At 42.0% G+C, this 241715-nt stretch overlaps 6 protein-coding genes across 16 annotated transcripts; 1 reads left to right on the forward strand and 5 right to left on the reverse strand.

Annotated features, from left to right (window-relative positions):
• Nucleotides 1-855: 855 nt before the first annotated feature.
• On the reverse strand, nucleotides 856-32755 carry ASB9 (ankyrin repeat and SOCS box containing 9). Of its 6 annotated transcripts, none has more exons than XM_061178274.1 (7): nucleotides 32387-32755; nucleotides 24853-24932; nucleotides 15175-15282; nucleotides 11001-11151; nucleotides 9167-9301; nucleotides 7510-7701; nucleotides 856-1063 (listed from the first exon to the last, which is right to left on the reverse strand). In XM_061178274.1, exons 1-7 carry the CDS (start codon nucleotides 32478-32480, stop codon nucleotides 939-941), a joined length of 885 nt encoding a protein of 294 aa, XP_061034257.1. In that variant the 5' UTR covers nucleotides 32481-32755; the 3' UTR covers nucleotides 856-938. The 6 variants fall into 6 exon arrangements, with proteins under 6 accessions (XP_061034257.1, XP_061034260.1, XP_061034261.1 ...); XM_061178276.1 differs by having other exon boundaries at nucleotides 981-1063; nucleotides 7444-7701; XM_061178275.1 differs by having other exon boundaries at nucleotides 1035-1063; nucleotides 7448-7701.
• Nucleotides 32756-41900: 9145 nt separating this feature from the next.
• On the reverse strand, nucleotides 41901-64889 carry ASB11 (ankyrin repeat and SOCS box containing 11). Of its 3 annotated transcripts, none has more exons than XM_061178717.1 (7): nucleotides 64709-64889; nucleotides 56281-56360; nucleotides 51362-51418; nucleotides 48706-48856; nucleotides 45799-45933; nucleotides 44495-44686; nucleotides 41901-42025 (listed from the first exon to the last, which is right to left on the reverse strand). In XM_061178717.1, the coding sequence occupies exons 1-7, from the start codon at nucleotides 64887-64889 to the stop codon at nucleotides 41901-41903; spliced, it is 921 nt and encodes a 306-aa protein (XP_061034700.1). The 3 variants fall into 3 exon arrangements, with proteins under 3 accessions (XP_061034700.1, XP_061034699.1, XP_061034701.1); XM_061178716.1 differs by having other exon boundaries at nucleotides 51362-51469; XM_061178718.1 differs by lacking the exon at nucleotides 64709-64889 and adding an exon at nucleotides 63631-63748 and having other exon boundaries at nucleotides 51362-51469.
• A 3576-nt stretch (nucleotides 64890-68465) lies between these two features.
• On the reverse strand, nucleotides 68466-81563 carry PIGA (phosphatidylinositol glycan anchor biosynthesis class A). Of its 4 annotated transcripts, none has more exons than XM_061178518.1 (8): nucleotides 81522-81563; nucleotides 78787-79566; nucleotides 74443-74575; nucleotides 73557-73689; nucleotides 73193-73399; nucleotides 70074-70322; nucleotides 69456-69540; nucleotides 68466-69365 (listed from the first exon to the last, which is right to left on the reverse strand). In XM_061178518.1, exons 2-7 carry the CDS (start codon nucleotides 79502-79504, stop codon nucleotides 69532-69534), a joined length of 1449 nt encoding a protein of 482 aa, XP_061034501.1. In that variant the 5' UTR covers nucleotides 79505-79566; nucleotides 81522-81563; the 3' UTR covers nucleotides 68466-69365; nucleotides 69456-69531. The 4 variants fall into 4 exon arrangements, with proteins under 4 accessions (XP_061034501.1, XP_061034499.1, XP_061034500.1 ...); XM_061178516.1 differs by having other exon boundaries at nucleotides 69456-69543; XM_061178517.1 differs by having other exon boundaries at nucleotides 68466-69369; nucleotides 69456-69543.
• Nucleotides 81564-89012: 7449 nt separating this feature from the next.
• On the reverse strand, nucleotides 89013-124248 carry VEGFD (vascular endothelial growth factor D). Its single transcript, XM_061179055.1, has 7 exons — nucleotides 124124-124248; nucleotides 104939-105149; nucleotides 100277-100467; nucleotides 96989-97137; nucleotides 95804-95904; nucleotides 89798-89993; nucleotides 89013-89216 (listed from the first exon to the last, which is right to left on the reverse strand). Exons 1-7 carry the CDS (start codon nucleotides 124211-124213, stop codon nucleotides 89090-89092), a joined length of 1065 nt encoding a protein of 354 aa, XP_061035038.1. The 5' UTR covers nucleotides 124214-124248; the 3' UTR covers nucleotides 89013-89089.
• An 809-nt stretch (nucleotides 124249-125057) lies between these two features.
• On the reverse strand, nucleotides 125058-230438 carry PIR (pirin). The gene is made up of 10 exons (XM_061178824.1): nucleotides 230223-230438; nucleotides 228759-228889; nucleotides 211601-211693; nucleotides 187033-187116; nucleotides 184915-185121; nucleotides 159292-159376; nucleotides 151760-151804; nucleotides 142857-142939; nucleotides 134705-134771; nucleotides 125058-125348 (listed from the first exon to the last, which is right to left on the reverse strand). Exons 2-10 carry the CDS (start codon nucleotides 228852-228854, stop codon nucleotides 125236-125238), a joined length of 873 nt encoding a protein of 290 aa, XP_061034807.1. The 5' UTR covers nucleotides 228855-228889; nucleotides 230223-230438; the 3' UTR covers nucleotides 125058-125235.
• LOC133082075 (spindlin-1-like) lies at nucleotides 207077-208181 on the forward strand. The gene has a single exon (XM_061178495.1). The coding sequence runs from the start codon at nucleotides 207190-207192 to the stop codon at nucleotides 207901-207903; it is 714 nt and encodes a 237-aa protein (XP_061034478.1). The 5' UTR covers nucleotides 207077-207189; the 3' UTR covers nucleotides 207904-208181.
• Nucleotides 230439-241715: the final 11277 nt, after the last annotated feature.

Here is a 241715-nt window from a genome sequence, read left to right on the forward strand (position 1 = left end):
TAAAAATAGCCACATACGGCTAGTGTAGGGTTTCTCAACCTTGGCACTATTGACGTTTTGGGCTGGATCATGCTTTGCTGTGGTGGCTGTCTTGTGCACTGTAGGATATTTAGCAACAGCCCTGGCCTCTACCCACTGGCCAGGCGTACCCTCGCCCTCAGTTGTGACCATCAAAAAAGTCTCCAGACATTGCCAAATACCCCCTAAGGGGAAAAATCGCCCCTGGTTGAGAACCACTGGGCTAGTAGCTATTGCACTGAACAGCACGGTTCTAGAAGATGCCTGATATGTATAGGACATTTGGTTGAGAAAAGAACTGCCCACTGTCCTATACTAGGGCAGTGGTGGTCTTGTCATAAGAACAGGGAAGGTTAAAAAAAATACAGTCAGACGTAGTCAAAGCAATGTCTTGCTTCTTTAATCTTCCTTCCCTTGTAGCAGAGATGGAGCCAGGAGAGTGATGCTGGAAACTTCTGTCTCCCTCACAAGTCCCCAGGTTAGCAACAGAAAACCTACACTCGAATCTGGCTGTCTGCCCTCACTGGGGGTAATGGGACAAATTGACGTCCCTGAGTCTCAGGGTCTCACCTGGAGAAGGGGAGAGCATAGTACCCACCTGGTGGGGTTGCTGTGAGAGCTAAATTAGGTGAAGCGTAAAGTGTTCCCAGCTCAGTGCTTGGCACGTTCAACACCATAGTTGTTATCTTAGCCACCCTCTTCCAGGCGGCAGGGGGCGGAGGGGTGTGGTGGAATTTTTCATGCCCTCCAACCAATAACACAAAAGTACCCAGTATGTTCCTTTACAAATAAAAATCTCCTTGGAAAAAAAAAAAAAAACTAGCCAAACTCTAATAAACCTGACTTTATTTTAAAATCCCAGTAGCCTCAACACTCGATAACGTTTGTCTGTTGTTTGTGATGCCATTCCCTTGACACATTTAAATGTGGAGGAGAAACCATTTCAGCTCCTCAGGGAGGCTGAGTCCGGTGATCTTATGATGCTGCTTGATCCCAAAGCACTTCCAAATTCTAAGGCGGCATAACTGCATCAAAGAAGGGGGCCCTGGAGAAAGATGATAAGACAAGTCACCCATGGGTTTCACTGATCTAAGACTTTTCCCTTCCTTCGTTGAACGCATACAAGCTATGACACTATTATAAGGCAATACTATGGTGCAGCTTAAGACCATGTTCTGCTTTTTGCAGGAGGCATTTTTAGGCCATGTCCTCTTTTCTGGTATCTCACTGAAATGAGTTTGCTAGGTTTTGATTTAGAACAAAGACCTTCAAAGCTCAGTCTCACCAATGGAGGCTTATGGGAGCTAATTTTGGAATTACAAAAGTATGGAATTCCCAGCACTGACAAGAAAATCCATGTTTAATGCCTTTCTTCTCTTTACCTTTAAAAAAAATAAGGTCATATTTCTGGATGCAAATACTTTTATAAATTTAGCAGTTTTAAGATATTCAAATATAAGAAGCTATCAGTGAAGCATAAATGTTACCTGAAGTCATATTTATTTTGTTTTGTTTTGTTTTTAACATCTTTATTGGAGTTTAATTGGAGTTTACAATGGTGTGTTAGTTTCTGCTTTATAACAAAGTGAATCAGCTATACATATACATATATCCCCATATCCCCTCCCTCTTGCGTCTCCCTCCCACCCTCCCTATCCCACCCCTCTAGGTGGTCACAAAGCACTGAGCTGATCTCCCTGTGCTATGCGGCTGCTTCCCACTAGCTATCTATTTTACATTTGGTAGTGTATATATGTCCATGCCACTCTCTCACTTTGTCCCAGCTTACCCTTCCCCCTCCCCGTGTCATCAAGTCCATTCTCTACATTTGCATCTTTATTCCTGTCCTGCCCCTAGGTGCTTCAGAACCATTTTTTTTGTTTTTTTTAGATTCCATATATAGGTGTTAGCGTACGGTATTTTTCTCTTTCTGACTTACTTCACTCTGTATGACAGACTCTAGGTCCATCCACCTCACTACAAATAACTCAATTTCGTTTCTTTTTATGGCTGAGTAATATTCCATTGTGTATATGTGCCACACCTTCTTTATCCATTCATCTGTCGATGGACACTTAGGTTGCTTCCATGTCCTGGCTATTGTAAATAGAGCTGCAGTGAACATTGTGGTACATGACTCTTTTGGAATTATGGTTTTCTCAGGGTATATGCCCAGTAGTGGGATTGCTGGGTCGTATGGTAGTTCTATTTTTAGTTTTTTAAGGAACCTCCATATTGTTCTCCATAGTGGCTGTATCAATTTACATTCCCACCAACAGTGCAAGAGGCTTCCCTTTTCTCCACACCCTCTCCAGCATTTATTGTTTGTAGATTTTTTGATGATGGCCATTCTGACCGGTGTGAGGTGATACCTCATTGTAGTTTTGATTTGCATTTCTCTAATGATTAGTGATGTTGAGCATCCTTTCATGTGTCTGTTGGCAATCTGTATATCTCCTTTGGAGAAATGTCTATTTAGGTCTTCTGCCCATTTTTGGATTGGGTTGTTTGTTTTTTGGATATTGAGCTGCATGAGCTGCTTGTAAATTTTGGAGATTAATCCTTTGTCCGTTGCTTCATTTGCAAGTATTTCCTCCCATTCTGAGGGCTGTCTTTTCATCTTGTTTATGGTTTCCTTTGCTGTGCAAAAGCTTTTAAGTTTCATTTGGTCCCATTTGTTTATTTTTGTTTTTATTTCCATTTCTCTAGGAGGTGGGTCAAAAAGGATCTTGCTGTGATTTATGTCATAGAGTCTTCTGACTATGTTTTCCTCTAAGAGTTTGATAGTGTCTGGCCTTACATTTAGGTCTTTAATCCATTTTGAGTTTATTTTTGTGTATGGTGTTAGGGAGTGTTCTAATTTCATTCTTTTACATGTAGCTGTCCAGTTTTCCCAGCACCACTTATTGAAGAGGCTGTCTTTTCTCCATTGTATGTCTTGCCTCCTTTGTCATAAATTAGGTGCCCATATGTGTGTGGGTTTATCTCTGGGCTTTCTATCCTGTTCCATTGATCTATATTTCTGTTTTTGTGCCAGTACCATACTGTCTTGATTACTGTAGCTTTGTAGTATAGTCTGAAGTCTGGGAGCCTGATTCCTCCAGCTCCGTTTTTCTTTCTCAAGATTGCTTTGGCTATTCAGGGTCTTCTGTGTTTCCATACAAATTGTGAAATTTTTTGTTCTAGTTCTGTGAAAAATGCCATTGGTAGTTTGATAGGGACTGCACTGAATCTGTAGATTGCTTTGGGTAGTATAGTCATTTTCACAATGATTCTTCCATGCCAAGAACATGGTATATCTCTCCATCTGTTTGTATCATCTTTAATTTCTTTCATCAGTGTCTTACAGTTTTGTGCATACAGGTCTTTTCATATTTGTTTTTATATTCTGCATTCAGAGTTGTCCCAGTGCTTCAACTCACAGGTGAAAAGTGAACTAGCACAAACTTTGCATAGGGATCCAGCCAAGTGTTTACATCTTAAGACAGCGATTCTCAAGGGGGGAGGGGAGTATTTTGCTCCCTAGGGACACTTGGCAATATCTGGAGCTAATTTTGTTTGTCACGACTTGCAGGGGGGTGTTGCTACTACCATCTAGTGGGTGGATGACAGGGATGCTGCTAAACATCCTACAGTGCACAGGACAGGATGGCCCCCATCTGGCCCAAAATGTAAATAGTGCTGAGCTTGAAAAACCCTGTCATAGGGTAAAAAGATGGGAAATGATTTCCCATCCCCAGCCCCTGCACTAAATTGTAATGGCAATTCCCTTTTGGTTATTAAAACTTTTTAAAAGGCAAAGCTGTATACCTTCAAGAATCCCATAAAGCAGTAGCCCTCAAGTCTGACTGGGGGGGGCAGGGAGGGCTTTAAACTCCACCCCAGGGATGTTGCTTCAGTTACTGTCAGGTGGGGCCTGTGCATCTGGTTTTTGTAAAGGCACGTGTCCCAGGTCATTGTATTGTGTGGCCAGGGTTGAGAATGCAATCAAAAGGGTACAGTGGCCTCTAACTTTGATACCAAGCAGGACCCTGTGGGGCTCCAGGGCACGAAAGCCCTTCCGTGTCCCCCATTTCTTGATTACAGGAAATAGGCTTCATTCAGCCTCCCTGACCTTCCCTGAGTTCCAAGAAGCAGGTTCAAACCAATGCTAATTAGGGAAGGGAGGAGATGCGGAGACAAGGGAGGAACAGTCAAGAGAAACAACAGTGCAGCCTTGGGGCAGGGTCCTGGTTCCCCTCAAGGGACACACATAACAATATCTTTGAACTGTTTAGCAGATGCTGAAACCCCCGCCAGGTGGGAGAAGTTAACTACATGCTGCCCACAAGCACGTAGACCCCAGACCAGCTGGAACCAGAAGGTTGATGATGCTGACGCCCACTTACCTCCCCACCAGCCAATCAGAAGAATGTCCACGAGCTGACCACGCCCTCTGTGAACCATTACTATAAAACTCCTCACTACCCCCTCCAGGTCGGGACACAGTTTTGAGGGCATTAGCCTGCTGTAGCCCCCTTTGCCTGGCAAAGCCATAAAGCTATTCTTTTCTACTTCACCCAAAACTCTGTCTCCGAGATATAATTCAGTGTCAGGGTACAGAGGCCGGATTCGGCTTCAATTTCCTATAGCATCACTGCAAGCTACAGGATAAACTGGGTTGCATACTTCTCAGGTGATGGAAAACAAGGAGAGGTAGAAACAGACATATATACAAGGAAAGAAAGAAAGGAAATATTTTCAATCAGGTCCTCAGAGCACATTCAGAAGGTCCCTGTCGAAATTTAGGGCACCTTCCAGATATGTTCAGTGTACTCAAGGCGTATATTAATGAAGGATTTCCCAGTGTGCTCAAAGCATTTATTAACGAGCTGCAAAAGGCATAGTGTGGGGCAACTGAACTTCATCTCCTCTCACTAAGGCACTTTGAAGGAAGTTACTAATCACATGTGCTAGATACAATGTCAGGGACAAGTGCCAGTATAAAGATGAATATAACCCAGGTTGAGTTCTATTCATTTTTTTTCCTTCTGATTTTAAAAGAAATTAAAACATTTCTGCAGGCCCCTAAAAACATGGTGGACGCCACGCATTGTGCCATCTGTGCCTGCTGGAGAAATCGGCCCCGTCTATAGAGATACAATTTTTTTTTTAAAGTGGTATACTGGCAGTATAATAGCCACAGATGCTTTCCAATGAGTATTTTGTATTAGTTTAGATTTCAAGTGATTTATTTTTTTATTTTTTATTTTATTAATTAATTAATTTATTTTTGGCTGTGTCGGGTCTTCATTTTCTGTGCGAGGGCTTTCTCTAGTTGCGGCAAGCGGGGGCCACTCTTCATCGCGGTGCGCGGGCCTCACTGTCGCGGCCTTTCCTGTTGCTGAGCACAGGCTCCAGACGCGCCGGCTCAGTAGTTGTGGCTCACGGGCCTAGTTGCTCCGCGGCATGTGGGACCTTCCCAGACCAGGGCTCGAACCCGTGTCCCCTGCATTGGCAGGCAGATTCTCAACCACCGCGCCACCAGGGAAGCCCCGAGATACAATTTTTTGAAAACAAGAAATTGTCAAAGTGCTGGCAGAGTTGCCCGGGGGTGACCCCACTGCTTCTCATAAAGGGGTTTCTATTGGACTGTTCCTTGTGCCTCGGCTCGGGGAGCACAGGCCTTGTTTGGGGGGCCCCAAGGCAGGCTATGGCCACAAGTACACTGGGGCAGTGGGTGTAGCAGGAAGAAGGATTCAGGGGCCACTTTACAATTCTGCCCAGAGCCCTAATTCTCAGCATGTGGGGAGAAAATAACCAGATTACATGACATCAGAATCCTTCTGGGACTTCCCTGGTGGCACAGTGGTTAAGAATCCGTCTGCTAGTGCAGGGGATACAGGTTTGAGCCCTGGTCTGGGAAGATCCCACATGCCACGGAGTAACTAACTAAGCCCACGCGCCACAGCTACTGAGCCTGTGCTCTAGAGCCCGCGTGCCACAACTACTGAGCCCACGCACCTAGAGCCCGTGCTCCACAACAAGAGAAGCCACCGCAATGAGAAGCCCGCGCACCGCAACAAAGAGTAGCCCCCGCTCGCCGCAACTAGAGAAAGCCCGCGCTCAGCAACGAAGACCCAACACAGCCAAAAATAAATAAATAAAATAAAATAAAAAATAAAAAAAGAATCCTTCTGGTAGGGAAGCCTGCTTCAAACTCCCACAACCCCTAAGACTCAACAAAGTCCACACTCCGGTAAAAAAAAAAGCAGGTCCTGAGCTGGCTGCTCTCCACCTCTAGGGACAAGTAAGAATGCAATCTGAGGGGTCTCTGCTCCCCATCCCAGCCCACCCGTGACCTCGCAGCCTAGGGAAGTGCCCCTACCCCCTTGCACACTGCTCAACCCCAGTGTTTAGTGGTTTGGGTCAGGAGTGTCAGTTTTTATTTATAGAGGAGTATGGACTCAGTGTTGATTAACTTATTATATTGGATTGGCCAAAAAGTTCGTCCGGATTTTTCCATAAGATGGCACGGAAAACCCGAACGAACTTTTTGGCCAAACCAATAGTAAATGTCTTCCGATTGCTGTGCATCATGAAAGTAATACCGTGTAATACTCAATGAGTTACATTTTTACCCCCCATCCCAGAAGCCAAATGCCCAGTAGTTCAGCCCATCTGTACTGCAGTAAGACATCCTGGGGCATTGTACAACCCCAAAGATGCTTCTACTGCATCACTCTAAAGCATGGCTTACAAATACCCTATGATATCACTTATACGTGGAATCTAAAATATGACACAAGTGAACTTATCTACGAAACAGAAACAGACTCACAGGCATAGAGAACAGCCTTGTGGTGGCCAAGGGGGAGGGGGGGGTGGGGGAGGGATGGATTGGGAGTTTGGGGTTAGCAGATGCAAACTAGTATATATAGAATGGATAAACAAGGTCCTACTGTAGAGCACAGGGAACTATATTCAGTATCCTGTGATTTACCATAATGGAAAAGAATATGAAAAAGAATGTATATGTATAAGTGAATCACTTTGCTGTACAGCAGAAATAAACATAACATTATAAATCAGCTATACTTCAATAAAATAAATTTTAAAAAAAATAAAGCATGTCGTACACCTGAAACTAACACAACACTGTAAATCAACTATACCCCAATAAAAATTTTTTGAAAATACAGCATGTCTTAGGCAACTTTAACATTTTAAAACAATATCTTAATTCTTTGAAAGCTGGCCTATCCCACAAATGAACATTAGATCATCCAAACAGCCTGTCTCCAACATGCCAAAGAGCAGGATGGTTATTTATTATATAACCAGTACTGTACCTTGCTGAATACTAAACTATCTCAGCTCCCCACGTTTGGTGAAGGCAGAGCACAATCTTTTTCATAAGACCCGAAGTCAGAACTCGGTAAGTACCTGCCTCCTGCTAGAGCCCACAGGAGTCTATGGATTAGGGCTTAGATTCAGGCAAAGGAGAAGCACCTTCTCTCTGCAAGAAGAGCTGGCTCAGGGGGCTCTCTGGAGGCACCAGCTCCAAGGGACGGTGGCCTTCAGCATTCCTGGCCTGGGTGTCTGCTCCAAAGTCCATGAGCAGGCAGGCCAGCTCCCCACTGGACGCCCTGGCCACTGCGTGCAGAGGGGAATCCAGCCCCCGGCCTTGGTTCACGCTCGCTCCTAAACAGTCACGAGAACAACAGAGTCAGCCAAGGAGCAAAGTGCAAGCACCCCCTTCTCAAAGCACTGCACCTCAAAATTCCCTAACAAAAGGGCATCCATAGCAGGCACAGTAGTTCTCCTGAGAAAACGGGAGATGACTTGATTCCATTTAATCATATGGGGAAAATGCCACTTGGCAATGTGACTGAATGTACCACATGAGCTCTATGACACAGGAGGTTGAAAACCTCGCCTTTGAGCACTCTACACAGGTGTGATACATGCGAGAAGAATCCTGGTGGCATGAAAGCTGCACATTCATTATTAATGGAGCCCGAATATTAGCCAGTACAGGCCGGAAGTGAGGCTAGATGGTGAAATCTCATCTGTGGCAATTATCCACATTTACACGCCGAGCAACTGCCGTGAGGTTTAAACCAGAGACTTGGGACCATGTGATTTGGACTGTGAAGGGCAACCAATTATGGCAGCATTGCCTAGATTGGGGTGGCCAATCCCAAGATCACAGGGAAGGTGGCAAAGCCCTCCTCTTCGGGGATAAGGTAGAATTCGAGGACCATCCCCACCCAATTCCATCCTTACACTCTCAACAAATCCCTACCCCAGTCCAGAGGCTGCCTCCCACTGCGATGTGTGGGGACATACGACTTTGCCTGAGGTGCTGCCCCTCTAGGAAAATGGGAATCTACGTCCAGTCAACAAATGTTAACTGAATTGTTCTTGTACTGGTCTTAGCTTTGTGAGCGATGCCAAACATGGCCCTTTCCTGACTAGGAGCTTAAAATCCACCTAGGGTAATAGAAGAAAGAGAGGGAGAGAAGGAGAGAGAGAACCAATCTCCTAATTCATGGTAATGGCTGCCAAGTGAGTAGAAGGCAATGAGAACCGTAAGAGCATTCAGCGGAGGGCAAGATTACTGGATTTTTAAAGAATAACCAGGACTCAAATAATTAAAGAGGTGATGAAGTGGTATCCCAAGTGTTGAAGAAGGGGCTGGATAACAGCAGGAAGGTGAAAAAGAATGATGAGACCTACGACTTTTCAAAAATATAATATTTACAATGGACTAAAAATGGGGCAAGTTCTATTTCCAAATCAAAGAGAACTGGTGAAGGCGGCCCCAGATCTGAAGATTCAGCCCTAATCCAGCAGCTGTGCAAGTTACTCAGGGCCTAATAATATCAATGGCCAGAGGGAGGGAGGAGAAACTAATAATCATTGAGGACCATCCTGGGAGATGTCATCATCATTATCATTATTATCACTATTCTCATTACAAGTGAGAGAACTAAAGTTGAAACAGTTTAAACTAATTCCCCACGGAAATACAGTCAATGTGAACTCTGATCTTGTCCGACTCCATTGCCCGCGCTCTTTCCTCTGCTACAATAGAAAGAGCTTTCAAATACCTTTAATTTACTTTTCATTTACTTTCCTTGTTATGTTTTGCTTTTGGTTTTACCTGATTCCAGAAGCTTCTTGGCACAGGCCACCTGCAGGTTTTCACAAGCCAAATATAACGGTGTGCCCAGGTGGCTGATGTTACGGTCAACGTCGCCCCCATGAGCCACAAGAGACTCAATGCACTCCACGTGGCCTGTAGCCCAAAGTGGGAGAAAACAGTTACAGCACAAATTCTCGTAGCTAGGGAAACACCACCTCGCCCATTTTTTGTGTGTCTAAATTTTCCAACAACTTATCCAGCGACCAAAAGCTATTTCCTCTATTTAGAATAGGGAATGATCTTCAACACTGTCACCACTTAATGGGTTGACTATAACATGGCATCTGTAGCTCTGGGTGGAACTCCACTTGAGTTTACCAGGCACGGTAAGCAACGAGCAGCCACCCACCTTTTTCAATTGTTGGTGGCTTTGTAATCAGCCTGATTACAGAAATCAAAGTGAGAGCTGAGGAGAGGTATGGAACAACAGGGACTAAAGGTGGACCTGGAGAAGAAAGGGCACAGAGGGGACCGTGGAACAGGGAAGGAAAGTTACAACCTCACCAAGGGCAGGCCCTGGGACAAACAGGCCACGGTGGGCACAGGCGAGGCTTAGAAGAAGGTGCCAAATCCAACGTGAGTGAGGCCCAGTGTGGCCAACTAGGTTTGGTGAAAGCAGAATCACTCTTCCTTGGTCTAGGACATCATACTTGAAACATTGCTCCTTTGCATTTATCTTGTTATACCATTTTAGTTCTATGTGTCCAGTGAATATGATGAGTTAACATGTCTCCTCGTGAAGAAATGCCAGTGCTTTGGGAGATAATTATAATATGGGTGGATCCAGTCAAATGGGGCTGCTGTAAAGATGATGGGAAGTCATTTTGTGAAGCCACTGCGGAAATAGCCCTCGGGGCAAGGTACGGTCATCATGATGTTGAGGAGGAGGAGAAATATCAGAGAAAAGCAAAACTTACAATTTTAGTTTTTGTCTCAGAGTTAAGAATAGCAGGAAAACTGTGACTTTATGAAAAGAATTATCCCAGATGAATAAGTTCTGGGGATCTAATGTACAGCATGGTGACTACAGTTAATAATATATATACTGTATATACTGTACTTTAAATTTGCTAAGGGAGTAGATCTTAAATGTTCTCACCACAAAAAAAGGTAACTATATGAGGCAATGGATGTGTTAATTAACTTGATTCTGGTTATCCTTTCACAATGTATACGTGTATCAAATTATCACACTGTACACCTTAAATATATACAACCTTATTTGTCAATTATACCTCAACAAAGCTGTGGATGGGGAGACTTACCCCAAGCTGTATATAACATCTTATATTTCCAAAAATTGAAAGTTTGTTTCACTTAGCAAACTTAGGTGGCCCTGAGACAATATTCTTTAAGGCCTTAAAACAGAAGACTATAATTTGTTTTATAAAATAACTTGACTTTATGGGGTCATGGGTTCAACAACACATTCCACAAATTCTAATGGATAGTCTACTATATGCCAGGCCCTGTTCCGGAAACACAGCAGTAAGCAACATTCCAAATGTTCTAAAAGGGTGCTTCTCAAACTTACTGTGCATCAGAAATCACCTGGAGGGCTTGTTAAACAAAGCACAGATGGCTGGACCCCACCCCCAAAGTTACTGATTCACCGGGTCTGGAATGGGGCCCAAGAATCTGCATTTGCATGCCAGGTCAGGCTGACGCTTCTGGTCCCAGGATCCACACACTGAGAACAACTGCTCCGTATACCTCCTTTTCCCTCCTCCCTTCAACAATAAGATGTCCCTTGAAGGAGTGGGTGGAAAACTTAAATTCTCAACAGATTTACCTCTCTTAGCAGCTTCGTGCATGGGGGACGCCAGATCGCTCTCAGGGTGGGGACTAGCTCCGTGCTGCAGAAGCAAATTCACACAGTCCAGGCTGCCGCTGACACAAGCATTAAACAGGGGAGTATGCCAGTCTGTAGTAACACCATTCACCTAGAAAGAAAAGCTCCAGCATGAAGGTGGGCAGTGGGGTATCCTGGATTCAGACCTAAGCTCCACCATTTTCAAGCTATTATTTCACTTGTCTGAGCCTTAAATTCCACAGCTACAAAATGGGGACAAAAAATAACAAAGTTGTTGTGAAAAACTGGATGAGGTATGGAATGTAATGCACCAAGAACGTTCCCAGACCAGGGACTGAACCCGTGTCACCTGCAGTGGGAGTGTGCAGTCCTAACCACTGGACGGCCAGGAAATTCCCACTAATCACCTTATTTTAAACATGCCATCCTAGACCCATCCCACACCAATCCAATTTCCCCGCAGAAGTTAGAGTAACCTTTTAAAATTGTTAATGTATTATTATTATTTTTTTTTTTAAACATCTTTATTGAAGTATAATTGCTTTACAATGGTGTGCTAGCTTCTGCTTTACAACAAAGTGAATCAGTTACACATATACATATGTTGCCATATCTCTTCCCTCTTGCATCTCCCTCCCTCCCACTATTTTTTTTTAATTTAAAAATATCACTTTCGGGACTTCCCTGGTGACACAGTGGTTGGGGGTCCACCTGCCAATGCAGGGGACATGGGTTAGAGCCCTGGTCCAGGAAGATCTCACATGCCGGGGAGCAACTAAGCCCATGCGCCACAGCTACTGAGCCTGCGCTCTAGAGCCCGCGAGCCACAATCACTGAGCCCGTGAGCCACAACTACTGAGCCCGCGTGCCACAACTACTGAAGCCCGCGTGCCTAGAGCCTGTGCTCCGCAACAAGAGAAGCCACCGCAATGAGAAGCCCATGCACCGCAATGAAGAGTAGCCCTCGCTCGCCACAACTAGAGAAAGCCCACACACAGCAACGAAGACCCAACACAGCCAAAAATAAATTAATAAATAAATTTAAAAACATCACTTTCATCCAAATATAGAGTGAACACAAGCCAAAGATTCTATTCAGCTCATTCATTAATGAGGGAACCAGTAAAATGGCAAGGATGGCTAAAAGGAGAATTTATATAGTCAGTCAATGCAATGCTGAAATAAATTTGCTAATAGATACAAAACTGGTTAATATCCTATAGGGCCATAAAACTATAATCGTTGGGGCTATCTTTTCTAACACTGGAAATCAGACTGAAACTTACACGTTAACATCTAACTTCACAGTGTTTGGGCTATAATTGAATGGCAAAGAGCAAAGCCAAATGCAGATGCATTTTCCTCTATCAAGGAATTCTTTGGTGAACCTGTTAAACGATGATACTGTGAAGACAGGGACGTCATTCTCATGCCCTATTTCCACGCAAGGCCAGGACTAGTGACGCATGAAAGATGTCCAAGGTGCAAACTTGGAGGAGGAGACACTCGCTCCCAGGGTTACAAAAGTGCTGAATGACCCTGAGAGTGAGCAGCTCTTTAGAGTTTGCACCCTGGGCTCCTTTCTCGCCTCTGCTTAGTCCTGGCCCTGTTTCCAAGTTTGGGGTAAGTTTTCTTAACCAAAATATAAACCTCATGATGCATTCATCTATGGCTCTCGGCTGCTCTCAGGACAAAGCCCATTTTCTTGGCATGGTCAGCAAGCTTGTTTGTGTTCTGACCCCTCTCACCTGCTCTACTCTGCTGCTATAAGGAATTATTTTTTTCAATTTTTTAAAAATTTATTTATTTTATATATTTTTGGCTGTGTTGGGTCTTCGTTGCTGCGCGCGGGCTTTCTCTAGTTGCAGCGAGCGCGGGCTACTCTTCGTTGCAGTGCACGGGCTTCTCATTGCGGTGGCTTCTCTAGTTGCGGAGCACAGGCTCTAGGCATGCGGGCTCAGTAGTTGTGGCACGTGGGCTCAGTAGTTGTGGCACACAGGCTCAGTAGTTGCGGCTCACAGGCTCTAGAGCGCAGGCTCAGTAGTTGTGCGCACGGGCTTAGTTGCTCCGCGGCATGTGGGATCTTCCCGGACCAGGGCTCGAACCCGTGTCCTCTGCATTGGCAGGTGGATTCTTAACCACTGCGCCACCAGGGAAGTCTCTAAGGAATGATTTGAAGGAACGATTTGAAGCCCCCACTTTCACTTCTAGGCCTTTGCGTTTGTTGTTCCCAGTGGGTGGGAAGTCCATCATTTCCCCCAACCCACCGTTGAGCTAACTCCAACAGGTCCTTTAGGTTTCAACTGTAACATCATTTCCTGTAGGAAGCATCTTTTGACTCCCTCTCTCCATCAGAAATAAATGGGTTAGGAACACTTCTATGTGTTCCCAACAATCCCCTTACTATTAATACTTATTACATTGTAGTAGTTTGCAAAATATGGCCACAGATTCTCTGCCCAGGATGCATATCCCTTTGCAGAGTGGCTTAGTAACTCCTCCCATCCCAAGACGGCGACTATCTTTTCAATCCTTGAATCTGGGCTTGCCCACATGAATTGCTTTGGTCAATGGGACAGTTAACAAGTGTGATGCAAGCAGAGAGCCTGCCCTCTTTTGCTGCTCTTGGAATCCCTGCTACCATGTGAACAGGCCTGGGCCGCCTGCTAAAGGATGAGAGACCACGTAGAGATTTTCTGTCTCCCCAGACCTCCCAGCCATCCCAGCCAAGGTCATCATGAAGTAGCCTGCCCCAGCCCATCTATCCGCTAACCTCAAATGCCTCAGTAAGCCCAGCTGAGGTTAGCTGAAGCAGCCAGACCAGAAGAGCTGTCCAGACAACACAAGGAACTGTGAGATAAATGGCTACTGTCTTAGGTCATTAAGTCAGGGTGGTTTGTTACACAGAAGAAACTAACAGATAAAAACAGCGTATTGTAATTGCCTGCTGTGGCTGAGATACTATGCATTAAACAAACTCATTTCCTCTCTCTTGGGCGCAGAGGCATACTACACTTGCCCGCCTCCCTGGCAGTTAGACATGGCCTGAATTCTGGCCAATGGGATATGAGCAAAAGTGACATATGTCACTGCCAAGACTGGCCCTTAAAAAGCTTCCATTCACAATCCTCCATGTCTTTTCCCCTTCTAGCCACCTGGAATGGAGCACACATGGGAGCCACTTGTTGAAGACAGTGGAGCAACAGGATGAAAGGAGCCTGCGTCCTTGAATCACCCTTGGAAAATAGCCACCCAACTGGGAACACCCACACTGGAGTCTGAGTTGAACAAGAAATAAACTTTTATTATATGAGGCTACTGAGATTTCAGGGTTTATCTTTTGAAGCAGTTAGTGTTACATGCCGCCATTTACCTGTTTATCTGGTCGTCTCTTCATTTAGTTTAGAAGTTCCTAAAAATCTTTATCTAGAGTTAGGCACATAATAAATGCTCAGTACAGACTGGTTGAGAAAAGATGAGAAACCCATACAGAATTTCCTGATCAGATTTTCCCATCACTTCTGAGCAAGAGGGTACTTAAGTTAATGGAAGATCCACTGGTCCCTACTTTCAAATTCAATGATTTCGTATCTTCCTTCTCTAGAATCTCATTATGTCATCCCGATTCCCGTTCTCCAAATAATAATCACATGCCTTATCCCTCTCAATCCTCACAATACCACAAAATACGCTACATAATTTTTTTTGGTATTTTCCCTGTTTTTTTTTTTTTCTCATATATAGACTCTAAAGCTTACAGGCTAAGTAACTTGTCCAAGTTTCCAATGTTAGTAAATGGTAGAGATGGTCTGGGACCATTATTCAGGTCTTATGGAGCCAAATGTTATGTGTTTTCTGCAATATGTCACTACCTTCCAGCCACAGGAATGAAGGCAGAAATCTAACAGCTATTTATTAATAGTGACAGTCAAAGAAAATGATATAGGCTCAGACCATGACTTTCTAGCTAAAAATGCAGTATTTCATCTACCACTAAAGTAAATAAGCTTGATGGACATAATACTTTTGAAAAAAAAAAAAAACCTTCATATTTCAAATCAGGCTAATCAAAAACGCTGGAAAGTATTCAGAAGGGATAGAAATCGTCATTTTTCAGTCATGGTGTCTAAGGTGTGATTTGAGCTGCACTTACCTGAGCTCCATGCTTTAATAAAATGTTTGCGCAGGAGGGATGACCTCCGAGACAGGCTTCATGGAGCGGGGACACACGATCTGCCGTGACGAGGTTCACAAGCCACCCCTGGAGGAGGGGAAATGGGCAGAGTAAGGGATGCAAAGCAACAGTTCTGTAGGGTTGGGTTTCAGTCACGAATTCAGTACAAGACAATTCTTTTAAAAGTTAACCTGGCTCACCTATGATAAACCATAATGGAAAAAATATTAAAAAACGAATGTATATATATATTAATATATATATAACTGAATCACTTTGCTGTACAGCAGAAATTAACAAACACAACATTATAAATCAATTATACATCAATTAAAAAATTTACAAAAAAAGTTAATCTGGCTCATAAAAAAGAATGAAATAATGCCATTTGCAGCAACATGGATGGACCTAGAGATTAGCATACTAAGCAAAGTAAGACAGACAGAAAGTCACAAATACCATATGATACCACTTATATATGGAATATAAAGTATGATACAAATGGACTTATCTACGAAACAGAAACAGACTCACAGACATAGAGAACAGACTTGTGGCTGCCAAGGGGGAGGGGACTGAGGAAGGGATGGATTGGGAGTTTGGGATTAGCAGATGCAAACTATTATACATAGAATGGATAAACAACAAGGTCCTACTGTATAGCACAGGGAACTATATTCAATATCCTGTGATAAACCATAATGGAAAAGAACATAAAAAAGAATGTATATATATGTGTAACTGAATCACTTTGCTGTATAGCAGAAATTAATACAATGCTGTAAATCAACTATACTTCAATTAAAAAATAAAATAAAAATAAAAACCCAACAACTTAAAAAAAAAAAGTTAACCTGGCTCAAAATCTGACAGTACACCAAGGTGTTGACAATGATGTAAAAAAACAAACAAAAAAAGGAACCGTCATACTGCTGGCGGGAGTGTAATATAATACAACCACTCAGGATAACAGTTTGACAGCATCTGTTAGAGTTGATGACACACACACCTATGACCTAGCCATGTGACTCTTAGGTGTACACACTCAAGACTGACTTTCAACTTGCTCTCACTCTCTCCTGTCCTCTCACTTATTGGCTCATTGTTTTGATGAGGGCCATGACAAGGAACTTAGGGCAGTCTCCAGGCAACAGCCAGCCAGGAATTGAGGCTTTTAGTCAAAAAATCCAGAAGGAACTGAATCTTGCCAACAGCCATGTAAGAGAGTTTGGACTGGGGTCCATCCTTAGTCAAGCCTCAAGATGCCTGAAGCTCTGGTCCACACTCTTATGACTGCAGATTCATAAGAGTCCCTGACCCAGCTAAACTGTGTCTAGATTCCTGACCCATAGACACTGGGAACTAATACATGTCTGTTACATTAAGCTGCTAAGTCCGGGATTTCTTATATACGTACAGGTATATATGAGTGCACTCCAATAGCCCTGGACTAATACAGGCCAAAGCATTAGGTGAACCTCCACAGAGAGAGAGGCGGAAAGTCCCGAGGCTGAGGGGCAATTACATTCTCACTCTAGTACTCTAGGGCTGAAGAAGCAAGAAAGTGTCTGAAAGGCCCTGGGATTCTTCATCCTCTGGGAAAATGTGCTCTCCAGGAGATAGATCATGAGCCCAATCCAAGCAAAACATCAAAGAACTCCAGGAGAGGCTCCACAGACCCCCCCTGATCTTGGAATATATTATCTATCCCTAACAGGAAGAAATCAGGTACAATAAAAGTTCTTTTCCTTAGGGCATGTCAGTTAAGAGCATGGATAGTTTAATTAACATCTTGGTAATATATTATACCTTTTCTTCCCAGAATAGTTTAAATTTGCCTAAAATCATTCCAATAGATTACTTCACTCACCATCATTCCTAACATACATTCTTCTACTTCTGTGGGCATTTACGAGTCAGCCCCCTAGTCATGCTGTCCTTTGGACTTTTACCCTCTGACTGGCAAGCTCATGCATTTTGATATACACCTGGACATACACCTGAGTCTACAGGATCTCAAACCCAGAGCCTTTTTAGGTGGGTCTGCAAAGGGGTTCTGGGAGACTCAAAATCACCTGCTTAAAAATGAGAAATTCCAATATCCTTTATACTACTTTGTCATCCCTGCTCTGCTGTGCGCAGAGAGGGATAGGACTGTATCTTCCCTTCCTTCATAACCTCAAATTCCATCTGTATTCAATAAATGCTTACTGACCCTCTGACTCGAGAAGAATTTGAGTTATAGCATTTATTCCCTTCACAAGCACTGCCCATGGACTTCACAGTGTGGCATCTGCTGTTTTATTATTGTCATTATTATTTTATTAGAGGCATCCCCTCAAAGATCTGTTCTCAAATCCTTTTTTTCCCCACTCTCAATGTTCTGTATTTGTCCAATCTCTTCCCCACACACTACTAGAGTACACAAGAAATTCACAGCAAAATGTTAACTGCATTTCTCTCTGTGCGACAGATCCTGAAAGAAGACTGTCCTTTAAAGGAATTCTTTACTGTGTTCTGTTAACTGCAGTCACCACTGCCATTTCTAAATCATCATTTAGGTGCTTATACATAAATCCAGGTAGATGAAAATGTAAAAAAGGAATTATTCACAGTACAAAAGTGTTCACCACTCATTACATATTCACATTACAACGAAGTTCCTTTAAATTAAGTTACCATTTGCAAACTGAGGACTGTATTTACAGGTACAAGTTTGACTTTAAATGAACTGTGGCAATTTGTTTGAATTATTGACAAGGCTGAATCATATACTATTATAAGGTAAATTTTAACCCATTACTTCAGAGAGTGTCCAGTCTACAGTGGGTTCTCAGTTTAAAAAATGAATAGCTTATCTTTAATTGCTCTATCATCAATTGTCTGTCCCCTAATCTCAGCCTATAGTCAGAAGCTCTTTCCGATGGGTCCTTGGGGTTGTACAATATCAGGGCACCCATGGGTGACACAGTGCTTAGTACCTGGCAACTTTCTGTCCCAGCCCCAAATCATATGCCTACCCAGGCTGAACCAACTGACTACAAGAAGCTGAGGCTTTATCCTTTGTCCTGCCCACAGTTATCACTTCCTTCTCTACACTCAGCAGAAAAGAAGATCATGAACACCTATCGTACTCACGTTCATCAGAACACATCACTTCCTTCCTCCTTTACCAAGGAGGTCAAAGCCATTTGATGTGAGAACTTCCTACATTCCCTTTCTCCCCACCCCGAAAATCTCTCTGCATTCCTCCAGTCTTCTTTTCTCCCATTGCTCCTTTCTTTGAGGAAGAAATATATGAGCACACTCCAATAGCCCGTGACTGCATCCGGCCCCCCCCCAGCTCCCGCCACGCCCGTGACATTCCTTCATCCACCTTCTCACATGCGTCCCCTGCTCTCTTGAGATACACTTCCTTTTTGCTTTCAAAGTCTCCCCATCCCTCAGTCCTGACCCTCTGCCAAGCATCCATCCATGTGCTTCTTCCCTTTGCTGCCCCCTCCTTTTTTTTTTTTTTTTTGAAAATAGTCTATCCCCATTGTCTCTACTTTTACCCCTTCTCTCATTTTCTACCAACACAATCCTGCTGATACTGCTTTTAAAGACCACCAGTGACTTCCGGAAACCAGTTTGCACTGCTCTGTCCCCCACCTCCTTCCACCTCTAAATTTGCCACCTGTTCATCCTGACCTCGTGAAACCTCTCCCCTGGCTTCTAAAACAGAGTTCTACCTGGAATTATCTCCAGCCTCTGACTGCCTTTTTTTCTGTCTCTTTCACTAACTCTGTCCTTTTCATCCTTACATCTCCTAATGCAGGCATTTCCTCCAGGATTTGCTCTCAAATCCTTTTCTTTTTCTCTCAATACTCTTTATATATTATATATGGCTTTCAAATTTAAATCTCGGGACTTCCCTGGTGGCACAGTGGTTAAGAATCCGCCTGCCAATGCAGGGGACACGGGTTTGAGTCCTGGTCTGGGAAGATCCCACATGCCACGGAGCAACTAATCCTGTGTGCCACAACTACTGAAGCCCGTGCACCTAGAGCCCACACTCTGCAACAAGAGAAGCCACCACAATGAGAAGCCCGTGCACTGCAACAAAGACCCAATGCAGCCATAAATAAATAAATAAATAAATTTATTTTAAAAAATAAAAAATCTAAACCTCCATCCCCAGTACATGTTTCTAATTCCCTGCTAAGACATAACCACCCAGAGACCCAGCTCACGACATAAATTCAGCCTTTGCCAACCAAGCTCCCCTGAAAGGAGCTCCTTGTCTTACCGGACCTGATTCTCTGAATGGCACCACTATCTTCGTTTCATACCTAGGACTGAGACCTCAGAGAGAGGATAGCAGAGTGATTCCCGAGTTCAAATGCTGGCACCATCACCTAACAAGCAGTGTGACCTTGGGCCAGCTACTTCCCGCTTGAAGCCTCAATTTCCATCTGTAAAATGGGGACAATTTCACCTACCCTACAGATTGTTATGAAGACTAAAAAACGATGTATGCAAAATGCTTAGCACTTGGTAACTTCTAGGCAGTTATTAGCTGAGATTTCTTTTTATTCTTTATTACTTAGCCTTCAATGAGCTGCCACATCCTAAAGGTCTGATGTTTCAGAATGCTCAGGATCTTTCCTAGTATCCACACCCTGATAGTGGCTTAGCTCTTTAAAGATTGCAGGGAGCAGCATAAAAAGTTTTATTCAAGAAACAGAAAAGCCAGTCCTTATCCCCTGCATGCAGTGGGACTTTACTGGGAAGGCTTATAGAGTTGTGCATTCAAATCTCCAGGGGAGCTTTAAAAAAAAAAAGGCCGATACCCAGGCTGCATCTCAGAGCAACTGCAGAACAATCAAAGGTAGTTGACAGAGATGCAAAGGCAATTAAATAGAAAAAGGTTAGACTTTTTAGCAACGGTGCCAGAACAAAGGGACATCAGCATACAACAAAAACATGAATCTTGACCAACACCTCACACCTTGTACAAAATTTAACAAAATGGATTATAGACATAAATGTAAAATGTAAAATTAGAAAACTTTTAGAAGAAAATATTTGTGACCTTGGCCATATGTGGTTTTTTTTCTGGCCTCTCTATTCTGTTTCATTCATCTATCTTATCTTCATTATCACCTGGTCTTGATTTTAGTAAGTTCTTATATTTTTGTCTCTTCCAGAATGACATACAAATGGCATCATATAGTATATAAAATTTGAGTCTGGCTTGCTTCACTTAGAATGAAGAATGTCTTTGAGATTCATTAAAAAAAAAAAAAAAGGTAGTTGAATTCAGGCATCAGCATTTTTAGGAACCCCTACCCAATGCCAGCCCAAGGGGATCCTAATGTGCACCAAATTAAGGTCACGAAATGCCCAAAGGATGCCTTAATTGCTTCCTGCTGGCCTAACAAATTGTCATTGCTTTTTAAAAAATAAATTACTATTGAAGTGCAACAGATATAAAGAAAGGTTCATAAATCCTTAATGTAAACCTCAGTGAATTATCACAAAGAAAATCTATCTGCGTAACCATTGTACAGGTAAAGGGAGAAAGAAAAAAAAATTACCAGAAACCTATGTATGTCCTACCCAAATTACTACCCACCTCTCATTGGCAAAGGCATCCAGAATACTGACTTCTAACATCATAGAACGGTTTTCCTTGGTTTTGAACGTTATGTTAATTGAACCATGAAGTATGTATTTTTGTGTTTGCTCAGCTACTTTCACTTACCTGTTTTCCAGATTCATCCATTCATCCATTTTCATTGCTGTATAGGGTTCCACTGAGTAATATACCAAAATATATGTATCCATCTTACTTTTGATGGACACTTAGGTTGTTTTCAAGGATTTTTTTTTTTGCTGTTATGAATAAGGCTGCTATGAATATACCTGCATGTGTCTTTTGATGAACACGCGTATACATATCTGTTGCATATAAACCTAGAAATGAAACTGTGGGGTTGTAGCGTAGAGATATTTTTAGCTTTAGTAGATATTCCTTAACAATTTCCCAAAGTGGTTTATACAAATTTATACTCCCACCAGCAATGTATGAGAGCTTCAGTTGCTCCACACTCTTGCTGACACTTGGTGTTTTCTGTCTTTCCAAATTTAGTCCTTCTCATGGGAGGAACTGGTAATATAATTTCTCATTCATAATTTAAATTACTCCAGTTACTATTAGCACAGTTTGATATATTTATTGAACATCTGAATATCCCCTTTTATGAAGTGCCAGTCCAAGTCTCTTGCTGATTTTTCTGTTACGTTGCCAATCTTTTTTGTATTGATTTTAGGCTAGGAATATGAGTTCTTTGTCAGATATATATATAGCATGAATATTTTCTCATGTGTGGCTTGACTTATTGCTTTCAAAAATACTACCTTTGATGAACAAGTCCTTAACTTTAATGAAATCCAACCTATCAGTCTTTTTGTTCCTTTCCACATACTATTTCTCCTTCGTGTCAAATGCCCTTCTCTTTCTCCACTGTCAAAATGGCCTTTTTAAAAAAATTCCTCGGCTTCCCTGGTGGCGCAGTGGTTAAGAATCTGCCTGCCATTGCAGGGCACACGGGTTCAAGCCCTGATCTGGGAAGATCCCACATGCCGCAGAGCAACTAAGCCCGTGTGCCACAACTACTGAGCCTGCGTGCCTGGAGCCCATGCTCCGCAACAAGAGAAGCCACCGCAAGGAGAAGCCTGCGCACCGCAACGAAGAGTAGCCCCCGCTCACCGCAACTAGAGAAAGCCTGTGCACAGCATTGAAGACCCAACGCAGCTAGAAATAAATAAAATAAATAAATTTATTAAAAAAAAAAATTCCTGAACGTACTGGTCCTACAGGAGCTTAAAAAATACCAATGCATGAAGCCTGCCCTAGGCTAAATCAGAATATCTACAGTGAAGCCCGGGTATTGTTATTTTTTTTTTAAATCTCACATTATTTTAATGTGAAGTCACGGTAAAGAATAATTAGTTACAGTTTCAGTTTCTCCCTTCTTGGACCAAGTGAGAATTATTTTTTGTAATTTTCTTTTCTCTTTGTTATAGCCATTTGAATGTTTGGTCTTACTCCCCTTACTAAAATATGCTTGTTTAGTTTAGCAGGAGGGTTTTTCAGTATGCTTTGATTACCTGAAGCGCTATGTAGATTGTAATAAGAAAATAGATACTCCTCATTTATGAGGAGTAACTGGAGCAGGTAATTTACACAATGTCACCTTAGTTAATTCTCTCAAACTCATATAAGGTAACATAATAGATTGAATTTTTGGTCTCAATTCTTCACTCTCCTGTAGCAGTGTAATACATTCACACCCTTGCCATGACCTCATAGTTGACAAAATGTATCAATACTTCCTTGATCCTTGAATTTGGACTTGGTCATCTGACTTGCTCTGACCAATGGGGTGTTAGCAGATGTGACATAAGCAGACTGGAAGTATTCTTTCATGGTTGAGCTTGCCCTGCTATGCTTCAGCCTTTTGCCACGAGGAGAAAATTCCTCAGGTAGCTACTGGTGAAATAAGGATGGGAGGCGTGTGCAGCAGAGCTGTAGCCAACCCACAGCTTGGAGCCAAGCTCAGTCCAGATCAGCTGATCCAAAGTCTCATTAGCAAGAAATAAATGTTAATTGTATTATGCCACTGAGTTTGGGGTGTTTTGTTACACAGCAAGATCTGACTAATACACGTAGGTATTCGAACACTCATTTTATAAAGGCAGAAATTGAGGTTCCAAGAAAATAACTTGCTTAAATAATGCAAAAGAGCTTAGGTAAAGACATGATTCCAGCTGATATTCAGTAAACACGTAAATACTAAACATAAATGAATATCAGTCCAATTTAATAAGGCATATATAAAAGCTGCAATGATCATTTTTCACCCTATCAAAAAAAGGTAAATGTTTCATTTTATCTGAGAAGCAGCTTAACTTCATTTAGCTAGAGTTATGTGTTACTATCTGTATTTCTATTTATAAGAGGCTGCTGATACCAAAAACAGCTTAAGATAGTGGCTTAGAGTAGTCTGAAAATCGTCTTTAGAAACTGTTTTCTCATGGGAGGATTTCTTAGTCTATATAGGTCCGTGAAATTGGAATTTTTTTTTTAATTTTTATTTATTTATTTATGGCTGTGTTGGGTCTTCGTTTCTGTGCGAGGGCTTTCTCTAGTGGTGGCAAGCGGGGGGCCACTCTTCATCGCGGTGCGCGGGCCTCTCATCATCGCGGCCTCTCCTGTTGCGGAGCACAGGCTCCAGACGCGCAGGCTCAGTAATTGTGGCTCACGGGCCCAGCTGCTCCGCGGCATGTGGGATCCTCCCAGACCAGGGCTCGAACCCGTGTCCCCTGCATTGGCAGGCAGACTCCCAACCACTGCGCCACCAGGGAAGCCCGAAATTGGAATTTTTTCAAAGCACATTTCCACGAACTACCACCTGAAATTTATCATGTCTTTTGATTGTGAATTTAGACCACAAACCACAGTAGTAACAGCAGTATATAGGACTATCACAGAGAGGAAACTCAGATATTTTTAATTACAGTACGAATATTGCAGATATCTAAAATATCTCAAAATATACATTCATCCTACTCAGAAAGTATGGTAGTAATTAGAATCACCACTAAATCTTCTTATTGAATGCATTAATAAAGAAGTTCATATATTACTATGTCACACACTTGTTTATAGAGTTCCTCTATATTGTGTTTTATGCATTTAAAACATTAGTCTGAGAAGGGGTCCGTAGACTTTGCCAGACTCTCAAAGGGGTCCATGAAAGGGCCAAGAGCTTCTAACCTTAAAGGTCCATATTGCCTCTTCAGAGAACAGAACACTATGAATAAAAACTTTACTGGAATTTTGAATGGCGATTGAAACTGCTTTCTTAAAAGCGCCTTTGCTTAAGTTCCCAATAATTTCAAACCATCAAAACTCAAATTAATGTGTATTTGAAATGACACCCAAGGAGCAGAGAAACTAATATCAAACTGGGCAGAGCCATTTCCATTGGAGATTCCACAGAACTGAACAAGTCTTTGAAATTATACGATGTCATATTTTAAAAGACATTTTCAAGCATTTATTTTACCTGAGGGGTTTTCAACCTCTTTCAGCACTACTGACGTTCAGGGCTGGATAATGTTTTAATGTGGAGAGCCGTCCTGTGCAGTGTCAGATGTTTAATAACTTCCTTGGTCTCTAGCTACTAGATGCCAATATCACCACCACCCCACCCCATCCCTGCTCCTGCTCCCAGTTGTGACAACCAAAAATGTCTCCAGACATTGTCAAATGTCCCCTTTGGGGCAAAACTGCCCCAGCTGAAAACCACTGTTTCACATGATAATTTTCAAGAACATAGTCTATTGAATAAAGTGACAGCAACTTGAATGCACTAATTTGCCCGCTATTCATTCAATAGATATTTAGTATAGAATCTATTCTGTGCGTAGAATTGTACCAAACTCTAGTATTATGCCAGCCTCCAGATAAAGAAGGACAGGATTCATCTCATTCTGCTAGAGAGGAAATTTATATCTTAATATCAGACTGTGATATCTTTTTCTCGATGTGGTGAGCAGTAGAATGTGCTTAATATTCATCTTTTTTTTCCCCCAAAAGTTACTTACCTGGCTGATGAGGTTCCTCAAAGCCAGCAGACGTCCATGAATGGCTGCTTCATGCACAGGGGACCAATCAGACACAGAATCTGTATGGAAAGGGCGGAGCAGGTTACATCCTGCTAATGCACTTTAGACCCAGAGGCTCATCCTTGCCCATCAATAAGAGTCTAACCGGTCTTACTGGAGGGAGACATTGGAGTCAATCAACCAAAACTCCATCAGGACTTCAGAACTTCTCCCCTCTATAGATGTTTTTTGAACACCGTTTATTTGAAATGTCTAGCTAGCTAAAGAAATAACTACAGCCAGTGTCCAAACTGAGGACAAAGTGGCGGACTGGGATGACAGATTAGTGTACTTCCATTTAGACGCTGGTTTCAAAGGCAAATGGTCCATTTAGTTAAATGAGAGCTTCGCTAATTACCAGCATTAGTGCGTTAAGCGGTGGTTGCCAGTCTAGTTTCCTGCGTGAAATACAAACTCTGGCATCTCAGCAAACAGTGCCATACGCTAATAGTAGTAATCATGTCATTACATACGCCATTAGGTTTGGAATCAAATCTAAACAAAACCATATTTATGGATTACCTCCTGTCCCAATATCAAGCACAAATCAGAGCTCAGTCTGACCTTGTAACAGGGACGTGATTTACCCCCAAAGGCAATGCGCCAATGTGATTAAGAGAAAGCTGTGAATTCAGACCCACTTGACTTCTTCTGAGCTCTGGGTCCCTGGGCAGACCCCGAGCTTCAGTTTCCTTCTCTGTAAAGTCAGGACAGCAATATTCTTACCTATGGCTCAACCCCTATTAGCTACTATTATTATCCTGCCCTAACAATAACCAGAGAGTCTTGATTAGACCCCACAGTCACTGCTATTTAAAAACTAGCAAATGTATTCTCCAACCATTTGGAAAGAATACACTTTCTTAGGAAGGAAGCTTGTAAAACCCATCCTAACACGTTAAATGCTTTCCTCTCTTTCGAACTGACTGGATGCCAACTGACTGCGGCGCAGACCTGAATTTTTCTCATCTCCAGCTGCGTCTGGTTTCTAGAACAAAGGCAGGAAGTCAGAACGTGAGGAGGCTGGTTTGAGCTGCAGCTCCAGCTCTGCCTGCTCAAGTAAACACACTACACACAAACGAGGCAGGATGGTCCGATACCAGTCATGCCTCATAAACGAACTGGTATCTCCTAAAAGCCCAGAAGACCTGGAGAACCAGGGTAAGTTTCTAAAGCCTGGCCAATGCCAGCCCATCAAGGAGGAGGCTAGAACACTTTGGACTTAACACGTGTTGGCCGACGTGGGCCTGCCACCTCGAGCTATCAGTGTCCCAGAAAATCTGTCCCAGTGAGCAAATTACCATCCTTCCAGATGGATTCATGAGGCATTGAATAGAGAAGAGCAAGCTGAACGAGCCTGCCTACACGCTGCCCATCCAAGGCTTCCCTTCTGGGCTCACCAGCATGCTCGAGGTACCTTCAGTGAAATGGTTTTTCCTAACCTCCAAAACCTGACGCGCAATAGAAAATTAGTGTCCTCACAGTATTCTTTGAGGGCCCTAGTGCTTTCAGGAAAAATACTGCTGCTTCTAGGGCTTGGAGCCTACAATCCAAACAGCAGCTATGGAAGATTGATCTCCAAATTAGAATTAAAAGGACAACTGATTCTACCCTGTTGGTGCTAAGGCACAATACCATCCACACGAAATCCTGAGTGAGAAGAACCAAACGTTGAGAAAGGTCTTGAAAATCATGTGTGTGATGATTAAGCCATTTTTTTCCTGCCAAGTGCTCAGCTGCTCAGAAATATCGCTGCCACACTCAACCTTTGTGAAAGCTACCTCAGGTAATTAGAGCTGACAGCAAGGCAGGTAATTTGGGCCCTAAGTTGTAACTCTGTTTAGATTTCATAAAAGTGATGCAATTATCTTATCGAGTGTAGACCAAAATGGGCTTTGCTTTGTGTACATTCATCATGGAAACATGATTCCTTCTATTTAGAGTAAATAAAGAATTACGTACTTCTCCAAGAGAGAAAAAAAAAAAGTGATGCACTCATGCATTAGGACATAGTATTTACAAAGCAGAGATGGTCTATGTCTTCGAGAAGCATAGGATATTGTCCTGGGACACGTGGTGGGTGGCTACCCATCTATCTACCAGCTTTAATGATTTATCATTCACATACTACACAATTCACCTCTTTCAAGTGTACAACTCAATGGTTTTCAGTAGATTTCACAGTTGTACATCCATCATCACAATCAATTTTAGAACATTTTCATCATCCCAGAAAGAAACCCCTTGCCCATCAGCTGTCACTCCCCCCATTTCCACTTCCCCCAACCCCTGGCAGCCATTGATCTACTTTCCATCTCTATGGATTTGCCTATTCTGGACTTTTCACACAAATGGAATCATACAATATGTGGTCCTTTGTGACTGGCTTCTTTCACTGAGTGTAATGTTTCAAGGTTCATCCACATTGTAGTATGTATCAGTATTTCATTCCTTTTTATGGCCAAATATTTGTATAGATAGACCAAAATTTCATAGACATTTGTGGTGTTTCCACTTCTTGGCTGTTATTAATAATGCTGCTCTGATTTGCGTGTACAAATTTGAGTGGATGTATGTCTTCAGTTCTCTTGGGTAGACACCTAGGAGTGGAATTGCTGTATGACATGGTAACCCAGTGTTTAGCCTTTTGAGAAACTGCCAGACTATTTTCCAAAGCAGCTGTACCACTTTATATTCCATCAGCAGTATGAGACTTCCCTTCCTAATTTAAAGCCCTTTCAGACTAGGATTTGGTGAATATATCATAGCTTACCACTACTCCAGGCCAGACGAAAACCTTAGGTGCTTCTAAAGCCAAAAGTCATCTCAAATTTATACAAAGACTTGAGCCTCAGCTGGTCTCTGAACACTTGAGTGATTACCTAAAGACTTTAAATTGTGAAAGGTTGACATTTTTCTAGCACTGAGAGCATGAACTTTATATATAGCTCATTTAGCGAACGCCATAATTTGCAACATGGATTAATCCACACACTCTCTTTGGCTCTTGAAAACATTGACGAGATATCCAGGAGATGTTTCTCCAGGGTTTCCAGAGCCCACATCACAAGCAGGCAGTGAGCTACAAGCTCAACACATGAGCAATTAAACCCCAAAGCAGCTTTGCCTGCCTTCCTGCTGACAACTGGAGGGCAGGAAAGGGGACCTGTTCCTGCCAGAACATGGACGCTGCTCATAGAAGGAGGCTATGGATGAAGGGAAAACTCAAGGTCACATGCCCTTCTCCACTGACCCCAATGAAGTCTTTGAAACTCAAGGGCCATTATATCTATACAACACATCATCCAAGCGCTTGGTACACGTTAAGGATTCTTCCGCAGTACTTTTTGAACCAAGATCCATTGGTTTTACTGACAAGAAACAGATGCCAAATGGGGGTCACGGGCAATGCCACAGATCCATTAGTGTAGCTCATGGATAACATGGGGCAGGGAGCTCTCCTAAGGAAACGACCCCACAAGTCCTCCAATCGGTGCCATTCAACTTACCTTTCTTTTAAACTGAGTCTCCATCAAACCCTGCAGCACATTAGGAAGGGTGCCGTTTCATTTTTATTGAAATTTCTGGAATGAGTTTTTAAATTTCCATTATTTCAGAAGAGATTTTAAATGCACTAATTGGTACATTCTGCAAAGAGCTATTCACGAAGCTCCGAGAGCCTGCAGCGGATGCTGGGAGTAGCATCAATCTATTCCTCCCGGGAAACATTTTGCAAGGTCAAGGAGGGGAGAAGAGAGGTTGGGTTGCTCTGAGAGTGTTGGAACACTTGCTTTCAGTCTTTGGGACGTGATGGGGTGGGTTCAGTGGAGATCCTCTCCAACACTGGAAAGAGGATCTGGGTACAGTGTGCACAATTATAGTGGACCTTGGTTGGATTCCAGGACAAATCAAAAAAGGAGGAAGAGAAACAGAGGCTCACAGTCGCAAACAGACAAATAGAAAGGTCCACTGAGGCAACTGTTGGGCACATTGGTCCTGTCTACTGCAATTCTTTCTCCACTTCTAAAAATCCACCCTAAGAGAATGAAATGATTTCCTTTCCATGCCTGTTCTTGCCTGTCTTCTGTTTAAATGTGAATACTCCCTACAGGGTGGGCTCAATTTTGTGAGGAAGACAATCTCCCTACAGGTGTGAGCCTGCAGGCAAAAACCTGAAGGAGAGACACTAAAAACAAGAATGGTGATTGCCTGCTCCGTGCGATTACGGGAGATTGTGAGTTTATCCTTCAATGTATTTTCCAAAGTTTCTCTGACTAGGTGTGAATTAGTTTCCCAGGGCTGCCATAACAAAGTACCACAATCTGGGTGGCTGAAAACAGTAGAAATTCATTGTCTCAGAGTTCTGAAGGCTAGAAGTCTGAAATGGAGGTGTCCTCGGGGCCAGGCTCTTTCCAAAGCCTCTAGGGACGAATCCTTCCTTACCTCTGCTGGTGGTGGGTGTCCATCTTTGCTGTTTCTTGGCTTATCAGATGCATCTTTCCAATCTCTGCCTCTGTCAACGCATGACATTCTCCCTGTGTGCCTCTTCTCCTCTTCTTATAAGAACCAGTCATTGGATTAAGGGCCCCTCCTACTCCACTAGGACCTCATCTTAACTAATTATACCTGCAATGACTCTATTTCCAATCAGGTGGCATCCTGAGGTACTGGGGATTAGGACTTCAGCCTGTCTTTTGCGGGGGGACACAATTCAATCCATAACAAGGTATTTTCAGGAAAAAAAAAAGACATTCTTTTCCTGCTCCTGGGGCAGAAAAGTCAAGAATTAAATCTCTATAAAGAGTTGGTTGCCATCGTCATACCCTTTCCTCCCTTCCTCCGAAGAGGGAGGCAAAGAAAAGCCTGCAAGTGCAGGTGGGAGCAGCAAAGTTCCCCAAGAGCAACCACACCTGGGCCCTGGCTTGCCCCTTGCCCTGGCCCTGTGCCAGGGGATATGCTTCACCTGAGCTGAGTTTCCTGTCAGGGCCATCCGGAAACAACACTCTGTTTCACGTTCCACACTTCACCAAGGGCAAGCCTCCTGAAGCATAAACAAATGCAATCCAGCTATCAGTGAGGTTCTGCCCAAGGGGCAGGACTGACACCCAGTAGGGAGAGAGAGCCTCCACTTGGGTAAGGAGGGGCAGAAAGCCTGGGAGGGCTCTATGGGGGCAGTGGCTCGGCCGGGTGGAAGGAAGGATGCAGGAGTTGCGGGTCAGATGTAGAGAAGGAGTTGGGAGGGCAGTAGGGTCCTGGCACCCACCCTTGTGACTTCTGCTTCTTGGAAAACTTCTCTTCCTTTAGTCCCTGTAAAATGACAGCATCCGAGTCTCTTCCTGCTTCTCTGTCCAACTTACTGGTCCTATGTCCTCAACTGGAGGCCTGTCCCAAGGCTCCATCCTTGGCTCTCATAAATCAGCCATCAGACAATGGCCCCTTCTCCAGGATTTCAGCCCAGCCCCTCTGCAGAACAGCCTGAGGTCTGATTCCCAACCCGTATTCATTCCCCAGCCGGTGTCCCACGCCATCATGCTGGGCCCTGGGCACTTTCATGTTCAAAGCAGAAGTCCTTCTCCTCCCTCCCTCACTCTGCCCCCAAGCCAGCTCCCCTTCCCAACTTCTCTCTTGTCTAGCCCTCTGATCTGACATTTGAAAACTTTGCAGCTTTGGCCACCTTCTCTCCTTTAGCCCCAATATTTAATCAAGCAACATAGCTTGATTTCTCTTTCCTTTGAAATTATCACCCATATTTTCCCTTTCTCTGTCATTTTGGAAGCTTGATCCAGATGTCAGCTTCATGCAGTCGTTCTCAAAGTGTGGTCCCCAACCGGCACCATCAGCATCACCTGGGAGCTTGTTATACAGATTCCCAGGCCTCGCCCAGACCTAGCATCAGAAGGGGTGGGGCCCAGCCAGCTGCATTTTAACAATCCATCCAGGTGATGCTGATGTATCCGAGCTTGAGAAGCAGTGGATTAGTGTAAGAATATCTCGTAAATTCTCCACAATCCATCCTGAATGTGGCTATCAGATTAATTACTTACAGTCTTCATTATGGCCAAGTCTCCACTCCAGAACCAACAGTGGCTCCCAGCTGCCTGGCTCATGAAGGCTAAACTCCTCCACTTAGCTTCTGAAGCTTCACTTTCGGGTTCCATCTCTCCAAACTTGTTCTCACTAGACTGGCCAAGACACTGCACTCCAGTTGTGACTGTCCGCTGTATATTGGGTGGGCCAAACTGTTCGTTTAGGTTTTTTCCGTAAGATCGTATGGAAAGGCCCGAGCGAACTTTTTGGCCAGCCCAATATATGCCTGGCTGCCGCCGCCCACCCAGCCAGCCCTAACCAGGATTAGGACCTTTAGAAGCCCTAAACGGCGAAAAGCTGCTGGCGCCCCTCTCTCAGGCGGAAATAAAAATAAATAAATCTAAAATAATCATGGAGAAGTCAACCACATTACTGATTCTTCCCCATATTGACTGGTTTGCTGCTTTAAAAATGTATTTATCAAATCCATTTTTTAAAGTTACATTGGGTGCCACTCTGCCCCCTGCTGCTCCAAGTTCATGCTCAATATCTCTGATGAATCCAGGTCTGCCTCTGGAGATCCAAATCCTACTCGCTGTTGAGGGCTCTGCTCATTTTACGAGCCAAAGTGGATAAACGAAGGAATAAATGAGCAGTCTTGTCTGCTCAATGAGCCAGAGAGAAGGCATTTTGTATTTTATTTCTTCTGTCTTTTCCCCCTTCAACACCTAAACAGTAGGAGAGTAGTTAAGTCCTAGCTGACTGCAGGGCCCCTGCTTTTTGTCCCTTTGACCGCCAAGTGTTATGGGCAGCCTCCCAGGGTGCTGAATATAATCATCTCTCCTCTAATGCCCAGACCCATTTTTTTCAGAATCCTTTCAGTCAGCAGGTACCTGCTAAGTGCTCACAGGAAATGACAGTTTCCCGGAGGCTGAGGCTCTATACATTAGCAAAGATACCACAGACAGGTGAGAATCATACCTGTACGACACTTCCCCAAAGTTTAAAAGGCTCCTTTTAAAGTGAATCAATCAGTGCTCAATGTTGGAACATCATTTATAAACCCAGCCTCACCCAAATGCCAAACACCTAAGACCTTTTAATAAATGTTTTAGCAATAAAGATGTTCCCATTTAGAAATAACTGTAATGTACATGATACATTTGACCCACAAAGAATAATTCTTTGCAGCTGAAGTTTTTCCTGGAGAGTAAATGGTGATCATTGACTTGGTATGGTCCACAGGACCCTGCAGAAAGAGATGTACACATTTTTGAACAACCGTGTGAAAGACAGATCCCAGCAAGCTGTGGACATCTGTCCAGTTACTGCCCTGTGGCCACATCTCGGATGGAGTCACTGAAACTGCCCCACCCTTTTCTCTCTTCTCTCCTAAGCACGTTAACCAACCTCCCCAGCAGGCTGATTCCACAGCCCCTAGACTCACCCCCCATCAATGGGTTGGAAAGGAGCCTGACGTCCGGAGAGTCTCCCAGCCTCGGGGGCTTGCTGCCGTTGCTGCCCCGTGGTTCACCATCCATGGTGCTCTCCTGGGCTGGGCAAGCTCCGCTTCAGTTGTTCAGGAAAAGTCCAAATTCCATGCTCCCCCAGCTCCTGGGAAATTCCAGGGCTGTGACTGGCTGAGCAGCACCGTCCTGGTCAGATGGTAAAGAACAGAACAGGGCAGGGTAATCTGAGTACTACCTGTGGTCAGACAGACACAGGCACACACACTCTCTCTCTCTCCACCTAACTGGCTAGAGGCTGCCCAAAGCCCACAGCAGCCCCCCAGCCCCAGGTCTGCAAAGTTGCTGATGTCACGTCCTTTCCAAAACTGAGACCAATCAGGGAGGAAGCCTTGAGGTTCATCAGGAAGGAAACACAGTATGTAACTTTGGGAGAGCCCAGGGTTGGGGTGTGCGGGGGTGGGGAGGAAACCACTGGTCTGCTGCAACGTTGTTCCCCCTGCTGGGATCCGGTTGTTGTTTGGGGGTTGCTTGTTGTTGAGACAAGCCCCAGAACCCAGGAGCTGAGAAAGCTGGTTTTGCTGCAGCCCTGCTGAACTGCTTGCACAGCAACTTACACAGCACGCCCTGGCCATCTGCACATGTGGTTTCAATTTTTCTGGGACTTTCTTATAGGAAAAATTCTCTATATGTTACAAAAACGCACGTTTGGAAAGAACTTCTATTTTCTTCCTCTGACTGCCAGGGTTGCACTAAATGTCCTGCTCACCCTCCTCCAAAATAATTCAGGGTTGCTATCGCAAAAAAAAAAATGGATTGCTGGGCGGCAGGGAGCGCTGGAGGAGAGCTGCTATCTTTCAATGATTAGTTATAAAAAGTTTTACTTTGTGAAGGTTCCGCCTATTTGCCTTTACAAAATATCTGGGGTTTTGTCTGTGTGTTTTCAGATAAACCCCGTTTCCCCGCACCACTTGGTGCTGGTTCAGGCTGATGGCCACCCCCAGACTCCCCCCCTCCTCCCCGCACCCAGCTCCTCTCTTCCAGGTAGAAAGGGATTTTTCTTCCCTATTCAGGACGTCTCTGAGTTATTCTCAAGCATAGCCTGGCTATGAAATAATTACAGATTATTTTTAATGCCAAAGATACAGCCTTACTGTTTCGCATTTATGAAGCCTCAGTTGACCCACGTGGTAGTCACTGTTTACAGTTTGAGGAATGTCCTTCATATTTTAAAATGCATTTCCATGCACACATGTGGATACACATTTATTCCTTTACATTTTCCACATAATTGTAATTGGATTATCATATATGCTTTTTACACTTGTCTTGGAGATCTTTCCATTTCAGCAGAATAGCTCTGTCCCTTTATTTACTACTGCATAGCATTCCATAAATATTTCGTGCCAAAAGTATTTCATTATTCCCCTAATGATGGAGGCAGAATGTTACCATTTTCTTTTACTACTACAAAAATACTGCAGTCCATAGATCCCTCCATATGACTTCGTGCACATATTGAAACCAAGTCCCCCTAAAACTGAGTTCCTCCACCAAGTTTATGATTAACCTCTGTCCAAAATTTTATTCCCCTTCTTGTCCTGAACCTGTTCCCCTCAGACTGAGGGGTATCAAAGACAAGGGGGGATTCAAGCCATGTACAAGCCCCTGTGTCCCTGTCCTTTGAAGTAAAAGGCTTTTGCTTTAGTCTCCCAGGCCTCCCTGAGTCTCAAAAGACTGTCTCAAGAGTTAATGATTGGGAAATGTGAAGATGTAAAAACAAAGAATATTATAATGTTGGGTGGGGAAACTGGTAACACTTTAGACTATAAACCAGCTACCCAGCAGAATCCCTGAACTCCCAGCTCCCTAAAAGATACAGCTAAAGGTCTGACACACATGCCTAAGCTGTTTTTAAAGGAAGCAGACCTGCACCAGATGAAAACTGCTGACTGCAAGCATGTAGACCCTAGACTGGTCAAAACCTGAAGGTTGATGATGCTTGAAACTTCATCTTGATGCCAACCAATCCAAGAATTGTGCACGAGCTCATCAGGCAACCTGCAGCGCCCTCCCTCACACTGCCTTTAAAGCCCCTCCCCTGAAGGCCATTGGAGAGTTTGGGTCATGTGAGCATGAGCTGCCCGTTCTCCTTGCTTGGTGCCCCGCAATAAACGCTATACTTTCCTTCACCACAACCTGGTGTCAGTAGATTGGCTTTACTGCACAGGCGAGTGGACCCAAATTTGGCTCAGTGACAATATGCAAATATTTCTGGAGGCGAGATTCCTAAGAGTGGACATGCTGGGTCCAAGTTGTGCTCATACACGCTTGATCATTTCTATGGAACTAAACACACACACAAGAGTGGGTACAAGTCAAACGAGAATCCCAAATAAGATCAATGGATGGTCTCAATGTCGATTTCCTGGTTGTGATATTGTACTACAGTTTTTTTGTTTTTTTGGTTTTTTTAATTTATTTTTGGCTTGTTGGGTCTTCATTACTGCGTGTGGGCTTTCTCTAGTTGCGGCGAGCGGGGGCTACTCTTCGTTGCAGTGCACAGGCTTCTCATTGCAATGGCTTCTCTTGTTGTGGAGCACGGGCTCTAGGCACGCAGGCTTCAGTAGTTGTGGCTCGCAGGCTCTAGAGCACAGGCTCAGTAGCTGTGGCGCACAGGCTTAGCTGCCCCGTGGCACGTGGGATCTTCCCGCACCAGGGCTTGAACCCGTGTCCCCTGCATTGGCAGGTGGATTCTTAACCACTGTGCCACCAGGGAAGTCCTGTACTACAGTTTTGCACAAAGTTGTCATTGGGGGAAACTGGGCAAAGCTATAGGAGATCTTTCTGTATTATTTCTTGCAACTGCATGTGAATCTACAATTATTAATTAATTAAGCTGTTCACTTAAAATTGAAACACTGCCAAACTGCCCTCCGGCTCTATTTGCAGAATTAACTGAGAAGTCCATAAGCATATACATTGTTCACTACTGCGTCAGGAAAGATTTGAAGAACAATGAAACTTGTATTTGGCAGAGAGTGAGAAATTTACTCCCAATGTAGACTGCTGACAAGGAGTTAAACAGAGGGGCACAGTGGGAAAGCTAGATACCATTCCATTCTTTCTGAGCAAAATCTTCATAGTAGAGCTTCTTTATTTACTTTTCATTAAATTCCAAGAAGATAAGGTTTTTGCATATTCATATTTAACTTGATTGCCCAAAATGACAATAAAGAAGATTTCCAGGTTGTTGCCTTAGTACCTGGGAGGGAATTAATCACCATTTTATCTTCTCATTATATTTATAATGTTGATCAACACCTGTGGACATTGGAGAATGGGAACTGATTTTTTTTAACTATTTAACAACAGTTCTAGTCAGGAATTAGAAAACCATTACAAGGGAAGTTCATGCATTTTTAAGGATCTACATGGGGATAAAGTTGAATTACATGTATATGAGTTGGGATTATAGAGAAATAGGTTGGCTTACAAAAAGCCACAAGAGCAGAACAATCTTACCAGCTTTGAGTCAGTCTCTGTGTCTGTCTGCATGTTCAGGAAACTTGGCCCAGGTTAGGTAAGAAAAACGAATTCTGGCCTGTAGCAGCAGTAAGGCCATAATCTTCTTTATCAGGTGCAGACTTAACACTAGCCACTGCCCCACCCCTAGATGTCCATGGCTGACATCATTCATGGATTATAAGACTTTCCTCCCGAGGCCTTGGGGAGCCGTGACAGTCACCTCCAATCAGTCAAAGTTGGCCCAGGAGCTGAAACCTCTTGTCAATCCAGCTGGCAATTTTTCTAGCACAAAACCTTTAAAAACCTAAAGGTGCACATCTCCTCTGGTCATTTGGAATGATCTGCTTTTCCTGCAAAAATCCTGAGTTGTGCTCGCCTAACTGGCTCTGCACGCTGAGCTGGCTGATGTTGTGACTTTAGAAAGCTGTCACTCATTCTTACTCCATCGACCAGCGCAGTAAGATTCAAACAAGGGTGTGTTTTAAAAAAATCTGGCATAATGCAGTATTCTTGAGGAAACAATTGGGCAAATCGAAATTGAGAGAGAGTCTCCATAACAATAGGGCTGAACTCTTCAAAAATGCCAGTGGGGTGGGGTAAAAGACAAAAGTGGTGGAGGAGCTTTCCAGATGAAAGGAGAATGAAGACACTTGATCATTAAATGTGATGATTCTTGACTGGATCCTGATTGGGGAGGACAAGACATAAAAGACATCAAAGCCACAACCATGGAAATTTGAATACAGACGTATATCGGATACTCATAGTGCATCAATGTCAAATTTCCTGCGTGTGATCGCTGCATCACCCGCAGTTATGTCAAAGAAGCTGTGTTCTTAGGAGATGCTCACTGAAGTGGTCAGTGCGGAGCCGCGCGGGAGCTTGACGCAGGGGGAGAAATGCGTGCCCCTATGTACACGTTTTGCACCCAATAGAAAAAGTTAACGCAAGCCCTACAGTCAAAAAGCTTGAGTATATATAAAGCTCACATTGCCCACTCTGCTCACAAGCCATTGTCATTCCTCATAAACCCAGCAGCCCCACGTCCCAGGACCTTGGGCTGATGGGGAAGACTGTTCTCATTGCACAATTATGCAGGGTCCTAAAACAAACAAACCACAGCCTGTCTTTATCAAAATTTTTGATATTTTGGTCATCAGGGGATTTTTTCCCTTAACATTTGTATTTTTTAATATTGCACTAAAATTTTTCTTCCAATGACTGCATTTTTCGGTGCCCCCTTAAATTTTTTGCCTTACTCGCTTCCTCCTAATCCTAGCCCTGGTGAAGAATGACGATGTCAACAGTTTACTCACAAATGATTCACTAAAAAAAATATGTGTATAGGTATTCATTATACATGGGCTTACTTATATACATATATATTATATAGGTGTGTGTACACACATGCATACATACATACATGCATACACACACAAAGACATAAGCAAATGTGGCAAAATCCTATCAATTGACGAACTGAAGTGATGGATGTACAAATATTCATTGTATTATTCTTGCAATTTTTCTGTAAGCGGAAAGATTTTCAAGATATAACAATGGCAGGGGAAGAAATTAATAAATGAAAATAAAAACCTGATATACATTTTTTTTTATAGGTTAAACTCATGTTGAAAAATGAAGCTGCTATTGTGAGTGTGACCTGGGTCTTGTCCTGGTACTGACTCTGCTAAAGGAAGGAGATGATGTATTTCACATGCAAATGTCCATGCAGGAGCGGCCCCTGGCGAGGATTTGTGATGGGAGGAAACGTGAGGTCCTCCAGTGAGGTCCTCCAGCCCCGAGAGCGCCCTTCCCTGACAAGGATTCATCCCTCAGGCAATGTCTCTGAAGCGTCAGCTCTCCTCTTTGTGTTAAGCACATAAAATTGTCTCAGCAATGAGCGTTGTTACTGAAAAAAGTATTATCCGTAAACCTCAGGTTTGTTTGACGTGGCAATATTAGAAATATCAGGGAGGACGATTACTTTGGGAGAAATGGTTCCTTAATAAAATATGAACAAAAACTTAGAGATGTTGAATGACGTACCCAACCTTTTAAATAATTTATGGGCTTTTCAAAGAGTTGAGGTTTACATCTTCAAGTGATACAGGCAAGCTTATTTTTTTTAAATAATGGGTCACGGCAGATGATGGATACAGTTAGATAAATGATGGATGGACAGACAGACGACAGACAGACACATGGTATGTAGATAGATATATTAGATGTCTATATAGAGAGACAGATGGCATATGAACAGATAATATGTGGTATTTGGCTATGCAAATACTTTTCCCTTAAAATGATTCATTATATATATATTTAAAATTATTTTATACTATTATTTTAAATAGTTTTCTTAATCAGTAAATATCATTTCTGAACATCTAAGAAATAATTCAAACATTTTAAAAGATTTATAAAAAATGAAGTTCACACGAGTATTATTTAAAATAGCAAGAAATTAGAAATAATCTAAGTATCCAACAATATGGAAATAGCTAAGAAACATGATACAGCCATTTTAAAGGGTAGTTTCAAAGGGTTTGAAACTTAGAAAATCATTACAACATACTTTGTGGGGAAAGCAGGAATCAAAAAATACTTTTATAGCAAAAATAAACAAATGAGACCCAGTCAAACTTATAAGCTTTTGCACAGCAAAGGAAACAAAACGAAAAGACAACCTACAGGATGGGAGAAAATATTTGCAAACGATGCAACCGACAAGTGCTTAATTTCCAAAATATACAAACAGCTCATACAACTCAATAACAAAAAAACAAACAACCCAATCAAAAAATGGGCAGAAGACCTCAATAGACATTTCTCCAAAGAAGACATACAGATGGCCAATAGGCAGATGAAAAGAAGCCCAACATCGCTAATTATTAGAGAAATGCAAATCAAAACTACAATGAGATATCACCTCACACTAGTCAGAAGAGCCATCACCAAAATGTCTACAAACAATAAATGCTGGAGAGGATGTGGAGAAAAGGGAACCGTCCTAACACTGTCGGTGGGAATGTAAATTGGTACAGCCACTATGGAGAACAGTATGGAGGTTCCTTAAAAAACTAAAACTAGAGTTGCCGTATGATCCAGCAATCCCACTCCTGGGCATATATCTGGAGAAAACTCTAATTTAAAAAGATACATGTGGGCTTCCCTGGTGGCGCAGTGGTTGAGGGTCCGCCTGCCAACGCGGGGGATGTGGGTTCGGGCCCTGGTCTGGGGGGGGTCCCACATGCCGCGGAGCGGCTGGGCCCATGAGCCACAACTACTGAGACTGCGCATCTGGAGCCTGTGCTCCGCAGCGAGAGAGGCCGTGGCAGTGAGAGGCACGCGCACCGCGATGAAGAGTGGCCACTGCTCGCCGCAATTAGAGAAGGCCCTCGTGCAGAAACGAAGACCCAACACAGCCAAAATAAAATAAATAAATAATAAAAATTATAAAAAAAAAAAAAAGATACATGCAACCCAGTGTTCACTGCAGCACTATTTACAATAGCCAAGACATGGAAGCAACCTAAATGTCCATCGACAGATGAATGGATAAAGAAGATGTGGTACGTATATACAATGGAATACTACTCAGCCATAAAAAAAGAATGAAATAATGCCATTTGCAGCCACATGGATGGACCTAGAGGTGATCATACTAAGTGAAGAAAGACAGAGAAAGACAAATACCATATGACATCACTTGTATGTGGAATCTAAAATATGACACAAATGAACTTACGAAACAGAAAAAGACTCACAGACACAGAAAACAAACTTACGGTTACCAACGGGGAAAGGGTGTGGGGGAGGGATAAAGTAGGAGTTTGGGATTAGCAGATACACACTACTATATATAAAATAGATAATAAACAAGGACCCACTGTATAGCCCAGGGAACTATATTCAATATCTTGTAATAAACCATAATGGAAAAGAATATGGAAAACAGACATATGTATGTATCACTGGATCACTTTGCTGTACACCAGAAACGAACACAACACTGTAAATCAACTATACTTCAATTTAAAAAAATACTTTTGTAATAGGATTGCTATATTAAATCAGGCAAAGAAACAAACAAAAAACCATCATGATGTACTGAAAATACACTGAAAAAAGTCACTAAAACCTTAATAGCAAAAATTAAATAATAAACGTTAGATACACACATGAATAGTTCTTTTAAAATTCTGTCACCCAGCCAGGGACCTTGCCTAATCAGCTTATCTAAAATAGTGGCTCTCACCATCACTCTTTACCCTAATCTCCTTCATTTTTCTTCTTATTTCCTGACATGATGACACGTGTATGCTTATTCCTTGTTGCCTCCACTAACACATAAGCTTTTCGAGGGCAAGGACCTTGTCTTTTTCGCAGCCTCAAACCGTGTCTGGCACATAACAGATGCTGAGTAAAAATGTGTTGAATGAATGAACTGAGAAGTTACCCTAGAGCACTTCAAATATGATTGAAATTGTGAGAAATCACACCACTTTGGGAATAAAACATTCCACATCCTGTGAAAAAAATGAAATAATCTATATTAGTGCTCAGAACCCCCAAAAGCAAGCCATATAATCTCATATAAACTAGATGATTCATCTGAGAGTCTAATTCTAGCTTGATGGAATCTGGACTTGTTCTGCATCCATTCTGGATCCAGAAGGATCGATTCTGGTGAGTGATTCACACACGCACACACCCCTACCAGAGTTCGGAGGTTCGTACAAACGAGTCATGAAATCCATGGTCCGACGTTTCAGAAAGTGGATGCAACAGCAGGATTCTAGACAGACTGAACATCCTAGGACATCCTGGGGCTTAACACAGACTTCAGACATTCAGCAAGATGCAGGTGGACCAAAAAATGCACTCCGGAGAACACTTTGAAGATAGAAAGCCTCCAATTCCTGCATATTCTATCATATGTATTTTAATTTATCAGTATTTTCCTTTAAAGTTTCTGCCTTTGATATTTTGATTAGAAAAGAGCTTCCCTTTCATGTACATTCACGAACATTTTATTCCAGTATTTTATACCATCGTTTAAAATGTTTTAACATTTTCCAAAAACCAACATTCGTTTTTAGACGATGATGTGAAATAAGAATTTAATCTTTATCCCCCAAATAGTTAACTAATTAAGATTAACTTATGTGATATTCCAGAGTTGTGAAAATCAGAAAAGGTCCAGAACAGTATTAACAGAAATATAATGCTAGCTACATGTGTAATTTAAAATTGGATTGTAGTCACATTTAAAAAGTAAAAAGAAGTGAAATTAATTTTAATAATGAAGTGTACCTAATATATTCAAAATAGTATCGTTTCCATGTGTAATCAACATCAACCAGGACCTCAGTAAGTGTACGTCTCAATTAACTGTGATGGTTTATAGTATTTGGCTTTTTTATATATAAAATAAAACGCAAGAAAACAAAATTTCAGCAGAGATTTATTCATGGAAGGAAAGAAAGAAAGGGGGAAGAAGGGAAGAACTAAATCAGGAACCCATCTTGGAATACTTATATTCATCCTAATCTTATCCACCCAGATTTATATGTGTCTACACGCTATTCAGAATGGTGATCCTTAGATAATCGAAGATCATGAATCTTGAAAAACAGCCTATTAATTTCACCCTACTTCACAATTTTTTAAAGTTTCTTAACAACAAGAGCTAAAAACAGAAAAGTTTCTGATTGCCCCTTGGTTAAAGAGAACATTAAACTAACCAGGGGTTTTCATTCCGCACGTGTGCCAGCCCATCAGGGATGTGCTCTAACTAGCTTAGCTCATTTGAGAGTCTAGCCGTTGGGTGTTACACTAGGGAGTCTAGCTGTTGGGTGTCTACACTAGGGAGTCTAGCTGTTGGGTGTCTACACTAGGTACCCTGGGTACAGCAGGCAACAACCTGTTTATTTCCAAGTATCTTCCCGTGGACAGTTGGGATTACTGGTATAGGAGGAATTTTTCCAGGGGCTCCGGCAGATACAGTTTGTGGATGGTCTGATGACAGGTGCGACCCAAGCACTTCCGGACACACAGGCGGCACAGCTGGGAAAGAGCAGGCGGGCCTGAGGGAGGAATTAAAACGCGCGGTCACAGAGGCGGTGTCAGGAGATGTGCTGGGGCCCGAGAGTCAGGCCACAGGGACCTCCTGGCTCTAGCTGCCCATGCGGCGGTGCTGGCTGGGTCCCCACTCACACTCGGCGGGGCCCTCCATTCTCGCAAGGATCGCAGCTCAGCAGAGGATCTGGAGAAAGGATCCAACTCACTTAGACCCCATTATACCCTGAACCTCAATCTCATGGGGTCTCATGGAGTCATCGTGCCCAACCAAGGCTTTGAGTCCCGAAGGAAAGCAAACTAACCAGTGTCCAAAATATGGTTGAATAGGCTGACTGAGCATTTGGCTGAGATCCTTGTCACACAGGGGCATTTGTAATAATGCCCCATTATTTCCTTACCTGACTGTATCAATAAAGATCGATGCAAGTAGATCTATGTGATTACTGGACTATACAAAGTTTTCCTTTTCAAGAAAATCCTATTGTCACAGCGTCTAGCATCCCATGAGAAATGGTGACTACACAGGCAAATAAATAGCTGGATGACACTTGGATTGCTATTGCCAAGGAGCATCCATGTGACAGAACGTTACCTGGAGGAGCAGACCATCGCCCTTCGTTAAAATCTTGGGAAGCAAGAATGCAAAGTGTCTCTCCTGTCACACAACTAAAGCTCCTCAGAGTGACCTCTGACATAGCTGCTGTTCATCCTTCTAGAGCAAGCAGCTGTATTTATGAAGACAGAGACAGAGGAACTTGTTTAGAAGAAATATGAATCCTGGACCTGAAAACATCTTTGATGGAAGGAAACAGGAAATGTGACAACTGCTATAAACCATATTCTCAGCTAATAGTTGTTAAGTGTCCCATATTTCCAAACTGGGAGCTGGTAAGGAAGGTCCTAATTCTTCCAGTAGAGGTTCAAATCAAAGAACAATCATTAATGACACAGACTATTGGAAATAATCTAGACCCATCTGACTCAAAGTGTGACCTCAGACTGGCAGCATCAGCTTCACCTGGGAGCCTGGTGGCCGTGCAGTGTCTGGGACCCCACCCCAGAGGTCCTGAATCAGAATCTGCATTTTAAGGAGATCCCCAGCTGATTCATATACACATGGAAGCTTAAGAAGCACTGGTCTGGAGAGTATTCCTAAAACTATTGAACCAAGCATCCCCCTTGGAAGGTATACAAGACATGGGGGCACTTTCACAAAATGGAACTGGTGAGTGAAATTAAACTCTTCCTCACTAGAAATTGTTTCAGAAGATTCAGGATCGGGGCATCAAAACATTAAGAGTGCACATTGGAAACTTATGGTTACCAAAGGGGGAGAAAGGGAGGGATAAATTAGGACTGTGGGGTTAACAGATACACACTACTATATATAAAACAGATAAACTACAAGGACCTACTATATAGCACAGGGACCTACACTCAATATTTTGTAATAACCTATAAGGGAAAAGAATCTGAAAAAGAATAGATATATACACATACACACACATAATACTTATATATACATACACACACACATATATATCTGAATCACTGTGCTGTATACCTGAAACTAACACGACATTATAAATCAAGTATACTCCAATAATTTAAAAAAAAAAAAGAGTGCAAGTTGGAATCCTATTTCTTGGTTAGCATCCTAGACCTACTTTTTAGTAGCCGTGTAACCTTCTGAAAGCCCATGTCTTCATGCTCCTCTTTTCCCGCTTGCAGCTGGGATAGCACCAGTTACTATAAAGTTCTCATGGCTTTAAAGTTTTGAGAATTCAGTGAGATGAATCTATGTTTCAGACCTAGCTCAGTGTCTGACACATGGAAAGCTGAATAATTATTATTACTTTAATAGTCTCCCGAGCATACAAACGCTCAGAATAGGCTCAGATAGTGTCCTCTTTCTGGAGGGACACAGCACGGTTCTCTTTAGAATCTGGGACATGAAGTCTCGTAGATGCCACCTTCCCTCCTCTAGCATCTAGAGATGCATTAGCCCATGTGGACATGGGCGTGGGGCAATGCGGAGCGCAAACCCACCTACTCGCTGAGCAAACAACTTCACCGTTTAGTCCAGTTTCTGAAACACACACTCTGTGTCCACCCGACCATCTCCATTCAAGTATGTTTCATTTTCCCTGAATTGCCTCCAAATATTACGAAGCACATGCTTATGCCAGGATAGACAAGACAGCCCAGCCCTTTCACCAAAGTTCTCTGATTATTCTCTTGTTAATGCAAATACAAAGCAACATACCAGTGGTATGTAAATGTCCCTTTGCTATAAGTGAAGACGCCCAGCAGACAAAATCCCATCTCTGAGATGCTAGGACTTGCCCCCTCCCACGTGCCACTCCCAATTAAAAAGACGAAAAGGAAAGGGTAAGAGAGTCTAGAGGGGAGACCGGAAGGAGAGAGGGCAAATGTGCCTGTGGAAGAGAAACGGACGCCCAGCCCTTCCTTACCTTCCCGGAGCAGGAGCGCCTGCTCCACGCCACTTTTCGGAGCTGCCAGATCAAGCGCACTTTTGCCCTGAGCGTTTCTGCACTTGAGGTTAGCCCCATAGTCTATCAGCAGGTGGATGATTTCCACACTGTTCTGCTTCGCGGCGGCATGGAGGGGGGTGTCCAGCCACTGGCCGTGGTCAACATTGGCTCCTTAACAAAGCAGATGACCACAATTCAACACCCAAGGTTAATGGAGAAACACTACGAGCCTGAAATGTGCTAGCCATCGATAAAGACATCTTAAACGCCACGACATATTTGACAAATCTTTGGAAATATATGACTGAAGCTCAGACCCTCAGCAATGCCTACTGTTTCCAAATACTCTGATGAGAAAAGTATCGAATAAAGATATTTTTAGTCATTTTAAATGCTTTACTTGCCTTCCCACAGGAACTGTGTGACAGACAAAATTAAATCTTTGCAGCTCCTTTTACATAGAGTTATTTTGTTTTTTGGCAAAGGACACAGCTAGGTTTATTTGGTTATCTACATTATTCTGGGCTCGAAAAAAAAGTTTTCTGAATTCCTATAGGGAGTGGTAAATGATAGGGGATAAAAAAAGACAAAAAAAATCTTAGAGACAAAAATTCTTATTTAAAGGTTCTTAATACAATCTCGACCTTTATGTCAGTGGCTAAGTTTGGGGAAATCTTTAACCAAATAATAGTTTCAAGACCTTTTACTTTTCCCTGGACTCTTAGTTTCTGTATATGCCTCTGAGAATTAAAAAACTAATTTAGCAGGGTTGATCTAAAGTACTCTATGACAAATGTCTGCTGTTTTTCCTAGCCAGCATCTTCCTGGTAACCACACCTAGATTTCCCTCTGGGGAACCATCTCCCGTGATTCCCAGCTCATGTGTTGCCAGTGAAGCCCAACAACTGCAGTGTAGACTGAAATCTAGGCCTAAGCCAATCTGCGTATTGTACTCCCTTGGCCACCATGATTGGTTCAGAAATGGGCATGTGACTTAAAAAGAGCCAGTGAAATACAATTGGTTGTTTTCCCCTAGGATTTATGGGAAAGAGACTCTTGCTCTCTCTTCAGACCACCAAGGAGAACCATACCAGGTAAATGGAGCCAATATCAAAAGAAGCAGAACTGAGAACTACAGACACTCATCTCTGAAGTTGTTTTAACCATTTAGATATCAAATGCTGTCAGAATTTTGTCCAGCCTGACAAGAACTTCACCTCTGAAGCCATGGAAAACCAACGAGGTTAACTGGTTCTTCTCATGAAAAGACTTCTGGAAGTTACCTAATTCTAGAAGCTTCTTCACACAGTCTAGCCTCTGATAGGTGCAAGCCACATACAGGGGAGTTCCAAGGTGAGGCACTTCCTGGTCAATGTTAACGTTATTTGCCAGCAGAATCTCCATGCATTCTCTATTACCTGGTGGAACACAAGATAACCTCACTCAAGTAAGGGAAATATTAACTATTCACAGAATTATAAGATTGCTTATTTGGAATGGGCTTTAGAAACAACCTAGATTTTTTTTTCAGCAGAAGAAAATTTGGGAGGTGGGGGAAATCTTAGAAATCTGCAAAATAAAAAGATTAGAAAGAAGAGCATGCCCATGCACCGCCCCCCACCCCACTGAAATCCTTCCCTGCAGCCTTGAGGTACCTCCAACCAAACTAAGGGTTCCAAGGAACACAACTGAAATCACTCTCTATAATAAGTCACCGGATTACAGGCAGAGGCTACAAGACCCAGGGGGATAAATGACTCATGCTATTATTACCCTGAAAAGCCAGTGCTCAAATCCAAGGCCCAGCCCTGATCCATCCACCTCCATTACAAATCTCTCCTTCTCTTCCTCGCCCATGCATGTAAGATTGGGTGGATGGTCACGCCATGCACCTCCTTATTTTGGTCAACTTGTAAGACTCCTGTGAGAATTAATAAAAAGCCTCAAGTACAGAATCTATTTAAATGCACTCTCAAGTTTAGTGGCCAACAAGAACTAGATAAGTAAGCGTTCTCCTTGGAGAGTTCACCCAGTGAAGAGACAGACATGATTAATTTGCAGCATATGAATGATTTGTTTGGGGGCAAATGCTTCTGAGGTATTGATGGGAGTTTTATAAAGAGTTGGTTCTTTTTTGAAGGTTTAAATGTTTCCTAAAAAAAACAAAATCTTATCATCACTGATTAGCTTAACCAACCTTTTCTTTAGAGATAACACCAAAATAAGCTTCATCTCAAGCCTGCTTGATTCATCACAAATTCTGAATTAAGCATAATTATGCATTAAAATCTACAAATAAGGCTTCCGTGAACTCCAACTATTTTACTATTGTTCACATAAGTAAGTTTTATACCTCAATTATAGCATTAATCTGTCAAAGTATTGACTCAGACTGACCCCGCTTGTTCCTAGAGGTTTAAAGCTGTAAGAATCCAGAAATAATATCTAATCAGGACCTAAAACTGCCTGGTAAATTCAGTGTATCTAATAAACATTTAAAAACATAATTCCTGTCCCTTTTTTTTTTCCAGAAGAAACTGAGCCTAGCTTGAGTTAAATTTAAGTGTTCTCAGGAAGTTTTTAAAAAATGAATATATAAAAGTCAAATGATTGGCACTAATATAATAGTATCTAAAATAATGAATTTGCTATTCATCCTTCCACTCTGTGGACATTGGTCCCTCACATGTTTCTATGATACAGAAAAAAATATGTAGAGACACACGAATTCATCTGTTTATGATAAGCATGTATATACCGGAGGTACATAGATACCAAACACTCCATATATAACCATCCAAGCACTGCAGAATTACTTAATTCAAACCATTACCAACGTTCATCCATTTTTAAGCGTTTGGATGGAAATACAGATAATAGATTAATTTCTACTTCAAATCAATATTTTAAAAATTTTAAACACTTTTATACCATTTCCAAAGTAGACTATTTCCCTACAACTTAAAGGACTTACTTGAAGTTTGGGAAATAATCAGCATCAATTATTAATTAATAAATGTTTGTTAAATATGTATAGGACATCAAAACCATAGATACATTGAGATTTGGGGGTTTGTATCATTTATAGTAATCCACTGCAAAAAAAAAAAAATTACCAAGTGACATGTTTAACAACCTGGGACAAATCTTTCACTATTGCCTTTTGAAATAAAGACTTTAATTCTCATTATACCAGCGAAGATCACTGTTCTACAGTGTTCTAACTTCTCCATGGTATTTTTTTTTTTTAATTAAAAAAAATTTTTTTTTATTTTGGCTGTGCTATGCAGCTTGCAGGATCTCAGTTCCCTGACCAGGGATTGAACCCAGGCCACAGCAGTGAAAGCACCGAATCCTAAACCACCAGACCACCAGGGAACTCCCTCCACTGTATTTCTGATCTCAATATAAGAGAATAACTCCACCGCTGGGTAACACAGAAATGTTGCTCTTTGGGTGTGACCCTTGACAAATGGTGTTGGCCTTTCAATGGCTCTTCTTGTTCATGTCTAGTCTATGCATACGGTTTTAAAATTCCTTAATTTTACTCTTTTCCATCATTTCAAAAGCAACTGAGAACACAGAAATCTAGACTCCACCTCAAGGTTTCCAATGCCACGGTTTTTACAGTTGCAACTTTTTTTCAGTAACTAATGACCTCGAGCGCTATCAGCTCGTCTAGAGTACATTGCTTGTTGTGGACAGTTACCTTTAAGCCTCCATTAGAGACACTATCGGTCTGGGCTTTCAGACACTTTCATCACTTGTTTTATGGTCGTGGTTGATGTTTTATGGGCTTTGGGGCATGAACTGTTCTTTTCTAGTAAGGACAGAGACGTAAACACAGTACAGCTCGTGGAAGTTACCCCTGCACTCCTGACTCCACCAGCTGCCGCCCAAACACCAGCAAGGAGCCTCAAGCAAGGCCTGTTGGGAGACTGAGCCCAGGAAAGAGGGCATCTGAGGCAGACAGCCATTCCCTGGTTCTAAGAAGAGCTGTGTCATGCCCCAGTGGTATTTCCTAAAGATTTAGGTATATTCAAGTTACTGCTGTGGGATTTCTAAGCCACACCTAGTCTACTGGTGAAGAAGATTTGGGCGATCCTTGCAAAGTAAACACTCTATGACTGATTCATGCAGATTGGAGGGAGCCCACCAATGTTCTGTGTGCGACGTGATGCCTCGTTTACCTCTCTTCACTGCCTCGTGGATGGGTGAAGCCAGGTGCACCTCGAGCTGGGCCTTGGCTCCAAACTCCAGCAGCACGTTGACGCACGCAGCGCTGCCACTGCAGCAAGCATTGAAGAGGGGCGTGGCTCCGTGAACTGTCACCCCATTGACCTAACGATGGGCAAAGAGAGAACCAGAGGGTTTGCTATTTCTTTCTCACCATCTCCAAGTGTGCATTCGCTATGTATCTGCCTGGAGAAACTTCCCATGCCGGTGAATGAACGAGGGAACTCCACATCCTTACAGTATTGTGGGGTTTTTTTAGGTACCAGTAGCCTATCAACTCTCACCTATAAGTATCAATAGTAGCACAAATGGGGCCAAATGGGGCAGTTTTTAAGATGTACTCAGGGGTATTCTAGAGCTTCCTAGGAGCCTCCTAGTTGTTGAGGAGTGGTCCTGTATGGTGGCTCAGAACATGGTCTCTGGAACAATTAGCTTGCGTTCAAATCCCAGCTCTCTCTCCTTTATGTGCTCAGAGATCCGGTTGGGATACTAACTTTCTGTGCCTGGGTTTCCTCATCTGTAAAATGAGGACCATAAAAGAATCGACCTCAGGAGGTTATTGGGCGGATGAGGTGAGTTACTATATGGTAAACACCTAGAACGTTGCCTGGTGCCCAGTAAGCATTCAAGAGACATTTGCAACAATTATCTCCATGATCTCCATTTTCCATTCATACGGAGCCGACACCCCGTCCCAATCATGAACAAACATGTCAGGAGCAAAAAGTATTGGAGAAACCATCTAGCCACAAATTTCCTTTCTGGTCTACTACCATCCACAGAAACTGCATATGCCAAAAGGGAATCCTAAAGAGATCATGACCAGGCGAAATACACAAAGAAAATAGCCATCAACATGGTGTCTCTAACCACCCTCAGTGCCTTCTAGGGATCTGAGGGGCAGGTGAGAACCGGCACAGCTGGGAGGCATCTTTGAGTATTAGCAACAGATTGAAAAGAACATCCTGGAACCAAGGCATTCTGGTGGGGAGGCTCTGGCAGGATTGAATGTAGGACAACGAAGGTTTGATGTCAAGCCATTCTGCCTCAACAACTAAGGACATACGCCTGTGATTATCAGGATGCTAAATTTTCTTGTTTCAGAAACAAGATCTTTCTCCACAATGCCAGGATAGCCCCCATCCAATTGGAAAGTTAAAGATGAGATGCTAAGATGGCAGAGACAGACAGGGACAAATATGTGTAAATTCATAAACTCTAAGGATTTCTAGGATGTTGTGATTAATTAGATGGGGAGATGGAAGAAACGGGATGATTCCAGGCTTGGGGCTGGGGAAACCAGGAATATGTTTCACCTGGTCTCTGAGGCTGGGAATCCAAGAGGAGCCGCTCCCAGAGGGAAGAACATGATAAGCACAGTTTCAGATGCACTGAGTTTGAGGCACCCACGGGACTGCCAGTTTTGAGGAAATTTCTACTGATTGATCAACTTTCTCTTACTCCTTCTCTCACTCTGATTTGAATGTTAAATACTATAATATTTAGTGACTGTTCCCTCATAAGATTGCCAAAGACAAGGGACCACGTCGTACCCTTTGTCCCCCACAGAACCTCCCAGAGGCTCCTCTATTTCCCACCTGTGACTCCAGTCACCTAGCTTCAAAGGAAATGGCCACCACCAAACTTTGCCCTCAAAGAAGCACTACCTAATGAAAATACGTGACCGCTATGGCATCGGGAAAATCGCTTTGCCCAAGGAAGACTTTTATATTCAGTTCTACACATAGAAACCCAACTTCCATATAAAATGCAAAGAAAAATCTTCGTTAGGCACTTAAAAACATTACAGCTCATGAAACAAAGAATACAAGGACTGAGTTCAAAAACGAAAGTAACATCAAAACAATATCTGGTGACTAAATAAAAGTCCTTGAGATTTTCAGAAGTATTAATTTCAGAATTCTATGCTGATATCTGTACTACATACAGCAGCTCAGTCACTCCTTGAAAAGGAGAGAATTTAAAAATAAGATAAAGTTCATTGTGTAGTGTTTTTCCAATGTATTATTTATTACAAGCTCATTTAGCTTGATAATTTTGCTCAACAAAAATCGTTGTGGGTGTAGCGTGTTGAATTAAGAGTGGTTTTTGATTGCTGTTCTTTTTGTTTTTTTTTCATATTTTCTTAAATTTAATTAAATTTTTTTGGCCGGCGCTGCGCAGCGTGCAGGATCTTCCCCGCCCAGGGATGGAACCCGCGCCCCCTTCAGTGGAAGCGCGGAGTCTTAACCACTGGACCGCCAGGGAAGTCCCCTGTTGTTCTTTTTAAATGTGTTCTTTTAAATGTTTTAAAATAAATTTTCCAAGATCAGTTTTCAAATTACTTTAGCTCAAGCTGGTTTTTTTTCAAGTTAGTATCACAGTTCTGAACGAATTCCGTCAATTACCTTATCTGAACGTTGGCACAAGGACATAGAGGCTGAAGAGAGGGGTAACCAGCAGTGTCTTCCCGACCATCCAAGAATATGGGCGCCGATGGGGCCAGGCCTGCGCACCCCACCGAGGGTAAGGGTTCTGGAAGTTGATGGGTCTTTAGATGTTAGCGGTTGCACCTGGGCAGCCAGACCCGCGGGCGGGGATGGTACTCACGTGGGCGCCGTTCTCCAATAGGGCCTTAGCGCAGGCCACGTGGCCTCCCAGGCACGCCTCGTGGAGAGAAGAGACCCGGTTAATTGTTACCAGGTTCACACTGACGCCCTACGATTTGGAGAGAAGTGGATTAAAGGCTGCATCAGCAATAAGAATAAACGGCACGGTTGTCGGACGTGTTTGTGAAGTGTTCGCGGCCTGCGGGTACCACCTAGAGACGAGTAGAGGCCATGACTAGGGGAATCCAAACATAGCTGGGAGCCTCGGATTCATTGATTCAGCAAAAGCTCGTTCAGTATCCTGGGCCAGGCGATGTGCCAGCACCTGGGGCTTCAAAGCTTATGACATGGGTCTCTCTCCTCTAAGAGTTTAGTGGGGAGACAGAAATGGTGGCGGGAAGTGGGGTGGGGTACGGTGGGGAGGAACCCAGCCAGAATACTGCCATACTGGAAGCATGTTCACATTTTAATTGGGGACATAGGGTATCCTTGAATCTGCCTTGGGGAGTAAGAGAAAACTTTGCAAATGAGGTAGTATTTAGCTACGGCTTGAAGCATAAAAAATTTCAAACTAGGAAGGCAAAAAAAAAAAAAGGCATTCCCTTAAGGGGGAACAGGATATGCAAATATGGGACGCAGAGGAGGGAACAGGATATGCAAATGTGGGACGCAGAGGAGGGAACAGGATATGCAAATGTAGGACGCAGAGGAGGGAACAGGATATGCAAATGTGGGACGCAGAGGAGGGCGAGGCAGGGCGCGTAGGTGGATAGTTGCTATATCTCTGGATCAGAAAGAGCCCACACGTGACAGAGGCGGAGGAAAAAAGGGGAAGTGGGGGGAGGGGGAAGATGAAAGGGGACGGTAAGCTAGAGCCAGACCGTGAAAGGCCTTGGTTTCCGAACGGGGGTGGAGGTGGGGTGCGTGTGTTATAGGGAATGAGGCGCCTTTCAAGTCTGTTAGTCTGGAGCTAATACATAGGACGTTTTCGGAAAAGCACACTGGTAGCACCATGGAGGGCTGCTCGGAGAGGTAGGGATGTGACACTGGAGAAAGGAGCGTCATGAAGACATGGCGATGAGTCAGGCACAGGCTGATATAGGTGTGAACAGCAGTGGGTATGGGGAGCGGGTGACAGAGTCCAGGGTTGGGGGTGTTAGAAGTGGATGTGGCACAGAAGGATGACGCCCAGGCTCAAGAGTAGAAAGTAAAATAGATGATGCTCCTAGGGTTCCTGTGCCTGAGTAGCCGTGATGCTGACTGCCAGACCTCCACTGCCTGCCGAGCTCTCCGCAGGACCAGGGTCTGGAGCCGGTGGCTTCTCCTAACGCTCCTCTTCTTCCCCAGATCCAAGCCTTTCCGCCCAGTCCTACCACACTTGCCCTCCCCGTCGTGCCGTGCTCCACTTTCCTCGCCTTGGAATCCATTTGACAGATGCCGGGCTCACCCTAGCTGCCGGCCAACTTCATGCCCTGACTCTACAACTTGGCCCTTACCGCTTGCCCCCATGATCACCACTTTCTGTCTGTGAAAGGATTTAGGTTCTGCCAGGACCCAGCCGAGCTCTGCTTTTGATTCTCTGCCTCGTAACTGACCAGCTGAAACGCTCCAAAACCTAGTGCAAGACCCTGGACCCCAAACCCCAACCTAAGTTCCCAACCCCTCCCACCAGACCTCCATGGTGCTGGCTGCATCCCTCCTGTGGCCAGCAGCTGGGACTGCCCACTATTGCCAGTCCCATCGGCATCTTAGGGCCTGTCTGTGCCTCCTTGGTCCTGTCCATGTTTATGTCCTGAATATGACGTCATTACTCCAGAGCCGTGCTGTATATTTACAATTGGATCTCTAATACAAGGAGGTTTCTTTTCCTTTTCCCATATATAATTTCATTTTAAGAAAATAAAGAAAAAATAAGAGCATTTAAAAAAATAGTCCACAAGGAATTCCCTGGCGGTCCAGTGGTTCGGACTTGGCGCTTTCACTGCCGAGGGCCCGGGGTTCAATCCCTGGTCCGGGAACTAAGATCCTGCAAGCCCCGCGGCGTGGCCAAAAAAAAAAAAGTCCACAAGGTGGCAGCAGTGTGCTAAAAAAAAAACATTGATCCGATGCAAACTCTCAAGAACCCCTGGAATTGTACAAATGTAATGCTGGACAGGCCTAAAAGACCAGCTAGAGTGACTCACTGTCATTGCGGGTGAGAACATGGAGGAGCAGAGAGTTCAAATTATTAAGATTTGAGGTTCCCCTGCTGTCGGTGACAGCCAGTGTGATCGTCAGAAGCTCCCGGCCCTTGGTTTTAATGTTTTGCTCACAGCACACCACACTGTCTACACGTAAAATAGAGTAGAAAATAAAGTAGAATAATCCATTTTTTACCAGTGTGTAAGGGTAAAAAAAGTGGGGATGTACTAAGAAAAGGCTGAAGAATTCTCCATGAAGAATGCACTTTACACGTTGAAGGACACTATAGAAACCAACATGCTTATAAAATACAGTTAAAAATAAAGAAGTGCTAAAAGCAATGTGATATCCTGGACTGGATCCTGGAAGAGAAAAAGGACCCTAGTGGGAAGATTGGTGTCGTCTCAGTAGTCTGTAGTTTAGTTAATGGTGTTGTACCAATGTTAATTTCTTATTTTTGACTAAAGTACCACGGTTATGTATGATATTAACACGAGGGGAAGTTGGGTGAAGGGTATGCTGGAACTCTGTGTACTGTCTTTGCAACTCTTCTTTAAAAGTATTCTAAAATTAAAAATTTAAAATACTAATAAAAGTATTGAGGTCGGGGGCCAAGAAGAAGGAGCTGAACGCAAGACTTTTCACTGTGTACCTTTTTCTATCATTTTAATTTGGAAACTATGTGAATATGTCACATATTAAAAATAATCAAATCAAATAACAGTTTAAGTGCTTAAAGACAGAGGAGGAGGAGGTCGGAGGAGGAGGGAAATAGATGAGGGAGATTAAGAGGTACAAACTTTCGGTTGCAAAACAAATGAGTCGCGGGCATGAAATATACAGTGTGGGGAATATAGTCAATAACTATGTAATCTCTTTGGTGACAGATAGTAACTAGACCTATCATGGTGATTATTTTGAAATGTATAGAAATATCGAATCACTATGTTGTATAACAGGAACTAACATAGTGTTGTAGGTCAGTTATACTTCAGAAGCAAACTCATAGAAAAAGAGATCAGATTTGTGGTTACCAGAGGTCGGGGCGGGGCGGGCAGTGGGGAGAAGGAATTGGATGGAGGGAGTCAAAAGGTACAAACTTCCAGTAGACGATATTAGGGATGTAATACAGCATGATACAGCATGATAGATATAATTAACACGGCTGTATGTTATATATGAAAGTTAAGAGAGTAAATCCTGAGAGTTCTAATCACAAGGAAAAAACTTTTTTCTATTTCTTTACTGTTATATATATACGAGACAATGGATGGTCACTAAGCTTATTGTGATAATCCTTCCATGATGTATGTAAGTCAAATCATTATGCTGTACACCTTAAACTTATACAGTGCCGTAGGCCAATTTTATCTCAATAAAACTGGAAGGAAAAAAATCAAATAAAATTTTAAGTGCTTACAAATAAATAAGCAAGTGATAAAATCAAGTGCAAAGCCCATTTGATTATTACTGGCAGTACTGTTTTCCTTTTGCCTCTACTTTTTTAAGAGGTAACACAACTCATAAAGGAGAAAGAAAGAAAAGGCACACACATACACACACACAGAGAAAAAGAGCAGTGTGTCCAGCTGTTTAAATTTAAAATAAGGAAGCCAGGTTTGGTGGTAGCTAGGATGTGGAAAAAAGATCTAATGACTTACCTCCTCTGTACACACGTAGACTCTAAAACAAAGTAAATGGACTGTGTACACTTTCATTCATCTCACAAATATTTACTAGGCCTCTAGTCATTATTCATGGTGCTAGGGATACAGTCATAAGTAAAAATAAATTAGCTTTAATAACTAAGACTTGAAGAAATCTTCCCAAAGGAGTAAGATTTACCCATTTGTCAACCTATTTCAATGTTTGCTTTTGAAACAGCGGATCATCAGGGTAGGCAGCCTCTAAGATGGTTCCCAGTGATCAAGATGGCTCCTGACTCCTGGTATTGGCTCACTGGTATAATCCCCTCCCCTTGGGTATGGGCGGGATTTACTGACTCCCATCTAATTAATAGAATACGGCAGAAGCAATCAGATGTCACTTTGGAGGCAGGTTATGTACTGAGACTTCCTTCTTAGGCCCTTTCTCATGCTGTCTGTGGAGGAAGCCAGCTACCATCTTGTGACGCAGCCCTATGGAGAGGCCCAGGCATCAAGGCACTGAAAATGGCCAACAACCTCATGAGTGAGATTAGAAGCAGATCCTTCCCCCGCTTAAGCTGTAGGGTGACTGCAGCCCTGGCAGATACTTTGCAGCCTGCAAGAGACTCGGAGCCGGAACCACCCAGCTAAGCTGCTCCTTGGCCTACAGAAACCATGAGAATCTAAGTGTTTGTTGTCTTCAGCCACTGTGTTTCAAGGTAATTTATTACAGAGCAATAGCTGACTTATGCAACTTCAGGGCTGCTGTTACTAAGGCACACTGGGAGAGAGCAAGGTGAGTTAGTGCAACACAGGTTTGAGGGCATCCCCCATCAGCCTCATATGGAAACTTTTTATGAAGCAAAGGGAAACCCAGAAGGGGAAGGTTGGAATTGGGCAGAAAACCAGCCAGCTCCCCAAGGAGGGAGAGGCAGGAGGAACAAATAGTGAGTTGGGAGAGGATGCATCCACGTAGAATGGCTGTGCTGGGACCCAGATGGGGCCAGCAAGACCCCTGCTGCAGTCAAAGCTGATCAAGAATGATGCTTGATTATAGCACAAGCACCAAGGATCAAGTCTTTCGTTTACTCACCTGTGCAATCAAAGTTTTCAGGGCCAGTAGGCGTCCCTGAGCTGCCGCTTCATGAAGTGGAGACCGATCGGCCCAGCAATCTGAAACACACATCAAGCTCAGAGTCAAGGTCAGGAGTCTTCTCCCTCCTGCTTGTTCATGTGCCCACCCACTGTGAGAGGAGGTCTGGCGGAAGGGGAGGGGAGCTGGCACCACGCATCAGGTTCTCCTGTCAGCCACTCTCAGGGTGACCAGCCACTGAGGATACAGTCCATGGGCGTGGAGAGGGAGCACAGATCATCTCTCTGGCTTTGGGCGGCAGTTTTCATAAGGAATACATTTCGTTCAAATAAATACTGCCCAGTGATTGAATCCGATAACTCTGAATAGGCAAAATGAAGGGCAAAGCTGGTCCATGAACTTCCCCACTTTCTTCTTTCCCCTGCCTCTCCCCTTTCACCCCTACCCTAAGACATCCATATGCCAGGAAGGAGACCCTAAGGGGTCAGGGAAAATGGTTTTGTTCGAAATCCCCTAGATAATTCTTTGATTTTGGTAATGAAGCCGATCTGTTATCATAATGCAGAATGTTGTTTTTCAGATGACATAATCCTCCAAGAGTTTTTGGTGGGCAGTTTGAATGTGATGGCGAAGCACGGGGCCAGTCCTGCCTCAACCACTATCTCTGCCAAAATGGGCAAGTTACTGAAATCATCTGAACCTCAATTTCCTGATCCGTAAAGTGGGGGAATAGCAATCTAGTATTTAGCAGGTTCTTTGGTCTCTAAGTAGGCCAATAAAGTATATCCATGATGTTAGGTGCTCAAGAAAAGTTATGATTAATAAGCACACATGGTAGGGTAGCGCTCTAAGGAACAGCCTTAGAACTGCCTTACAAATGTATTTTTCTTGTAATTGCTTGTCAGGAAACAAGACTAACAAGCTTAAGTGTGCATTTGAGAAGTAAGCTTCTATTAAACATGCTGAAGGGCAATCATTTGTTTTGGAAGAAAACCTACACTGGTTTGCAAAATTGGGGCATTCTTCAAATTGTAACTGTGCTCTTCATACACTGACGAGCACGTCATACAGTTTGGGTTTAACACAAAAGGCCCATCTTGTCACCTTCTTCTAGGTGATCCGGATGGTGCTAAGAATTCAGGCTTTCCCATACCTACGACCTTGACAAAAACAATCCCAACAAATATGGAATTATGTGAACTTGAAGTAGTGTGTCCTCAAGGAGAGACTGAAATTTTCCAATGGATGAGAACCAGGGCTCTAAACATTTCCATAAAACCTCTTCTTACATTGAAACTCAATTTTTGTCTTCTCTAACCCTCTGGGTTTTGAAAAGGGAGAAAGCTAGAATGAACTCTACAGGGTTGGATTGAAATTGGAACAATTCGAGCAATTGGTATGAAAATGTGGTTTTCAATATATGTGTGTATATGGAAAGATGGTGCCTACAGAAGTATCTATGGGCTGAAGGCGGGATCTGGTGGCCCATCTGGTTCTCTCTCTACAGATATATCTATATATCTCTACCTATAGACAGATATATAGATATATCTAGATAGATCGAATAGCACTGTATACTGAGAAAACCTAAACCAGGGCTGCTTGGAGAAATGGCTGATTCCAAGGCTGAAATGCCAGGAAAAATGTAAGATGGGCCGCAAACATCTTGCCAGAAAGTAAGGAAGTGCTCAATGAACGATGGGAAATGTCAAAAAGTACAGAAGCTGCCTTGAAGGGGCTTCCACTGGCCAAGTACGGGACGATTTGATCATGAAAATAAATCATGATTATACCCTAGCAAATAAAACAGGAATCTATAAGGCCTCACTGATACAAATGAGTATATAAACAGGGAGAAGAGAAAGCTCTTCCTCCTAGTAGAACACCAACTTTAGACACATAGGAGAAATAATAGAATCGGCCTCAAATTATCTCCCCACAAAATAATTACATAGTTATCAAGGGAACAGGGGTAATTGTACAGTGGAACAAAATGGTAGGCACCACCTTACCCCGGGGATCAAAATGAACCGCAGAAGCGATGGAACCAATTGGCACAGTGTGCCATCTGTTGGAACACAATGAGCCACATCACACACTACTGGAGGGAACGCAGTGAAAAGAACACAGCGTTGCTTGGAATATTCCTGCTCAAAACGCATAGCCTGAATCTCATCGTGAGGACATCTCAAGCCAACTCAAACTGAGGGCTGTTCTCAAAACTAATTGGCCTGTAACCAGGTTGAAGGAGGCGGACGAGACACAACATCTAAAGGCAACATGCGCCCGGATTGGATCCTTTTGCTATCAAGGATGTTAACTGGACAGTTGGATAAACATGAATGGAGTCTGGGCAAAGAGAAGTGGGAATTCTTTGTACCACTTTAGTTCCAAAATAAAAAGTGTATATCTATCTATCTATATCTACCTATATCTATCCATCTATTAATCTATCAATCAATCTATCTATCTAATCACTGGCGAATTGCATGCTTCTGATAGGTAGAATGCTTTTTCTAGTAAGAAAAACAGACAACAATTTTAACCTGAAAATATATTGCGTTTGTATGTCCACTTGTTCCTGAGTCAGTTAAAAGCTGATGAGTGGAGGATTTTTCAACCTCTTTGGACATTGATCATTTGCATAAGCTAGGAATAATGAGATAACGTACGCATAGAATCCTCAGTGGTCAGCCTTGGTTTTCTTCGACTACATCTCCATCCCATTCAATATGAAGTGTGCGTCAGACGCGTCGCCCTCTCGCCTCACCAGGCTTGGAGAGGGATAACAAGCACTGAGTTTGGAAGGACGGTCTTCCCCCATGGATGGCAACTCAGCGCCCTGACCAACCGAAGAAGCAAACCCACAGCTGTGGCTTTGTTATTCTTTTGTTTTAACAATAGCCAGTCAACCGAGTCACCTGAAGGTACTCTAAGTATTTGCTTCAAACCAGGATTTAAATGGCAACTTTTGCTATTATTAACTTAGAACAGCAACATGAAATGGCTTTATTATTTCTAAAACTTGCCTCCAAGCGGGCCGCGGTGTCCCCTTTCCTGCTGGGAAGCAGGCACCTTAACCACGATTTCCTCCTGTTTCTAGTAACTTTCTGTTACCCCTCAGCCCCCTAAGACCCACGCCATCCGTACACACGGCCTGGACAGATCTCTCAAACATCACGCTGATGAAGGCGGCCCTACACAGAAGAGGATGTGCCACATGACTCCATCTCCATAAAGTACAAAAGGGCCAGACTCACTTCGGGCGTTAGGAGTCAAAAGTACCATGAGAAGGGGCAGGGACTGACTGGAGGTGGGTGGGGTGAGGGTCATGCTGATAACGGGCAGTTTCTTGCTCTTGGGAGCTGGCACCCCATGGTGAAAACTCACCCAGCTGTCCGCTCTGGGGTTTGTGCACTTATCTGTATTTATGGCATACTTCAAGAAAGAGATTTCAAGACCACCAGTCTACTGGTCAGTCCGCTTTAAAACTGTCATCTCCGCTCCTCTGCCCACTCTCAGGGCAGGGGATGGTCCCCTCTCCGCCCGAGGAAGGGCAGCATGTTCTCACTTCCTTCTTGAGGTGCCAACAGCCTCTCTGGTGCCGTGGGAGTGGGGAGAAGCGAGAGGGATGGGGAGATGTCTCCCTAGCGGCCTGGAAGAGGAGACCAGTCCTGTGCACTCGGCCTCAACTGCATGTCTCACACCCAGTGCCTTTCCTACGCACTGGCACTTGGCCACCTCTCCTAGTGTCGCCCATCAATGCAGCATCCTCTGATGCCCCCAACTCCCACCCCAGGCTTCCGAGGCCGAGGCAAGCGTGCAGGCCATCTTCTGATCCAGGGAGGAAGAGGGAAAGGTGGGTGGTCCTGGGCTTCTGTCTCCTCGCCACTGCTTTCCAGTTCTCTTTCTCCCTATTTGAGGAGTCAGTTTGAGAACGCACCCCGTTCTGGTTTTAAGAACTACTGGTTTTTCTATCCTGCCCATCCTCCTGGTAGATTGACTTGTGGGGGGGTGCCTTCCTACATCCCCCTTATCTCTGTAAATAACATGAAATAAATCAATTGGATCGCCTTAAATGTGGAAGTCATTTCGGTTTCCCAACTGGAAACAAAGCCACTCTCCTGGAAGTCACCTTTCCGGTCACTCTGTTTTCCAGCACTTGCTTCAAAGGACCTTGAAGGGTTTTCACACAAAACGCTTTTCCAGAAACTCTGCCACGGTGGGCTCTTCTGTTTTTCTATTCTGATTCCCAACACACAGCCTCTTGCTCTTATCATTCTTGTTTTGCAAATTGGAGCTAATTGCGAGAAATTGAGGATAAAAGTTATTTGGCGGCTAGGGAGTTTTTCCATTCCTTTCAGGAAATACGTATCTAAGATCTCCAAATAAATGAATGCTGAAGTAGCAATCAATCCTTCACTTCTAAGGCAGTCTATTTTGAGTTATTTGGCACGCTGCCTGTGTCACAGGGCTGCAGGCACATTTTGAAGATTGTTTACTGTACAAATATGTTTACTTGTTCCTGATGAGGTGTATGGAAAATGTTCAAGTACATTTTCATTCCCCCCTTTGACTTTTTCTCAGAATGTGATTTATATCTCTAGTTCTCAGGCTCTCTGAATAACAATTTCATGACAATGTCTAAAACCATAGATTTCAGTAACAAAATGGGTTCAGATGGAATATGGTTGTCCGAGCTCCAAGAATTCAAGATAAAAATCAATTATTATTTTCAATTTTTTTTTTTGCAATTTTTACCCTTCCTAATTCCAACAAGTATTTGAGACGACTGGTTTTTTTTTTTTTTAACTGCCTGACTGGTTATTATCTCCAGCGCCCATGAAACAATCTTTATTCTCTTTATTCAAGTTCCAAAATCATATGAAGGAATATCTTCTCCTGTAGCACTTATCAAAAAAAATAGAAAATTCAAATTTGAACCAAAATATAGGCAAGAGCCTAACAGAATTAATGATATCTTAAGTAAAATAAAGGTAACTGGGAAAAAAACACATTACAAGAAATTTCCCAAGGTATCAAAAGTATTATAATACAATTGTGTTAAAACGCGTACCCTCTACAACACTCAGCTCTGGCCAGGAGATGAACTACAGTCAATGAACATCTCTTTGTAATGTGTTAGAAAGAAGCTTCCTTTGAACCCATTAGGAGCAGGAGAGCTGAGCTGAAGATGACAGGTCGGGTGGCAGAGCCCCTGCTGAGTGCTGTGTGTCCCAACTTGGGAAAGCCAGCAGGCACCTGTGATATATAACCACTCAGAGGATGGGTGGACCAAGGCTTGAGGAGACAAGCACCAACACTGAACAAGGCGAGGTGGAGGACCGGGCAGGAGTGGACCAAAGGCGGGAAAAAAACTGTTGACATGGGAAGGATAGAGAAAAGGAGTCAAGATGGTGAGTCAGGCAGAGGCGTGGCCATCAAATCAAGGTCAGTCCTTTGAATTTAGAAAAACAAGGACAACTGATTTTAGGCAAAACACTTAGAATAGAACTCATTTTTTTAAAGGGTACAATAACTCCACAATCTCTTACCTGCAATTGTAAATTTCCCCCAGTTCTGAAAACCAAGTTGGAAACAAGCTCCGTTGGCAGCAAAACATGGTCAGGACTCAGGTTTAGCAAACTATTATTTTTAATTTGTATTTTCACTTAGTGTGAATATTGATATTTTTCACTATAGAAATATCAAAACGTTTGATTACGGGAGGAAGCTCCAGGTCCTGCTGGGAGTGCCGCGTAATATACAGTATACACGCTGCGTAATCATTCTAGTATCCCCCAGACTCCTGAATCCTAAAACATGTCTGGCCCAAGGGTTGTCAATAAGAGATTATCAACCTGCATCTACACTTTATTTTTATCAAGTTTGATGACCAAGTCACTGTACTGAATATAGCTTCAGTTCTGGCCAAATTAGCAAAGGTTGAAAAATCATACCCCACGTCTCTCGGGAGAGACAGTGCCTGCAGAAATATCTATGGCCTGAAGGCGGGGGCCAGTGATGCATCTGGCGCTCTAGATATAAGAATATCAAGGGCCAATGACAATGTTTCAAACTTAAAAATATATATATTATTGACAAATTACACAAAGAAGCCAGAAGAAACTAAGTACAGCCAACCAAACATAGCTGAACTCAATTCTGATGAGTTATTTACAAAAGTAATAGTTTAAACCACAAAGAAAGTATCGAATGATGTACTCCAGAATATGAAAAAAAACTTTCCAAAAAATTTTACAGCCAAAAAAAAAGAAGATATTTAATGAGGGATGTGATGCTAGGTGCAGCTTCTAAAAGAAAAGTGCCAGGACCTATGACAGGCTAAACTCTGCCCTGGCTGAGTTTTTTACTACCTCCCCTTGTTTTTGACAACACTGACGATAGTTTACAGGAACAGAATACGCTACTGGACTCAAGAAAGTTCTGAGATTTTAGTAAGTCGATTAGCTGACTTACTGATTAAATGTCACATATTTTCCCAACAAACATTTGTCTGACCAACAAGCAGCAAAGGTAATTTCTGGTTTGAGTTGAACAGTTAGACAAAATTTTGTTCTTGGTTTTTAAAATGTCTAGCTTTAAATATATATATATATATAGTATCTGACTGTTAACAGTGTCAAAAGAAAAAGCGCTGTTGGAATCATGTAAAAACCACTGTTTCTGGCGTATTATTGCCTACATTATTACAGAAAGCCTTATTTACCAAATCTGGATATACTCTCTATCATATACGTGTGTGGGTGTGTCAGTGGTGTGTAGACGTATACACAGCCATCCTCACACACACACACACATGTATATAGGAAGGAAATTAAATGGAGAAATTAACAGGCACTATTCACCCCACTGCTTCTTGTTAGTGATCATTGAAAAACACGTTTTTGACTTTAGAACACCATGCCATTTGCAATAGAACACCATGCCATTTGTAAATTAAATGAATATTATCCTAGGGGCTTCAACAAGATATCTGAGCTAAAAAATGAGTGCGCTCTATTTATGAGAATTGTATTATGGCTCCAGGTTTTGACTCTTATAAAACTTTAAGAGTACTTCGTTAAGGACCACAAGGGCAGAAATAATGCACACGAGCACCAGGAGAAAACGTTTTGAACACGCTCTTGCTGATGTTGACTGTCGGACTTTACTAATTTAAGCCACGAGGATGATGTATCTATGAGAACATCAAAACTGTGATGGAAACGTCTAGAAAGCCCCTGCCCCGATTTACAAATTAAATTAGAAAACAGCTTTTCAGATTATGCTTAACTTGAAATTAAGGTTACTTTAAGTTTTTTTTTAAACCAAGTCAAAGCGACATACCTCCCTGAAACGTGTGACAAATATAATCCCCAAAAGAAACCTCTTTCCACACTCCGAGCCTTCTGCCACTTCCCGAAACTTCGAGATTCTTCTCATTTTCCCCTGTTAATTGAAGCATGCTGATGCTTTGTCTTTGGAGGTCTTATCTCTTCGGATAAGACTGCTGTTCCCTAGTGTCCTTAAAGTTGTCTGGTGTATTGGAATCACATAACGTAAGTCTATTTTGAAAGAGAATTCAGGGTGCAAGGTGAAATGGATACTAGATAAAGAATGAGGTAACCCTGGAACCCCTGCGAACACTAAAAATACACAGGGAAATTCGGAACTCTGTTTATGAATAAATACTCCTCTATCCAGTGGCAGCCCCAGCGGTAACCATGATATCTGATTTATTTACTTTCGTAGCCTCTCCCTACAATTAACGTGAATCATTTCTTGAAAGAAATGGAGACTGAATTCTACAAAGCAGGAGACTTTAAAACGTTTGGACCAAAGGTTGGCATTTCATATTAGAATAACCTTTGTTCGCTGTGCTTTGCATGGTGCTGGGCATAAATGGATTCAGTGAAGGGTTTTTTCCTGCCAGTGACAAGTGGCTAAGCAATTCGAATTGCAAATGAGAGCACACACACACACACACACACACACACACACATATATATATATAGCATATATACTGCTGCTTTAAATCAAATTTATTGGCCATTCCATTTCCTGGGGAAAACAGTTTTGTTAGAATGCACTGTTAACATTTGATTACAAATATTCAAGAAGATAATCCTATAAAGTAATTCTTTTGTTAGTAGAAATGAGTTTTCCCAAAATACTCTTAGAAAGCCACTAGTCTATTCACTTCTTAAATAATAACTGCTAATGAAACTAATTTGCAGAAAAGAAAGCTGAAAATCCTTCACAAATTGGTGCAGTCAACACCATTTGCTACTTTAAATAATAATTTTTTAAAACTACCCACTCAAAGCCAAAGTTTAAATAAAATCTGCCTTCTAGAAATATTATTCCTATGAATTATCTAGGAGGTTTCTTTTAAAGTACTGGGAACAAATTCATGTATTTTTACCTGAAATTTCACCATAGATCTCTTCTGCTATCCTAGCCGCTTCTTTTCTATTTCCTTTGACGATATAGAAATGGGTTAGGAGCGCCAAGAACACTTTAATTAAAAGCTTGAAGAAAAAAAAAGTAGCAAACATTGTAATAAAAATGTTTTTAAAGCCAAAGGAAACAGGACCGTCCTCCATTTTGGCTCACACTCTGTATAGGTTCTTGGGACTGCAAAATTTCACTGAGTTATAATCGGTATCATATGACATCTATTTTAAACCTTCTAGCTCTCCGTGCTCCTGTTACGGAGAACTGAGGTTGTAGATTCTAAGCTAACTGTGATTTGGCGACTGCATGCACTGACATTCATGGCAATGTTAAATGAACTAAAGAAACTTCCTTCAAACCAGAAACACCCAACAGTTCTAGACCTACATTCCTCAGTGTTGTTTAACAAACAGGATTCACGTCCAAAACGTTTTTATTCCTAAATCCCAGTTTTTGCTACATTATATTGGAAGGCAGGATTGGAAAGACAGAACGAACCTTTCAGATCCCATGGGGACGAAGCAAGTTATTTGAAGCTCATGAAAAGAAGTACTGATACACTCTATGCTCTTGGTGGGAAGTACCAGCCCCTGGAACGTTTCATTTTCTCTGCATTCTGAGGTTTATGGGAGATAAAGCCCAAATCTAAAATATGACCAGTTAAGAAAGATTATTTACTCTAAGGCAGTATTTAATAAAAGGCCCAGCTTGATTTAATTTTTTTCTTTTGGCTGCACCCCACGGCATGTGGGATCTTAGTTCTCCAACCAGGGATTGAACCCGTGCCCCCTGCAGTGAAAGTGTGGAGTCTTGACCACTGGACCGCCAGGGAAGGCCCTAAAAGGCCCAGCTTGGAGGCCTCTCCAGACTGGAAGCATTAGACCACTGGCTGTAATAGTTTCATCCATGACAAAGTCCTCCGGCAACATTCCTGGTCTTTTACTTCCCATTGTAGGTGTCAGTAAAGGTGGTGCCTCGTTCTGGAAAATGTGGGCTATAGTCGATCATGGAGGACTTGCAATGAAATGGATGAAGATGATCTAGGTTCTGGGTGAAGTACCCAAAGATTCTGTGAATCAGTACCTTCCCTCGCTGGACAATATTCTCTTGTAACCCTGATTCTTTGACATGCATCAGCTGGCCAATACCGGTAAAATTGATTTATGTGTAATTTTCCTCACCTGGGAAAAGTAGATGAGGAAACTCTAGGTCTCCTGTTTCATTCTTGGCTATATTAGATTTTCTAAATTTCTACAACCTATTGGAAAAGACAAGCCCAAATAAAATTATAGGAGACGACTAAATCAATCTTATTTAATAAATGCTTGATGCAAAAATACGGGAGTTTCTCCTAGCACTCAGGCAAAACAGAATGACTCCCTATGTAAGAACCGTCTCCCTGTACTCTGTGAAAAGGGTAAGGCATGAGAATCAGCCTTGAGTCACAATATACAACATACCCATTTCTGTGTATCACCACGCCATCACGAGCTTGTGTGGTTTCCGTTCTCAAGGACATATATTAACATATAAGGTTACTTTACCAAGCTTAGATTACCTGGTAGCGTGCCAATGTATGAAAATACATCAACACAGGTATTTCAGTTCTTTTCACGTCTCTTTCTCCAATTGTTCTGTAAGAAGGTGATCATTTACTCACGTCAGCCCAGTGGTGTACCTAGTATTACGTAACACTATTCAATCTTGTTTTCGCCCTAATTTTCATTTAAAACCTGGCTGTTCTTTTTGTTTTACATACCAGAAAAGCTGGCCATGAGAAGCTCGACTTTTGTACTATTTCAGAGAGACCATCTTTAGCACGTTTGAGCACTACATTTGAGATGGGCGTAAAAGGCTACTGAAGTAAGGAGTTAACTCATGGTATCTTTTAAGGAGGCGAAACCATCTAGAGCTCCAGGGTTTCTCAGCCTTGGCACTACCGGCATTTTGGGCCAGATAGTTCTGTGGTGTGGGGGGCAGTCCAAAAGCATCATAGGATATTTAGCAGCATCCCACTTGATGCCAGTGCCCCACTCCTATCCAGCTGGAACAAACAAATGTCTCCAGGCACTGCCAGATGTCCCCCAGGGGGGCAAAATCACCGCTGCCACATCCAGTTGAGAATCAACTCCCCAAAGTGCTGTGAATACAAATCAAAATCTGTAGAGAACTTTAATTTTCAGAATTTCAGATTTTAAAAATCCAGCCACAGGATGATACAAGTTAACATCTACCCGGATCTTTTTGGGAATGCACAGAAGGATAAAGAGGCCTTTAAAAATCCTTCACGAAACTAAACACAGACCTAGGATACCCTGACTGAGCCAAAAATGTTTTGGTGGAAGATAAATCAGAACATAGCAACGTAGGGGACTGCTTTCCACTGCTTCCAACAAAGTGGGTGGGAGAAGCTGGGCATTGGGCTGCAGCCCGCAGGCCTGCAAGCCCTATACTTGCCCAGCCTCAAGACCGAAGAGCCTAGAGTCAGCGACAGAGATATCAGTGGTTTAATAGATGGGGGATCTTACACATTTGAAGCAAGGTCCTGGAGCGACACCCCACGGCGTGCGGCAGACAGCAGCCGGCAGGATGGCGGGACATGGCAGGAGTCTTCGCTACCGAGGGAAGGGGCAGATTTACCAGTTATAGGGGAATTGACGTCAGGTGGGCTCATCAGTTACCAGGGAAACCAGCAGAGGGGCACGCCCCTCACGGCTCCTTTGATAAGTTATCAGGTGGAGATGTTCTGATCTAAAGATTAGAATAATCACTAGCTCCGGCCGGGGCAGGTATGTAGCAAGGTCAGTCATGTGAGTGGGGTGTAGGTGAAGCAGGCACTGGTCCAGCAGGGGATGTACAGAGAGCAAGAGAACAGCCATCTTGGGGGGCCTGATCATACACTGGGCTTCTGTAAATGAAGTCAAAATTCCAATTTCTCTTAAAATAGCTTGCAAGATATAATGCATAATTACGTAGCTCACATGCACAGTACTTTACAGATGTATTTGTCTCACGCAGTGCACTGAAAAACTCTAGTGCACTGAAAAACAAGAGTTTGGATTAGGAAACAAAGGCACAATTGAACTTGCTATTCCATGAGTAAAAGAGAGAATATTGTAGAAAGAAAAGATGACAGAGTAATTCATCAACCGAAGGCTATTTCCTGTTTTTCTAAAAGACCAAGCAAAACATCAAATTGCACTGGAAAACAAAACAAATGTCATTTTGGTCTTTATTTGTGGACATGTAGCATGTTTCCATAAATCAGTTTTACACGTGCTGCTTTTTGGAACATCAAAAGAAATACAATACATTTTTCATAAATTCCTCATCACTGCAAGTTCACTTTCAAATCAATGTAAGTAGCAGGGCAGAACAATATGTTTCCACATATTGACCAGTGCAACAATGACAGTTACAATTTAGGTATTCAGGAAGCCTGAAAATTAAGATTTACCAGAACAAGCAAATTTACTTCCATTTGCTAAAGGGAAAAAAAAAAGAGGAAAATATGCAAATTACATATGTTTCATGCAAGAACTTTAAATCCTATTTCCATCTGAAATAAATGGCAATTTAATAGACAATTCTGAAAAAAAAAAAAAAGCTAAGAAACAAAAACAACATACAAGAAAAAACAGCAGTATGCCTTTAAAAAATTGCTGAACAGAATAAATTAAACCAAATGTTACAGTTTCTTGCTTTATCATGAATATTGGCACTGTTTATTTCATATTTATATAAGTCAGTTTCTATGCATAAAAATCCCAGTAAGATTTAATGGTTTGGGTCAGTCTGTTTTTCTTTAACAAAAGAACCCCTAACTTCAAGATTTTAAAAATCGCACTCTCGCATTTGTGTTTTAGTACAAAACACAAATATATTTCTTATGTATCAGTGGCAACCAATTAGTAGGCATGTTAAGATACTTTTTTAAAAGAAGTTCTGTGAATGTTGTCATTAAAAAAAAAAATCCTGTACAGAATCGCAATACTGCCAGCATCTAACTAGCACGCCCACAGTGCCTCATTCTTGTGACTTCACAGTCCTTAATCACAAACACTTATTCCAAGGAGTTCAAAGAATTAATAAGACACACCATATGGATAATTGGGGGTTTAAAAACCCATGGCTATGGGCCACAACGATTTCAGTTAACAACATCCATCCACAAAGAGACTGTTCCTAAAATTTTCACACTCAATTGGCTATAAACAAAACATTCTGGGGTCAAGACTTCTGCACACTGACAATACTTATCAGGCATCAGCTAGGCCACACGTGAAGGGCAGTGACTTCTATCAAAGGGACAGGGTAGCAGCTGATTTTGAGATGGCACACCTTGTACATTGTGCTTGGAAAACAAGAAGGCATTGACAGAGGACTAAGTTATGCACTGAGGGATGTGGAGGGTTTCTCTGCACTATCATCAACAGTGGTATCGGTCCCTAGTATTTAAAAAGCAAAAAGTATTTTCATACACACAAGCGAAGACGAAGGCTTGACCTAGGAGAATGCATCCAACAGGATCAAAGAAGAACTCGGAGTACGCCGGCGATTTTTTCCTGGCATTAAAAGCATGAGCATTTTCGGCATGGCGGATATCTTACCACTTCATGTCAAACCTGACTATGACGAAGTGAGCCATCTGAGTGATCAACAAAGAGCGAATGCACCCCCCACCCCCCCCCACCCCCCCCACCCCCGGTCCTTACCGCAGGAAGCATCTAGTTCAACGTTCTATGCGTGGTAGGTGCTTAAAACATGCTGGTCGCTGACAGCCCATTTTACTCAAGAAACCTGCTGATTATATGGAACACTTACTGAGCATACCCAATAAAAGTTTAAGAACATGACTTAAGTGTCTAATAAATGTAGTATGAACACAACTTAAAATATAGTTCACAGAGTTGTTGTACTTCCCTAAACAAAACTTGCAAACATCTCGTGAATGTCTAATTAATGGTAGAACATTTAAAGTTGGCCAAAAAATGCCCAGAAAACGTTTGGCCCTTCAGCACCCAAAGCTCCCAAAATATAACGTTAAAACATCTCTGCTAGAGGGATTTCAGTAGTCTGAAAAACTGCATACCTGAGTGGCTTCAATGTTCTCTCCTAAATTTTAAATAAGTGCAAGGAGTTTCTACACTCAGGAATTGCATAAGTGTTTATCTTTCCTCAAAATAAAACACGGAATGATATAGAGGTAGCATAACTTACTAAATTAACTTTAAAAAGAAAAAAAGCAAGGTTATTTTCAATAGTCTTAATAGAACTATTACAAATGTTTAAAATCTCACAATCCAGGCTTTCTTCTACCTGGTTTTAGATACCTCATTGTTCTCGTCCACCTTTTTCCTGTAAGGATACTGATGAGTCCAGGCACCCTTTGGCCCTGTGGCATCTACTGCAACATCGATGATAGAATCTGGAGTCACCCATCTCAGGAGAATGAGGAAGAGAAAGCTGAATACAGCCAACAAAGCAAAAATGCAGCCTGTCAAGGGGCCACAGTGAGAGACGAGTCTGTCCAGTCGTTTGTCCATCGGTAACACAGCTTCTCCTGCCACTTGGTCGTACACCTGGCGGGAGAGAGCCGAGAATGAGCGCCGTGAGCCCCAGTAAACAACGACCTGCACAGACCAGGAGCGCTTTAGAGATGTCAACAGAAGGTGCGTACATTTCACCGTTGTTACAGTAATGATGTGATGAATGAAACTGATTACACTACGTACTGCCATTTGAGTCAACACTTATGGAGTGCCTATTCTGGACAAAACACTGCGGTATGTATACCGTGTGATACAAAGATGAATCTACCACGGTTCCTGTCCCCTAGGGGATCCCCATCAATACTTAACCAACTACGAGAATTCCAAAGTCCTGAGATGCTGCAGCGGCTTTTCGGGCCACCTGTCGAGGCCATATTTACTTCAGCAGTGACTCCCCAAGCAGGGAAGAAGGACTGGCCCTTTATGATTCCTTGACTCAACTACCATCAGAGAGTTACAATCTACTGTGCTTCTGGGTACAGAGAGGCTCCTCTTTCCACAGCCAAGTGACGCCGTGTTGCTGAGCACAGATGGGGAGAATATACAGAGACATTTCACGGATTCCAAGTAAAAGGAGCAGAAAGAGATGGGGGAAATTTCGGTAGATGGTATACGTCAAACAGTGGCAAACAAAATAAAGTTTATTGCTGAGCGTTGGTAGTAGGTGGCTTGCTTTTTTAAAGTATTGCTAAGCACTAAACTCTGAAATATTAAAAAAAAAAAACCAAAGCTCCTTGAATATACTTATTTCAAACACATAAAATGGGCCGGCATTCATGTTTTTTAACTGCATTTGGGCGTTACCTGTGGTCATTCTCACGTTATCAGACCTGTAAACCATCTCCTTTTGAACTCAAGAAAGTTATGACGTGCAGAGCAAGTTCTAAAGGTCAACGGCCTCTGAAAGGTATGGGTTGTTTTCATCTAGCTCCTCTACCCCGAGGACATTTGGAATACACTGTAGTCAGAATTATGTCGAGCGTTATGCTGAGACTGGCGAATTATAAATGAAAAAGTACGTTTCCAGCATGAATGCTGATTTAATTTCTTGATCAATTTTTCTAAATAGCAGTTAAACTACGGAGTTGAAAGGGATCAAACATCCTGTGTGGAACAGGTAGAATTAAAAGAGCAACTACAAACTCACCCGTGTGTCCACCTTTATTTCTAAGTCAGTTAATTTATGATCTCAAGTGACAAAATAACAATTTGCTACTATGGAGAGAGTGACAGGGAGGACAATCCATTAGGGACAAGGATTAACGTCTTTTTGGAATGTATACTATAAATCGCCAGAGTGTAAAATTGAAAACAATACAGACGTCCTACTATTACTTTAAGCCTAACTAAAAGAAAATTTGTGGTTTTTAAAAAAACCCTAACGCGCTCCTTTAACACAAGCTGACAAATTGTCACCGTAGTTCTTTGCCCCAAACTTATTATCTACAACAGCGCAAACTTCTGAGATTTACATGACGTTGATCAAGAAGGTAAAGGCACAATTACAGAGATGTGGTCCTCAATCAGGGTGGGTTTCACCGAAAGAACCTGCCTCACCAAATATCCCTGCCCACCATTCCCATATCTCCTCTGCTCCTAAAGGGTCACTTTAGAATCCAGCAGTGGGCACAGGAAGATGAACCGGACAGAGCCCGAAAAGGCTCCCGGGGCGATTCTGCCACGTGCTCCCAGCAGGTAATCAGTGCTGCGCCCCAACTTCCAAAGGAAAACAAGGAAATGTACTTACTTCATACGGGTGGCGCGATTGCAAAACTTCTAGAAAGGGGCTATCTCAGAGCTATTTCAGTCAAAACTGTTTGTTCATGCAAACTTCTCATGTTTCAATGGAAACTGTGTATGACGATTTTTAGAGATAAAAAGAGTTTTGTTGCATTTCCATTCAAACCGGGGCTCACCTCAGGTACGGGAATTTACAATTTCAGCCAAGTAAGAAAGCCTTTCTGCTTACTCGGCTCCATCTTGCTCTCTACTTTGGGCTAGAAACTGGTTGCTCCACTGAATACAATGAGACTATAAAGCACTACCTTCTCCACGCTCCCAACTGACTGTCTTTCTGGGTCACAATTTCTAAGAAGCACAGCGTTTCCATCCAGCTTGCTATGTGATAATAAGAGGCAGGAGGTAGACGAAGTCATGAGAGGTACTTAAACAAAGGGCACAATTGAGTAGAATAAATGAAGTCCTGACCTCGAAATAAGGAAGCATTTCCCACAACTGTACTCTCCCACCTAAGGGCATTAACCTATTTCCTGCACCTGTCCTTTTACAAATTTTCTACTGCTGCTTTTTACTTGTGATCCTATTTCCAACATTTGTCACGTGCTTTTTGAATTCTAACTTACTATGTTCTCCATCAGCCCAAAGATGCAAAAATCCCTCTCCTGTAGAAAAATCACAGCAGCTAGCAAAAGTGACACGGGAGTTTTAGGAAGTAGCCTGGATTAAATATTTGTAACTTATAAAGTTGCCACAATCGGGCTAAGCAAAACTATATATTTTCTAATAGACCTATATGCTTTAAAATTATAAAGAGCCTCAAGAAAATGTCTAAGAGTAGCTCTTAATATTAGTTTTGCCTCTAATTGTTGTGACTTCTAGAAAATTTTGTAACTCCTGCATGCCCAGTTTAATGAAAGGTCTAGATACTGCATTACTGCTATTTTCAGATGTCAAATGCAATGATTTGACTAGAAACTTAGCCTAACATATACCAGAAGTAACACAGAATTCACTTCTTTTCATTTGGAAGAGACTTCATAAACTTAAGCAATAGAGCAGAAATGGTAAACCTATATAAAAGAAGCAAGTGTGTACGTGAAACATCAAGTAAGAATTCAAGACACAATCTTCAAATACCCTTCTCTCAGCATGTGACATACTTTTTCAGTCCTCTCCGCAACATTCCTCCAGGTGTAGAAAGTCTTTACGATGTTGTGGATGTTTTCTGGAGGCGGCAATGCTCCTGACTTCAGTTGGAAAACAGCTTTTTCCAATCCCTCACACAAAGATTTTACAGAAGGCTCACATAAAATGATAAGATTTTCTGGAAGTACTTCAGGAATTCCACCAACCCTGGTACTTACAACCTTAAAAAGAAAAAAAGAACATGTGAGCCACCATAATTCATCTCTCAGGAAAATAAACAATACCAATTTAAAAACATATTACAGACTGCATCTGATTATTTTTCAAAATACAAATACAGAAACCCCAACAATGTAATAAGCCCTCAAAGCTTTTTACCTGTAAACCACAACTGGCTGCTTCCACAATTGCCATGCAGAATGCTTCAGTAAGGGAAGTATTAAGAAAAATATGTCCTTGAACTAAGACATTTCTAACATCTTTGTGTTCTAAGGCTCCCAAGAGACGCACTCTGATTTTTGAAATGAGAGAAAAAAGAGGGGAGTAAAAATCATGCTACAAAAGAAATACCATTTATAAGCCAAGTGTGCTACTCATATTGTACTTAGATTCTTACTGCTTCTAATGTTTTCCATGTCAAAAGATTAATATCACCCAACTCTGATCTAAAAGAAAGTCATATAAAGCTGTTTGGTTAAAGCTTGTACAGCTAACATATTTCTAACTTTTGTCACACAGATCAAATTTCATCTTCTCCAAAATCAGTCTGCATTCAATGAAAATGTTAATACACTTTGATGAGTAAATGTTAAAGTGTCGTTTCTAAACAGGAAAATGTCCCTTTTAAATTGATGCTTCACATGCACACAGCTCACATGTTAACTAAGTTACCGAGGAAGAGAAATGTTCGAATCTGTACATGCAGAGCAATTTACATGATTTGGGCCGTGCTATTTAAATCACAACTCAGTATGGCTTGAGAATCTGCAAACATTTTCAATCAAATAGTTGTTTTTTTGTGCATTCTCCGGTGCCCCAACCAGTGCCCCCTAAAGTCAAATAATGTTGGGCTAACAGAAAAAAATTACGAATTCCTTAACTAGGGTTCCCCATTTTATATAATTTTTCTTAAATAGGCCTTGCATTACATTTTTACATCAAGTACATGTAGGAGAAGCAGCCCACTTAATGCAGGTATGTAGCCAAAACCAATTTTAGGTAACTGATATTTTCTCACCCAAGACAATATGGAATCCATCAATACCTGTCATGGAGCTGGTATCTTTCCCGTACTTCTTCCAAAATGACTCTCTTTGGTCCCTCTCCTCCAATTATGAAATTTAAATTGGGATATTTCTGACAGAGTTCAGGTATTATACCACTAAGCAAATCGGTCCCTGAAAACATCAAGTTGAATGTTGGAGTTATCAATAATTAACCTTAAAAAAAAATTTTATCAGAACTGAGAATCCACTCACTTCGAAAAGTAATATTAACTATGCCTCCCTTACTTAAGTAGAGAAACAAATTCTCTTAAACCTTTCCTGGAATGGTGGAATCGTTCACAAACTGCCAGGGGTCCCCCAAGAGTTCTTGAGGATATATACACTGACACCCATGGGTACCTTACACACACCCAGTTCGTGGACTATTCTGTTTCGTTTCAACATTGTGTTCTAGGTTATTCACCTGTGTTTACACAACACCTACTGCTAAAAAATGGCATTTGAGGTAGCTTACATTTCAGTTAAAATTTTCTGCAGAGCAGGAGAGTTGACTGGAGATCTGGGTCTTGACCCAGCCTTTTTACGAGCAAACTCTTTGATAATGGGAGTTTCCTGATAAGAGAAAATGAACAGACCGATGTACCTGAAGTCCAAGGTCTCTTTCACCTACAAAATTCTACCAGCGTTATGATTCTACCTCCTACTATAGGAAAGGGCTAAGCAGCAAAATATAACTGCTGCCTCCGTTTTGTTGAGAATGCAGTTTGTACAGAGGATTTTGCAGCGAACACTAGGGTATTAGCAAAATTTATAATAGTCCATCCAAATCTGCTACAGCCCACTTCCCCCGAATGACAGTGAATGAAGGTGGCAGGACCTCCAGTGCCAGATCATTACAGTCTGTAGAACAAAAGGGTGCATCTTGGTCCTTTTCTTTTTAATGAAACTTTCTTATAATATGTAAATACAACCTTAGGTAATATAAAGCAGCAAAATAAATCATGCCCTACTAGTCTGAAAGTAGCAATCCAAAGTGACAGTAGTGTTGACGTTTAAGAATTTAGCTCTTTAACAAGTACAAATCATACACATTCAAAAGTAAATGTAAAATAAGCCAGTTAAAGTTTAAGAAATGCATACACACACATACACAAGAACTGCACTTCTTCTATCAATCTTCCCAAATACAGGCAGATCAATTATTAAAAAGATGGTAGGAGAAATAATATATATAGGGTCATTTTTATTAAATAATTCAAAGTAGGATTTATTAAGTAAACTCTGTTATTATTTTCAAAATATGATTGCATTAGCAAACATAAATTCACATGTGGTTTTTCTGAATTATGAAAGCTTCTCATTAAAATCTTAGCTATCTTTGTTTCAAGTTTATTACCAAGTCCATCAACTGGATTTTTAGATAAACCAGAAGGTGTCTTAATGACTTTTAACAAGTAACCTCCTATAATTCTTTCCTTCCCCTCCCTCCTTGCCCTCTCCCTTCTAATACAAAGGTTAAGAATCCATTCTTTAAATGAAAAAAAACCAAAACCCCACATATAGAGCAATAATCATAATTAGTAACAATAGCTACAATTACTGAGGGCTTACTATACCAGGCGATGGGCTTTAAATGCATTGTTATTTAATTCTGACAAGTACTTTAGAAGAAACGGAACCGATTAATATTATCAATGACCTATATTATTCTTCTAAGAATAAAGGTTTTTTTCTCCCCATAATAAGAAATGTTCTGGTGCCTCTAACAAGAGTCTAACACAATGAAACATACCAAAGGACTTTCAATTGCCATATTCTCACAAAATGGACAAGAAAAGCTCTGATCTGAAGTGCTTCTAAAGCACAGTCTAACAGAATCTGCTGAATCTATACCTAGGATAATGGTGGCTGGGCTGAGGGTGGAGGGAACAGGAGACCTTAACTCGAGAAGAGCTCAACTCAGGCTTGTCATCTCTGTTACTTACTGTGTAACCTGGGTGAGTTACTTACCCCCTCTGAGACTCAGTTTCTTTGTCTGTTACATGCAGATAACATCTACCCTACAGTTGCTGGGAGGGTCAAGTGAGGTACTGTACCATGTACAGGCTTTATCAACTGCAGAATATAAATGTAAGTCATCATTAGCACTAGAGCAAGAAGTGGGGCATGTCTGCACATGCACGTGAGCGCTGCTAAACCCTGCCTGAGAGCAAAACAGGCTCAACGGAAGAGGGAAGAGGCCAGGGATCCTGGGTAATAGGACTTTTGATTTATTCTCTCTCTTACTTAATACGTTCCAGTGGCCTTTGATATCTGGTCCAAATGAACACCTCCTAAAGAAATTAATTTATTAATAATTAATGGACCATTAATACAACTACTCACTTTTGGGCTACAGATGTGGCCATTCCTTCTCAGAATGTTACTTTTTGCACAGTGCCTGGCATACGGAAAGGGTTTGATAAATATTTGTTAAATGACTGAATTGAGAACAGGAAAGGCTGTACCTTCACTCTTTGGTGGTTCGCTCAGCTGGTTAAAATACCATAGTTAGTGAAGTAAAGGTAACAGGTTCAGTCTTTGAACAGGTAAGTTAATTTTGCTCTGATCCTTGATCATGCATGCATCAAATGCTTTCTCAGCTAGCTCTCTCACAAAGGTATATTATTTGGTGAAAAAACAAAATAGGCACATTTCTTAAGTTACAACAAACACATTACCAATATCCCAAGAGGGATTCAGACACAGAACGCTGCTCCATTCACATCTTCTTCAAGTAAGGAATGGAAGCACTTCATTGCCTTCACCCCCAAAAATGCAGTTCAGTAGAAGTTTTCTGACCAACCTCCGCTTAGTGGATCACCGCATGGACCAAGGCTCTCCATTCCAAAGGTAAACCATCCTGACCAAGGCCCACATCTGGATTTTAGGCCACTCCCTACTACACTGGGACACTTCTGATCCCGCCGCTGAGCTTCATGCTTACCAAGAATCAGCTGCATTTGTCCACAAATCTGTCTGATGCCAATTTTATTATACTTGGTACAGTATTTAAATAGCACATAAAAGGACAAAATGAGTTTCTGTGAAACTAAGCTAAACGGTTTGAAAAATTCAATAAAGACACAGTAAAAAAAAAACCTTGTCAGATTAGGGGATATCCTGAACCACTGTGTAAGATCAAAAACAAATGAAAAATCCAGAAGTACATTACTTCATATGCCTTTAGGGTCTCACCACGTTTAAGTAAGTTATGCTTTTTGAAGGTGACTGTGCAAGAAAGATGATGCAGCTCAAATCAGTGAACCAGTACTCTTAAGCCTGCAGGCCTAAATCAAATTATTGGTGATTCAGTGCATGGTAATAATATTTTGAGTAAATTAAAATATTTTAAAGGGGGGGTTTACATATTATCTTTTTAACAATTCCCCACTCTTAGTGACAATTTTGATTGCTGGACAGGTTTTCAAATACCATCCAGAAGACCATTTATGTTTTGAATAACTGGACTGCTTCAGACTTTTAGTCAGCAAGGCTCTACAAATTCTACTGTGGCATCCATGAAGTGCTGCAGAGGCACTAAAACAATCCTCCTTGTGCACAGCAGACACGTACCGAGTACAAACTGGGCTAAGTACTGTACAGGAACCATCACTGAACCTCACAAGATTACCACTGTTGCCCAAATCACACAAAAGAAAAAAATTGAGACTCAGAGATGTCAAGTAGCTTGTCTTCGATCACACAGGAGGATGGAGCCAGGATCGGACTCTGGGCTATCTGACCCCCCTTTAGCACTTAGCTGCCAATTCATTATTAATGTCTTATCTACGATTAAAGGAAATAAGCACGCTACAAAACAGCAACGTGCAGAACAAGCTCACTGACTTTGAGTGTACGCATAAAAATGACAGGAAAGCTATAAATCAAACGTTCATTAGGGTCATCCCTGAATAATACAGTTACAGCTGATTTTAGTTTTCACCCTTGTGATTTTCTTAGTTTTCAAAATATCTGCAATGAAAAGAAAGTGTTATGTGATGGTCTGGGCCCTGTACTTCCTACTGCATGTGTACGGAAATTTTTAAAAGACCTGACCTCTTAAACAACATCAGGTTATTGTTTTCCCTTTTAAGTAACTATGAAAACATCAGGGGGGGTGGGGCTGGGGCTGGGAATAGCATTTACCACTGTTCCAGAAATTTCTTCTTTAAGATGTATAAAACATTATTAGACCCTTCTTTGCTATATTTAACACAGAAGTTGTTATAAAACCATAAAACAAAACAAAAAGCCCAACAATCATTATAACACAAATATTCAACAGCTTTCTACAAGGAAAAAAAGGCTGTGCAGTGCATTTGTAGCTATCATTTCATTACCTTTTCTGTAAACAAGTCTGCTGACAACAACAATAGTTATTACACTATCATGCCTTCTAAATGGGTCTGGAGTGAAGTCAGTAGGATCTACAGCATTAGGAATGACGGACACTATTTCAGGATTCAGTGCTGCTCTTAGCACAGTGTTTTCCTTACTAGTGTAAGAGACACAAATTATGTGGTTTGTGTCACAAAGAGACACAGTTAGAAGCTTGTTTGTAAGCACCGAGCTGACATCAGCAAATCCAAAAAGGGAATGGTCCGTGAAGACTGTCTGGAGGCCCATTGTCTTGGCGTGGAAGAGGGCATCATGGGCCATGGCAGAAAAGGAACTATGGGAATGGATTATCGTGACTCTCTCCCGAACAAATATGTACCTGAGCAATGGCAGACTGTGAAAGAGGGTCGTGGCTGTAGATTGGTTGTACATGACTTTCAGAGGCAAGTAATAGACTTTGAGGCCATTAGTGAGGTAACGGATGCCTTTGCGACTTCCATAAGCATGGGTGACAATTATGACCTTGTGCCCTCTTTCAATCAGGCATTGAGAGAGCTGGTAAATGTGGCCTTCCACGCCTCCCATATTTGGGTAGAAAAAGTCCGACACCATGCATATATTATGGGTACAGGTTCTACACGTGGAAAGACGTCCAGAGCTGACACGGGAGAGTGAAGCTGAGGGACGCTGGCCATGCCCAGCTCCTCCTCTACAGGTCATGCTGAGATGGTTTAGGCATTAGTCCTTAGAGCAACCCAGTTAAGATATGTGTCCTCTAGTACCTGAAAGAGAGAGTAAACAGGATCTAAGCTCAGAGACAAAATACATTCCACACTCCAAATCCAGACATAAATATTCTTTTAATGTTAATCCGTTAGCTTTTCCCCTAGAAATAAAACAAAGCATATGATGAATTCATGCATTTGACAGCATTTACTTGCTTAGCACTTACTGTGTGTCATACAACAAAACTACTCTGCAATGTCCTTATATCTTAATTTTGCTCTAAAAATACCGCTACACATAATCTTAAATAATGTTTGTTACACCAAAGTATAGAATACTTTGCCATGTTAACAAACCAGTTCATTCAAATAATAAAACATACGGCTCTTTACAGAAAAGGTTTGCTAACCCCACTTTACAGCTTAGCCATTGACTCAATGAATCTCATCAAGTTCTCTAGTATTAAGTCTGTGGTTTACACTAAAATATACCTGGAGTTAGAACTGTCTTTTGAGAGCAGCTTTTTAAAGTGTCATCTGTAGCACATGCCACAGACCTTATTTTCTCCTTCCTTATTCAAGAATGGTGATAATCAAACCGTTCCCCTCATTTTCTTAAACTTTCAGTTATGTATATTTTCCCTCCATGAGTGTCCCTCCCTTCAGTTTGGAATCGGAAGATAAAAACTAAACTAGAGACGGGCTGGATGTGGGGCCATTTTCTACCTCTAAAGTAGGAAATGTTCAGCTCAGGGGTCCCCGAGATCATCAGCGCAAAAATCATCACCTCAATAGTCAGTATGATTACAGATTCTTAGACATTTAAAGCTAAAAGAGAATCTTGGAAAGTGAGTGAAACTCCTTCTCAGCTTTACAAATGAGATTTCCACGCCTCCAGAAACTCAACTATACAATGGGAAGCCATCCTAAAGGTCTGAGTTTCTGATTTCACCGCAAACTCAGAAAATGCAAAGTAACAGCTTGTGCAAAGTCTATTCTCTCCAACAAAGTCATGTTTATTTTAAATGTTGTCTCAGAAATACTCAATAAGTGTTTGTTGAGCTGCATTTGCTAATTACAATTCAATATTACCAAATCATAAGATTCTTCAAGTCTGTACTTCTAAGTGGCTTCACGAACGTTTTCTTACTGTGGTTTGTCACCTAAACCCGAATTTCCAGTTCCACTCAATTTTAAAAGATGAATGATAACGAAAACAGTGAGTAAAGCACCAAATGAAATCATTTAAAGTTCTGTCATTAACCTGCAATGTTCTGTGAGAAATGTGCCTACCACGGTATCACGCCTAACACTATCATGGCGTAAAAGCTCAACAAAGGGCACAATCACAAAATCTTACAATTTTAAAGTTGAAAAAGGGCTTGGAGATCTAGTGAATACCTCTCTTATTTTACAAATGAGAAGCCAGACAAGTTGAGCGATCGGTCCAAGGTCCCCACCCAGCCACTTAAGTGGCAAATGCGAGATGGCGTAAAGTCCACGGCCACGGTCAACGAGTTCCTAGACAGTTATTATCAGCAGAGACTCCCGAGAAGCCTTAGGGTGACCCGGCGGGGGCTTGGGGTCAAGAGGACGGTGCTTCCACCCACCCGCCGAGCGCCGTTCCAGCTTCACTCGCTGAGGGGTCGCTGGGGAGCGCCAGGGCCAAGAAAGGGATGACCCCGCTCAGTCAGCGACCCCGGCGCAGTCAGGGGGGGTCTCGCCAGGCCCAAAGGGAGGAAAACGGCCAAAGAGCGAGCAGGAGATCGAGGCCGGGAGTCCCAGAGCCGTTCGCCCCGCCCGCCTTAGCCGACGCGGAACCGGCTACAGCTCGGCCGCCCCAGCGCACCCTCAGCCCCACTCGACTCCGGAGACCCTCGACCCCGACCTCCGAGCCTCAAGCCGGGTCGGCTTCGCCCCCTCCATCGTCGACCACGCTCCCCTGAGGGCAGCTCAGTCCCATCTGGAAGCGGCAGGGAGTACCGGCGCGAGAAGCTCAGACACGCACTTACCAGCGAGTTCCATGGCCGCCAGTGTCCGGACCTCCCGCGGCTGCAGCCGGAGTCCCGCCCCGCTGCCCCGAAGCACCAATCAGGGGCGTCCGCGCCCGAGCGCCGCGCCCCCGGAACAGCCAATCACAAAGAGGCGCTGGGGTCACGTGCAGGAGTGACGCTCAGTCCCCACCCTTCAGCGCGGGGTGTAACGTCAGCGGGGGCCTGCACAGTTGCCACTCTGTTCCGGAAGACTTGTTTTCTCTGTATTGAAAGCACTAATCCTTGGTTTAACCTTTTATATGAATTCTTAATATTGAGATTCTCTAAAAATCGGCCTTGGTCTCTTGTTACACAAGCAGCCCACCAGGACCCTTCGACGGGGTAAAACCAGTACTCCCAGCGTGCCTCGCAGCGACCCTTTGGCGCTCCTGGGAGTTGTAGTCCCGTGGTCTTCGGAGGCGAATCCGAACTTAGAAAACTCACTCCCAGGATGCACCGCACTTCTAAACGCGGGTCTTGCGGACTGTCGGGTGGGTTCGCGCCTTGGTTGTCTAGTTACAGCGTCTCTTTTCTGGAAGCTTGTCCTCTCTGGCTTCCAATTGGAGAGACTTTTGGCTGGGAAGGCTACAGAGAGCTGGGGTCATGGTGGCGTTTTGTTTGTTATTTATTATCTGTGCCACAGCAGACCCGCCAGTTTCTTACCACTCTGGTAGGATTGCCTGATGTAGTAAATAAAATACACAAATAAAAAGTCAAATCAAAGTTTTTAGTAATTTGAATTTAAAATAAACAAATATTTTTAAATATAAGTATGTCCCAAATATTGGGGTCTTTACTAAAAAATTATTCGTTGTTTATCTGAAATTCAGATTTAACTGGGCATGTTTCATTCTACCTGGCAACCCTCCACTCTGGAGGAAAAAAACCTGAGGTCTGACCTGAAATATCAACTCCCATTCAAACTGGTTCAGCTGGCTATGGTGGTGCTTGGCCAAGAGGCTAATGAATCACTGGAAGTGGTCTGATGGTCATCCACCCCTCACAGTGGGTACACAGGGTTCCCCAGCCGAGCAAATGCCTTCCTGAGCACCATCACCACCATCGTTACCAGCACCCATTTTAAGCCTGTAGAAAGCCTGTTCATCCCTGAAGATTTCGACTCCTTTCTGATGCCCTACCCAAACTTCTAGAGAGAATTAAATCCTCCCTCTTTTGTATTTTGACAGCATTTTGGCCATATGCTGGTATAGCATTTATCAGGTGATATTCAATTTGTTTGCCTGTTCCCCCCCCCCCCACACACACACACACCCCGCCTTCTTCCTCAACCTGATCCTTGGAGACTTGTGTCTTCTTGGGATCTCACATGGACTTCTTTCTGAAAATTGGCATTTGTATTTGCTTGTTAAATGTCTGCCTTCCCAGCCAGGGAGTAAGCAGAAGCAGGGTCTGTTCCTGGTACTAGACATTGAATAAGTTTTAGCTGTATTAATGAATTTCTTTATTCAATGCCTGCACAATTCCTGACACGTATACCCAATTAAATGTATTGAAAAAATTTCAAGGGGTGCGCCTTATAAAAATTACAGTGCACTGCTATAATTCAAAGAGCACTTTGGGGCTTCCCTGGTGGCGCAGTGTTTAAGAATCCGCCTGCCAATGCAGGCAACATGGGTTCGAGCCCTGGTCCGGGAAGATCCCACAGGCCGCAGAGCAGCTAAGCCCATGCGCCACAACTACTGAGCCTGCGCTCTAGAGCCCGCGAGCCACAACTACTGAGCCCATGTGCCACAACTACTGAAACCTGAGCGTCTAGAGCCCGTGCTCTGCAACAAGAGAAGCCACCGCAATGAGAAGCCTGCGCACCGCAACGAAGAGTAGCCCCCGCTTGCTGCAACTACAGAAAGCCAGTGCGCAGCAACGAAGACCCAATGCAGCCAAAAATAAATAAATAAATTTAAAATATATATATATATTTTTTAAAAAGAGCACTTTGGCTGTAGAATTCAAAGTGTATTAATGAGTTAACTTTAATGAATAAGGCTCAAGTGGGAATAGATACTCTGCCCTGTGTTAATATTGAAGCATCAGAGAATAAAAGTGATGAAGACTCAAGGATATTTATTCAAGCTTAACAATTTGCAGTTGGTTTCACAGATAACACCAACACTACCAGGTGGTGCAGCATTGCTTTGGTCTCTTCATCTTTGCAATAGGTATTAAGACAATAACTACTGCGTAGAAATCCTGGAAGGTATTGTATAAGTGAGGGTTAAGCCTCATTTATTGAACTCCTGGCTTGCCACTGCCATAGTTCTGATCACAATACACGTTCGAAATTCTACCATGAATCTTCTAAGATTCTGACGCCAATACTCCTTCAAAAAATGTATGAGCTATTTTCAAAAGAAAATAAATATTTTCTATCTTTATCATCAAACATTTACTGAGTGCCTAGTCTATAAAAGGCTTTGTGGGGAATACAGGGAATATTAAACATAGTGTGTTTTAAAAGCTTTTCATCTTTTCTAGCTTTTATATACCTTTTACCAATGGTAAAAAGCGATCTACTTTTCTTGAAAGGTTCTTTGTATTTTAAATACTGTAGAATAGGCTGACCTTTATAAATAGATATTAATAAAGGCACCCTGTTGCCGAGTCTCTGTGGTGGAGGGGTTGACAAACCTACAGGCTCTTCCAACAAAGTCTATGGTTCCAACAAAGTCTGAAAACATTGAACATTCATCATGTTCGTCTCTGATCTAGGCACTGAACATTAAAAGGCAAATAAATCATGATTCCATACATGTTTCACAATCTCACATGGGTATGAGACTCCATTTTTAGCCAGTTAAACCTTAAGGTCACCATTTAAGGCTATTTTCTAAACGTCAAAAGGAAGTTGTAGCAGCAGGATGAAGCTATAAATCTGGGGATAATTCTAATTCTAGTGCGCTGCCTAAATGTATGGCATCAGGGTATGCCTTTAGAGAATTTTCTTATAAACCACTAAAGTTAGACTAAAATACTTACACGCAGTGCCTTCTGCACTTAATAGACTCTGAGGGCAATCAGTACCAGTGGTAGTATAAAATGACCTATAAATGGAGAAGGTATAAAATAAAAGTAGATGTCACCTTCCCTTGAAATTCAACTCTTTGCAAATTCATAGGTAAATTAGCTCTTGGATAATTTTGGAGTGGGAAGGCAATGAATTTGTATGGAGAACCCACTATCTACATATAAGGCACAAGGCAGGGAAAAACTGGCATGAGCTTTACCAGCAAGGAAACAAGGCAAAGTTAAGGCATATGTAAATATCTATGATAAAAGGTAGGAAGCTATAAATGCCACAAAAGAAATACAAGAAAAATACTGGGAGTTCAGAGGGAAAGAGTATTTCTGGCTGCCAGCATTTAGCTCGTGGAAGTAAAGAGTGCTCATGCAACCGCTGGGAGCAAGATTATTCCAAGGACAACGTGACCAGGGTACAGAGACAGATGCTGACTGTCCAGTGAATGCTGTTGTGCAATTTCACAGCGGGAGAGAAGGGGAAGGGTTCAGATAGGAGAAGGGTGGTATTTCCAGGGAAGGTTGGAGTAAACTGATAGAGGATCTTACTACGGAAAATGGATTTGATGCTGAGCCAGACTTCCAGCCAAGATGACATTTTCAATTAATATTTTGAGATTCCTCTCTTCTCATTGTGCTTCAAAAAGAAAAACAAGAGACATAAATGAGAAAATTCATGTTATAGCTATGATTAAAAGAAGATCCTAAATATTTCCATGTATCAGAAACAGAACCAAAGTGCAAAATGGTGATCAGAACCAAGCCACATAGGTCCTGTACTCTGTATGTGGAAGCAGGAAGACACTGACGAGGGTTCAGCTCTTGTAAAACAATAGAGACTAACAGGTCTCCATGTGTGGCTAGAGACAGGAACCAACCCTGTGGGAGACTGTTACATGGTGGCCTTCAATGAACCATTTTCCTATGTTCACACCCTTGTCTAATCCCTTCCCACATCAACTCTAGGCTTGGCCATGTGACTCACTTGGCCAATGGGACATCAGTAAATGAGATACAGCAGAAGCTTAATACGTGCTTATGCACTGAGGCATGTCCTGTTGGAAACTCTCCTCTTGAAAGCCAGTGGCTATGCTGTGAAGAAACTCAGGCAAGATACTGAATGATGAAAAGCCACCTGGAGAGAAGCCCTGGAGAATAAGAGTTCCTCTTGGGCATTCCAGTGGCAGATGAGTTCCCATTCACTGGTCACAGAATCAATACTTCACTATTAACTAAATAATTATTTATTAGGCACCCACTACATGCAAGACATTGTTCCCACACTGAGGATTATGAGTAAATTAGACAAAGTCCAGCTCTTGTTGAGCAAATGACCAAATCCATTAAGCTCACAATTTTCACCCAACTCTTTCTTTCCTTAAAAGTCTTAAAATGGATTATTTGTGTCATCTCCTTTATCAAGTATCTCAGGCAGTATTTTAATCTCATCCAACTCTGACCATTATGCCATCCAATCTGTTTCCATCTCCAAAGGGTCTCCCATCACACTGCTGTAGTCACAGATTTATGATCTGTGCTGTCCTATTAATGCATTTTCTGGCCTTGTGGCTTAGATAATCAGGGACATCATGCATCGCTGGCATTTATTGTGTTTGCTTTAAGCTCTCGGGGCTTTCTCACATATTTTTATTTTGCAACACAATTTTGTGGGTTGAAAAGTTGCAGCTCACATTCCAAAGCTATTAGTATGACAAACATTCCTGTACAATGACCAGTGAACTCTAATAAGGCAATAGGCCAGTTCCGCCGCCTCCACCCTAAGGACCAGCTCCATCCCAGCCGAGACCTAGCCTCAGGGATCCAAGTGCAAGTCTCTTGGTGGTTAGTGATGGTTGGGGAGAAAGCACGGGGACAGGTTTTGGAAGTGGAAAGCCAGATCTCATATAGTTTTGTCCAGAATTCCCTATAACATCTCCATCTAAACGGCAATTAGGAAGCCAGAGCCACTAACCAAAATGTGGTTTGAGTTGGTTTTAGGGCAGATCCAGGAATCCAGTGTAAGCCAAGAATTTTGCTCACACTCATGCTTCTCTTTTGGCGGATAATCCCTTTAATATGTAAAGTACATTGTATTTTTCAAATTGTTTTCATTTATGGAGTGAAATTAACAACTCTGAGATACAGGGAGATGAGATTATCACTCATGCATTTAGCCGGAGAAGAAGCTAAGGCACCATGAGGTGGCTTGGCCTCATAATGCAATTAAGTGGCAGAGCCTGTCCTTCAACTCAAGTCTTTTCTCCTTGTCTGGGATTCGACCTCTCTTTTTAACCAGTCAAGATGAGCGAAGTGACTCTAATTGAGCAGTGTCCCTTGGACCGTCTGCTGCCCCAGCTCTCAAGGGAATTTAACCAAATACTATTGAGGAGGAGAGAGTGGTAGAAAGTGAATGAAGGGACAGAGCGAGAAGCTGACTGCTAATACATTTAAGAAACTAAGTTACCTGTGAGCCCTTTCAGAAGCCTGAGAATCAAACAGTACAACTAGAAGAAAGAAGGCCCATTGACAAAAGGGTCATGAAGTGAGGACAAAAGGGACAGTGACAGGGCAGGAGTGATTGGGCCAACGCCAGTAAATGACGAGGCCATGGTAATGGCTGCACTGTGGGGACTGGGCCCAGGCAAGGTCAAGGTCAGCTGTGTCCCCAGGGTAGGGGCTGAGAGCCAAGGCCAGGAAGGAAGCAGAGGGCCCAGAGCCACAGGCTCTGAGAGAACTTCAGCAAAGGAGGGGAGAGCTCGGGAACTGCTTAGGAACCCTGAGAGAGGAAGGGCAGGGATTTGGGACAGGATCCAACCATTCTACCATTCGGCTCCAGGAGAAACAATACAGTTTTTTGCTATGTTTATCGTTCTTTATCTCCGTATTATTGTATTGCTCCACACGGTCTGGCCTGAGAAACTTGGGTTACACAAGTTTGATCAGGACACAGTTCCAATCGTAAAGAGGTCACAGTGTAGTGGGGAGATAACATGAACGTAACTATTTACAAAAGTGTGCAATAAATGTAATAGATTATGTGTGTATCTATCATCTGTCTATCTATCTACCTACCTACCTACCTATCTATGCAAGATGCTTGGGAGAGCATCAAATTTTTTTTTTTTAAACTTTGGGTTTATTTATTTATTTATTTATTTATTTATTTTTGGCTGTGTTGGGTCTTCGTTTCTGTGCGAGGGCTTTCTCTAGTTGTGGCAAGTGGGGGCCACTCTTCATCGCGATGCACGGGCCTCTCATTATCGCGGCCTCTCTTGTTGCGGAGCACAGGCTCCAGACGCGCAGGCTCAGTAATTGTGGCTCACGGCCCTAGTTGCTCCGCGGCATGTGGGATCTTCCCAGACCAGGGCTCGAACCCGTGTCCCCTGCATTGGCAGGCAGATTCTCAACCACTGCGCCACCAGGGAAGCCCTAGAGAGCATCAATTTTTAAGTTATTTGCTAAGTAACTTAGTTCTGCTAGAGCTGCTAAATTCCCTCTGTTTTACCAAACTTTTCAGTAAATCAACACCATCAACAAGTTATTTGTGGGAGTATTTGAGCGAAAAAGCACAGGAAAAAGGCTTGTGCTCCCTTCCTGGGTAGCTGTGGAAAAGAGAGATGAATCATGTGGCCCTGAGAACTGAGATGTGAATGAGACTGATAGTTGAATAAGTGCAGAAACGTGGAGCTGGAGGTGGCCGGAAGAAATATACACCCGCAAAGATGTCAGGGGCACCAGTGGGCTCTCCTCCATCAAGTCAAGTTCAACTGGGGGTCAAGTCAAGGTAAACTGAATCTCAAAGGAAAGACTGATGTCCAGCTGATTTGGGGGTCACATTTATTTAACCTCGTTTAGAACCTTAAACCTTCTGAGAGCTATTCTTGCGGTTTCCCAAAAGTGGAGTCTAGTTTTATTGTGTTCATGTCTCTCCCACACCTCCCACTTCTGAATTCCTTTCTCTCTGTAAAATATTTTTTTCTTTAGCATAAAATTTAGAGCGGTAGCATATTAAATAACACACGAAATTCTCTGGCTTGAATAATGTGTTTATTTTCTTTAAATACACTTAAATATGAAACAACAGACAGTAGTTTGGTAAACTCAAAACTACAAGCTGGACAGTAATCAGATAATCAGTGCTGATCATACAAATCAAAATCGGCATAAGAAAGAATCGGAATAATTCACAAGAGAGTTGCAATTAGCAAAGGACTCGAAGACTATGCAAATTGCCTCATCTGCTCTGAGTAATTAATCACATGGTACCTGTCATTCCATGATGATCAAACCTTTTTCACTCTCCAGTCCTTGGTGTGCAGAGCATCTTCAGTTAGAAGACATCTGTCAGAGAGCCAGGGAATCCTCAGCTGGTGTTTAATGGAAGGTCCATCTGGATTCACCATAGTACTATGTAAAACGGATTTTTTTCTAACACCTGGAACAGTGACAGCAACTTGGCAAAGCAGCATGCTGTTTAAAACGACAGGGATGGGGGACTGGAGATCAAGGCTGAATCAAGGATTTTCTCGATCGTGGAGCCCATGGGAGGCCCTTTTCTCCTTTGGAAAGCGGCAATGCTTTGGACATGCTGGTTTTCCATTTGCACAGGTTCTCATGTGAAAGGGGCATCTGTCCTCACAGCTGTTACAAAAGAAAATAAACATGAGAATTCAGAATCAAGGACTAAATTCCAAGGAAAAACTCTGATCTGATTTGATTACGTTTTCAAAGTAAATTTTCCAGATACATATTTAAAATGTCAATATAAAATCCTGGATGGTTACCCCACATGGTTTCAAAATCTATTAAAGCACAACTGCTAACTTCTAAGCGTTCTATTCATCAGTAAAGTTCTTGGTATATAAATCCAATGACATCCCCTTCCTCAAAGAAAAAAAGCAAACATATGTGGATACATATTGAGAGAGAGATTGAGCTAAAGAGTCAGCTGATCTGAAATAATAATTGTTGAAATTTCATCAACTTTAGTTTTTGCTTAAGATCCATAAGCCAACAATAGCAGGCAGGATTTTCTTGATTTCACCATCAATCATCACTCTATATACTTATTCCATAGTTGCCAAACCTCTGTTTTACTATCAAAAAGGGGGCTTGGCACTGAACAATAAAATTGGCTTAATAAGGAATCCCACCAAATCTAAATGGTATTTACATTAAATGTCCATGGGCCAAATTTAGGCGAAAGTGCAAAAGCCATTCACCTGCAGGTGTCTGGGTGAAATATCTTGTGCTTCTGGCAGCAGCTCTCCAGAGTTTCTCTGCACTCAATGCAACTGCAGTTTTCTGGGTGCTGGATGAGATCTCTGGGACACGGCGTTTTACAGACACACTCGCAACGATCTTCATCAAACTTCATGTGTGGACCGCAGAGAGCCAGCTCCTGGAGATGAGCGTGATCTAAACGGAAAAAGTGTTGGTCAAAAAATACACCTCACACCTTCCAGGCTATGGGTAGAAACGGTGATGTATTTCCTCACCGCAGATCATAATACTAATATAAAGGATACAGCAGTGACAATGAACTTTGATTCCACAGACATCTGTTGGAAAACATGATCAGCTGAGAGAGGAGGGTCTGAGAGGTTTTTGACACACTTAGCTGACCGATATCTCTTCTAGAAAATATACAAAACAACTGGATAACTACTACTCCGTGTCTAATTCTGATCATCGAGTTGAAATTCATTGCAAAAAACAGAAGAGATAGAAACTTTGGAAGAACTTGACAATGTCACCGTAGCATTCTTGAAAGGCTTGGAGGAAAGTTAAGTGTTGAGTTTCTTCCCCAAACCTGCTTCTCTCCCAGTTTGCCTCACTTAGTGAATGGTGCCATCACTCTTGACTCACCCGCCATGTTGAATCTAATTACCATGTCCATCCAGTTCTGCCTCCCTGAATTTGTTCTTTTTCATCATCACTGCCACTGCCTCAATTCAGTCAGTACCTTGTACTTTTTGTGCAGATGACACTCACTCACTTCACCACCACAAGTTTTACCCTTTCAATCCATTCTCCACAATATCAAATGCAAATCTAATCATGTCACTCTACTGCTTTATTTATTTATTTTTTTAAATGTATTTATTTTTGGCTGTGTTGGGTCTTTTGGTGCTGCGCGCGGGCTTTCTCTAGTTGCTGTGAGCGGGGGCTACTCTTCGTTGCGGTGCGCGGGCTTCTCATTGTGGTGGCTTCTCTTGCTGTGGAGCACGGGTTCTAGGCATGAGGGCTCAGTAGTTGTGGCTCGTGGGCTCTAGAGCGCAGGCTCAGTAGTTGTGGCGCACAGGTTTAGCTGCTCTGCGGCATGTGGGATCTTCCCGGACCAGGGATCAAACCCGTGTCCCCTGCATTGGCAGGCGGATTCTTAACCACTGCACCACCAGGGAAGTCCCTGCTCTACTGCTTTAATTACCTTAAAAGGGTCTCTCTTTCCCAATAAAAGTCAATTTCCCCACCAAGACATAAGAGACCCTCCATGAGCTGGACCCTATTAACCTCCCAGACTCATCTTCTGTCTCTCTCTCATGTATCCTATGCTCCTCCATACCAAATTATAGTACTTTCTGTTCTCGTGATATGTCAGGGTCTCTCAACCCCATGCTTTTCGCCTTGTCTTTTTCCCTTTGTTAGTCATCCTTTCCCCCTGATACCTTTCCCAGCTTCAAATTTAGTTAAGTGCCCTTACCCTGTGCATATTTCCATTCTGTCCTTTCTGGTACTGCTTACATTTGTCTGTTTATTTCTATGTTTCCTCTGTTAATGAAAAAATCCTAAAGGTTACAGGGATCAGGTCTCATCGTTCTGGCATAAAATAGGCACTTGATAAACATTTGCTGAGTTTATTTGTTGTAATAAAAGGGTCCTGAAGCAGCCCGATATATGGAGATTCTGAAGAATCCCATCTAGCATTCCAAGACATTGGGTTAAGGCATATGGTCTTGCCAATATCTGGCCATTAATGATATATCAAAATGGCAATCTCATGTCATCCAATCTCATAGTCTTAACTGCTCTGTGATTGATGATCTTTGAGGGCTCATGTGGAATGGGTGTTGAAAGGCTAGATCTGAGGATCTTCCATTCTGAATTGTGTGAAGAGGAAAAAGGTAAGCTTTGTAAGCCATATGCAGATGCCAGATGTCACTCTGGGGCAAGATGAGACTAGATAGAAGCTCCTAAAAGATTTGCAAGGATCACTAGGTGGCAGTAGAGATTCACTTAGAACACTTCAGGCTGTCCCAACTCCGTTCTTGGAGCCGTGGTTTAGGGAAACACAGTCTACCAGGTATCTGCTGAACTTCAGCAAGGTAGTCGGCAGTGGCTGACCTCAATCCTTATAGATAAGTTGAAAGTGACAGAGAATGGATGTAGGAGAGCTGAGTGAAGCGGTAACTAGCTAAGGGTGATACCCGGATGTACTGCATATCAATTTCAATCCTAGGGAAGTTGATGATGGGATACCAATGTGTTAGGTCCTTAGCCTTGTTCCATTTATCATTTTAAATCAATAAACTGATGGAATTTTTCCAAGTAAACTCTTGAATTTGTGGGTATCTTGAGGAATTTAAAATCCAGAATCAGGACTCCCTAATTTTTTTTTCCTTTTTTTGGTATTGTTCATTAGTTTTCTTGTTTGTTTGTCTGTTTGTTTTTTAAAACAGTTTAAAGCAATGGCCTGAATCTAACAAGATGAAATTAAATTGGACTTGGATTCACTTACTCACATATGCTCATCCAGGGAAGAAAAGTTATTGTAGAAAAGGCAGCTGGCTTAATAGCCACATGTGTGGGAAGAAAAAGTATTTAGTGAACAGTAAGCTCAATATATGTCATCAGTTTGATGAAGCCACTGGAGAAGTGACCATGAACTTGGCCCACATTAACTGAGTTGCAGGAGATGAAAATGAGAAGTGATCAGAAGTGATCCAGGCTACCCCATGCCTCTCACTTCCATCATTGCCACAACTTCCCAAAAGGTCCCCTTCCTCCTTGCCTGCCCCAGGCCAACCCATCCTCTTGTATACTGTCACTCGGTTGATTTTGTTAAAATTCTAACTGGTGCTGTGACTGTCCACTTAAACCAGTTGAGCGGTTTCCTTTTGCGTTTAGCATCACATCCAAGCTCTGGGACACGCTTTACAAGGGTCCCCTGTGAACTGCTCCGGCTTCCTCTCTCACATCTACCCAGCCCCCTCCTTTAACGTCCCCACCATGCTGACCGTCTTCCAGCAGCCTGATGCGCTGCGGTCTTTCACTTCCAGCCCTGAGCACTCATTTTTCCCTGGCTCGGAGCACTCCTCTCTTTCTCCACCACTCTTCCCGCCCTCAACACACATGGGCACCGGCTAAGTCCCTCCCCAGGAATTACCTTCAGCAGAAAGAAGCTGCCTCACCCAAGGTTATATCCCCTCTCTGAGGCAGCCCATATCCAGTGACAAGTCCATAGGACCCAGCCCCTTTGCCTCAATTTGAGGCATCCCCCCACGGGCTGTCCCAGTTTCAGCTCCCCACAGGCTTGGCTAACGCCTCTCAGCAACTGCAACACAGTTCAACTTCTCCCTCTGCCCAGTCCTGCCCCCGACCCTTCACCTTTGAAAGCAGTCCTGCACGTAAACCCTCCAAAGTACAAATCTCTCTCCCAGGAGCTGTGTACCAGGGAAAGCTTGATTAGAACAGCCTTTAAGTTCTATGTATACAGCTTTCCACGACAACTTTCTTTTTTAAAAAATTTTTATTGGAGAATAGTTGATTTACAATGTTGTGTTAGTTTCAGGTGTACAGCAAAGTGAATCAGTTATACATATACCTATATCTACTCTTTTTTAGATTCTTTTTCCATATAGGTCATTACAGAGTATTGAGTAGAGTTCCCTGTGCTATAGAGTAGGTCCTTATTAGTTATCTATTTTATATATAGTAGTGTGTATATGCCAATCCCAATCTCCCAATTTATCCCTCCCCCCCTTCCCCCTTGGTAACCATAAGTTTGTTTTCTACATCTGTGACTCTATTTCTGTTCTGTAAATAAGTTCACTCATACCATTTTTTGGATTCCACACAATAACTTTCTAACACAGTTTAAAAATGGGTCACATGGAGAAAGAATTAGATTGGTTTTACATGGTTCTATAGGGTAAAGCTGAACTAACAAGTTGATGCTCTAGAGCTGGGCTGTCCAACATGCTGGCTACGGGCCAGAATGAGCATGAAATGGCAAGTGTGAATTGAGATGTGCTCTAAGTGCAAAATACACACTGGATTTCAAAGACTTAGCACAAAGAACGAAGGGTATACCCTTGATAAATTTTATATTGCTTGCATGTTGAGATGAGAGTATTTTTTCTATTTTAGATTAAGTAAAACATTAAAATTAATTTCATCTGTTTCTTTTAACCTTTTTAATGTGAGTACTATAAAATGTAAGTTGCATATGTGACTCTCACTGTAATTCCATTGGACAGCACTCTTCTAGACAGAGAGAGAGACAGATTCAGGTTCAATATAGTTTATCAGCAACAAGAGTGTGCCCGGTGTAACTGGGATGCCTCAGTGGGCTTGTCAAGCTTCCCCATGACTGATGTATTTTCTAGCAGAGGATGGCTGAAGACTTGGTGGGAAGGATGTACATGACATTCAAGATTGGCATGGGCATTTACAGAGTTACTGTATGACCCAGCAATCCCACTCCTGGGCATATATCCAGAAAAGACGAAAACTCTAATCTGAAAAGGTACATGCACCCCAATGTTAGCACTACTTACAATAGCCAAGACATGGAAGCAACCTAAATGTCCATCAACAGAGGAGTGGATAAAGAAGATGTGGTACATATGTACAATGGAATATTACTCAGTCATAAAAGAGAATGAAAGGATGCCATTTGCAGCAACATGGATGGACCCAGAGATTATCATACTCAGTGAAGTAAGTCAGAGAAAGACAAATATCATATGATATCACTTATATGTGGAATCTAAAAAAATGATACAAATGAACTTATTTACAAAACAGAAATAGACTCACAGACATAGAAAACAAACTTACGGTTACCAAAAGGAAAGGGGGGAGAGGATAAATTAGGAGTTTGGGATTAACATATACACACTACTATATATAAAATAGATAACCAACAAGGACTTACTGTATAGCACAGGGAACTATATTCAATAACTTATAATGGAAAATAATCTGGAAAAGAATATATATATAAAACTGAATCACTTTGCTCTACACCTGAAACATTGTAAGTCAACTAGACTTCAATTTTTAAAAAAGATCTGCATGGGCATTTAAACTACATGAACTTTAAGATTCCCTCAAACCCTGCGTTGAGCTTTCATGAAAACACTTGGAAGCTGAGAGACAGAAGCATAGGGAATAGCTTGTTATTTACAGTTTCTAGGACAGATTCCTTAGAGCTTAATCCTTACTAATCTTGCTTGTAGATCATAGTTGGAAACAAGCAAGGTTCAAATTGCATGATTCCTTGCGATCTTTACAGTGGAATCACGTCAAGTTCTCTCAGAAGTCAATAAAAAGTGGATTCACTTTCGGCCAGATGTTCATAATCAAAAATCAGAGCACTGTGAGTTATGTGCAGTGACGAGAGCCTAGCTCAGCTGGTTCCCAACTCCCCTGAGCCCAATAGCCGTGTTTTGCTTTTACTTTGCCCTCGTTTCAGAAGAAGTCTTCTCTTATTCCCCATTTTTTTCAAATTATTGGCATGTTTTCACATGACACAGTTGAAAGAAACCAACACGTCCAAAATGACCTTACGTTCCTGTAGGACTTTTATATAAATAACTTAGTAAAATGTGGTTGACTCGTGTTTCATTCTGAAGTGGCTTTCATTAAAGGTTATCATCCCCTTTCAAACTCAATGTTTTGGTATGCTCTAATCATTTGGGTCTTTAAGATTAAAAAGCAGAATGATGCATTGGTAGACTTACTATATAATTATAGCACAGAGGTCTCTGGACTCTCACTGCTTCTATCACTCTTACCTGTGTGTCTAGAAAGTTACTAGAAAGTGTGTCCATTTTGTAATTGTAAAAAAAAAGGGATACTAATCATACATTATAGGATTATTGGGAGGATTAAATGAGTTGATACATATAAAAGGCTTACAAGATCTCTTGGTCAATAAATACTAGTTGCTATTGTTGTTATTATTATTATTACTATTATTATTTCACCACTGCTATGATTACCTTCCATTCCGGCGAGTGGATTTTCCTCCTGTAAAACACATTTACATTTGTTGCTGTCCCAGAGCATGTCAATAGGACAGAGTTTCTTGGAATGGGAACAGCTAGGAGGAGAAAACAATAAATCAGATTTTAAAGCTTTCAAGGGTAATCATACTTTTGGAACATTTTTTTTAAATGTTGAATACATTTCCGAGTGGAGAATAGTGAAGATTTTTAAGGAGCTTAATTCATATTTATGAACAGCATGTTATTAGATAGTAATTCTGTAATTACAAATATTCTCTGTGGAAACGTTTGGAAACCAAACTGTAATTTTGGAAAGGTATAATCTTTTTAAGAGGATTGGTGTTAAAAACTATGTAAATTAGCTGTCAACAGAGCTTATTTACCCCAAGTGAATAGTGTTCTAACCTAGCTCCTAAGCATTATCGTCTGTAAAACGGAGATAAGAACATTGGCCAGGACAGCAGGAAAATCTTGAGGATAAATGTTCCTTTATTATGAGCTTTCTTTTCTACTTGGCACTCACACAGTGCGTTTACTCCTTTACTTTTGCAAGATCTAAGTATCCAACTTAATTACTTTATATTTTTATTCAATAGTTGTGATGTGCCCCTTGTTTCTCTGTAGTAAATTCTTTTTCCCCAAATCAATGATTCTTACCTTTGATTTCAGAACACTTGAGGGTGTCATAATTTGTCTCATAAAGAATCACAAAATACTCACAAGAAAATGTCTAGTCAAATTAAATTTAAGTCATTTTTCATTTAAAATAATATTTCCCAGGAGCCTTCTTTCCCCCTCCTAACTTCGGGACTTAAATATGTAAACAGGCTGAAATGGGTTTTATCTAATGCTTGTTCTGGAATGAGGGAACAGATGCCAAATTTGAGTCTGGAGTAGAGTTTTACACCTGCATCAGACTATGCATATTAAGAACAAACGTGCCCACAGCTTGACATGCTGAGTTCATAACCACTGAACTTTCTGATCCTACTGCAATATACATGTAACACCTCATAAAAAATATACTTGCCAAACAGTTATTACCCGTAGATCTGGGTTAGAACCTAAAAGACAAAGAGCTTGAAGAGAGAGCGATGACTCTGTAATTAATGAACTATTCTCCACACACAGCTTTAGCCAAGGCAAGAACAAGCATAAGGAAGTATAAGAAATGCTTACCGATCTTCTTCTGGGATCTGGATGGATCTTCTAATAATCGAGTACGGATGGCGGGGAGCTGTTGGCAAGCACTTACAACCTGTATGGTTGGCAACTTTAACAGGCACTAATTCAGGTACTCTTGTCAAAGGTACTGATATCTCAAAGAGCTAGAGCAGAGAAAGAGAACTATAATACATATTTAAAAAAATAAGAATAATTTCTACAGTCTGCATTTTTGCCTTTGTCCCTTACGGTAACGACTTTAGCAAAGTCGTCCATTAAGAATAGAGCTAATATGCAAACTATTATATATAGGATGGATAAACAACAAGGTCTTACTGTATAGCACAGGAAACTGTATTCAATGACCTGTAATAAACCATAATGGAAAAGAATATGAAGAAGAATATATATGTGTATAACTGAGTCACTTTGCTGTACAACCGAAATTAACACAACATTGTAAATCAGCTATACTTCAATAAAATTAAAAAAAAAAACAGAACTAATAAGGCTAAGGGCTGGCATGATGGAAAGAATTCTGGGCTGGGTGTCAGAAGACCAGGGCCTTAACCAACTTTATCGAGTATTTAAGTTTTGTCAAATCTCTTAAAATTTTGGTGTCCCTAGAATGCTTGTAAAATGGTGACCTTGTAAAATGGTAACCTTGTAAAATGTCCCCTGCTCCTGCTTTAAGTCTGAGTGTGAATTGTAAGGATTAAATGAAATTATAGCTATGAAGTTTCTTTGCAACCATGGTGAACAGATTACTGTTCAAAACGATTTACTTATCTCTTCCCATGCCATCTCCATTGGAGGAATATAGTTTTCTGTTCCTTGACTTTGGACTTGGCCATGTGACTTGCTTTGGTTGACAGGACATTAGCAGACATGACACAAGCACAGACTTGAACTGTGCGTGCATGCGTTTGCTCCAGCCATGTGAAGAGCATGATGTGGCAGGCTTGCTGGTCTAAGGGATACGAGACACAGGGACCAGACCTGGACTCAACCTGCAGCTTGCCACCAAGCCCAACTGAGCCCACTCTAAACTAAGTGAATCTCAGATATATGAATGAGGAAAAGCCATTGTTGTTTGAAGCCACTAAGTTTTAGGGTGTTTATTATGCAGCATTATATAGTAATAACTGACTGATACAAGACCATCATGCCCAAACAATGATAGGTAACATGAATATTATCATTCTACGTTTCTATATGCTAGCCCCTGTTGTAAGCACTTTTATATTAATTCATTTACCCTTATAACAACATTATAGGGAGGGTTTTTTAAATTACCCCCCTCCAACTCTACAGGTGAAGAAACAGATGTACAGAGAGGTTCTATAACTTGCCTAAGGCCATATAACTATTGATTGGAAGAGTGGGGATTTGCACCCAGGCAGTCTACTCTAGAGCTAGAGGGGATACTCTTAAGAATATGCCTTATTACTTTTTGGAATGAAATTGCTGTGACCAGAAGAAGCAAGATGGGATCTCCGCAAGTAAAATTTACTTGCTGAGAATATCAGTTACTTTGTTTCTAGAGAGGCTCTCTGATGTATGGATGCGTTTCAACTTGATTTTAATGCTCTGTCCATTCAATCAGCATTCCGTGTAGTCCTTACTACATAGAGTCTTCATTTATTCACTTAGTTTCTAAGATGTATTTCACTGAACAGTCCATAACTTTGGGATGAGAGGTAGTTTTTCTTTTAAAAAAAACCACCATTACAATGTTCAAATATGCATATTTGGAAAGAAAAACTGCTGTACATTTACACTTAAGCACATTCTTTAAAACTACTCATTTGTTGAGGACAGCGGTCAAAATAAAGTACTCAATTATCTATTATTAAGTGGAAGCAATCCATTAAAGTTGTGTTTAGCCTGACCTTTTCATATGTAATGGCACTTCCATGTTTTTAGAGTGTTTATTTTGCATGAACTCCATCTTCTTGCGAAATTTTTCAGCTATACTCTAGGGTATAACACGGTCATGAACTAAAGCCTCTTACGTTATGCAAGCTGTTTCCACTGACAGTTGATGCTTAGCCATACTTATGTCATTTTTTTCCCTGATTGTCAAACAGCAGAGGTCAGAATTTTTACCAGTTCCAAGATTCTCTAAAAGAATTTAGAAAAAGAAACTCTTCAGTTTAAGGGATATTTTAAGTAGGGGGGAAAAATTAAGGATAAGTTAACCTAGTACCAAACAAATCAGGATTCCATTCTTTCCATCCAATTAAGATAATTACCTAACATGGGTGTATTCAGTGCATAGGTAATTTTATTGTGCTACCTCTTTTCACAATCATGAGGCTAGACTGTAGAGGCAAATGTGACAATTAAATGAATATACCAATATGCGTGAGGAATTTGCGACACAGAACCAAAAGGAATGCAGTTTGACTTAACAGCTTTTTAATGTTTTGCTAAGTTTGTTATTATTGCTCTACTATGCCACGTTTATTACATTTCACAACAATATGGTAGCAACAGAAACAAAAACTTATCTACTGAGCAAAAGGAATTTTATAAGATGGAGAGGGAAGAATTATTTCTTTCATGGGGACTGGAGGATTATTTTCAAAGGTCTTTTGTGCTAGATATTTTCCATTTGCGCCTCCGGAGACGCCATCCTCTTTCCTTCCTTCCCCACTGGGCTGTATCCCAGGATGCTGACCTCCATGGAATGGATCTATAGGCCCTCTTGCCCCCCACCCCCTTGCCGGGCTAAGGGTTGGCAGTGGCTGCCCCTCCTCCAGCCAGTCCTGCAGCCCGCTTCTCCATTTCCTCTCTCGGTTCCCATAACCGCTCCATCCTCTTGCCTCTTCAGTCTAAGGGTGGGAAAAGCTCCCCCTTTCTGCCAGCTCTGGGTACTTCACCAGCCCTTTCTCCTTCCCCCACCCTTCACTGAACTCTTCTCAGTCACGCCATGTGAACAACACGGAACCTAATGAATACACAAGTCAGTGTGGCTATCTTCGTTCCTTTAAACGTCTGTTCTAGTAACTTCCATATGATTTTCTGATCCTTGACATTATAGCATCAGACAGACAGCAACTGACAAGGGTTCAGGCTTTGGAGTCACCTGGAGTTGAATCCCAGCTCTGCCACAAGCTACCTCTTTGAGCCTCCATTTCCTCATCTATAAAGGAAGATGATAAGCTACCCATTTAGCTTATCTCAGGGTTAAATGAGATGACACACATAAAGCGTTGAGACAGCACTTGGCAATCAGCTGAGCTGTAGCTGTCGACACTATCAGCGTCAGGGCTCCGGAGAGGGCTGATGTCCTCATACCTGTTTGGAAACGTACGAGGTGCTGCTGTTGACACACACGAGGCTCTCTTCATTGCAGCAGCCGCCACACCGGAACACGTTCACGCAGGGGGGCTTGAAGAACGTGTCAGTGCTTCTCCCCAGCTCGCTGGCCACCTCCACGCACGTCTCTCGAGGGCTGCACTGCGTCCTTTGCCATTCCTCATCTATAACTGCGGAGAGGCAGCTCGTTGGGCCGGCAGAACAAAGGGCCCTGACATGCCCACGTGTGCCAGGGTTACACTCAACACTGTCATTCTCACACGTGCAGCGCTTGGTGATTTCACTAGATGGGTATTTGGGGTCAGTCCTTTAACCAAGGATTGTGTGCAGAAAATTTACAACCAAAATCTGCGTTCCTTCCCATTTATACGATCCCTTCGTAGACTCTAATTCTACTTTCCGTTGGTGATGAACACCATGTTCTGGATATAACTACATCGGGTACATCTGGAGAAGCCTGCTAATAAGGAAGTAAATGGATGCACATAAAGCAATGACATGTAAGCATTATTTATTAAGCAATTTACAGGACACAGCTGGATAGCATTGCTTCTCCTTGAAGCCAGGTGTGGGTAGGTTTTAGCACCATTAACAAATACGTTTCGGGAATTCCCTGGCGGTCCAGTGGTTAGGACTCCATGCTTTCACTGCCGAGGGTGCGGGTTCAATCCCTGGTCGGGGAACTTAAGATCCCACAAGCCGTGCAGTACAGCCAAAAAAATAAAAAATAAAATTAAAGAAAAAAGAAGTATCTTTCTATTGGTTGCTTAACTAACTATATACGGCAAACACATGAATGAAAAGTTAAGTGGAACTAATCTTTCCTCAAGTCAGAGTGTTCTCATTTGCAAATGCCTGATACTGATGTTTCTATCAAATGATGAAATAAGCTGGTTCATTTTTTTTAAAATAAATTTATTCATTTATTTATTTTTGGCTGTGTTGGGTCTTCATAGCTGCGTGCGGGCTTTCTCTAGTTGCAGTGAGCGGGGGCTACTCTTCGTTGCGGTGCGCGGGCCTTTCACCACGTTGGCCTCTCTTGTTGCGGAGCTCGGGCTCTAGGCGCACGGGCTTCAGTAGTTGTGGCACGCGGGCTCAGTAGTTGTGGCTCGCGGGGTCTAGAGCGCAGGCTCAGTAGTTGTGGCGCACAGGCTTAGCTGCTCCGCGGCCCGTGGGATCCTCCCGGACCAGGGCTCCAACCCGTGTCCCCTGCATTGGCAGGCGGACTCCTAACCACTGCGCCACCAGGGAAGCCCAAGCTGGTTCATTTTGATGAAAGGAGCAATATTCTGGCCTTTCTAGCTAATTTGTGGGAAACAAGAAAAAGAAACAAGCCTCGGGGAATCAAAAAAGATTACATACATTCTTGTAAAACATACTCGCCTTTCTCTCAAAGTTTATTTTTTTTTAATTAGATTTTGATGCTTTGATACTTAATGTTGCATAGCCTTTCTATGGACGTTTTTGGGAAATGATTCAATTTTATGATAAAGACAATATTTAAAGACTTTCTTTTAGTTTGCCATGGAATTGTAGAGTTGATTATACACTGGGGTGGAGGGGAGTGGTGAAAACCCTTAGTGGTTGGCAGCTTCTAATCTGACCCTCCATCACGCCCACCTCCTGGTGTTCACACCCTGTGTAATCCCCTCCTCTGCGTGTGGGCTGGACCTAGTGACCCGAATGTTATGAAGAGAATACAGCAAGAGTGATGGGATGGCACTGCCACGATTAGGTTAACAAAGACTGATTTCCATCTTGCTAGCAATCACCATCTCTCGCTGGCACTCTTTTGCCTTCTCAGCTTGCAGGCTTGGATGAAGCAAGCCATCATGTTGGAAAGGCCCACATGGCAGGGAACTGAGGGTGGCCTCTACCTAACCGCCAGTGTGGAGCTGGGACCCTCAGTCCAACAGCCTGTCTGGAACTGAATCCTGCCAACAACCTCTGAGTGAACTTGGAGGCACATCCAGCCCCAACTGAACCTTGAGATGCTGCCTGTGACCCAAGTTGACACCTTGACTGCAGCCTCCGGAGAGACCCTGAAGGAGAGATACCAATTGAGGCTATGTCTGCAATTCTGACCCACCGAAACTGTGTGATAAAAAAATGTTGTCTGAAGCAGCTAAGTTTTGGGGTAATGTGTTACAGTGATAGATAAACTCTTCTCCATTTTTACCCCATCTTCAAAAATTTGTAATTGGTCTCTGCCCAGATTCTGAATTCCTGTATATGTGAACATGTTTCTACCAGAAGGGATAGAGAGAACTTCTATCTGGAGGATACAGATAAAATATTATTGTTGCAGATCTGACGCTAGTCTCTAAATTATTCTCTTAAAACATCTTTTCCACAGCCTTTTTCCTTTTCCGCCCATTAATCTCAGATTTCCTCATTATGTTGCTTTCTTCAATCACTGAAAACACAAAACACGTTTGGCTGGCTGAAAAGCACTGCATATACTACACAATTTACCTAAACTCTGTTTTTTCATCATAAAATCTTCTAGTCCAAGAAACCGTTTAAAATGTCTGATTATGAATATTTATATACAGAGTCTGAAGGTTGTAAACATGAGAGATAAATTACCCAATTAGGTACTATTTAATTCACTATTATTAATCATAAATCCTTGAAAAAACAAGTAATCAAGTTATACAAACATTCCTTGTTTAAAATGCTATTTAAATGTTGCTTTCCATTTTCTTTTTTATAAAACTAAGTTTTCAAAGTCAGAGCATTGTGTGGAACTATGACCAATGACACTGAGCAAAGGCTTCATACCTCTACTTTCATTACTACTGCCCAGCAGGACTGCTCTTCCTCAGGGAATTACCCTGAAATCCATGAGGGAGAGTTATAACAAATTATAACAAATTATAATTGGGATACCACACCGATTTGATTATTTGCTGCTTCTAACTTACTAAGTAACTTTAGATGATCCCGCCCCCCCCCTCCATGTAACAAGAGACATTTTAGAGTTGGCAAATTCCATATTATTTATGTTTTAAAAAATATTTTTAAAAAATTTTTATGGTTTCCTCCTTAGAAAATGTCAATTTCGACATGAATGACTCTTAAAAATCACCTCCTCTTGGTTTTATGGTAATGCTTCTCTATCTCCATCTTCAAAGAGCATCTCCAGGCTTGCCTCAGGCCTTCAAACAGGTAATCTGGTTAAGGCCCTGAATCTCCAGATGAGGTCTGATCCCTTTACTTTCATGAAGTCCTTGCTAATTCACCACACAGAAACAACTAGAGCTTCAGACCTCTGGCTAAATTGGGTTCTAGGCCATGGTTCCAACCATCTCAACTCATTTAGACACAGTCATACAGATGCGCACCAAGCGTCCTCTTCACTCCCGGGCTCTGGTGCTACTAAGGTATTGATCCCACCTATGCACAGCCTTCCCCGCGGCCAACAATATCGTCCTTTTACAAACGGAAGAAAATAAAGATAACTCTACAGAGAAAGAAAAGAATTATTTTGGCTGAGCAGTCAATTTAAATTATGTAATAGCTACAATCTGATACCAGGTAATCATACGTTAATCAAATCTAAAATGCTAAATCATCAATGCCACGGTGGTTTCTTGTGCTGTTTTGACACATCATCAAAAAAGTTAAATGCCTAATTGGAGGTCACACAACTGTATTTGGCAAGCATGTCATTCATTATAGGACAGTACATACAGACAATAGTTTGCTTATAAAGATCCTCCAAACCTTACTAGGGAAGAGTCATTCTCTTTATTTCAAATCATGTTATTTTCTAGCCCAGCGTCTGGATTCTTTTGTCTAGAGACTTTCCCCCTCCATTATTCTCCTAGTAATACCAATATGCATTATTCCAACTCAGCTTCTAAATTCTACTTTTCATTTTCACTTTAAAAAAAAAATCACAGGGGCTTCCCTGGTGGCGCAGTGGTTGAGAATCTGCCTGCCAATGCAGGGGACACGGGTTCGAGCCCTGGTCTGGGAAGATCCCACATGCCGCGGAGCAACTGGGCCCGTGAGCCACAACTACTGAGCCTGCGCGTCTGGAGCCTGTGCTCCGCAACAAGAGAGGCCGCGACAGTGAGAGGCCCGCGCACCGCGATGAAGAGTGGCCCCCGCTCGCCGCAATTAGAGAAAGCCCTCGCACAGAAACGAAGACCCAACACAGCCAAAAATAAATAAATAAAATTAATTTTTAAAAAAATCACAGAATTTTGAAGACATGAAAAAGCTATACCTAATCTATTGGTTTTTATCCATGTATGTATGGCCGTAGAGTGCTCCTTATTAATGAATACCCAGGTTGTTTTATTTTTTAAGTAAACTCAATTATTTTTTTTCTATTAAGAACAGGCTTTCTGGGTTTCTTTTGCCCTCACATCTCTGAGTTAAATATATTTCCATATTGGGAAGTGTTACTTGGTGTTGAATTTTGATCTCAAAATCATATTGGGTATATTTCTCTGTGGAGTAAACACAGGAAACCAGGACTCTCCACTAACACTGAAGCTATGAAATCAAAGACCCCCTTGTTTTTTCTCCCAGACACGTGCCCGCCCTACTCAAACTTTTAGAAGAAGTTGGCGCATTTGTTACTATCTGATAAAGAGTAAGAACTGGCCTCCGCACGCACACACCTACCTTTTAGCGTCTCAATGTCATAGAAAGTGGCCGCAAACCTGGTGGACCGATGGGATGCTGAGCGAGAGTCCGCGCCGGTGAGACTTTTGAGCTTCAGTCGGCATCTCCAAAGCTTCCAGTCCTCGAAGTGGGTGATCTGCAGTAGTTCCTCCAAACCCGAAGCTGCCCTAATCTGCTGCTCAGATTGTTCTAACATTGACCGGGATGCCCGCTTAAAGCGAAACAAAACAAACAAAAAAACTGGCTTACAGGCAACTTACTCAAGTTCTAGTTTGCCTTGATAATATTCATTGCTAACACTTACAAATGTAAGTAGAGCTAAAAAGAAATTATTCAAATGGACACCAGTACCTAGGAAAAATGACATCTAGTAGTTCTGATTCACATTCTGTTCATTTATGATTGATGGAATGACTTATTCCCCCTGGGTTCTCAGAACACTTAAAGACAGTATCGTAGTGGGTTGAATGGTGGACATTTAAATGACATGTTCACGTCCTAACCCCCAGAAGCTGCAAATATGACTTTTTTTCAGAAAAGGATCTTTGTAGATGTAATGAAGTTAAGGATCCCGAGATGAGGTCATCCTGGATTATCTGGGTGGACCTTAAATACAAAGATAAGCATCCTTATAAAAGACAGACGAGGGAAGACACAGACACAGAGGAGAAGGATTTGTGAAGCCGGAGGTAGAGACTAAAGTAACGCAGCCACAAGTCAGGGGTCGCCTGAAGCCACCAGAAGCTGGAAGACTCAAGGAATGATTCTTTCCGAGAGCCGATGGAGGGAGGATGGCCCTGCTGACACCTTGATTTTGCAGCTGGATTCCAGAACTGCGAGAGAATACATTTCTGTTGTCTTCGCCATCAAGTCTGTGGTAATTCAGTATGGCAGCCACAGGAAACTACTATAGATTTTAAAATCACACTGTTTTGTGCAGGAGCCAATGACAATTGTTTTCATCTGTTATTTGAGACACTGACCCACAAAGTCTTGGGGACCCTGCCTACAGTCACACAAGAAGGAAAGATTTTAAGAACCTGATAATCTGAATTTGCTGACTTCTAACCCTCTGAACTTTTTTTTCCTTTTTAAACCTGTTTACTATTCCAAAGACATGATTTTTTTTTCTGAAAAAATACACTTCTAGAGCTTATGTTGAAAATTTCCTTTCCACACAGTTGCATGAACTGTATTGACTGATACAACCCATGGATTTATGAGGAAAAAAAAGACTTGGCTGATAAAAGATTCTCAGTATGCAGTCGAATTGTTCAAAATTAGGGACTTGGTTATATAAATAATGATATATGCATACAATGAATACTATGTGATCGTCAAAACCAATGATGTAGATGTATACTGGGACAGAAGGAATTGAGTCCTCCCTGGAATGTGCTGGAGACACAATAAGGTAGTCTGTCTACGGTTAGGGACGTGGATTTTCTCCTGCTGAGCCTGTGGTTACTGAGTTTATGTTCTGCTGTGTGGTTTGCATATGCATGCTGAGGACGTGTTTTTTAGAGCTGGGGTGAGGGAGGGGAGGGAGGGAAGAAACAGTGTGGCTGCAGGATGGTGCTGAGACAGGAAGGTGGAGCGAGAGGTGAATGTCAGCTACCTGACAGGGGGAGGGGCAGTGGGGGAAAACGGAGATGAGCAAATGGGACTTCCATCTGGACACTGGGTGGTGTGATGTACATCCTCCTCCACTGCCCCTCAAAAACTTTAGTTAAACTCTGTATCAGTTAGCAGTGTTTTGGGAGTGGGATTTTTTTTTCTTTTTTTAAAATTTTTATTGGAGTATAGTTGCTTTACAATGTTGTGTTAGTTTCTGCTGTACAGCAAATCAGGTATACGTATACATATATCCCCTCTTTTTTGGATTTCCTTCCTATTTAGGTCACCACAGAGCACTGAGTAGAGTTCCCTGTGCTATACAGTAGGTTCTCATGAGTCATCTAGTTTATACATAGTAGTGTATGTATGTCAATCCCAATCTCCCAATTCATCCCAACCCCCTTTCTCCCCTTGGTGTCCATACGCTTTTCTCTATGTCTGTGTCTCTATTTCTGCTTTGCAAATAAGTTCATCTATATCATTTTTCTAGATTCCACATATATTGTTAATATACGATACTTGTTTTTCTCTTTCTGACTTACTTCACTCTGTATGACAGTCTCCAGGTCCATCCACGTCTCTGCAAATGGCACAATTTTGTTCCTTTTTATGGCTGAGTAATATTCCATTGTATACATGTACATCTTCTTTATCCATTCCTCTGTTGGGGATTTTTTTTTTTAAGCTATGATGATGGATACCGAGAGTTGTCCAAAAGTGGGTGTTCAAAAGAGCAAGTGTGGTCCCAGTCATGTATGATACAGTTATGATATCTCTTTAAAAATTATGTGTGTGTAATGTGCATTATATATACATATATATAATTAACTATGGTTAATCATATGTATCAAATTAAATATATATGTAATATCTGGAGGAATGTACATGAAAATATAAACAATGGTTAATTTTCTAGATCAACGGTTGTCAAACTACAGCCCCCTGGCATAATTTAGTCTGCTGCCTGCCTGTCTTTATAAAGTTTTACTGGAACACAGCCATGTCCATTTACTTACATATTGTCTACAGCTGCTTTTATTCTAGAATGGGAGAGTTGAGAAGTTGCAATAGAGACCTTCATAGCAGTTTCAATCTGAGGCCACCTGTCCTTTTTTTTAACAATTCCTTAATGTTCTCAGTTGTTGTATTTTTCATTATTCCAAGTATTATATTGTCTCTATTCTCTTCTTTGAAACATTTATCAGACATGTATTGGAGCCTTTTAATGATCTTACATGTGCTTTCATATTTATCTATTTTTTCCTCTTCATGTTTTTAATGTGACAGGTAATTTAATTGGTTCCTCTTCCCAATCACCAGTTCTCCAATCGTGTGAGTCTAGAGTTTAAGTTTTTAATTTCAATTACCATATTTCTAATGTCAAATATTTCTACTTTATTCTCCTTCCCATCTGCATTTTGTTTCATTTCTGTACGGTTTTCCTAATTTGTCATTTTTGTTTTATGAATATTAGTCCTTTATCTCTTTGAGGGTTGTAAATAGACTTAAGTATTCAAATTGTTTTATATTTTAACTTCATATATATGAGTTGTATCCCGATTATTCATTTTATTGGCTGTCTTTCTCAGTAATCATTACCTCTATGTGCTTTGGAATTTTGTTTAGTAGTTTCATCTTCATTGGGAGATTCGTTTTTTCTTTCTTCATTTAAAGGTCTGTGGTTGCATCCCCTGACACTCAGGGCCCTGGGTCCAGAATCTTATGGAGTATTTATGACTCAGGGATCAGCTCAGCTCAAGCCCTGCCTCGTCCTCTGGCTCAGGTTAAGCAGTTTCATGGAAGACACAGCTCCAGGCAGCCAAGAGCAGTAACCGTTCATCTTTCATGGATCTGATGGATTGCACTCATGGAGCCCATTACCCACTGGAACTAAACTCTTGGTGGCCTCCACCTTCCAGAAGAGTCCATCAGTTCTGCAGCTTCAGCTTCATGGTTTTTTAAAAAAATTATTTTTCTTGAGGTACAATTGACAGCGTGGTATAGGTTTAAGGTATATGACATATTGATTTCTTCAGCTTCATGTTTTTGGTACCATTTCTGCAAATGTTTGCCATTTGCAGATGTTTACCATCCTGTGATCAATTTTACATTTTATCGATCATTGCTATGGACTACAAACCATCTCAAAACATGAATGTAGAAGGTCATCTTGCTTGGAAGTCCAGATGTGAATGTGAATGTGTATGTGTGTGTGTACATGTGTGCATGTTTTAATAAAGGTGGGAAAATCTTGAACATGTTTACGACCTGAGGGAAAGAACCAACAGAGAGGAAGAAACGGAACATATGCATGAGAAAGCAGGGACCTAGAGGGGTTGGTGTGACATAAGTTCCAGAGATAGGTAGACAGAAGATGAATGAATGAGAGGGTCTGAAAGAGGAGGCTCATAGAGATGATGCGGGTCTGTAAGTAGCAGGACTGCTTGGGACCTATGATTTCTCACTTCCTTGAGAAGTTTGAATCAAGGCAATTTTCTGGGAGCAAGGGCTGGAGGAAGCTTGAAGAGCATATATAGGGTTTGGGGAACAGGCACTGAATTTCAGGAGCATGCCACAGCTGCTTCATCTAAGAAATCTGGGGATGAAACTGAATAACTGCTAATCTCTCCAGCGACTCAAATTCAATGATGTGGCATCAAGGCTCATTTTTCAATAGTTTCTCTTTTCATGATTATTCATTCCCTCTTCTAATTGGACGCCATAACGACTTCATATTCAATCCACTCTGCGAAATAAAATTTTGTTACAACACTGCTTCCCCATCAAAATAATGAAAACAATCAAATAGCTTTTTGTATGTTTTAAAAATTGTACTCTACTGAGAGGATTTTTATTTATTGAGGCAAATCCATAAATACGGAATGATAAGGCTTCATAGCTCTTACAGGTTTCAATTCAATCTGAGAAATACTTTTACACTATCCAACCATGAGAGCTCAGAGGGAAATAAACCTCTGGATTGAATTTAAGCCATTGAATGGCTCATACGACTTACCTCATCATAAAAAATGAAGTGTTTACTCAAGTACAAGTTATTTAAGCATACTTTAAGTCTCATAATTTAAAACCTAGTTTGAAATAACTGAGAAATTGCAGACAGTTTATTTTGCTCTTACAAGTGGAGGTATTGAAAATTTGTTTCCAAGAGGCTTTCTGCACTAGTTGATTTCTGTATAATTAACTTTACCTACTTGAGCAAGACAAACATTAAAATTAGAAAGCGTAAGTATAGGTCCCAGTACATATTTAAACCATGGATTTCAACGGTTTTAACTACCAAACGTTTGCCAAGTAAGTTGCTCCTAATTTCTTCCTATATTCTAATGGAAGTGCTAATCAAAACTAAAATAATTAGAAAGTACTCAGCAAAAGGAAGTGAGGCAGGGTTACCAGATCTCTGCTTTTTGTTACAGCAACATCTTTTTATGTGTCTGTGGAATGAATCCAAGACTGTTAGTAATTTCCCTCCTAAATAACAAATCATTCTCTGATGTCTTGGCTACCACAAGCCAGTTTCCAAATTGTGAGGTTTAAGGTCTTTGTAACAAGATTTTACCATTATTTCAATGCATACTGCTTCCTGAGGTACAGAATGAAGGGTAGCCACTTTCTCTTTAGTTAATTTCTAAGTTCACATGGCGTTCTCCCCGAGGGAGCATGAGCATCTCCATAGCTCAGGCCCAGACAGTCATCTACACCAAGCATGACTAAGATATTTGGAAAGGTATGGTGCTGGGTTTGGAGGAGGACTTTGCAAGTATCCACGCTGTGGGGAAATCAAAGGCCTTCTGTACTCCTAATAATTTGAGCTCTCAATTTCCATGCCCTCTTCCTCCAAAAAATATCTAGTCAAGGAACACATTCAAAGAGTGAACAAAGGCATAATTTGGGGATATCAAGGAGCCTCACTGAAAAAAACAGCAGGAGGTTGACTTTGGTGGCGGCACAGAGCAGGTTTGAGAGTGGGAGGGCTGGCAAATAAGACTAGGAAGAGAGGTTGGTGCAGTGAGGTACCACTTCACATCCACTAGGATGGCCACAGTCAAGAAGACAACATCAAGTGTTGATGGGACTGTGAAATGGTGCTGTCACTTTGGCAAAGAGTTCAGCAGTTCTTTAAAAAGTTAAACATAAACTCACCATACAGTCAACCAATTCCGCTCCTAAGGATTACCCAAGAGACAGAAAATCGATTATTGGCTGCCCGGGGCTGGGAGTGGGAATGAAGGTTAATTGTAAAAGGGCACAAGTGATCTTATACGGAAGATGGCTGCACCACTCAGTGGGTTTACTGAACACCATTGAATTTTACTTCCAACAGGTGAATGGGCAAATTTTACAGTATGTAACTTGTATGACAATATAGTTGTTTAAAACAAAAAAAGAGGAAGGATTGGAAGCTTAAAGGCCAGGCTACTTATTTCGGAGGCAATGGAAAATATCAGACAGTTGAACAATGGGATGTCACTGGACACCCATTTCATTGGTTTGCTCTTTTGTTCATTTCTTCTTTTTTTTTAAATTAATTAATTTATTTATTTTTGGCTGAGTTGGGGCTTCGTTGCTGCGCGCGGGCTTCCTCTAGTTGCGGCGAGCGGGGTCTACTCTTCGTTGCGGTGCCCGGGCTTCTCATTGCGGTGGCTTCTCTTGTTGAGGAGCACGGGCTCTAGGCGCGCGGGCTCAGCAGTTGTGGCTCGCGGGCTCTAGAGCACAGGCTCAGTAGCTGTGGCGTGTGAGCTTAGGTGCTCCACGGCATGTGGGATCTTCCCGGACCAGGGCTCGAACCCGTGTCCCCTGCATTGGCAGGCGGATTCTTAACCACTGCGCCACCAGGGAAGCCCTGTTCATTTCTTCTTGCTTTGGCCTTAGTCCATGCTGTTCCCTCTGCTGGGAATGCCCTCTACTCTGTCTAGCTAAACCTTTCTCAGCCAGGTGTTACCTGCATAGGGAAGCCTCCCCCACTACTCCCACCCTTGCCTAGGTCTGATCTGTCAGTCACATGGATTCCGAGCTCCCCATCCTTCTCCCCAGCGCTTACCACCACTGACGCTAATGAATTATTTGTGTCATTACTTACTTAATGCTTGTCTTCCCCACTGGGTCGTTCAGGACCACTGGAGTAGTAATGATATGTTTTATTCAGATAGCAATAGTAAGAGCTATGAATTAGGAGGTTGGGATTAACATATACACACTACTATATATAAAATAGATAACCAACAAGGACCTACTGTATAGCACAGGGAACTCTACTCAATATTTTGTAATAACCTATAAAGGAAAAGAATTTTAAAAAGAATATATATACATAGGGACTTCCCTGGTGGTCCAGTAGCTAAGGCTCCACACTCCCAATGCAGGGGGCCCGGGTTTGATCCCTGGTCAGGGAACTAGATGCCACAGGCCACAACCAAGAGTTCGTACACCACAGCTAAAAGATTCCGCACGCCGCAATGAAGATCCTGTGTGCTGCAACCAAGACCTGGTGCAGCCAAACGAATAAATAAGTAAATAAATATTTTAAAATAAGTAAAAGAAAAAATATATATACACATATATGTATATATATGTATATATATAACTGGATCACTTTGCTGTACACCTGAAACTAACACATTATAAATCAACTATACTTAAATTAAAAAAATAGTAAGAGTTAAATATTTAATATTTATTTATTTTATTTTATTTTTTTTATTTTTTTATTTTTTTATAAATTTATTTATTTATTTTTGGCTGAGTTGGGTCTTTGTTGCTGCGCGGGCTTTTCTCTAGTTGCGGCAAGCGGGGGCTACTCTTCGTTGTGGTGCACGGGCTTCTCATTGCGGTGGCTTCTCTTGTTGTGGAGCACAGGCTCTAGACATGCAGGCTTCAGTAGTTGTGGCGCACGGGCTTAGTTGCTCCACGGCATGTGGGATCTTCCCGGGCCAGGGCTTGAACCCGTGTCCCCTGCATTGGCAGGCGGATTCTTAACCACTGCGCCACCAGGGAAGCCCTTAATATTTATTAAATGTATGAATAAATAGATTCATCAAATGCTATAGAAAATTTAACCCTGAGATTATTCACTTATTCAAACTGCATCACTTATTTTTCAAGGATCTTCTTCTGAGTATCCTCCTTCCAGGTCCAAATCAAATGCCACTTTTTCCATGAAGCTTTCTATGAAGTCCCTAACTTAGACTATATTTTTAATGAGCACATTGCATTTCCCTTACTATACTGTGATCTCCTTGAGGGTAGATCCTCCTAGAGGGTCAGGTTCATCTTTTTATATAATAAGTACTTAATGCATATCTGAAGAAGGAATTTATGAGTAATAAATATAATACATACACGCATTTGAAAAAGAGTCATCAGACCCAGGTTTGTGTGGTCTGTTTAATCTTTTGTATAGAGTGATGCTTCTCAAAACTTCCTGTGCATACCAATCACCTGGCAATCTTGCCAGGATGCAGATTCTGATGGAGTAGGTTTGGGGTGAGACCTAGGATGGTGCATTTTTAACAAGCGCCCAGGTGATGGTGATACTGTTGGTTGGCTGGCCACACTTTGAGAAGTAAGGGTTTGTAGCAGAGGTTCTCAACCTTGGCTTCACCTTGAACCTGCCTGGGAAGAAGCCTCACAGAAACACTGATGCTTGCATCCCATCCTCAGAGATTCTCATTTTCTGGTTCTGGGCTACAGCTTTGCCATGAGGATTTTGAAAAACTTCGTAAGTGGTTGCTAGTCTTAGGAGAAGCTGGGTGAGAGACATACAGGCTATTCTCTCCGCTAGCTTTGCAACTTCTCTGTAAATCTAAAATTATTTCAAAATAAAGTTTCTTTAAAAAATCTTTCCAAGTGATTTGAATGAGAAACACTCATCTTGGGGATGGTGCACGCTGGTTTAAGTTCAAAGGCCTGGGTGAGTGCCTGAGCCCCGTACAAGCCCATTGAGTGGGGAATAAACGGTAGATGTATGCTGAGAAATAGTCTTATTCTTTAAACCCCTCTGAGTTACACCGTGGATTCAAAACACTTGGATGAGTATCTTGCTGAACTGGATTTTCTAAGCCTTTTCTTAACTCAAGTCACCGGATTGATTGTTTGTGGCCCACTTCCCAATCTGTATGACTTTTTCAAGATTGAAGACCAACAAAACTCTTTTCCAGGCTAAACAGCACGAGGAGAGCAGCTGCCTTATGTGAGACCATCCTAGATGACAGGAAAAAAATTCCCAAGGAGCCAAAACAACGCATTTCTCCCAAACAGAATTAAAAATAATAGGTACTGCTTTAACTTACTGGGATTTAATTGGGAATAGTAAATTCTAATCCTTTCACATGGCAGTCTAGAAAATATTTGAAGGCACATAGAAATTAGGACATAAACACAATGCCAAGGGGAAGGGGCGTGGCTTGGGAGTACATGGCTGAGATCCATCCTGCCTCTGAGCTGTCAGAAGTTACGAGTTGCAAAAAGCTGCTCTTGGGTCATTCCAGTCCTTTGCCCTTAAGAATCCTCCTGTTCTAGATACGAAAAAGGAGACCAGCTTTGCAAAATTCCCCACTGGACCTCTCGAGAACTGTGGGTCGATGTTTCCAAGCCTTTCAAAACTGATGATTCTATTCTGTCAAACTGTTGGCAATGTGTCTTCAGGAAGTTTAGTGATAAGGGGGTGGGGTGAAGAGAATTTGTATATCTGGAAGATCCAGAAGCTTCGGAGTGTGCGGTGGACGGAACACATTTCACACAACGTTCCCTAGATTTGCTTAGGGATTTACAAGTGTTGCCTGGGGAACCAGTCCTTTGATTACTGGGCCCTGGAGTTCAGGAAACCACAGTCAGCAATTTGTTTCCCTTTGCAGTGGGTCTAGGGAGTGGACCATGTTGCAACACAAATAATTCCATGCTCCCTCTACCTCTTAGCAACTTCTGTTTCACTGGAAATGCATTTTGCATTTCATCTTTAGCTGGATGTTTAAGGCTGAGCCCAAACCACCAACTTTTCCCTGGTTTGGGATCCAAGTTGTACCGCCACGTTCCCACCTGTCCACAGACACCGTTCCCCCACCCGCTTCCCCTTTCTCACTCTCCCACCTGTCAAGGAACCCGCGCAGACCATGTTAGACTCGCGAGGCCAAACTGAAGTTTTGTGCCTTTGCCTCTTGTAACTCTCAAGTGGAAACTACATCCCCCGAAAGGAAGCTTTGCCCGATACTGGAAACCACTCTGTGGTCTGGACAGACGGCTGATTGGTGCGGGAAGAGCATGGATGAGAATTGTCCAAAACTGGCTTTGAGTGGTAGAGCACTCTGGGAAATGTGTTGGCAGTTTCTTATAAAGTTCAACAGACACTCACCATATGACCCAGCAGTCCCACTCCTGAGAGTTTACCCTTGATAAGCGAGGACTTAGGTTCACTCGAAAACCTTGACGTGAACGTTTGTATCAATACTAGCTTTCTTCGTAAGAACTAAAAACCTGGAAACAACTGTCATGTCATTCAATATGTGAATGGTTGCTTAGGCAAACCGTGCCACGTCCATCCCATGGAATACAACTCAGCCGTAAAAAGGAATGAATGGCTGGTATGCCCAGCAACTTGGGTGGATCTCAAAGGCATGGGGAGTGAAAGAAGCCAATCTCAAAAGGTTACTGACTGTATGATTCCATTAATAACATTCTCGAAAAACCAGAAAGATAGTGATGGAGAACAGAGCAGAGGTTGCCAGAGGCTGGGAGGAGGGTGTGACTATAAATGGGTAGCATAAAGGAATGTTTTTTCTGTATCCTGATTATGGTGGTGGTCACAGAAATCTCTGTGTTAAAATTCACAGAACTGCACATCAAATGGGAAAGATGATAATTCTACCGTATAGTAACTTTAAAAAAATAAAGTAAGCTGGCTTTGAATCCAGGCACTACTCCCTTTTAGCTATTTGACCGTGGGCCAATTATTTAATTTCCTTAAGCCATGGTTTCCTCATTTCAGAAGGCAATGCTAACAATACCTCATAGAGCTGATGTGGAGATGACCCAAGGTCATACACGGGAAAGGGTCAGATATAGGGGAGGCATTCAATAATGTTCATTTCCTTTCCTTCCTCTCTCAGGGGTGGGGCATCTGGTCCTGGGTTGGGGTTTAGAGGTGCTTTATGGCTTTGATTTCCCTTAGCAACCAGAAAGGTGAGTTTGAAAAGAGCAAGATAGGACAACTCCAAGCATGGTAAATAAAAGTTAAAAAGAGAAAACCTTTTCCAGGGTAAATCAAGGACAAACTTTCTTTTTCTTCTTCTTTTTTTTTTTAACATTTCTTGGAGGTATTTTCAGATGAAAGGCCAACTTTAAAGCGTCTACCCAAGCTTTACATACGTCTTTATAGGTGGGTGAGGGAAAACCACCCACTTCTTCAACCTCTGTGTTTTGTCGTTAGGGTCCAGCCATCCCCAGAACAGATGGTACCTAACAGTATGGGCCGTACCAACTGAGGGCAGGGAGGAGAACACACGTTTGCTGATAATGATTCACATGGAGCCAACCGAGGGCCTGGCCCTCCTGCTCTGAAATCCAGAAATCTGGCCATCTGGGGCCCTCACACTACCGATGGCTCTTTTACTCAGGCAGTTCTATGTTTAAATGTGTATATATGAGAAACTCAGGGTGTTGAGTTAATCTTAAGACTAAGGAAAGGAATTAGAGATGCAGAGAAAGTGTGTGTGTGTGCGTGTGCATTTGTGCGAGTGTGTGTGCACAGCTGTCTGGTATTTTAAGGGGATACTAGATGGCTAGGATGTCTGGGACCTCCACATGCTCCAATTTGATGAATATTGTGGGTGGGTTTCTCCCCAGCCGAATTGTCTAGCATGTGGGGAGAGGTCTATGCCTGCCTTTACATGTTTTAAATCCGTGCTCCACTCAAATGCCTCTGCTCCCGTCGGATGCATCTATGCTTAGGAAATGTGGGGACAGATGAATGAGGGATGGGCTTGAGCGGCAAAACTCTAAAAGGATGTTCTGAATAACCAGAGGAGAATATATTCCTAAGGTCTGTTACAGTCTCTTTTTAAAATTTATTTATTTTTATTTTTATTTATTTTTGGCTGTGTTGGGTCTTCGTTGCTGCGTGCAGGCTTGCTCGCGGGCTCAAGAGCACAGGCTCGGTAGTTGTGGCGCACGGGCTTAGTTGCTCCGCGGCATGTGGGATCTTCCCAGAGCAGGGTTCGAACCCGTGTCCCCTGCATTGGCAGGCGGACTCTCAACCACTGCGCCACCAGGGAAGTAAGCCCCTGATACAGTCTCTTTATCACTGATCTCAAAGATCAAGGGCCCAACATCTAAGGAAACCATCCAAAGCCTTTATGGTAATTAGGTTATTGTTAAAAACAATTCCACCGCCTCCATGCCTCCACCCGTCCTCTCCCTGCCCAAGACAGGAGTGTATTTCTCAGCCCCACTGATGTTGGGCCACGTGGCCTGCTTTGACCAATGGGATATTATGACATGATGCAAGCAGAGGACTGAAATGTATTTATGACCGCACAGCCCTCCTATGTTTCCACCGTCACCGTAAGCACCTGCCCCTGCTGGCTCACTGATCCGAGGCAGATGAGAGTCATGTGGAGCAGACCCATACTCAACCTATGGCTCCAGCCTTGATCCTCTGCCTTCCAGCTGACCAACAGTAACGTCAGTGAAAATAGGTTATCGATGTTTTGAGCCACTGGAATTTGGACTGGATTGTCACACTGCATTATTATTGTAATAGTTAACTGCTACAGCCCTATCTCAGCCTAAGTGTAACATAATCCATTGGGTGGACAGAGGATCTTTATGCCAAACCTCATCCTCTTTTTTACAAGGCAGCCCTGCCGTGCCACTGGCAGTCAGCCCAGAACGCCCGTTTTCACCTTTCTTCCTAAAGATGCAGTGGTCCCGTGCCAACATCCACTGCTCTCCTCTTCCTCACCCATAACCATTGCATTGTCTAAGACGCGCAATGGTCCCCAGTCTTGCTGTGAGAGTATCGTTATGAACCAAGTTATGAACTGTTCTTTTCGGAGGGTCTCTTATATAGGATGAACTCAGGGTATTCCTTCAATCAAAATCACACTCTTCCTAACTCCATCCAAAATGGAACAGTAAGTAACAACAAAACCTTTGCCATAGCAACATTCGACACATGTCATTTTCTTTCTCCAGAAATGATTTTAGGCAAACCTAGATTTCAGGAAAGCAATACTTTTCTCAAAGATGTGAGTGGTATAATTATTTAGATGACAATGAATGACAAAAAAGAGACTCATTAAAATTTTCATTATTACTTAAAGTTTCAGGCATTAAAATTATCCTTCTCACAGGCCAAGCTGAGCTCCTTGGCTGCTGGTTAAGATATGCAAATAACTGAGACATGTTTATTTTATAAACATGTCATTTCCACTCACGTGCCCGGCACATGGTGGACATTCCACAAATGTTCACTGAACTGAATGTACAGCTTTCCTTTTCCCAAGAAAAAGGAGCCTCCTGAGCAGCAGAAAGAAACCCGAGTGTCTTCCTTCCATGATTCTACCCCAGTGTCCAACCACAGTCACCTCCCATCTCAATGGTAAGTTCAGAAACACTTAGAAGTGACCAAAGTTGTGTGTACTATAGTCATTAATACTACTCACCAAAGAGTTCCAGCCTTCTACCTTCTGAGCACATGGAAGGCTTGCACTTCCTGGCCCCTGGTGGTTGGATGGGGCAGGGGGTCAAGGGGCTGTGACCGGAAGTGATGTGTGTCACTTCCAGGCCAGAGAATTTAACTGCCAGGGTGAGGCTCTCCAGGGCTTTCCTTCCCTCTGTCATGGTGACTAATGGCATTCAAGATGGGGATGCCCAGCCAGCTTCATCCTGATGTGGAGCTCACCCTGGACAAACCAGGAGGGTCACGTGGTACAGGCAATAACTACACCTTCCGTTGTTTAGGAGCCACCAAGAGATATGGAGTGTGTTTGTTATCACAGCAGACCCTGGCCTAGCCTGACTGATTGAGCATCTGCCCAGAGTACTTTGCCATAATTTACCACATCTTCACAAATCACGTGGTGCAGGATGAAAACACAGCACTTTTCAAGGATCTCAAAGATGAAGGAAATCATCCAGGTGTCCAAGTTTTATCCATATCTGCTGTGTGGCCAGATGCTGCTTAGCCATCTCTTTCTGTGACCACCAAGCTGGAAAAATGGGCTAAGGTGACTTCCATCTATAACTGGCTCCTAGAAGTAAACACCTTCTAGGATAGCTTACGGCAGAAAAAATACTGCAGGATTCTTTGACACCTCCAGCCCAATCCTCTCTAATCTCCACAGGAAAATAGCACAGGGTGGATATACTGCCTGGGTATCTCAAAGCCTAGACGCCTAGCCCATCAGTCAGTAACAAATACTTTTTTAGTATCCATTCTATTCCACCTTTGCACTAGGTGATTGGGAAGCTGAAGTAAACAAGACAACGAAAAGTCCCTGTCCTCAAAAAGCTTTCATGCTAGTGGAGGGTGACAAAGCAATAAACCTATATATACACAAGCAAATAAAAAATGTCAGGTACTGATACGTCCCATGAATAGGATAAAATAGTGTAATGATACAGATCAGGGTTGGCCAACTCTGACCTGTGCGCCAAATCCAGCCTGTGGCCTCTTTTTATATGGCCTGTGGTCTAAGAAATCCTTCCTACAATTTTAAATGGTTGCAACAAATGGAAAGAAGACTATTTCGTGATGCATGAAAATGATGCACAATTCAAATTTCAGTGTGCATGAAGTTTTCCTGGGACGCAGCCACACTCTACGTGATCTGCCCTGGCTACTTCTCCAACCTCCGGAAGTACGGCTCTGGCCTCCGCTCTCCCTACTGCAGCCACACTGGCCCCTCCGCACGGCCACTGCAAAAAGTGGCCTCTGCCTCCCTCACTTCCTCCAGGGCTCTGCACAAAGGAAACGGAATCAGAGAGGTCTCCCCCTGACCCATCCCTCTGTGTCTCCGCCCCCTTCTTGACTCTCTTCATGGCACTTTTCACCCGCCACACGTGGAATATGAGTTTCATGAGAGTTGAAACACTGCCTTATTTCCTGCTGCATCCGACACAGTACGTGCTCAATAAATAAACAAATGAATTGTCACATGTTGGGAAGTGCTAAGGAGAGGCAAGGGAGAGCCTTTAGAAACAGGACACCACAACCAGTCAAGACTTTCATGATGCAGGGGGGCCTCAGAGTGGCTTTGCTTTATAATGTCCTAGTATCTTGGTAGAGACTATAAGATCTAGTGGTAAGACAGAGAGAAAAGAGGACTTCTGGACTTCCCTGGTGGCGCAGTGGTTAAGAATCCGCCTGCCAATGCAGGGGACACAGGTTCGAGCCCTGGTCCGGGAAGATCCCACATGCCGCGGAGCAACTAAGCCCACACGCCACAACTACTGAGCCTGCGCTCTACAGCCCATGAGCCACAACTACTGAAGCCTGCACGCCTAGAGCCCGTGCTCCGCAACAAGAGAAGCCACTGCACCGCAATGAAAAGTAGCCCCCGCTCGCCGCAACCAGAGAAAGCCCGCGCACAGCAACGAAGACCCAACGCAGCCAAAAATAAATAAATTAAATAAATAAATTTATATAAATTAAAAAAAAGGGGCCTTCCCACCATAAAAGCAACCTAAGAAGAAATAGGGAGATTGGGATTGACATGTACATACTGCTATATTTAAAATAGATAACCAACAAGGACCTACTGTATAGCACAGTGAACTCTGTTCAATATTATGTAATGACCTAAATGGGAAAAGAATTTGAAAAAGAATAGATATATGTATATGTATAACTGAATCACTTTGCTGTACACCTGAAACTAACACAACATTGTTAATCACCTATTCTCCAATATAAAATAAAAAGTTAAAAAAAAAAAGAAATGTCTCATCTCACCTCATCTCAATCACTTTCCCAATTGTGGATAGTTTCCCGCCCTCTCTGTTAATCTCAAGTGGTGGGAAAGAGCTGAGCTTAGAAATGTGCTCAGGAACAATTTACTGTCACTTGTGTCCCTCTTCCTCTAGTACCTCTAGGCCACTGTGGTAATGATAAAGGTGCCTGGGAGTTCCAGATCGTCCTACGTTACATTCTACATGGAAGCATCCGTGTGTCCAAATACTGCATTTTCATTCCATAAATTGTCTTTATAAGACTGTCCGAAGAGCAGTTCCTTAATGAAACTCGCTCAACATGCAGCTTTAATGTGATTTTTTTTCTAGAGCTTTTAGGGGTCTATACTAAAGGCTAATCCGCCAAGTCCAAATCAGGTGGTTGTTTTTTTTGGCCACACCATGCGGCCTGTGGGATCTTAGTTCACTGACCAGGGAGTGAACCTGGGCCTTGGGCAGTGAGAGCACAGAGTCCTAACCACTGGACCTCCAGGGAATTCCCCAAATCAGGGGTTGTAAATTAAAAAATAAGTCATACAAGGAAGTACTATATTCAAGCTATAAGATACAGAGGGTCCTACTGTATCCTGAATAGCAATAATAGGCTAAAGTGATATAAAAGCTTCAACCACCAGTTAAGGATAGAAAAGATCTGTGTACAGAAGCATGTAATGCAACACATTTACCTATAAGGCCATAAATGAAGAAGAAATTAATGGAAAACATTTCAAATGTATTTTGTGCCAAGGATGGTGCCTGATATGAAAGTGGGCACGAGCTCGTTGGGTCATCTGACTAGCAACGAAGTCAATGGACTTCCCTGTGCACGACCGTAGGGAGAGCAGTGGGGGCGGGTCTGCTTCCTGGAATTAAATATGGAAGGTGCATCTTAGTCCTTGTTATTCAATTCCCTTTAGAGACAATTTCAGGAGAAGGCAAGTGACACAAATGTTATGAAGTCTCGTGAGCCATGTGGCTTCTCATGATACTTAGAGGTGTCCCACATTCCTGTGGATCTTGGATTTATTCCAGTCTCAGGCCGAGTTTGAATGACTCCACCACTCAGCAATAGTCTTCCACCAGTGAAGTTATGAAAGAGGGGGCTAAAAGGTCGTGTGGGGAAGAAGGAAACAAATTCCGTCAGAGAAGAGTGGGGCAAACCTACCAGGACCCGGAATTAATCCTTTGTCACTCTCCTGGTATGTCTGCATCAGTGACTTTGAAAAGATTTATGGTGATGGCTTCCCCTAGTGACTTAAGGGGGTGCCAAGATTCCTGGTGACAAGCAATGTTTATCAAATACACCAGAAACAGTGCTGGCCAGAAGGTCGATGTGAACGACAGGATAGTGAGGTTGCAGGTATTTATTTATCAAATGCCCAGAATGTCTACACTATTGTACTCAGGGCTGTCACATACAGACGTGAGACTATGTGGATGGAGCATCCTAGAGTTGTGCAGTGCACGCTCTGTGCAACTGTATATGACTACCTCAACATATGTAAAAGCTGGAGAAAACAGACACAGAAATAAATCCCATATCTAGGTGGCTAATCTGATTATACTAGTGAGCCAGAAAGAGGCACTGGGTTAATCTTATTTCTAGAAGAAAACACGTTCTGCTTAGATTGAAAAACTTCGCAGCTAAACAGTATGCACAGTAGATTTGAGTTGAGATTTTCCAACAGATTTATCTCAGTTCACAAATTCCATGCACTACTGACCCCAAACAGCTGTCCTAAGTACAGCTGGCAAGACTAATGAAATCAGGATGCCTTACACTCAAATGGCATTGAGAGCAATTGTGCAGGGTATTGGTAGCCTTTTGCATGGTTACTGCAGAAAAAAAAATGTTCACAGACTCGTGTAACTGTACTAGAGGCATTGCTAGTCTAAGCTGAAAAAATAGGAGAATGTTCAAGGCTAGAAAGTGACCACTGCGGGGGAAGGGCAACCTAGCGATAGAATTGGCATCGTTGCCATCCTTTTGGGAAAAGAGGTGGTTAGAAGAGGGGAGGGTGGAGAGAAGAACACGCTCACGGACCTCTAAATGAAACATTTTTATCTCAAAAAGCACAAAATACATTCATATCCCAGTGTCCAAACCATTACCATCTTGAATATGCTTTCATACTCAATTTTGATTTAAACAAGAAGTACATTAACATTAAGAAACACATTTCTTCTTGGATTTTTCTCTTAAGAGAAAGTTACGGGGGAAAAGAAAATGTATAATAACCAATATGATATACCTCCTTAGCCCTCACCACCCACTCGTATCTACGCCCGAACTTCTGTTTAACTGTACGCACGCCTTTCCTTCGCATCGGAAAGATTTAATTGAGCCAGGGGTTGGGTGGACCTAAAAACAGCTGAACAGCCTGAAAAGCCTTACTTACTTCAAACAAGTCTGATTTTTTTCCTCCTGTCCCCTAGGCTCAAAATGAGATTCCCTTTTACCTGCGATCTGGCATTGAGATCCCACATCCAGGCTGGTGGCAATGAAGTGGAGCTGAACGACGGTGATCTCTCTCGTGTCCGCTTGGAATTTGGAAAGTTAGAAAGGTGTCGCTTGCTGGGCAAGGTGACTCTCTACCCCTAACACAGAGTTCAACCTTCGCAGAAATACTGTGTATCTCTTTCTGTAGTGTAAGTACATCTGTGCTTTATACATAAGAGTAAGACGTTTTCACCCCCAAGGACCAATTTTCCCCTGTTGGGGGCGATATCACCCTTGTTGAAAATGCATTTCCTAACGACAGCTACAAAAACTCAAGTCCACTTTGATTGTTCACGGCCAGAAATTCCAAAATCAATAATGATTTAGCACCACTTCAGTCAAAACAATTATATCTGAATCATTTTCAAAATCCAAAGCTGAGAAAAACATTATAGTCTATGAAATACAATAAAACTGGGCGAAATAGTGTTCAGTCAGTAACATACCAGTTAAGTTTTTTTCATTACTCTCAGTTCATTGGGCTCTATCTGATGCTTGCTCATAGAATCAAAGATTTGATTATGGTTGAGTTTTACACACGTTTCAAAAAGCAAAGGACCAAAACGACTTCAGAGAAAAGATTTTTCTAGATGGTGGCAATGGGTAATTCGGAAAACCAGATAGAAAACATCTGTAGAAAGCATGGCAGTTTTCGATTTACAGAAGAAATTAACTAACTAAACTAACTAAATAAAGGAACGTTTGCTCAAGCTCACAGATGACCTGAAAATAAACAGCCCACAAAGTTATGTGTCATAAAAACAGGTCAATGCTTCATGAGAAAATCACTGTGGTACAGCAGAAAGTAACACAACATTGTAAATCAATATGTTTCAAATAAAAAAAATCACTGTGCCATCTGCACATACAGTTGAGGGGAAACTTTCATGTCCTATTACATCTCCAAAAGCCCCCACCCCCAGCGTTTTCAAAAACTCATGGCAAGAAACAGAATACTCATTAACAAGTACAGAATATATCCTGCCCACTACGAGGAGTGTTCTGCATTTTTATACTGTCTCAAAAATAGTGGCGGCAAAGAAAGAACATCCTCTGTATAAGCCAACTTAAAAATCTGCATCACATGAAAAATTGAGCTCACCTACCTTCACTGGTCCATGTTCATAACTGGAGCCCTGCACCAACTGCAGAGAAGACATCATGAAAATATTCACCACTGCCCACTGCCTGTACATTTTGAATATTCTAATATCCACTGATTACCAAGCAGTTGACCTCAGGCAGCTAGAGCAAACTGGTTCAAAAGGCATTCTCCAGAAGGAAAGTTCGAAACCCCAGGAGTTCACAGGGAAAAACAAATAATCAGTTGTGATCAAAATCAATTAGTCAAGGTACCTTTCTGCACAATCTTATGGGGGGGAGAGAAACGAAAAAAAGTTTAAATGTTCACATGCTCCAAAAATAATCAGGAAGTGGACATGTCTTCTACTTGAAATGAGAAAGCCTCTAAATCCATTTCATTTCCAGCAAACTAAAAAAAAAAAATCTTCCCCCCCTATGCCCCAGGTTCGAGTTGTTTTAGAAGGAGGTGGTTTGGCCACCAATGTTTGCAGCTACAGAAGGCTGGGACCCAGTTGTGGATTCAAACTTTTTTCACAACCCTCATGGAAGCTTGCAGGAGCATGTGTCTTAAATCTGACACAGATTTTGGCAGAAAAAGCAGGGAAGTCTTGGCCGTAATCCTGTCGTGTCCCTACCAATAGCAGGGCAGTTTTGAAAACTGACTGAAACGCTCAGAACTGCTGTTACTTTACCCACGCAGATAACCTGTAACATGAAACCCCAGCACACAGGCATCGAAATTGCGTTGCTCAGAAAGAGACCTCAGATGCTCACGCACCTCCATCAGTGACACACAGAAAGTAATCAAACGTGCTTTAAAAAACACACAGGCACAAAGACGACAAAATATCCACATGCCCATGAAAAGGAAAACATACACAAAATAATTTTTTTAACAGAAGTAACTTAGATTGAAATGAAGAACACTGATTTTTAAAGAAGCAACAATTAGGTTTATTTGCTTGGGTCAGGAAATATCTCACAGACATTGCTATAGAAAACATGTCATCACTTGAGTGTGGAATTCTTTAGAAGCACTGGCGAAGTCAGCTTTGGAAATTGGATGCATTGAACGGGTGGATGCCACAAAGGGCAAAATTCTAGAAGGCAGCCAGACCTGCCCTTGTGCTTGTCACTAGTTTCCAATCTTTGATTTCCAGGTTTTGGCTCTTTCAAAGCCGTTTTTCGCATTTCTGAAATCAAGAATGGCCTGAGAAATCTCTTCATCTGTGTTCATCACAAATGGACCTAGAGCAGAAAGAGACATTCAGAAAGTTCTGGGTGACGAGAATATTTTCTTCTACCACGAAAATGGTATGTATTTCTGTAGTTCTTAATTTGAAACAAACTCAGGCATATCTGAACAGCAGAAGGTTATTTTTGCAGCATCCAATCTCCGAGGACTGTAATACAAGTTTCTTGACTACGATTGTGTATGATTATAAAGACCAAACTTCAGATAAACAAATGCAATTATATCTCACTCATCCATTGCAGGCTGTCATCAGCAATGGCAATCTCTTTATTCAAAACATTCTTAGGTTTGGTTCTATTACAACCATTTTTGTAGCTGTTAGTTCTCTTTATCTTTATTTTTTTATTAAGGTATAAATGACCTATAACATTATATTAGTTTCAGGTGAACAATATAATGATTCAATATTTGTATATATTGGGGAATGATCGTCACAATAGGTCTAGTTAACATCTGTCACTATACATAGGTACAGAAGTTTTTTTTCTTGTGATGAGAACTTTTAAGATTTACTGTAGTTGTCAGTTGCACTAGCATTGGCTGATGTCAAGAATTTAACTGATCTGATTTTTTAAATTGGCAAATCTCGTCACAGTGTTGGTATCTCCACAGTATATGAGGCTGTGTCCTTGCATGAGGGGTCTAAGTCATTTTTGACAATTAGTAGCATCTCACTGACAATAAAAAGGAGATTATAAAAATTTCAAGTCAAGAAAGCATCACATTTTGGATTCTCTAGGGGTCAGTGCACTTTTCCTGTAAAGGGCCAGACAGTATATATTTTAGATTTTGTGGGTCAAACGGTGTCTGTCTCAACTACTCAACTCTTCTACTGAAGCGCAAAAGCAGCCACAGACAATATAGAAGTGACTAGGGATGGCTGTGTTCCAATAAAACTTCATTTACAAAAACATGCAGTGGACAGATTTGGCCCATGGTCACAGTCTAATTCCTAGGTCTGAACTTGGCTTTTGCTAAAAGTGTAGAAGAAGTCCTCCCCTAATCGACCAGGAGGCAAAATGTCTGTCTCTTCCCTCTCTTCACATACTGTAGGAGCATCCACCTGTTGGATAAACGAGGCCAGCTCTTATATGGCATTGGCAGTGTCTTGAAAGCGGTTGACAGATTTGTCCATTCGGTCAGTATATTTCTTCCCCCAGTCTTCAGAGGTGCCGTCAGGAACCTTTTACGAAGTGCTTCCTCTAAGAGGCTTTCTCTGAGAGACCGGGGTTAAAATATAACTTAAAACTTGGAATAACACAGGCAAACTTCTTAACTACTGTTGGCATATCAGCACAGATTCGGCACTCACTCTAGCACTTGAGAAGGAAGACCCAGGATCACATGCTTTGATGACGCTGAGGCCTTTTGGGAGATTGCAGGGAATAGGATGGCAACAGAAAGGGAAAACAGGTAGCAGGTGTGTAAATTCATTCATTCACTCAATGACCTATCTATCCAGGATTTATTGCGTGCTTATTGAATGACGAACATGGTGCTAGGAGCTAGAGACATAAAGCTGAAAGACAAATTAATGACAGACTCTCTCCCCTCAAGGACCTGAAATCTATAACACAAACAGATATGAAAACAAATTATTGCAAAGCAGTGTGATACACAGAATGATAAAAGTATGGAAAATCCAAAGAATCAGCACAGAAAGGGGAGAAGGAGGAGCCCAGGACAGAATTCACAAACGTGGTGATGTCTGAACAGGCAGACGTGGGGGAACGGCGTTTTCAGGACTGGCCTGCAGGAGGACGTGAGGGTGGGGAAAAGAAGGAGGATGGAATCTGATATGTAGCAAGAGGCCCGAGCCCTCTGGGTTTTGGACGCCATCTATGGGAAGAAGTTTGGACATAATTCTGCAGGTGATCTGGAATCACTGAAGGGTTAAGGACAGAACAATGTGATCTGATCTGCAGTTTTTAGAAGAAGACTTTGGCATCAGGGTAGAGAAGATGTCTGGCCTGGGAGGCTGAGTTGATGGTGGAATTGTTTAAGGGTAACTGAGACACAAGACACAGGAAGCTGTGGGTAGAGCAAGGAACTCAGTCCTGGATATTCTGACATGAAGGCGCTGGAGACAATCATAGCTTCCTGGCAGAGGTGCTCGGTACATTGTTGGAAATAGGGGTCTGGGGCTCAAAAGAGAAATTTCACCTGGAGATGGAGATGTGGACTGTACTAGGTAGGAAAGAATGAGAGAGCCCTCATATGCAAAAAAAAATAGCAAATCCAAGAGGGCATCCTGGAAAAGCCACCTTTTTAAAGGACGCAGAGAGGAAAGGGAGATGGAACAGAGAAAATGAGAGCAGGTACTGGGCCAAGGACTGACTTCCTGCACGTCATAATTTTGCTATAGATGAGACTTGTGGAGCACCTCTCCCCTCCCTCAATTACTTTTCTGTACAAACAGTACACTTCCGGGCTTCCATCTTGACACTTCTCTGGGGTATTCTGCTGTGATTCTCAAATCATAATGTGCACATAAATCACGTGGGAATCTTACTAAAATGCATATTCTGAGTCAGGAGGTCTGGAGTGGGGTCTGAAACTCTGCATTTCTAACTCTCTTTCCAGTGATGCCAATGCTGCTGGCCCATGGACCACTTTGAGAAACAAGGGAAGCGTTGGAAGTGTGAGCCCTCCAAAGCCAAGGTGAGGAAGCTCATCTCCTCAAATCCTCAAGAAGAAGAAGAAAACTGAAACCAGAAAGTGTATGTTTTTGTTTTTCTTCTGTTCTTTTTTTTTGGGGGGGGGGGTAATATATAACTAAATTAATTAATTTTTTTTTTTTGAAATTGAGGTATAACTGACATACAGCATTATATTAGTTTCCGGTGTACAACATAATGATTTTGTATTTGTATATGTTGGGAGATGATCACCACAATAAGTCTAGTTAACATCTGTCACCATACACAGTTACAGAATTTTTTTTCTTGTGATGAGAACTTTTAAGATCTATTCTCTTAGCAACTTTCAAATATGCAGCACAGTGTTATTGACTATCATCACCATGCTGTACATTACTTCCCCCAGAAAGCATGTTTCTTAATTGAACAAGAAAATTATTTGCTAGTTATCAATAATCCCACAAATCCTCTTTTAAACTACACTTTTCATCCCTTCTCTAATTAAAGCTTTGAACTCCCTCCCTCTCCTGTAATAAAAATGGTGTGAGTTGAATCTCTCACTGTGTAGAAACTTCCTATAGTGGAGAGAGCACAAGACAAGGGTTTAGGAGACTAGGGTTCAAATCCCAGCTCCACCACTGACAATTACTTCCCAGCAGAGAAGCCACAGGACAGAGCAAGGGGCAACCGGGCACGGTGAGAGGCGGAAGGGCAGGGTGGTCAGAAACCAGACAGCCTGAGTGTGAATCCAGCTATGTGGCCAACGAACCTCTGCACCTCCGCTTCCTCATCCATAAAGTGGGGATGAGAGTACCTACCTTGTCAGGTTGTTTTTAAGCTTAAATGAATTAATATTTGGAAAGCACTTTGACCAATCCTAGTAGACAGTAAATGCTACTGAGGTATCTTGTTATGTAAATAAGGGGAACATCTGGATTCCGTTTTCCTCAACAACTAGTACTGGTTCCCAAATAGTCGAGAGATGGCTGTGGTGGTCTTCAAACATGCACAGGTAAAAGAAAAACTTAAACGTCTGGGTTTGAAAGAGTCAGCAAAATAAAATAAATAAATAACACAAACAAGCAGAATGCTTTGCCTCTCATTAGCTGAGGTTTCAGGGGCCATCTCTATGTTGTCTGGTTAATCCGAATTTGTGTGTGCTGGCACACCCAGTGTCCCCGAGTTCCAAGCCTCTGGGAGAAGATTCACAGGGGATGAATGTCGCCTATGGTAGGTGGAGTCTTGGTTTTCATCACTGATGCAGAGGACATCGCTTAACTGAAAAGGTTTCCATCCCACACATCTTTTTCCCACCTAAATTCTAGCTGCTATTAATAAAGATGATGACCCTACTCAATCTGTCTGCAGGCTTGTTCCAGAAGAACAAACTATTTCAGGGCTGTTCAACCAAAAGAAAATGAGAACTATGAACCCTTGGAGTGGAAATCAGAAGTCTGCAAAATGGAGTCAAACGCTATGGGCTAGGTGGAGTATAATTTAATGCTTTTCCCTTAAGCTACTAATAAAACAAAAAAGACTATTTTAAAAATAATCAGTGTTCTATAGACCAGATAGATCTAATTGATATTTACAGAACATTCCACCCAAAAGTGGCAGAATACACTTTCTTCTCAAGTGCACATGGAGCATTCTCCAGGACAGATCACACCTTGGGTCACAAATCAAACCTCGGAAAATTTAAGAAAATTGAAATCGTATCAAGCATGTTTTCTGACCACAACGCTATGAGAATGGAAATCAACTACAGGAAAAAAAACTGTAAAAAACACAAATATATGGAGGCTAAACAGTGTGCTACTAAATAACCAAGGGATCACTGAAGAAATCAAAGAAGAAATTAAAAAATACATAGAAACAAATGACAATGAAAACACGACGACCCAAAACCTATGGGACACAGCAAAAGCAGTTCTAAGAGGGAAGTTTAGAGCAATACAATCTCACCTCAAGAAACAAGAAAAATCTCAAATAAACAACCTAACCCTACACTTAAAACAACTAGAGGAAGAAGAGCATATGTATATGTATAGCTGATTTACTTTGTTATAAAGCAGAAACTAACACACCACTGTAAAGCAACTATACTCCAATAAAGATGTTAAATAAATAAATTAATTAAAAGGTACAACTAAAAAAAAAAAAAAAAGAACAAAGAAAACCCAAACTCAGTAGAAGGAAATAAATCATAAAGATCAGAGCAGAAAAAAATGAAATAGAAATGAAGAGAATAATAGCAAAGATCAATAAGACTAAAAGCTGGTTCTTTGAGGAGATAAACAAAATTGATAAACCCGTAGCCAGACTCATCAAGAAAAAAAGGAAGAGGACACAAATCAATAAAATTAGAAATGAAAAAGGAGAAATCACAAACAACTGACACTGCAGAAATATAAGATTATATTAGAGATTAGAGATATAAGATTATATTAGAGATTATAAGAGACTACTACAAACAACTATATGCCAATAAAATGGACAACCTGGAAGAAATGGACAAATTCTTGGAAAGGTACAATTTTCCAAGACTGAACCAGGAAGAATTAGAAAATATAAACAGACCTATCACAAGTAATGGAATTGAAACCGTAATTAAAAATCTTCTAACAAACAAAAGCCCAGGACCAGTTGGTTTCACAGGCAAATTCTATCAAACATTTAGAGAAGAGCTAACACCCATCCTTCTCAAACTCTTCCAAAAAATTGCAGAGGGAAGAACACTCCCAAATTCATTCTATGAAGCCACTGTCACCCTGATACCAAAACCAGAAAAAGATATCACAAAAAAAGAAAATTATAGACCAATATCACTGATGAACATAGATGCAAAAATCCTGAACAAAATACTAGCAAACAGAATCCAACAACACATTAAAAGGATCATACACCATGAACAAGTGGGATTTATCCCAGGGATGCAAGGATTCTTCAATATATGCAAATCAATCAATGTGATACAAAACATTAACAAATTAAGGAATAAAAACCATATGATCATCTCAATAGATGCAGAAAAAGCTTGTGACAAAATTCAACACCCATTTATGATAAAAAAAAACCCTCCAGAAAATGGGCATAGAGGGAACCTACCTCAATATAATAAAGGTCATATATGACAAACCCACAGCAAACATCATTCTCAATGGTGAAAAACTGAAAGCATTTCCACTAGGATCAGGAACAAGACAAGGATGCCCACTCTCGCCACTCTTATTCAACATAGTTTTGGAAGTCCTAGCCACGGCAATCAGAGAAGAAAAAGAAATAAAAGGAATACAAATTGGAAAAGAAGAAGTAAAACTGTCACCATTTGCCGATGACATGATACTCTACATAGAAAATCCTAAAGATGCCACCAGAAAACTACTAGAACTAATCAATGAATTTGGTAAGGTTGCAGGATACAAAATTAATGCACAGAAATTGCTGGCATTCCTATACACCAACAACGAAAAAACAGAAAGAGAAATTAAAGAAACACTCCCATTTACCATTGCAACAAAAAGAATAAAATACCTAAGAATAAACCTGCCTAAGGAGGCGAAAGACTTGTACTCAGAAAACTATAAAACACTGATGAAAGAAATCAAAGATGACATAAACAGACGGAGAAATATACCATGTTCTTGGATTGGAAGAATCAATATTGTGAAAATGACTATACTACCCAAAGCAATCTACAGATTCAATGCAATCCTTATGAAACTACCAATGGCATTCTTCACAGAATTAGAACAAAAAATCTTACAATTCGTATGGAAACACAAAAGACCCCGAATAGCCAAAGCAATCTTGAGAAAGAAAAACGGAGCTGGAGGAATCAGGCTCCCCGACTTCAAACTATACCACAAAGGTACAGTAATCAAGACAGTATGGTACTGGCACAAAAACAGAAATATAGATCAATGGTACAGGATAGAATGCCCAGATATAAACCCATGCACATATGGTCACCTAATTTACAACAAAGGAGACAAGAACATACAATGGAGAAAAGACAACCTCTTCAATAAGTGGTGCTGGGAAAACTGGACAGCTACATGTAAAAGAATGAAATCAGAACACTACCTAACACCATACACAAAAATAAACTCCAAATGGATTAGAGACTTAAATATAAGACTAGACACTATAAAACTTTTAGAGGAAAACCTAGGAAAACCACTCTTTGACATAAACCATAGCAAGATCTTTTTTGACCCATCTCCTGGAGTAACAGAAATAAAAACAAAAATAAGCAAATGGGACTTAATTAAACTTAAAAGCTTTTGCACAGCAAAGGGAACCATAAACAAGACAAAAAGACAACCCTCAGAATGGGAGAAAGTATTTGCAAATGAAACAACAGACAAAGGATTAATCTCCAAAATGTACAAACAGCTCATGGAGCTCAATATCAAAAAAACAAACAATCCAGTTAAAAAAATGGGCGGAAGACCTCAATAGACATTTCACCAAGGAAGACATACAGATGGCCAAGAGGCACATGAAAAGATGCTCAGCACCACTAGTTATTAGAGAAATGCAAATCAAAACTACAATGAGGTATCACCTCACGCCGGTCAGAATGGCCATTATCAAAAAAGCTAGAAACAATAAATGCTGGAAAGGCTGTGGAGAAAAGGGAACCCTCCTACACTGTTGGTGGGAGTGTAAATTGATACAACCACTATGGAAAACAGTATGGAGGTTCCTTAAAAAACTAAAAATAGAACTGCCATAAGACCCAGCAATCCCACTACTGGGCATATACCCTGAGAAAACCATAATTCAAAAAGAGACATGCACCACAATGTTCACTGCAGCACTATTTACAATAGCCAGGACATGGAAGCAACCTAAATGTCCATCGACAGATGAATGGATAAAGAAGATGTGGCACATGTATACAATGGAATATTTCTCAGCCATAAAAAGAAACGAAATTGAGTTATTTGTAGTGAGGTGGATGGACCTAGAGTCTGTCATACAGAGTGAAGTAAGTCAGAAAGAGAAAAACAAATATCTTATGCTAACACATATATATGGAATCTAAAAAAAAAAAAAATGGTACTGAAGAACCTAGTTGCAAGGCAGGAATAAAGATTTAGACATAGAGAATGGACTTGAGGACACAGGTGGGAGGGGGAAGCTGGGGCGAAGTGAGAGTAGCATGGACATATATACACTACCGAATGTAAAATGGTTGGCGGGAAGCAGCCACATAGCACAGGGAGATGGGCTCAGTGCTTTGTGATGACCTAGAGGGGTGGGATAGGGAGGGTGAGAGGGAGACGCAAGAGGGAGAGGATATGGGGACATGTGTATGCATATGGCTGATTCACTTTGTTGTGCAACAGAAACTAATACAGTATTGTGAAGCAATTATACTCCAATAAAGTTCTATTAAAAATAATAAATAAATAAAATAAAAATAATCAGTGTTCTTTAAATTTATGATCAGCCGGGTTTTTTTTTCTGAAATCACTGTGCATACCTGTAGGCAAGGCAAGGTAGTGTAATGGGATTTTAATGCATGTTAAATTTAATAATCAGATAAGCGGACATACACTATGTTTTGTAGCATTTATCTAAGTAATAGGTTGGGTTCTAGGTGCTTTTAGACGTTCCTCATTCAATCAAACAACAGTATTTTGAGGAAGTCAAGACAAAGAATTGAAGTGACTACTATGAGTCCTTATTCCAGGATTTTCTGCCTCCAAGTACAGTTATCTCTATTTGTTTTGTTTTTATTGACGTATAGTTGATTTACAATGTTGTGTTAATTTCTGCTGTACAGCAAAGTGATTCAGTTATACATATATATACACATACACACATGTATATTCTTTTCCACTATGGTCTATTATAGAATATTGAATATAGTTCACTGTGCTATACAGTAAGACCTTGTTGTTTACCTGTTTTATATCTTTGGGTTTTTTTCTTTTATTTTTTTGGCTGTGCCATGCAGCTTCCGGGATCTTAGTTCCCCGACCAGGGATTGAACTCGGGGCCATGACAGTGAAAGCGCTGAGCCCTAACCACTGGACCACCAGGGAAGTCCCTCTATTTGTTTTTTAAAATAAACTAAGAGTGACTCAAATATTTTAGAAACTTCCAAAGAAATATTCCTAAGAGGTCCCCATTTTTCACTAAAAATACAATAGACTACAAGGACAGTATTGAAATCACTGTTATTTATGGGAATTCCCTGGCAGTCCAGTGGTTAGGACTCGGTGCTTTCACTGCCGTGGGCCTGGGTTCAGTCTCTGGGAACTAAGATCCTGCAAGCAGTGCAGCGCGACCAAAAAAAAAAAAAAAAAGAAAGAAAGAAAGAAATCACTGTTATTTTTGGTAAAGATAAAAACGATACTCAAGTCCCCAGTAGACCACAAAATCTTTTTTTAAATTGAAATTCCCTGTGACACTATGTAAAAAACACTATTTTTCTTTTCCCCACAGTTCAAACCTCAATGTCCTACGTGTGGTAGATACTCAAGAAATGTTTCCTTAAAAGAAAGAGAATGAATGTAGAAATGAAAACCATGTATATATTTTCCTTTCACAATGGAGAAATGAAACAAAATCCTCAACTTTGTAGATGGAGAGAGGACAAAAATCCAGCTTTCTTCCCTGTGACCCTATATATGTACACTACTTTCAAAGAAAAGGAAAACCAACCAAAGAAGTCGCCATCATTTGGGGCTTACCATGTTGGACAACTGGTTCTCTTAATGGCTCCCCAGCAATCAGGATGAAGTGGCTTCTCTCAGGATCCTAAAGTCGAGAAAGAGACCATCAAACAATAAACAGCCTTATTTTTGAATGTCTGATTAGGAATGATTTGAAGTTGACATTCGGGCCAAAGGGATGATGTCCCTAATTCTAAAGATAAATTCCAGAAATATTTTCTGTGCAATGCACGATATGGAAATGCTTATTCTTTAAGATGTTTGGTAGCAATCAGAACTCAAGAATATGTCCCGAACACCAAAATAATAACCTTCTCTAATAAAGAAGGAGAATTTAAATTAAGATTTTTCTTTAACTAGAAACATCTTTATGACAAACAATGTAATTGACTTGGCCTATAATAGAGTTTATAATTTCCTGCTAAAAATTTAATTTTTAAAAGGGAAGATTATTTATGCAAATCCAAAAGTAACATTTTATTACTTTTGACATTTATTACTATTAATGTAAAATATGCCCCAGAAATGTTGCACTAAATGGAGCCTTGGGCTTCCCTGTTGGCGCAGTGGTTGAGAGTCTGCCTGCCAATGCAGGGGACACGGGTTCGAGCCTTGGTCTGGGAAGATCCCACATGCCGCGGAGCAACTGGGCCCGTGAGCCACAACTACTGAGCCTGCGCGTCTGGAGCCTGCGCTCCACAACAGGAGGGGCCGCGATAGTGAGAGGCCCGCACACCGCGATGAAGAGTGGCCCCCGCTCGCCGCAACTAGAGAAAGCCCTTGCGCAGAAACGAAGACCCAACACAGCCAAAAATAAATAAATAAATAAATAAAGTTATTAAAAAAAAATAAATGGAACCTTACAAAAACATCCCAGGGGGCTTCCCTGGTGGCGCAGTGGTTAAAAATCTGCCTGCCAATGCAGGGGACACGGGTTTGAGCCCTGGTCTGGGAAGATCCCACATGCCATGGAGCAACTAAGCCCGTGCGCCACAACTACTGAGCCTGCGCTCTAGAGCTCCCGAGCCACAACTACTGAGCCCACGTGCCACAACTACTGAAGCCCGTGTGCCTAGAGCCCGTGCTCTGAGAAGCCACCGCAGTGATAAGCCTGCGGACTGCAACAAAGAGTAGCCCCCACTCGCCGCAACTAGAGAAACCCTGCGCGCAGCAATGAAGACCCAATGCAGCCAAAAATACACAAAAAAATAAATAAATTTATTTTTTTAAAAAAAATCCCAGAGATACCTGCTCAGGCAAATTTCTCTCCAAAAGGGTCCTATTGTGTTAAAGTCTCTAAAAGGTTTTGTTTAGAATTAAGATTAGGTTTTTTTCCCTGAAACTGAAAAAAAATATTAATTATTAAATCCAGTGCTAGTGTGGATGCAGGGAAAGATACACTTTTCTATACATCATTTGGGAGATTTTAAGTGGGTGCTGTAATCCTTCTAGAGAGCACTTTGACAATATGACTTCAAGCCCTCCTATCGCTGATGTCCTCTGACCCAGTAATGCCAGAGAAACCAGCAGAAGAACCTCCCATCACACTTGTGATAATATAAATATGTGATAATACATTATATGCTCCTACTCATAGAAAGCTCTTTAATTAGAAATAATTATAATGTTACTAGTACCAGAAGATTTATCACTGGATTCAATTAACATGAAGCATATGAAGAACGAAGTCTTTAATCTTCCATGTAGTTAGAAATATTTGTATATTACAGAACCGACATTTGTTTCTCCTTCTGCCTCTAACTTTAAACAATTAAAAGGGAATTTAGGGTCGAATGGTTTCTGCAAAAGTCTTAATTTACTCCCTACAGTCCCAGGGCTGTGCATTTAGTACATCCACCCAGTGGATGCTTTAATCATTTCTTCATGTTTAAAAAACATCTGTTTAACCATTCCCAGGCCTGTATTTATTTACACATCACCTTATGTATCCATAACCCAATTTGCTGTCAAAATATGCCAATGTGAACTCAGCTGAAAATCAAAGAGTAAGCTAAAAAGGCTTCTGCTAATTCAAATTTTAAAAATAGATGTCATAAACCCCATACACTAAAGTTTAGTCTTTTAACCTTAGTACAGACCCTCACTCAATCTCCACTTATTCTCACATTATACACAACGTTAATAATTAAGCTTTGCGGTTATCCGATCAATGAGATTCAAAGCTAGAAGACAGGAAAGCACTACTATACAGCAATACAAGGAAATGGACAGCTTAACGTCAATTATGGAAATTAAACACACACCAAAAAAACCATGAAAAACAGGCACAGAAGCTTAAAAATTAGTCTAGGACCACTTACTGTAGTAGCCAGCAGGCCCTAAAGACATCGTCACACTTTATAGCTCAGGACAGTAATTAATATACATGCTGATGACCCAGTGTTATGAATAAGTTAAATTGTGCATACTACTATGCAATAGCCCAATAGTCCCCAAGAAAGGGGAAGGTTTCTACCTAAGGGCTTTGAAGGGGTGGAATTTCAGTGCGAATCAAATGACATATTCAAGAAAAGTATCTTAGAAAAACAGTTCCGATCGCTGGTGCTACATCATTTATAATTTAATCTGAGGGAAGACATCACTAAAAAGTGTTTCGAGGTGTTTGGTTTTGGTGGGGATACACACTTGAGTTCTAGGGTCAGGAGGCAGAGGAGAAAGGGTCGGGGGTCACAAGAGAAGGGGAAAGGAAAGGCCTACCTCCTTGTGCCATGGGTGTGCGACTCCTCAGAATATAAGTTTCTTAATTCAGAAGATGCGTCTTTTGTGAGTGACAAACGTGTCCTACAGTTTACACAGTTTGGAATAATAATAAAGTGTTCAAAATACAAGTTTTGCTCCTTTTGATATTACTCAAATCAAATGATGACTTTCATTTATAAGTCAGACAGTAGGATAAAAGGACACTTGCATTTGGTCTGAAATGAAAAATGATTCAACTGCTGGGTGCTGAGTTGTTTGGGAGTTGGGCTTTCCATTTCAGAAAGCTGAAGGTTGGAAGTAAGCCAGAAACAGAAAAACAAATATCATATAATATTGCTTATATGTGCAATCTAGAAAAATGATACAGATGAACTTATTTGCAAAGCAGAAATAGAGACACAGACATAGAGAACAAACGTATGGATACCAAGGGGGAAAGGGGGATGGGATGAATTGGGAGATTGGGATTGAGGTATATACACTACTATGTATAAAATTGATAAATAAGAACCTACTGTATAGCACAGGGAACTCTATTCAGTGCTCTGTAGTAACCTAAATGGGAAAAGAATTTTAAAAAGAGTTGGATGGGGGCTTCCCTGGTGGCGCAGTGGTTGGGGGTCTGCCTGCCAATGCAGGGGACACGGGTTCGAGCCCTGGTCTGGGAGGATCCCACATGCCGCGGAGCAACTGGGCCCGTGAGCCACAACTACTGAGCCTGCGCGTCTGGAGCCTGTGCTCCGCAACAGGCGAGGCCGCGATAGTTAGAGGCCCGCGCACCGCAATGAAGAGTGGCCCCCGCTCGCCGCAACTAGAGAAAGCCCTCGCACAGAGACGAAGACCCAACACAGCTAAAAATAAATAAATAAATAAATAAATAAATAAATTTATAAAAAAAAAGAGTTGGATGTAAGTATACGTATAACTGATTCACTTTGCTGTACACCGGAAACTAACTCAACATTGTAAAGCAACTATACTCCAATAAAAATTAAAAAAAAAAAAAAGAAAGAAAGCTGAAGGCTGGTCCAAGCTTCTCTGAATGATTTTTTTTTACAAAATTAACCTCTGCCTGGCCCCTTCTCCTCTAACCTAAGCCAGATGTTTTGGGTCTTTTTCTTTTTTCTTAAGTGTATCCTTTTTCCTCCCTTAACGAGCCTTCTTTGGTGAAAGCTGATCATCTTTCTGGATATTCAGAAGAGTGCTTTTGTGGCTCCAAGTCCCGAATGCTGCTATCTTGAAAAGTCCTTCTCTATGGCGACCTTGGGTACAGTGTCAAATGATGAAAATCAGGCCAAAGCAAAGAGAAAGAAAGACTTGTTTAAGATCATGAGTCCCTGTGTGGATCTAAGTCAGTGCCCTGTTAGGTTCTGATGAAGAGACCCTCACACAAAGGCAACAGAAGTTCACTTACTGCTTCATGGACAGTTGCCCCAACTGAAACTCACGATCTTTTGGGGCCCAGACCATGTCTTTCACTTTGGCACACATTCTCAGAGTTCCTAGTTTCGAGTCAGGCCCTTCTGGGTTTACGTAATAATTTACTTTTACAAATTGCTCTTTGTTATTCCATAAATACTGGCAAGACATGTCTTGAGTTCCACTGACACCAACAATAAATGATCGAAGCCCAGATGAAGGCGCTAGGATTTATTTAAGGTGTTGATAACTTCTACACTGTGAGTATGTACTCAGAGTTTGTTTGATTAATCAGAAATACAAAGCTTGAGATGGCAGTGGGACTCCGAGAAGGAAACTAAGGGCATGCTTTTGCATCAGGAACATTTATTATGGTGAAATATTACCTGAAAACATTATCAGAAAGAAACTGAGCTTTAACAGGACTTAATTGCATGTAATTGTTCTTACTAGACTTCACTGTTTATACTTCTTAGGCCAATTGAAAGAGGAAACAGTGAACTGTTACCAGTTTTTGAAGATTAATGGTTTATTTCATTATGAATTTTTACACATTAGCAAAAAGTTGTCTCTAGCTTTAAAAGGGTGTTTTAGTTGTCTTTCGGTCTTTATTTTAATCAAATATTAATCTGTATTAGTTTAATGAATTCCCCGTGAATGGTGCCAGTTGAAGAGTATCCTTATTCTCAAGTATGGTTTTGATGGCAGTCAATGAGGAACTGATTGTCTACCTTGACAAACTGCAAGTAAGTTTGCTAATCCACGAGGCTCAACACTTTCGCAATAGGACACTAGTATAAACATGAGTTTTAAGCTGAGATCAAGTCTCCACATCAAATCCCTGTGCTCCTGATCATGGAGCCATCTTGGCAACCAGGGTACCAATTGTGGGCCAAAGCAGCACAGGGAGCTTTACCGCTTGAAACAGAGGTTGTTCCAGGGTGACCATTACAGTCCAGGCTTAAATGTCCAGAGGAGCCCAGGGTTGATCCCCATCTCTAAGAACAATGAAAAAGTTAAGGCCATTCTGAAGGCACTGCTGGGGTTTAGGCTTCCTCTAAGAAGTCAGAGAGTCTGGCTTAAAGACTCTTCAATCCAGCATAAACCAAGCCCCCTGCAGTTGCTACCCACCATGGAAGACTTCAGAATACAGTCACAAAAGACAATCCACACTCTGAGTGAAAAAGGTAGGGGTCCCTGCAGCCTAAAATGTGCTGGTCTAAGATGAGTCAAATGCTAAAATGGAGCAGGGAAACCTGGGGAGAGAAAAGATATGATCTATCGATACATCAACTCTTCCCTGCCCTCCTCGCCTGCCCTGGAGGACTGGCCATTCTACAAGAAACTGCCCAGGCTCCTGAGCCACCAGGAAGACAGGCATGATGGTGAAGACACAGAGTAAGAAGCAGAGAAAGGGCAGGGAGAGCAGTGCCAGAGGGAAGCTGGGGACTATATACCAACTCCTCATTCCTGCCCACAACTCCATGCACATGGGAATAAGGGAGAACTGGGAAGGCACAGCTTCCTTCTTTAATCCTCAGGGTAAGTCTAGTTCCAAGTGAAGATACCCCTGGCCTGGAGTCCGAGTGAATTAGGGTCCTTTAGGACCTTTGTACAAACTCATGTAACCTAAACCTTGGGGCCTAAGGTATAAATCCTCATTAGGTAACATGTACGTGGCATGACTACCTGTCACATCAGGTGTTTAGACCAGTGACCTTTCCAGCTACCATCATTGGGCACCCACTATGTACCAGACCAGGGATTAGCAAACTTGTCCTTGTAAAGAGCCAGGGAATAAAGATTTTAGGCTTTGTGGGCCATCCAGTCTCTGTTGCAACCACGTAGCTCTACACTGTCGTATGAAAGTATCCACAGACAAACGGAAATGAATGGGTGTAGCTGGGGTTCAATAACCCTTTAGAAAAAGTTTAAATCTAGCCTGTTGGGCATAAAGTACTGACCCCTGGGCTAGATGTGGCCTAGACCGTTGACCTACGTCATCTCACACAGTCAATCTGACAGCCCCACGCAGTTAGCATCATTATTTCAACTCTGCAGAAAAAGAAACTCTCAGAAACTCTCAGGGGGGTTGAGAACTGTGTCCAAAGTCACATGGCTAGTGAGTGGTTCACACCGTCACAGGCTCCTCCCGTTGTATCTAAGGGGACTTTCTAGTCTTCACGGATGTACGTGATACGTGCCCATTTAAAGGTTAATTTTTTGGAATAAATTTTTTCACAGAACTCTTTCTAACGTCTTGATGGCTCAGGCTACACTTATACACAGTCAAAATCACAGAAGGGCGCACAACAGAACCATGCCCCTGGGGCCAAGGAACTGATGGTTTCAGTCAACTCTTTTCCATCCTGCTGCCTCTCTCTTTCTGGACCCCCTCACCACCTCTTGCTGGTGCTCTGCTTCAGCTTCCAAATCCTTATCGTCTGCAATGTGCCCTCTGCTATAGTATAGGAAGGACTGAGGTTGTCAAGTTAAACCAGATCATGTCACAGACTAATCTGCTGTCAGTAGGGTCTGGCCTACATATAGCTTCCATGCCTCTTTCACGCACTGGGTGAAAACAGACGAAATCGCCATTTTTGTAGGTCAGAAGTGGCAGTTCCATACAGTTCGACCTAATTATAGTGAGCACAGACCCTGAGATACGCATTTCTTCTGGAGTTCATGGGGTTTTGCTTCGCCTTACTTCACTGCTCCTGGAGGTGTTGCAGAGGATTAAAGCGGCAGTAGGGGAGCTGTCAGCAAAGTGGGTTAAGATATAATCATTCCTCACATCCACTGCATTCTACCACACCAGGGCCGGAGGGCTGGCAGTCAGGCAGATGGCCTCTCTGCCAGTCACCTGCACGCCAACATAGTTTTCATCCCTACTTTTCAAAATTCATCTTTGCAGGAGCTTCTGCACAACTGTCTCTTCAATTCTCCTTATGAGAATGTCACAAAGTGGCCAGATGGGTTTAATAGGCTCACAAGACGGTGAGCGAATAGTCCAAGGGAATAAAGGAAGGAACACAAGGAAGAAACCTGGCAATCTGGATTAAAAAAAGCTCCTCGGACTCCTAAAATATCAGAAACTTTACTTAAAAAGCAAGGACTCAACACAAAAGGACTATGAAATGGATCATATGTTCCTCTCAGTTCAACATGGGGCTGACTTTCAGAGGGCTCCATGGGACTATGTGTGTAGATCTATATTTATACCCCTAAAGGGCTGATCCATTTTCACTTATGCTAACGATAAAATCAATCAATTGTATAAAGAAAGAAAAAGTGAGAGACAAGGAAGAGCTGCCTTCAGATTCAAATTTCTAGGGGTAAACAATACGGACTTTCAATGATTCCTAAAGATGAGGAATCAATGTAGATAAAACCTTAAAATAAACCAGTAGAAATAACAGAAGTTAATGAAAGGGGTTGATAAACTTGTGGCATAGTTTCTTTCCCGGAGGAAGAGAAAAAATTTTCCAGGTACACAGGAGATTTCAGCATTTTCCTGGAAACTAGTAGAAAGTACAAGTTAAGAAAATTAAAGCAACCTAAGTGTCCATCAACAGATGAATGGATAAAGAAGATGCAATACATATATACAATGGAATATTACTCAGCCATAAAGAAGAACGAAAGTTTGCTATTTGCAGCAACATGGATGGACTTGGAGGGCATTATGCTAAGTGAAGTAAGTCAGAGAAAGACAAATACTGTATGATATCACTTATATGTGGAATCTAAAATATACAACAAACTACTGACAAAAAAGAAGCAGACTCACAGATACAGAGAACAACTAGTGGTTACCAGTGCTGGGGGAGGGGCAATATAGGGGTGAGGGATTAGGAGGTACAAACCATTGGGTGTGAGGTAGGCTCAAAGGTGTATTATACAACACAGGGAATATAGCCAATATTTTGTAATAACTGTTAATGGAAAGTAACCTTTAAAAATTAATTAAAATTTTTTAATGCAGAAAAAATTTTGGAAAAAAGAGAATTAAAGTTTTTTAATACTTAACCTTGTTCTCCACCTGGACACTGTCACCTTCCCCCAGCACGGCTGTGTGATGAGGTTCTATTTTTTGTTGTGTGTCATCAGGTCCTACAAAAAAGATGACCCACTTAATTTAGTCCTCATGGTAGTACATTTCTCATACGATTACAAACTTGGTTAACTACACGGCACCATAATATGAATTTCAAGTTCAGAAACAACCAGCTTAGGAATCTCCTGAAATCTCTTGTTGATGGTATTTGCAATTATTAAAGTCCGAAACTGGCTGCTTTCCAATGTAGAAAAGGACAAGGAAGTGAATCCTGTATTATGTTTCCACTTACACTTTCAATGTCATGCCTAATAGGTTAATTAATAAGCAAAGTCCTTGGCATTACATGCTAATAAGAGTGTTTCCTTGGGTCAATTATAAACCTCAAAAGATTTAACCATGCTTAGGAAAATTAGTAAATTCCATCACTAATTCCTTTCAACAAGTATTTATTGAACACCTACAACTAACTGCCCAGCACTGTGAGAAAATGCAAAGAAGTGCAAAGCCGATTCCTCACATACAAATAACTCAAAATCTCACTGAGAGAAACTAAATATATATTCATAAAACAGAGACTAATTCAACTGGAAAACAGGTAAGCTGGAGAGCTAGTGAACGACAGCTATGGAACTATGTACAAGGCCCTCTGCTAAATGCTGCGGGAGTGGGGAGGTTTCAGGATGGATATATTTCCATCCCTTCTATATTAAGGCTCACAGATGAAACAGAAAAAATAATACAAATGAAATTGTGTGTTAAAGGCAACAAGAAAGGAATAAACAAAGTTCAAAGAGAGAACAGGGCCTGCAGAGCTCTGCAGGATCAGATAGAGCGATAAAAGGCAAAGCTAGGATGAAGGGTACTCTAGACAAGAGGACAGACTGTGCAAAGGTAAGGGGCTGGCAATGTGCAGGGCACACCCGGGTGAACCTTCTATCATTGCTGGAACATTCTTCTGGGAGGAATGATGGCAATGCACACTTGCTTCAGGTCAAGGGAAGACATGAAGGCCATGCTTATCCATATAAAATGGAGGACCTCTGAGGAAAGGGTGTGTGTGGGAAATGGTTAGATCTGTGTCTTGGAGAAATAACTGAAAGCAGAGCACAGAATAAATTGGAGAGGGCAAGACTGAAGTTAGGATGACCTGTTAGGAGTTTATTCTAACAGTCTCAGTGGAAATGAATTCCAGTCTGAACTGGGAGAGTGGACACAGAAAGATAGGGATGGGTTTGAGAGGTGGAGTTGAGAAAGAAAGATTGGGCAACCATGGGAGAGAGAAGAGCCGAAGAACACGATTCTCCCTAGGAGCAGCATGATGCAGCGGCCTGAACGGCCACAGGAGGCGGCCGAGAGGCGGCAGGTGGGACGTGGCTGGGCCTTTCAGCTGACTGAAAACCAGACACGTGCACAGACAACAGAGAGAAGACTGCAGGCAGGCTGAGAAGCCCGTAACGATGTCTGCATGACATTCTGGACTATAAAAAAAAAGGGCATTCACCTGGCATGATACAGCTAAAGCTGAATAATCAACATGGAAGCACTTATTTAAGCGAAAACAGTAGCTTGAGGAATTACCATATAAACATAATTTGTGAATTTTGCGAATACCGACTGGAGTTCAAACAGTCATATTTTCTAGAGAAGGCCTCCCTTTCACCTCCACTTTGGAGATAATCTACGTGAAGCAGCAGGGTTCATTCTGATGCTTGCAAACGTGAAACAGGATTCTAACAGAGGACTTCTTAACCTGGAGCCAATGTGTTCCCAAGGGGTCCATGGATAGAATTCAGAGCAATCATGGACTTGCATGGGAGACAAATGACATCTTTATTTTCACGAACACCTAACTGAAACGTGGCCTTTCTTTCAGTCATGACTGCAGCCAGAAAACCACAGCAGTATTAGCTAGACCAATGATTTTGTTTCCAGTAGAAATCACGGATATTTTCATATCACATTAGCATTCTAAAGATCTCAAAATAAGTTTATGTTAATCACTACTCAACAATTTAAAGTAGACCTGCTTCTGGATCATGTTATTTCAAATGTCATCAGAGAAGCACACATGGAACTGTATCACAGACTTGTTCTTTTAACCTTTTAATGACACCATTGAATTAAAAAAAAAACAACAAAAAACATTGTTCAGAGGTGGGGCCTTGGCAAATGTCAAAAGGGTTCATGGCACAAAAAGTTTAGGAACTTCTGTCTCAGAGGCAGCGGTGTGCTAGTTAATGTTTACCAACCGGCTTTCGGGGACAAGGGGAAAAACAAACCTGATTCGTACTGTGTGCCAATTTCCATGGTTTAAATGCTCCCGCCGCTGTGGCCAATTTCAAGCTACCAATCTGAGGCCAGGGAAGAGGTACACGACCTGCTCCTGCGAGCTGCCAAGAGCGAGCCCCAGCACATCACTGAAGGTTTCTTCTCCCCCAAGGATTTAGGTTAACAGATGTCACGGCAGTGAATGATAGAACTCCGCTGATTTTCCACTCATGCAAGGATGTGGCCATAAAAAGAGGGGTCTCGGAGTCTAAGAATAATCTCATTTAGATTGGGGTAATATTTTAAACTGTGATATAAAGCAGCATTTTATTAAGTGTGCTTTACTGAGATTCCCTGGGAGCAATGAACCGTGTCTTTATCTTCAATGAATTCATATGTAACACCCATTACCCATGTGGTCTACCCCTGACCCCTAATTTTATCATGTAGGATGTTTTATGATACAGAGACCAAAATGGTTTATAAAGCCCCTTCACTATGTTTTAATGGAGTGAGCTGGCAAGAGACAGCTCTCAAAAATAATGCTGAACTGGGATTTCTCTGCACCTCCTATCAGGGTAGCTTGCTCGACTGCCATTCATTGGTCTATGAGAAAATCTTAATTTAGAAACAGAGTTCATGTTTCCCTAAGAGCTCTCATTCTAATTTTACACGGAATGCAATTTCCGCTCATTCTACTTGCTGATCTGGGAGAGGAATCACAGTATTGATTCTGAAGAGGCCATTTGAAATGCTCCACCATAAGGCAAACCCTTTTTATAGACACTGGAAAGTCAGGTTTTTAAGATTAATCATTCTAAGTGTACCTTTAGCTTCTGTATTATTTTATAAAATGTTTAAAGCAGGATCACAGAAAGCAAAGATTGATTCCATCTTCATGTCATTTCTATGCTGTTTCACCCATCTGGTTATCTCCTGAACCTAAAATAAGTCTCAAAGAAAATATATTTTATTAGTTCTGACTACTTTCAAGTATAAATCGAGCCAAATCAGATAATAAATAGTTTCCATTGGGAAGCTTTGCCAAGAATGTTAAATCTAATAGTGCAGTTAAAGAAAATTTAACTGAAAACAATTGAATTGCAAATATTTTTGTTTGCGTAAACAGTCATAAAAGGGCAAAATACTTTAAAACATTTTAAAGTTAGTGCTGCATCTTCAGTGTGTGGTTTATTGCTGTGAAACTTCTCCCCATACACAAGATTTCCTTTTTCTTCTTCTCTTTACAAGAACTACTGTCCCATTTACCCTCTGTTCTGTACATTCTGGTACTTCTATCACAGATTTTGATATCATCAATTTTGTATGTACAGTTGAAGCCTTCTTATCTGATGCAATCCGGATCATTAATTGAAAAAGATTAAGCTGCCTCCAACATTTTACTTTAAATTGTAAATGTGCATCCATTTGCCAATTTTTAGAAATTGGATTGAAGCACTGCCTTTCTTTATAAAGCATACCATAATGCACCACAGAAATCCTTCTAGATCATCACAGTTTCCCCTAATCTTTTACTGTCATCTCTACCATACTAATTCGAAGAGTTTTCTTTAGCAATGTACTTTTACAAAGCATTTGACTTTGGTTGCTCTAGAAATACAAACTCTCTTTTCAAGCTTATTTCGTTAATTTAAATATTATTTAATTAAATCGCATAATTGCAATCATTGGTGCAACTGGCATAAACAGATTAGACAACAATCACACCTGCCTTTAAGTCCACTTCAACTTGCCAGGGGGAGTAGCAGGGGGCAGGTGGACCAGGGGAGCCGATCATCCTGGGCGTTCAGGCACCTCATTCAACGTATTCCGCATGAAATGAGGCGCACTGCTTAGTCCAGTTCATTTTGGGTAAGTGGAGGTCAACTCGGAGGGCTCCTAGTGTGTTTCCCCACCTTTACTGAGATCCAGGGGCTGTGTCAAACTTTTTAATACCTCCCAGAACCAGAAGCAAAGGGCAGAGCACAAGTGAGCATGAATAATTACTTATTCAAATAAGTTTGAAACATTTTACTACCCACATAAACCAGTTAGTTGTCATCTCAATAACCACAAATATTTTTAGATTTCTAAATATAATTTCTAAGCCCCAACAGTATATTTGATACTGGTTCTTCTAGGGGACTGGCATCCAAGCTGATAAACTGTCCCAAGCTTCAGGGACACAGGATATAAACTCCGGTAACCTGTTGATCTCTGTGTTGATGTGTAATGTCATTTTCATCTCAGCTGCAGGGAAGGGGTTTAGAGCTAATATCCTTGGGATCTACTGGTTTTCTGACCATGTTGTTTTATTTTCTTTTTTTTTTAAAATCATATACTGCACAAGATTTCAGCTGGGGGCTGGTCAAAGGACTTGTTGACTCAGTAAAAGACTGCTGTCAAATATCTCTCTCCTGCACAATTTTTAAAGCTACTATTCAACAGTCAGAAGGCTTGAAAAAAAACACAATGTATCAAAAATTAAGAAGATCCTGGAAAACCATAAAACATCTCTAAGTACTCTTAAGTAAGGAAGTACCAATTCTATTTGTCTTATTTTAGTTCTGTTAATTCCTTCTCTTCTTCAGGGTGCCCTTAGTGGGCAATTACATGACTTCACTATACTCACCATGAACTTTAAAATATCTAACTTAGACAACTAGCTAATGTCCAGCATTTTCTAACGTTCAAAACTCCAGCTGTCCTTACAAAAGTAAATCTACTGATGTCCATCTTTTAAGTACTTCCTGCATCAATTAATATTTTTTTTAATTTATTATTTATTTGGCTGCGCCGGTCTTAGCTGTGGCACATGGGATCTTCATTGCCGCATGCGGGCTCTTCACTGTGGCACGCGGGATCTTTTTTTTTTTAGTTGTGGCATGTGGGATCTAGTTCCCTGACCAGGAATCGAACCCAGGCCCCCTGCACTGGGAGCATGGAGTCTTAACCACTGGACCACCAGGGAAGCCCCAATTAATATTTTTAACAGTCATCCTAATCTCCACTTATGGAATCTCCCCAGACTACTTTCTCAAGCCAAACTGCAGTCTCTTTATTCCAGCCCCATACATTAAGTACATATTTATAACATCTATTTCAACAGAATGGAGGTACATGACATTTAAGACAATTACTTGCTTATCAGTTCCTGCCATCTGTGGTTGCCTGCTGCCATCCTGGTTTTATAAGCAAGATAAAATTGAGGCAATGAAGTCAGAGAGCATTTTTTGGATTCTCTCTATAGATTTATAGGTCAGTACACATTCAATAGCTATTTCTGCTTTGTTGTTTCTTTTTTTCTGGTGATTTGCTCTTGCCCTTTTGTTTTTCTCATTAATATCTCCGTTAGGGGGTGAAGAGGAGGAAGGGAAGGAGATGAAATTCAAATGAGGTCAGCTGGCCAGCTAATCGTTGGCTGAAGCAGATTCCCAAGAGGGCAGTTTCGCGAGCTAGATTCTCTCCATGGTCCACTTTACCCTGGACAGATGCAAGTTTGCTCCAACACTACAGACCGTGACCCCATTTCCTGCCAGATGTTTTGCACTTGTGGCTCATGGTCATGAGAGGTGACCAGACCAGTGAATAGAGATGACTCAGGAAAATCCTGCCTCACCTCGAGAAAAACAAGTGGATGTATAAGTCATCCTTACCCCTCGAACCACTGACTTTTCACTTGGTAAATTCTTGGACTAAAGGTCTGTCAGGAAACAAGGCTGTAACTACTGATTCAAACAGGGTTCGAAGATTATTTGTTAATCTTTCTCCCCTTCAACCTCTACAATGCCATTTAAACTGAAGGGGTTCAGAATGAGACTCCCCAAGATGAGCCGCTTTGGCACGCAGATTGTTTTGAGCTGAAGAGAGTCAAGGCCCAAAAGACTCAGGAAGAGCTTCCAACCACTCTCTTAACTGCCTTAAAGAATTTAGATAAGGGGCCTGGTTCAAAGGGAGAGCTATTACCAGAGATAGCTTTCTTCTGAATGACCTACCTGGCTGGCAGGGCAAACATCTAATTACCAAACATCTGCTCTTCTTATCATCCTGTGAATTACTCTCCTCCCCTTTGAAGCCTCAGGTTCCTATCTCATTCTTTAGCTCAGGATGGCATCTGCCCAACTTGCCCTTGGGTCTCATATTTTACGGGACCCCTGTACCTATGTAATTAAGTTTGTTTTTCTCCTGTTAATCTGTCTTATGTCAATCTAACTCATGGCCCAGCCAAAAAGAACCTAGAACAGCAGAGGAAAAATTTTTCCTTGCCTATAAGACCAAAATCAAATGTGAGCTTTTGTAGAGCCCACAAGCTAAGAAAGGTTTTTATGTTTTCAAAAGGCTAAAAAAAATCCCAAGAGTAGTAGTTCATGACACATGAAAAATATATGAAATTCACATTTCAGTGGCCATAAATCAAGTTTTATTGGAACAACCATCCCAATTATTTATGTATCACCTCTGACTGCTTTTGTGCTACAAAGGCAGGAAGGAGTCACTGCAACCAAAACTGTATGGCCCGCAATGATGAAGGTAGTTGCTACCTGGCCCTTTACAGAAAACTTGCTGCCCCTGTCCTTTCTCATTCTACACATTTCTGGTATGCTCACCACCTCAGAATCCATGTGCTTTATTACTTTCCATTTGTGCAGATTACTTATTTCTCTTGAAATCCTAAGTCAGGGGTGCTACCTCCATAAAAATGGCTTTTACTCCATTTTAGAAAGTACTATGTGATAACCAAGATTTTCAAAAGATCATAAAAACAAATGACGCTTCATCCCTTCCAGATGGTTAATATAGTTTAATGTGTGTGCCCACGGACTTGTGATTCCACTACTAAATTGTTTTCACACTTTCTCAAATGCTGAAATAAATGAATTTTGCTTCTGATTCATAATTGAAATGCTAATCAATGAAAGAGGAACTAAGCCCATTTCTATGGTATAAAATCAAAATACACGAGCTTGTGGTACCACTATTTTTCAGAAGATTAATTTCAGGCAATTGAACTGCCCTTCTGGAGAATATAAAGAATGGTTTAAATGGCTTTGGGTGTAGCCTGCAAGCCGTGAGCAGACAGTATCAGTGAGCCAGCTGTCTGGGGCTGGGATTGTGGGGCAAGGAAGTAGCCATGCTAGGGCAGCAAGCTCATTGCTGAGGAGGCTCCCCTACAGGCTGGGGTAGAGAGCTCCAACCACAGAGGGCCTCAGGAATGGGATTCTTGGCCTGTACCTGGGAGCGGCCAGATGCTCGGCTCCATCCCCCTCACCCCATCTACAGCACCCATCACTGTTCATGAGGGGCAGGGAAGGGGAGAAGGGACGCTGGTTCTCCTACTGTAGCTTTTCCCAGAAGCACTGCCTGAGGTGCATATTTGAGTCCAAGGAGTTTATCTCGGAGGCAGTCCCAGGAAACACCAGTCCAGGAATTGGGAAAGTTAGACAGGAAAGGGAAGGCAGACAATGAAGGATGTGTTACCAAGGACGCTCACATGGGCAGCTTGAACATAACGCCTCCAGGAGACTCTAGGAAAAGGCCTCACACACAGGCCTCAGCGTTATCTCACCTGAGGGGCAAGGCAGCTTCCTTAGCACTTTCATCCTGCCCTGATTGGGGCAGAGTAGCCTTCCCAGGATTCAGAGAAAGCCTCAGGCCGAGAAACACAGGTACTACTGGCAGTTGGAAGTCGGTCAGTGGGCCCTGAGGAGCTAAGGCCCAGTGGGTGTGGGGAGGCCACCAATGGCATCTGCTACAGCAGTTTTCTGACAAACCTACAGCGACCTTTCCTGGCCTCCATGCTGCTTCTAGGAGGATGGGGAGAGTGGGAGTAGATACAGGCAGGAGCCAGCCTACTCTACAAGCTCCACTCTCCCACCACTCCTGGCTCTTGTACTGCTGGGTTGGCTAAAGGGTTTAGACTGGAAAAGACAAGTTAGATGGTGTGGTTCCTGTGTTGTCATTGTACAAAGGATATGGGGTGGGGCACAGGGAGTGGAATTGACAAGCCCTTGGTTCTGGTCCCAGGTCTACCAATGCATAATTCTGGCAAGTTTAATAACTTTCTCTAGACTTTACATACCTCATCTATAAAACGAGAGTTGACTGGGTCTCAAACATCCCTTCTAGACTAGACTCAACAAGTGACACGTACACAACCCCTTAGAATAAAAGAAAACCGACTTTGAGATTTCCCAGAAGCACCTGGGACTGCAAATTCACCTCCTTCCACCTCCCAGGAGATAGACTCCCGCTCCCCTTGCAGCCCATTAAAGCTCCATCCCTTTATCAGTATGGGGCTTGCCAACATCCTAGCAAGCTGTCAACCCACATAATTGCGCCTGGACCTTACATTTGCACACAGGCCACAGTAAAATGGCTGCTATCATGTCAGGTGTTCCTATTCTCCTCCCTCACTGAATATACTGGAAGCTGAGAGGTGCCCTGCCCTGGGCGTACCAGGATGTACCAGGATGTACAGGGGGCCGGTGCCGAACAGGAGGAAACATAGTATTCAATTACACGAAAGGTCTCATCTTACCTTTCCTTCCTGGCAGTGGTTTAAATGACATTGCAATTGAGCCCAAAGCAACAGACTGATCACTTACCAATATACACATTTCCAGATATGGTATAAATGAAGCTTGTCCACCCTGAAAAGGGACCAGCGACATTAAAAGGTTAGTGTCCATAATGCCAAAAGGAACAAAGAGATAACAATATCAAATATTTAATACTCTACATACGACATACAAATATATAAACTTATATAAGTTACAGATACAAAAGGTTTGAAGATGAAATCTTTTAGATATATATACATTTTAAAACTTAAGTTCTGTAAACAGTTTTAAACACAGTCCCACATGCATGCGTTCACACACAAACACACACACACCCCAAAACCTAAATGACTTGGCCTCAAGTATTTAAGAGCCACCCAAGTAGACAGTGTGCTATTCACTGGCTATATATCTATATGCCAACAGCTGTACTAACAAACAAGCTGTTCCTTCCAGGTCGAACATCATGTTAATAACTACAACACACCAGTCTGGCTTATCTTCAGTTCCTTGGGCCTCCAAACAGTTTTTGTGTTTTTTTTTGGCTGTGTCGCGGCTTCGTTGCGGTGCGCGGGCTTCTCATTGTGGTGGCTTCTCTTGTTGCGGAGCACGGGCTCTAGGTGTGCGGGATTCAATAGTTGCGGCACGCGGGCCCTAGAGCACACAGGCTTCAGTAGTTGCAGCACGTGGGCTCAGTAGTTGTGGCTCGCGGGCACCAGAGCGCAGGCTCCTTAGATGTGGCGCACGGGCTTAGCTGCTCCGCGGCATGTGGGATCTTCCCGGACCAGGGCTTGAATCTGTGTCTCCTGCATTGGCAGGCGGATTCTTAACCACTGCGCCACCAGGGAAGTCCCCTCCAAACAGTTTTAAGTGACAACCCGCTATCTGCCCTCTTGGAATGAGCACTGGATTTCCACGGATATTTATGTATTGTCCCTATGGCCCAGAGGAGATGCTGCAGTGCCACTGAGAGACATGAATGTAGGAGTAGCCAGCTCAAAACAGAATCAGAACATCACTCCGTGTGCCTTTGGGAAAAAAGAAGATCTGCGAAGGGAATGCAGGGCCGAGTCCAAGGTACAAGGGCAGGACCCAGACTGGAGTCTGTGAGAGAGTCAACGTGCTGGCAGAGTAAACAAAACCAAGGCAGGCATGGAAGAATCACAGAGGACAAAGTAGACTCTAGGGATGTGGCTGTGCTGGCAGGTGGGTTGAAAAGTGCAAGAGAGGCCCACGTGATAAGGCATGACTGATCAAACTTAACATAAACTGAGTCTGCTTCGGAAAGCCTGAAGGATGGCAAAACAAAGACAGACACTCGGGTGGATGCCAGACGGTATTTTTTCATCCTCCTATTTCACACTTTTTCCTCCCCGAGATTTTATAAGAATGAGTGTAAGGGCTCTGGAATTAAGTCTATCTGCTCCGAGCACACTCGCTCTTCTGCTCCCTTACTGACCCACTGGCTCAGTCTTCTGAGCTCGGCCTCCCATCATCCAGTGACCAGCTACCACTCAGGTGTACTTGTTGTGGGTGGAGACAGAAAGACGAAGGCACAGCCAGGGGTCTTCACATTGTCCAATTTGGGGGGAGGGAGGTTCGTGCTAGATGCTGAAAACACATGCTAACTGTTCCCAGCCCATAAATACCATTAGCAATTCGGTATTTGTGTTTTCAGTTTCTTTTCTCTTTTATGCACTATATATTATTTGCTTAAAAACTAGAACTCAGTGTTCTATTTCGGATACCTTTCCAAAACACAGAGAAATAACTCATCCTTGGGAAAGACTGCAAAGCATTCCATTGCAAGGACGTGTTGTGATTGACATAATCGATCCTCTCCTCATGGTTGAAAGGTATTAAAAAATTAATGGTTTCCAAGTTTGACAGAACCTCAAAGCTCTCAATTGTTCAAGTGGGTTTTTATTTGGAATCATTTTGATTGTTCTAATCTCATTTCTCCTCCACCCCCTTTGCTTCATTCCTACTCACCCTTCAAGCAGAAAACTAGTCTACACATAATTGCCTCGGTCTGTTTTCTTTCTCTTTTTATCTTTTTAAATCTTTTATCCAGAAGGACCAAACATTTGCTTAAAGGAATGGCCAACTCAATGTATTATGTGCATTCACCTATTGTTACTCCTTGCAAAAGTCTTCCATTAGGATACAGGCTCCACCTTCACCATTAATAACACAATTCATGCTACTGGCTAGAAGGCACAGAGTGTTACAGGGAATAAAATAGGAAAAGAGGGCAATTTCCTTTTTTCCTTCTTTTTATCATGTTGTCTATCTGCACTTGCTTCTATTAAACCTAGTTTAATTCCAACTAAGCATTTTTTCTTAAAGCTATAGCAAAACAAGAGCCAAATCATGTGAATGCTTACTATATGTTTATGAACTACCACATTTTTTTGGAATTCCTTCTCTGCCAAGAGCAGGATTGTATCATCAAAGAGTTCTCTTGTGAGATTTTCAGGTCCTTCTCATCTTTCTTTGTTCCCCTATCTTTCCTCCCACTTTTCTGTCCTGCACCAGGAATGGATACCATCCTGGCATATTTATTTCTGTCTGAGGTCACAGGCCCTGCAACTGTGGTCTCCAAGCTACTGGCTCTTCACAGCTGGGAAGCTCTTTCCCCTCCCTCCCTCAGTCAATGACAACGAACAGGAGTTGGGATGAAGGTCACATTTACCCCTGGTCCTGTAGCTTGGTTTAATCGGCAACACATTTATGTCAGCCCTCCTTCAGTCCAACAGAAGACGTGGAAAACTTTTCTTTTAAACACGTAAATCATTTTCTGTGGCATTTGCTCTCATTTCCAGGGAGGTTCCCAATTCTTGCAAACATCCCTAGTGAGAGCGTTTCTTGGCCTACATTCCTTGCCTTAACCCAGCTCATTTTCCTTCCCCCTCAGTCTTAAGTTCATTATTTCACAGATCTTTCCAATGGCTGCTTATACATGTATGTGTAGAGAAAGTAGAAAAACATGACTTGGTGGCACGCCAAATCCATGACAAAGGTCAGCTCTGGGTTTGGAAAGGGATAGGGGAACAGGGCTAAGGAGAGAAGAAACCTCTACGCAAACTCTGGGTCACACCAGACGCCACACCTCAAAGCAGTGCTGGTTCCTAAGAGCCTCCCCCCAGATAGCTCTGCATTCAGCTTGGGTAGGCAGCTCACTCACCATGGACCTCATGCCTGGCCTCCTGGACAGGAGGCAGACCCACCGGGTCTTCCCTTCCCCCTCCTCATTCCACCAAATTATTTGTTAATTTTTCCTTTGAAATAATTTCAGACATACAGAAAAGTTACAAAAATAGTATAGAGAATTACCGTACACCACTCACCCAGATTCTCCAAAAGCTAACCTGTTATCACATATGCTTTAACATTCTCTCTAGAAATATACATCATTCTTTTTTTTCTGAAATATTTGCGAGTAATCTTGGAGACATGATACCCCTTTACCTTGAAATAATTTCCTAAAAACAAGGATATTTTCCAATGTAACCCTAGTGCACTTATAAAAATTATGAAATTAATACAATATCAGTTAAAAAATTATGACCATTAATACAACACTATTAGCTATGTACAGATATTCAAATTGAGCTAGTTGTCTCAGTAATGCTTTTTAGGGCAAAAAGAAAAAAACATGTCTAGGCCAGGATGGAATCCAGGTTCACATGCGGCATTTAGTTGTCATGCCTAATCTCCTTTCATCTGAAATAGTTCCTCAGTCATTTTCTTCATTAAAAGTACAGACCCATTATTTTGTAGAATGTCCCTCAGTTTGGGTTTGTCTGATGTGTCCTCATCATTAGACCACATTGTTTGTTAATCCCTTTCCCTCTCAACTTCAGAGACTGGTTTTTGTTTATTTTCAATACTTTAGTATTTTAGTTCAGAAGAGCACAAAGGATGAAACAATGAACATAGACATTGGCATATTTATTTCATATCTTTCTTCTCTTTTACAGATAAACTCATATAGGTGAGAGAAACAGCCCCTAACCGGTTGCCTCCAATCAGTTTTCTACACCCAGAGAATGTGACTTTGTTGCAGGAGAAGGGGGCACGAGAGAATGGTCACGCCCCAGGTGTCATCCGAGTCCCTGGGACGGGCTGCCAAGTGAGGGTCCTTGGCTTCACAAAGGAAAGAATTCAAGAGGGAGCTGAAGTAGAGTGGAAGCAGATTTATTCAGGGAGATGTGTGCTCCATAGACAGAGTGCAGTCCATCTCAGAACGCAAGAGAGGCCTCTAGGGTGTGGGGTGGTTAGATTTGATGGGCTGGGTAATAGGCTAACGAGTGGGAGGAGTATTCCAGCTAATTTGGGGAAGGGGCAGGGATTTCCAGGAATTGGGCCACGGCCCATTTTTCTGGCCTTTTATGGTCCACCTCGGAATTGTCACAGCAACTGTGGGTGTGTCATTAACATGCTAACGTATTACAATGAGCGAATGATGAGGCTCAAGGTCTACAGGAAGTCAAACCTTCTGCCATCTTGGGCCTAGTAGATTCCAACCAGTTTTCGTTGTACGTATCTGCTTCGATTGTCACATCTCTCTCTCTCACTCTGACTCCCATCTCCCTCTTTCATTTATACAGATCCTTATGATTACATCAGCCCGCCTGGATTACCCAGGCTAATCTCCCCATCTCAAGATCCTTAACTTAATCACACCTGCAGCATCCCCTATACCATGTAAGGTAACACATTCAAAGGTTCCAGGATTAGGACGTGGACATCTTCGTGGGGCCATTATTCTGCTTACCACAGAATAATGCGATAAGCTATATGTTCTCTAAAGAAATTTTGTTGACTGGTGTACATATACTCTAAAGAAAAGTTAAAAGTTGAGGGAAGCAAAATTAAGTTTTTCGATACCATAACAATCCTCCATTTTTTAACATTCCAGATCATGCTTTTAAATGCCAAGTAGCAGGGATACTGTGAAGGAAGATGGAGAAAACAAACAGAGTGCTTGTTGAGGGCCCAACTTTGATGCAGTCAGTCAGAAGACAAAGGGGACAGGAGGACCAGAAGGCACAAGTTTCTTGGCAAAGATTGATATTTTCCTAGAAATACAGATTTACTTCCTTCTCAATGAATGATAACAAACAGTGTTATCTGTATATCAGTTTGCAGCAAGGGAAATCAGACTGCTTTGCAAGAGATGGTAAAAGTCACTGCAAAAAAACAAAAAACAAAAAACATAACTACTTATTCTTATTTTAGCCAAGAACCAACAGGAAAAATGTGAGAGGAATCTGGTACTGTCAGAGACTCAGCAGATTGGATTCTTTGTAAGTGATGCACCATCTAGCTCAATTCCTGATATCAAGTGCCTTCCAAATCATCACTGCATGAAACATCTGTTTTCTGCAAGATTAGCACAACCCTACAGAAACGTGCCTTGCCCGAAGGAAATAAAGAGATGGTAAAAATCGATTCCAATATTATTTACAGGATGAAATTCAGATAAAACCTGTCTGACTCATGAGAAATGTTTCCAGTCTCCCTTAACTGGATGTCCCTTGGGACATATGCTTTTTCCTGGTGTCAGAAATGGGATGGTAGCAGTGTATGCCTCTATTTCTATCCCTTTAGTTTGGTAATGATACAACAAAGTCAACATTAAATTAGTTACATTGCAAAGCTTATGCCAAAAGCCAAACATAACCCAGACATCCACGTCAAATCCCTTTACCATGAGTAGCAAAACAATCAAAATATTATAAACAAAACATGATCAGGACCCAGCCAATGGGCTACACATTTCAAGGAATATTTGATGCAACAAAGCACTCAAATAAAATGAATTTAGACAGTCCTTGAACTTTATACTGAATTTGACCTGGAAAGGCGGTTAAAAAAAAACAAAACACAAAAGGTGAGCTTGACTTGAATGGTTTGATAATAAAATTTGTACAGTATAATTTTACTAGCCAATATGCTGGGTTACAGGCAGCCAGTACTATTGAGTCTGTAAATAATAAGTGCTTTATAATACCTGAATTAATTGTTTGTCTGGCACTGGACAGGGAAGCCTCAAACGTTAGACTTGTCACCTAACGCAATGAAGGCATGTATGACTGTATACGGGGGGTGAGGGCACGGTGGGGGAGAACACACGGTAACTGGAAGTGACATATTGGAAAAGAAAGGTTCTTCTGCATAACTGGGTTTATAACAGACTTGTTTAAAGTGGGTTTATAGCGACTCAGTGATATACATGCATTTCTAAGCTACTTGTTTTTGTATGCATTCCAAAACATTTTTGAAAACAAATCTCAGGTTTAAAATTCATAATGACAAAATAATCTAGAAGTACAGCTTTGTAAACTGACAGATACACATTCCCTTATGAGGCAATATATAGGGTGGCAGCGGAGTGCAGAGTCAAAATTAACATGAACCACACACACAAGTGTTGGTGGGTCATGGAGAAAGTGCAGACCAGTGTGCAGTAGCCAAGCGCAGGGAACAAAGGGAGCACCCGCTGACAGGGAAGAGCTAAATGCATTGTAGTCAACCCATGGCGTAGAACGTCGCCGTTCAACCAAGCCATACGAGCAGACTCGGAGGAATTTCCATGAGGTATTGTCTGGTCACAAAAGCAAGATGCAAAAAATATATTTCTGGTATGATTCCATTTTAGTAAAACAAGGACAAAATAACCCTGTATGTGTGTATATTTACATGCACATATATGAAAGCAGAGAAGAGTAAGTGTCGAGAAAAACATTGTAAGATCTAATTCAAGGATATATCTGGCATCTACTCCAGATCTGGCATATACAGGGAGGATACTGCTATGGGTGGATGAGGGAGGGAAAGGGTTTAGAGGAAAGCAAACTCGAAAGTAAAAGAAAAACCCACAGCACTAAAACTTCAAGCACACGTGCTATCACATTTATTGTTATAAAAATTATGCATGAAGGTAGGCATATGCATTCATGTAAAAAATCTTTCTGTACTTAAAAATAGCCAGAATGAAAAAATCCAAAGAAGAAAAGAATGGGTCCGAGGTTGATGCCTAATGACCTCAGGGGTGGCCATTTTAAAAAATAAAACTGGCCTTAAACACTTGGGAGTTTTCTAACTGTTCTTTGGATTTAAACGACGACTTAAAAGTAAATCCTCCATAACAAAAGCTGTACCTCAATCAAGAATGCACTTGTTCATAACTAACACAGATTGGATTGCCCTCCAGGAACTCTGTGAGTCAAAGGTGGCCCAGAAGTCAGGAGACCTGGGTAAATGTCTTGCCGTGTCCAGCGAGTCCTCATGTGGCCTTGAGCAAGTAGCGCATCTGTTGGCTCTCAGCGTTCACAGTGATAAAATGAGGGGCGGCCCCAACGGTTCAGCCCTAACATTCTATGAATTCCTCCTGATTTTCTTAACTTGAAAAGCTCAAGCAGTATTTGCTAATTTAAACATAATTAAACGTAAACAAGGTTCATAGAACTTTGTGTTGAGGTTCAGAAACAAGTCCATTCCAGAGAAAGCAGCCCCTTGTGTTTTTTTTTTCCCCTGAAATGATCACTAAACTGCAGAGCCCATCATACCTTTAGGAATAGGCTGGGAATGCTTTGCTCCTTGGCCCAATTTGAAGTCCAAATATAAAGTTGGTGTGTAAGTGTAAATCTTGGACTGAAAAGAAAAAGGAAATCATCAGCATCTTTCCAAGAATAAGGTTCATCTTTACTTCAGCTGGACCCTCTGTCATGGGCCTGGAGTCTGGATCCATTAACATATACAATTCCTCCTTGGGAGATGCTGTTAAAGCAGGGAGGATGGGCTGCCAATATAGCCCCCTTCTGAGGGTCTAGTCTAAAAGTTAGCCCTCCTAGCTTGACAAGCTAATTTCCAGATGACAGCTGTCTCCCTACAGCCATTTCTCAAATATGATCCAATGTCAATAGTTTACTGCCTAATAGCTGCTCCAACTTTCTCACTTCTACCCTTCTACTGAATATGGTAGGTTAATGCACATCAAATGCATGTTTCTTCCCCAGGTCTCAATAAAGCCATGTCTATTTTGAAATTCAAAGAGAGCAGCCTGTAAATATTTTTATTTGTTCTAACTTGGCCCTCTTGCATAAACAGGTGGTCCAACGCTGCTGGCCTGAAAAAGCCACAGCTCAAAATGTAAGAAAGACCCACTTTTGCAGGATTTTCCATTGTAAACAGTGGCTTTGATTCGATCAACAGTTAAGCAGAGTTTGTAATTCAATATAATACCATTCTAAATCATTGGCACAGACCAAAATCTGAGGGATTATCACTGTTGCCATAAACTTTATGATGTTTCATTGTTTATCACAAAGTCCCCGTGGTTCTGTTCTACTTATTTTTTGTAACTTAAAAAACACACAGAGATGAAAAAGTACATAACGCCAGATTTGGCAAGGATGTGGAGTAACTGGAACTTTCATACGCTGCTGGTGGGACTGTCACTTGATATAAACACTTGAGAAAACTGTTTGGCAGTACGTAGTACAGATGAATATATGCATAATCTATGACCCAGCATTCCAACTCAATAGGCGTATCCCCAACAGACATGTCCACCTAAAGACATGTACTCAAATCTTGAGAGTGACACTGTCAGCAATAGCCCCAAGCTGGAAATATTCCCAATGTCTTTAATGACAGAATGGATAAATGAACTGTAATATATACAAGGGACTACAATACAGCAAGGAGCATGAACGAACCCAGCTATATGCAACAACTCAGATGACTCTCACAAGCACAATGTTGAACAAACGAAGGCAGACACAGATTGTATAACATATGATTCCACTTCTATAAAGTTCAAAACAAGGCAGAACTAACCTATCGCATCAGAAGTCAGAAAAGTGGTTACCTTGGGAAGGTTAGCAACTGAACGGGGTTTAAAAGGGGGCTTCTGGAGCCTGGCAATGTTCTGTTTCTTGATTTCACGGATGAGTTCACTTGCTGAAAATCCTCTGAGCTGTACACATGATTTGTGTACTTTTCTGTGTATATGTTATATTTTAACAAAAAGCTTACACTCATTAAAAACACGCATGTGTAAATAGACCACAAAAGAAAATCCAGAGCCCAGAATTATTTACTATCCTTGATAAAGGCATCATTTTGCAGAGAATAACTATGTAAACTCCCTGAGGACATGGACATATCTGCCCTTTTCACCCGGGGCCAATGCACAGGGCTTGTCACATAGTAGGTGTTGAATAAATATTTACCGAATGATGTTTCATAATGGAAAATCTCATGTATAATAACAAATTTATTTACAGTATACATAGCATACTCATCAGTTGCTTTACCAACACGTAGCAAAATGCCTCTCTTCAGGACAAGTGATTAGGTATGGCCCAAGTGTATGTCTGTACTTTAAGTTTTAGAATAGAGAATTGTAAATAATGCTATCAGAAGATTGTTCCCTTTCCTGTAGAAGTCTCATGTATTGAAGCTTTGGGCTTTAAGTGGTCTGGTACGTGGTTTTATGTGGCTTAGGAGGACAAGCTGCATCTACACAGCTCCAAAAGCTGGAAAGGCAAATTCCCCTGTGCATACATAAATGAAAGCAGAAAGACCTGTGACACCAAGGGCAAGCTGAGGCCAAAGATTCCCAATCAATCTGAAGAGCTTGGAGCACACATGAAACAAGGGCAGCACCCGCGGGATGCAGGGTCTGATCCTCTAGCATCATGAGGTGCATAAGGCACCATCTGGAAAGGATCTGGTCTTGCCTGATGAAGACTTCTAAAATTACTTCTTAAAAGATCAAGGGGAAACTTCACTTAGTATCGGATGACTCCTCTTCCTGGGCAATATTTTGCTCTCTTCCAGAAAAAGAAGGTTCAAGCATCTTTCCCAACCTCTGCCTCCGGGGCCGCTGCAGTATCCCTGCCTACAGCGAGGACATGAATCAAAAAGAGGCTCTTGGTTTAACTTTTACTAGAATTCTCCCAGAATGTAGTCATAAAAATCATTCCAACCTGGAAACCAGAGCCTCTGATGCTGGTATTGCTTTTCCTGCTGACTAGCAAAGCCTTTATCTTCTTCGGGGCTTAGTTCACTCAATCTGAAAATCTGGTGTTGGGACTTCACTGATGCTGAAGTGTATTTCTGGTTCTGAAATCTGGAGTCAGAAAATTTTAATGTCTTCCTCCACCTTTTAATATTTTAAATTCCCTTCTGATTTCTCAGACTAGAGCTGTAGAGAAGTGAGAACGTGGCTGGGGCGAGGGAGGGCCACGAGGGCTGTGGGGAGTGAGTAGGGGGCTGCTGGCTAACCGCACTACTCTTGCCCTCAACCTCGGCCATCAGTTTTGCCCTCCTGGTGAGCTCTTCTTTTCTTCCTGCCTCTAGCTTCTCAACCTAATCCATATTGTCCCCAAAACAGTAACCTCTCTCTCTAATGCTGCGAGGACACAGCTATGTGTATGCACACAGACACAGAATTCTGTACTTACGTATTCGTTTACAAAATTGTAAACAAACCAACGAGAGACATTATAAAGCCACAAATATATCCTACTGCCTTACAGTGTGAAAAGGGCTACAGGGAAATTTGAAATTCATTTTAAAGGTGTTTTTCACAACATCTATAGCCAAAAACAGAATTCTGATTCTACTCTCCTTTTTGTACTGAAAATCAGATCATTGACGGTTTCAATATAACACGTCTTGAATAATCAACTACCCAAAACCTATATGTACATTATTCTATTTCAGTTAATCCATCCTGAGATAAAATTCAATTTGAAAGCTGTTCCCATGAGTGTGTGTATACATATATGTATGGATATATATACACACACATACACACACACAGTTTTTGAAAAGCAGATAGGTATTGCTTTTTTAAATTTTGATCTTCCTTGGTAACTGCTGGAATAGCAAATGTAAATTCTGTTCATTTAACTCAAAGATGATAATGCCAGTCTCAAATGCACTTTGAGCAAACCTGGACTTAATTTTTCCATCACACACACTGCTGCTTTCCAACTATAAAGAAATATCGCCATTAGGCACACTCTTTCCTGAGTTCTGTTTTGTTTCTTTTCATGTATAGTATTAAACTATTAATAGACCCTCAAAATAGAATGAAAATTTAATTAAGCAAATCATTCTTTTTTGCTCTCAATCTATCTATTTCCACAGGATTAAAATAAACTGGTCCAAGGCAACCTAGAATAAAACATTTCTCTATAAATCTGTTTCAGCATGTACCGAACTAATGCACCTGAATTCCATCAGTGAAATTACTTTCTTTTTCCTTTTTCTCCTTTTTGGTCCTGATTAATACTGCCTGCACAGGTACTAAAATCCCAAGCTATTCCTCTTTTGTCTTTCTTCTCATTTCTTAATTCTCTGTTCAAAGCATTTGGGAAACTTATCTTTAAAGGTTTTAGTCTGTATTTTAAAAGCCCAATGGCTTAAAATCTTACAGTTCAAATACCATGTAAGCAAGGCTTCTAGAAGTGAAGTAACAGAACTCTTTATGAGATGTGAAGGGTAAATTTTGGCTAACCTCTAACAACAGGGGTGCTACCAAATCCAGACAAGCCCTGTCTCTCTTTATAAATATGTCAGAATTAAACCCTAAATGAGTCTAAGACACCACTCCAATAATGACCACAAAACAAGCAAGACAAAAAAACAAGGTCTACGAAACCACTTCCTTCTGAACCTGAACTACCTTCATCTTCTATCCTTCAAAGACCTCCCGCTTCCGCTGGCTTTTGGTATGATACCCGTATTAAGCTGGTTTCCTTCCTCTGCTTTTATTCTTAAATGTGATCTTAATTAGAAGATGAAATCACTTCCACATGGAAGCTATGTGGCTTAGTACGTCTTCCCAAGAAAAAGAAGAGTGCTATGTTGCTTGCTACCTATAAGCATGGTAAAGAAAAGAAAGTATCTTTCATCTTGCCACTGCTCCTTTCAGATAACTGCCACCCATTTATCCCTGAATGCTGCAATTTTGCCACCATGCTGGCCTTCCCTAAAAGCACGGGGCAGCAATTTGTTACATGTCAGAGCTGTAATAAATATTTTCACATCTTTTTGAGAACTATTTCGAAAACCCTTGATGATTCAGTGATTTATTCAGGAAATGCACTTGAATTCTCAATCTTACTAGACGTTGCTTAAGCAAATTACTCTAAGGTAACAAGTGCAAATCCTCAGTATTTTATAAAAGAAAGAAACAGTGCGTATACCTATTCCTGGACCCTTACTCTCATGTTGGATCATCCCCCTAACGTTGGGCATTTCATTTTACAGTTGTTCTTTGTTTTTTTGCATCACCGTTAACTTTTGATGAACATCTTTGCACATAAAATTTTGACCACATTTCTATTTTTTTCCTTCACAGTGAAATTGTACATCTAAAAGTCTAGACATTTTAATAGCGCTCTTGAGATATCTACAGGTTTATGGCCAAACGCAATGTGGCTAAAAGTGCGCTAGCTGGTCAACACGATGACGTGACAGAACAGCAATTTTCCTGAACAAGTCTACTGCTAGTCATTGGCTTTTCTGGTCTCCGTAATTTTGCTATACCACAGGGCCGTCTTCCAACTCATTAGGTGCTCCAAATAGTGGCTTTTTTTCATTCATCTGATCTCTTATTGTTAGAAAGTTAACTCATTCCAATAAATTCCCTGTTGTTACACATTAAAAATTTTTTCCCCAATACATCCTTGTCCAAAAATAGAAGAGAGGGATTAATTGCTGGGAAAAAAAAAAGGAAAAGAAAAAACATACCTGGAAATGCCTGAAAAAACAGACAAAAAGGAAAAAATCAGGAAAAAACTTAACCTAAAAAAAAGTCTAAAGGCACAACCTCCACAGTACAGATACCAATATTTGAACAACCAGTGTCTAGCAGCATCTGTTTTTGAACAAAAAGATCAGTTTTATCAATTGTTACACTAACTGAAATGCTTTCATCCAAACTGTTTTTGGTCAAATCAGTTGGTAATTACCTGTAAAAAGTGCCCATCTCATCAAATAAGTGACCATCTTATCTTTTTTTAATCTTAGCTTATTTAAGAAGCAGATATCGATATCTCGTTACTCTTTTAATTTGACTATTAGTTTGGGTGATATTATTATTATTTTAACAAGTGCTACTAAATATTATTAACATAAGAATAACAATAACTAAATATATTGAGGGCTTAGTATATACCAGGCACGATTCTTTTTTTTTTTTTTATAATTTATTTGTTTATTTTATTTTTGGCTGGGTTGGGTCTTTGTCGCTGCGCGCAGGCTTTTCTCTAGTTGCGGCGAGCGGGGGCTCCTCTTGTGGTGCGCGGGCTTCTCATTGAGGTGGCTTCTCTTGTTGCAGAGCACGGGCTCTAGGCACGTGGGTTTCAGTAGTTGCAGCACGTGGGCTCAGCAGTTGTGGCTCGCGGCTCTAGAGCGCAGGCTCGGTAGTTGTGGCGCACGGGCTTAGTTGCTCCGCGGCGTGTGGGATCTTCCCGGACCAGGGCTCGAACCTGTGTCCCCTGCATTTGCAGGAGGATTCTTAACCACTGCGCCACCAGGGAAGCCCCAGGCACTATTCTGTATGCTTCATGTGTATTGATTTGGCCGCTTGTATTTCCCTTTTTATCAAATATCTGCTCATTAACCTATTTATGTTTTCATTCATTACTTAGCTCCCTCATTTAAGAAATACTGACTGAGAGTCTGTAGTGTGCTAGTCATTGGATATGTATATCGGTGAGTGACAGATCTGCTCAGCCTTTGTGGTTTACTTCCTAGTAAGGAAGACAGCTTAACAAATTAAATATAAAATTACACATGCCATAAATGAAATAAATAGGGCAGAGGGGAGAAAATAAAATGGGGGAGGAACGGAAGGCCTCGAATGAGAAGAGTTGGGGGTAAGAGGTTTCTGGGCAGAGAAAGGAGCACAGCGTGTGCAAAGGCCTTGAGGCAGTGAAGAGCCTGGAGGATCTGGACACTGACAGGAGAGCCACGTGCAGACAGGAGGAGGAGGAGGCTGCAGAGAATGGCATGAGATGAGTTTAGAGAGTTAGAAAAGACCCAGGCAGGATTTCTTTAAAGTACAATGGGAACACATTGATCCAATTTTTATCGTAAAGAGATGTCTTGAGCTGCTATGTGGAGAGCTGGAAGGGAGTAAATAAGAGAGGGGAGACCCCTGAAGAGGCTGCTGCAGTGGGCCTGGCCAAGGCTGGGCAAGGGATGGGAGAGAAGTAGATTTCAAATATATTTCAGACTAGATGTAGGTAGGGGAGGAGATGGAATAAGGACGACCGCCATGTTTCCACTCTGAGCAGTGAGTGATGGTGCCATTCACTCATTCAGACGGAGAAGACTGGAAGTGAAACGAGTTTGTGTGTGTTTGCTGTCAAGGCAGGTGGGGGTAGGGGAACAAGACTTCAACTTTTGCCATTTTAAATTTGACGTGCCTGGGAACCATGCAAACAGAGATGGCAAGTAGGCAGCTGAATGTATGAGTCCACACAGAGCTCAGAGGTGAGGCCTGTGCTATAAATAGAAATGTGGGAGTCGTTTGAAAGTGGGAGACATTTGAAACTTACCAAGAGAATAAATCTTAAAAATCCTCTTCACACACACAAAATTCTGTAATTATGTATGGTGATGGATGTTAACTAGGCTTACTGTGTATTGTGGTGATTATTTCACAATATATACAAATATCAAACCACTATGTTGTACACCTGAAACTAACATAATGTTACATATAAATTACAATCCGATAAAAATATAAAATAAATGTAGGAGTTGTAAGACTATAAATGGTATCTAAGTCCATGGGATGGGTGAGATCATCCAGGGAGACAACATTCAATGAGAGAGAAGAGGACTCAGGACTGAGATCCAGGGAAGCTGGGTGTTTAGGGGTCTAGTAGAGGAAATGGCACCTACCTGAGAAGTGAAACTGAGAAGGAGCAAAGAGCATCCAGAGACACAAGAACGTACTATCTCAGAGGCCAAAGAAAGCAAAGACAGTGTGGAGAAGGAGGAAGCATGCAACCCACGGAAAGGAAGGAAAACAAAGACCTCTGGGTTTGGCCACAGGGAGTAGTGACTCAGTGCACTGATGGGGGTGGCCGCCAGGTAGAGAGCCTCGACGAGGTGGGGAAGTGGAGAGAACACGTGCCGACAAATCTTCTGTGAAGTGTGACTCAGAGAGGGAGCAGAGAACTGAGGGGTGTGGGGTTAAGGGAGTTTGATGCTTCTCTTATCAATTTATATGAGAGGGTTTCTTAAAAATAAATTAAAGCTATTTGCCCTTAATACTATTTGTTGGAAAAATCTTGTTTTGGCCTTTCATTTCATTTATGGCATTTCTGACATGGATTAGATCTATCCAGCTTTTCCTTCCAATGCTTTTAAACTTCGAAAGTCTTTCCCAAGCAAAGATCATGTTAAATGTTTGCCTGTCTTTTTCTAGTTCAAACTTTTTAACATTTAATTCTTTGATCTACGTCAAATTTATTTTCCTATGAGGGATGGGATCATGAGCAAAACTGGTTTCTTTTTATGAATGTTTAACCAATTGTCCCAGTTGACTTATTCTTCTCTTTTCCCCAGTTGATGACCGTCTTCTGTATCGCTAAGTTCGCACCTATACTTGGGTCTATTTCGGGTAGGCTCTCTTTCTGCCAATCACAAAAAAGAGGCTCAGTGGAAAAAACTTCACTGACGAGCTCAGGAGACTCAACTAAGAGAGGACGATCTACTCCATAGGAGTTCTGGGCATCATCCAGGCCATGGCCCACGGGGCTTCCCAATCTCATCTTCCTGCCACCACTTTCCTGCTCTCACAGACCCATTCTCTCCACCACTTACACCTCTGTACACACTCAAGAAACTCACTGCCAGATCCATGGTCCCAGTGTGGAGAACCATACCTTCCCCTTTCTTTCGGAGATCTTACGATTTGAGGAAATGAAAAGTAGATTTACCACATTATTTGAAGCCAACTTCCAACTCTTGTTGTTGACAATAGGCTGATGCTCTTCAACCAAAGGGTAAATGTCTTCTGTCTCCAATCCAAAGCACTCTGATTTCTGAATTCTTGATTATTTTAAAGAATTCTGATAAGGAGCGGGAGAGATTAGTTTCCATCCTCAGTGCCAAAGGTATTACGGGAAGGATTAAAACCCTGTAATCACATTTTGACATATACATGAAGTGCTACGCAAAGAGAAGACAAGAAACTCTTGGGCAAAATGCCAATGACTCTGTATAGGGTGAGAGCTAGAGAGGGCCAGACCACATTTTTAACTTCTATCAGCCATAAAGGATTGTGGAAAATCTTGACCATCAAGCTGTCCAGTTGACCAGGAATTGTGGACATAGCCAAATTATTCTACAGTCTAGTCTCGAGAGTATCCTTTTTCAAGAAGCATTTTAATCAATAGTAACACGTGAGTCCCTCTCTTCTCACCCTGTATTTCCGGGACAGGTAGTGAGGAGAGAAGAGCTAAGGGGGAAGGGAATAAAGATGCTGACAGGACTCATGGGCCTGAGATTTAATCAGAGACATGTTAACTGTGAAAGTAAGACTTTTATTTCTTCACCCTTTGAGTCAGCATCCTTGCCTGAAATTGGGCTACAGATGGTCAAATTTTTTTTGGAAAATTAAAACCAGAGAAAGAACAAATGCCCATCCCTTATATGAATAATCCATCCATAATCCTACAAAGGCAACAGTACAATGAACTCACAAATGACCCCCAAATATGCCAACTGGGAGCCTTCTTATCGTTTATCTCCCATCCATGGGTAATGTTTTTCAAGGCTGAGTCAGTAAATCTATTAACAGATGCTAGAATATTCCTTACAGGGCTTCATAACACTTTTAATCTCTATTAGTTACACTTGGTATTTACTAAGGGGCTTTAAGAGTTCTTGTAAGAAAGTGCATCGACATGGGAGACTATTTGGGAAAGACATGATTTCACAGGGCTCTGGGGACAGACGATCGTGTAGACATGAACCTTCAATTTCACGTCTAAGGGGGAATCTATTATGGCACAAGGCTTCTCCTATGTGATTGTTTGCAGGATGTTCTGACATAGTCGGGGCATCTGAAGACAAGTGGCTGAAGGTACCCTTTTGGTGTAGAAAGAGATGGAGGTTCATTCTGAAGCTTTCTTCCATGAAAATGAGCTAAGGCATTCCCAAACTGGAGACAGACATACTCGGCAAGTTTATGTACAAGGGCTGAATGGTGTGATAAGGCAGGGCTACTGTGCACATCAAATGGGACAAAACCCAGGAGACCTGAGTTTCGGTCTGGGTTCTTTCCACAACGAGATGTGTGACCTTTGGCCCAGCTGAGTTGCCGCGTTCTCGTCTACAACGTGGCGGAGGTGGAGAGCTGCTCTCTCACGTCTACTGCTGCCTGACATTCTGATTCAAACCATGCCAGAAGAAAAAGGCAGAGTAGGTCTTGCCTGGCTGGAAGAGCATCTCATACTATCAGGAATTCCAGATTCTTGCTTCCCTAAGAACTTCACTCACATCTTAAAAGCTCATAACAGCAACGGAAGAGGTGAATGAATGGAAAGCTTCCTGTCCAGCTGTTATATGAGTGGGCCTGAGGTGGCCCCTGCGTATGAAGTAAAAATGGCACCCATCTTGTTTACTTCTTCACAGCAAGCTAGGACCTTTAGCTCAAAGCCCGCTGGAGCCCAACTCAAATTCTCTCACATCCAATCACTTTAAATATACCCCAAAGAAACACATTTTTAGCCACTTAGAGCCTACCTACTTTACGTACCCTGTGGAACTGCCCCCAACATGTGCCGCAAATAAGGACGAACCCTACAGCTACAAAAGACGCCGCACTGCAGCTGCCTTTTGGAGCTCTCTGACCCAGAGACTCTCCACCCTGTTGCTGAGTGACATCACCTAAACACGTAAGCCCCTCTCCAACTCCTCTGACTCCCCAGGGAGCTCCCTCATCCTAGTCCCCTTCTGGGTGGTGGCCTTGCGCCACTGTCTCTGGAAGGTCTCTGACCATAATGGACTCCCTTCTCATGCCACCCCGTCCAAGCACCACCCAAACAGAGCCTGCGTGTTACTGCCTCTCAGGAACCTGTCTCTTCCTTGATCAACCCCCAGGACCCCAAACTTACTACACCAGGCCATCTGACTGAAGTATACAAATAGGCTCCAAAAGTATCAAATATGGGCCTCCCTTCTACCCAGAAGTAAGAAGAGTGTAAGTTCCCTGCTACTCAGCAACAATGCTGAGAAACTGAAGAGTTGACAAGTCTGCTGAAGGGCTGGAGACCTAGGGAAGGGTTGGTACTTATCCCCCATCCAGGGCAGGGGATTGTTCATGAATTCCTGGGCGAGGGGGAAGGGGTCAGCTCCTTAGCAAAATGACTGATGGGTCAAGAATTCCCTCTTCAACGTCCATCTCTCCTCTTAGGCCCTCTCTGTCTTTAAAGTTTCCATGGGAAAGAAACCCGCTCTCGGCAGAAAATCTCATTTCTATTGGGTTGTGCTGAACTGGTAAGGACCTGTGTAGGCTTGTGGTTAAGAGCACAGAGTCAGGGGCCAGACATCCAGTTAGAAGGCCAGCTCTGTCACTCACTAGATGCATAACCCTGGGCAAGTTGCTCATCTCGCGATGCCTCAGTTCTCTCCCTCATCAGGCTGTCGTGAGAACTTGACTGGACACGTTTTATGTGCCTCCTCAGAGTCTCTCAGCTTCCCTGGCTTCTGAGGCCTCGGCCACTTATGGAGACCCCTGGGTGCCATGGCTGTTGCCGCCTCGGCCCCTCCTGGCTGACTGTCAAGTTCTGAATGGCTTCCGTCACCCCCCCAGAGTGGTGGGAGCTACAGTAGCTCCAGAGCCCGGCCCGACAGACCTCCACGCCCAGACAGGAGTGAAGATCCGAGCCGTCAGATGTGGTGTGTGGCCTCCTCAGAGGCTGCCGCAGGGGGCTGGTGACACAGCCCAGAAGGGCAGGGAATTAGCGTCCACAGGCAGACTTTCTTCCTCTTTCTTCCTTCGTTAGAAAGTCCTGAGCCACAGTTTTCTGAACAGGCCTCCTGTGCCACCAAGCATCTGTCTTGCTTCCCCTCTCCCTCACTCTCACTGCCCTGGGGTGCACGTGAGACCTGCCTTAGGCTCTGTTTTCCAGAGAACCCAAGTGAAATCACGAGTAAAAGAACTGATACAGGTAAAGCACTCAGAACTTCACTGTCCAATACAGTTGCCACTACCCATATGTAACTACGGAGCACAGGAAATGCGGCGAGTGTGAATTGAGATGTGCTGTGAGTGTAAACAAACAAAAAAAAGACACAGTGGATTTTAAAGACTTGGTAAAAAAATATTAAAAATCTCATTATAATTTCATATTGATTATATATTGAAATGATAATATTTTGGATAATTGGCTAAAGTATATTATTAAAATTAATTTCAGCTGTTTGTTTTTACTTTTTGAGTGTGTCTACTGAAAATTTTAAATGACATACGGCTTCCATTATATTTTCATTGGACAGCTCTGACTTAGAATTTAGTACCTTGTAAGCCTACAAAAGATGTCAGCCATTTTCATTTCTCATCCCAAGAAATTCTAGAGATTTGCTGTCAGTAAAGTCTAATGATAAAAAGGGAATGTGGGAGCAGAAAGGGAGACAGATAAGGGAAAGGGAACAAATATTTATGAATTATACTTTGTTGCTAGGCACATTATATACCATGCACTATGCGTTATTCTCCCTATTCAGCAGATAGGAAATAAAGGCGCAAAAATAAATTTTCCTAAGGCCACAGAGGTATTAAACAACAGAGCTGAAATGTGGACCCGGGTCTGCTGGACTCCACAGTCCATGCTCTTTTCCATCTATAGTACTGTCAAAGGATTGACTTTCTAATGGTACAGTTTAGATAATGTAACCGAAATTTTTTTGGCATGGGTGAGGGCATCCTAGAATCCCTTAAATCACCCACACAGGAGATCACCTACACTAAAAAAGTTAAAAGCTGCTGCTGGACACAAATCAATCAATCTCTCTCTCTCTCTCTCTCTCTCACACACACACACACACACACACACACCCCTGCCGTGGGTACATGGGAATGAAGTGATCATACACCACGGTCTATGGCACGTGGTCACAGACACCCATGAAAGCCCCTCATTTTGTATTTTTTCTCCATCATCCTCTGCCTCAATCCCATTCCCCCACTGGCTCTCAGTCAAGCATACATAATGAACATTCTTCCAACCTACCCTCTGTATGTTTATTTAGAAAGACAGGTGGCCTTAAAAAATAAAGTGGTATTGTGTGCAAAACTGCTTTCTTGTTCTTATTTATTTCACATTATTTCCTGAGATCTAATAAAACAGCTGTAAGTAAACATAATCCATTCCTTCTAGCAGCTGTACCATATTCCATAATACGTAACCACCATATTATACTTATCTTTTCCCTAAGTGGTCGCCACCTACATCATCTCTGACTCCTTTCTACCACCCATGATGCTGGGATGACCACCATCATATGTCTACTTGGTGAAGCTTTGCTGGAGTAAATATCTATGAGTGGAATGGCTGGGGCATACCCTATATGCAGCACTAGCTTCACTAAGTAATGCCGGCTTGCTCTCCACAAGGAATACAGTTACGCTCACCTGCCACGCAGGAAGTTTCTATTTCCTCCTATCCTTCCCAGCACTTGATAATACCCAACTTCCTGATTTTTGTCAACTTAAAAGGTATCAAGTGGTAGTTTATTAGAGTTCACACTTCTCTGTGTATTGGTCAGAAGAATACCTCTTCATATTCTTCTTAGCCTTCAACAGTTGGGTGGAAGATATTCTAAAGACCTGGTGTCTGGAGTTGCCACCAATACAAGCACCTAAATTTCAAGAAGGCACAAATGTCTCACCTCAGAGGATGGAGGACTATGGATACATGCTTTGTTCTCCCAACTATGTTAATGTTCTGGCCTCACCGCGTACATCGATTTTCTGCAGATGTAACTGCTCTAGGGCTCGGAGATTTGCTTGTACAACAAAATCTCATGGAACCAGGGCTGGTATTGCAATAAATGTGTGTCCTATTATCTTTGGGGATATTTTTTAAGTGAGACAAATGAGAACTGGGGTAGAATGAATTCCAGTTTGGCAGTCCTGATGGAGCCATATCCAGTCCAGGGGAGGCAACCCAGGATACTGCGCTTATAGAGAAAAAGAAAATCCATATTCTACCCAAGCAAAGCAGAATTTAAACTGGGTGAGGACACTTTGGAATTTTATTTAGAATAAAATTTTTAATTATAATTTCTTTTGACTTGGTTTATAAAGGCAACGAGTTTTAGATCAGAACCTTACTTTCTTCTTAGAGATTTGATGATGGAGATCATAGAGATTTGATCTGTTAGAGATCAATCTCTTAGAGATTTGAACTGTTCAAATTTGGGATATTTTAACATTTAGATATTTCTTATGCTATCACTTGGGCTTCTCACACACCTCTCAAACTGGCTGGATATATTTCTGACAGGGAAATAGGATAGGGAGTCCATGTGCAGCCTAGAATATGAATGTTCCTTAGTGTTAATTTAATGAAAATACTCTCTGTAACCATTTCAGAACTTTCTGGTTAGTCAAATTTATCCTAGAGAGCAGAAGTCAAGTTTTGGTGGGAAGAGGTCCAAGCCGATAAATTTCTCCTCTCCTTCCCTGAGGGGGGCAGTCACTGCTAAGTATCAAATCCAATAGGTTAAAAGAATACAGTGGGAGCCTCCAGACCCCTCCCTAATGTCCCCCCAGGAGGCAGCAACGCCAGCTGCTCTTTGCCTTCCTTACTCATCCCTGGGGGCGGAGGGGAGAAGGAAGGATGGGATCCTGTTGGTGAGGGTAATTTGAGGAACTGAACATGCTCAGCTCACACCCTTCTGGGCTTTTTCCTTTTTTCTCTATCGCTTCTTCTGCCATGAGGTAATAAAGCTTCCTCTGAAAAGGATGCTTACGACTGTCCAGCTCTGCCTAGACACGTTTAACGAAGCGGGGGAAGTATTAAGAAGACCCAAAGGTCTCAGACACAAGCCATGCTCGCTTATCCAGATTTTACTGGTAATAAAGATGATATTTGGATCCCCACCTGGCCAACTTCTCTGAGTCTACCTCTCAATTCATTCTGAGCTTGGGAGGGGAAGAAGGATTATATCTTCTGGTCTTCTCCTGCACCTCAACTCCCTACATCTGACTTCTATCCAATTCTAAGTCCCCTGCTGCTTTTGTATGGCTGATGGACTCCGTCGGTTAAAACCTATGAAAACATTTAATCACAGTCACCAGGAACTCTCACTCAAAACTTCTTTTGGACTGATCAGTAACAGATGGCTTTAAATCAGTATCTGATGCTGGGAAAATCCACCAGCCAAGTCTCGGTAGTTACTCAGAGACACTCAAAGTCCCCAAGGCAGACAAAGACGTGGATGGGTACTGACTGTTGACAAGCAGAGCAGCCGCAGCCAGGCATGGAAGCTGCTAGGGAAAAGAATCCAGCCAGGAGGACTCAACTGGCAGAAACTCTAACTGGTGGTGGTGATGGGGCGATGGGGTTGGGGAGGAGGGGCGGTCTACAAGAAAACACTCTGGTGGAGAACGGGTGGAAAGCAACAAAAATCAATGCTAAAGGAACCAAGATGGAGTAGAAAAGGTGTTGGGCTATTTTTCTTCTTCCTTTTCACAGCCCAGCTCTCCCTCTCTCTGGTGGATGGCTTGTTGCAATCAGAGAACAGCAGAAGGGGAAGGGGATGCCAGCATTGCTCCTAGAGCCTAGAAAGGTGAGGAAAACTGACCCAGGCAGGTGTCTGAAGGTGCTGGGAAAGAAGGGCCCTGTTCTGAGTTTCAAAATGGTTGCCTTTAAAAGGAAGCATTTAAATTTCTCCAATTGCTGTTTATAGTTGGACCAGGAAAAGAAAATTTGGGGCCATCATGGTTTCCTTCCATAATGTTAAAAATGATCATCTACATGAAAGCAAAGAGAGCAAGGGGGGCTTCATGAGGGGCTTCAGGTTTCATGAAAAAGAGGCAAGTTATCATTATTTTATTCATCAATGAACCTGGCGCTTAATCAACCCATGTTGCGTTCCAAATGGAACCACTCTAGTCTCCACATGGGTGACCCCTTCAGACAGTGACGTGAGAGCTGTACCTTTGGAATTTTGCACGGTTTTGGTTTGGGTCATGCAGAGAGGGAGAGAAAAGGCAGAGGAGGCAGAAGAGCAATGACACCAGGAGAAACATCATCAGTATATTCATGATTTTTTTAGACACAAGAGAATGAAATTGACAAGTTAAAAAAAAAAGAGAGAGAGAGAGAGAAATTACCAAATTACCACCAAAGTTTTACATGGTAAAGATGATTAACAATTTTCATGCTTAAAACAATGGACATACGTTTTGAAGGCCTCCTAAAAGTATTGAGTTATTCCACTGGACACTCTGACACCTACGAACAGAATCGCTTTCACTCATGCTACCTCCTTCACACTGTCTAGACTCTTTCCATCCTTCTTCGCCAGGCCAGTTTGCTCCTAGATTCGGGCCTGCTTCTCCTGACGCTTCCGGGCTGGGCTGAGCCTCCCATGTGTTCTGCCCTCCCCTAACCCCGCCATGTTTACTAGCCCAGTGACTCAGCAGAGTATACTCGTGTTACCAGCGCATGTGTCTGTTCCTCCGATGGTGCACTTCCAGCTCTCTGACTTTTTTCCTCTTTTTCCCTTACATCTTCACAGAGTCTTGCACATAGGTATCCCTCAGTACACATCTGCTGAGCTCAGCTGAACTACAGTGGCATAAATACCTTCCTGGAAAATCCTCCCAGTTCCCCAATGGCCAGTGTGGGAGTCCTTCCAGGAACGGCTGGCTCTGACAATGCCCTCATCTCGTCTTACTAAGGGTACACGCAGCAGCCTGTGGCCGGCAATGGATGGTGAAAAGGGCTCCCTGCGGTCGAAAGGTCACAACATGCTCCCCCTTTACAGAGTCATCCCCATCCATGATTTAGAGCCCATTAGAGTTGAAAATTTGTAATTCTTATCTCTCTTGGAGTACCTATACCTGACCACAGGAGAATTCTTAATGAAGCGTCAAGTAATCAGAATTCTACCTGACACCAAATTTACTCATCACATTTTAGTGTGAGTTTGGTCAAACTGTTCAAAAGCCACATGATCCCAAAGATTTGTGCTTCGGGCAAAATAAAGTATGGTGTTCGTAGCTCTCAAAAGTGTAGTTCTTTATATGCCAGTGCCAGTTTTTAAAATACCAATATCCACTTCATTTATATCCGCAGGAGCTCAGTTTTTAATGCAATAGGCAAGAGCCTCTGAAGCTCTCTGAAGCTGTCCTGTGTTTTCTCACTGTGGTTAGAAAAAATCTGTTATGTGTTCCTGGGGAAAGACTTCTTATATCCTAAAAGGACAAGCCTCGACAGTCACAGAAGTGATTATAATGATATGTAAAGTGTCCACTCACCTTTACTGAAGGTGATACCTTGCTTTTTATAGCTTTCATTATGCTCTTAGTCTAAATCCGCTGCTAATTTGTAACCCTGATTAGTAATGGCCAACAATGTATGAATGACTCGGGATGTAACTTCTGGTTTAAAAGTGCACTTATCCAGTCTTCATTTACTGGCAGAAGAGGGCTCGTCGACCCCACTGGAATGTTCTTCCTAGGTGATTAGGTCGGCAGGGACATCTTGAAGGAATAAGAACATCTGGCACCCTTCGTGCGCACCAAGAATGGTATTTCTGGGGTGAGCAGGCTGCCCTGGGCAAGAGCAGCCTTCTGTAGAGCTGATGTGAGCAGATCCTGACCACTGTTTATTTGAACATTCCTAACTGCAAATGAAGTGCCAACTACGGCTCCCAACTCAGGACAAGGACAAGCTCTTTGGTGTCTTCCTATTTAGTGCACAAGACTAAGAGACCTAACTGTGCCTGGTCTCACACTCAATCAGAACCAAGATTTGCACTTGTCTGTGCAACGAGGCTGATCATTCGCTCCGGCTACCCAGCCTGTGATGGGGCGGGTCCTATAGAATGAACTGCTTTGTGAAATTCGAGATGAGACAGGGCTGCACACAGCACCCCACCTGAACTTACCCTCAAACTATGCTACTGAAAAACCCTGGGAGAGAGAGGGATGTAGGACTTTATATACAACCAAGGTCAGCCTTAGGTAAAATCCAGGAGTAGACAAACTTGGCCTTGGGTCTCCCTCCTCCCCAGTACTCTGCATCATCTCCTTTTACGCTGTCACAGCCCCACTAGCATCTGGTTGCTTCTGCTTGCCTACGCAGCCCCCCATCATGATCCCCAAAGAGCCAGTGCACCCCTACTACCCAAGCCTTTTGTATAAGCCATTACAACACATGACCCCTGTCCCCATCTCTCTTCTTTGTTTCCTTTCCTACGTCCATCCACACAAGGAAAATTACTTCTCCATCTTCCGGACCACCACGGAAGTTTTACACAACCGCTGTTTTAGCATTTCTTGTATCACATGATACTTCTAATGTTGGCCCGTTTCTCCCCGCCCCCACCCGCCCCCGGCTAGACTGTGACCTTATTTGAGGACAGAGGCTGTATTTTATTCACATCGTATCTCTAGGGCTCTGCCCACTGTACCCACAGCAAGTATCTAATGACTGAATGAAAAGAGCTCACAGAGAAATTGGACGCGTGAATCAAATGATAATTGTCAGTCCAAAGATCTCATGGATGGTGAAGACAGGATGGCTTTGTGGATCTAGGGCAGCTGAGAAGGCTTCACTAAAGAGAGGGGACTGGGTTGGACCTTGGTGATGACTAGCAAGGAGACGCAGATGGTGAATTCCTCGGCTCCACATTTCTACAGGACTTCGCACTGGACAATAACTTTTCCTCCAACTGCTCTGTTTCCCTCTTGCCCTGTGTCAGAGGGAGACCAGCAGGCTCTCTGCCTTGTGTGATATTCCCTTTCCTCTCTCCCCACACCCACCCATTAAAATACATTTATTTAAAATCTGAAAAGGGAAATTCAGCCTGAATTCGTTTGGGTGATTGTGAATTTCTTAGGAGGGACTTTTTTAAAGCATTCCTCATAGCATTTAATTAAACATGGACCATAAAAGAAAAATCAATGGAAATAAAACCCAGTGGAAAATGACGCTGTTGTCAGAAAGAAAGATAAAATTGCATCATTAAAAATCTTGAATTCCTAAAATGATCAAATTATATTAGGTTTCCAGAAACTGCCTCTTAGAGACAATGGCCATCCATTAAAAAAATATTTAGTATTTAATATAACATTGAATACTACAGTATTTTTCTAAGCTCTTTTATATTTGTACCTATTTTTCTTACACTGAAAAATCTTGATTCCTAAAAATGTTAACAAACTTACTCATTTGTTTTATTTCATAATATGTACAAAACTGTTTTAAAATTGTAATGCCAACATTAACAATACAAACACAAAATGAAGTTTAAAATTTTATGTTTTTGCCTTTAGAATATATCCCACTCAAACTGTACAGTCAGAGAACTATGTTTAAAAGCCCTTAAAATGAATATTTTCTCTGTGTGGTTATGTTGCTGAGATCTTTACACAAATTTTTAAGTTCTTAATTTGTTTCCGTTCGGTTTTCATTTTAAGGTTTGGGGGTTCTTTTCCTTTTCTGGTTTTAAATATGTAAACATTTACATCTTTCAAAATTAAAAATAAGAAGACATAGTGAGAGAAGTCCCAGGTCCATCCTTATCCCCCTCCATCCCGAAGGGAATGTTTTTTTAAATATCCAGTTTTAAATCTATCACAGAGCGCTCTGATTTATAAATAAAAACAATTAACAGAGAGGCCTTTGGAAGAGAGGATTCCTTTCTGACCAGGTGCTGTTTTCCCCCGCTTGCTCTCGGGGCCAGCTGAAGCCTGTTACCCGAGCTCCCTTTGTCAGAAACCCACGGCTCCACTCGCAACCTCTGCCACTGGGAGACTAGCCATTATTCTTTTTCGAGCTAGACTCATGAACCTGCTGGAATACTTCAAAGGAAAAACAAGTGCCTGCGCTACCTGCTTTCAAGATTTATTGTTTTTTAAATGCTACCTTGAGAAGTTGTTCTTCTGGGCTTGGGAAGGAAAGAGAGGCCTCCTGTGGGAGGGGGCCAGCTTTCCCCACATCCCCAAGTGAACAGAAGCCAGCTCAGAAAGGCCAGGGAAATGGCAGGGGGAGCGGGGGAGCTGAGAATCTGGGGCCAACTGTAAAGTCGGCAAGGTCCAGTTCACATTGCCAGATCCAATTTTAAAAAATTCAAATTGCCCCTGAAAGAGCAAAATGGGTGCAATGTAAAAATGTTCTAAGTTCACTGTCCAGTGTTATTGCCAAAAACCCACTGCCATTTGGACATGCTATAAGAGCATTTCCTCGAAAGCCACATAAACTTCATATTTTTTAATCAAATTAAGGTAGGGCGATACTGACAAAATTCTATATTGATGATAAAGTGTTTCAAATAACATTCTGCCCTTGGAGTTTCCCGGATGAAAACAAAAGCTGGGAAATGTGGTACAGGCAGCTGTTTCTCTAGTTCTGGTGTAGGAAAAGGCGTGTGTGGGTACCAACGGCCTGCCACAGCCTGGAGACACCCCCAGCTCTCCGAATCGGAGGTGACAATCACAGGCTTGGCTACAAATCACATGCTAGCCTACAACCAACACAGGCTGATTAGTGGGCACGTTGGGTTTTGGCGCAAGGCACACGAGGTCTCCCAATGCCTGCTGGAGCTAAATCGGGGCCAAGAAGGGGAACGGCCCACAGGGACGCATTGAAAACCAATATGTCCGCTACTACAGATCAAGCCACGCCCTGAAACCCACAGGAAAGATGCTACCAAAGACAAGGAGACACCTGTCTGTGGACCCCCAAAGGGAACCACGAACCTCCAAACCTCTGCTCAGTGATTGGTGTCACTGCTTGAATTTAAGAAACCTGCAAGGAACAATCTGGGTCTTGCAAAACAGCTTAGTATTCATATTTAAAGAAAAAAAATCAATCTGGTTTTTATTTCCCTGCTTCCGAATCCCTTGAATAGTTTATTTCATTTGAAAATGGAAATTAGCTAATTTCATTGTTCTCTCAACTTTTTAGTTAGCTTGTATTAAGCTTATTGCAGTCATTCTTAATCCCTATATTGTCGATCTTATTACTTCACCCTACTTTCTCTTATTCCAGCATTCATTTACATTCTAACGATTTCACTTATCCACCCAGCAAATGTTTACTGATTGCCTTGTATGTATCAGCCACTGTTTCAGGTGCTGGGGGCACAGTGGTAAACAAGATCTGAGCAAATTACATGAGACGCTTGGCAAACTCTTTTGGAAAGTGAATTTTTAAAATTTTGGTTATCCAATACATCAGAAGGAAGCTTCTTCTTGTTATGACTGTGGGACACATGAACACTGCACAAAGCTTCTGCAAAGAAGTAAAAGTAGGACTTCCCTGGTGGCGCAGTGGTTAAGAATCCGCCTGCCAATGCAGGGGACACGGGTTCGAGCCCTGGTCTGGGAAGATCCCACATGCCACGGAGCAACTAAGCCCGTGCGCCACAACTACTGAGCCTGTGCGCTAGAGCCTGAGGCCACAACTACTGAGCCCACGTGCCACAACTACTAAGCCCACGTGCTACAACTACTGAAGCCGGTGTGCCTAGCGCCCGTGCTCCGCAACAAGAGAAGCCACCGCAATGAGAAGCCCATGCACCGCAACGAAGAGTAGCCCCCGCTCACCAAAACTAGAGAAAGCCCGCGCGCAGCAACGAAGACCCAATGCAGCCAAAAATAAAATAAATAAAATAATTTTAAAAAAAAAAGTAAAAGTAGCAACCACTTATAGAGGGCTTACTCGACGCCAGGGATTGTTCTAAGTTCTTTACCCATACTAACCAAGTTAATCCTCCCAATGACCCTCTGGGTCATTATAATTATCTCCATTTTACAGATGAGAAAACTGAGGCCCAGCAAGCTTACATGAGTTCTCTAAAGGCAGTCAGTGGTAGAGCTGGCCTTGAACTCAGCAGTCTGGCTCAAGATAGCCTTTTTCTGACCCCGGTGGGGCTGAGGCCTCCTTAAGGTTTGCTTCTGACATAATGTAATTTAAAACAGCAGGAGGCAAGAAGAGGCGTTTGTTGGGAAAAGAATCATGTTGCAGAGAGAACTGGCAATAAATATTCCTGATTGGCTGCCTGATAAGGATGGAATGGGGTTTGGAGAATTTCATACTCTCATGAAATAAACATGTGATTTTTGACCTTCCAGAAGTGACAGAAACTATTCAAAGTATCCCATTTTTATCTTTTCCCCCTTTCAGCCTTCACTTTAGACTGTGCTGTCCTGGCGGAATCTTGCTCACAATTGGCTGTGGCTTCCCAAGGGCTAAAGAAATGCCCAGACACATAACCTGGGAAACAGGGACACATCTACCTTTGGGAACATCAAAGGTCAGTCGTGCTGCTTGCAAAAGCTTATAGCGTTCTGCACAAAACCCCCCTCACTGCAGAAAGGTTGAAGATTTGCCAAAAGCCACAGAATTGGACCTTAACATCTCCTATAGGTACCTAATCAAACTGGCCCTCCTGATAAGTAAACTCCCACGTCTTGAATCCCAGGAACATTACACAGATTACAAACCGCGGTCCCCAGACCACAGCAACATCATCACCTGGGAGCCGGATAGAAATGGAGACCCTCAGGCCTCACCCAGACCTGCTGGATCAGAATCTGCATTTTAACAAGAGCCCCAAGTAATCCATGTGAATATTAAAACTGGAGAAGCGCTGGAATGGTCACTAATTCCATTTTCTAGCTATTTAAGGCGCTGGGAGGGGAGCTGTTGGTGACTATTGGTTATAAACACATCAATCTCTTGAAAGGTATATTCTCAGCCTCACCTCGTGATTTAACTTGAAACTATCTTCCTGATGCAATACAATCTTCAGTTCGTTTTTATGGTAGATCTAGACTTTTTACAATCCAATCATTCCTGTGTGAGCAGATATTAAGGCTTCAGATGTGCAAAACTACGTTTCTTATGAGACTCAGAAAGAAATGGTCAAGAGCCCCCCATGTGTACAATGACTCACACTGGTGTCCTTTCTTCAGAGCAGGTTAATTACCTTTCCCAAATCCCAGCAAGTCCCTTTAGCATAGACCACAAACATAAATCTCAGCCCAGCTCCTGCCCAAGTTAACACAAAGTAATCAAAATAATAATAATAACAGCTACCATTCGTGTGGTGCTTACAACACATCTGATGCTGTTTTGACAACTTAAAGTGTAAAAAAAAATCACTTAATCCTCACAGCAACCGTATTTTACACATGAGGACAATGAAGCACAGAGAGGTTCAATGGTCTGCCCGAAGCCACACAGCTAGTTCACGGTGGGGATTCTAATCCAGGCCAGCTGTCTCCAGAGTCCACACTGGTAACCACAGCACCACATGGCCTCTCAGAGTCCAAATTAATGCTGCCCAGGCTTCCAAGAGTCCCTTATTCAAATGCTCTCATAATAAAGACTGATCGGGCTTCCCTGGTGGCGCAGTGGTTAAGAATCTGCCTGCCAGTGCAGGAGACACGGGTTCGAGCCCTGGTCCGGGAAGATCCCACAGGCCGCGGAGCAACTGGGCCCGCGCGCCACGACTACTGAGCCTGCGCTCTAGAGCCTGTGAACCACAACTTCTGAGCCCACATGCCACAACTACTGAAGCCTGCCCGCCTAGAGCCCGAGCTCCGCAACAAGAGAAGCCACCGCAATGAGAAGCCCGTGCACCACAACGAAGAGTAGCCCCCGCTCGCCGCGACTAGAGAAAAGCCCGCGTGCAGCAGCGAAGACCCAATGCAGCCAAAAGTAAATATAATTAATTAATTAATTAAAAAATAAAGACCGATCACTTATTTAGGAGAATGTAATTCACTTCAGAGGTCTTAGTTGACAAAAAGAGAAGGAGAGGCTGGCAGCTACTAAGACATTATTTCACTAAGTTAAAACATTATTACGTCTGGTTTCTAATTCTTAGTTGGGATTGCAAGAGCACGTGGTCTGCTGCTTGGAAGTGCTTTAAAATGTCCTTCTGCCTGTAATTGGTACCAGCTCTGACATTAAAACTGCACTGTATTTTCTATAAATGAGAAGCAGTTGTAAATGTTAAGGATTCATGATATTGCTGGCTTTGATTATGCATTAAATCAGTGGTCTAATTTCTCTTTTTAGCTGCAGATAACTCTTTTTGTAAGTGAAATCTTAAAGACAATACCAATACATGTGACTGGGTAAAGCCTTGGGCTTTGGTTGAAGTGGAGAGAAGGAAATCTCTTGACCTTTACCATCTGCCTCAGTATCCCAAGAAGGCCCGTCCCTAGAGCCCTAGAGTCCTGAAAACACAGAATGAAAAACGCCATGGGCAACACAGTGAGCCGCCTCTCCTCTGCACCAATTCAGCTCTCCTTAGACCCTCCCTGCCTGACTCTATACACACGGTGAGGTCCTCTGCCTTATACCTGAAAGACCTCACAGGACCTGTCTTCTCCCCTGTGAAGCTGAAGAGAAGGAAACTTGACGCACAGTTGAAAAGCGCACTGCCCAATGCTTGGCAAAACACGAATGGGTCACAGAAACACAATGAAGGGTGACGTTTCCAACTGCAAAGTAACGTGGAGGCCTGCCAGGGCGTAGATAGCAGTCAGCTATATATGCTTATTAGGGAGTGAATTTTGATATTTTTTTCTTCCATCGCTTCTGTTTGCACTGGAAGCAAAGCAGAATAACACACACTCCTAGGCACAGTACAGGAAAAGAACTGCGGGTTACGGTGCAGGAAATACAAAAACCAGTTAAGTCCTAACCAGTAATCATGACCAACCTCTTAACCATGAAATGCATCCCACTGCCTGGCCATCATCCCTGTGGGTGCATATAAACAAAATTTAAATTTACATAAATTAGTATTTAAAATAGTTTTAAGTGCTGTTTGCACGAAGAGAATGGCAAAGTGGTTCCCAATATATTGATACCATTCAACAACAGGTAACAGACAACAGGTAGCACGTGTGGAACTGGAGGTGGGGGGGCCCTCCCAGATCCCCCCTTCCCATCCCTTTTAACCATTTCCTTGCCATCCACCCCAAACTCAATGGCCATAAGTAATGGCTTGGGGTATGGGAGTACGAAAGCCCAGCTCCCTTGCCTGGGGTGGGTCGGGACAACTCAGAGGCAGATTGATCCTCCCGAGTCCCCGTCCTCTTTTGGACTTTGCCTGAGATGACACCCTTGCTTGGCTACCTTCCCTGCCCTGTCTGGGTTCCTTTTGCTGTGCCCCTAGGGACACTTCCTTTTCCTGCGCCCCTCGGGACACTTCCTTTAAAACCACTCGCACAGGAGTGCCCTTCTCTGGGTCTGCCACTGGGAAATCCCGCCTAAGAGACCACACTACCGAGCTCACTACCAGGAACCTGGGCTCCAGGCAAGCAGTTCTGGTGTGCAATTAACACAGTACTGGCCATACCCTTTTCCTACCAAAATCTGTTCACAAAGTTTAGCCAAAATTGATCTTATTTGATTAAAAGGTGGGACCTGGAACCGAAATATCATCAAGTCTCAGTTAGGAAGAATGTACAGGGCGTGGCGTGTATGGATTAAATGCATGTTCAAGTTAATTTTTTTAAAAACCTTTCTATGATGTAGTAGTGTGCTGTCCTTACTAAGCTGAGCATAAATAATTTAAATCAATCTTCGGGGAGTGGAGTCAGTTTTGGTTTTTGTTTCTTAAACGAGGCACTCTAAAACTGCACTATAAACAAAAGGAAATAGGCTCAATCTGCACACATATTAAGATGAATCTTGAAAACTGCTTTTTTACCAAATTCTTTACATGAGCTTGCTTTCCTGTAATCTTCCTAACTCTAAAGGTTTGCACGTGGCAAAAACAATTCTGGGTTCCCTTAGGTTGCATTTATTTTGACACCTTTGAAGCAAGTCCATCCCATGGGACTTGAACCGTGACAAACCCGGTGAGAGTTGTCGACCCAGAGGGGGCCAGCCTCGTGCTGCTGCATACCTCAGCTTTCACAAACACACCACAGCGCGGCTTACCTTGACTCCCAGGGCTTCTCCAGAAATGACAGCAACGGTCACGCCCTCCTTACTGGGTTTAGGGATTTCGTTGCTTTTCAGTTCCTGGTACCGAGGCTCCACCATCTTCTGTGGGCTCCTCAAATTAACCCACAGTTGTAGGCCGTGGACTGGCTCCTCTGAGCAAGGCATCTCGGCGTGCACGATGCCCCGGCCCGCGGTCATCCACTGCAAACACCAGACCGATAAGAAGGAAGTGTGACCCGCCCTCTAATGAGTCCACAGGTGGGATGATTACCACCTGGTAACTAAGTCAGGCACCTTACAAGTGCTGCTTTCCGAGGAATAACAAAACGACAGAGACAACTGCTGGGGCCCTTTCCAGTTTTCCAAACATGTCCCATGCTTCCACGTGTGCGATCAAATCATCAGCTCTGGAATTCACACAAACGGAAGAACGCCCTCTTTGGCATCCCTGAGTCTTAGATTGCGCCCCTAGATGGGGAGTTGCGGGCAGAGAGTAAACTGAGAAGTGCTCTCGGGAGACGCATCTTAACAAGTGAAGAAAGCAGGACTGGGCAGGGGGAGAAGCCAATCACCAATGCAGTTATTATACAACGGAGGCCTTAGCCGAGCCAACAGGGAGCTCTGGAGTCGGATGAAACTTCAGAATTGTCCCAAATTGAGGCTTTCCTATCCCCACATCAGCAAACCCTTGACTGTGGGCCACCCTGCAGTAGCGAGCACAACCTTGGGAGAGGCAGTTCCCGGGGCAGAGGGCAGCGCCCAGGGCGGGATGCAGCTGAGAGCCATCAACAGCCGGTATTCGCAGCAGCTGGAGGACACGAGGTGGGCCTACAGGTACCCGTGGAGGCCCACGGGACCCACCACACCATAGGCGGCTGACTTCAACAGTGGGAACGGAGCCCTCACCGTTTGGAGGAAGTTACTGCCTCCGCTGTTGTGCAGACTTTTCAAGCGTTCACTTATTTCTTTACTAAGAGCACATGAGGGGCCAGCCCCAGATGCCAACCTTGGGATCTGGGGATAAAGGGATAGAACGCGATAGGTAGGTTTCTTGCCCGTCTCAGCTTGGCTTCTCCCACAGAAGATCCTGAGACAAGGGCTCGAGTGCAGGGAGTATATCTGGAAAGTGGTACAGAAAGCACAAGTAGGGAAGAGTAGGAAGGGTGAGCCAGGCAAGGGAGAAAGCCACAAAGGGGGGTTAACGAGCAGGTTACACCTGTGGGCACCTGGGGCTCAATCCCACTGGGAACCATGCCGAGGCACATTAGAATTGATGCATGGAGGGTGGAAGAATCCACTTCCGGAGTCACAAGCAGTCAAAGCTACACTTTACATTCTGCTCCGGGGACAGGTTACTGTTGACTTTTGGCCACGACTCTTTGCCCTTTTGCTTTTCTGCCTCTCAATCTCCTGTTCACTGAAACACCACGATTCAAATATTTGCAGATGTCATCCCCCAAAATATGTAAATGATCCCAGAAAGTACCTGTATAGAGTCCACACTTATAAAAACTGGCAAAGATGACCCAAGCACTTCCTGGGGATTTTAACTGTAACACGTCTCAGACAGGACTAGGATGGTGGCCGGGTTTGGGTCATGCTCTTTAAGTGACAACACCTACCCCTGCAAATGGACTGGAAGATAAATAGAAAATTGTCTCAAAGGCAGCAGAGAGATCTAGAAAGATGAGGACGGAAACTGGCACAGTGAATGTGGCAGCAACTGGGACATCATGAGTGACCGTGACCTGAACAGCTTCAGGAAAGGTTTGGGGGGCAGTGCTGAGAGGCCAACCCTGATTTCAGTGAGTGGAGGATGGGACGGAAGAGAAGGAAGCCGAGACAGTGACTTGTGATTACTCTTTTCAGAAACATCAGGAAAAGCCCTACGTGGGAGCTAAAAACTGATTGTGAGGGCCAAGGGAAGCATGAGAGAGGAATACAAGGGACCCGTGCAGGTTTCCAGGCGGAGTGCAAGAAGCCAAAGAAAGGGACAAGTCCAAGATGTAACAGACAGAGCAGGGGATGCGGGAAGCTACCAGAAGTGGGTGGGACGGAGCAGCCACACCCAAAGACTATGAAACCATCAGCCATTCCTCATCTGGGCCATACCTGCAGGTCTCCTGGGTTCAACTGACCAGTGTGTCCACAGAAGTCTTCATGGGCCATGCTGCCCCCTTCCAGGAGGTAAGATACCTTTGAAAAAAAAAAAAAAAACAGAAGAAAAAGTAGGTGTTGGAGGGCTGTGAAGAGTTGTTCACTTTTTCCACTGAAAATGTGCTGACCACAGTGTCAGGAGCAACTAAGATGGTTGAGCGAGCTGAGGGGATGAACCTCAGTGACAGGGCCATGCTAGCCCGGGCAACATCTTGGAGAGAATTTCAAGTGGGAGCCCCTTCCTCCGGGCAGATGCAGCCCTGAGCAAGCAGAGCTCCCAGCTGGGTGAGAGGGGCCGCCACTCATACCCTCAGCCCGCCGGGCCGAGGCCCTGCCACGGTGGGTCCCAGAGCCCAGGGTGAAAGAGAGGCAGCTCCTGTTGAAACAGCAGGAGCCTTGTTACCAAGGCCACGTTCACCCAGGTGTGTGGGACGGCAGATCTCAGGCCTCCACACCTTCCTCTACAGGCTGATGGGAGAAATCCAAAGGACGTGTCTTTCCAACACCAGGCACACACACCCATGAGGTGCTCAATAAATGCTGGCGAGATATGGCAAATGAATTCATAGAAATTAAAGTCAACTTTTCCAGAGGCAACTCCGTACTAAATCTAAAAGCATTGTACGTGTTGAAATTCTGTGTTGTCCGTCACGGTAGCCACTAGCCACAAGTGGCTACGTTTAAAATAATTAAACAAAATTAAAAATTCAGCTGCACTAGTCACATTTCGCAGGTTCAACAGCCCCATGTGCCTAGTGGCCACCACAGTGAACAGCGCAGATTATAACGCATTTCCATCTTTAAAGAAAGTTCTATTTGACGACACTGATCTTGGTAAATAAATCTGAGTATCGGCAGCCATCTATGGTAGGCATTCTGTGCAGGGAGCAAAACCTTCCTGGGAGCGTCTGCAATCACAGTACCTCTTGGCAGAATGAAATACCACCGATTCTAAACAGCACTAGAAAATCGAGCCCTTCTTATTTCATGATTTCACTAAACGGAAAAATCAAGCAGCTCTAAAATTCTCATTTTAAAAACGATGGTGATTATCCTAACTAACAAAAATGAAAAAGACACCCAACTACTTAGCATTTTAAACTACCCCAGGGACATGGTAACATCTGAAATGAAGATTTAACACTGAAAGCTTAAAACGCCATTTGTACGTTGGTGCTGGGGTCCTCCCTGTACCACTCTATTTAGATTCGACTTTCCATTTTGCTCATTTTGTACACCCTTATGAAATTCATCTGTAATGCCAACAAGAAATACCAATCAGCCACAACAGTTCTGAAAGGTGTCTGCAAAACATGTTTACTGGCAAACCACGCGTGGCTCCCCGCCTCAGGCTTACGGGTGACAACTCCGATCATTTGCATCATTGGATGAAGTTTTCATATTCTAGCTATCCAAATGCTTTCTTTAAAGCTTAATGTGTTTATCCGTTTTAACCTTGGAAACTGTACTTCAAAACTCTCTTTAACCATTATTAAACGAGCAAACCAGAAAATGCAGTCTGCAATTAAAATCCCAACATCTCTTGTAATTATGTAAGCCTGATCTAATTTTTGCTCAAAGACTCATTCCACCAAATATAACAATTTAAGTCACTACTTAAAAAGAGTAAATAATACTTTTTAAGCAACAAATCACAAATCTCTAAAACCACAAAAAAAGAGTAGAAATATTATATTTCAACAGGAAAGAAAAACAAAAAAAATATACCCAAGAGGTAAGAGAAGAGAAAATATCTATGAAGGTTTCAGCATATATATCAGATACTACTGTTTTACACAAATAAGATTATTTCCTCCTCCATACAAGAACGCATTATATATGTCTAGGCCAGATTGTTTTTGCAGTCTATGTTTTTGCTGTATCCTAAGGCATAAAAAGTAGATCTAACTAATCTTTTTTAATATGAAAATTCAAAAAGTTGTTTCATAACCTATAAGTGGCAATGGGTTTCTGATCATTTTCCTATACATTTGTGTATTTAGGAACTAGCCAAAAGATTATCAATTCATAGATGTAAAACTTACAACAGAATAATTTTTAAATAATAAAGATTTATGAATTCATTGAACAAATAGTCATTGAGGTCTTCCAATGGACACGACACAGAAAATATCAATAATTGTTTTCATGAAGCTCATATTCTCATGCAGAAGAGAGTAATTCGGAATAAAATATGGAGTAAGGGTCCTGCTGGGTAAGTACAGGGTCATGTGAGGAGCACAGGAAGGGTTTAGCTCACACTTGGGTGCCAGATAAAGCTTCTCGGAGGAAGTGAGTCCTAAGGAGGGAAGGGAGTAAGCCAGACAAAAAAAATAGCAGTGAAGGTGGGCCAGGAGTGTGTTTCAGGCACATGTGAAGACCAAGAAGTGAGGGAGATCATGACTCACTCAAAGAACACGAATGGCAAGAGATAAGCCTAGAGAGACGAGAAGGGGCCACAAAATAAAACCAAGCATAGCACTAACACTAGATTCAGCCATGACCTCGGTCTCCTATATCAATGTGACCCCTGCTCCATCAGCAGGGCAGGACCCTCCACACAGTGTTAGGGAAAACCTCCGCTGCCCTTGGTGATATCTCCCTCCCCATGGAGGGTACTCCACTAACACTCCTCAACTCTTGCTGTATCTCACCCACCCCTCCGTAGTGGGAAGGAAACAGCTTGATCTCATTGGTGGACTTGAAAGAAGCAGCTGCGCTCACACAGCTGAACCCTGTTTCTCCTCTTCCTCTTTGGGAATCAGCCTGCCACAGAAGGTCAGGGTCCTCTTCCGCTCTTTGCCTCTGTGAGAAGGGCCAGCCCCCATGGCAGTGGCCTGCAGGGCTCCAGCACAGTCAGTGAGGTCTGAATAGAGTCTGCCTCAGTTTCAGGTGCTGTATTCAGAAGCCCAGCTGCCTGCAGATATAAGCCACATTTGACAGTATCAGCTTTATTGGAAATAAAGATCTATTTTTGTCTGCTATCTTTCTTACTCTTTAATCTCAACTGGTTCGGAATTCAGGCCAGGAAAGCAGGCCATCGTTTATTCTGCCTCTTCACATTCCCAACTCAGGGCAATTTAAGACCTGGTACTGTCATGCTCTTGAAATCTTATACTGCAGCCTTATAAACAATCCACCTCTTCTGGAGCAAATTTTATTGAGTGCCGGATCTTGAAACCAAGTATTTGTAGAGCACTTACTACAGCACAAATCAAGCTGGCTAACACGAGGACTCTTCGTGTGTCATCCTGCAGAACAATGTCACTGAGGTACACTGTGTACAGAACGGCCTTGGTAGCAACCTTTATCCCAGCAAGTGACAGGCAGATGGCTACAGACACTGGAGGGTCTAGATTGTGGTTAATTTTATGTGTCAACTTGGCTGGGCTAAGGGATGCCCAGATAGCTGGTAAAACATTATTTCTGGGTGTGTCTGTGAAGGTGTTTCTGGATGAGATTAGCATTTGAATCAGCAGACTGAGGAAAGAAGATCCACCATCGCCAGTGTGGGTGGGCACCACCCAATCTGTTGAGGGCTCGAATAGAACAAAAAGCTGGAGGAAGGATGACCTGTTGCTCTCTCTTCTTCAGCTGGGACGACATGCAGGAGAAGATTGCACCCTTATGTTCATAGCAGCACTATTCACAATAGCCAAGACATGGAAACAACCTTCTTAGCCTTCGGATTCTGGGCCTCGGTCTGAATTATACCGCCAGCTTTCCTGGTTCGCCAGCTGGTAGACGGTAGGCTGTGACATTTCCCCACCTTCCTTAATCACACGAGCCAATTCCTATAATAAATCTCCTCTTACACAATCTCTATATATCCAATTGGTTCTGTTTCTCTGGAGAACCCTGACTAGATGTTAAGTCTAAAACCCCCTCCTGGAAACTTGCTATCGTAATGGCAACAGTACAACATTGGCACAGGAACAAAGGAGATCCATTTGTAGGGGAAATTAACATATAATGACAGCAATTTCAAATCAGTGGGGCAAGGATGCCTTTTCCAATAAACGGTATTGGAACAAGTGACTGACCATATGAGATATGACTAAAAGAATGTTCACAACCTAAAAGCTGAGAGCTATATTGTATTCGGCGGGCATACTAAGGACCTCAAGCCCATGAAGCAGCATCTCAAGTAAACCTGAGAAACTGCTCCGAGGCGGCGAGGGGGGAGGCAGGACATATAGGAGTTTTGCAACAAAGGGCAGGTAGTCTGAACGTCAAAAGATTAGTTAATTAAAGAAAACCAGATATGTCAAGTTAAGGAATTTAGCGCTTTTTTATGTATGGGAAGATGCAAGAGTCTGGGCTCACTGAAATCCTTCCTTTGCTATGTATGCACCTCAGCTATCTGGGGCCAGGATCCTGTGTTTTCACATCCTGAGTTTCCTCAGGGCTCACCGCGGGGAGTGGCTGCAGTCTGATGGCTGCTAGATGGCAGGTATTCTTCCCTTCCTGAGTTCCCTCAGGGCTCTCCAGCTCACCAAGGCGGTGGCTGCAATCCCTGAGGATTGTGACATCCTTTGTTTACAGATATGGCAGGAGGTATTTTATTTCTCAGAGAAAAGAGAGTAAGCCCCCACTACATGCAGAAACGTGTTCCAAATGGATTAAGGATTTTAAAAATACACTTAGAAGATTTAAATCTAAGGAGACAACAAGAATCCAAAATGTCTGCACAAATCTATCTCAGCAATGTTTATTATGATGGCAAAAAGACAGGAACAATCTGGACGATGGGTTAATAGGGTACATTTAGCTAAATAATGGTACAGCCATACAAGAGGATATTATTATGCACCTGTTAAAAATTGATACAGATCTTTATTCACTGACACAGAAAAACAAAATATTATTTAATCAAAAAAGCAGGCTACAGAACAGCAATTGTATTTAAAGGGTCAAAGGCAATGATGCATTTAAATGGGTTCATTCAAATAAAACTGTAGCCAGTCATGCTGTGTACCCGTGTAAGTGCCTGGATGGACACGTGTCAAAATGTGAACAAAGGTCATCTCCAAAGGGTGGAAATGCAAGTACGTTTTATTATCTGCTTTCTTTTCTGCTGGTCTACGTTTTCTGCAATGAGTAGTTTACTTTTTTACAATGGAAACTTTTTTTATTTTGGGAAAATAAAAAGATGTTGCCACTAATCAGTGAAAGAAAGTAAGTGATATGCTTTATTGTGCATAGATGCTGGTGAATACTGGTTCCCTGTGTGGGTAAACTGGGGCTGGAAGGAAGGCAATAAGACATAAGGCAAAACACTAAGAATCAGAATAACTCCCTATTACCTGTGAGGACCACATAGCTGGCTCTGACTTTAATATGCTGCTAGATGGGAAAGGTCTGGAATTCTTATAGAGGGCACTCATGCCAAAATAAGAATTAAGCACTTAGGACTCCATACAAAGCTTAAGAATTTCAGAGGACAAATTAAAAGCTTCCAAATTTCATACAACCAGCCAAACTACACTGAGCAGTGTCTAGAATTGCTTTCCTTTTCCTGTTATTCATGTACTTTTAATTAAAATAACTGCATAATAAAGGCAAATTTCTTTCTGTTTGGGCTGAAGCTCCCCTTTGGCTTCTCAAAGGAGTCTCTTTCAAATCATGTTCTTTCCCTCCCCCAAGATCTTTCAATTATCCAAGCCTAGGGACTTTCAAGTTGTTAATCATCTAAAAATATGTCAGGCAACTTTCAAAAGTAAATTGTCGGGAACATGAGTCATTTAAAGATGAAAATTTACATGGATATCAAAAGAGATATTTTTGTTTGTTTGGGTTTTTTTTTTTTTTTTGCAAATTTTATTTTAGGGAGCAGTTCCAACTCTGTTTGTAAAAGACTGAGGAGACCATTATTGCCCCCTTTTTCCCCTACGTTTGCGGTGTGGATGTCCTCTTTTCTCTGGCAATACACAAGTAAACAGCATCTCCCCTATCCTAAATAACATCTGAATTACAGAAGTCTGGCCAACGACGCTTTACTGAGTCCGTAATGCCTACCTTTTACTACTTAAAGCAAAAAACACGCTTTTAGCCTTTGGGGAAATAATAATCAGAAACCGAGGAAATTTTATTTACTATCTTTTGTTTATTTATTTATTTTTGCTAAGTGCTGTAAATGTTACACTGAGACCTTAAGGATAAATTAACGTCTGCAGAGGATTAAAAAAAAAAAAACAAACCTCAGGCAGTACTTTGAGAACTGACATGATCCAGATGATTTTTTAGGACATTACATAATCGCAAACACCTGGAGAATTGCCGTGGGTGGTTGACGGGATTGGGAGTGTTATGTTTAAACTTGAGACTTGCATGTGTCTAAGTAAGAAATCTGTAATTTGAAACAGGTGTTTTCTTAACGGACTTGACGTGCTTCCTGGTCCTGCTGCATCCTTTCCTCCTCCTGGTCCTAAACTTTCCACGGGTCTTTACTAAATATTTGTGCTTCCTTGTCACTTCTTATTTGTTTGTGTGTTTGTTTGTATTTGGAAAGAGAAAGACACAAACCCACAACAGTAATGAAAGTAAAGCATCACCTGCAATATGAAGTTTAGAGAAGGTGTACTTCAAGGAGCTATAAATGAATCCTGAAGAATTACAGCACCAAATAGAGTTTGTTGTTTCTGGTTGGTATTTAGGAAGAAGAGTGTCATGACCTCATTCCCTGTTACAGATGCAAAACGCATTCTTTAAAAGAAAAAGATTATATTATAGATTAAACTCTGTTTTCTTTTCATTTCCATTTGCCCTAAAATGGTGCCCTTTTCTCTATTGGTAGCTGAGTAGGAAAAAGAGAAAAACAAAACAAAAACACGGGTTGAGGTCATGGCTGATGAGAGAGGCCGGCAAGGAACATCTTGCGTAACCGAAGCGGCTAACTGGTCTTCAAGGACAGAAACAGCATGTTTGAATCCATACAATTCAGGACCCGACTTATTTTACAAAAATGTCTTAATTTCTCGAGCAATCACTGAGAAACCTGGAAATTCACACCCTGCCCCCAAGTTGGCTCATCCAATCACGACCCCACAAAAACACCTTCACAAGTGCCAGAAGGTGGTTTGCACAAAAGAGGAAAAGAGAAGCAACATGGTTTAGGTATTCAGCCAAGGGGCAAACCCGAACTTTTAACGCTCTGCCACAACCCCCGGAGACGCCCCCTGCTGGCGAAGCCCTGCCTCGGGAGCCACTCGGGCACTGGAGCCTGTGTGGGAACCTGGGCTTTGCCACTTATTTACCAGGTGTGAGATGTGGGGTGAAGTCCTTAACTTCTCAGAGGCTCAGTTTCTTCACTTACAACAGGGACCTAGGCAATGAACTCACCGAGCATGGTGAGGGCTAACCCAGGTGATGTGTGCAAAGCACATAACAAGTGTTCAGTAAGTTCTAGAATCAGCACACATACGTTTGCCACATTCCTCGAGCAGAGATCCTGTTCATGGGTCCTCCCTCTGGTCCTCACTGGAGCTTCCTGGAATGATTTCCCCCGATATTCTCATGGTTTGCGTCCTCACTTCGTTCAGGCCTCTGCTCAAATATCACTGCCTAGGGACTTCCCTGGCAGTCCAGTGGTTAAGACTTAGCCTTCCAATGCAGGGGGTGCGGATTCGATCCCTGGTCAGGGAGCTAAGATCCCACATGCCTCACGGCCAAAAAACCAAAACATAAAACAGAAGCAATACTGTAACAAATTCAATAAAGACTTTAAAAATGATCCACATCAAAAAAAAAAAAATGTCACTGCCTAAGAGAGGCCACCCCCAACCAGGTCATCTAATTGGTCAATCTATTCTCAATCCTCCTACTCTGTTTCTTCTTCCTAGCTTTTTCATGAAGGGCACTGTATTATATAATTATTTGGTTATTCATTTATTGTCTGTCTTCCCTAAGAAAATGCAACCTCCCTGAAGGCTAGAACATATAGCTGACACTGAAGATGGATGGATGGATGGATGGATGGATGGATGGAAGGAAGGAAGGAAGGAAGGAAGGGCAGCATCTTGTATTTGCATAGCATTTCAGCACTTAAAAAGCATATGATCCTGGGAATATATTATCACCTACACGATACTGATGAAAACATTGTGGCTTAGTGTGATTAAGTTTACACCATTAATAGTAACAGAGAAAGGACTTAACATTTTCTGTCTCTGAGAATAAAACTATTTTCACTCTCGCACAGTGTCCCACAAATGCTGGTGCCATCTTGGCAGTAACACAGGTGCTGTGAGCACCGCGCCTGCCTTGGAGGAGACAGCTGATGGGAGCTGCAACAGGAGCCAGGGCTGCCAACTGTGAGGGCTTTAGGCAACCTGGCGCCTCTGGCAAAGAAAGGGTCCTTGCTATTGTACACAAAGCTGAAAACAGGCCTTGGGATTCCCAGGTGAAGTGGAGAAGAGGCTGATGGAGGGACAGGCAGCCCCATGATCCCGCGATGAGGGGATCATGGGATCCTTCTCTGGTGTGGAGGTTGACAAGTTCTAACCAACAACGTCTAACTACAGAGCAATGAACAAGTGACTTGAAAGCAATTTTCCTTTTCTATTTTTCTGTTGCTCCCCTCACAAGTCTCCCAAATTTACTAATTTTCCTTTCATCCTGAATAAAATTTCAGACATGCACATCGAGGTTCTATGATGATCACATTCCCAAATCTACTCAGGCTGAACTGCAAACTTCCTGAGAATCTTCCAGCTGCTTCTAGAACCCCAGATTCAGACATGCCCTTCCTCTTCAAACTCCACTCAGGATTCAACCCTTTGGGGGAATCTCTTCAGACAAACTACCCCTGGCTCCCCATGTCGTCAGGCCAGCCTCTTAACTGATACCACTTACATCTTGTAAAACTGTGGTCAAGGCGTTCACGTCCATTGTTTCGTTTCCCATGTTATACTGAAGGGGCTTCTAGGGAATGGTGTGCCAGCTTCTAGAACTACCCCAATTTCCCACATACAAAAGCACTATGTCTGTACCCAGCGGGAAAGTGGGTAGTTCGAAGCATTGTTGCTTAAGAGTGCCCTCTGCTGATCCTTATGATGCGTGCTCACTGTTTTTCTAAAATCAGTTCTCGCCAAACCAGGGAGCTGTCTGGCTAAAAGATCCACCGATGACTAAATATGTCTTCCAGCCCGAGCGCGCTGTCTCTGCTCAAAGACCACGTGTCCATGGGGCAGGCTGCCCTCTATTCATCAAGGGAGGGGCTGTGTTGTGGTGCAGAAGTGAGCTTTCCTCTAGTTAAAAGCTGTCAAGGCCGACACCCAAGAAAGAAGGGCCTGAAACGCTCCTCCGCATACATGGTCCTAGGCAGGCTTGGGGCTCACAGGGCTCTTACAGAGACAGAGTTAAGGGAATCATGTCGATTTCCCTCTTGTTTTAATATTTTGTTAAAATTTCATTATAATAATATTTAACTTAATTAAGCAGCTGACACCTTTTGGTGGGTGATTTCTTATTATTCCTGATTCAATTCATTGTAAGGATCTAATTTCTGAATGTTTCAGTGAATGTGTTCATTGCACTTGATGTTATTGGGCCACAGTTCTCGGGATTTTGGACTTCAAGAAGCAATAAAACATTTTATAATAAGGGGGTGTGATACAGGGATGCCAATTTTTGTCTTTCTTTTGTCTTTTTAAATAATCCTTTAATTTTGGAATATTTTTTAATCTCTTTTTATTTCATTTCAGCCTGCACAAGAGAAAATGTCATCACAAACTCATAAACGGGAAGTTAGAAAGCACCCAAGGGGAACACAATGATTATCCCTTCCCTACCTTCAGGGAGCTACTGGTAACTCCAGCAGGGAGGACACTACTAAAACATGTAGCTAAGAGAAGTGAATGTTGCAGAGAAGTACAATTAGTCCCACTGGACACAGAAGAAAGATTAATCCTGATGAGGATGAATCTAGAGGAATGGGGGAGTAACTCATGGAGAAGGCAGCCCCCCAGCTGGTCCCTAAAGGACTGAAATATTGGGGAAAAGCTGGGGTGGGTGGGGCAAAACGGTATAGAGAAGGAGGAAAAGAATCTTTAGGTTGTAATAAAAGGTCATAAGCAACTAAAGCACCGTTTTGTTAATTATCATGTTATTCCTAATCATGAATGGTCTCCTTGTGGCTACAAGTTAAATGATTGGTCCTTAAATATCCCGGCAGTCAACCAACCCAATCCATTTCCTCATTATACCGGAAGTTCTGAGGAGAAGTGACAACATTACTTTGCACTTATGGGCAGGAAAATCCAGGTCCCTGAACCATGAGAGCAGTGGGTCCCACACTAAGGAACAGAAGGAGTATGAGGTGTTCACAGTTTGAGGATCTGTGCCACCTGTGCAACCTCACTTCAAATGCTATGAACGTGTCTATGTATTGAAACACTATCAGATGTACAGAATGGGAACTTTGTTCCAGGAGTGGGAGCATGGAAGAGTGGACCGGTGTGGGCCTGGGATCAGAGGGGCCCACCTGCCTAGTACGGGCCGTGAGCTTCACAAGTCACCACTTCTCTGGCCTCTGTTTCCTCATCTGTAAAATGGGAGGTGGGCATGTGTGCTAACAATTCCTGCTTTTCAGGGTTGCTGTGAGGTTTAGAGCTAAAGTAGACAAAGCATGTGAAGCTTCTCATAAAACAGGTAGCTAATATTACTGCGTGGCAAATTTCCTTTGCATTTACTCCTGTATGTTCAGGCATTTCATTTGAAAAAGAGTGTATTGACGGGTAACTCTGAAGAAGCTTTGCTAATAGTGCTGAACATCTGGAAGAAGCTTTTTGTCATGTAATGATCTATGTTAATTTATTTTAGACTTATTTTTAGTCTCACTTAGGAAGCATTACTTTATATTTGGTAACATTAAAGAATGTTTAATGACTAGTATATAGTCTTTATTACATCCCCCTCCAATTTGTCTACTTAAGAACTCTGGGAATGTAGTTTCTCAGACACGAATGGTTTCTGTTTGTAATTGGAATCGGGTGGGGGAGTGGGGCAGAGGGAGAAATTGGTTGGGAATATATTTCGACTACTTTCAAAGAATATTTCCATTGAACTGCTTCTTTCCCTCAAATGACCTATGCTGGGAGCTGTCCTGGGCACTGCAGGGTATTCAGCGGCATTCCTGGCCTCTACCCACTAGATGGCAGTAGCACCCTCCAGTTGGTATAACCAGCATGGTCTCCGGACATTGCCACAAGACCCTGTGCAGACAAAATCACCCCCAGTTGAGAACCACTGACACAGTCTAAAAGCCAGACTTTTAGACTAAAGATGGTTCTAATTTCAAAAAGACTGCATTAACTTGGGAGTTTTAGGATATAAATATTGGTCATTCATTCATAACTAGAGATGGAGCTTGGCTTTGAAGGCCTTCCCCAATGATGGCCCAACCTACAGCTTTAGATCCCGCCCCACCCTACACATCCAATTTTTATGTCCGACTAAACTACTCCCCGTTTCTAGTTTATCCCCGTACTATGTCCTCTACTTTTTCCTCTGCTGTTCAGTCAGTCATATCTAACTTACTCCTTAAGGTTTTACTAAATGGCCAACTCTTCCCTGAAACCCTCCCAGACTTGTTAGAAGTGCTAGCTTCTCCCTCAGAATGCGAAACTTCACCAGTTGGACCTCTCTTGTTCCTCCTTAATCATTTTCTAACTTTCTTACAAACTGGAAGTCCTCTGCCCCCACTTGTAAACTCATGCACACACATCCACGTGCGCACACACACACACACACAAACACACACGATTTTAATTTCCTTTCGGACAGGGAACACGTTGAGGAGGAGAAAGTTATGTTTTTTAATTTGAAGCACTTTTAAATTTCGTGGGCACCCTTAATGGTGCACAAATGTTTCCTAGAGGAAGCTGCCCCTAGATCATACCCCACCCCCCTTCCACTCTGGCATATGTTATTAACTTATCTGGTTGACTGGAACAGAACACAAACGAGGTCGATTTTATGTGGAGAAGGCAGACCCAAGATGAAGGCCTCAGCAAGAGTTCCTGGAGAGCAAGTGAGCGTCAGGCCCTTCATCGACCGTGAGAGCGCTGTTTATCTTCAAATATGGTGTGTGAAGAGGGAATTTTGAAAATACATTTTAAATAACCAATACACATGGTCCAAATTCTAATGGTACAAAGAGAAAAAGAGGGTTAGAGTGAAAATTAACTCTTTCCCACTCTCCCTCATCACCCAGTAACCTTCCCTGGAAGGTACATTATCAGCTTCTTGGGTGTCCTTTGAGAGAGAATCTAGGCATTCCCAAGAATCAAAGTATGAGTGGAAACAACCCGAATGTCCATCAAGAGATGATTGGATAAACAAAATGTGACACAGCCATACAATGGACTATTAGCCATAAAAGGGAATAAGGTTCTGACACATGCTACAACATGGATGAAGCTTGAAAACATTATGCTAAGTGAAAGAAGCCAGTCACAAAAGACCACATACTGTATGATTCCTTTTATATGAAGTGTCCGGAATAGGCAAATCCATAGAAACACAAAGTTTCAGAGGTTGTCAGAGGTTGGGGGACGTGGTAGTGCGGATTGACTGCTAATGGGTGATGGCTTTCTTTTGGGGGGTGATGAAAATGTCTGCAATCAGTGGTGATACTTGCACAATCTTATGAATATACTAAAAACCACTAAATTTTCAAAAAAGCTTTGTGAATATATATTTTTATCTGTCGTTATATGTTTTCTCTCTAAGCACCATCTTCCTTCGGTATTGTTACATGAATTCTGTAGTTTTGTTTTCTTTGCATCAATGTAATCTGTGGAAGTCATCATTCATTCAGATAGTCCACCTTCCCCACAATAAATAATAAACCATTTTTGGGAAAGAATAAAGGTACAGTCTTTGCTCTTTATACAAATCCCACATTATGCCATAACAATTTTGTACCTTGCCTCTGTCACTTTCCAACTATCATGGAGATTCTTCTTTATCAGGACCTATCAAGCTGTGACATTCTTCTACCATCTGGGTAGTATGTCATCATACGCACACATGTATGTAAACCACTAGTTCTCAACTGAGGGCAATGTGGTGGCCTCCCTGCCCAAAGCGGACAACTGGCAATAATACCTGGAGACACTTTTTCTTGTCGCCACTGGAGGTAAGGGGGTGCTATCGGCAGCCGGTGAGAAGGGGACGGGATGCAGCTGAACATCCTACAATGCACAGACCCCCGCAGCAAAGAATGATCCACCCAAAATGTCAATAGCGCCAAGGGTGAGAAACCTCGATTTAAACAGACCATGATTCATGAAAATTTAAGTTATTTATAATATCTGCTTTTATAAATAATGTTGCATAATATTCCACCTTCCAGACATACAAAAATTTCCTTACATATAATCTCCACATATATAATCATTTCCCTTTTATTTTGGATACTTACTCTGTTTCTTTTTTTGACTTTTTAATATTGCACTGGAAGAAACATTTGTATAACAAGCCTCTGTTTTTATGTTGTTTTTGTTTTTGTTTTTGTTTTTTTCAGGAAATTATTAGATTCCTAGAAACAGGATAATTGGATTAAAGGAGAAAAACTTTTTGCCCTGGAATTATAAGGGGTCTTATTGCTATTATGCATGGGATTGCCCCCCCCCCATTATATCTGGCTATTGCCTTTGGGCAGGAAAGTGGGTGATTTTTGCATAGTTATTTTCTATCCAGCCATTTAGTAAGAGGTTTTGGTTGATGTTCTTAGCATGGTGGTGCCGAGGGGTGTCCTGGGGGTGAGGGTGGCTTTAGCTTCCTTCCTATAATCTGTTAGTGTCACCCCCAATCCACGCCAAATAAATGTAAACGCTAAAATCCACATGCTGCAGTGTAACCGTAACTTCAGAACAAGTCCTGTGCCCTCCATCGTCCTCCAATCACATCACCACCCAAAGCTGGACGCAGCCACCGTGGGGTTTCCTTTTATTAGCATATTACCTACAAATAAATAATCTGTCCTCCTCCTTTCCAATAGCTCTCTTATTAATAGCGTCAAAGCTTCCAGAACCATATTCAATCGTGACGGTGCTGGTAGACATTCTCATCTTTTTCTCACAGTGACAGGAACATGTCAATACCTCCATGTCAGAGATGAAAGAGGATGTTCCGTGAACAATAGTCTTTCTGATGTTCAGAAAATATCCTTCTTTCCTAGTTTTCCTAGAGTATTTTTTTTTCTTTCCAGAATGGATTTTTTTAAACGTTATGTTTTTATAATTAAATTTATTTACTTATTCATTTTTGGCTGTGTTGGGTCTTCTTTGCTTTGCACAGGCTTTCTCTAGTTGCGGCGAGCAGGGGCTACTCTTCGTTGCAGTGCATGGGCTTCTCATTGCGGTGGCTTCTCTTGTTGCGGAGCACGGGCTCTAAGCACGCAGGCTTCAGTAGTTGTGGCACGTGGGCTCAGCAGTTGTGGCGCACAGGCTCTAGAGCGCAGGCTCAGTAGTTGTGGCGCACAGGCTTAGTTGCTCCTCGGCCTGTGGGATCTTCCTGGACCAGGGCTCGAACCCGTGTCCCCTGCATTGGCAGGCGGATTCTTAACCACTGCGCCACCAGGGAAGTCCCTCCAGAATGGATTTTGAATTCAATCAAGCTTTTTTTCCCCCCAGCTTTGATTCAACGATGGTATGGTTTGGGTTTGAAAGTGCAACGCAAATTAGAAAAAACAGGCCGCGTGGGAGACGGGAGGTTTGGGTCCAGTTGTAAGTTTTAGGTGTGAATCAACAGAACCCTACCCTTCCTCTAGAGGTATTGTTCAGAGGTTGCATGCAAACGCTGCTGGCTGCCAACCAGTAAACATTAGTCTGGCTTTTCTGATGGGCACACCCTTGGAAACAGAGCGGGTTTGTTCTTCTGAACAAAATCAAAGAACCTGCTGAGGCTTGTGGTGAAAAACTTGATAAAACATTTCTAAGCCCAACTAAGGACAGAATGGACCAGACCATCCTAAAACATTCCTGCAAAGCAGGCTGGACGGTTACTCCTAACCATTCTTCAATTGAAGCAGGAATGATCAACCACGTTGGTTTCCCCAGGACAGAGGAGTTCCTAGGAACACGGGCCTTTCAGTGCTAAAACCTGGAAAGTCCTAAGGCTATAATTTAAAGGATGATTTTGAAAGGTACAAAATGGTAGGTGAAGGGTTCATCAACAGTGTGTGAAATTGAAGCACTTCTCTTTCAGGCAAAACTAAATTTGGGCAGGGCGTGGATTAAAAAGGAAGAGTGTTGCGCATTTTTTCAGATGGTTCTTTGTTCTGAGCATATAGAGTTGCCCTAAACAAATCAAGATATCAGGGCTGACCAGAAATAGGTAACTGCAAAATCATTCCACCCTTTACCACTTAGCCTTTCAAAACAATGCTCCCCGGGAGTCCAAACTACAGGCAGGAAATACTGCGTGCATTTTCCCCTTTGTCTTGGGACCACCAGCTGTGCCTCCTCCAGGGCCTTCCTTCTTCCTCAACTTTTATGCAAGTTTTTAACAGAATATATTTCGCTATCTAAACCGAAGAGTTAAGTTTTAGAAAATGATTAGCCATTAACTCAGTAAAATCAGGTTCTTGTTCTTAGCTCATAGAGTTATAATATTTCTTGGATAAAGAAGATGTGGTACATATATACAACGGAATACTACTCAGCCATAAAAAAGAATGAAATAATGCCATTTGCAGTAACATGGATGGACCTAGAGATTATCATACTAAGTGAAGTAAGTCAGGAAGAGAAAGACGAATACCATATGATATCACTTATATGTGGAATCTAAAATATGACACAAATGAACTTATCTACGAAACAGAAACAGACTCACAGACATAGAAAACAGACTTGTGGTTGCCAAGAGGGAGGGGAGGTGGGAGAGGGATGGATTGGGAGTTTGGGGTTAGCAGATGCCAACTAGTATATATAGGATGGATAAACAACAAGGTCCTACTGTATAGCACAGGGACTATATTCAATATCCTGTGATAAACCACAATGGAAGAGAATATGAAAAAGTATATGTATGTGTATATATATATATACATATACATATATATATAAAAAAAACTGAATCACTTTGCTGTACAGCAGAAATTAACACAACATTGTAAATCAACTATACTTCAATTAAAAAAATAATATTTCCGGTTTGGAGGGTCATCTAGATAAGTGATTCCTAGGTTGAGTTGGCACCTGAGATTCCAGGTGATACCACTGCTGGTTCACAGATCACACTTGAGGTAATAAGAATTTTGCAGGATAATATTCTCCACATTTCTTTGATCATGTATCACTATTAGTTTAAAAAAATGTGAGCAGGGACTAAATAACATATATTTAGTTCTATTTTATATTCATGTGTTAGTCCAGCATAATTTCAGTTTTCTTTAAAAATATAAACATGAGCTCTAATATTTTATTTCAGCACAGCACTGACTCATCTCGCACCAAGCCTATTTTGAGGACCACTGATCTTGATAACATACCCATTATGTTAACATGCAGTGCATGCTTGTATTTCTCCAGGCATAAGAAAATCACTGATCCAGGGGACCTATTCCATCTTTGCATAAGGAATTGTTAAAAAGGTCTTCCTTCTATTGGGTTGTATCTATGCTTTGTATCTAAAGGTCTACCTTTGGGGGCGTGCAAAACAAGCCAAATCCTTGTTAACACTATTTCAACTCCTATCACTGAAAAGGGCCTGATTTCCTTAATATGCAAAGAGCATTTATAAAGCAATAAGAATAATACCACCAACCCAACAGAACAAAATAGGCCAAGAATATAAACACGTATGGTAAAAAGATGTTTAAAAATGAAAAGAAGGGCTTTCCTGGTGGCACAGTGGTTAAGAATCCGCCTGCCAATGCAGGGAACACGGGTTCAAGCCCTGGTCCGGGAAGATCCCACAGGCCGCGGAGCAACTAAGCCCGTGCGCCACAACTACTGAGCTTGCGCTCTAGAGCCCGCGAGCCACGACTACTGAGCCCACAGGCCACAATTACTGAAGCCCGCACGCCTAGAACCTGTGCTCCACAACAAGAGAAGCCACTGCAATGAGAAGCCTATGCACCGCAACGAAGAGTAGCCCCCGCTCACCACAACTAGAGAAAGCCCACGCGCAGCAACGAAGACCCAATGCAGCCAAAAATGAATGAAAAGATAACCAACCTTGCTCAGATAAGAAAAATTCAAATTAAAACTGATGAAGCATTATTTTTCACTTGCCAAAATGGCAAAGATAAAGAAAAGTTGGGTGAATATATTGTGTTGGTGATGCTGAAGGAAAACAAGTACCCTCATACATCGCTCTGGTAATGTCAACTGGTACAATTTCATGGCAGATGCTTAATGAAGCCATCAAAGATTAGTCTTTTTTTAAATATTGGGAAAATGTTAACAGTACAATGTTAGGGGAAAAAAAGACACAAAACATATACAGCATACCAGAAAAAAAAGTACTGGAAGAAAATACGCCAAAACAATAGCAATGCCTATTTCTGGATGGTAAGATAACAGGTGATTCTAACTCTGTTCTTTATACTAATTAGCCTTTTCAAAATTTACAACAAGCCTGTAGAAAATGCTCCAGGGAGGAGGTGAGGAGAGCCTAGAAGTGGACCTGGTTTTGAACTGCAGACTATTAAAGTTCACAGTAAGAGACAGCTGAGTCCTTAGCTTACCTACACTCCTGGGGGAAACTGGTACAGTCGATTCTAGTTATTTACAGTAGTGATGTTCTACAAAGTTGCCATGATCACTGAATGAGCCAACACTGAACCTCTGCTCCTGGGGAAATACAGGGTTACGTTCCTGCGAGCCTCAAGTCACAACCAAGAATCAATACGTAACCTCCTGTTATGTGTGCTTCTGTTTAAAGACACCTTACTGAATATATATCGCTGATTCATTAACACTGAAGTCACGGACAGCAGCAGTGTAACTCAGGCCTGAAGGAAGCGTCTCTAACACAAGTATTTTCTCCATAAGGCCCCTCACAGCCTTCTTGCGCTTAGGAACACTGGACAGCACTTCAGCACTATGCCTGGGGTGGGGGAGGCATTTAAAACAGTGAGATCACCAACAAAAAGCACAAAAATGTGGCACTAAATAGATCTCAAGAAGGACACTTGTTTGCAGTATGAGAGCTGAAACAAGAAGGCAGAGCATCGTCTTGATCACCCTCAGCTGAGAGCATGTGCACATTGGGCTGCTCTGCGCATGCCCGCCAATGACGGCGCAAGCACCACAGTTACAAATACATTTAGTGAGTAGGTGAATTCACGAATATAGAATCTACAGATGATGAGGATTGGCTATAGTTACAATTACACTTTTCAGGAAAATGCTTACTCAAAAGTAAAGAGCCAAAAATCGATATTCTACAGCTGGACCCCTTCCCAGAGTAGTTTAACATTGAGCACTGTACAATTTATAAATTGTAACTTAGAAAGGAAATTAGAGACTTCCCTGGAGCGGGTCTGATCCCTGGTCAGGGAACTAAGATCCCGCATGCAGCGTGGTGTGGCAAAAAAAAAAAAAAAAAGAAAGAAATTAAATTTTCTTTCAATAATGGAAAGGAAAGCAATGTGTTTCATCATTCATTTTATTTAATATATTTGTCATCTTCAGCAGAAGCCATCTCTTTTTATTATTCAATTAAATTCAGCCAGGAGTGACTGAGAATCTCCACCAGGAGAACATGGAGACGGGCGGGATGATCTGAGCTGAAGAAACTTACAGTCCTCTTGGGTGTGGGAGGGGGAGGTTGAGGCAATTCCTCATTTTAATACAAAACAGAATATGATCAAGGCCACCATAAAGATCTAACATGTATAAGTGGAAAAATCTAATGCTACGGGGGCCAAATGAAGGAGAAAGGGTATCCTCTCGGGACTGTCTGGAAAACATGATGGAGACAGTAATATCTGAAAAGATCTTGAAGGATTAGTAAAATGGTAGCTGGAGCTGTGGGATGGAGTGGTGAGAATGTCCTGATACCAGAAGCAGAAGAGCACAGTAGGGAGACCTGTTCCAGAAGCCGAGTCAGAACTCAGCATGAGTGTAGGCGAGGTGAAAGGCATGCCTTCCATTACTGCTGTAAAGCAAGGCACAGTGGCCCCGAAGTGGTCACAGAGAAGAGAACCGGAAAGCAAATGGCTAAGTGACAAATGGAAACCGGTCCAACGACCTTAATCCTTCATACTGTTTCCAGAAGCTTCTAGGCTTATTCTATTTTCACACTGCAGAGGTTAACTCTTTACCTGTCCATCTTTTACATCCTTAACTAAACCCCATACTGGAGGCAAGCAGGGGTCATGCCTCATTCTTCATTAGCCTCCCTTCCTCTGCCTCTGCCCAGTTTCCCCAACACACAAACACACACATCCCAACATACAGAAGATCACCTGACACCATGCTTCATGTCGCCAGACATCAATAAATATTTACTCATTCAATAATGGACTCGACAAACACACTAAGCCCTAGTCTGTTCCCTTAGAATACAGGTTTTCCTCAGGGAGCAGGTGACTGAACTTTGTTGGGAACTGTCCCTGCATCTTCCCCACAGTATCTGTGTATGTGGAGAATGGGAATCTTTGAAAGGGCCCCAATATTATATTACACATTCTTATTTTTTCATTGAACTAAAACTGAAAATAAGTGTTCAGCAGAATCTGTATAAACTTTACAGTTAAATTTGTAAATGTATATATCTGGCCTTAAAATTCTAATTTTTAGGCCACATTCTGTTTCGGCCCCTTGATTCTATAATTCCTTAGAACTGAGTTAAATACTAATAGTGTTCTTGGATTGTATTTTGGGGTTTAAAATGTTATACTACATGAGATTAAACATTTCTGAAAATTCTTGAAGAGAAGCAGGTTTTTAAATAAAAGTATTTTAATCACATCTTAAATTGTTTCTTCTACCTCCAATAAATTATTTTAATTATATAAATATTTTAGGGGGGCGGGGCGGCACCGTCTGGCTCGGTTGGGCCGGGGCGGGAGCGCAGCGCGGGACGGCAGGGCCTGCGGGCTGCCGACGGCGGCCTAGGTGGCCGGCAGGCCATGCTGGTGTATCTGCAAGCATGATGAAGAAACGGACATCCCACAAAAAACATCGGAGCAGTGTGGGGCCGAGCAAACCTGTTTCCCAGCCCCGGCAGAACATCGTAGGCTGCAGGATTCAGCATGGGTGGAAAGAGGGGAATGGCCCCATCACCCAGTGGAAAGGAACCGTTCTGGACCAGGTGCCTGTAAATCCTTCTTTGTATCTTATAAAATACGATGGATTTGACTGTGTTTATGGACTAGAACTTAATAAAGATGAAAGAGTTTCTGCGCTTGAAGTCCTCCCTGATAGAGTTGCAACATCTCGAATCAGTGATGCACACCTAGCCGACACAATGATTGGCAAAGCAGTGGAGCACATGTTTGAGACCGAGGATGGCTCTAAAGACGAGTGGAGGGGAATGGTCTTAGCATGTGCCCCTATAATGAACACATGGTTTTACATCACCTATGAAAAAGATCCTGTCTTATACATGTACCAGCTCTTAGATGATTATAAAGAAGGTGACCTTCGCATTATGCCTGATTCTAATGATTCACCTCCAGCAGAAAGGGAACCAGGAGAAGTTGTGGACAGCCTGGTAGGCAAACAAGTGGAATATGCCAAAGAAGATGGCTCTAAAAGGACTGGCATGGTCATTCATCAAGTAGAAGCCAAACCGTCTGCCTATTTCATCAAGTTTGATGATGATTTCCATATTTATGTCTACGATTTGGTGAAAACATCCTAGATGTCATCACGAACTTTGCCAAATTTGTGGAACTATTACATGTATAATTTGTAGACATAAAGACTTGATTGCTTTCCAGTTTAATGAAAGCTTAAATGTCCCTGCGAACCCACAATCTCTGCCAGCAGAACTGGTTTTGTTCTGAATAGTACAGATTTATGTGAACACAAAGCATTTTGTGTAAGGAACTCCTTCCTCTTAAAAGAAGTCTGTCTGTTTGGAAGGGAGTTACAGGCAAGTCTGGTAAAAGTTAAGCTAGTATCATAGTCATTTAAAACTGTAGTAGATCTTATCCACTTTCCCCTTCATGCTTAACACTCTTATTCTGCTGCCACAATGCAAGCATAGTTTGGGATTTTTGTTATTGCCTTTTTTTGAGATATATATGTATCTATATCTACCTACCTATCTATATCTGTGTGTATACATATATAATGTATATATACATACACATAGATCTGTGTGCACGCACGCACACACACACACACACACACACTTCATGGGCAGTCCTTTCTTTGTGGGTTGGAGTGGGGGTTACATAATTTTCTCCAGTTTAACAGGAGTGCTGACCCAAGCCATTTGTATTTAGTGTATTCAGTGTATTACTGCTGTTTATTTAAAATTAAATTTGGGCACAGGAAGCACATCGGGACATTCAGCTTATTTTGAAAGTCAAGTTCAGAGCACCATTTCAGTCTGGAGGCTTTAAACTGTAAATTAAAATATGAATCACCTGTGAACATTTAATGACCCACATTACAATTTTACAAAACAGTTAGAAATCTGGGTAAAAGGCTGCCTTTAATTCTAAGCTTTGTACATTATTTGTTTACATTTTTTATCATAAATACTTCTTTTTAAGCAAAGCCCAGGTACTTGGTCCACATAGTGTAATGCAGGTGTATTTTGGATGGCACATTTGGTCCATTATTTGTACAAATTAGTAATCTGGAATTTTAGTACACGGATTTAAAAGGCAACAGTATATCAGCGGTTTATGTGTATTTGGTAAGTTCCTGGAAGAACGTAGTGCTTTTATATTAGAAATGTAAGTTTAAGAATGACGTTGTTGCCTTTTAACAAGTTCTCTGGGATACCTTTATTTTTATTACTGTTATTACTGATACATGATTATGGTCAGAAGGCTTTTCCCCGCAAAGAATGTCTAGACAAATAACAGCTTAAATTCCTGACACCTCTTGTGGTGCTGTACGTTCTTACTCATGGTGTGCTGTTGATGTGGATTCATTCCATTTGGTGGATCCTACCACATCAGGGTCAGTCACCTGCACTGGCTTGTGGGTGTGACTGATAGCAGCCCTTAGCCATTGAATCCTTTCCTGCAAGGTTGTTTTAACTAAAATAGAACTGCAAAAGTGGTTCATTTAGCAGCAGAACATCAGCCTATCACTTTGTTTTGGATGATCCCTGGCAGTTTGAAAGCTAGGAGAAAGATGATTTGTGAAACCAGTCTTGTGGAGGTTGAAAATCTTACCTCAGATTTGGACAGAAAGCTTAAATGCATATGAATCTCAGTCAAACACCAGGTCTGTGTGACGTCTCTCATGGCTGTTCTTGATGTTAAGAGATTCCGTAGTTTCAAGGCCGCGCTCTGCGTGGTTTGTGTGATGCCCATTTTTGCCTTCAGGAAGGCTGTGCCTTGTTGTGCTGGTGGGTGGTAACCTCGCGCACCATGTAAATACAGCACCTCAGTTCTCTCCAGCGTGCCCAGTGCCTCACTGAGGGCAGCCAGGGGTGAGCTTCTCCGTGCAGTGGGTACCCAGGTCTTAGATGTTCCTCCTGTGCTTGAAACAAGTGTCATGCTACAGATCTGTCATCTGTTCTCCTGGAGGCTCTTGTAAGAGTTCCTGCATGTGAATCTCAAGGTTGAGCCGAGCCCCCTGTGCCCAAGTGGACACGTGTGGCCCAGGGAGGGAGTTGTCCAGCGTGCACTGCATGAACAGGACACAGTGACTTCAGACTGAAAAACAAGTCCTTTGGAGGCATCCTGAGGGTTGGGTCAGTTGAGTTGAAACATTTCTGGCATTACTTAATGACTTGCATTGTGGTTTTTCTGCAAGTACCTTTAGCAACTTTTAATACCACATGATCTCTCTAGATGAATGTGATGTGATTTATTATCATCATTATTTTAATCATTGTTCCATTTATTGCCTTTAGGGTTGAAGGAAGGGGAAGGGGTCTTTTTGTTGTTCTTTTTTCCTTTTTTTTCCCCATTCTTTTTTCTTTTGGTGGCTTAAACCACACTTCCTGACGCCATGACTAACTCTGCTCCCCAGCCGAGTATTTCAGGCTTCGTCTAGGCTCATGTTTCAGATCTGCATGCATTGCTTGCATTTTCCTGGTATCGGAATGTTGGTTCCTTGTTCTAGGAATACAACATTAATTTCCAAAATTATCATGGGACTTGTGACAACACAAGACATGAATCTCTGTATAAAATGTATTGGCCTTTCTCATTGACCTGCTATAGTATCATTGTGTCGTGTGTGTGTGCGTGCGTGATGTCTGGCTGCCATGTAAAGCTTCAGAGGAAAACCTTAAAAGCAGACCATCCTTTTTTGCATGCTCTATTCTAAGTAGAATGTTCAATGTAACTAACTAAAATTGCATGTTAAATATATTTAGGTTTTTTGTTTTCTATCTTAGTTTTTATTTGTTTTCAGTTTCTGTATATTTGCTTAACTGTGCTGTTTCAGTGGTTGTAGGATAAAGATGCACTGGTGAAGCAAATGTAGTGCCAACAGAAGGTGATTTTCCAGTTGTGTATGTCATGCAGCATTTGAAGGGACTGTGCATTCTTAAAACAGTCACAGTTGCTTCTAAACCAGATTTCATTTCTATTATTGTTTTACGTGCCAAACCCTGAAGTGCATTGGGCTTGAATCTCTGAACGCTGTGGACCCATTAGAAGACTGTTTTGATTGTCACAAATTGTAGTGCCTGAAGACATCCTTGAAGCTGATTGTCTTAAAAAAAAAAAAAAAAAAAAAAAAAAAAAAAGACAGTTCTCCAAAGACAAAACAGGAATTATTGTAACAGAAAATAATTATGGTCAAAATGTCTGTGGTTCCTTGGAAATGCTGCGCTTTTTGTATTTTCCATCATTAGTGCAGTTCGAACGAATGTGTATAGTTCAGAGGTCTTCGTGTTTGCATTTTAAAATTAGGTAAATGACCTCATCTTTCAAGCTTGAATTCATTTTTAATTTTATTTTATACAATGTGTAGACAGTTCCCTGTTCTCTGCATTTAGAAGTATAAACAATATAAATCTGTTCATTCTGTAAGTAATTTTTATAATTATGATGTAACTCTATCCTATCCTTAAAACATTTAAAATAAACCCTTTATGTGCAAAAAAAAAAAAAAAAAAATTTTAAGAAGCCAATTCTTGCCTTTTTTAACTGCTCAGACAGGAATATATCCAGTGGCACAAATTCAAATGAATTCAAAGAAGATTAAAAACAGTAAATATTTAAATTTGAATATATTTCATGTAAAATAGATATTACAATTCTGTTAACTACCAGTCTATAGCCAGGAACTTATAAATTAATTTTTGCCTATTATTCATTGCTCTTAAATTTGAATTTTCTATTAGAAGTGATTACTAATTTTAAGAACAGAGGTAAATTCTAAAATACACAATTTTGCGGTCAAATTCTTTTACTTACTGTTTCAAAACCTCGGTGCGGGTGATCAGGAAATCCACCTGGTCTACCGCCTTTAAATTCATCAAACAATAAAAATGGATCCAGATGTTTTAACTGAAAAAAAAAAAAAAATCCAGCAGATTAGATGTGCCTTTTAAGCCATGCTACTCGGGGCTACATTCAAGAAGAGATCTAGCAAACCTAATTAAAAATGATTTGGCTAATGAGCAACTTTTTGCAATGCTAGTTGCTTTCAGGAAAGAACTCCTCACACACACACACACACACACACACACACACACACACACGGATTCACTAAGTTAAACAGCTGACATTTTATGAGAAGTGGACAAACAATTCATGATTGTCTAAGATCTAAATAGTCAAGCACAATTGAGATACAGTCTGTATATAAACAGATTCATCACAGGGGAACAGACTAGAACATCAATTACTGTGCTGTGATGATAAATGCTCTGGAGAAAGACAACACATAGGAGCATACGGTGGGATCAGGGAAGGTTCTACCAGGGAGGTGTCACTTGAGCTGGGTCTTGAAGTACATGTAGAAGTTAATCAAGAAGTGGGAGAAGGAAGAATATTCTAAATGAAAGAGCAGAGAAGCAGCTTGGCAAACTTGAAAAACTGCGAGGAAACTACTCTACTGAAGCAAAAGATGCACATGGAATTATGATGAGAGATGGGCTGAGGATACAGGCCAAATCTTAAAGGAGTTAGGGTTTTATCCTGAAGGTGATGGGTTTTCATCAGGTTGACACGATCAGATCTAGAAAGACCACCCTAGCATACATGTGGAAGATGGTCTGGAAAAGGATGAGACGTGAGGCAAAGAATATTCAGAAGGTGATTTCAACAGTCCAGGCAAGGACAAAGGCCAGGACTAAGGCAATGGCAGTAGTGATGGAGAATGGGAAAAAGGAAGAGCATTAGATCCCTCCCAAATTTCTAGCTATGGGGCCTGGGAGGACGGTTGGGCCATCCAGAAGCACAAGAAACATAACAGAAGAAGCAGCCTTGAAGTAGCCATGGTGACTTCATTCTAGGTCACGTTGAGTTTGAGATATGTATATAAATATTTATATAAACAGAACTATGAATATTCAGTGTCCAGTATATTGTGCAAAAGCTAAATGGCAACTGAAGATAAATCTTGAGCCCAAATTAGACGTAGAAACAGATCTGGCTGTCATCAGCATATCTTTATGTTCATCTTGGTTATTCTTGGCCATTTGTTAGTCTACACAAATTTTAGAAAACTTAAAAACATATACAAACAAAAATGTTGGACTTTTGATTGGACTTGCTTTGAATCTATGGATCAATTTGGGAAGAAATGACATTTATATAATATTGAGTTTTCCTACTCATAAACATGGTTATCTCCATTTATTCAGGTCTTTGAAAATGTCTTTCAATAGGATTTATAATTTTCTCCATACAGATTTTGCATATATTAAACATTTTTTCTAACTAACATACTTCTATAGCATTGTAAATAGTATTTTCATTGAGGTATAATTGACATATAATATTATATTAGTTTCAGATGTGGAAGGTAATGATTCGATATTTGTAAATACTGCAAAATGATCACCACACTAAGTCTAATTACCATCTGTCACTATACAAAGGTACCCTCTTGGCAACTTTCAAATATGCACTACCATAATCTGTTGAGTTTCTATGTACTATTAGAAAGAGAAATTTAAAAAACAATCCCATTTACAATTGCATCAGAAAGAATAAAATTCCTAGGAATTATCCAAGGAGGTGAAAGACCTGTACACTAAAAACCATAAGACACTGATGAAAGAAAGTGCAGATGACACAAATAAAAGGAAATACATTCTGTGCTCATGTCCTGGAAGAATTAATATTGTTAAAATGCCCATATTACCCAAAGCATTCAACACAATCCCTATTAAAATCCCAATAACATTCTTCATAGAAATAGAACAAACGATCCTAAAGTGTGTACGGAACCACACAAGACCCTGAATAGAACCAAGCTGGAGGCATCACGCTCCCTGATTTCAAACTATATTACAAAGCTACAGGAATGTAAATAGCATTTTTAACTAATGTTTTTGAACAGTTTGCTGCTGGGGATTAGAAATGTGAATAGACGGACTTCCCTGGCGGTCAGTCGTTAAGACTCTGTGCTTTCACTGCAGGCGGCACGGGTTCAATCCCTGGTCGGGGAACTAAGACCCTGCAAGCCACGCGGTGCAGCCAAAAAATGTTAAAAAAAAAAAAGAAACGTGAATAGAAAGGCGATTTTGAACACTGCTAAGCTCTTATTAATTTTAATAATTCATCTGTAGCTTCTTTTGGGTTTTCTTTGCAGACATTCATATCACCAGTATATTTATCAATAAGCTTTTGGCCAATAGTTCACAAAGTATTTTTTGCTTGCATTAGATTGAAGCTGAGGCAGGCTGCCGTTTCTCTGGGTTTTGCTGGGCCAGGCTGGCCTCTACATGTCTTCTCATTCTGGGTCCCAAGATGAAACAGTGGCCACTCTCTAGGACGTGCTGTTCTCATAGCCAAGGGCAGGAGCCAATGGTGCACAATCCCAGTTACATGTCCCATTGGTCAAAGCACGTGACGTGGTCGAGCCCAAAGGCAGACAGGAGGGCACTTAAACCCGCCCTGTGGGACTCATGGGTAACGCACCCAAAAGTGGGTGGGAGTGTATAATCTATTACAGGGAGGGAGTGAATATTTGGGAGTAATATTCCAACCAACAGCCATCGGCAAATAACTGTTTTCCCCCCTTCATTTTCAACCCTTATACTTTCTATTTCATTTTCTGTCTTCTTGCAAGCTGGCCCCTCTACAAGGATGCTGAGTAGAATAGATGGTAATAGGCAACCTTGCCTAGTCCCTAATGTTACACAGATTGCTTTTTAAAGTTTCACTGGTAAGCAGGTTGTTTAATGTGGGTTTTCTGTAGATTCCTGTCATAAGGTTAAGGAATTTCCCTTTTATTTCTAGTTTACTGATCTTTTCTTTAGCATAAATGGATGCTGAATTCTAGTGAATGCGCTTTCTGCACTGATTGAGACATTATATATTTTTTCTCCTTTAATCTCTTAGTGTTGGTAAGTTATATAAATAGATTTTCTAACATTAAACCAAATTTGCTTTCTTCAGACAATCCAAATTTGGTCATGACATACCACCTTTTTATACATTGCTGTATTTGGTTGGTTAATATTTTGCTTATGAGTCCTGCAAAAATGTTTCTAAATGAGATGTAATTATCCCTTCATTTGCTGTCCTTGTCTGGTCTTGACAGCAAGGTAACGTGACTTCATAACGTGATTTGAGGACTCCCTGGAGCTTCATCTCTTGGAGAGTTTGTGTATTAGTGGAATTATCTGTACCTTAAACATTCGGTAAAATTTGTCTGTAAAATCTGGACCTGTTGCTTTGTAATAAACTTTCAAAATACTGATTCAATTACCCTACTGACTATGAAACTATTCAGATTTCCTATTTTTTCTTTCTTTCTCATTGTTTTTAGACTCTAAGAATTGCTCTAACTTCCTGTCAGCTCAGCTAATTAATTTTTAGGTTATTTATTTGTTTGTTTGCTTCTTTGTTTCAGGGTATCTACTCTGTCCTATTGCTAGAAATGAAGGTACCAAACCCTCTCTGTCTCTTGTCTCGACTCTCTTATTTTCACTTTCTGTGGAAAAAATATGCATACACACTTGCACACACATATGTATATACATACATATAACATATAGTACATACACACACACGCACACAAATTCAACAAGTTACTACAAGTTTTTTAGCCTAATCAAGTATCAATTTCTTCACTTTAAAATATGGGCTGTAAGCCATATAAAGCTGGGCCACTTTGTAACCCATCTTAGCCCAGTGTTTCATCCAGTCCAATATTTAAAAGTAACTGGAAAACAATTCAAATATCTATTGAATTCTCTCAAAAATGCCAAAAGGGGCTTCGACTTAAAGATTTGTTTCAAATCAGCCCTCCTCCTCTCCAATAAATGTCTGCAATATTTCCATCGTCTCTCACTCTAACCCTTCAGATCTCCTCCAACCATCTGGAGACAGCTCTTCCCTTTTCTCCTTCTCCCCCTCACCTTCTGAATTTACTCTTTTCTCTCCCACCAGTAATTCTCTGCCCTTTCCAGTGAAAATCAGATCTCAGATCCTCTCGGTCTCATCCTGTCTCTCATAATTCCATTTCAGCTCAGTGAAAGCCCAGGAATGGAACTGGGGTTGGGAGGAGGAGAGGCTGAAAATTCTCATACCTCATTATACACTGCTTCTTCTCACAGGAAAATACACAGCATGAAGGCCTGGAAACAATGAATGGAGGGCACCTGGTCCAGTGCCTGAAGCAGGGCAGGTTCTACATAGATGGGTGGTACCTGTCACATTGTACCAGTTCCATAAATCTCTGAGACACAACTACTTGCCAAACAAAGGGTCTCGAGCCTCAAGATGGCTTTTTACTTCTACATTATTGTGGTTCTATGGTATTAAAATGTGGGTAAAGATGAGATCAAGAGATGTGTATTGCCTATTTGTGATATCTGGGTCGCATATCCAATCCTTCTGTCACCAGTCCATGACTTATGGACACACACAGAAAGAAAGGCAGCACAAGAAGCCTGCAGAAGCCAGGGGGCTGGATGCGGTGAAAGTCAGAGGTATGAACTGTTTATCCGGCTAAAGGATGGGGCACGTGTGTAAGAGATACTCTTCCTCCGACAAGCAAGAGTATCTGCATCAGACTATTGTCCTAAAGTGTTATCTGCAGGCTAGGTATTAGCCCTCATCAAAGTTCCTCACATTCTCTAAACATTCAGCATGTATCCAAGAACATCTTACAGAGACACCTGTTATCTGCAAGACAAGCTCTGAGATATATAAGAACTCTGATTTTTTTAAATGTCTTGACTTGGTCCCCAACTCATTAAACTGATGATCTTTCAAAGTTTTTGAACGATATGAGAATTTCCTTTCCTTCAAACAGTTCCAAATCCTTTAGCTGCCACTTTCGGTTGGCAGCTTCCAAGCTATTTCTTTTGATCTCTTGAGAAGGCCAGTTGAAACCTGTGCCCACCACCCCTCCGGCCTGTGGCGTTCCTTTAACAAAGCTCCAGCAGGCTGGCATTTTATTGAAATCAAGAAGCACTGGAAGTAACTGCCAGGAATATCAGTTCCTCGTGGACAGGGCCAACGTTATGCTTTTCTATGATGCTCCACTGAATCTAGAATAATCCTGTGTACACAGAAGGTACTCCACCAACATCCCAAGTGGTACTTGTGCTAGGTCCCTAGCTTCCCTTGTAGGTAGGTGTGGTCATTATGACCGAATCTGGCTAATGCGAGGAACGTAGAAGTTGCTGGGTGGGACTTTTAGGGAAATCTCTTATAAAAGGAGACAGACAGCTGGCGTATATCGTTTTGCCTTTCCCCTCTTCCTCCTTTCTGCACCCAAGGGCAAATGGTTGCTATTGCTCCGACAGCGTCTTGGACCATAACGTGATACAGTAAGAATGCAGTAAGAAGGATGAACTAAGATAGAATGAGCATGGGTCTCTGCTAAGTGTGGAGCTTCCAGGCCCACCCTGGACCACCTACTTTTGGATTTTCAAAAGAGAAACACAAATCCTTACATACATAAACCACTGGTTTGGAAGGATGCTTTCTGTTATATACAAATGAGCCTAATCTAACTGATATAAGGGCAATAATGCCTGTTTTTTAAATTATTTTTTCTTCTTTTAAATTATTGTCTCAGGAGAGGACCCCCCCGACCCTCCCAACACCTGACAAAAGGCCAGGCTACGTCAAGATAATATGGCAGCAGAAAAAGGCAGGGGCCCCTCAAAGGTAGACTCCAACACCTCAGGGTACCCCCTGGGCCGAACTCAGCCTCTAGACTGGAGCCTGAGGCTAACGATGAGAAGGTAGAAGGAAACTGCCAACACGTAGTCCAGACTGAGGTCTAAATATGGCCTTGAGTGGACCTGACCTGTGACTCTATGCTCCTCTACCTTGACTCAAGGCCTAGAGACACTGCTAATGGAGAGCGCAATCTACAGGTCCTGCATCAACTAGGACCAAGGTGGTTTGATATTAAGAAACTCTTATAATTTTAACTGTGATAATGGGATTATAGTTATATTTTTAAAGTAAAAACTGAAATATTTCTGAATGAAATGAAATGATTCACTTCAAAATACTTTGACGGAAGAAATGGATGGGGACCAAGATTAGAAACAAGATTGCCCATGAGTTGATCACTGTGGATGCTGGGTACCTGGAGAGTCATTATACTATTTTCTACTTTTCTACGTTAGAAATTCTTCCTAATAAAAAACATATACAGGCATACCTTGTTTTATTGCACTTAGAGGTATTGCGCTTTGCAGGTATTGTGTTTTTTACAAATTGAAGGTTTGTGGCAGCCCTGCATCAAGTGTCTATCGGTGCCATTTTTCCAACAGCGTTTGCTCACTTTGTGTCTCTGTGTCACATTTTGGTAATTCTCACAATATTTCACACTTTTCCACTGTTATTCTATTCGTTATGGTGATCTGTGATCAGTGATTTTTGACGTTACCACTACAACTCGCTGAAGGCTCAGATAACAGTTCGCATTTTTTAGCAATAAAGTATTTTTTTAATTAAGGTGTGTACATTTTTTTTGGACACAATGCTATTGCACACTTAGTAGACTATACTGTAGTTTAAACATAAGTAATTTCTATATGCACTGAGAAACCAAGATAATCATGTGACCTGCTTTACTGCAATATTCGCTTTATTGCAGTGGCCTGGAACTGAACCCGCAACATCTCTGAGGTGTCACTGCATGACAGTGGTCCAAGGAAAATCACATCAGCAAGGACTGTCTGGTGGAAGGGGAAGTGGGGCACAGAGGCAAATGCAGGTGACCGGTGGGTTTCCCTCCTGCTGGAAGCACAGAGGAACCACCAACGAACATCATGCTATGCAATCATTTCAATTCCAGCTTGGCTGTCCCGGTCCATACACAATTTTAATGGAAGGTGCCAGCCAGCCCAACTCCATCTCGTTTACCATTCATCACCGAAAGAGCACTGTGAATTCCTCCACCTCCACATTTACAGTCACAGGGAACGTGTCACCTAGGGCCACTAACATCAAACACTGTTGTAAATTCTACACTAAAATAGCTCTGGGCTCCAGGTTTTTTATGAGATTTTATTTTCTACTGATAGAGCCTTGGTGCAAAAAGTTTGAAAAGTAACCACCTTGAAGTGAGAGTGATGCTTTCCTTCTCTGCTGATGGGAGGGTTGGGGTCCATCTTTCTGGCAAGCTGTCAGTGTGTGGAGTGCTAACAAATAGGGTAACAATCTAAATGGTCAAATGCAGGGCCAGCATCATCAAAAAGTCTACAAATAATAAATGCTGGAGAGGGTGTGAAGAAAAGGGAATCCTCCTACACTGTTGGTAGGAATGTAAGTTGGTGCAGCCACTGTGGAAAACAGTATGGAGGTTCCTCAAAAAACTAAAAACAGAGTTGCCATACAATCCTGCAATCCCACTCCTGGGCATATACCCGGACAAAACTATAATTCGAAAAGATACATGCACCCCTGTGTTCATAGCAGCACTATTCCCAATAGCCAGGACATGGAAACAGCCTAAATGTCCCTCAACAGATGAATGGATAAAGATGTGGTACATACATACAATGGAATATTACTCAGCCATTAAAAAGAATGAAATAATGCCATTTGCAGCAACATGGATGGACCTAGAGATTATCATACTAAGTGAAGTAAATCAGACAGAGAAAGACAAATATCATATGATACCACTTACACGTGGAATCTAAAATATGACACAAATGAACCTGTCTATGAAATAGAAACAGAATCACAGACATATTTAACAGACTGGTGGTTGCCAAGGGGGAGGAGGTCGGGGTTAGCAGATGTAAGCTTTTATATATACGGAATGGATAAACAACAAGGTCCTACAACATAGCACAGGGAACTATATTCAATATCCTATGATAAACCATAATGGAAAAGAATATAAAAAAAGAATATATATATATATATGTATGTATAACTGAATCACTTTGCTGTACAGCAGTAATTAACACATTGTAAATCAACTATACATCAATAAAAATTTTTTTAAAAATTAAAAAATAAAAAATGTAGGGCCAGGAGTAAGAGAATAATGATATGCTCATACACTGGAATATGTCATAACTATTTAAATGGTGTTTATGAAGAATTTATAATAACATGGGAAGTGTTTTTGCTACCCTCTTAAATGAAAAACTAAGGACACAAAATTGTTTATTCTGTACAACTAAAATATTTAACTATACACAGACAAAAGGAAACACCCTTTGTCTTAACAGTGATTAAAACAGAGTGATGGCATTAGGAATGATTCCTATCCATTTATTTTTCTTTAGGGTAGAGGCACACCTGGGGCATGGCGGATCCTTTGCATTAGTAAAATGCAGAGGTCTTTAAAGCATAGGTTTTCAGCCAGGGACTCTTAACTGGGAACCATGGATAGAATTCGGGTAAACTTGGCTGGGGAAAAAAAACACACACACACACACATTTTTATTTTCACTAACCTCTAACTGGAAATTTTTTTCTTCTGAATTTTTTTTGTAGTAAAACAAACATAACGTGAAATTTACCATCTTAACCATTTGTAAGTATACAGTTTAGTGGCATTAAGTACATTCACACTGGTGCCCAACAAGTCACCACTACCCAGCTCCAAAGTAAAATGTAACATTGCCTTTAATTATGGATGTAGTCAAAGAACCACAGTAATTTACCAGGATCTGTGACTTTGCCACAAATAGAAATCAAAGCTCTTTTCATATCACATCACAGCTGTCGCAGGTATACCGAACTATTGTTCATGCCCCTCACAGCTTCGAAATTAGGTAGTTATGAGAACTGCCACCAGATCTCCTTATCGAATGTCACTAGAGTTGTTATTTAGGTTACTAGATTACAAATTTGTTTTGTAATATTTTGCTAACCATATTTCAATACAAAGGTTTTCCATTGTGTATAATCCCATAGCTAAGCCCCACCCCACACAGTCCCCAGGGCCTTTTCCAGCCCTGTGAGTCCTGAGCATTGGCCCTGCCCACCACCCAAACCTCACCCTTGCTTAGGCCCCACTCTCCACAGCTAAGGCCTTCCCCCCACCCTGCCTGTTTTTTTTTTTCTTTTCCCTCCTCCTCTTTTTTACTATTGTGGTACTGACGTACCTTCCGGTTGTTGATTCATCTATATTTTTATTTTTACATTCTTTCTAACATATCTGTTAGCTTCCTAGTCTAATTTTATTTTTTAATTTGTCATTGTTCTTTTGTTGCTGCCCCACACGGCTTGTGGGATCTTGATTCGCAAGCCCGGGGTCGGGCAGAAGCTCCTGCAGTGGGAGCTCCGAGTCCAAACCACTGGACTAACAGAGAACCTCAGACCCCAGGGAATATTCATCGGAGTGAGGCCTCACAGACTTCCTCATCTCAGCACCAGACCCAGCTCTACCCAATAGCCTACAAACTCCAGTGTGGAAAGCATCAGGCCAAACAACCAGTAAAACAGGAACACAATCCCACTCATGGTAAAAACCTGCAAGACCAAATAAATGAAGAGGAAATAGGCAATCTACCTGAAAAAGAATTCACAGTAATGATAGTAAAGATGATCCAGAATCTCAGAAATAGAATGGAAGCACGGACTGAGAAAATACAAGAAATGTTTAACAAAGGTCTAGAAGAATTAAAGAACAAACAAACAGAAATGAACAACACAATAACCGAAATGAAAAATACACTAGAAGGAATCAATAACAGAATAACAGAGGCAGAAGAACGAGTAAGTGAGCTGGAAGACAAAATGGTGAAAATAACTGCTGAGGAGCAGAATAAAGAAAAAAGAATGAAAAGAATTGAAGACAATCTCAGAGACCTCTGGGACAACATTAAACACACCAACATTCGAATTATAGGGGTCCCAGAAGAAGAAGAGAAACAGAAAGGGACTGAGAAAATATTTGAAGAGATTATAGTTGAAAACTTCCCTAATATGGGGAAGGAAATAGTCAATCAAGTCCAGGAAGTGCAGAGAATCCCATACAGAATAAATTCAAGGAGAAACACGCCAAGACACATATTAATCAAACTATCAAAAATTAAATACAAAGAAAAAATATTAAAAGCAGCAAGGGAAGAGCAACAAATAACATACAAGGGAATCCCCATAAGGTTAACAGCTAATCTTTCAGCAGAAACTCTGCAAGCCAGAAGAGAGTGGCAAGACATATTTAAAGTGATGAAAAACCTACAACCAAGAATACTCTACCCAGCAAGGATCTTTCAGAGTCGATGGAGAAGTCAAAAGCTTTTCAGACAAACAAAAGCTAAGAGAATTCAGCACCACCAAACCAGCTTTACAACAAATGTTAAAGAAACTTCTCTAAGCAGGAAACACAAAAGAAAAAGACCCACAAAAACAAACCAAAAACAATTAAGAAAATGGTAACAGGAACATACATATCGATAATAACCTTGAATGTAAATGGTTTAAATGCCCCAACCAAAAGACACAGACTGGCTGAACGGATACAAAAACAAGACCCATATATACGCTGTCTACAAGAGACCCACTTCAGACCTAGGGACACATACAGACTGAAAGTGAAGGGATGGAAAAAGGTATTCCACGCAAATGGAAATCAAAAGAAAGCTGGGGTAGCAATACTCGTATCAGATAAAATAGACTTTAAAATAAAGACTGTTACAAGAGACAAAGAAGGACACTACATAATGATCAAGGGATCAATCCAAGAAGAAGATATAACAATTATAAATGTTTATGCACCCAACATAGGAGCACCTCAATACATAAGGCAAATGCTAACAACCATGAAAGGAGAAATTGACAGTAACAAAATAATAGTAGGGGACTTTAACACCCCACTTACGCCAATGGACAGATCATCCAAACAGAAAATAAATAAGGAAACACAAGCTTTAAATGACACAAAAGACCAGACAGATCTAATTGAAAATTATACAACATTCCACCAAAAGTGGCAGAATACACTTTCTTCTCAAGTGCACATGGAACATTCTCCAGGAGAGATCACATCTTGGGTCACAAAGCAAGCCTCGGAAAATTTAAGAAAATTGAAATCGTATCAAGCATCTTATCTGACCACAACGCTATGAGATTGGAAATCAATTACAGGAAAAAAACTGTAAAAAACACAAATACAAGGAGGCTAAACAATACATTACTAAATAACCAAGAGATCACTGAAGAAATCAAAGGGGAAATCAAAAAATACCTAGAGACAAATGACAATGAAAACACGACAATCCAAAACCTATGGGATGCAGCAAAAGCAGTTCTAAGAAGGAAGTTTATAGCAATACAAGCCTACCTCAAGAAACAAGAAAAATCTTAAATAAACAATCTAACGTTACACCTAAAGGAACTAGAGAAGAAGAATAAACAAAACCCAAAGTTAGTACAAGGAAAGAAATCATAAAGATCAGAGCAGAAATAAATAAAATGGAAACAAAGAAAACAATAGCAAAGATCAATAAACCTAAAAGTTGGTTCTTTGAGAAGATAAACAAAATTGATAAACCATTAGCCAGACTCATCATGAAGAAGAGGGAGAGGACTCAAATGAATAAAATTAGAAATTAAAAAGGAGAAGTTACAACAGACACGGCAGAAATACAGAGCATCCTAAGAGACTACTACAAGCAACTCTATGCCAATAAAATGGACAACCTGGAAGAAATGGACAAATTCGTAGAAAGCTATAACCTTCCAAGACTGAACCAGAAAGAAATAGAAAATATGAACAGACCAATCACAAGAAAGAAATCGAAACTGTGATTAAAAATCTTCCAACAAACAAAAGTCCAGGACCAGATGGCTTCACAGGTAAATTCTCTCAAACATTTAGAGAAAAGCTAACACCCATCCTTCTCAAACTCTTCCAAAAAATTGCAGAGGAAGGCACACTCCCGAACTCATTCTATGAGGCCACCATCACCCTGATACCAACCAGAGAAAGATACTACAAAAAAAGAAAATTACAGACCAATATCACTCATGAATATAGATGCAAAAATCCTCAACAAAATACTAGCAAACAGAATCCAACAACACATTAAAAGGATCATACACCATGATCAAGTGGGATTTATCCCAGGGATGCAAGGATTCTTCAGTATACGCAAATCAATCAATGTGATACACCATATTAACAAATTGAAGAATAAAAACCATATGATCATCTCAATAGATGCAGAAAAAGCTTTTGACAAAATTCAACACCCATTTATGATAAAAACTCTCCAGAAAGTGGGCACAGAGGGAACCTACCTCAACATAATAAAGGCCATATACGACAAACCCACAGCAAACATCATTCTCAATGGTGAAAAACTGAAAACATTTCCTCTAAGATCAGGAACAAGACAAGGATGTCCACTCTCACCATTATTATTCAACACAATTTTGGAAGTCCTAGCCACAGCAATCAGAGAAGAAAAATAAATAAAAGGGATGCAATTTGGAAAAGAAGAAGTAAAACTGTCACTGTTTGCAGATGATATACTATACATAGAGAATCCTAAAGATGCCACCAGAAAACTACTAGAGCTAATCAATGAATTTGGTAAAGTTGCAGGATACAAAATTAAAGCACAGAAATCTCTTGCATTCCTATACATTAATGATGAAAAACCTGAAAGAGAAATTAAGAAAACACTCCCACTTACCACTGCAACAAAAAGAATAAAATACCTAGGAATAAACCTCCCTAGGGAGACAAAAGACCTGTATTCAGAAAACTATAAGACACTGATGAACGAAATTAAAGATGATATAAACAGATGGAGAGATAGACCATGTTCCTGGATTGGAAGAATCAATATTGTATGTTGACTATAATAAAATGACTATACTACCCAAAGCAATCTACAGATTCAATGCAATCCCTATCAAATTACCAATGGCATTTTTTAGAGAACTAGAACAAAAAGTCTTAAAATTTGTATGGAGACACAAAAGACCCCAAATAGCCAAAGCAGTCTTGAGGGAAAAAAACAGAGCTGGAGGAATCAGACTCCCTGACTTCAGACTATACTACAAAGCTACAGTAATCAAGACAATATGGTACTGGCACAAAAACAGAAACATAGATCAATGGAACAAGATAGAAAGCCCAGAGATAAACCCACGCACCTATGGTCAACTAATCTATGATGAAGGAGGCAAGGATACACAATGGAGAAAAGACAGTCTCTTCAGTAAGTGGTGCTGGGAAAACTGGACAGCTACATGTAAAAGAATGAAATTAGAACACTCCCTAACACCATACACAAAAATAAACTCAAAATGGATTAGAGACCTAAATTTAAGACTGGACACTATAAAACTCTTGGAGGAAAACATAGGAAGAACACTCTTTCACATAAATCACAGCAAGATCCTTTTTGATCCACCTCCTAGAGTAACAGAAATAAAAACAAACAAATGGGACGTAATTAAACTTAAAAGCTTTTGCACAGCAAAGGAAAACATAAACAAGACAAAAAGACAACCCTCAGAATGGGAGAGAATATTTGCAAATGAAACAACAAAGGATTAATCTCTAAAATATACAAACAGCTCATGGAGCTAGCTCAATATCAAAAAAACAAACAATCCAGTTAAAAAATGGGTGGAAGACCTAAATAGACATTTCACCAAGGAAGACTTACAGATGGCCAAGAGGCACATGAAAAGATGCTTGCTCATCATCACTAATTTTTAGAGAAATGCAAATCAAAACTACAATGAGGTATCACCTCACGCAGGTCAGAATGGCCATTATCAAAAAAGCTAGAAACAATAAATGCTGGAAAGGGTGTGGAGAAAAGGGAACCCTCCTACACTGTTGGTGGGAATGTAAATTGATACAACCACTATGGAAAACAGTATGGAGGTTCCTTAGAAAACTAAAAATAGAACTACCATACGACCCAGCAATCCCACTACTGGGCATATATACCCGGAGAAAACCATAATTCAAAAAGAGTCATGTACCACAATGTTCATTGCAGCTCCAGTTACAATAGCCAGGACATGGAACCAACCTAAATGTCCATCAACAGATGAATGGATAAAGAAGATGTGGCACATATATACAATGGAATATTACTCAACCATAAAAAGAAATGAAACTGAGTTATTTGTAGTGAAGTGGATGGACCTAGAGTCTGTCATACAGAGTGAAGTAAATCAGCAAAACAAATACCGTATGCTAACACATATATATGGAATCTAAAAAAAAAAAAAATGGTACTGATGAACCTAGTTGCAGGGCAGGAATAAAGAGGTAGACATAGAGAATCGACTTGATGACATGGGGTGGGAAGGCGAAGCTGGGGTGAAGTGAGAGTAGCATCGACGTATATACACTACCGAATATAAAAATAGTTGGCTGGTGGGAAGCAGCAGCATAGCACAGGGAGATCGGCTCGGTGCTTTGCGATGACCTAGAGGGGTGGGATAGGGAGGATGGGCGGGAGGCTCAAGAGGGAGGGGATATGTGTATGCATATGGCTGATTCGCTTTGTTGTGCAACAGAAACTAACACAGTGTTGTGAAGCAATTATGCTCCAATAAAGATGTATTTTAAAATAAATAAATAAAAGTAAAAAACATTTTTCTGAGAAGGAATGGATAAAACATTATTCTGAGAATGAACTGATGGTTTTCAGCAGACCTCCAAAGGGGTTCACAAGACCAGAAAAATTGAGAACTCCTCAACAGATGTGTTTCTGACAGATAGAGTAATTAAAGTATTAGCTACCCTCAACATACAATAATGGGTTTACTGACGGGTATTCCAATTCCCCTGTTGGGGATGTGGCCTAGTATAAAATGACACCACGCCCATCTGCATCTTCCCAACATCCACTGTGCATTTAGCCCTTAGAATAATCCTGTTTGCGTGTGTCCCTTCGAAAAACAATGTTTGACAGACCTCAAGAGACATTCTCAGATGAATAGGAACTTAATGGTGGGAAGAGTATGAGAATATCAGAGCAGAATTTAAGAAGAGGAACAGGGCTTCCCTGGTGGCGCAGTGGTTGAGAATCTGCCTGCCAATGCAGGGGACACGGGTTCGAGCCCTGGTCTGGGAAGATCCCCCATGCCGCGGAGCAACCAAGCCCGTGAGCCACAATTACTGAGCCTGCGCATCTGGAGCCTGTGCTCCGCAACAAGAGAGGCCGCGATAGTGAGAGGCCCACGCACCGCGATGAAGAGTGGCCCCCGCTTGCCACAACTAGAGAAAGCCCTCGCACAGAAACAAAGACCCAACACAGCCATAAATAAATTAATTAATTAATTAATTAAAAAAAAAAAAAAAAAAGAAGAGAAACAAACCAGCCTCACTTTTCAAAAAGAATCCATTTCCCTAATATACTTCTTCCTTTATTCAAAAATATTTTTTGGAAGATGAGTTCAGCATCACTAATTAGGGAAATGCAAATCAAAACCACACTGAGATATCACCTCACATGTATTAGGAAGGCTATTATCAAAAAGACAAGAAATGACAGTGTTGGTGAGTGTGTGGAGAAAAGGGAACCCTCGTGCACTGTTGGTGGGAATGTAAATTGGTGCAGCCACTATAGAAAACAGCATGGAAGTTCCTCAAAATATTAAAAGTATAACTACCATACGATCCAGCAATTCCACTTCTGGGTATTTATCCAAAGAAAACGAAAACACTAACTTGAAAAGCTGTATGCACCCCCACGTTCATTGCAGCATCATTTACAATAATCAAGACATAGAAACAACCTAGGTGTCCACCGACAGATGAATGGATAAAGAAAATGTGGTATAAATATACAATGGAATATTATTCAACTACAAAAAAGAATGAAATCTTGCTGTTTGCAACAACATGGATGGACCTTGAGGGCATTCTGCTGAGTGAAGTAAGTCAGAGAGGGAAACACAAATACTGTATGATCTCACTTATATGTGGAAACTAAAAAAAAACAAGCTCATAGATACAGAGAACAGATTGGTGGTTGCCAGACGTGGGGGTGGGGTGAGCAAAATGGATGAAGGGGGTCAAAAGGTACAAACTTTAAGTTACAAAATAAATGAGTCATGAGGATGGAATGTACAGCATGGTGACTATAGTTAACACTGTACTGCATATTTGAAAGTTGCTAAGAGAGTAGATCTTAAAAGTTCTCATCACAAGAAAAATAATTATGTATGATGACAGAAGCTAACTAGACTTGTGATCACTTTGCAATATATACAAATACTGAATCATTGTGTTGTACACCTGAAACTAATGTTATATGTCGATTATACCTCAATAGAAAGAAATCTGTTTTTGGAATCTGGTGCTGGGCTCTGTATTCCTCGGACTATAACCGCCATTTGATGACCTTTCTACGCGTATAAGATTTTCTTTTCCGCCAAGTCCCATGTCTCCCATAATTTTCAAATAAAACTGCTCTCTAATGTGGAAAGATGTCTGTCTCACCTACAATCACCTACTCTGAGGGAAGCCCCCACTTACCTCCCACCAAGAGGTCCACAAAGTTGGGTCTCAGGGGTCTCTCTAAGAATTCAGATCCCTGGCAATGGCTGACTGGTCCAGGGTAGAGACCTGACCGAAGCCGAGCCAGTCGGATTCTCTCTCCTGGGAATTTGGGATGGGGTCCCAGTGTCTCTCCTTGGTGCTTTGACCTGTGGGCATGTAAACCCGGGGGTATCAGGTGGGTGTGTCTGGTGATGTGCACACAGAGGCTGACAGATAAACCCAGGATGGGACGTGGGCGTGCAGAGAGGGGCACAGATGTTTCAGCTCAGGACCACTGGATCTATATTACAGAAACCCCCTTGAGACTGGGGCTGCTCTGGAGAGGACTCCAACTGCTAAGTTTAGAGTTGGTTCCTAAGGCACCCCACAGGGCAGCTCGCGATTGTCTCACGCCCTCTCTTCCCAAGTGTATCCTCAGGGTCCCACCAGTCCTTTCTGCAAAAAAGCAGGAAACAGCCACCCAACCAGCCAGCGTACCTCAGGTCTGCCGATGCTTCTGCGGACCCGCGCTCCAACCCCTTCCGACTGCTCCCGGCTGAGCAGTGAGAGGGTAACCTTTTTGGACCACGCCATATCCAAGGCTAAAAAGAGTGTGTTCTGATGCTGAGCTGTAGAGGACGGAGGGCAAGAGGAGGAACAACAAAACACAGAAATCATCAAGGAGAGACCACTCAAGGACTATAAAATATAGGATAGGAAATTCACACCTGCCCCAAGTATTAACAGCTACAATTTTTAAATTGCTTACTCTGCACAAGACCTGGGCTAGGTGCTTTAAAACAACCATAATGATGGTGAACGCGTGGGAGTACTAACTAGGTTCCCAGCACCCTACTAATGATTTACAATGTTTATCGGGTGTAGTCCTACGACCACCTTTGACGAGCGTTAGTAATAACAGCTCCGTTGGGCATTTACTAAAGACCTCTAATGCGCACTTTATCTGCTTTACATGATTGAAATCCCTCGACCTCCCCCCTACCCCGCGCTGCCCCATGACGGAGGTGCTACCATGAGCTGAGAGAGATCTGTGTGGCGACACAGGGAACACGGAGAAAAACCAAGAGGTCTGGGACTCTCACCGGAACATGCCGAAGACCTTGACATTGAAAGAGATCTTTGAGGGTCATCAAATTCAAAGACCCATCTATCCCTGAAGCTCAGGGTCAACTTAAGTAGCAAGAAATCTTGGAGCTTTCACGTGAAGTAGAGCACAGGAAACTCATGGAGGAGGTGCCCTTGACAGTGCTATCCGTATTTCGGCACCCAACCACAGCCCCAATCCAAAAGTGTTTCCTCTTTGTGGGTCGAAAGCCTATACTCAACGGCATATCACAAAACAAGCATAATCAATCCCCTTTCCACTTCAAATGCTTGCATACAATACCCGCAACTCCTAACGCTCTTCAAACGTATAATCCTTTCCTTCAAAGATTCCCACTCAAACCAAGAGAGATGCTTCAGCGAGAAGCATACTCTGGAGCCACACAGCCTGGGTCTGCATCCCAAGTTCACCAACGTATCAGATGTGTGACCTGAGGCCAATTGCTAAGCCTCTCTGTTCCTCAGTTTTTCCACCTGCGAAATAGGAGTAATAAGACTGCCTACCGCAAAGGAGTGTAGTCAGCGCCCTAAGAACGTGAGCTGCCGCTACTCAGAGCACTGTGCGCGGCAAAGCCCTCCAGGCAGTCAAGCAAGGCTCACTCTAAATGTGCCCTCCCCGAGGCAGGCAATCAACAAATATTTATTGGGTGCTGGGCTGTGGGGTACCTGAAATGAGCTCAATCCTCCACGCTGTACAGAACTGTCATCACCTACCTACAAGCATCTTGCAAGTATTGATATTTTACGCCCCGCCCCCCCCAATTTGGACTATTTCTGGGTCTTTTCAGACTCCTACAATTAAATTCTATGCACGTGAACCACTGATGAGGTACTTACCAGATCGCAGTGGTCTGCAGAAAGAAAAGTTGTCTGCCACTTGCACCCAATTGCAGAGGACTATTTAAGCATCTCTGGCCATCTGCCTAGGAGATTCCCCTGGGAGTCTGAGGCGGGCCAGAGAGGGCGGGGTCCTGCTAACTGATCGCCGGCACCCGCCCGGCCCTGCGGGCGCCCTGTAGTCCCGCCCGGTGAGGGCGGCTGCTGCAGCCCGTGCCGCGGGGGAGGCTTGGGGAAGGTGGGCTCGAAGGGCGCCGCGCAGCTGCCTCACCGTGACTCAGCACTTCGCTGCCGGCGGCCGCAGGGAGGCGTGAGGCGGGAGTGCGTGGGTCTCTGGGGCCCTGGGCGGGGGCGATACTCCTTGATTGACAGTCCGCCGCCGCGCGGATCCTCTCGCTCCGCCCCCCGCCGCTCCCCCGCCCCCGCCTGCCCTCGATGCCCCTCCCACCCCCTAGAGCTGCGCGCTGGGCCCTGGGAGCGGGAGTTGGACCTGGCAGGTGTTCTGTTCAGGGCGAAGGTCCCAACTGGACCTTCTAGGACACCTGTCTCTACCTGGAGTCCGCTGATCACGCAATCCGAGGAGCTCGGCGGCATGGGTTTGAATCCTGCCTCCACCACTTCTAGCTGTGTGACCTTGGGCAGGTGGCTCAGCCTCTCTGTGCCTCCGGTTCCTCCATTGTAAAATGGGCATGGTGATAATACAATACAACCTGATGGGGTTGTGATGAGAATGAAATGAGCTGGGCAGGTGCTAAGCATTACACAACTGTTGGCTACATAAATAAGTTGCTTGCTGCTCTCTCCTTGCAAGGGGGTGAGGGAATTGGAGAGTGTTCCCAGGGGAGTGCGGAGTTGCAGAAGCCTCCGCGGGTTTCTGTTCTGTAAACACCAGAAAGCTCACTGCCTGGTTTTGAAGAAGGAAAGAAAGTGCTGGATAGTAAATGTTTTCGATTTTGCACGTGTTCTCTGTGGCTACCAGGCCAGTTGGCCTTTGTAGCAACAGAACAGCCAGAGACAACAGGTAAATAAATGGGTGTGGCTGTGTTTCAATAAAACTTTAATTATGGCTACTGACATTTGAATTTCATGTAATTTTCACTTGTCATGAAGTGTTATTCTCCTTTTGGTTTTTTAGTTCAAGTACTTACAAGTGTAAAAACCACTGTTAGCTCGCAGGCTCTAAAAAAATGAGGTAGTGGGCCAGACTTGGCTGCAGGCCTAGTTTGCAGACCCCTGCTTTAAGACAACAGTCCGTAGAGGAAGAAGGACTTTCCCCCTAATGCCTTATATGTCAGTGGGGCTCAAGTCCCCCCTTCCCACTTTACTTCGATGAGTCAAAGCTAAATGAGAGGGCCCCCCTGGTGGCGCAGTGGTTAAGAATCCGCCCACCAATGCAGGGGACACGGGTTCGAGCCCTGGTCCAGGAAAATCCCACAGGCCGCGGAGCAACTAAGCCCGTGCGCCACAACTGCTGAGCCTGCGCTCTAGAGCTGGCGAGCCACAACTACTGGCCCATGCACCTAGAGCCTGAGCTCCGCAACAAGAGAAGCCACCGCAGTGAGAAGCCTGCGCACCGCAACGAAGAGTAGCCCCCGCTTGCCGCAAATAGAGAAAGCCCGCGCACAGCAACGAAGACCCAATGCGGCCAAAAATAAATAAATTAATTAAATTGTTTTTAAAAAGTTAATGAGATAATACACGTGAACATTAAAAGTGCCATGAAATAATATTGTTGCTCATCATCATTCTACTTACGACTGCAGCTGTCTCCGAAGAAAACAGAAGCGTGGGCACTCTGTCTGGCACTTGGCAGACCTTGGTAAATACTTCTGCCTTCCCTACCAAAAAGTTCAATGTTTAGCCAATTGCCTGAGACTGAAACTCAAGCTATCACTATTCCACTTTGAAATCCTGTGGATTCTGCTCCTATTATCTCTTAAGTAGCAATATATCCAGTGCTTCCCATTTTGACTGCCGCCATCCATCTTCTCTGATAGCCAAGCCATTCTCCACGTCACAGGGAAATGGAATAACCGCCTAAAACCTTCATTGCCCTCAAGAGAAAGAGCTGTGATGTCTTTAACCCAGCCTCACCCTCAGCATGCTGACACTTGCTCGAGGATGGACACACACACACACAGCAGCAGCCCCTCTTTCCATTATGCTTAACTTTTTTAGGCTCTCGAATGTGCATACACTCTCTTGTCAGCTTGCTGTGCCTCTGCCTGGAACTTTCTTTCTCCTTGATCTGGCCTATCGCCATTCATCTTTCAGCTCTCAGTTTCCACATCACTCCCTCTAGGAAGCGTTGCCTGTCTGTTCCCTCAAGTCTGGGTGAGAAGTTTGACTTGGCAGTCATCACGACTACACACTATTGACCAGAGTCATCGTTTCTCTTCCTTTGGAAGATTCTATTTTCCTAAGATGGCTCCAACAGTATCTCCCATATACACTTGTCTTCTTCTTCAATGTGACCTTGACACTCCCCCCATCACAAGTGGAGTTTACTTCTCTTCCTCTTAAGTCTAGGCAGGGCCTTTGGCTGCTCTGACCGATGGAATACGGTGGAAGGGGCAGTGTGCCACTTCTGGGTGTGGCTCTGAAATGGCCTGCCAGCTTCTGCTTCCTGCCTTTGGGAAGCCAGCTGCCATGTGGGAAGAGTGAGGACGCTGAGACCAGCTTTCTGGGAGAAGCCCACGCCATGTGGAGGAGAGGTCCTGCAGGAAGAAACGCCATGTGAGGAAGGAGACAGAGGCCAAGGACACTGTGGCACCAGACATACAGACAAACAAGCCATCTGGGAAGTGGCTCCTCCAGGCCCAGCTGCCCCAGCTGACGCCACGTGGCTAAGACATGAACACCCAACTGTGTGCTTCCCAACTTCCAGACCCACATACTTGTGAGCAGATAAACACGGTTATTTCAAGCCACTCAGTTTCCAGGTCATTTGTTTCATGATAATAGATAACTGGAAAATATGCTTTTATGCAAGAAAACAGATGAGGTGGATTTTCAAAGCTCTCTGGGCTAAAAAAAAAAACTCTTACAAATATTTACTCTTTTACTTTGAGAACATAAACAAAATTGATAAACCATTAGCCAGACTCATCAAGAAAAAAAGGGAGAAGACTCAAATCAATAGAATTAGAAATGAAAAAGGAGAAGTAACAACTGACACTGCAGAAATACAAAGGATCATGAGCGATTACCACAAGCAACTATATGACAATAAAATGGACAACTTGGAAGAAATGGACAAATTCTTAGAAAACCACAACCTTCCGAGACTGAACCAGGAAGAAACAGAAAGTATAAACAGACCAATCACAAGCACTGAAATTGAAACTGTGATTAAAAATCTTCCAACAAACAAAAGCCCAGGACCAGATGGCTTCACAGGCGAATTCTATCAAACATTTAGAGAAGAGCTAACACCTATCCTTCTCAAACTCTTCCAAAATATAGCAGAGGGAGGAACACTCCCAAACTCATTCTAGGAGGCCACCATCACCCTGATACCAATACCAGACAAAGATGTCACAAAGAAAGAAAACTACAGGCCAATATCACTGATGAATATAGATGAGAAAATCCTCAACAAAATACTAGCAAACAGAATGCAACAGCACATTAAAAGGATCATACACCATGATCAAGTGGGGTTTATCCCAGAAATGCAAGGATTCCTTAATATACGCAAATCAATCAATGTGATAAACCATATTAACAAATTGAAGGAGAAAAACCATATGATCATCTCAATAGATGCAGAAAAGGCTTTCGACAAAATTCAACACCCATTTATGATAAAAACCCTGCAGAAAGTAGGCATAGAGGGGACTTATCTCAACATAATAAAGGCCTATATGACAAACCCACAGCCAGCATCGCTCTTAATGGTGAAAAACTGAAACCATTTCCTCTAAGATCAGGAAGAAGACAAGGTGGTCCACTCTGACCACTATTATTCAACATAGTTTTGGAAGTTTTAGCCACAGCAATCAGAGAAGAAAAAGAAATAAAAGGAATCTAAATCGGAAAACAAGAAGTAAAGCTGTCACTGTTTGCAGATGACATGATACTATACATAGAGAATCCTAAAGATGCTACCAGAAAAGTACTAGAGCTAATCAATGAATTTGGTAAAGTAGCAGGATACAAAATTAATGCACAGAAATCTCTTGCATTCCTATCCACTAATGATGAAAAATCTGAAAGAGAAATTAAGGAAACACTCCCATTTACCATTGCAACAAAAAGAATAAAATACCTAGGAATAAACCTACCTAAGGAGACAAAACACCTGTATGCAGAAAACTATAAGACACTGATGAAAGAAATTAAAGATGATACAAGTGGAGAGATATACCATGTTCTTGGATTGGAAGAATCAACATTGTGAAAATGACTATACTACCCAAAGCAATCTACAGATTCAGTGCAATCCCTATCAAACTACCAAAGGCATTTTTCACAGAACTAGAACAAAAAATTTCACAATTTGTATGGAAACACAGAAGACCCTGAATAGCCAAAGCAATCCTGAGAAAGAAAAACGGAGCTGGAGGAGTCAGGTTCCTTGACTTCAGACTATACTACAAAGCTACAGTAATCAAGACAGTATGGTATTGGCACAAAAACAGAAATATAGATCAATGGTACAGGATAGAAAGCCCAGAGATAAACCCATGCACATATGGGCACCTAATTTATGACAAAGGAGGCAAGAACATACAATGGAGAAAAGACAGCCTCTTCAATAAGTGGTGCTGGGAAAACTGGACAGCTACATGTAAGAGAATGAAATTAGAACACTACCTAACACCATACACAAAAATAAACTCAAAATGGATTAAAGACCTAAATGTAAGGCCAGACACTATAAAACTCTTTGAGGAAATAGGCAGAACACTCTATGACATAAATCACAGCAAGATCCTTTTTGACCCACCTCCTAGAGAAATGGAAATAAAAACAAAAATAAACAAATGGGACCTAATGAAACTTAAAAGCTTTTGCACAGCAAAGGAAAACATAAACAAGACGAAAAGACAACCCTCAGAATGGGAGAAAATATTTGCAAATGAAGCAACTGACAAAGGATTAACCTCCAAAATTTACAAGCAGCTCATGCAGCTCAATTTCAAAAAAACAAACAACCCAATCCAAAAATGGGCAGAAGACCTAAATTTCTCCAAAGAAGATATACAGATTGCCAACAAACACATGAAAGGATGCTCAACATCACTAATCATTAGAGAAATGCAAATCAAAACTACAATGAGGTATCACCTCACACCAGTCAGAATGGCCATCATCAAAAAATCTACAAACAATAAATGCTGGAGAGGGTGTGGAGAAAAGGGAACCCTCTTGCACTGTTGGTGGGAATGTAAATTGATACAGCCACTATGGAGAACAGTATGGAGGCTCCTTAAAATACTAAAAATAGAACTACCATACGACCCAGCAATCCCACTACTGGGCATATACCCTGAGAAAACCATAATTCAAAAAGGGTCATGCACCACAGTGTTAACTGCAGCACTATTTACAATAGCCAGGATATGGAAGCAACCTAAGTGTCCATCGACAGATGAATGGATAAAGAAGATGTGGCACATATATACAATGGAATATTACTCAGCCATAAAAGGAAACGAAATTGAGTTATTTGTAGTGAGGTGCATGGACCTAGAGTCTGTCATACAGAGTGAAGTAAGTCAGAAAGAGAAAAACAAATATCTTATGCTAACACAAATATTTGGAATCTAAAAAAAAAAAAAAGTTTGAAGAACCTAGGGGCAGGACAGGAATAAAGACTCAGACGTAGAGAATGGGCTTGAGGACACGGGGAGGGGGAAGGGTAAGCTGGGACGAAGTGAGAGAGTGGCATGGACATATATACACTACCAAATGTAAAATAGATAGCTAGTGGTAAGCAGCCGCATAGCACAGGGAGATCAGCTTGGTGCTTTGTGACCACCTACAGGGGTGGGATAGGGAGCATGGGAAGGAGGGAGACACAAGAGGGAAGAGATATGTGGATATATGTACATGTAGAGCTGATCCACTCTGTTATAAAGCAGAGACTAACACACATTGTAAAGCAATTATACTCCAATAAAGATGTTAAAAAAATTTTTTACCCTTTCAGAAAGCGGATCTGTTCATTTAAATGTTAGTACCAAGGCAAGCAGCCATCCAGTAAGATAAAAATTTATTAAACTAGACTTGAGAGATGAAATGTTGCGTCCCACTGGCCAGAGCAGTAACCTCTGAAGCACAGGTGTCCTGAAAGTTTCCTCTGTTACATGTAGCATTTAGAAGGACAGCTTCCTAATACAAGAAAACAGGAGAGAATGGCATCGCTGTGCATTTTTACCCACTTCTATATTGGACTTGCCATACTCTTGAGGATGCTTTCAGTTTATCACCTTTTCAGAACCTCCCCTGGGACTCAGAATCCCCTCCACCTCTGAAACTGAAACAGGCAGAAGAGCTTCCCTTCCTTCTTGACTTTGGGAAGCCAGTCATGGGGAGAAGCTAAGTCCAAGGGCATGCATTGTCAGGGTAAGGCAGGGAAGTCTGTTTGTGGGCTGCTGCAGAAAAAAAGGGAAAAAAAGAGCAGACCTGAAAAGCTAGAAGACTTAAAATAAGGAAAAACAAAGGTGGGGGGCAAATTTTTACAAAGGGAATATGCAGCATGTAATGTTTCACTGTAACAAGGCTGGCTTTTGAGATGAGAAATGTGACTTCATACATGGAGCTTTGAGCGCTTTTCACACTGTCATTTGCCATCCAGTTGGAGATGCTAAATAGGCAGCTGGATATATGAGCGTGTAGATACGCCATCAATCGCTCAATGATTCCAAGTAACACCGTTATCCTTGAAGACACTCATGTTATCAACATATTTTATGTGACCTGTTTTGCTTTTTCATTCCAAAATTTTATTTTCTTCTCCTGGATGACTGACTGACTTTCTTCTCAAAAATATACTTTATAGAAATATATGGACATCTTATACATTTCATCATTTGCAATTTTTTTTCTCCTTCAAGCAGTCAACTCAAAAAATCTTTCTTAAAAAAAAATCTTTCTTGCAGATTGATCAGGTTTCGGTAATTTGCCTCCCAGGGCATGGTAACTGCTGTTCATTAAATGACAAATATCTTTAGAATATTCCATATTAGGGATTCAGACTCTCTGGACCCAGGAAATGTCTCCAAGTAAGGGACTGATTATTTTGTAAACATTCATTTATGAAGGACATTAATGTGCTTGTGGTCGAGGACATCCAAAAATATCCAGAAAAGATGTGTATACGTGACTCCTGTTTCCACCCTCGTGAAAGCAATCTGCATGGATGTGGTCTGGTCCATCGGCCAGGGTTCTGACCCAGAGGCTACATGTGATCAACCAGTGCACGAAACACGTAATTGTCTTTCCCATGGGTTTTTGGCAGCGTGCCAGAAAAGAATAGCTTATGACCCTCTCTTTTGAGCCACAGAACTTTCCTAGAATTCATCACATGCAAAACATTCTCAGCCCTGAAAGGCCAATTCATCTCTGAACCAGGGAAATGAAGAAATGTAGGTGAATGATACTTACCTCAGTTATCCTGATAACCTTTCTCAGTTTTCAGCTTGTGTAAGACTGTGTCTTCTGGCCAAATGAAGGCTGCTTTCAAGATCACAGGGTTGGAGTTAAATTAAAAGGCTAAAAAACAAATATCGTATATTAACGCATATATGTGGAATCTAGAAAAATGTCACAGATGAACCTATTTGCAGCGTAGGAATAGAAAGGCAGACGTAGAGAACAGACGTATGGACACAGGGTGGGAAGGGGAGGGTGGGATGAATTGGGAGATTAGGTTTGACATAAATACATTACCATGTGTAAAATAGCTAGCTAGTGGGAACCTGCTGTATAGCACAGGGAGCTCAGCTCGGTGCTCTGTGATGGCCTAGACAGGTGGGATGGGGTGTGGGGTGGGAGGGAGGTCCAAGAGGGAGGGGACGTGTGTATGCGTATGGCTGATTCATTTCGCTGTGTGGCAGAAACTAACAAAACATTGTAAAGCAATTATACTCCAATAAAAAGAAAATAACTAAAAATAAATAAAATAAAAGGCTAATTTGAATTATCCTCCAGTTGATGTTATGTACTCTGAGGTGTTCACGTATGAAGTCCACTGATGTCTGTGACTTACTTTGAATGCAGCAAATAATAACAGTAATAGTAGTAATACCAATAAGGGGGACTGATGGATGGACAGAGGGTGGATAAACAGATAGATGACAAAGCAGATATAATAAAATGTAATTGTAGAATCTAGTGCTGTTTGGGTGTTCACCATACTTTTTAAAAACTTTTCTGTATTTTGAAATTATTCATAATAAAGTTTTGGGAAAAAATAATTTGAATCGAAGTGGGAATCATAGCTGGAAGGGCTCCACAAAGATCTCCCCTTTGCCTACTTCCTTTGCTTCCAACTGGCACCTTGTACACAATACAGTTCAGTGGAGATCTATTGAATTGAGCTGTTGAGCTAAATTCCAAGCTACTAGGTCACTTCCACAGCTGGCAGGATTCTTCTAGAGCATGAGTTGGCAAATTTTTTCTACGTAGGCCAGACAGTAAATATTTGAGACTTTGTGGGCATATGGCCTCTGTCGCAACGACTCAACTCTGCCGCTGGAGAAGGAGGGCAGCCTCACCCAATACGTGAACGGATGACCGTGGCTGCACTCCAATAAATCTTATTTCCCAAAACAGGTGGTGGAAATAGTTTGCCAACCCCATCTAGACCTCAAATCCTTACCTTCCACTAGAAAATAGGAGTGAAATTGATAAAATGCCAACAGTCTGTGTAAAGATTTCATGGATGTCGGGAAAGGGCACAACAAAACCACACAACAGGGAATTCCCTGGCGGTCCCTCACGGCCAAGGGCCAAGGTCTGATCCCTGGTCAGGGAACTAAGATCCCATAAGCCGTGCAGCATGGCCAAAAAAAAAAGAAAAAAGAAAAACAAACAAAAAACAAACGTTTCTGTGTCCACCCTCACCCTCCACTCACAATCTCCTTTCATGAAGAAAAACCTCAGGTTCCACCATTGAACCTGAGGTTTAATATGCAAGCATCCTTAGGAGAGATGACACATTCATCTTTGATTCCAGTAAGTGTAAACTATTCACATCAGATCCCAACCTCCAAGTAGATTATTTCAGCACCAGGAGACATGAGAGCAGGAGGTGACGGAGTGACGCCCCCAGTGAAGAGATCCCCATGAAAAAAGCTCAGGCTGCAGAGAGAAGCTATCAGAGCCCTTGTGGGCTTACCCCTCAGGGAGGAGAGACAGATATTAAAGGTAATAAATAACTAAATTATGTAGTCAGTTTTAAGGTGTTAGGTGCTATGAAAAAAAGAAAAAGTAGAGCAGAGTAAGGGAGATTGGGAGTGCTGGGTGGAGCGAGGTGTGGTAGTAACAAGATGGTCTAGGTAGGGCTCATTAGGAAGATGCCATTTGAAGCAGAGCCTGGAGATGAGGAAACGAACCAGTCAGATGTCTGTGATGGTTTGCCAAGTAAAGGAAACAGCCTGGGCAAAGGCCCTGGGGCAGGTGGTGCTCAGAATATTGTAGGAATGGCAATGTGAGGTAGAAGAATCATAAGATGATGTTAGAGACAGTACTAGGGGACCAGAAGAGGGGGAACCATTGGAGAGTTCAGACGGGAGGAGTGGCCAGCTTTGACTTACACGTGAAAGCATCATTCTGGCTAGTCAGTGGAGAACAGACAGCAGGCGGCAAGTGTGGAAGCAGGAAGAGCAGGCAGGAGGCGAGCACAATATTCCAGATGACGGATGGTGGCAACTTAGACCAGTAGGTAGCAGTAGAGGTGGTGAAAAGTGGCCAAATTTGGAATATGTTTTGACAATATGGCTAACCATATTTCGTGATGGATCAGATGCTGGGTGTGAAAGAAGGGTAAAAGTCAAGGGTGATTCCACATTCTTTGGCCTGAGCAACTGGAAGGCTACATTTGCTCTTCGCTGAGAAGGAAAGCCTGTAGGAGGAGCTGGTTTGTGGGGTTAGTTGGGAGGTCACCTTTGGACATGTTACGTTTGACATGGTTATTAGATATTCCAAGTATAGATGGACAAGCTGACAGTCGAATACAAGTCTGGAATTCAGGGGACAGGACCTGGCTGAAATTTGGAACCATAAGTATATAGATGGTGTTTAAAGCCGTGAGTCAAATGAATATTTTAAAGTAAGAGAAAAATAGACGTCACTCGAAGCCAGAAGAAACACAGACAGACACATTCTCTCTCTCTCCCTCTCCCTCTCCCTCTCCCTCTCCCTCTCACACACACACACACACACACACACACACAATGGATCCTATCAGGTTCTTTCTTGTTCTAAAAATGTAAGCACTACTGCTCCCAACTGAACAAGCTTGTTTACATCGTGAAGCCAAATCACCCCATGCTGCAGCCCTGCACAAACTTGTTGCGTGCTAAAAGCTCACGCAGAGAAGCTCAGAGAAAATTCCAATGGGTCTCCCTGGGTAGAGGTGACAACGCAGACCATAATTCAAGCAAATTAAATCACATAATGGAAATAGCAGGTTGCCACAACAAGTTAGAATTGGACTGAAGACATGGAAAATACAGAGCCCAAGAAAAGTTCCGGAGAAGTGGCAGAGGAAGTGAATGAATACAATAAATACATAAATCTGGGACATTTTGACTCAGAGGAAACCACTCCTCCCAGCTGCCCTTGAGTGTTTCAAGCCCCAAGAAGGGATGAGAATCCCAAGAGATCGTGCCTAGGTGTTTTCAGCGTTCTGCCACATCCTCCTCTCCTCCCCTAAACTGACTTTTTATTCTAGAATTGATCTTCAGCCATGCTACCATGTTTAAACAGCAGAGTAAATACAAATCGCCATGTGGGAAAGGTAGTGAATTAGCAGAGTGTAGAATTAATTTATTTGGCCAAGTCGCTTTGCCACTGTCACTCTGCTTCACCATCAATTTCTCGAATGACTGCCTACTTGATTCCTAGAGGATGGAGACCTATGTGGAATCCATCAGTGATTTATTTGCTATCAGGGTGTAATTTCTCCTCTTTTGAATTGTTCTGAAGGACTCTGTCGTTCCCCAAATTCCAGTTTCAAATAGAAATATTTATTTTTCAGACACTCTACTGTAATTAAATCTTTACTTGTAGTCCTTCCTCCACTGGACATAAGCCTCCTGAAGATGTGGGCTGCCGCTGTTCTGTTTACTGCTGTGTCTCTAGACCTCCTAACAGAATGCTTGGTAGATGGTAGGTTCTCAGTAAGACTGAATGAATGAATAGAAATGATGCTCAGCAAGAGGGAAGAGATATGGGAACATACGTATAACTGATTCACTTTGTTATAAAGCAGAAACTAACACACCATTGTAAAGCAATTATACTCCAATAAAGATGTTA

The sequence above is a fragment of the Eubalaena glacialis genome, chromosome X, assembly GCF_028564815.1.
Source record: "Eubalaena glacialis isolate mEubGla1 chromosome X, mEubGla1.1.hap2.+ XY, whole genome shotgun sequence".
NCBI lineage: Eukaryota > Metazoa > Chordata > Mammalia > Artiodactyla > Balaenidae > Eubalaena > Eubalaena glacialis.

Excerpts from the sequence above, each read along its gene's own strand:
- ASB9 (XM_061178274.1), bottom strand. The coding sequence starts at position 32,480 with ATGGATGGTGAACCACGGGGCAGCAACGGCAGCAAGCCCCCGAGGCTG. Across the intron at positions 15,283-24,852 it reads TGAGGAACCTCATCAGCCAG|GGGTGGCTTGTGAACCTCGT; the intron begins GTAAGTAACTTT and ends CCCCTCCTCCAG. Across the intron at positions 9,302-11,000 it reads GCACGAAGCTGCTAAGAGAG|GCCACGTGGAGTGCATTGAG; the intron begins GTAAATCTGTTG and ends TTTGGGCTACAG.
- PIR (XM_061178824.1), bottom strand. The coding sequence starts at position 228,854 with ATGGCGTGGTCCAAAAAGGTTACCCTCTCACTGCTCAGCCGGGAGCAG. Across the intron at positions 187,117-211,600 it reads CGCACCGAGGTTTTGAAACA|GTATCTTACCTCCTGGAAGG; the intron begins GTAAGTAAAAGA and ends TTTTTTTCAAAG. Across the intron at positions 159,377-184,914 it reads GAGAAGCCCTGGGAGTCAAG|TCCAAGATTTACACTTACAC; the intron begins GTAAGCCGCGCT and ends TTTTCTTTTCAG.
- ASB11 (XM_061178716.1), bottom strand. The coding sequence starts at position 64,889 with ATGGAGGACGGTCCTGTTTCCTTTGGCTTTAAAAACATTTTTATTACA. Across the intron at positions 48,857-51,361 it reads TATTGGAGAACGGCGCCCAC|GTCAATGGGGTGACAGTTCA; the intron begins GTGAGTACCATC and ends GCCCATCGTTAG. Across the intron at positions 42,026-44,494 it reads GGCGCTCCTGCTCCGGGAAG|GCCCGCCTGCTCTTTCCCAG; the intron begins GTAAGGAAGGGC and ends TTCCTCCCTCAG.
- PIGA (XM_061178515.1), bottom strand. The coding sequence starts at position 79,504 with ATGACCTGTAGAGGAGGAGCTGGGCATGGCCAGCGTCCCTCAGCTTCA. Across the intron at positions 73,400-73,556 it reads CAGCCAGTTGTGGTTTACAG|GTTGTAAGTACCAGGGTTGG; the intron begins GTAAAAAGCTTT and ends TTTCTTTTTAAG. Across the intron at positions 70,323-73,192 it reads TTGCGGAGAGGACTGAAAAA|GTGTACGACCAAGTGGCAGG; the intron begins GTATGTCACATG and ends CTCTCCCGCCAG.
- VEGFD (XM_061179055.1), bottom strand. The coding sequence starts at position 124,213 with ATGTACAGGCAGTGGGCAGTGGTGAATATTTTCATGATGTCTTCTCTG. Across the intron at positions 105,150-124,123 it reads ATGAACATGGACCAGTGAAG|CGGGCATCCCGGTCAATGTT; the intron begins GTAGGTGAGCTC and ends TTTCGCTTTAAG. Across the intron at positions 97,138-100,276 it reads CCTCGTACGTTTCCAAACAG|CTCTTTGAGATATCAGTACC; the intron begins GTATGAGGACAT and ends TCTCTGCTCTAG.
- LOC133082075 (XM_061178495.1), top strand. The coding sequence starts at position 207,190 with ATGATGAAGAAACGGACATCCCACAAAAAACATCGGAGCAGTGTGGGG.